Source organism: Saccopteryx leptura, chromosome 5 (assembly GCF_036850995.1).
Source record: "Saccopteryx leptura isolate mSacLep1 chromosome 5, mSacLep1_pri_phased_curated, whole genome shotgun sequence".
Classification (NCBI taxonomy): Eukaryota; Metazoa; Chordata; class Mammalia; order Chiroptera; family Emballonuridae; genus Saccopteryx; species Saccopteryx leptura.
The window spans coordinates 177013260-177301617 of record NC_089507.1 but is presented as its reverse complement, the minus strand read 5'-3'; the positions used below and the strand labels follow the sequence as shown (position 1 = coordinate 177301617).

The following is a 288358-nucleotide window of genomic DNA, read 5'->3' as shown; positions in this document are numbered from 1 at the left end:
GAAGATGTACAGATGGCAAGTAAGCATTAGAAAGCCACCCCCTCCTTCCTCTCTGTCTCTCTCTACCCCTCCCGCAGCCAAGGCTCCATTGGAGCAAGGATGGCCAGGGCGCTGGGGATGGCTCCTTGGCCTCTGCCCCAGGCGCTAGAGTGGCTTTGGTCGTGGCAGAGCGAGACCCCGGAAGGGCAGAGCATCGCCCCCTGGTGGGCAGAGCTTCGCCCCTGGTGGGCGTGCCGGGTGGATCCCGGTCGGGCGCATGCGGGAGTCTGTCTGACTGTCTCTCCCCGTTTCCAGCTTCAGAAAAAAGAAAAAGGAAAAAAAGATGTTCAACATCGTATGTCATTGGGGAATTGCAAATTAAAATGAGGTAAAACTACATACCTATTAGAATAAACAAAATCTAGAATACTGATAGTACCAAAATGCTAATTAGGATGTGGAGCAACAGGAACGCTCATTCATTGCTAGTGGGATTACAAAACGATACAGCCACTTTAGAAGGTAATTTAGAGGTTTCTGAGAAAACTAAACATATGATCCAGCAATTATGCTCCTTGGTATTTACCCAAATGAGTTAAAATTGTATGCACACAGAAATCTGCACATAATGTATATAGCAGGTGTATTTATAATTTCCAGAAGCAATTAAGATGTCCTTCAGTAAGTGAATGGCTAAAAAAGCTGACACATCCAGACAATGGAGTATTATTCAGGTATTCTTTAATAAGCTAATAATCTACAAAAGATAAGAAGAAAACTAAAATGCATATTGCTAAGTAAAAGAAACCAATCTGAAAAGTGAACGTACTGTATGATTCCACTAGATGACATTCTGGAAAAGAGAAAACTATAGAGAAAGTGAAAAAAAAAAATCAGTGATCTGAGAAGAGGGAGCAATGACTAAGTGAAGCACAGGGAATTGTTTGGGCAATAAAGCTGCTCTGTGTGATACTGTGATGGCGGGTACATGACAGTATGCATTTGTCAAATGCTGTACAATACAAAGACTGATCCCTAACATTAACTATAGAATTTAGTTTATAATGTACTAATATTGGCTGATTGTTGTTTCATCAGTTGTAGTAAATGTACCACACTAATGCTAGATGTTAATAGGAGAGGCTGTGGGGAAAGGGAACAACACATGGGAACTCGCGGTACTTTCTGCTCAGTTTTTCTATATACCTAAAACTGGTCTAAGTTTTAAAGTTTGTTACTTCAAAAATGCAGCTTCCGTGCAGTATTACTGTACAATCTCATATTTATTAAAATACATGTGGCTATATGTAGTCAGAAAAGAATCTAGAGAATAAAAAGACAAATGTGAAGTTATTTTTTTTTGGAGAGACAGAGAGAAGCATCATCTCATTGCTTCACTTTAGTTGTGCGTTATTTCTTATATGGTCTGACTGGGGATCAGATCAGTGACCTCGGACTCAGGTTGAGCCAGCAACCCCCTGCTCAAGTCAGCAATCTTTGGGCTCAAGCCAGAAACCTTGGGATTTGGTTCAGTGGTCATATTCATCCAGTTTGCCCCAGTTCAGCAGAACTGATACCTAATTTTTTTGTTGAGTTTGGCAAACCGGTTGTTAAAATGGCACTTGTAATCAAGGTTCTCTCTGCCTGACCAGGTGGTGGCACAGTGGATAGACTGTTGGACTGGGATGCAGAGGACCCAAGTTCGAAACTCCAAGGTCTCTGGCTTGAGCGCCGGCTCATCCGGATTGAGCACAGGCTCACTAGCTTGAGCACAGGGTCGCTGACTTGAGCGTGGGATCATAGACATGACCCCATGGTCACTGGCTTGAAGCCCAAGGTTGCTGGCTTGAGCGAGGGGTCACTCACTCTGCGGTAGCCCCCTGGTCAAGGCACATGTGAGAAAGTAATCACTGAACAACTAAGGAGCTGTAATGAAGAATGATGCTTCTTATTTCTCTCCCTTCCTGCTTGTCTGTCCCTATCTGTCCCTCTCTCTGACTCTCAAAAAAAAAAAAAAAAAAAAAAATGGTTCTCTCTAAGATGGGCGCCTGGGTACCTGCCCAATGTGGAAATCACAAATTTACATTTCTTACTCATTTTTTTTAATTTTTTTTAATTTATTTTTTACAGAGACAGAGAGTGAGTCAGAGAGAGGGATAGACAGGGACAGACAGACAGGAACGGAGAGAGATGAGAAGCATCAATCATTAGTTTTTCATTGCGCGTTGTAACACCTTAGTTGTTCATTGATTGCTTTCTCATATATGCCTTGACAGCGGGCCTTCAGCAGACCGAGTAACCCCTTGCTGGAGCCAGCGACCTTGGGTTCAAGTTGTTGGGCTTTTGCTCAAACCAGATGAACCCGCGCTCAAGCTGGCGACCTCGGGGTCTCGAACCTGGGTCCTCTGCATCCCAGTCTGATGCTCTATCCACTGCACCACCACCTGGTCAGGCTCCTTACTCTATTTTAACATTCATCTGTGCAATAGCTATTCTAAGCATCCCTAGTAATGTTCATTCCATCCTTAGATGAAAAAAAATTGGTGGAACTATGCTTGTAATACTTATTTATTCATTTCATAAAACTCATTATACCTTTGATGAAATATTACATTTTAATTCCCTCGTGTTTGTTACTTCAGTAAACAAATATGTAATGTAAAGAGAGCAAGTGCCAAACAACCAATTGCTGTAAGTTCAGCAGAAACAGAAAGGGCTTTTTCAAAGATGAACATAATATGTTCAGCAAAGAAAAGTCGTCTAATTATTTCTAATATATCAAACACAATGACTGTCAGTCTAATCGGCCTACCTCTAAAGGAATTGGATCCTATCCCTACAGTGAAAAGATGGTTAAGGATAAATCACACAGCCAATGACGCTCAGATAAAAGTGAAGAAAATTGCAAGTGAGGACACCAATCCAGAAGCAGTATGGAAATATCTTAAATAACAGGTTTATTGGTTCTTTTTCTGTCAGGTATTATTTAATATTTTTTCATTAATATTTTAAAACTCTTTCTTATAACATAATCTAGTTTTGTGTAACTCTTTTATTGTTCTTATTTAAGTGTTAAATGGATGGAATAATAAACTACCCTTTGGCATTTCATCTTTTAATACTTAACACAGTGAGTAGGACAGAGAACGGGTTGTACAATTATTTGAAGCCCACCACCGATTGGGTTGATGATCCCATTCTCAAGCCAGCAAACGTACATTTAAGCTGGTGACTTCAGTGTTCCAGGTCAATGCTGTGTCCACTGTGGCACCTCTAGTCAAGCAAAATGAGAAGTTATCTTTGCGTGATAAAACAGGGGGAGGTTTTATGCTTATCCGTAATTTCTAACTTTTTAATATTTATTGCTGGAGTTATTAAATGCTTTTTAAAGAGGACAGAATTTTCTTGCCTCGAGAATCAGATTCCCAAACAGTTCAATATTAACAGTGAGTCTCATTAATATGAGCTTACCACTTACAGGGATTTGCATGTAATAGCAGAAGCAACCCCTGAAAGTTAGCTTTTACACCCACTGTGCAGATGCAAAACTGAGTCCTAACTAGTTTGCTTGATGTCATGTATGTCCCTATAATTTTGAGAAGGACAAGCTAAGCAGCTCCATAGACAGCTCCATAGACAGCTCTATGGGAGAGTGTTCACCAACTTTCTAGTGTGCGTGGGTACGAGTACAAGCACGTTAACTGCCATGCCATACATGTCTCCACCTTGACCAGAGAAGAGTCATTTTACCTCCCGCAACTCCAGACTAGTGTCCTGTGGGTGCAATGGGAGTTTGGGCAAATACTGTATAATCAGAGCTGGAAATTACATTACTTTATAACCAAGCACTTCACTGAGTGCTGGCTTTCTATCTGAAAACATGAAAAGCAAGTCATTCTTCTAAAGTAATTCCTCAGCTGTGTGTTGGCTAGCCCCATATTCTGGTTTCGTATTTGCATCTAGAGTAACCTTATAGAGAACACCCTGTCAAAGGAGAAAGCACATATCTGTCTATGCTACTTTTTGCTTACCATTATTATCTCTGGGAGGGAAAATGGGCCGGGTTTTTCTGTTTGTTTATTTTTAATTATTTGCACATAGAGGCTGATACATATTTTATACCTATTTGCAAGGCTGTTTTATGAGACTGTTACTTTAGAGGTTACCTACTGGTAGGATTCTGGAGAAAGACAGTTCGTGAGACCACATCACAGACTATGCACATTGTCCACTGCCTTGGTGACCACTGCTTTGGGTGTCATGCTCCCAGAAGCAGCTTCTGAGACAAGAATTCAGGTGCAAATGGACAATCATTTGGCAGGTGACCCTAGGAAACAGCACTGGGGAAGTGGGGCAGTGAGACAAGGAGGGTAAGGAAGGGGCTCATACAGGGGTCATCAAGCCGGTTACTGCTGTGCCCGAGAACTCACCGTGTACAGCCCCTTTCAGACTCGGTTGCTCTGCGTTAAGAACATTCTGTGCTCATCACAGCAAGTGCTGCTCCCACCCCAGGCTGCGGGGGAGTCACATCCTTGCTTGCTGTCATTTAAACATCCCCTTCACATCCTGGTGGCCGTTGTTTTAATCTGGTTTCCCCTGAAATAGATCCCGAGACAAGGAGAGCACAGGCAGTTTATGTGGGAGGTAATGGCAGGGGACATGGGTGGGGAGGGGAGAAGGGAGACAGGACAGGGAACAGGGTGAGGGCTCAGCCCACCCGCGCCTGTGGACATGCATACCTCAGATTCCCAGGGCGGTGGCCAGGCCTGCAGAGAGTTGTGTGGGGTTCTAGCAGCATCCCCTTGTCCTCCCTTGCTAGTGAAGGCGATCTGTGCTTTTGAGAAAATGAGCACCAGATTCTACTGGAAGCCACCTGCCCACAGTGTGACCACCGGGACCAAACACAGGCTGTCTCCACTTGCTGCTGTGCTGAGCAGGGATGGCTTTTGGCAGACATGCAAACTTGTGAGAACATTTGCACATCTGGCTGAATATTGGGGCACAGTCAGCCTGGCATCCTGTGTGGCTACTTTGGGCGTTGATGGTGATGCCCTGCACTACGTCAGATGAAAAGCATTTCTGTCACTAAGTGGTCTTGTGCGTCTCCACCTATTGTACTCCCAGGGATGTTTAAATGGCACCGAGAAACCTGGGGATAAAATCTTCCTCCCCAAGTTTCTCCTTCCTCTTACAGAAAAGGAGATCGAAACATGCTCCCCGTTTGCCTCCGCTGGTGAACTTGGGAGACTGGATTCCTTCACTCAGGATGGTGGCTGATAGGAGGCTTATGTTTTCTTAACTCACACCCCTCTCCATGCAGTGGGGACTCTCAAAGTGTGCGCGTCAGCCAGGCTCACTGAGATGTGTGGTTTTCTAAAGCAACCTCTATGTGTTTATCTTCAGAGCAGGATGAAGGAATGGAAGGAAGGGGGTGGGGAGAGATGGGGAGAGATCAGTCAATTTAAGATTTTTTAATAAGGGGATAGGGGAGGAAAAATAGTCTTGAAAATTTATTAACACCTAATCCTGGAAAGACTTTCCCCACCATATGCCAGCACAGCGCACACTGCAAATGTGTGCTAATTACCTCTGCTGTATCGCGTGTGTATGCTTTATACACAGCCCCTGACCTTTTTGTTAATAACTTTGCATTATATTCATTGACCTGAAACAAATTGAATTCAGTGGCACTCACTCAAGAATTGAATTACATAGTCTTCTTAATTGGTCTCTTATTTATTTAAATGTGAAAAAGGAACGGCTTGCCACCTGTAATATTTTTCCAACAAAATAAGATTAGAATTCTAATATTTTCCTCAAGCTAGATGATTTTTTTTTTCAATCATCTAGCCATGAATATATATTAGCCATGAAACTGCAGTTCTGGTATTATCTCCAAAAAATATCTCTTAATTTTCTTTTTCATTGCCGGTGCCCTGAAAAATGCTGATATAGAAACATATTAATTACAGGAGATTTATGTAAATTAGCTGGGCTACGAAGGCTTTTCTGGGAAGTGGCCTCAGAATAGGCGACACTCCATCTCCGTCACCAATAGTCACACTGTCTTACCCTCCCCAGCTCTTTGGAGCCTTCTTATGTGATTTAATATACCTCCGGATGGCAAAATCAAGAGCGCCAAGACGGGAATATGTTAAGCTTGTGAAGATATTTTCCGCTGCATTTGTTGGTTTTAAGTCCTTGAGCTGCATTGTCTGTTGACTGGAGGGGGGCAGAAATCTAATTTCAGGAGTTTAGTGATGTTCTCCTATCGACAGTTTCACAGGCAATAGACACTGCCGGGAACATTGTTCTTAACACCATTCACTCATCTCTTTCCTTGGAGGATTCTTGCAGGCGATCGAAGAGATATGAGCCGCAGGAAATTTTTGGCTTTGCTTTCTAATTCCAGTGTGAAATTAATTGTCCCAACAGCAAAGAACTACTTACTCCTTTACTTACTATGTTTGACTTAAAAATGCAAATGTTATTAGTGGACTGATGGCTGATAAGGGTGCCTTTGTGCCCAGCTTTGACCTCTATTAGTGAGGATTATGAGGACATAACCACATTGGCATTTCCTAAGTGTCACCATGACAGCACTTGCTGCACAAATGCCTGGCTGTCACCGTGAGCTTTATCACTCGGTTTTCCCTCCGAATGTAGACTAATAAGCCCAGAAATTACAATTGCCTCCCTGCCGAATCTGTGATAGGCGGAAATAATGATATCAGTGCCCTGCTAATCTTCTTGCCTCTGCGCTTGGCACTGTCCTATTGAGTCACCTGTCACACTCGGCTTTGATGAGGCGAATTCAATCTCCCTGCTGTAATGACAATGGGGCCATTTTAATGTTTGGAAATTATTATGTGGAAGCTTTGCTGTTCTCTGTCTTGGCAAGCAAGCCAGGGTGCTATGCACACCAGGAGAGCAGGCTGTGGCAGTCGGGCAGGTAGCAGAGACACTGAGTTATTGGGAAATGGGCATCAAAGTCAGCTTCATTGTCAGCCTCTCAGGGGAAAGGATGAGGAGGGGAAGAGGTGAGATCACTCTTGCAAAAGCATAGCCATTGGCTATTCTTGCCGTTGTCTGCACAAATTTGATTCTAAAAGGATTTCCCAGGACTGGCCGTACCATTCAAGGAGGCAGGGGTGGCTGGAGCTTACACGTAATTACTGCCAAACTATCAACATCACTTGTTGGGCCAGGGGCGGGGCACAGTATATGGATTGTGGAATATTTCTCTGGGACCTTAACCCAATCAAATTACTCTCACCCCAGGTCTACTATTTTCTTGTTCTTTGAGAGTAATGCTGCTGCAGAGCCAGAATATAACTCAAAAGATATCAGGTGTTGAGACCTGGAGCAACTAGAACTCTTAATCCACTACTGGTGTCCATTTCTAAATCCACTTTGGAAAACCAGCAGCCTCTGCTAAAGCCAGATACATATAAACCCAGCAACTTCACTCTTAGGTAGATAGGTGACAAAGAGGCATTTTGTAACAGCTTCCTTCATGATAACACCAAACAGTAAATTCATCAAGATGGAATTCTGTACAGCTACATACTATACTATTGAGCTACAACTACACCGGTGAATGTCACAAATAGGATGCTAAGTGAACAAAGCAAAACTGGAAAGAATACATGTGTAAAGTATTCATATAAACATTCAGAGGCAGGGAAACCTGCTCTGTGGTGTGAGAAGTTGTGAATGTGGTTAGCCTGGGTGACGGTAATGACAGGAAGAAGACAGGGGAGCTCGCTGGGCAGGTAGTGTTCTGATCCTTGATATAGGTTCTGGTTATGCTAGTGTTTTTGGTCTCCAAAAATTCATTGATTGTATACTTATCTATATGTACATTATACTTTAATAAAGGGTGTTTTTTTTTGGTTTTTTGTTTGTTTGTTTGTTTGTTTTTTACAGAGGCAGAGATAGACAGAGACAGACAGACAGGAACGGAGAGAGATGAGAAGCATCAATCATTAGTTTCTCGTTGCGCATTGCGACTTCTTAGTTGTTCATTGATTGCTTTCTCACATGTGCCTTGACCATGGGCCTTCAGCAGACCGAGTAACCCCCTGCTGGAGCCCAGCGACCTTGGGTCCAAGCCAGTGAGCTTTTTTTTTTTTTGCTCAAACCAGATGAGCCCGCGCTCAAGCTGGCGTCCTTGGGGTCTCGAATCTGGATCCTTCCGCATCCCACACTCTTATCTACTGTGCCACTGCCTGGTCAGGCTAAAGGGTTTTAAATTACATTTAACTTAACATTTTTAATATAATATATGAGTTACCTGTGGGATCTCTCTGCCTTTACGGCATGAGGGGAATTAAGGACAGAAATGCCACTTTGAAGCGGGACTTCAGGCTCCCTCACCTGCTTATACCGTATCTGGGAAGGGGGGTTATTGTTGGGAAGGCACATCCCTGGTGCTTCTAAAAATTGGTGGGAGATAAAGGTGGTCACTGAAAACTAAGGGGGACATGCTGGGTCATCTGAATCTCCGGCACTTGTAGCATCTTGTCCACGTGGATCTCTTGTGCTTGGGTGAGAGAACAGAGAAGGTGCTGGAAGCCATAGCACGCGTGTTGCTGCACTCTTAGGCGGTGTGCAGGTGCTGAATCAGGGGTCTTCAGGCGGTGTGCAGGTGCTGAATCAGGAGCCCCGGGACTGCTTCCCAACTAGTCACCCACAAATGCTTCTTGCCCTGCTTCAAATCATGGGTTTCCTGATGCGTTTACAGAATACAAGCCATGTGAACGAGAAGGGCTCCCTTTTGGAACTACTACTTATAGGGTTTCCCTTTGTGAACAATAAAGCTGAGCAAAGCATTTTTATCTTTGGTAATCACATCCCAGAGGGATAGCCACACACAGAGCACACGGAACCCACAGCCTCTGATCCTTCAGGAAGGGCAGCTCCCAAGCTCCCTGTTAACGTGGAAAAAAAGGTGTGCAGAAACGAGCCATAATTCAACAGACAAAATGATGTGCAATTGGACAGGGCTCTAAAATGTAAATTGCTTGGCTTGTTTCCAGAACAGAATGGAGATGCCCCTGGCCGATTAAATAGTCTTTAAATTTACTCTCTACCTTCATTTATTTCTTCTGATAGTCTGTTTTTTCATCTTATCTGTCCAGACATAGTGGGGGTTTTTTTTAAGTTAGTAGTCACTGGTTTATAGTTAAAGTCTACTGCATACACATTTTAATCTTATTACACAAGACTTTTAGCAGGATCTTGGTCTTTCTTAAACATGAAACTATAAAATTTTTTTTTAAATAATATCAATAACCATAGTAGCAATAAGTCCATCCAATTTTAAATTATTTCCAAGAAAATGGGGTTTTCTCTATCACCTGCAAGCAATGTGATCTTGGAAAATCTCTCTGAACTTCAGTTTTCTCACTGGTACAGTACGGATAAGAAAAACACTATCCCACAGGGTTATGATGAGGATCAAATGAGATCATGCATATGGAGCTCTCAGAATTGTGCCCAGATGCACTTGATAAAGGTGGCCCCTAGAACAATGACGATTATGATGCTATTTCTCCAAGCAAAGTTCTATCAGCAAGCTTGCTGGAAAACAAAACTCACACTTGACTATAGCAGTCAACACCTTCACAGCATGGCTTCAGCCTGCTGAAAAGCCTAATGCTTGGAACAGCTTGGATCCCTCCCCATTTTCCAAACGTCCTCTGTCCTTTCTTTCTCTCTACCTCTTTTCCTACAGTATTTGTGATAGAATTTCCTTCTCTCTATTTTTATTTCTTCTATTTTAGAGCCTATTACTCCTTCAAGCATAGACAAGAAGCTTTTTCCTGCATAAGCCCTTTGCTCTCTGAGGTGGACACCCAGATCAGATACACATCAGGGCCGTATGAGTTTTATTTCTGTGGCAAAGCAGTTATTACTCTCCTATTTGCCCATGTAGTCCCTTTGAATTTCCAGCCTCCCTTGCAATGTCACTTGTTCTGACCAATAATGTGTGCACAGAAGTGGTACCTGACACTTTGAGGACAAGCTTGGCTCAGCTCTGCAGTCTTTCTCTTTATCTACCACAGCAACCTCAGAAGGCACATGGATCCAAATAAGGCAGCTACAAACAGCAGCACCTCCACGGGCTTGGGTCCCTGAGCGAAGACAGCCCCAGCCAACCTGGATGAGATATTCAGATCTTCACTGTCTGAACCACTGAACCGCTGAGCCTGAGCTCTCAGATCTCTCAGAATCTGTATCTAACCAGGTGTACTATAGTGGTTGGTGTGTGTGTGTGTGTGTGTGTGTGTGTGTGTGTACATGTGTACACACACGGACTTTCCTCCTGGCAAGGCTGTACCCTCCTGGAATTTAGGGGTCAAGTCAGTTTTATCTTTGACTCTTCCATGATCCCCACCAGGTGTTGGAATACAGTAGGACTTCAGAAATATTTGTTGAATTAATTGTGCTTCCCTTTATTTTGAATTAGGACAAAGTCCAAACGGATAAAGGTAGAGCTTTGAGGATATTTTCCCTACACGGAGTAGTAAATGATTATTCTCTACCTTGGGAATGTCTTCCCTTTCCATAAAAGGGGTCCTCCTAAGATAGCTCCAAGCCACGTAGATGTGAAACTTCATCACAGTTCCATAATGTTCCAAGACTCCTCCTTCTCTTAAGTTACTATTCCCAGCCTCACTGGTTGAGCTGTAAGCAACCCAAAACAATGATGTGTGGCAAGTTTGTGAATTTGAATAGACAAATGATGGTGTGCTCCTCCGAAAGCAGCCTTCCCTAGAATAGCTATGTGTGTGTGTGTGTGTGTGTGTGTGTGTGTGAAGTTCTGTTCATTAGTAAATCAACACGTGTCATGGTGTCAATGGGTACAGGTGATGGACTTCTATCAGAGCCAAGCCCATAGCACCAGGCACCCTGAAACCCAAGCACACGCTTTGTTGTAGCACGGGGGGGGGGGGGGGAGTTTCCACAATGCAGAAGACAGTTGTCTTCCTTCGCTTTCCTTAATTCTGTTCTTTACTGCTGGCAACTGATGACCCCTTTATACACAAGCACATAGAATGGTAGCCAGCCTTACATTTAAATTAAAAAAATCCATTGAGAATGCTTCAGAGTCTTAAGACAACACTAACCCAGTCTTATTATTTTATCTGGCCTGAGAGAAAAATGAAAATTAGGGGTGGGGAAAAAGTTGGTTTGACTGAACTGATTGTAAACTTTTATTAAGTGGATAAACTATGGATTCGGCCAAAATCTTGGTCTTGGTCCAAGAGACCCCTGAAGGAAAGAAAACACCAATTCAAAGAGATTCAGTTTGAATAAATGAATGAATGGATGGATAAATGAGTGAATTTTTAAAAAAACAATAAATTCAATAAAAAGAAAAAGGAAAAGAAAAAAACAAAATGATTTGGTTTGAACAAGACACTAAGAAAAGGTATACGTATATTTCAGGGGAAAAACAAGTGAAACAAACACACAAAAAGGATGCTCTGCATGGACACTGAAATCTCCTGGTATCACTCAGACACTCAGACAGAAGAAACAAGTGTCAGCGAAGACCGAGAGATTTCGGCACTTTCTATGAATGGTGGAATATACGGTCTCAGAGGGTGGGAGAATAGTGCCGAGTCAATTCTAAGGGAGGAAAGAGGTTCCTCAATAGGTGTGAATAAAGGGGTTTCCACAGTAGGTCTGAATAAGAGTTTATTGTTTCAAACCTTCTTAAACACACAGAGGCCTCTCTGTGTAGAGAACAGCTGTGGTGAAAATAATGTCAACAGTGTTCTTGGAAACACCTTCGCTTCCAAAAGGAATGATGCTGGGAGGCTGCTTGTGTGCAGACAGGTATTCCAGGGGAACAGGTCTCGTTGCTAGGGATGTATCCCAGTCTGGGGTTGTAAGTGGGTCCCAAAGGAAGTCTCCAAAAATATAGCTGCTAGGACATACCACAAGTTTAAGAGACGCACCTGCCATCAACAACAGTTACTGCAGGAGGGGGGTTGAAAATCTTAGCTGACTGGACAGTGCTGTAAATCAACAAGCATGCCAAGTCAGTGGGTCTGGCTGGTGACCCAAGACTAGAGTGTCTGTCTGTGTGGTTTCCATGACTAAAAAATTCACAAATGATTCATGGACATTATAGAAACACTAGAAATTGCAGGTATCTGAAACAAAGAAGAGGGCTCACTTTTACTGTTTATAAACTAATAAAGATGTCTTTTGAGACTTACCTGTGTCTCCAGCGAGGAGCTAGAATAAATCTTAGTAATGAACATGCATCAGGTGATCGAGGATCCTCACTCATCAACCGAACACATGCCTATTTTTGGAGATGGTGATTTTGATCTCTCTTTTCATATTTCCAGAGACATGGGAAGCAGCCAAGAGGGCTCCCAGAGAAAGATTTGAAGTGAGCTTAATAGCTCCTGACTGCAGAGTAGGTTTAGCATCTGCCCTTCACAAGTTAATGACCCTCCTGATGTGCTGTTAGCAGAGGATGCCTGCTCTCTGACCCTCTTTGGGCTCTCAGGGCCCTGGGAGCTCCAGCCGCGCAGAGTGAGGAGCAGATCAGCAGGAAGGTAACTGCGCCGCCCGTTTCTGTTACTGGGGCACACTGTTCAGTATTTTATCATACCGAATGGAGGCATGTCTACTTTGAATGAGTTCTGTAGTTGATTTTGAAATCTTGAGAAGTCTTAAAAGGAAATTCTCTATTGTTCCTCCTCAGAGCGAGTTTGTAAATACATGCATAGCTTATAAAACAAGGGCAGCTCTCAAGGTGGGTTCCCCAGAATCAGACCCTGAGATGAGGATTCTTAAGCAAGTGTTTCCTCAAGGAAGTTCTCCTGGGAAAACCTTGAAGGGTTCAGAGAAGGTGGAAAGGTATGAAAGGAAGCCAAGCAGAGGTGTCCGTCTCTGGCCAAGTCCTGCACAGGACATGAGCCTGACCTGTAGGTAACTTGGAAGCACAGGCCCATCTCAAAGCTATCTCAACCCGGAGCAAGGGTTCAAAGCACCTCAAAACCAGGGAAGCCCACAACAAAAAAGGTAAGAAGATATCTGAGGGGATACAGACAACGTGCTAGCAGCATCTTCCATCATGAATGCCTTTAAGAAACATGTGACACAGAGGAAGTAGAAGCAAAGTTATCAAAAAGTGAGAGAAAGTAGGAGGGGGAGAAGGACAATGAAATGTTCTATTTTAAAATATCAGAACAAAAACTCAAAACAGCCTGACCTGTGGTGGCGCAGTGGATAAAGCGTCAACCTGGAAATGCTGAGGTTGCCGGTTCAAAACCCTGGGCTTGCCTGGTCAAGGCACATATGGGAGTTGATGCTTCCTGCTCCTCCCCCCTTCTCTCTCTCTCTCTCTCTCTCTCTTTCTCTGTCCCCTCTCTATAATGAATAAATAAAATCTTAAAAAAAAATTTAAAAAAAAAAAAAAAAAAAAAAAAAAAAAAAAAAACCTCAAAACAACACAGGGGCCTTTTACAAAGTGTGACTGTCAATCTCCAAAATGGCCCCCAAAGAGCGTCCCCTCCTGGTTTCATGTGCTTGTGTGGCCTCCTCCTACACTAAATCACTGTTGGTCCTGGTGACCGATAGCATATGGCAGAATTAATAGTATGTTGCCTCCACTAGGCTAGGTTATAAAAGACGTATGAGTGTCTGTTCTCTCCTGAGCCACTTGCTCTGGGGGGCAGTGGTTCTCAACCTTTCTAATGCCGTGACCCCGCAATACAGTTCCTCATGTTGCGGTGACCCCAAACCAAAAAATAATTTTGGTGGCTACTTCATAACTGTAATTTTGCTACAGTTATGATTCGGAATGTATTCTCATTGCTTTAGGCAACCCCTGTGTTTTGGTCGTTCGACCCCCACCGGGGTCGTGACCCACAGGTTGAGAACCGCTGCTCTGGGGGAAGCCAACAGCCATCTTGAAGAACACAGGCAGCCCTGTGGAAAGGCAAGGAACTGAGTCTCCAGTCAGTGGCCACATGAGTGAGTGCTTGGGAGCAGGTCTTCCAGGCCCTGTCAAGGCTTTAGAGGGCTGCAGCTGACAACGCGACTGAGATCACACAGAGACCTTGAGCCAGAACTTCTGGCCAACCCTCTTCCAAATTCCTTGCCTTCAGAAACTGTGAGATAATGTTTGCTGTTGTAAACCACTGTGTTTGAGAGCAATTTGTTACACCGCCATAGACAACTGATGCATGAAGCATGTTTTCAAAGCATGTCCTGTGCCCTTACATGTGGTACCAAATGCTGGACCAAAACACATCCCAACACCAAACCTAGAAGAGAGTGGAGAACCAGGTCAGGGTGAAAATGCAGAGTGACTTATGAACAAAGCAGCCTGGAGGGGCGGGGGGATATTTCCCTTGCTGTTGAATGAACAGCTGCTTCCAATTTAGAAACAGTGCCTCCAATGAGAACAGCGTGGGTTCCTGGTGGTTAAAGGAACCAAAAGAAAATATAAGACTAAATATTTCTAAAATATTTTAGAAAGATTTTCATTATTCACTGTGGCCGAGACATGGAAGCAACCAAAGTGTCCCTCGATAGAGGATTGGATAAGGAAGCTGTGGTACATATATACAATGGAATACCACTCAGTCATAAGAAAGGATGACGTAGTACCATTTATAACAACATGGATGGACCTTGCGAACATTATACTGAGTGAAATAAGTAAATTAGAAAAAGCTAAGAACTGTGTGATTTTACACATAGGTGGGACATAAAACTGAGACTCATAGACATAGATAAGAGTGAAGTGGTTACCCGGGGAAGGGGAGTAAAGAGGGACAACCCCACATAGATGAGATATAAAACTGAAACTCATGGACACAGATAAAAGTAAAGTGGTCACCAGGGGGAGGGGATGGGGGAAGTGAGTAAAGAGGGACAAATACACAGTAACAGAAATGATTTGACTTTTCGTGATGGGCACACAACACAGTCAACAGTTCAAATGCTATTGGGATGTTCACCTGAAACCTATGTACTCTTATTGATCAATGTCAAATTTAGAATGAAATTTAATTTCTAAAAAAATAAAATGAGGGTTTCCCGCCTGGAAAAGGAGCTTCAGTTATCTAAAAGCCCACTTTAGAGAACACTGTCGGCTGTCCAGTCAATGAGCATCGCATACCTCCTTCTCGGTGTTGGCAGAGCCCACCCCCAACTTTACAGACTAACATGATGAGATGTTCACTCGCCCATTCTCCCTTGTAACTAGGTCCCAGCTGATGGGGACCTACGGGTGGTCTGCAGAAGAGATTTTGGAAAAGTATTTCATAAAAAGAAAGACACAGAGAGAAAACACCCCTTCTTTCCCATCCTTAGGTCTTGTGTGAGAACACTCTGTTTAGCTGTGCAGAAGCTGTCTTGCTATCAGGAGGGGAGGCCAAGATGTTCCCCGATATTCATGGGGCAGCTGACTTAGCGTCCTGACCACAGTGAACAGCTGAATTAACAAACCCCAGGAAGCCCTACCTCCAGGCTTCCCACAGTAAGAACACGAAGCTCCACGTGTTAGCTGGATATTCTGTTTTCTGCCACCAAATGAATCTACTGCTGTAAAAGAGCGATTTTCTACCTTTTCCTCTCACAGCACATGTAAACTAATTGCTAAAATTCTACAACACACTGCTCACAAAAATTAGGGGATATCTTATCACTTCATATTGATTTGGAAATATTCCTTAATTTTTGTGAGCAGTATATATTTTTTGCCGATCTGACAAAATAAATAGGCATAATTTTAATAGCTATTATGGTGTTGGTTCCTATCATTTTAAAAAAAATTTTTACAATCTAAGGGAAAAGAGATCAGTGCCCCTGACTAAATAGTCAGGTATTGCATGTTTTAAAAATTCCTGCAGCATACGAGTTGAAAATCACTGCTGTATCGCAAACCATCCTAAAATTGTGACTATAAAGAAAAACAAGCATTGATTTGGCTGACAATCTGGTAGTTGATAAGGCTTAGCTGGGTGGTTCGGGGTGGGAGGTGAGGGGTCCGGGGAGTTGTAGTCAGATGGTGGCTGGGGATAGAGTCATTTTGAAAGTGTTTTTACTTCTATGCCTGGCACCTGGGCTGAGAAGACTCAACAGCTGGAGGTTATAAGAGTATTCTCTCTCCCTCTCCCTCTCCCCCCTCCCCCCCTCCCCCCCTCTCCCCTCTCCCCTCTCCCTTCTCCCCTCTCCCCTCTCCCCTCTCCCCTCTCCCCTCTCCCCTCTCCCCTCTCCCCTCTCCCCTCTCCCTTTCTCTCTCCATCTCTCACTCTCTGTCTCTCTCTCTCAATCTGATTGCCTCAGGGTAGTGAGGTCAGACCTCAGACCTCTTCCATAATAGCCTAAGGCCCCACAGAGAATGTTCCAAGAGAAACCAGGAAAAAACGCTTTTTCTAACCTAGCCTCAGAAGTCACACAGTCTCCCATTCTTCACATTCTATTCATCATATATTCACAAAGGTGGGCCACAAAGACTTCACTTCTTAATGGGAGGAGTTTCAAATAACTTTGGATTTGTTTTTAAACTGCCAAAAATACCCTTAACTGGTATGTTTAGTTTCCACTGACAACTTTAGGGAAATGCAGTCTGTGTTTATCCCTCTGTGAACTGAACTGGGAAGAACTCCTCACAAGACTTCTCATACCATTCTTATCAGGAAAGCGGGTCTTCTCTCAGAACCCTTCCTAACCTTTCCAACCTTAGTAACCCTTACTCTACTTCTCCAGAGCCCAAAATGGGCCCTGACCCTGAGGTGACTCATACCAGTTAGAAGGATAGGATTTCCCAGGCAGTGACCTGGAGGAAGGCTGAGCAGCTCCTATAATGCCAAGTTGATTAATTGACAAGGGAGGCTGTTTTAATAACTAATGGTTCAAACTTGGTTCTGTTGGAGAGAAGGGGCTGTGTTTTCCTTAGCCTCACTTGCGAAGAAGCTAAGAGTCTCTTGACCATCTGCTGAGATAACTCTGTGGTATTTGGGTTTCCTCCTCCCAAAAGCAGATGCTTTGAGTCTAAGAGGTGTGTTTGTGATCCCAGGAAGCACTGTGAGGGACAGGGAAGGGAAAGAAAGGAGGAGAAAGAACTAACAGGAAGCGTGGTACTGAACAAGTGGGGAACACTAAGGGCAGCTCAAGACCTCCGAGTGACTGTGTCTAGCTGCCCCACTAAGGATCAGAGAACTTGAGTCTTTGTCCACAACCTCCTGTCCTTCATAAGGTAGAAGTCACTCTTGGGGACATTTATTTCCTAGCGCCTCTAGATGCCCACCTGGAAGGACACAGAATGACTGGCAAGTCCAGGCACTGCCCACAGGAGGCACTGCCCCATGGTAGACCAGGGGAATATGGCACGTACTAGGTGCCTTTCACGACCAGCTCCCCACACAAACATCCCTTTCCTATTTCTACCATAGAAGACTTTCCTTCACATCAAATTCATTTTTAGAAGTAGGCAGAATAAGTATTACTTTTCAAAAATAAGATTTATTCATTAGAGTTGCTCACATATTACTGTGGAGTGTATAGAAGCAGCATTGCATGTGCATAACTGAGGCACCCCCCACGTGTCTTCGCTGATTATGATTCAGGCTGATCAAAAGGCCGCAGGGGAGAAAAGTATTCACCCACGGTAGACCCCTGGTGCTAGCTGACTCATTAACCAGAAGCTGATTACCCAGATCTCCTGCTTCTCCCACCCCCACAGCTGCTGCCTTCTCCTCTCCCCTGCTCATTAGCAGCCATGGCAAAGGAGGAGCAAGGGGTAACATCAGACCCACAGGAGTCCTTTTCTATTTTTATTTTTTACTTGATTCAGGCCAGAATGAAGTTGAAACTAGTAACCGATAATATAATTGCTTTTGTTTTCTTTATTGTGGTCAAATATATATAATATACATTTTACTACATTACCCATTTTTAAGTGGCATTAAGTACATTCATATTGTTGTGCAACCATTGTCACCATCCATCTCCAGAACTTGTTCAATAGATTTCAGAATTCGGGGTTGCTAGTGCATTTTGGATTTCCATCATGTCCCTGTCTTCCATGTATTCGGATATTCAAGAGTTGACTGAATTAAGTAAAATGTCACTTTTAGAAGCTAAAAAGTGGCCCTGGCCAGTTTGCTCAGTGGTAGAGCGTCGGCCTGGCATGCAGGAGTTCCGGGTTCGATTCCCGGCCAGGGCACACAGGAGAAGCACCCATCTGCTTCTCCACCCTTCCCCCTCTCTTTCCCCTTTGTCTCTCTCTCTCTTCTCCTCCCACAGCCAAGGCTCCATTGGAGCAAAGATGGCCCGGGTGCTGAGGATGGCTCTGTGGCCTCTGCCTCAGGCGCTAGGATGGCTCTGGATGCAACAGAGCGAGGCCCCAGAGGGGCAGAGCATTGCCCCCTGGTGGGCATGCCGGGTGGATCCTGGTCGGGCGCATGCGGGAGTCTGTCTGACTGCCTCCCTGTTTCCAGCTTTGGAAAAATGCAAAAAAAAAAAAAAAAAAAAAAAAGAAGAAGAATAAGAAGAAGAAGAAGAAGCTAAAAAGGAGTCTGTTATTCTTGGTATTTTTATATCAAATATTAAAATTCAAAGATGTTATAGCAAATAGATATTGCTACATAATACACTAGCCCAAAATATTATGGCTTAAAACAACCATCATGTGTTTAGTCACTATCCTAAGGAATAGCAGTTTGCGGTGGGCTCAGCCAGGCGATTTGGCCCATTTGGACCTGATGCCGTTGATGTTGGCTGGGCACGCTCATGTGTCTGCTGCCAGTTGCCAGGTCTGCTGGGATCTGGCTGGTGGAGGGTGGCTTATCTCAGCTCTGTGTGGTCTCTAATCTTCACTGGGTTTATGCAACATGGCAGCTGAACAGGTTCTCCAGAGCAGTGAGAGCAGGGCTGGTGCTGGAGTGCTCTTCATGTTTCTGCTTACCTCACATTTGCTGCTGTCTCATTGCCCCCCAAAGTCATCATAAGGGGACACAAACAAATCAGGACCATTCTTGTAATTAATCCACCTTAGGTACAATTCTTTCTAGGACTAGAATGCTCTGTGAAGATAACTGTTCTTCTGAGATCACCTTAGTTTGTGTTCAAGTATCACAGTCCTCTTGATTCCCAGACAAATATTCTCAACAGCTGAAGTTGTGTAACTGACATGATTGGGCAATAGGCGTTTGACTCCAACAGCTGGCCATCTTTATGATCCAACAAAATCTAAGCCACGTCCTTTCCGACTCAGACCCAAAGTTCTGTTTGACCACTGTGGTTAATGTCACCACTTCTGCCGGTCATCTTGCATCTTCTCTCCTCTTGAAAAGAAAAAAAAATTAGAGGTGTTTTTTTTTTTTCACCTGCTTCCCATTCCACCCCCACCCCCACCCCACCAGCGGGACTCAGGCTGCAGGGCGCTCGCTCTGTGATGTGGGCTCCTGCTACCAGCATCACTGTCCTCTCCTGCGCCACCAGGATCATCTGCCGGGACCTCATCAGCCATGATGAGCTGTTCTTCGACATCTGCAAGACCCGGGAGATCACGGAGGGGCTGTGCCTGGAGGTGGCTGGGAAGATAAGCAGTAGGGCAGAGACCAACATCGATGCCTCGCTCATTGGTGGAAATGCCTCCGCTCCAGGCCCGAGGATTAGGGTGCTGAAAGCACAGTCGTACCTGGTGTTGATACTGTCATGAACGTCATTTGCAAGAAATCAGCTTCACAAAAGAAGTCTACAGGAAGTCCATCAAAAATGAAATGAAATCAATCAAAGGGGAACGTAAAGAACAGACAGCAGAAAGAGTAAAAGCCTTTCATGACAGGGCTACAGAACAAATCAAGCACATCCTTGCCAATTCAAAAACTACCAGTTCTGTACTGGGGAAAACAGGAATCCAGACGGCATGGTTGCTCTGCTGGACTGCTGTGAGGATGGGGTGACCCCAGACATGATTTTCTTTAAGGATGATTTAGAAATGGAAAAATGTGAAAAACAAAACCAAAACAAAACAAAACTTGTTTTGGCAGTTTGGATCTATCACTTGTCACCGTAACTGGCTGGAACTGAGGTTATTATCTTTAACTCTTCATTTATTTTGATGTTGATTTATCAGAGGCATTGTTTTTAAGGAAATCATGTAATGTAGGTTTTCTAAAAATAAAATACATTTAAGCTTTAAAAAACTCAGAGGTTTGTACCACAGGGGAGGAATGACGGAGAGAGCTGTGTGGGGTCGCCTCCCCTCCCTCTGTAACACCTGTGCCCTCTCCAATCCATCCATGTGCTCACCAGTGCCGCGGGACGGTCCTTTTTGCTTAAAGTGTTCTCAAAATAAAAGAATAAATACACTGTGTTCTTTTTCTCACATCAGAATTTAATGAAAAAAATCTGACTCAAGTTTTAAATATTTGGATCAAGAATGTGTCATAACTCTGGGAAGCTATAGCTTCAGATTGAAGGTGTCAAGTACATTTCTTTTCCTCTCTATTGTTTTTATTTTACAAACATAATACTTGCTCTTGGTAGGTAAATTCCTTGTCCTTACCCAGACTTTTAGTTCCCAGTCACCTGTCCAGGATGCACCCCCTTTTCACAGTTACCTTATGTATTACAAGCTTATATAAGCAAACGTGTGTGTGTGTGTGTGTGTGTGTGTGTGTGTGTGTTAGATAAATAAATTGTAGATTGACACATATGAAATTGCCATTGTTGAAACATTTTTGACCTACAAAAGCAGGATTGTCATATCATTTTATCTAATCTATCTTTTTTAACACAAATGAGAGCATAAAAAGTATACTAGTCTGGCCTGGCCAGTGATGGTACAGTGGAATAGAGTGTTGACCTGGGACACTGAGGTCCCAGGTTCGAAACCCCAAGGTTGCCATGCTTGAGTGCAAAATCACTGACATGAGCCCAAGGTCACTGGCTTGAGCAAGGGGTCATTGGCTTAGTTTGAGCCTGCCAGTGAAAGCACAAGTTAACAGCTGAAGTGACTCAACTACAGGTTGATGCTTCTCATCTCTCTTCCTGTTTCTATCTCCAAAAATAAATAAATAAACAAACAAATAAATAAATAAATATATACTGGTCTGAATCTTGAGGTTTTTTTCTGGATTTTGTTGCTGTTGTTGTTGTTTTTACTTACCTATATATCCTGGAGATTATTCTACATAAGCACGTAGGGCTTGCTATTATTCTTTTCCATGACTGCATAAATATGGCTGTAAGTTTTTTAACCATTTTCTCTGATGCACCAGGCTTGTTTTCAGAGTTTATTATTACAAATGCTGCCTCAGCATTTGAATCTGGACATTGGAAGAAAAATGGATGGAGATTTGCAAGGCCAGTCCACCCAGGCTTTCTATTGCATGGTCCTCTGGCTCCCAGCAAACTTGTCTAAGCCGCGATAGAACCTGTTAGTCACTGGCTCCTGGGTCACAAGACTTGTCGACTGATATTTATGGGGAATGCCGGACACACCAACCACAGTCTTTGCTCTTCCCATTGCAGTGGCTCCTAAATTGGTTTGACTCATGAAAACAGAAGGATTTGAATTCCCTATACACTCTTTCTTCTGTAGAGTTTTTTTGTTTTTGTTTTGTTTTGTTTTGTTTTGTTTTGTTTGTGGGTGTGTCTGGAAGCCTCTATTGAGAAGAGAACCTCATTTCCTAGACAGACTGGATTTTGGTACTTGACTCTAGCACTTGGTAGCTATGTAACCTGAGATAACTTACCCTTTTCCTGAACTTCAGTTTCCTCGCCTATAAAATGGCTTGTGCATGTCATAGAGTTCTGATGAGGAATAAATGAAATGATGTGCCTGTCCCATGGTAAGCACTCAACAAAGGCCATTTGCTCCTTAAACCAAGTTTCCACAGCCAAAACACTTACTATTTTCCTAGCAAAGCTAGGCCAGTGACTTTTTAAAAGGAAATACGAAAAAGTCTTCTGCAAGCTCTCTTTGCTGGCTGGCATGAGGTAGGCAGAATGTGTTTTCTCATCTCGGAGTTATCAATGGTTAGTGGTTCCTAATCCCTGAATTCTGGCCCCATCCTTGGCACAGAGAGCTTAGCCTGAAAGGTCTTATGCAGGCAAGGGAGCATATTATTCCCAGGATGCTTAGCACAGCACCAGACGATGGGTCTCATTTCTTAGCTCTCGTCCAGATGGCCTGCAGTGTGAATTCCCCACCATCTAGACTGAGCCGACTGTGGAACAGTTCTTGAGGATTGGCGGAGGAACGCAGGTCGGTGAGAGCAGTCTGGGTCAGCTAGCCCCAACACTATGCTTTACTTTATTAATTTTAGAATAATATTTTTATTTACACTTTTTAAGAACATGTTTATTATCAAATGATTCATAAAAGTACGAAAGAGCACCCTGGCCGGTTGGCTCAGCAGTAGAGCATCGGCCCGGCATGTGGAAGTACTGGGTTTGATTCCCAGCCAAGGCACACAGGAGAAGCACCCACCTGCTTCTCCACTCTTCCCCCTCTCCTTTCTATCTCTCTCTTCCCCTCCCGCAGCCAAGGCTTCATTGGAGCAAAGTTGGCTCTGGTGCTGAGGACAGCTCCATGGCCTCTGCCTCAGGCGCTAGAATGGCTCCAGCCTGAAAGGAGCAACACCCCAGATGGGCAGAACATCACCCCCTGGTGGGCATGCCAGGTGGGTCCTGGTTGGGTGCATGCTGGAGTCTGACTGCCTCCTCACTTCTTAACTTCAGAAAAATACAAAAAAAAAAGTACAAAAGAGCAAAATCTTTCTGCCTAGAAATCACAATTTTCAACATTTGTTGAACCCCATCCTGGATATCTCTCCATGCACGTACATAGCTCAAATATTTCAAAGCATAGATAAATGGATAGGTAGTCTATTAGGGGGAAAGATTAGATTAAATATCTTATTTGTTTGTTAATTTTTTCAACCCTCACACCCCCAAATCTTACACTGAAAAAGCCCATGAGGGGAGAAACTTTGATTATCTTATTTACTACAGAATCCTCAAAGCCTGGTATAGTGTCTGGTCCATAGGAGACTCTCAAAACATATATGGAATGTTCAAATATTTCTACTTAGATATTTTGTGATTCCTTGTTTGACCCTGTAGTTTGATAACATGCCCAGGACATAGCTTCATGTTGATCATTGCACAGAAGCTTCTCTGGGACATTTTGTTCCATCCATGTTTTCTCACTTTGGTAAAGCTCTCCTGTTTATCCTTGAGTTTGTTGCTCCATCTTCCTGGTTTTGTTTTGAGAAACTCAGAAACTGTACTTGTGGGTAGCTGTGTCTCCTTTGTCTCTTGTACCTTATATCAACTTCTTTGAAATTATTATTTATAGTTTACTTTTCTATTGTATTTTGTCTTTTTGCTTTTATTTTCTAGTACTTTCCCATGTATCTTTAATATTTTTAACCTAAGGGTACATGTTTTCTCAGGTCATATGTTACTTGGTTAGTGTCGTCCACAGAGAGCTCTATAAGACATATGTGTAGGAAAATGGCCAGAAATTAGACTGTTGTCCCGAGACAAGTCTTTGGTGCAGACTGAAATGCCAAGGCCTTGGGGGGGGGGCGCAGAACGCTGCCCCGGCAAGCACTGATAAGATTATAAGGAAGCAGCTGCTCCCGATAGCCTTCTCCCTATTTACCTGAAAGGTTCAGTTAATCACCCTTCTCTGCACCTGAATCTATTCTAGGCTAATTTGACCCAGGCTCTGCTAACTTGCTTGATGAGCAAAGATACAAATGAATACGGTGAGGCTACAGAGATCTGAGCTCTCAGACCTAGAGGCTGGGAGTCCCCTGTACCCATCTTTTCTCTATGCTGTGTCTTGTGTGGTTTTTTTTCTTAAGTCCTGCAGCACCTTCCTTTCGTGCACACCCTTTGCTGAGCTGGTCTCAGCACACATGCCTTCGGGATTGTATCTGGTTCTGTCTGTCTGTCCCTCATCACTCTCCTAGCTTCCTCTCTGGGAGTTTTCCTTGAGCAGAAGGCCAGGTCACAGGCAGCAGGAACCGACTACCAGCATAACAATTTTCTATCTTTTTAGCTACCCTTCCATCCCTGATCTCACTATAAGCAGCGGATACTTGCTCTGCTCATAGAGATAAAGATATTTCTTTCCTACCTTTCTCCTGTGCTGCCCACAAAACTGGATTGCAACTCTAAGAATCCTTGAATATGTTCTTCTTTCTTGGTGTTGACAAACACTTTTGAGGAGATACCTATTCTTATCAGACTTTGGCAGTGCACGTCAGCTGTGGACTTGCTCCCTCATCTCAGCAGAGCTGTCTTGGCATTAGCTAGAAATATTTCACAGTTTGTGGTGTGATGTTGTTGTAGGTTCCTACTTCATTGGCAATGGGTTGTGTTCCCTCTATCTTTTGTCCTTTTTGCTAATTTAGGTGGATTTCAAATGAGGGGTGGAACAAAGGTGCCACCATTATTACACCACTACTAAGTTAATCAGAAGGGTCAGATGTAGACAGAATAGTACACAATTGAGAATTGTGGGTGTGAAACCAGCTGAATGCCTATGATGCTCTCACTCCTCCAGTTTACATTCCCCACCTATCTATCTCTATGGTGAAGATACTGCTTAATGCATACACCACGTGCCTCACTAATGATGTTTTTCTACAGCCATGCTGCCATCTCCTCTCAGTTATAATAAGTGTGATGTGGCCCTCAGTGCCTGGGCCACACACCCATTAATATTTATGTTTCCTGAGAGTGATGGGGTGTCCCAGTGATTTGTAGGCATGAGCACGTGCCCCTAATGGAAGAATAAGTAGGAGGCATCTCTTGGGGAATAGCTGCTTTCAGTCTTCCTGTCATAGAAAAGAAGAAGTTGGGTTGGGGAGGGAAATATCCACTGCCTTTCTGGAATAATCTCCAACTCTCCAATTGGCTAATGTGGATAATCTATATGGGAAAGGTTAAGGGAAAAGATGGACAAGTAGTTAGCTGATGCCCCCAGGTGGAAAGAAGAGGGCTTCTTTTTCCTTCCCTAGACAGAAGCTTCCCTGCTGCTATTAAGTTTCTCCAGTGGCAAGTTGCAGATATCCCAAGGCTTCCAAGTTTGTCTCCTTGCACAAACAAGATTTCACTCTCTGCTCCTAACATGTCTCCTACTCAAACTTTCACTCAATGCACAAAACGTTAGTAAACTATCATTAATCATTATTCATACTGGCTAGGAAATGCTACATCTACTTTAATCTTTGATTTAGTTATTAAGTTCTAACAGCAGAAATAAACACCAATCTTATGTGGTGGGGTCAAGGCACTGCCAGTTTATCATTGTCTGAATTTCCTGTGACCCTTTTGTTCAAACATCACATGAGGACACACTTTACAACAGCACAGGTTGGGGTAACCACTATTCATTGAATTGAAAGTGCTGAAGTTTTTATATCTCATGTATTTTGTATTAGCTTTGAATATTGGGCAATGCCCAGTTCAGTGGATCCTGCTGCCCATGTCAATGAATCCTCTGGTGCACATATTTTGTGTGTCATTTCTGCAAACTGTGTTCATCTGAATAATATTTTCTTATTATTATTTGAAGAATTATGGTAGAACTCCCAAGCTGGAATGACTCCTGGTAGGCTAAGGCCCTTGTTCAAATAGGGTGTTAATTGGTTTGTCTACTATGGTGATTTTTAAATCCACTTGCAAATTTTTTTACTTACCCCACCAAAAAATAAGAAGTCTAATTTTCTTCTTCCTACTGGCCTTTTTGATTCATTTCTGATGGATAAAAGGTGGCAGAATATCTCTGAGTGATTTCTGAACTAGATTATGAAACGTGCAGCTTCCATTTGGTTGATTCCACTCTCAGAACTCATACATATTTCAAGGGCATGCAGAGAGGCCACATGGAGGTGTGCTGGCCAACAGTCAACATCAACCATCAGACTTATCAGTAAGGAGTCTCAGGGTGAATCAAGCCCCCAGCCTTCAAGTTACCCAGTTAACACCATATAGAGCATGGATGAGCAACCCCTGCTAGGTGGTCATAACAAAGTACCACAGACTGGGAAGCTTAAACAACAGAAATTTACTTTCTCAGTTCTGGAGACTGGAGGTTCAAGATCAAGATGTTAATTGGGTTGGTTCTTTCTGAGGGCTAGAAAGAAGGATCTGTTCCAGGCCTTTCTCCTTAAATTAAAATGGCTATATTTGCTCTCTTATGCCTTCACATCATTCACTTCTGTTCATATCTGCATCTAAATGTTCTCTTCTTATAAGGGACACCAGTCCTATTGGATTAGGGCCCACCCTAATAACCTTGTTTTAACTTGATCATTTCTGTAAAGACCCTATCATCCAAATAAAGTCACTTTCTGAGGTACTTGGGTTACAACATCAATATAAACTTATTTGGGGAATACTGTGAAGCCTATATCACCTGTCAAGTCTGCTCAACCTGTAGACTCATGAGCAAAATAAATGTTACTGTCTTGAGCCACTCAGACTTGGAGTGGTTTGTTATGCAGAAGATAACCAGCTCACCTAAGGTAGATGAGTGACTTAGTTTCTGGTGACTGTCTCAGAATTATTCAGCAAATGCCCTCTGATAGCAGGACCAACTACTTGGAAATGATGCTTAAAGGGCCAAGGCCAGACCACAGGCAAACACCTGGAAGATAGTTTCAGGGACCACATGTCCAGTGTTACCTCTGTTTTTCTATTTTAAATTTGCTCTTAGATTGCAATAAATGGGACCCACTAAGATTGTCTCCAGTTCAGCGGTGAGGAGAACACTTTTGTAATAATAAGCATGGAGCAGCAGAGAGGATACAGTCAAACAGAAATTTAAGGCCAGAGATGGAAATAGTATTGGGCCTGCCTTTGAGACCTGTGCTGAAATCAAGGATGCCTGGGGCCCTTAACAGAGGTAAAACGTCATGCTAACAGCACTTTCCTGAGCACACAGGGTTCAAACCCTGGCTCCACCTGGTACTGACTGGACTATCTTTGGAAAGTCACTTCAACTCTCCATTCTCCTGCTTCTGTATCTGTTAAAATGAGCAACACTACTACCAATTACATGAGGTTGTAATCTAATGTCATTTATATGATGCATTATTTTTATCTTCATTATGGAGCTTGCCATGAGTGAGTTTCACATCTATTTTCTCTCCAGCTGGTTTCCTTTGGTGACTCCCTGTTTCTACTTCCACATTACTTAAACTTGCACAGTTGATTCATTTATTTATTCAACAAATGTTTACTGTGTACCTACGTGTTGGGCACTGTTCTTGGCCCAGAGGGTACAGTATTGACTCAAGTAGATAAATATCTCTACCTCATTGACCTTAATTCTCTTGCTGTTCCAGTCAAAGTGCTACCTCATGACCTCCAGCTGCTGCTCCCAGCATTTATGGGCACATTTTCCCTGCTTCCTAGCTCAGATCCTTGAAAGAGGCACTTTGATTAGCCCAATTTGTCTTTTCAAGTCAAGCCACAAAGTGTTTCTAATCAGCTCTCTAATTGGTTTCTCAGAATCAAGTGGCCACCCTGAGCCAACCAACTATATTCTAGAACAGGGGATGAGTATAAGGTCCAGGACACTGTCCCACAGAAACAGTGGGACAATCATTCTGATGGGCAACTCTGGTAGAAGTCCCTGGAGCAGTACACTGGCAGGGGGAAGACTACCATGGGCTCCCATTGGAGCTTGCACACCAAGGCACCCTTTGATCAGTTACACATAACACAGGCCAGATGAGAGAGTATGACTTCCAGAGGTTATGTGTAGCCTGTTAGCTACAAAATCAGGCTTGGAGCCAAGCCTTTAGAGGAGCATCTCGACTGTCTGAGTGATTTCAGCTGCCTCCTCTGGCGGAAACAGCAAGTGTTCCTTCCATTTCCTCTTCGCACTCACCATCCCCATGCAAATCAGCAACTTCAGACATGGCTTTCTCTGGCCAAAGGGATGTACTTGGCCCCTCAACCAATGACAAATAAGAGTTGGTAGATACATATTCCAGCTTCCTTACCCCTTGGGTATTGGGTAAGACAACTCTGTGGCGTGTTTCTCATCACCTCTCAAGAGGTCTCCAGCCAGACTGAGTCTCAGTTGTCCACATTTCTAACCTTCTTATTAATGCAAACATGTCGGTCTCATTTATATTCTTCTCCAACTGTATTTTCTGAAGTCACCCCTCAAATAAACTATTTGTACTCGAAACTTTGTTGGAGGGTCTGCTTCTGAAGACTGAAAACTAAGACACATTTCAACAAAAGCAGTAGTGGGGCCATGTTAGTAAGACAGAAGCAAGAAGTCAAGGTGCAGGCAGAGGCCTAGATAGGGAGATACAGAGACAGAGGCCACTCAGGTGGTATCACTTAAACCATCAAGTGCCAGGGTAGTCGCCCCAGTCTGGAGCCGCTGAGAAGAGCTCCGCAGAAGGAGTGGCACAGCCATTCTTAAAATGTTTTATTCTTCCATTTTTAATCTCACTCATTATTGAATCATTAACAATGATTTATATGACATTGGCTTTTTTTTTTTTTTTTTTCAGAAATCTTGACTAACTCTGACAAGAGATTAATAGAGTGGGGCTTCAGATGTCAAGTTTTTATGAGCAGAAATGTCCAAGGCCGTCTCTAGGTGAGTATTCTTGGCTGCATTCACCATGCTCTCCAGAGACTGAAAAGCAATTGTTTAGCTGGGCAGAGAGAGCCTAGCTGAATTAAATTGACCTGCATGATACAGAAAGTAGCACCGAGCACATTTAAGTAAGGGGGGTCTTTGAAAGAAATCTATTTTATTGTAGCTGAGTGGTGAAATTATTTTAAGGAAGTGATTATCAGTCTAATTATTTAAAATGTGTGAATGATGTCGGCATCTAAAATTAAGACAGACTAGGAGAACAACGTGCCTGGTCTTCAATAAAATGCTAAGTGCATCTTTATTTCTCTCTGTTCTTTTTCTTTACACAACATGAACTTGACTGCTTTCAAAAGCCAATTCTTGTGCCTACGTTCTGAAAAGAGAGGACATTTCCATTTGTAGTGGGAAACCAGGAGCCTCACTTCACCCAGATGCACATACACCTAAAGGCACTTTATTCCAAATACAGTTACCACTCTGCAGGAGAATCTGGTGTGAGTCTCTTGATTTGGTGGAGTGTTAAGCTTGTCTTTAATTTCAAATAATTTTACTCACACCCCTCAAGACAAGAGTGGACACAGCAGGGAAGAGCAGTTCTCCCAATAAGAAAAACTAAACTCTTTCCATGCAGGTTTCTGGCTCGAGTTCCTGGCTCCAATAAAGAGTCGGAGCCCTTTCACCACGTATGCAGTGAATGAACAAATGAGTGTTTAAAAACCCTCTGCAGCCCTGCTAGGCCTGCCCTTGTGCACACATGTGCCCTTGTGCACACACGTGGTCATGGTCAGAGCAGAGCTGAATTACCCACCCCCAGGAAAGGTTTCGTCTCATAGGCTTCTCTCAAAGTCCATGTTTGCTGGAAAGGCAGCAATTTTTTTCCTCTTCAAAAGGATCTCTATGTACTAACTCACTCCCGCCTACTGTGCATGTAAATTATTCATCAGTGACATGGCCTCTGTTTATGGCTTTGATCCTTTGCTTCCCCTGGATGTCACAAGGAGCATGATAAGGCTGCTGAGTTATTGGAGGGCCTTTGATCTCTGACTCGAAAAATGATACTTTGTGGTGGAACAGCTGGGCTCCCTCTGCAGCTACAGGGTGGGTCGACAGGGAACAGACTTTGGGGTTTCAGAGGTGTCCATTCCCTAGTATCAGACTGTCTTCAAGACAAAATGGAATGGGAACAGAAATGGGCACACTTCTCCCCGAACCAGCACACACAGCAATGAAAAGGGACCCACAGCTGCTATCTCGACAGGCAGGGCAGTGGTCTGATGATGCAAAGAACTTGTTTCGGAGGATTCATACAATCGAGGTCTCATGCTAGGAAGTTTCAGAATAAACTAATATGATTTGGGGAGAAAATGATGGATGGATGAATGAGGAACAGCCCTCCCCCCAAATTGCTTATGCTTCTCACAAGGTAAAAATGAGCTTTTCTTTGTAAAATGAGTACAACATACACAGAGAATGCTGGAAGGAGGGGAGGGGAGAGGTGCGTGTTCCTTGCAGCTTTGATGCGACCCCTCCCTGCAGTGACATCGAAGGGCGCGGGACTGCCATCCGTGCCTGTTATTGACTCTGCAGCCTGCACGGTGGAAAGACCAAGGACAGTGGGCTCCCTTTCATAATGGCAGTGTAAACCACTGTGCATTAAGTAGGAATAATAACCTTTCTAAAAAGAATGTGTCAAAATAATTACATTTCTTGTTGCTTTTCTTTCTTCCACATCACCTGAGCAAGCACATCAGCCTCGCGTGGCTGGATGAAAAGACTTTTTTTCATGAAGGCTGTCCTAAGAGGAAACACACCCAATAGCAAGGGATCACTTATTCTGTCCTGGCTGACTGGGGTTCTCAGCTTGGCATGAGCTAATTCTACCAATGTCTGGGATTTGCTTGTGCCTTTTCTTTGTCAATGGATTGGGGAGCAGGGATGTTTACCCCACAAATGTCCTATGACGTCTGAGACGTCATCAATATTTCCACCATTCCTGTGCATTCTCCCCACTCGTTTCTTCTTTTTAAGTGAAGGCGATGTCCCCTGAAACGTTATTTCTTTTTTTTTTTTTTCTTTGAAATGTTCATTCTTTATCAGGAAGCCAAACTTGAAAAGGGAATTTGGTAGTAGCTCTGGTGAAGGTTTCATCATTTCGTGAAGAAGTCTTTTCAAATGCATTTGAAATCTATTTTTAGAATTTCAAAATAAAGTCTGTTAATGTTTTTCAATAGTACATTAAAAATTCAAGTGTTGTCCTCAATATAGCATGTTTTGATGCGGGTTGCCTTGTTGGCTTAGTTTAAAATGGATATTATGAGTGGCTTGAAGTGCATTTCATCAAATGTTTATATCTAATGAGATATTTAGAGGAAAGATCATTTTTTTTATATCTTGAATAGCCAGATGTACAAATCATCTCCTCTCTATAAAGCAGAGAAAACCATTTTAATTTGGTAAAGTAGGAATATTTTTGTGTTTTTCTGATAGTATATCAAAAATAAATACCTTAATATCCCAGAAAGCAACAATTGCTGAGCTGAGAAAAAAATAAGTGAAAAAAAAAAACCACACTCACATATACTTTCTGCTTTCTCTATCCTGCTTCTTGGTGTGGGGAGAAAGAGAAGTGCCTCTAAACTTTGAGCATAGTAAATAAACGTGGTGAAGTGGCGATGCATTGGTGACGGTTACTTCTCCTTCCGGCCCCCGTGGCTCCTGATTATGGAAAGGCTCATCTAATTGTGGGTAGATGTCTCCCAGAGGCGCTCTGTACCCACAGCTCCCCAACCCCACCTCTGCCATCCTAAGCGGCCTAATTATATATATATGGTCAGTGCGGAGGTTTCCAAGTTTGCTTGAAAGCTCTGACTGATGGGATTGGACAGTTAAGACCTTGGTTTGTAAAGAGCTAAGTGTTTGCTTGGGACACTGAATTATGTGCTGGGAGGGGGCCCTGGAATGCGAAAAATGCCATGGCCCACACCCGCACCCTCCTCCTTCCAATCTCAGAATATGCCTCTAAGAGCCAGCCTCAGCAGCGCTACCCCATCTGAGTTATCCTCCAGGTTTGCCTCGTTATATCGGGGGAGGGGAGAAGTGGGAGCCAGCTGAGCGTGGCTGCTGTCGCTTTGGCAAAGCTGCTGCAGGGGGCAGGCCTCTGGACCTCGCCCTGGACTCTCAGAGCCCAAGGGGCCGCTTTTACAGCCGGTGCCGCAGCGCGCTCAGCGGGCAGAGCTTTGTGCTGGGGCCTCCCAGGAGGAGGCTGCAAACCTTCAGATCCAGTGCACACCCGCTGGCTTCCCTCTGCCCACAAACTTCTCCTAATTAAGCCAGTTCCTCTAATTACGGGGCGTACCATCAAATATGTCTCCAGATGCTTCCGATGCAGCCTGTGAGCGCCGGTCAAAGCTGGAGAGGCTTCTGATCAGGGATGCTGGCCCCGCAGCGCGGGCGCTCGGTCCCCTCTCGCCTGGACGCGCTGTCTCCAAGTGCTGCGCAATCCGCCCGCACTCATTTGCTCTGTTGCCTGGCGAAGGCATAGAGTGTAATTACTAAAGTTAAGAAAACATCCCTGTAATTAGCCAGGCAACTCTAAGCACAAGAAATGGAAATTAGTCACAGAATCATAAATTAGTTTGTGCATGCATTACATTCCAGGGTGGCCCTGGGGGCCCGATGTTCACAGTCTTTGGCCAGCAAACTCCTGTATCTCAATAAAGCATTCCTCCCCAGTGAGCATGGCACAGGAAAGGAAGTTTTGCTTGAATTACAAATTTTTTAATTCTTTTGTCAACAGTGACCAGAATTAAGCCTAACTTGGAGGCTGGACAAAGGGAACCAGATACACAGTGATCTCCCTGTTGATTTTATTTTTCCTTGGTGAGCACCCATTAACCTAGGGCCACCAGGGTGTCTCCAAACAGTGGGGCTCATCAATTGTATTGTTTTACTCATTAGGAGCAGTAATTATAAACTCTTTAAATCACCCTGATTTTGAACTATTCTTGCAGTCACTCCTTCATAGCAGAAGCCAGGAAATTGGACTCAGGCACACACAACACAGCATTTGCATCAAAATAATATAGCGGGCAGCAGCAAGCCACAATCACATCACTCAGAAGGAAGGAATAGAATACAAATTAAAGGAAGAATGTAAATTTTTGCCATTAAGCTTCAATGACCATTTGCAATGGTGCAAGGCACAAAGGTTCTTGATGAGCATCATCTACTTTGATTATTCATACTTGTATTTCTGCTTGAATTAAAGCAGGAGTGCTAGAGCCTGTTACGGAAAAATATTTGAATTGATAGTGAACTCTCACCTTGCCGTGCATCCATTTACTTTTCAAATGAATACCAGATAAGTTAGTGCATTTTCTAATCGGCCTGTTTTCCAGTGAGTGCTGTCATTACATACCAATTTCTTTTAGAAGTGCTTGCTAAGAAACATTAACTACTTACAAATAAGGAGCTGTCTGTCACAGGCTGCTGCAGTCTTCAGCTCACCAGCACTTCCGCTAGGACAGTTGGAAAGCTCTGCAGCTCACATTTACCCAGCCTGTTACAGCTTAAGGCTTTTCCCTACTTCCCAAGTGAGTCCCTAAATGTAGGCAGGGCTCTTGTCACGTGTCATCTGTCCAGAACTAGGTGGAATCATGCTTGAGGCATAACCCAAATTGGCTTACTATGGTGTAGCTATTTCATTCTGTGCAGGTGGCTGGGTCCACCCGCACTAGGATGCTAACTGCTGTGGCTGGGAAGCCAGAACTGATTCTGACACAGACTTTGCACTCAGAGCTTGATGAGGACCCCATCAGGGTATCATTTCGTTCTGGTCACAGACTTTTACTGCTGGCAGGTGACTTAGTTCAACATAAAGAAATGAACTGGGCTCTGGCCGGTTGGCTCAGTGGTAGAGCGTCGACCTGGCGTGCAGAAGTCCCGGGTTTGATTCCCGGCCAGGGCACACAGGAGAAGCGCCCATCTGCTTCTCCACCCCTCCCCCTCTCCTTCCTCTCTGTCTCTCTCTTCCCCTCCCGCAGCGAGGCTCCATTGGAGCAAAGATGGCCCGGGCGCTGGGGATGGCTCCTTGGCCTCTGCCCCAGGCGCTAGAGTGGCTCTGGTCGCGACAGAGCGACGCCCCGGAGGGGCAGAGCATCGCCCCCTGGTGGGCAGAGCGTCGCCCCCTGGTGGGTGTGCCAGGTGGATCCCGGTCGGGCGCATGCGGGAGTCTGTCTGACTGTCTCTCCCCGTTTCCAGCTTCGGGAAAATACAAAAAAAAAAAAGAAATGAACTGGAAAATGTAGATTCTGAGAGTTGCGTGTAGGGAGGAAGTGGGTCACTCATTTAAAAACTATACAATCAGTGGTGGGATTCAAATAATTTAACAACCAATTCTCTGCTCTAATGACCATTTTAAGTATAAAACCAGATATACTGAAAGGTAGTCTATTATTTCATGCATTTATTTTTATTTTTTTATTTTTATTTTTATTTTATTTATTTATTTATTTATTTTTTACAGAGACAGAGAGTGAGTCAGAGAGAGGGATAGACAGGGACAGACAGACAGGAACAGAGAGAGATGAGAAGCATCAATCATTAGTTTTTCATTGCGCGTTGCAACACCTTAGTTGTTCATTGATTGCTTTCTCACATGTGCCTTGACTGCGGGCCTTCAGCAGGCTGAGCAACCCCTTGCTGGAGCCAGCAACCTTGGGTCCAAGCTGGTGAGCCTCGCTCAAACCAGATGAGTCCGCACTCAAGCTGGCGACCTCGGGGTCTCGAACCTGGGTCCTTCTGCATCCTAGTCCGACGCTCTATCCACTGCGCCACCACTAGGTCAGGCTTATTTCATGCATTTAATACTTAAATAAGAACAATAAAAGAGGTATACAAAATTAGATGATAAGAAATAGTTTTTAAATAGTAATGAAAAAGTATCAAATAATATCTGACAAAAAACAATAAAACTGTTATTTAAGGTATTTCCAATGACAGTTTGTCACCCCCTGGTTGCTTGGCACTTTTTCTCTTTATATTATGTGTTTGTTTACTGAAGTAACAAATGTAAGGGAATTAAAATATAGTATTTCATCAAAGGTATAATGAGTTTTATGAAATTAATAAATAAATATTACAATCATAGTGCTATCAAAATTTTTTATATGAATGGAATGACCATTACTACGGGCACTTAGAATGCACTACTGTGCAAATGGATGCTAAAAAAGAGTAAGGAATATAAATTTGTGATTTCTACATTCAGCGGCTGCCCAGGCACTCACCTTAGAGAGAACTCTGATTACAAGTGCCATTTTAACAACTGGTTCACTGAACTCAACAAAAGATTAGGTATTGGTTCTGCCAAACAGGTGCAAACCAGCTGAATCCCACCACTGTATACACCCCAGTTTTGGACAAGGGCAAATAGGCAGAAACTGTTGTACCCAGCATGAGGAAGGTACCAGAACATTGCTATGCCTCAAGAAGAGACTTACAGAAAAATATTTGTGCTTAATCTGGAAGAAATTATAATAAAGATAATTATTATTCAGAGCCTGCATTTGGCATCATAAAGAGCTTTGTTAGGGAACTTTTCTGTTGAATGTTACTGGCCACACATTTGTTGAAATCTGTTGATTGTTGTTGTTTTTTTATATACGTAAAGTTTTATTAATTTTAATGGGGTGACATCAATAAATCAGGGTACATATATTCAAAGAAAACTTGTCCAGGTTATCTTGACATTCAATTATGTTGCATACCCATCACCCAAAGTCAGATTGTCCTCTGTCACCTTCTATCTGGTTTTCTTTGTGCCCCTCCTCCTCCCCCCCCTCCCATCTTCCTCCCCCCATAACCACCACACTCTTGTCCATGTCTCTTAGTCTCGTTTTTTGATCAAAACTTTTTTAGACTCTGGTTTGTTCATTGATAGAACAAGAAGCATATTGGCCTTTCACAAGTGATGGGCAAAGCATGTAAAATATGAACTCTTCACACAGCCCCAGCCAAGGGAAATGCCTGGCAGACTGCCCTCCTGAGTGAGCACAGTGGAGAACTCCAGGCGAGGAAAAGGTCCTTATCAAGTTGGGATTCACATGTCACTCTGATTTTTTTTTTTTAAGTGTATTATAATACCCAAATTGGTTAATCCTGTAAATGTATTAAAAGTCAAATGAAAATGTGGGGAAAACTGAACATTAAAAGAGTAGTTGGCTATTTCCATGACCACCTATGTTCAGGAAGGTTAGAAAACCCTGCTAATATCAAAGATGTATTCTGACCAAATGTGCACGCATGCACACACAGAAGAATATTTAAAAAGGTATTCTAGTCTAATTATTATAGGTTATATAACATTGATATAACATATATATAACATATAACAATATAACACACACACACACACACACATATATTTACCTTCATTTAAGGCTTCAAAATCTTGACATCTTATTTAAGGATTTACAATTTAAAATACCACATATATTTCAAGGCTTCAAGAAAATAATTTTATATGGAGATGAAGGCATTTCCCTTTTCTCTATTGCTCTGAAAAGTTGGTCAGTTTTCTGCCAAACAATATGTAGGTACAAGTACTCATATGATGGACACAGACAGCAAATGGCCACAAACTCATCTCTCATAACACCCACATTTCCCTTTGGCAAAGTCCTCAGGAAGTGACTCTGAGATTATCCATTGCTTTGATTGACTTGCTGTGGCCAGTTAACATCAATAAATGTGACCAAGCAGAGACTTGAAAATCTCTTGCTGCACATGAAACTCCATGGACTGACAGTCTCAGTCTGCTGAGACCAGCTCAGCAATGGGTGTGGACGAAAGGAAGGCCCTGAAGGACTTAAGAAAAAATACACACAAGACAGAACATAGAGAAAAGATGGGTACAGGGGACTCCCAGCCTCTAGGACTCCAAAGCCTCATCGTATTTATTCGTCTCTTTGCTCATCAAGAAAATTAGCAGAGCGTGGGTTCAGGTGCAGAGAAGGGTAATTAACTAATACCTTTCAGGTATGTAGGGAAAAAGCCATAGGGATCAGCTGTTTCCTTTAAACAATCTTATCAGTGCTCGCAGGAGTAGTGTTCTGCCCCCGCAGGACTTGGCGTTCTGAAATCCACACCAAAGACTTGGCTCAGGACAGCAGTTTAATTCCCAGCCATTTTTCTTCACTGGTCACCCCTACCCCACGTACAGTTGATTGGTCCATTAACCAGCAAGTAGCCAAATCAGATCAGTTGGAATCTCATCCTGGAATTTTTTTAGATTGGAACTGAGGAAAGACAGGTGATTAGACCAGGAACTTCTTGGCAGCCGTGTTTCCTTCCAGTCTGACATTTAGAGAAACAAAGAGAAGAAAGACCAATAGAAAATGTGTCACAGAGTGTCCCTGAGGCATTCCTCCACTATCGGAGACCTCAACTGCAACCAACAGATAAATCTCTGGCTAACCAATATCTCTGGGTTCCTTGCTTCCCATTACCCATGGTCCTGTGTGAAATTCAGGGGCTAACCCCACCTACTAGAGCCATACTCTGGCTAATCCATCTCAGTCACATCTCGGGTATGTGTTTCCTGGTAGGGTTCTTAAAATCTGTTCTTTGTCTGTGCATGGAGTGTGATCCTGACGAGACAAAAACAGAAAATTCATTGCACCGTGGAGAAGAACTTCAGCTTCCCCCCCAAACCAAACTCTTGCTTTGTTAGACTTTAATTTCTTCTTCCTTCCTTACTCTCCTCAGTCACTGCTGATCAACATCAACCTTCTTGAGTTTGTCTAAGAGAGGAATGAAGGAAGGAAGCTAGATCATTCATGAGCCAAAATCAAACCATAGTGACTTTGTCTAATGTAGAGAGAAATTGGACATGAGGAAGTTCTAAATTTCTCTTGGATACTTCATATGAACATGTGCATATTTAATTTAGTTGGCAGAGCTCATATTTAATTTATTGGTTACAAGCTCTTGCCATGTAACATAGTGGCTCTCAAACATGACTGGCTTCAGAAATATCTACGTTGCTTCTGTTCCTACCGATACCTAGGTCCCTTTTCAGACCTCTTTGATCACAGTCTTTGGTTAAAAATTAGAACTATCCAAATAACTCAATTAAAATGGGCCAAGGACGTGAATAGACTTTTCTCCAAAGAACACATACAAATAGCCAACAAGCACATGAAAAGATGCTCAATCAACATCACTAATAATTAAGGAAATGCAAACCACATCACAATTAAAAAAATAAAAACACCTCATATCCATTAGGATAGACTCTATCCAATCAATCAATCAATCAATATAAGAAAATAATTTTTAAAAAAAAGAAAGATAAAAGAAAACAAGTGTTGGTGAGGACGTGAAGAAATTGTGCACTGCTGGGCATTTAAAATGGTATAACCAGGGCCCTGGCCATTTGGCTCTGCGGTAGAGGGTCAGCCCAGTGTGTAGAAGTCCCAGGTTCGATTCCCAGCTAGGGCACACAGAAGAAATGCCCATTTGCTTTTCTATCCTTTACCCTCTTCTTTCTCTCTGTCTCTCTCTTCCCTTCCTGCAGCCAAGGCTCCACTGGAGCAAAGTTGGCCCGGGTGCTGAGGATGGCTCTGTGGCCTCCACCTCAGGTGCTAGAATGGCTCCAGTTGCAACAGAGCAACGCCCCAGATAGACAAAGCATCACCCCCTAGTGGGCATGCCAGGTGGATCCCAGTCGGGTGCATGTGGGAGTCTGTCTGTCTGCTTCCCTCAGCTTCTCACTTCAGAAAAATACAAATAAATAAATAAATAAAATGGTATAACCAGTATGGAGAAAACAGAAGGGTAATTCTTTAACACATTTGAACTAGAATTACCATATAATACAGCAATTTCACTTCTGGGTATACAGTATACCAAAAATAATTGAAATCAGGGTCTCAAAATTATCTTTGTACACCCATGTTCGTATAGGTTTATTCACAAAAGCCCAAAAGTGGAAGCAACCCATGTGTCCACTGACAGATGAATGAATAAATGAAATGTGGTGTATACATACAATGGAATAGTATTCAGCACTTAAAAGTAAGAAAATTCTGGCATATTACAGCTTTGCTGAACTTCAAGGAGATTATGCTAAGTGAAATAAGCCAGTATAAAAGCACAAGTACTACGATTCCACTAATCTGAGGTACCTAGAGTCGTCAAATTCATAGAGACAGAAAGAATGGTGAGTGTGAGGGGCTGGAAGAAAGGCAGAATGTCATAGAAAAACAAATGCTTAGAGATTATACGTCTACCCTAATCTGCACCCGTGACTCCCACCTCTCAAATCCAGTTCACCATTATGGTCTATTACAGTCTTTCAAACATGAGGGAGCCTCGGACTCCCCTGGGGATCTGTTACCACACAGATTTCTGGACCCCATCACTAAAATTTTGGATTCAGTAGGTAGATTTTTATTTCTAGCATGTTCTCAGGACACACTGATGTTGCCAGCCCAGAAGCACACTTTCAAAACCCCAACCTATTGATTTTTTAAAAAAAATTTTTCTTTATTTTTTATTTATTCATTTTAGACAGGAGAGGGAGAGACAGAGAGAGAGGAGAGACAGAGAGAGAGAAGGGGGGAGGAGCTGGAAGCATCAACTCCCATATGTGCCTTGACCAGGCAAGCCCAGGGTTTCGAACCGGCACCCTCAGCATTTCCAGGTCGACGCTTTATCCACTGCGCCACCACAGGTCAGGCCAACCTACTGATTTTTAACTCTAAACTATATCTAGAATTAGACTTCTTTTCTTTCTCTTGCCTTCTCTAGTTTAGACTTCTATTTCCAACTGTCTTGCCTGATTTCCAACTCTCCCCACCTTCTCCATCCATTCTGTGATATCTGTCACGTGAAGCTCCACTTAAAAATGATAATTGCCTGGCTCTTCGGATCCTCCATGTGTAGCGTTCGCCTTCTTTGGTGTAGTGGAAAGACTTGAGGCTTTGGAATCAAGGAGGCCCAGACCCAGTGCTCTGTATCTTCATTGACATGCTGTGTGATCTTGAGTAAGCCACCTCATCTCTCAGTACTTAGTGTGCTCATCAGTAAGATGGGAATAATAGTATCTGTCCTGTAGGGACGATTTAGAATAAAATGAGGTAAGGTGTATACAGATGCTTGGCACCCCGTGGTCTGCCTCACAGGCCCCAACACATGCTGGTTCTCATCGCCTTTTCCAACTTTATTGCCAACTATTCGCCCACAGGGAACCTTATGCTCCTCTTCCCCCAAACATATATGCTCAACATATATGTTGCCATTTTGGGAACCTTCTGCTTACCTCTTCTTTCATGTAGATGTTGTCTTTTAGTCTTCAATTTATTAGGGAAATATCGGTTTATAACATTATATCAATTTCACGTGTACAACTTTATAATATAACATCTGTATACTCTATTGTGTGTGTACCACCCAAAGTCTAATCTCCTTCTGTCACTATTGTATTTGATTCCATTCACCTTCTTGGTACTCCTCACAATCCCCTTCCCCTCTGGTAACCACCATTCTATTGTCTGTATTCATGAATTTGTTCATTTGTTTGTGTAGCTACATATGAGTGAAATAATACAGTTCTTGTCTTTTTCCACCTGACTTATTTTATTTCACTTCACACGATACTCTCAAGACCCATCCATGCTATTGAAAATGGCGATATTGCACTTTTTATATTGGAACCTGAGTAGTAGTCCATTGTATATAAATATTGCATCTTCTTTATCTAACCATCCATCAAAGGACACTTAGGTCTTTCCATGTCTTGGCCATTGTGAATAATGCTGCAACGAATGGAGGGGTATATACATGATTTCAAATTTATGTTGTCTTTATTAACATTTTTCTTTAGTAACCTACTTTTTGGATCAGGTGATCACTGTTTGGTAATAAAAGGACATACAGATACAACCAGCACCATTGCTGAATCAGGGAGCATAATCGTCGGTAACAAGGGACAACTCCCAGCCTGAGTGTTCATCCACGCAAGTATCTATTGTAAATGTCCTTCCTTTACCTCCCCATCTCCACCTGGTGAGATCCCTCTTAACTATCCAAGCCCCTTTAACTGCCACTTCCTCCTTGAAGCCTGCCCTTGTTCGTAAACAAATGTGATTTCTCCCTTCTCAAACTGTCATCACATTCAAGTTATACCTCTCCAAGAGCCCCTGTCACAGCTTACTTAGTGATTTGTGTATCTACCTATCTAAGCTCTGCCACTGGCTAAATGAACCATTGGTTACCTCATTCAGCCTCATTTTTCCCATCTCTGAAATGGGAACAGTAACAATCACTACCTCAGAGTCTTGTGGTGAGAATTAGTTGAATTAAAATATATAAAGTGCTTCAAACAGCACTCCACATATGAATGCTCAATAACTGTTATGTATGATGATGATTAATTTTCTCTCTTTACTTCAGAAGTAAAAAGCAACAATGAAGCTTTTTAAAATCTTGTATCTCATTGTACCTTATGCCACATGGTAAGCCTCCAGAAAAGCAAACTTTTAAATATATGAATTTTAGACAATCTGTATTTACTGCCTGGCCTTTTCAATTACAGTTATGTGTCAGAGGTAGGGGTGTTCTACAGTTTAATTTGGTGGGAAGCCAAGTCTCTCTTTGAATTAAATCTTCAGCCTGTGTTAGCTCCTTTTGTTTCATAAAATGTTTGGCAAATTTGCCTAGCTCCAAAGGATGCTCCATTCAAGATACTTTCTGTCAATATTCCACACAATTTCATGAGCCTTTTTGTGGCTCAGAATTTTTTAATAAAGATCCCAAGCTAGCAATCTGACATTTCAGACACAGAAGAACTAACATGCAACATGTCTCAGAGATGATGTTCTTGAAAGTGCCACTGCTATCCTTTTTTACTCTTCAATCAGGCAAATTTTAGCATTGGCAACAATCTCTTTTCTCCCTGTTCATCTGCTTCTCTAGGATTTGGTGTGGTGTTGTTTCTGTCTGCCTTAGAATATTTTTCCCCTTTTGCCATTTAAAGACAAAGCCCTGAAATCATCCGCACAGACTTATGTGGATGTGGAGGGCACCGAGCAGAAGGCTGCACCCGTTTCTGAGGTATATCACTCTCCTGGACCATTTTGCCCAAAAGGCACAGGAGAGAAGGATTCAGGTAGAAACTATTTCATAGTAGCTGGGAACTTTATAATAGCGTCATACCTATTGTGCAATTTATTCTAATGTACCTGGTGGAGCATTATTACTCAAGGAGAAAATGTAGTTTGTTTCTCAAAAGTGGCTGCAGAAGACCCGCACACTAGAGCTATCTGGGATTACTGGAGAGTGCTGGGTGGCCAGGGTGTGAACCTTCGCTGACAGACCACCGGCTCTGCAAAAAGCAATTCTGCTCCGATGATGGAGCCGCTCTTTCTCACAACAGAATGGTGTTTGTTATCATGAAGTAGAAATCTTTGGTTTTAAATAGAAGTACATGCCCAGCAAGTAGCTCAGAGCTCGTCTTCTCGTGATTTCAGGGTACACACGGAAAGCAGTGTGTTACTTTCAGATGTTTACATGCACAGGATACAGAACGTTCTTACAGCTGGTGCCTGGGGTGGGGTGGGGGGGGACCCTAACTGCCTTTTGGCCAGTTCACCTTTGTCTGTTAAGTCAAGAAGCAATGAAAGTGCTTTTTATGGACCCTAGAAATTTCATCCAATGGCCAATAACTTGAAACAGGTGGATGGATATTGAGAGAGTGATTACATAGTTAAAATGACCAGATCTGAAAACCCTGATTTAATTATTTGTCCTTTTCAAATCCTGATTATCCTTTTAATTTACAAAGAGATTTTTTTTTCTTATTTTTTATAGTCAGCTAAGTGTGCTGGCTGCCCAGGGCTTTGTTGTAAACATTGGGAAGGGTGCTTAGCTATGTTAAAGTGAGGCTTAAACCATACTTTAAAACAAAAACAAAGAAAGACAACTGGGAGTCGGGTATGCATATAACTTGAGTTCAAGAAAGGTTAATGAGAAAGCTGCAAAATCCTACATTATAGTCAGAAGTTCCATGAAGAAGTCTGTCCTCTCTCACTCCACCCCCACTATTTCTGGTTGAATCTTTGAATAGCAAGAGGGAGTGGGGGTGATGTCAACATTAACTTATTATGCTCTCAAAAACTCCATGTGCAATTTAAATGTGTTTGTTTTCCACAGTCTGCTTTGGTTTCTGCCTCCCTGCCACCATGTATTAATAATTAAATTTCCTTTGCCATCAAGTCTCAGAATTATCGTTTGGGAGAGAGTTAAGCCGTGGCCTTAGCCAGGATCTGTATGCTACTTCATCCTGTGATCCAAATGCTGGATTAACAAGGACATATGGCCTGATCTTGCTGATAAAGCCTTGGGGGTCAGTCCAGGAGGCACTTCTCCCTGGTGGTCCCCATTATTCAGCCTCAGGGTCCAGGGAAATTACCACACCCTGGCTCTCAGGCATTGTACAGCTGACCTTGTGTGGCAGCCTGTGGGCCGATGAGAGAGAAGTCAAAACCCTCACAAGGGGAAAGGCTTGCCACTTCTGCCACGCCCCAAAGCCAGCCAGCCTAGGTTCTGGGTGACCAGTGGCCCTGCGGCAGATGGGCTGGCCAGGAAGGCCCTGGGAAGCCTCCCCAGGATTACCCCAGGCTGCAGGGCTGCCTGTTCACTTTCTGGATCAAGAAGCCCCAGCACACAGACACCCAAGAGCACAGGCTGGATTTTACTGCCTAAAGGCCAAATGGACCAATTAGGCCTGGAGGGAGAATGGGAGTAAGAGTCTTTTTCTTACTTTTTTTCTCAGTTGCTTCTTTCAGCAATTGGGAATTTCTCCAAATGGATGCTGATGGTCCTGGGCCAGTCACACTCTATACATCACCTCACCCCCTTAAGAGGAAGACTCTGCACATGCATAAGACCTTCATGTTTTAGGAGATGAAGTCACATTCATGCACTCACCGATACTGTGTGGCAATGGGGCCGTTTCCCGTGTTGCAGGTAAGAGATGGATGTTCAGAGAGTCCAAATGGTTTGTACTTCCTACAGCTTCTAAGTCAGGGGTCCCCAAACTATGGCCCGCGGGCCACATGCGGCCCCCTGAGGCCATTTATCCGGCCCCCGCCACACTTCCGGAAGGGGTACCTCTTTCATTGGTGGTCAGTGAGAGACGCAAAGCATGGCATCGCTCACATACAGTACTACTTCCAGTGACGTGGGATGCACGCCTCATGGCTCCAGAAGCACGTCACATCACTTGTTACATCTAGCAGTGACAAATATGGAACCAGACATTGACCATCTCATTAGCCAAAAGCAGGCCCGTAGTTCCCATTGAAATACTGGTCAGTTTATTGATTTAAATTTACTTGTTCTTTACTTTAAATATTGTATTTGTTCCTGTTTTGTTTTTTTACTTTAAAATAAGATATGTGCAGTGTGCATAGGGATTTGTTCATAGTTTTTTTATAGTGTGGCCCTCCAATGGTCTGAGGGACAGTGAACTGGCTCCCTGTGTAAAAAGTTTGGGGACCCCTGTTCTAAGTGATGGGACTGAATCTAATCCTCAAATCTCCTTGTCCAGAACTCCTCCTGCTCTCCTAGCTCCATCCTACTCTCCTACTGAAAACTAATAATAATAATAAAGACATCCTGCATCTGGCAAGAGAAAGGACGGAAGGACTTGAGCAGCCAACCCTACCAGCGCTTGCCCCAGCTGGCAGAGCACAACCTCCTGTCACGGTCCTGATCCCACTATCAGCACAGCATGGCTACTCCCCCAAGAATCCCAACTGGAGGGCCCGGCAGCCCACTTGCATCAGCATGCAAGAGTGAGTGCGAAGAGGTTAGAAGAGGCGACTGACACTATCCAAATCTAAAAGCATTACAGTGACAAACAGGAAGATAACTTCTGCTTCTTGTCAGGATGGAGAACCAAATCCCAGACTACCCCCTGTCGTCAACCACTATAAAACCGGAGCTAAGGTCTTTTCAGAGATTGGCATGCAGTACGAGACTGTGTCCCAGAGGGAAAGGACACATGCAAGGTGATTGCCCTGCTGTCTATCTGGAGACACTGTCCAGAGCACCTTAGGAAAAACTGGAGACCAAGAAGACCACAGTGGTCTGGCTGGGGTGTAGATTCAAAGATTGGTTTGGATCTGCTGGGGTGGCTGGAGTGTGGGCAGTAGGACACCGAGGCAGATGACCGGTGGTGGCTGTCCACATGTACCTTGCCAGGATTTGCCACAGCCCTGACCTCTGGGAGACTGAGATCTGAGTACTTGGAAGCAAACCCTGAAAAGATGATGCTGTTCTCAGTTTCTGAAAAAGAGGCTTTGGTTGCAAGGGTCAAACTCACCTTTGTGGATGTCCTGGCTTATGACATGCTTGACCTACCTCAGATGTGTAAACCTGGGTGCCTAGGTGCGCTTCCAAACCTGAAGGGCGTCATGGCTGCTCTGGGGCCTGAAGAAGATCCCCACTCACATGATGTTCAGCCATCTCCTCCCAGGCCCTCTTTGGAAGGCTGCCTGGTGGGGCAGGAAGTAGGGCCTGTGTGGGAGCAATGACAGCTGCTCTGGTCTTCCAGGGCCCTGAAGGGCAGTCAGACCCCCCTGCACACCCAGAACCTGCTGTCATACTTCTTGCTCCTTCTCTATATTCCCCTGTCCCCTCTCTAGATGCCATACTGGCCTCCGCTCTTCTCCCTCACAGTCCCCTTTCCACCAGGCCCTTCAAAGCTTCTTCTTCCCTCTTTTCCTCAGCAAAATCTCTAACCACACCTCACATTATCCCTCATGCACTATAGCCAACCAAGCCATCCTTCCCTTCAGTGGTGGCTTCTGCTTCGGGAAGCCAGGCTGCAGAGCCCAGCCCGTCAAGATGAGTGTTGGCCTGGTGTGCAGGTCCCGCTCTCCCAGCTGGTCCACGCCCAGCCTTGCCTGACCCTTAGGGAAGGCTTGCGCAAGAGAAGAAATGGAGAGAGATGGAGAAAGGAAGAGAGAGAGGGAACCTATTAAAAAAGGAGCCACCCCACTCCCGTGGCTTACCAGATATCCAGCTCAGCTGTGACACATCCCAACATGCACGTACGTTGCACCTTTCCTGACCACATGATCCACCTCAGTTCCCTCTCTGCACCCCGTTTCCGTTTCCAAATTCCTAGTGCCACCTCCTCCCATTCCTGCACTTGTTCATGTCCACGGCCGAGCATTCTTCCAAAAGTCAAAAGGAAAGGATAAGTAGACCTCTTAAAAGTAACAAGAGTGGGGTAAAAAGAAGATTGAAGAAAGGTGCTGGTCACGTGCTCCTCTGTATTTTCACACCATGTGGTGCAGCAGTCAGTGCTCAGACTGCCGGGGTGGATGCTGGCCCCACCGCCTGCAGCCTGCAGGAGTGAGGAGGGTGTGTAATACCAGCTGCTACTACAAAGTCCATGTCTCGGCATCTTAGCACAGGAAGATCTTGCTCACACAAAATCCAGACTAGATGTTTCTGGTCAGGAGGTGCTTTTCACATGATCATTCAAAAATTCAGTGTCTTTCTATGTGATGGATTCACTACCACACAGGGTCTCAGTCTTCTATTGAGTCCTCTGTGGTTCAGCTGTGCAGAGGATCACGCAGGAGGTTTTCGTGGCCATTTCTCCACACAACTTAATGGCCGGAACTCAGTCACATGGTCACCCTTAAATTTAAGGGCAACTTAAAAATATACGCTGATGAGATGCTTCCGAGGAAACAAAAGCAGAGTGTTTGACCACGTAGCAATTTCTATCTCACTGTGATGCCCGGAGGAAGTCACTTGTCTCTGCACCTGTTTCCTTGCTGGTGAACAGGCACAGAAATAACACCTTCCGTGTGGGGTACTGTTAGGGTCAAATCAAGCAATTAGTGGCAGGCCTGGTGCGCAATGTTTGAGAAATGTTGTCTATAATGATTATTACATCTGCATTTAATTAATATTTGTATCCCCCATTGAGTGATTTCTGTTCTTTCTTTTATAATTTATATTTTGTTGGTTATTTTGAGGATAAGTACACACACATTTTAATTTGTATGCAATTGATGTAAGTACCAAAACCAAAAAATTCATGTAGTTGTGATTCTTTCTCAACAGTTATTCCAGTGACTTTCCAGCTTAAAATTGGGGGCAAATTTTAGACTATCAAGTACCAATATCTTCAAATGCTAATATGCTGTTACATCAAAGTCCCAGTCATTTATAATTTAATATTTTATAAACGACATAATCAAATGTTTAATGTTTCACAGCACCATTCACAACTTATTAAGAAGACTGGGCTACCGCACCAATGTTACAGAGTGCACTCAATTCTTGGAGTGGTTTTCTCTAGGAAATAATTCTACCAGAAACATGGGAATAGGAATAATTTTAAATGTTCAAGACATACTAAATGCACAACGGGCTCCAAATTGCCATCTAGTATGTGTTGTACTATAAGACATAAAAACTACGCCATCTATGGAAAGCTAAGTCGACACCCAAGATATCAAAGCTTCTCATATTCATATCCCACTATTTTCTGATTGTACCAAAAAAAAATAAACAACCAGCAAGTGATTTTATCTCTTTAAAGAAAGCAGTTATACTTTAAAAAATGGGATGAGGTAGAACGCCTTCCTTCTTAAAAAATGTTTCTAAAAGCTACTAAAAAGCTTGCATTTACAAAGTAGTTGATAAAAGTACTTCTGTGGCTTGTACAAGACCGGAGATGGGCCACTGATAAGACAGAGTGAATGATATTCATCAGACTTGGCTTCTTCCTCTCCTGCTTCCTCGGAGGCTGGGCTCCCCTCGTTTTCAGTTTCTCCGTTTCTGCCTGTAAATCGCCTTTAGGGTTCCGGTTAGCCACATCGGCCTGTTTTCTCGTTTGTTTACATTTTTTTTGTCTGCAGATTTACCCTTTCCTGCCACCGTTTCTGGCTTTGTTTTGACATTTGCAGGAGAAGGTTTAGCTGACAACCTCACCAAACTCTTCTTGGGCTCTTCCTTCACGGGCCCCTGAGCAGAGCTGGCCTTCCTCTTGGGCGCGGGGGGCGGGCACGTGCGTGCTGTGTTTAACAGAGTCCAAAGTCTTCGTGAGGCTGGGCTGCCTGGCCCCTGACGTTCACCCTCACCACCCTGCACCCCCAGTGAGTAGTTTCTAACCTTGTGGGCCAAGGCCAGGTGTGCTTCAACTTTTGCTCATTCTGTTGTGTTTTTAAATCAACATATGCTGTTTTCTTAAAAGCATTAATAAGTAGTTGGATCACAAAGTTGGAGAACCCCTGTCTTGCAGGACTATTGGGAAAAGAGCTGTGTTAGGCTTGCTCGCTTGCACTTTGCCTGATGAGTGCGTGAACACGTGGCAGAGCCACATGTGCAGGGCCTATGTAAGGCTGCAGGTGCTTTCCCGCCGGGCAGATTGCAGATTGCCTGCCTGCGACTTTGAGGGGCTGTTTAGCTGTTCATTCACCTGCTGCAGTGATAAGCGCTTTTCCCTTGCCTGTTTGCTCATCTGTGGTTGTGAGACTTTATTAAACAGGAATGGTCCACTGCTTTCTGGCTCTGCAGTTCCTCTAAGATCTGCACAAAGCCAATGTGAACCAGCCTGGCCTTGATCACTGGCATTACATCTGGCATAGTTCACAGGATTTGGAATCAGATCAGTATGGAGCTCCAACACCCTTGAAAAGTGAGATAGAGGAGTGGCCCTCATTCTCCAGCATATGGTTCTCTGTGGCTGTCCTTTCGGAGGCTGTGGACTGAGTGCTTTTTATAGCCCTGTGAGAAGAAACTGAAAGCTCTGTGTGAGAGGCTGCATGAGGTCAAAAGCTCCAGGATGAGCTGCGGACTGAGTGCCAACAGCAGCTTAAACTGCAACAATTGCTGAAGAAGGAGACTGACCGAGTTCCAGAGCTTCCGAGTGAAATGCAGGCTGAACACCAACAGCACCTGGAACTGTAACAATTGAGGGAGAAGGAATTGTAGGCCTGAGAGCTGCAGCTTGTCCTAGAAGCTGACCACTGGCACCAGCAATTGTTAGAGAAACAACTGCAGGTTCAAGAGCTTGAGCTTCAGCTTCAGGCCAAGAGCCAGCAGCTGCAAGAGCTGAGTGGGTGCTTAAAAAAGAGTTGCATTCATGCCAGCAGAGTGGCTCTGAGTTGGCAGTTGTAGTTGTTTCCAACTCCTCCTCTTCTGAGGAGGAGGAAGTTCAGGCTGAAACTGACATGGACTGACTCAGAGCCCAGCTAGTGGTCACCCAGAAGAAAGAAACCCAGCAGCCAAGAGTGCGTCAGGGGCAGGCACAACCACCTCCACAAGTAGGGGAGGACTCTGTGGTCTGGCCCTACACCCAAACATAGTTGATGGAGTTAGGGGTAAAATTCAGGCAGAAACCCACTGAGTCCTTGGCAGCTTGGTTGCTGTGGTTGTGGGACATAGTGGTGGGTGGCATCATGCTCTCTGGAACAGTGATGGAGAAATTGGCCACCACTACCACTCACTCCTTGATGCAGCATCTCCAGAACTGCCACGACAACCCAGGAAACCATACCCTATTAGAATGGGTGATGGCCGCCATTCTTACAGTCTGGCAGAATGCTGGAGACTTGCCAGGGGCAGTGAGTCAGTGGCAGTTGTATACTGAGCTGTAGCACATCCTCCGGGAACTGGGTATGAAGAATGCTGCTTTCAACCTGTCGTCCTGTGGGCCAGATGAGAAAGTATTTATGGCAGGGATGAGGAATCTTATTCTCTGTAGTGCCCCATCAGCCCTTTTTTGGGTCATTAGTGGCTATCTTGAGCCCCTAACCTGGGGCAGCCCATCAATGCATGGTGGCAGATTTAGGGGGTGGGGTGGAGACAACACAAAATCATGAGACTATGTGGGTTGCTGCCCAGGCTGCCCCCCTCAACTAACAAAAGAATCAAGACTGTAAAGGTAACCTGAACACAGATGTGGGTAGATTTGATTATGGCCTGGGCAGGTACGGAGAAATGAGATCGCAGGTATAATAAAGTCCTATTGGAGCTTTGGTGGCAGCTTAAGCCAGAGCAGAGGTTCTAGCTGCTGAAAAAGCAAGGAAAGCAAGTGGCCCTGGCAGCTGCCAAGAAAATGGCTGGCATTCGGGTTGCATGGTTGCAGGATTATATGATGGAGACACCTGAGGGAGAGGAGGATCCCCAAGACCTGTTGTCCCATTTTGAATAGGGGGAAGGCTGAGGGACCCACCTAACAGGGATGGGCTAGGGGAGGATGGAGTCCCCGTGTGGAGTTGGTAATCCACTGGTCTCCTTCTAATGTGCAGCAGGTATTGGCCTTGGAAGATAACAGGTGCTGTTTTGCAGCAGCAGCAGCAGCAGCAGCAGCTAAGAGAACAGTCGAGGCAGCACAGGCGCTGAATGTGTTTGACCCCACCAAGCCCTGTGAACTTGCTGAGGGGTTTGGATGGGGTTTGTGGCTATAGACAGAGTGCTTATGAAAAGGCAAAAAGGTCCATTATCAAAGAGCTATATAACTAGTTATCTGTAATGGACTTTCTTCACCTTGGGTGATTTGCATTGACAGCTGCACAATTGCGGACTGATTAGGTGCATTTTAAAAATCATTCTGATGCACAGCAGCCAGGCTGAAAAGAAACTGATGTATCTGTCATCATTTTTTTTTTTTCATAAATTATTTTCCAAAATAGGTATTGTTGGGAAAACAGCTGTGTTGGGCTTGCTCACTTGTACTTTGTCTGATTAATGAGTGAGCACATGGCAGCACCACGTGTATATAGTTTATGTAAGGCTATGAATGCTTGCCCTCAGGGCGGATGGCAGATCGCCAATTGCTTGCCTGCCACTGCAAGGGGCTGTTTTGCTGTTTGTTCACCTGCTGCCATGAGAAGTGGTTTTCCCCTGACTGCTTGTCCGCTGTTGCAAGAATCTATTAAACAGGATGGCCCAATCCTTTCCGGCTCCACAATTCCTCTACCGTCTCCTCGAATCCAATGTGAACCTGCCTGGCCTTGGCCACTAGCATTACAGGTATTATGAACTGTCTGTCTCAATCCACCCACTCATCTGGACACACCTTCCTCAAGCACAGACACATGCATACAAAATCCAAATTTCCCATGTCGTTAGGTGAATTCAGCCTTCCCCCCAACTTGAGGCTCTCCCAGTCTTCTGTCCAGCACCCCCTTTGTCCTGTAGGCCTCCCTCCTGACTCCCCAGAGCCATTCTCAGCAGCCAGCCCATGGTTCTGAAGCCATTTCCTATGTCACATGCACCCTCAGCAACCCAAGCTCAGATTTTTCTGGTAGGAGTTTTTGCTTGAATCTTGGGATGCTCTTGAGAGATAAAACTAGTAGCATGTGTAGGGTACATTGTTTCCAGACCCTGACTCTTTACCCCTCCCTTCACTATGTGACAGGGCAGCTCCCCCCACTAGAGAGGCAGAGTATGTTTTCCAACCTCATCACAGTCGGTTCGGCCATATGATTTGCCTTGGTGAATGGAATGTGAGCAGAGGTGACATCACTGAAGGATTGAAATTTCTTGCATGATTTGGGCATGCACCTCGGCAATCACGAGAAGTGCTCCTCAAGAACAGCTGCTTTCCCTTCATCCTGAGCTGCAGGTGGACGTGTGTAGAGCGGACCCGAGCCCAGTCCTCAGAGAGGAGCCATGCCAACCTGATCCATATCCTGAAGTAGAGCTGCCCAGCTAAGCCAGTCTAACTCAACCAACCCCCAGATGTGTGATGCAGACCAGCTGAAACAAGCCAAAATTGGCCTACCTCCAGCCAACCCCCAAACAGATGAGTTCAATGAATGCTTACTGTTGTATTCCCCTGAAATGTGTGGTTGCTGCATAGGTGACAATTGCTAATTAAAATAGATAAAAATCTAAATTCTGTCAAGGCGGAGATTCTGTCTTGTTAACCATTGTACATCGAACATTTAGCACAGTGTCTGCCAAATTCTTGAGGAGTAATTGTTAAATTTCTTGAGTGAATAGAAATTGAGTGAAAGAAAAATGAATAAATGTATGAATGCATGCCAACCAAAGAAAAACACAGAAAAAGTGAGGATGCAATGCCTGTTTTGAGTTTCTGGTTGTATTTGTCAAGGTTCTCCAGAGAAACAGAACCAATGGACTGTGTATACATACAAAAAGATTTATTATAAAGAATTAGCTTACACAATTACAGTGCTGGCAAGTCCCAAGATCTACAGAGTGAGTCAGTAAGCTGGACACATGTGAGAGCTTATGGTTTAGTTCCAGTCCAAAGGCTAGCAGTCCTAAGACTCAGGAAGAGCCAGTGTTTCAGTTCCAGACCGAAGGAAGGAAAAAAGCCAATGTCCCTAGTTCAAAGTCCAACAGGCAGAAAGAATTCTCCTACATAAGCCTCATAAGCCTTTCTGTTTTCTTCACGCCTTCAGCAGATTGGATGTGGCCCACTCACGTTGGGGAGGGCAATCTGCTTTTCTCAAACTGATTTACATATCAATCTCATCTAAACACACCTACACAGAAACACTCAGAAGAAATGTTTTACCAAATATTTGGGCACCCCATGGCCCAGTCACGCTGACACATAAATTAACCATACACCAGTTTTATGCATATCGTCATGCTTTCATTTGGTGAATCCCCAAGGCAGAAGTAGCTCACCCACCATCCATCATTTTCCAGAACAGCTATAGCAATGGACGTGGACAAAACTGCAAGTGTAAATGTAATACGGCACCTTTGTTATGCTGCTATCAGTCAGGGTCTGTAGTCATCCATAAACAAAGGGAAAGGGGAGGAGGGATGAGAGTGGAGAGAGATGCTGCCCAACGTCAGCCCTAAATTCCAGAAACCCGTGTGCAGGGTTTGTTAAAGGATGGCTTCTCCTGCATAATATGTTGAGATGGGTTTGAAATTGGCCTGATATTGGCCAACAATAAGGGAGAGTCAAGCTTACAGAGCAGAAAATCTATACTCTCTAGACACCCGCTTACTGTAGAAGAATCCAAGGTATTGACCTTAAACTCATTGCTGAGATAAGAGGGGCTAATCTGTCTACTCTCCCAGGCACTTCCAGGCTGACACATCTCTTCAGCCCAGCTTTGTATGTCGCTAAATGGGCCTTTATTGACTCAAGCTGGGGTTACACCCCCGGTGCAGACTGAGAGGCTCTATCAATGGGTCCAAATTCCTCCTCTCCACCTTCTCAACACTGCCTGAGATTCCTTCAATAGAGGCTTAAAGTTACAAGTGACCTTGGCAGAGGAAATCAATGGACTTACATTCATTTAGACCTCTAGAGATGAGATTTCTCACCCCACTCCCTCCTGGTGCTACATGTCCCCCTCCTACAAAGGAGGAACCCCACTAAAATCGGTCCGTTTCCAAGATACTGGTGGGGCACGTTTACTTGTGTGGTGCTCTCGTCCTTCCAGCCGGAGAGGTCAATAGCAGATTCTGGCCCAAGACCTTACCCACAAGGAGCCCTGATCCTCTTGCTTCATCTTGCTAATGACTCTCTCCGTGTCTCTCTGACATGCACATACTCTCTTTTTATCTTTCTCTGTCTCTCTCACTCTCTCTAGTTCCTCCTTCCACACTGTACAGAAGGCCAAGTCCTTTTCACATTAGCAAGGAGGCTTGACCATACTGCGTTGTTCTTCTCACCCTAAAGCAGCAAACCAGAGCTCTGTGCTTTGCATCTTGGTGGCCCAACCACGACTGACAGCAGTAAGTGCCTTGGCTGCTGTCCTTGTCTCTATCTCTAATGGAATTACTGAGAGAAAACAACTACAAATATTGATTGACTTACGACCTATGCAACTTACGACCATTCGACTTTAAGACCACAATCGCTAGCCACGACTGTTCCGCGTCTGGCAGCGCAAGTGTTGCCCAACTGGGTGTACGATAGTGCGGACCAGCTTCCGGCAGCACTACCATCTCCGTGTGCAGCCATTTCAACTGTTATCCCAGACTCGGTACAGCAATTCGTGTTTTGTGTCTTGGATATTTTTCATCAAATCCCTCCCAAGATGTCTACCAAGAGGAAATTGTCTTTGCAAATATTAAACCAGTTGTACTGGTAATGCAGTGTTTTACTTAAACCTGACGAATGTAAAAATAAGAAACAAAATGGTATATAGAGATGATACAAATGGCATAAAATAAACAAAGAAAATTATGATATATAACAATAATGAAAGAAAATTATGATAAAATATGACTTAAAGGTTTTTATAACATCATTTCACAGTACTGTACATATAGCCTACTCAACTTACGAACAAATCGTGTTACAACCGGTCTGTCGGAACCAATCGTGGTCATAAATCGACTTGTATAATCCCAAGTCAGATTCAGAAATTCCAGCTCTCCTGGCCTCTATGCCATCCTAATGACACTCCAACCCCATAATGCTGCTTAACAACAGTAAGGTTTGAGTTACTTACCGCAGATTCTTCCTGAACTTTGGTGGCAGAGACAGGGCTAAAACGGAACAAACAGTAAGGAAGAGATTAAGCACCCGAAAGTGAGGCGGCAGTGAAGGACACACCCAAACCAAGACTTCAGGTGGAGACTTAGCCCGCTGATCAGCTCATGGCCATACACTTCATGCGACAGAGGGAACACAGACACTCCGTTCAGTCTTGCACACTTTGTTGTGGAATGTGATCGCCAGTCCCCATTCTCGTGGGAGGATAGAAACCACTTGTTAGAGCAGCTTCCATATTAAAACCTATGTTGAGGGACCAGGCTATTCATTTTGTGGAGCAGGAAAGGAGGAAAGGGTTGAGAGAGAAGTTTCTAAGGAGGATATACAGAGGAGGTTAGAAATGTAAGGCTAGGGAAGAACACAGAAGGGCTCCCAAAATAATTCTGCTTTTATTTTTTATATGGTTGCCTCTCTGAGTAACAGTAAAATCAACATAGTAAATTCTCCACCCAAAGACACCATCACCTTGTCACCTCCCAGCAGTTTCCCTAGGGAAAAGTGTTAGAGCATAATTTGGAGGTAAAAAATAAAGAACTTGTAGTTTAAAAAATATTTTTAAGGTAATATTTTTTTTTTCTATTTTTGTATTTTCCTGAAGCTAGAAACGGGGAGAGACAGTCAGACAGACTCCCGCATGCGCCCGACCGGGATCCACCCGGCACGCCCACCAGGGGCCACGCTCTGCCCACCAGGAGGCGATGCTCTGCCCCTCCGGGGCGTCACTCTGCGGTGACCAGAGCCACTCTAGCGCCTGGGGCAGAGGCCAAGGAGCCATCCCCAGCGCCCGGGCCATCTTTGCTCCAATGGAGCCTTGGCTGCAGGAGGGGAAGAGAGAGAGAGGAAGGAGGGGGTGGGGGTGGAGAAGCAAATGGGCGCTTCTCCTATGTGCCCTGGCCGGGAATCGAACCCGGGTCCCCCGCACGCCAGGCCGACACTCTACCGCTGAGCCAACCGGCCAGGGCCTGGTAATATTTTTATATTACGCTTCCACCAAATTATAAACACAATTAGAAACCTTCTAGAAGATAAAATTGCAACTATGCAGAGAAAATCTAGAGAAATTGTTGGTTGAAATTTTCTCATTTTAAGTGATATTAAGTGTCCCTTCACTATACAATTTAGAATCTGCTGGTGTCAAGTTCCAGAATTCAAATATCTTATGCCATAGAAATATTCTGAACCAAAATCTTATTGGCAATTTGAATTCTTTGCAGGCGTCCCCAAACTACGGCCCGCGGGCCGCATACAGCCCCCTGAGGCCATTTATCTGGCCCCCCGTCGCACTTCTGGAAGGGGTACCTCTTTCACTGGTGGTCAGTGAGAGGAGCACTGTATGTGGCGGCCCTCCAACGGTCTGAGGGACACTGAACTGGCCCCCTGTGTAAAAAGTTTGGAGACCCCTGCTATGGGCATATCTACTTTAATCTACCTTAAGACGGAGCTAAAATAATAGATGGCAAAGTTCCACATTATGTGCAGATGTACATTCTAGGAAGTAAGTTAGGCATAATAATAACAGCAATGGTAGAATAATAATGATACTTAACATTTATTAAGCACTTTCTGTGTACTGTACACTATACTAAGCTTTTCCCAAACATTTCCTTATTCTTTTTTTAATAACAATCCCCTGGTGTAAGGACTAGTTAGACCTCCAGTCCCAGGTGAGGAAACTGGGACTAGCAAGGATAAGTAACCCGCCCAGGGTTACCCAGCTCTAGGTGAGTGAACCTGGAAAAGGCCCATGGTGCTCTAACTCAGAGTACAAACTCAGCAAACAGAGACCCAGATGGAACCAGTGCACAGTGGGAAATCAGAGGCCAGAAATTGCAGAGCCAGTCCTAATTGATGCCATGCGAATTGGCCCCATCTTTGTTCAATAAAAGCATCTAGTACTAGACTTCACTGTCATCAGAGATGGCATCAGGTTGGGTTCCCCCCAAAATAGGTCCTGAGACAAGAATTTGGGTACAAGTAGATTAGTTGGGAGGTGATTCCAGGGAGGATATTGGGGCAATGAGGAGTTGAGACAGGGGAGGAAAGGAAGCCAATGCAGGATCCGCCCATCAGTATGTTTCCACTGTTGGCAGCTGGAACTCAGTTCCACTGGGCACATCTGGATGACGATGGTGAACATGCATTAGAGTTGTCTCACACAGAGCTCTGTAGGCACTACCTCCTGTCTGTTCGTGCTTGAGGGCACATCCTACAGTGTTAATTTCTACACACTTTAGGCTTGTTCTTCACCTGAGCCATGCAGGCAAAGCCGACTCAGGCACCAACATGTGCAAAAGTGAAGCCCAGTCAGCCACCAGGAGCCCTTCATAGTGGGAACCCGCTTTCTCAGGGTCCACAACATGTAAGCCCTGAAAATCCAGGCATGAGATGTGAATATTTTTCACCACATTGATCTGGTCTAATTTTTAGCATTTGAAAAGAAAAGATGAGTTCATTTATGTACCATATTATACCTGACCATATAGTGTGAAGCGTGTGTGTGTGTGGTGGGGTACATAATCTGGAGAGACACAAGAGTTTATCAAAAATGAGAGGTGGTCTTGAAATATGTCATGGACATAGTGAAAGCAGAATTCTACCAAACATATTGCAAACCAAATTTTTATTGGGACCAAACCTGAGTTCTGATTTTTGTCCTTTTTAACTGCACTAGAAACATTTCAACAATGAAAGCTTAGATTTGACAGATTCTCGTAGAAAGAATATGGATGGAAACATCAATAAGTTTTAGTTTCCTTTTAAAATCTAAATTAGGTGTTCTATTGCAAATATGTATTCCACAAAGTATTATTTGAATGCCAAGTTACCCAAGAATATAGGAAAAGGGTGAACTTCTAAAAGTTTGCGAGTTTATTTCCTCCTGGAGCACTTTGTCTAGATAAGGTTGAGTTCTGTCTTCTATGGCTGTGATTTAAAATATGACTTCTATGAACTTTGCAACTTTATTTGAAGGAAAGCATTTTAAGAGCAAGGGATAAAATTCAATTAACTGAGATGACAGAAAATAATCTACTAGGCAAATATATCAGGCAATTGGAAGCTTTCATACCTTTCAAAAAGGAAATAACCTATTTCTTGCCTTGTTATCTAATGACACAGGAGTTTATTTCTCTTGAAGCTGTTACAAATCTGCCTAATGAGGCCTAAACACTGTTGCCAAGCAATTAGAGTTTGTATTGTGTCACTGATTTCTTTCATTTCCGCAGTTGCTGATAATCATTAGCCAATACTGTCTCATCTAAGAAGGCAGATATGTCTGTATGCGCGTGCATGTGCGCAAGCGCATGCGCTCGTGCACACACACACACACACACTCCAGCTGGCTAAGAAATATAACAGCTCCATTGCCAGCTCAGGTCAGTGGATGTGGGTAAACAAACCTCAGGCAGTTACCAGACTTGGGTGTTTCTGTATATTTTATCATAGTCAATGCATTTATGCTGACCCCTGTTCATTTACTATTCTGTGGGTATTATTTTACAGGTATTAGAAGGTGGCAGCATTTACTAATACATACACACATACACATAGCGGGTTGTGTTTTCCAAAGGGCAACCTCACTATCACCTGTCTACACGCTTTTCTAGATCCCTGCCACTCCCCCATCAAGAAGTGAAGTCTAAGTCACTTACCCTTAAAGTGGTCTGGCTTATGATGTGCCTATAACCAAAAGAGTCCAGCAGAAGTGACTTCCAAGGTGAGGTCATAAAAAAGAAATGCAATTTCCACACCTGTTCTGGTAAACTTCAATTGCCAGGTTAGCAACTAAATGGCCCAGAGGTCATCATGCTGTGAGGAAGTCCAAAAGCCCATGCAGACAGACCACAGGAAGAGAGAGGTTCCTGGCCACCTCAAGCTGCTTTCGCCGTCCATCGCCCTGCCAGCTTCAGCTGCTGACTGATGGCAACTGCCAGAAGAAGTGAACAGTGGGCCCTGGCCGATTGGCTCAGTGGTAGAGCGTCGGCCTGGTGTGCAGAAGTCCCGGGTTCGATTCCCGGCCAGGGCACACAAGAGAGGCGCCCATCTGCTTCTCCACCCCTTCCCCTCTCCTTCCTCTCTGTCTCTCTCTTCCCCTCCCGCAGCCGAGGCTCCATTGGAGCAAAGTTGGCCCGGGCTCTAGGGATGGCTCTGTGGCTTCTGCCTCAGGTGCTAGAATGGCTCTGGTCGCGACAGAGCGACGCCCCGGATGGGCAGAGCATTGCCTCCTGGTGGGCATGCCAGGTGGATCCCGGTTGGGTGCATGCGGGAGTCTGTCTGACTGCCTCCCCGTTTCCAGCTTCAGAAAAATACAAAAAAAAAAAAAAAAAGAAGTGAACAGTGAAGCCTTCCTGAACACCTCACCTATGAGTAGTGATAAAGCATAAGTAGTAATAAAATGATAGCTGAAGATTAAACCAGGAAGTTTGGGCGTGAACTTACAGAGCAATACACAACCAGAACAGGGTATCCTAAGAACATGAGTATGGCTAGAATGTTTCTATAGACACTCTTTTCCTTAACAGACAGTGGAGGCACTCCTGGTGCTCTCTCCACATTCCCTAGACTTTCATTGTTTCCATACCAGCTGCCCCCTTCCTACTGAAAGCCACTGTCACTCTTTCTGGGGCTTTCCTGGCTGTAGTTCATGTGGCCAGTGAGGGGCAGACTAGAAGTACCAGGGAGTTATTTCCTCCAGCGAAGCCCTTAATTAATGGAAAATGAGAGTTTCTGGATAAACAGCCCAACACTTTGCCCCTCAGATGGATAAACTCCTATGCATGTTCTACCCCATCTCCCCAGGTGCTCACAGTGATAGCAGACTTGATAACATATCTTCTAGCTGCCTTCTCCCTCCTGCCTCACTCATGCCTACCTGTCCCCTGTGCTCCCTGACACCACAGCCAAACAGTGCCAACCAATCCTCATCTCAGGATCCCCTCTGAGGGAGCCTGATGGAGATAATAGGGAACCAGGCTGAAGGGCAGTGGAGGGTGGTGTCAGCTGAGACTCCAGCCCTTTAGTGCTTCAGATCACATGGGGCATCGGGGTGCTGCCAGAATTGAGTGGGCTGAGGCCAGCCTGAGGCCAGACCAGGAAGGGAAACAGGCTGTCCTCACCCAGGCCTTTTATTAAGCACCCAGAAGACATACACGGGAACATCCACACAAATTTACAAGTAATGCCCATGTCCTGAATGGGCAATTTTGTCAAACACAGCCTTTCTTCTTTCTTGCTTCAAATTCTGAAACATATTTAAGTCAATAAGAATGTGCTGCATATTAACTCTATGCCCAGTGCTGTTAGAAAATGCAACAAGTGCAGGAGAAGAGGCATACCCCAAAGTCCCAGCATATGGAATGGGGTCAGAGAAGCAATCCATGCTCACAGCAAAAGCACAGGAAGAGTGCACAGTGACTCGGGTAGGTGGGAGGCTTGCAGCGAAAGAAACTCCATGCTGAGCAATACTGTGTGGATCGTGATGTCTCCTACCTGTCTATTCCTAGGGTGTCCCCAGTGCCAGGTGGAAGACTCATGCACAACCAAGTTCACAGGAACCCAAGTGATTTACTTGGCACCTGACTGAAGCCAACACCTTTGTAGTAACTGCCCTTCATCAAGTGTCTCCTCCACGACAGCCTTCAAGGGCCATGTAATATGCAAGGCAGCGCCACTTTATACAAAAGGCATTGTTCCTGAAGAAACTGAATAATACAAAGCCTGCATAACTCAACATGAATCCCAAAGAAGGAGGTGACTGTTTCTGATTACCAGCCATGTGGCAACAGCATAAACTAGTGTACAATTCCCTCACTTGTCAGCTTTGAAATCACACAATTCCAGATTACTTTTCATTTCACGGAGACTTGCATTATTTCAAATTTGGGGCAAATAAAACAACAAATATTTTAGATTATACTAAAACTAAAAATACGTGTCCTCACTACTTGCCATTATCTTTATTTTTATGCTAACAATTATTTAGTACTTATACTAATAGCACTATAGTAGTTTTATATTTATTTATTTATTCATTTTAGAGGAGAGAGAGAGACAGAGAGAGAGAGAGTAGGGGGGAGGAGCAGGAAGCTTCAACTCCCATATGTGCCTTGACAGGGCAAGCCCAGGGTTTTGAACCGGCAACTTCAGTATTCCAGGTCGACGCTTTATCCACTGCACCACCACAGGTCAGGCTGCACTATAGTAGTTTTATAAAACCTACAAAGAGCTTCACGCTTAAGTGATTACCATAGATAAATGCTTAACATGAATGGTAGATCATTAAATTTACTGCAAAATAGATGTTACTATTATACCAATTTATAGATGGAAAGAAGTGAGGCACAAAGAGGCTAATAGTCCCCTCACAGTTCTACAACTGATAAATGGCAGAAGAGCAGACAAGAAGTCTGGCCCTGGAATATACAAGACTCTCAACCAGCAGGCTCTACTTCCTTACTTAATCACCATAATAACCCTGTGACAGAGGCATTGCTTTCCCATTTTATTGATGAGAAAGCTGAGGCTCCAGTGAGGTAGGCAGAATTCCAGCCCAGCCCTAAAACTTACACTGCTTGCCTGAAGCTCACCTGTGTTGCACCTGCCTCTTATTTCCCAGCTGTTTTGTTTTTGTTGTTGTTATTTGTTTGTTTATATTTCTTGAGAGAGAGAGGAGAGGAGAGATATGAGAATCAACTCACAGGTCACTTTAGCTGTTCATGGATGGCTTCTCATACGTGCCAGCCCAACCAGTGACCCGTTGCTCAAGCCAGCGAGCATGATGTCATGTTTATGATCCCACGCACAAGCTGGCAATCCAACACTCAAGCTGGTGAGTCCCTGCTCAAGCCAGCGACCTTAGTTTTAAACCTAGACCAGGTGTAGCCAATAGTTTTTATCCCTGGGTCAGATTAGAAAGAAAACTTTTTCACGGTCTGGATGAAATATAAATATTAAAATTAAAAAAATGTTAAATACAAAAACAATTCGTTTAATTAAAAAAAAATTTTATTATGTAATTTGTTTATGAATAAATGTGAGTGAAAAAATTTTAATATGCAATATTATTTTAATAAAAATATATTTTGATAAAAGTATAATTACATACCATATAAATATCCAAACTGTATCACAATCAATCGAAACAATATTTAATTAATACAATGAGCTTGAAGGGGTTATATAGCAAATAAAACAATTATTTTGTTTTACAAACAGCCTGGACACGTTTTCAGTTATCAACTGCAGCTATTGTCTATGCTACAATGCCACTTGATTCAGCACACTTGACCACAAAAATAACGAATTGTTTGACCTTGGGTGCGCACTGGCAAACTCCGCCTAAAAGAACATGGGTTTCACACCGCCGCTAAATGTCAAACAGTTCATTCATATGGAGTACAGACGAGTACAAAAGTTGTAAATTTTTATAATGGAATTTTCTTAAAAAAATAAAGAAGTATCACAAATCCATTCGACCAATTATTGGAAGTTAATCCTAGATTAGTCACACACGGAATTCTTTTTGCACATCATTATCTTCTTAAATATCTCAATTTCCAATAATCAAAGATGCTTCTGCTTCTGAGTAGCTGAGATTTTAAAGTAGCGGAGAATATTAAAAATTTAATCACGGTCCGCATAAACTCATTACGCAGGCTGGATCCAGCCCACAGCCCATTGGCCATGCCTGACCTAGACCCTCAGTGGCCCAGGTTGACATTCTATCCACTGTGCCACGACCTGGACAGACAAATCAAGCCCTTTCAATTCAACAGAGGCATAAACATATGAAAAATAAAATCCATCTTTACAATAAAATTTGGTGAGAGGCAAGAGACCACAGTAGCTGGGTGACCTCACACCAATAACAGCAAACATTTATTAAGACCCTTGGACAAACTAGGCACTATTCTGGACACCCATCATGCATCAGTGCATTAAGCCTCATCAATAGCCCAGTAGGTTGGCACAGCTCTCTCTCCCTTTGCACAGCTAGCTGTCTGAGAGGCTAAGAGAGGTGGGATGAGAGAGGAGGTCTTGTGGTTGTTTCTCTCAGTGGCTGCTGCTCCTCAACTAGGAGAACTGAAAACAGTTGGTGATAAGTCCCACCTCAAGCTCATTCACAAAGATGCAGATGAGCTCTGTTGCATGTATGGGAGAGAAATCAAGACAGGGAGGTAGGTTGCTCAGAAGACAGCAGCAGAGACTTCAGGGATGCCCAGAGGTGAAAAAGCAGAGTAAAGCTATTCCCCAGCAGTCTCAAAAGAGCTGGGGTATCAGGTGAGAGGAACCCCTCCCTGCGTGCTTCCCAGAGGACCTGTGTGGCAACTACATTGACATCCACCAGCATGCCCTAGGGTGGAAGTGAGCAGAACCCAGTCCAACGTGCCTCAAGGAACATAAATCTTCAGCATTATTTGCTATGCATTTCCAGTAGTGCTGCTAATATAGGAAGGCATTTTAACTTGTTGCCATATTATTCTTTCTATATTGTCACAGCCATTTTTTACTGTGACATACAGAAAAGTGTTTACCCAATGGTAAGTAGCCTTTTGTTTTCCTCTATTTAAAAACTTCCAAGACTGTGGCTCATTAAGAACTGTTAGTCACTATGATGAGCCTAATGGTGCATTATGACTTAAGTGGTGATTTTGCTGTCACTTAATTGAAACTTATTCTAATATATCTTCATTAGAGTATTCGGAAATGTAGGGGCAGCCCCACTGAGAATATAGCAAAGATGAGAGTTGGAACTGACAATCTGTATATATCATAAAGAGAATTGTACTACAATTCTCAGTGAAGTAATATTCTACACATGAGCACATACCTCAGTAAGGTAATATTCTATGTATGTATAATTCTATACATTACATACATGCTGGTGGTGCCCCCCCCCAGCTCCTCTCTCAGCTGCCTCCTCCTCTGAAAAATTGCCTCCTGACAAAAGGGAAGCAACCTCACCAGAGGTTCATAAGCTGGGGTTTCACTGGCACAGTTGGTGACTGTGGTGAGAACTGGGCTTCAAAGGTGGGCAAGGGACTTTGAGGAGGGGGCAGGGGGTGTGCAATCCACATGGAGAAGGGTCAGGAAGGATATTTACCAAACTGTTGATGGTCATTGTCTCTGGGAGGTAAGTCCATCTTTTGTAAGTTCCATCCTCCCTCGAAAAGTGTCCTCTGGCATGTCCTTCTTTCTGATATTGGAAGAGTAATCTGTGAATGTCTGTATTCGATCGATGCAGAGTCGATCCATTGTGTGTGATGTGATGTATTTGTATCTAAACGAGTACTTTTTTCTTACAATTATTACTAAAAATTAATAGGCGTGTAAACATAATTACAATATAAAATTCTACAAATGTTTTTATTATGCATTTATCATATTATAGTATGTTATTGTTGCAATGAATAAAATATTTATTTTATTTATGATAGTGCTTTCTTTGATTTATTTTTGTCCTCCTTTTCATTGTAGAAAAGTAGGTCACCTTATGAATGCTATTATTTTCAATTACTTTTGTTTACTTTTAAACTTCATTGTTAGGTCAAATTTCCCAGGAGGCAAAGGCCGAGATGGAGATTTGCATGGAGGAAGATTTTTAGGAAGCTTTCTTGGTATCAGTACCTGTGAGAATGAAAGAAGCAGGGAGAAGCTGGACTGGTTATGTTCACAAGTTCTCGGGCGGTCTGCCACCAGCTAGCAGTTGTGTTGGTTCTACATCTTCTTAGGTTGGCGTCAGCTCTTGTTTGTAACCTGCTGTGAGCTACTTGTCTGCAGCTACTGCTTTTTTTGCTGTTTGTGTCTGCGTTTTCTGTGCCTGGGTAGTGTGGGAGGGGCCAACCTGTGTATAAGGATCAGGTTCCTCCTGCTTAGAGCTGACAGCAGCTCCATAAAAGCTCCAATCTTCATAAGATTTGCCTCCATTTTTCAGCTGCTCCACTTCCTCTTACAGCTTTTCCCAGAGTCTTCTGTAGAAAGACTGTAGTGTGGGTCCGGATTGGCTTCACCCAACTCATTCATCTACAGGTTGCAAGGTTGTTAGGTTAGGGCAGCTGAGATTGGGAATAAATACAACATTAATGGGGCCCCCTACTTTAGGGGTCTCTTGGTCAGGAGCTCAGTACAGGGATTGTGGCCCCTACTCCAGAGCCTAATCCCTCAGCGACTGCTGGGTACTCAAATTTTATTTCTCCCCCAGGTAAACAGCAGTTTCAGATTGAGTGGGACCAACAGTCCCCTCTGCAGAAGTTCTTACACCTGATGAGACCCTGGTCTCAGGGAGGAAGAATGAGAGAGTCCTCTCCTGGGTCTGACTGTGCCCCGCCAGAAACTGGCTACACCCCTTGACCAGATCCAACAACAGGCTCACAGGGACCCACACTTGAATGCCTATGCTCCAAGCCTCTCTCTCCCTTTGGAGTCTATCCCAGCAGGATAGGATATCCAGCACCCAGGACAGCTGACTGTGTAGCTCCACCCTATCTAATGCACATGAGCTGTTGTGCAGGTGCTGATCACAGAGAGCAGAGCTCACCTCAGCTGGGCGAGGTGTGAGGAGCCCTTCATTAGGATACCACTCTAGCAAGGGTTTTTAGGTCCTGAACTGATGCTCTCTGCAGCTGGCCACTGGATGTGCCAGCCCTGTGCCTCCCTGGCAGAAAACTGGCACAGACCAGTGGGAGACACTACCCGTGACTGGCCCTCAGCAACCTTCTTGGAGCTACAAGCAATCCAGAGTTTGTGGCTGCCTCTACTGGGCCTGGGTGCACATGAAAATACCAGCTGCACACCTACGGTGGCTTTTACCCACACTGGCCCTGGGGGAAGTCTGCTTAAAAGGCCAACGTTCCCTAAGTCCTTCCTTCTGCAGCCTCTGTTTGCTGGCTGCCTGTTGGTCTCTAGAGTCTAGGCAGGGGTCCCCAAACTTTTTACACAGGGGGCCAGTTCACTGTCCCTCAGACCATTGGAGGGCCGGACTATAAAAAAAAAAACTATGAACAAATCCCTATGAACAGTGCTCATATCTTATTTTAAAGTAAAAAAAACAAAACAGGAACAAATACAATATTTAAAATAAAGAACAAGTAAATTTAAATCAACAAACTGACCAGTATTTCAATGGGAACTATGCTCCTCTCACTGACCACCAATGAAAGAGGTGCTCCTTCTGGAAGTGCGGCGGGGGCCGGATAAATGGCCTCAGGGGGCCGCATGCGGCCCGCGGGCCATAGTTTGGGGACCCCTGGTCTAGAGCCTGCAGCAATTCAGGGATTAGCAATGGTGGTGGGTTGTGGCTCCGCCCCTTGGCCCCAGGTTTTAGTCTGTCCAGAGTTTTTTCACAGACCTCAGTAAGGTGTAGCCCCAGGAGTCTGGTGGGTGTGGCCTTTGAGACCCAGAGATGTGATCTACCAGCCCATAGTTTCAACAGAGTCTCCTATGAAGTGAAATCACTCTCCCAATAGACTTGGGAGAGTGTGGGGATGTAGCTTCAGCCTCAGCACCAGAAAACTAAGTCACTGACACGCCCCCTTCTTCCTGGCCTCTCAGAATGACCTTCACCCTGACTGGAGCAGGAGAGACTCCCGAGGGCAGAGTAAAATCTTGTGTTCTTTAATTATCACTTTCCTATTCCCCTTAGTCTTACTCTCAGCTCTAAATACCTGCTAATGTAACATTCTTTATGGTTTTGCCTATTCTGGCCATTTCATACCAGTAGAATAATATATGTGGGTTTTGGTACTTGACTCCTTTCACTTAGCCTAGTGTTTTCAAAGTTCCTCCATGTTGTGGCATGTATCAATACTTCTTCCTTTTTTGACCAACTAACATTCCATTATACGGATATAACACTTTTTATTTAGCCATTTGTCAGTTTATGGACACTTGAATTGCTTCATTTCTGGCTACTAAGAATAGTGCTGCTGTGAACATTCATATATAAGTCTTTGTTTAGACATATGTTTTCATTTCTCTTGGATATATACTTTTTAAAAATTAATTTTAATGGGGTGACAATGATAAATCAGGGTACATAAGTTCAGAGAAAACATCTCCAGATTATTTTGACGTTTGATTATGTTGCATACCCCTCACCCAAAGTCAAATTGTCTTCCATCACCTTCTATCTAGTTTTCTTTGTACCTCTCCCCTTTCCCACCCCCTCCCTCTCCTCCCTCCCCCCTCCCCCACCCTGGTTACCATCACAGTCTTGTCCATGTCTCTGAGTCTCATTTTTATGTCCTATCTATGTATGGAATCATATAGTTCTTAGTTTTTTCTGATTTACTTATTTCACTCAGTATAATGTTATCAAGGTCCATCCATGTTATTGTAAATGATCCGATGCCATCATTTCTTATGGCTGAGTAGTATTCCATAGTATATATGTACCAAAGCTTTTTGATCCACTCGTCTACTGACGGACACTTTGGATGTTTCCAGATCTTCGCTATTGTGAACAATGCTGCCATAAACATGGGGGTGCATTTCTTCTTTTGGAACAGTGCTATGGTGTTTTTAGGGTATATTCCTAAAAGTGGGATAGCTGGGTCAAAAGGCAGTTCAATTTTCAATTTTTTGAGGAATCTCCATACTGTTTTCCACAGTGGCTGCACAAGTCTGCATTCCCACCAGCAGTGCAGGAGGGTTCCCTTTTCTCCACATCCTCACCAGCACTTATTCTGCGTTGTTTTGTTGATGAGCGCCATTCTGACTGGTGTGAGGTGATATCTCATTGTGGTTTTCATTTTCATTTCTCTAATGATTAGTGATGTTGAGCATTTTTTCATAAGCCTATTGGCCATCTATATGTCCTCTTTGGAGAAGTGTCTACTCATTTCTTTTGCCCATTTTTTGATTGGATTGTTTGTCTTTCTGGTGTTGAGTTTTACAAGTTCTTTATAAATTTTGGTTATTAACCCCTTCTCAGATGTATTGTAAAATATGTTCTCCCATTTTGTAGTTTGTCTTTTTATTCTGTTCTTATTGTCTTTAGCTGTGCAAAAGCTTTTAGTTTGATATAGTCCTATTTGTTTATCCTGTCTTTTATTTCACTTGCCCGTGGAAATAAATCAGCAAATATATTGCTGCAAGAGATGTTGGAGAGCTTACTGCCTATGTTTTCTTCTAAGATGCTTATGGTTTCACAGCTTACATTTAAGTCTTTTATCCATTTTGAGTTTATTTTTGTGAATGGTGTAAGTTAGTGGTCTAGTTTCACTTAAAGAATAAAATTGTTGGTTATATGATAACTCCATGTTAATTTTTTTTTCAGGAATTTCAGACTATTTTCAAAAGTGGATTCATATTCTCACCAAACTTGTTTCTTTGTTTTTTTTTGGGTTTTTTTGTTTGTTTTTTGGGTTTTGTTGATTTTTTAACAAGAGAGAGAGACAGACAGGGGCAGACAGACAGGTAGAGAGATGAGAAGCATCAACTCATAGTTGCAGCACTTTAATTGTTCATTAATTGCTTTCTCATATGTGCCTTGACTGGGGGGCTACAGATGAGCCAGTCACCCCTTGCTCAAGCCAGCGACCTTGAACTCGAGCCAGAGACCTTAGGCTCAAGCCAGTAACCATGGGGTCATATCTATGATTTCAAGCTCAAGCCAGTGACCCCACATTCAAGCTGGTGAGCCTGTGTTCAAGCCAGCAACCTTGAGGTTTTGAACCTGGGTCCTCAGCATCCCAGGCTAATTTGTTTGGGTTTTTTTTTTATTATTCTAGTTCTCCTAGTAGGTGTAAAGTGGTAGCTTACTGTGGTTTTATTGTCATTTCATGTGCTCATTGACCATTCTTATTTTTTTAATTGTTTAGTTTTTTGTTTTTTATTTTTATCTTTTTATTTTTAGTGAGAGGAAGGGAGGCAGAGACAAACTCTCACATGCACCCTGACCAAGATCCACCTGGAAAAACCACTAGGGAACAATACTCTGCCCATCTGTAGCCCTTGCTCAGTTGCAACCAGAGCCATTTTAGTACCTGAGGCAGAGTTCATGGAGCCATCCTAGTGCCCAGGGCCAACTCACTCTAATTGAGCCATAGCTGCAGGAGGAAAGCAGAAGAGAGGGGAGAGGGGTGGAGAAACAGATGGGCACTTCTCTTGTGTGCCCTGACCGGGAATTGAACCCAGGACATCCACACACTGGGGCCAACACTCTACCACTAAACCAACTGGCCAGGGTTTGAATTGTTTAGTTTTTATTATTGAGGTGTACAAGTTTTTAATATCTAGATACAAACTCCTTATCACATACATGATTTGTAATTATTTTCTTTTATGCTGTGAGATGATTCACTTTCTTGATAGAGTTCTATGAGGAACAAAAGTTTTTAATTTTGATGAAGTCCAATTTACCTATTTTTTCTTTTGATGTTTATGCTTTGGTGTTACATCTAAGAATCCACAGTAAACTCTGAGGTCATAGAAATATGCCCTTATGTTTTCCTTTAAGAATTTTATAGTTTTGGTTCTTACATTAGCTCTTTGATCCACGTTGAGTTAATTTTTGTATATGGTGTGCGGTAAAGGTCTAACTTCCATCTTTTAGTGATTATCCAATTGCCCCTAGACCAGGGGTCTCAAACTCAACTCAGCATGTGGGCCACAGAGCAAGATCACAGCCGTTCGGTGGGCCGCACTAGGTCTACAAAAGGCAACTGTTACGCAACACTTTTCTCACTGCAGTTGAAAACAAAAAAAAATCAGTACAACAAGCACAATCGTACATGCAGTTTACTCAGTGTCACAAAACGACCAGAAACTGTAGTTCGCATCACAACTGCTGTTAACTAAGCTAATATCTAGCTAGGATGCTAGAGAAATGAAAAATACAAGTAGGCCCCTAGGCTTACTTAATTTTATCCAAAATATTTTGAACTTCGTGGATTAGTCTGCGGGCCGCACAAAATTGTTCGGCGGGCCGCGAGTTTGAGACCCCTGCCCTAGACTATTTCTTGAGAAGATTATACTTTCCCTCTTGGATAGTATTGACACCCTTGTTGATAATCAGTTGGCCATAGAAGTATGACTTTATATCTGCACCCTCAAATCTATTCCATCAAACTATAGATCAATCCTTACCAGTACCACATTATCTTGATAACTATTGTTTGTAGGAAGTTTTGAAATGGAGAAGTGTTAGTTTTAATATGTGTTTTGTTTGTTTTTTGTAGACCTAGTCAATCTTTGCTCTGGAGTTTATGTCTAGGAGTAAAATTGCTGGTGTATATATGTTTAATTTTAGTAGAAACTACACAGTAGTTTATGTGAGTTATTTTTAATAACATATAAATAAAGTTATACAAATCAATTTAATTGAAATCAAACAAACAGACAATATTGCAAGCCTTTTAATATTATAATGGTGAAAGGTAACCTTAGTTCCTCAAATTTTTTTCATGAATTTTTGGTCAATGAGTTGCTTGGTGGTAGTGATGATCTCTGAAAAGGAAAGTTTTCCATTCAAAATGCCTCAGGTTGCCTTAGGATCCTGTCCTGGGTAACACAAAGCATTTTCCCCCAGGAAATAGGAACCAAAAAAGAAGCCATAGCTGACAACCTAATTGGTGATCCTCCATTGGCCAGGACAGCTAGAATTAAAGAATCTTTGGGCAAATTAGAAAAATTACCCCATACAGGGAAATGACTGGTGCCCCTTCTGGATGCATCAATTAGCCAAAAGCTACCCTTCTTCTGGTGCCCCAGCCCCATGCCTTGACTCAGGGTTGGTGGACAGAGTCATGCAAGCCTGGCCCTCAGCCTCCATAGGCCATTCTTCTGAATGGCATCCAGTGCTTCGCTGCGCCGGGGAGTCTTACCAGAGACTGTGCTGCTCCAACTGTGGTGGTTGTGGAGGCAAGAAACACATAAAAATGTGAAGGGTTGTGGTAACCTATCCTAAGCCCTCAAATGTATGCTACAGTAAGGTGACCAATCATACTCTATTAGGGAGGACAGTCCTTCTTTTGTAAGGTCCATCCTCCCTCAAAAAGTGTCCTCCTACATGTCTTCCTTTTTGCTATTGGAAGACTAATCTATAAATGTCTTTATTCGATTGATGCAAAGTCGATCCATTGCATGTGATGTGACATATTTGTATTTGACATGACGATTCAGCAAGGATCAGTATAGTGCAGCGAGACGTGATTATGAGATGCATGCGCTCTGCACGCACAGGAGACCTTGAGAGAGAGCGTGATATACCGAGCGCGCAAATGGCTTTGTGTACATCTTACTGACACACGACACAGCACATACGACATTGTAGACTCACAATTATTTCTTTCTCGGTGAGTATTCAATCATAGACAGGCAAGCACAATTCACATTTTATTAATTCATTATTTATTTAATAATTTCTAAATACATATAATTTTATTTACAAATACTTTCCCGAAACTCCAGTTTTGAAGTGAAAATTTAACCTCAAACCATATCTATCAATAATGCATTTTGATTAAATAGTTGCATAAAACAGATGTTTTTTAATTAGAAAATGATAAATACACCCAAATATCATTCCAAATTAGTGGTTTTGTTTGATATTTAGTTTTACTAAATGAGTACTTTTTTCTTACAATTATTATTAAAAATTAATAGGCATATAAGCATAATTAAAATATAAAATACTATAAATGTTTTTATTATGCATTTATCATTTATCATATTATAGGGTATTATTGTTAGAATGAATAAAATGTTTCTTTTATTTATGATTTTGTTTTGTTCAATTTATTTTTGTCCTCCTTTTTATTGTAAAAAAGTTGGTCACCTTAGCTACAGACAAGGCTGCCTTTTTCGCCCACTGCTTCTTGGACATGGCCTTGGCATCTTTGGCCAATGATAAAGGCTGCCTTAGTTTCGGTTTCTCCCCAATGAGCTCAGGTATTTTGTTTGGGAGAAAACCCTGTATGGAAGTGATACAAGTCAGACAGGAGGAAAGCTAAGCACATTAGTGAGCATGCTACCACAGGGCACCCAGGCTCCGTGTCCCCAGGCCCCCAGAGTCTGTGGAGAACTGTCCCTCTGAAAGGCCAAGACATGGGAATGTTTTCACGCTAATTCTCACCTCCCATTGACTGAAGGTCACTCGTGGGATGTTAACTCCCTAGCACTGTGGTCTGCCTCATGCATGAGGAAGGAAGCCTGCATGTGAGGGAACTGTCTGCAGGCCCCCTCAGGGGTGGGCTAAGGGAGTATGGGCAGGATACCCCCTGCATCTGCTACACCCCCGAAAATGAGGATTGAGATTTTCTCCTGCTCAATATTTGCCTACTATCTAAACCGCTTATATCATAGCAGAACAGCATGTGGGACCCTGACCATAGTTTATGTTTCCTTCTCTCTCACCCCAGAGGTGAGGGAAGGGTAGAGAGAATGGGGAAATGTTGATGCAAAAATGCAAAAGACAAAAGCTCGAAGCACATGAACTGTGCTTGAATGAGTTGCTTGTTCTCAGAAGAGAATGAACTTTATTAGAATGGCTAGTTTTAACCTCACATGTTGCAGCAGCCAAAGATCACCTGGCAAAAATTATTATTTGTCCAGAGTGTTGCAGACTGGAGAAATCTTCATGTGCTTTTTTTCCTTTTAATCACCCAATTCTAGGGCCAGGCCAAGACATTTGAAAGCAAATCATGAGCCCCATCTGCCAGCTGGGGGCATGCTGAGACAAAAGGAAGAGTCTGGCTGGCAGGGCTTGCTGGCCAGAAGACCCTTTCATCCAGTCAGCTTGATTTTAACACATTCATTGCCAAGTTGCCTGGGTGTTCCTCCATCTTTTAAGATGCTACACCAAAAAGATCTTTTCTGCTTGTTATCAGCTTATTTACAGCTTTAGATTTAGCTATAGCGTATATATCATATAAATCTAGGCCAGCTGAAGGGAAAACCTTCTCAGGGTTCCAGCTAATTTATAAAGAAATAGGTGACACAGCTGGAAGGACAGCACAGTGGGGCTTCTGTGACTCCAGGTGGTGGCATCACACAGCAGCTCTTTTAGAAAAGAGAGAACTTAGAGAACCAGAAGGTGTGTATATCATAAAGTCATTCTCTGACATCAGGGTCACTTTGAAAGGAAAGCTTTGAAAACTTTTGCCATCTATAAAACTTCTTAAGTGAGTTTCAATCAGTTGAGCAAACACAGTGGGGCAGAAAATCAAGCAATGCTGCTGACATTAACAGTCTCTCAGGCTGACAGGTAGAAAAACTGTAGGAACAAGCCAACGATACTGAGTTTTAGGGTGAAGAAAGAAAACCAACTGAATGCCAGTCAAAAAAGCTTGAGGCGGCCCTGGCCGGTTGGCTCAGTGGTAGAGCGTCGGCCTGGCGTGCAGGGGACCCAGGTTCGATTCCTGGCCAGGGCACATAGGAGAAGCGCCCATTGCTTCTCCACACCCCTCTCCTTCCTCTCTGTCTCTCTCTTCCCCTCCCGCAGCCAAGGCTCCATTGGAGCAAAGATGGCCCAGGCGCTGGGGATGGCTCCTTGGCCTCTGCCCCAGGCGCTAGAGTGGCTCTGGTCGGGGCAGAGCGACGCCCTGGAGGGGCAGAGCACCGCCCCCTGGTGAGCAGAGCGTTGCCCCATGGCGGGCGTGCCGGGATCCCAGTCGGGCGCATGCGGGAGTCTGTCTGACTGTCTCTCCCCGTTTCCAGCTTCAGAAAAATACAAAGAAAAAAAAAAAAAAAGATTGAGGATATTTCTGCAGACGCTTTCAGAATACACATTCAAAAGTCCATTTCAAATACAAAAATACCCTTAAAAAATATTCAGAATTCTCAATAATTAGACAACTGCTTCCTTGTGTATATGCAATTGATACATAACCTAAAGCTGAGATTTAATACCCAGGATGCAGAGTTGGGCGCTTCAGCTGGTTCTGTTATCTATCACCTGTTTGGAAATTTCTAAGTTATAAAGGAAATACTTCCTCAAGACAACATTAGTAAAATTAGTCAAATATTAGGAATAATTCTGTCATGTTCAGGTTCATATAAAGTTTTATTTTGAGAAACAATTTTAAAGGATGCTTATAAGAAATATAGTAAAGACAAAACGTATATGTTCTAGATTGTCTTCTATGTTACTGTCTTCATAATTCATTCATTCAACAAAGAAAAATTTGCAATTCATTCTTGCATTCACTGAATAAAGATTTGCATGAGTTCTCTGCCAGATTCTCTGCTGGACACTAATGATATAACTATGCTGAAGACAGCTGGGTTTCTGCCCCATTAACCTTACCATCTTGGACACAGGTGACAAGTAAGCTGTTTGATATATGCATGGATGCTCATTATTTTAAAAAGTATTAGTTAAAAACCAAAAGAATTGGCCCTGGCCGGTTGGCTCAGCGGTAGAGCATCGGCCCGGCATGTGGAAGTCCTGGAATAGATTCCCGGCCAGGGCACACAGCAGAAGCTCCCATCTGCTTCTCCACCCTTCCCCCTCTCCTTCCTCTATATCTCTCTATTCTCCTCCCACAGCCAAGGCTCCATTGGAGCAAAGTTGGCCTGGGCACTGAGGACAGTTCCATGGCCTCCACCTCAGGCGCTAGAATGGCTCGGGCTGCAATGGAGCAATGCCCCAGATGGGCAGAACATCACCCCCTGGTGGGCATGCCGGGTGGATCCCGGTCAGGCGCATACAGAGTCTGTCTGCCTCCCTGCTTCTAACTTCAGAAAAATACAAAAAAAAGGAAAGAAAAGAAAAGAATTTTAATAGTTAAAAATCAGAAGGTTCAAAAGCAGAGATATTGATGCACAGTTCGGAAGGAGTGAGCAATCTTCTGTATTTCCAGGTATTGAAAGCCAACCCTTCACCCATAGCAAGTCTCCAGATGAACCAAGGAAATAACTAGCCTTTCTCACCTATATAACAGGCAAGTAATGATATCTAACTCATAGGATTGTTGCAGGGTATTGTTGCACAAAAAGTTTAGCTTGGTGATACCCATGATAAACACTCAATTGATGTAACATGCTGTTATATAATTAATTCACATAGCACAGTGCTTGGCACTAAAAGTAGTCTATCAATATAGATTTCTCTTGGCACACACACACATAGCCTTAAGTTAGGGTGTCCAAAGGGAGTATGTATGACAATCCATTGGCTGAAGAAAAAAATAATATTAAGACTTCTATTTGTAAGTTTTTATATAAAAATAGCAAAATAATTAAGCTTTATTGAAATATACAGATTGATGTCAGTGCCCTTCCTTGGTCTGTATGTCAGAGTTTTGCACTCTTTTGTAAAAATTTAATTTTAGAGAGAGAGGAAGAGAGAGAGAAAAAGAGAAAAACAACATTTATTTGTTGTTCCACTTATTTATGTATTCATTGATTGATTCTTCTATGTGTCAGCAGCAGGTATTAAACCAGTGACCTTGGCTTATTTGGATGATATTCTAACCAACTGAGCTACCTGGCCAGGGCAGGTTTTGAAGTACCTTAGGTAAAGTGGCACTCTAACTACTCCCAAGAGCTGAGAGCAATGTTTTCACTTGATGACTTTCCAACTTCTGTAATAAAGGGCACTTTTGTGAACATCATTAAATGATTATATAGGTTATATAAATCTAATTTTAACTAAATTAACTTTCCCAATTTAAGAAAGTTGTTCCAAATTTTCTAGGCAAGAATCACGGATTAAAGCTAATCCCACTATCATAAACACAAGGGAACCCAGAAAATGGCAGAGCTGACCCTTTCGCTGCCTTTCTTCTCAGTACAAGGTAGTTATTATAGTGATCTAATTGGTATGACAAGAATTCAGCCAAAAATATTAAAATTATAAAGAAAACTAAGGGAAATAAAATATACAATCATTATTATTGACAATGACCCTAACTCTATGTGTATGTTGTGGTTTGAAACTGTCAGCTGATGGTAGTTAAAACCATGGTGAAAGCAAAGACATGTATATACTGTATTTCCCCATGTATAAGATGCACATTTAAAAAAAAATTGGGGTCTAAAAACTGGGTGCATCTTAGACAGTGGTTGTAGATTTTTTTACTTGCATTTCCCGCTTTTTCGTGCTTGTTTTTGCACTCATCATTAAAGACAGTGATTCGTCATCAGACACAGATGAGGACAAGCTGATGGAGTTTTGACAGTGATGAGGAGTTGTATGAATTTTATGATGAATAAAACTTGAGTTCAATAACTTTATGTAATACATTTTTTTCAAATTTCGGTCCCCAAAATTAAGGTGTGTTTTATACATGGGAGAGTCTTATACATGGGGAAATATGGTAATAAGTATCCAGCATATCAAAGCAAATGTCTGCAATTTTTAAAGCAATGTTTAAAATTGTGAGATATTCAGTCCAGTATGTTATCAAAGTTTCACTCAGCTTAATAAAAAAAAATTGATGTTTTTAAATAAAGAAAAATAGGGCTCTGGGTTGTTGGCTCAGCAGTAGAGCATCAGCCTGGCATGTGGAAGTCCCAGATTGTATTCCTGGTCAGGGCACACAGGAGAAGCAACCATATGCTTCTCCACCCTTCCCGCTTCGCCTTCTATCTATCTATCTATCTATCTATCTATCTATCTATCTATCTATCATCTATCTATCCAACTATCTTCTCTCTCTCTCTTCCCCTCTCACAACCATGGTTTGAATGATTTGAGCAGGTTGGCCCTGGGCCCTGAGGATGGCTCCATGGCCTTGCCTCAGGTGCTAAAATAGCTCAGTTGCCCAGCAACAGAGCAGTGACCCCAGAATGGCAGAGCATCCCCTGGTATGGGGCTTGTAGGGTGGATTCTATTCAGGGGTGCATGCATGGGAGTCTGTTTCTGCCTCCCACCTCTCAATTTGAAAAAGAAAAAAAGGAAAAACAGAAATCTACTTACCATTGGGTAATCCCTTTTCCTTATGCCACAGTAAAAAATGGCTTCAATTATAGAGAGAGAACAATATGGCAGCAAGTTAGAATGCCTTCTTTTATTAGCAACACTATCAGAAATGCATAGCAAACAATGCTGAAAATTTAAAGATATACACATTAGAGCAAATTATGCCTTAAAAGATTTGCCTTTGAGTTGAATGAAAGTGCAGATATTTCCTATATGTTTCACTTCATAGTGTTTGCTAGATTCAGTTTTAATAATGAAATACACTAAGGGCCATTGTGTTTTTCTTGTGAGAAAGAAAGGAAAGGAGAGAGATGAGAAGCATCAACTTATAGTGATGGCAGTTATAGTTGTTCATTGATTGCTTCTCATGCATGCCTCGACTTAGAGGGGCTCAAGCTGAGCCAATGACCTCTTGTTCAAGCCAGTAACCTTTGGCTCAAGCCAGCGACCTTGAGCTTCAAGCCAGCAAACCTTGAGTTCAAGCCAGTGACCATGGGATCATGTCAATAATCCCATACTCAAGCTGGTGAGCCTGTGCTCAAACCAGAGGAGCCCACACTCACGCTGGTGACGATGGGGTTTCAAACCTGAGACCTTGTAATCCCAGGCCAATACTCTATCCACTGCACCACCACTGGTCAATCTAAGGGCCATTTTTTATGAGCCACTAAATATGCTCTATAGTAAGTGACTAAAAATAATATTTGGGAAAGAAATCTGTAAACATAATCACTAATGGAATGGCTGAATTACTGATTTTTTTAAAAAGAATTACGGTAAAATTTACAAAAAAACCACAAGACATAAAATGTATTTAGTGCATCATTCTTAGCAAGCTAGTACAGCATTATGTTGAAGCAAAAAATAAATAAAACAAAGCAGCACAACAGGATGTCATTTATGAGGTTACATTTATAAATACAAGACTTCAACAGTAGGGTTGAATGTTGACCACATTTTGTAATGAGCATGGAAATGACCATACAAATCCTTCAAAACACAGTGACAATGTACTTAAAGAACAGGGAAACAAAATAATTTCCTGACTTCTGGACATTTATGTGATGACAAGTAGCTGTCACTAGGATGTGACCTCATATATTTTTTAAATAAATAAACAGATAAACACACAGCCTGTTTCTTTAGGGTAAAAAACAAAGAGAGTTCCCTTCATTTAACAAAGAAAGAAAATGAGTAACTGCTTTTAAAAACAACGCTATGATAAAGCTTTATGAAAAGTGCACATTTGGAAATGTTTTCATCATCATAAAAAGAAGTTATTGCCTAAACTTGCATATTTACACCTTCACAAACAGAATTTTTAATATCTTAAAATCTTCTAAACACAAAATTGTCTTCATTCTGAGTAAATTTTTAAAAATATAAAGATATGTTTTTTAATTATTTTGCAAGATTGATATAAGAAAACAAAAGTTTATCAGCCAACTTCCAATCAAATTTTTGAAAATTGAAGGATACAATTGAAAATATGTTTAGTGACTTAGTCTAGCCCATTAATGTATTTCTTCCATTTGGATATACAAAATTTTGTGAGATATCCTTTTTGAGACATTAAAGGCAAGATTGAAATAAATTAAATGCTTCCTCAGGACCTTCAAATTTATCACATCACACACAAAAATCAGTTATTTTTTTATTTTTTTAGATTTTATTTATTCATTTTAGAGAGAGGAGACAGAGAGAGACAGAGACAGAGACAGAGAGAGAAGGGGGCAGGAGCAGAAAGCATCAACTCCCATATGTGCCTTGACCAGGGAAGCCTGGGGTTTCAAACCGGCGACCTCAGTGTTCCAGGTCGATGCTTTTACCCACTGTGCCACCGCATGTCAGGCAAAAAAAAATCAGTTATTTTTTAATATTATCAAATAACCATTTGGTGTATAAATTTCTAATTGTTTCATAAATGTTATACTATTTTAGTTTGTTTCTTTAAATAAAGAAACAAAAAAATGCCCACACATTGGATTTTATTATGTCTTTTAGGTCCATTTTATTCCATAGGTCCTCCACTCTCACCTTTTCTCTGCTCGCAATTTATTTGTTGAAGAAAGCAGATTGATTGGCTCATATTGCACCACACAGCCTGAATTTTGCTGAGTCCATCAACATGGTGTAGTTGGTCATGTTCTTCAGTCCTCTACATTTCCTGGAAAAAAAGTTTGAAGGATTTCAATATGATCAGCACTGGATGCCATGCCAGAATGTGGTCAGGGAGTCCAAATCTCTCTGTCCCTACCTCAGTCTTTCAGGAGTAGGTTCAAGCAGAAGATTTCCGAAGGTGAAATGAGTGCCCTCAGCCAATCCAAGCTGCAGAGATAGAGAGCACAAGCTCTTTCAGCACGTGGTCAACATAAACCAAGGGCATACATGAATGTGGTGGGGCCCATCTGGATGCTCTGTCTTCACGTAAAAACATACATACAACAGCAGAAGATATCTTGATGATATTGCTATTACCAACTGACTCTTCAGTCATTCTGATCTATCTATACTAGATGCCCTCTGGGTTTGGTGTATAGTTATCATCCTGGGATCTTTCCTCTGCATCTTTATGAAGACTCCCTTCACCTCTTATATTGGGCTCCCTTGTTTTCAATAGTCTGTGTTGTCCTCTTTCCTTGTTCACTTCCTTATTTGGGTGGAGCACATCTTCCAGTAGCTTTATGAGAAAGGTTATATGGAAGGTAGATTTTCCTTATTATCTGTGTCATTCTTTTACTTTGATACTTACTTAATAGTTTTACTGTTATAAAGAGCTTGAGGTTGGAAATCCCTCTTCTTTAAAATTTAAAAGCATTATTCCATTGTCATTTTTCTTCTGATATTTGCTTCTAAAGATATTTGGATTCCTAATCATTTGCATGAGACCTGTTTCTAATTCTCTGGAAGCTTTTCTTTATCCCTCATATTTCACTGGATGAAATAACATTGGGTTTGTAATTAGTGAGAATGTTCAGTCTGATAATTCCTCCTTCAGTTCTAAAATCTGTTTCCTAAAAATTTTTTTTCTTTCCTTTGATTATAGAATTCTATTATTTTGGTGTTGAATCTGAACTAGTCCTCTATTTTTTCTAATATTTTCAGTTTCCTTCATTTAGTTTCCAGTCTATTTCCTCAACTTTATTTTTCAAATATTCTACTAAGAGTTTTACTTTTACTATCATGATTTTCAAATTCTCCAAATATTCTTAAAGAAATTTTATTATAAATTTTTTTAAAAAGACATCATATAGGAAAAAAACAACAACAACAGGAAATCTAAGATGGCAACAATGTAGGTGGAAGTTATACCTCCTCCCAGGACCAAACTGAAACTAAAATTTAAAACAATTAACCTGAATAACCAACTGAAGACTAGCTGAACAGAAAATCTTTTAACCAGGTGTTTACAGAAGAACCTAATCAAGACTGGTAAAAAGGGAAAAGACTCAAAAAGGGTTGCCCCACACCCAAATGTGGTGGCTGAGAATCCAGAGAAATATCTCAGCTATAAAGATCCCCCCTAAGAAGCATAGGGTGTCAACCCCACACAGACTCCCCAGCTTTGAAAATCATTGGGAATTCTGTCCATGAGGGTAAGACAAGAGTCTGCTAGAACCCCAGCTGTCTCCTAAAGGGAAAACACAAAAATCTCCTTTGCAGCCACTCACCCTGGGCTCCAGCAGAAGGAGGACAACAAGAGGGCATCTGAAAATGGACTACAGTCACAAGAGGAGAAGATGGCTATGTGGCCCTGGGGAGAAAGCTGAAAAGATAATTGCCAGGGTCACTTCTAAGTCCCTCTCCTATACCATCCACAGACTCCATTTTTCTTGTGTCAAGCATTACACTCCATATGACATCAGCCTGGGAGAATGCAACAGCTCCACACTCTTGACACCTTGTCATCCTGACCTGCAAAGCTCATGCCCTGCAGAGTAGTCAGCGACCTGGGCCTGGGATATGGAGGACCAGCAGACACAGGGGGTATCAGATATTGAGATGTATTGGCCTGGGTTGGGGGCCATATATCCCATCTTCCCAAAAGAATGACTAGTAACATTCCCCATGGGATATCTACTATCCTGGTCCTCTTGAAAGGCTCTAGCTAACTGTGAGGCCCTAAAACTGGGACCACATTTCCCTCGCACAACTGGCCAGTGCAGAGCCCTCCCTTCACACAGTCAAATTTTGGTCTGATTGGGTCTGATGAGCTCTGCTGTCCTCCCCTAATAACCCCCTAATACCCCGTCCCACCACAAAGATCTGCAGGCACCATAGAGGGTGGCAGCTTGCCTCGGTGTACACTGGGATTGTGCAGAATGACCTCAGATGCAGCACAGAACCTGAGGTTGAATCTGTATCAATCTGGTGAACACCATTCACCCCTATTTGGTGACTCACTGAAAATGTGCCTTGTGCAGCTTGTGTGCTGCCAAAGGCTCTTTCAGTGACAAATTCTAACACACTGCTGGCAGCCAGAGGTCTGTGGAGGAGGATTTCATGATGCCTTGGGCCTTTTGCTGACAGCCCCTGGGATTAGTGCTGGTGGAAGCAGTTTCTGGTACACAGCTTGGCCCTTTCAATAAACACCCATGCCCAGCTGAGGCAGCCACAAACTGTGGGTCACTTTGTAGCTCCAAGCCCATTGCTCAGGGCCAGTCACAGATAGCATCTGACATTGACCTGCACTGAAGAACTTTCCAACAGGCCCCAGAACCAAAACAGCCACTGGCAGTCTTCAGACAACATCAGAGCAAGATCCAATTAGCTTTACAAGTGGCACATCCAAAGGGAAATCTCAGCAGGTACCAGATGTTGTTGAAGTAAATTTCTCTTTGTGTGGTCAGCACCCTCATACATGGTAGTTGAGGTTGATCCTCATGATCAGCCAGCCTGAGGGTAGACTCCATGCACAGCTGGGCCAACAGGAGGGCTCACATAACCCACACAAGAGACATTCCAGGAGCACCTGGCTCAGGTGATCAAGGAGACTGTGCCACTGGATCCCACAACACACCCACCTCAGAATGAAGACACACATAGACTAAAAGTAAAAAGATGAAAACTATTTCATGCAGATGGAAATAAAAGATAAGCTGAGGGTGCATGATTTGAGTCTGAAAAAAAAAAGATAAGCTGAGGTAGCAATATTTATATCAGACAAAATAGACTTTAAAACTAAGGTTATAATGAGAGACAAAGAAAGACACTACATAATGATAAAGGGGTCAATCCAACAGGAGGATATAACCCTTGTAAACATTTATGCTTCTAACATAGGAACAGCTAAATATATAAAGCAAATTTTGATGAACATTAAAGGGGAGCCCTGGCCGGTTGGCTCAGCGGTAGAGCGTCGGCCTGGCGTGCGGGGGACCCGGGTTTGATTCCCGGCCAGGGCACATAGGAGAAGCGCCCATTTGCTTCTTCACCCCCCACCCCCCCTCCTTCCTCTCTGTCTCTCTCTTCCCCTCCCGCAGCCAAGGCTCCATTGGAGCAAAGATGGCCCGGGCGCTGGGGATGGCTCCTTGGCCTCTGCCCCAGGCCCTAGAGTGGCTCTGGTCGCGGCAGAGCGACACCCCGGAGGGGCAGAGCATCGTCCCCTGGTGGGCAGAGCGTCGCCCCTGGTGGGCGTGCCGGGTGGATCCCGGTCGGGTGCATGCGGGAGTCTGTCTGACTGTCTCTCCCCGTTTCCAGCTTCAGAAAAATAAAAAAAAATAAAAATAAAAAATAAAAAAAAGGGGAGATCAACAGTAACACAGTCTTCGTAAGAGATTTTAACACCTCATGTAATCAATGGATAGATCTTCCAGACAGAAAATCAACACAGTAACAGCAGCCTTGAGTAACACAATAGATCATCTAGATATAATTGATATCTCTGAGCATTTTACCTTAAAGCAGCAGAATATACATTCTTTTCAAGTTCACATAGAACATTTTCTAAGATAAACCACATATTAGGACACAAAAAAAGTCTCAAGAAATTTAAGAAGGTTGAAATTATATCAAGCATCCTCTTTGACCAAATGATATGAAACTAGATATCAGTTACAAGAAAAAACTGCACAACACAAACATATAGAGACTAAATAACATGTTAATAAACAATGAATGGGTTAACAATGAGATCAAAAAAGAAATCAAAAGATACCTTGAGACAAATAAAAATAAGAACACAACAACCTAAAATTTTGGGACACAGTGAAAGGAATTCTAAGAGGGAGATTCATAACATTACCAATGCTCTGGTTTCTCTTCAGATCATATAAATCTTTCGCCTTTTACATAACATTACCAGTCTAATTTAAAAAATAATAAAAAATCTCAAATAAACAATCTAACATTACACTTGAAGTAACCACAAAAAGAACAACAAACAAAGCCTAAAGTGACTAAAAGGAAATAAATAATAAAGATCAGAGCAGAAATATGCAAAATAGAGTCTAAAAATAACAATATAACAAAAAAAATCAATGAAACCAAGAGCTGGCTCTTTGAAAATACAAACAATATTGATAAACTTTTAACCAGACTTATCCCAAAAAAAGAGAGGATTCAAATAAATAAAATCAGAAAGGAAAGAAGTGGAGTAACAACTGACACCACAAAAATGCAAAAGATGGTAAGAAAATATTACAAAAAAATATATGCCAACAAATTGGACAAACTAAATGAAGTGGATAAATTCCTAGAAACAATACAATCCTCTAAAATTGAATCAGGAAGAAGCAGAGAATCTGATTAAACAAATTAGAGCCACTGAAATTATCAAAAGACTCCCAACACACTAAAGTTCTGGACCAGAAGTCTTCAACAGTAAATTTTACTAAATATTCCAAAAAAAATTAACACCTCTTCTCAAACTATTTCAAAATATTTAATTAGAGGGAAGATTCTCAAGCTAATTTTACAAGGCCAGCATTATCCTAATTCCAAAACCAAATAAAGACTCTACGAAGAAAGAGAATTAAAGGCCAATATCACTGTGAACATAAATGCTAAAATCCTCAACAAAATACACTGCTCACAAAAATTAGTGAATATTTCAAAATGAATATGAAGTGATAAAGAAAAGAAGCATTTGATTTTTTTTATTAAACAAGAACATCAGAAAAGCAAACGACAAGTCAAAGAAAGTTATTTGATTATGCAAATGAGATGCAAACTCAATTATCATGACTGAGTAGCAGATGACATATTGGTGAACGTGAACAGAAGCATGTCAAGCTGGATGAGAGTGTTACACACTGACTGTTCAGAAGGGTGTATGACCACCCAAGACTGCCGAAACAGACTGACAGCAATGGGGCATGGACAGGATCAGATGGTCCAGCAGTTCTTGTGGGATCTTCTGCCACTCTTGCTCTGGGCAACTTCCAGTTCACGAAGTGTTGAGTACATCCCAAGCATGTTCAATGGGATTCAAGTCTGGAGGACATGAAGGCCAGTCCATGGATTTGGTTCCTGCCTCCTGAAGCATGTTGTTGACGATATGTACACAGTGGAGCCTTGCATTATTGTCCAAAAAAAGAAAGTTGTTTCCAACTGCTCCAGCATAGGGTACCACTTTAGGGTGCAGGACCTCATCTCGATATCTGACAGTAGTCAGTGATCCATTTCTGATGATGTGGAGATTGGTATGACCACCAATGCTGATGATGCCAGTCCACACCATGATTCCACCACCCTTAAAGGAGTTCCTTTCTCTCATGAAACGTGGATTCTCCCGTGTTCCTCGTTCACACCAGATCAGGACCCATTAATTGTCAGGCTGCAGACTGAACTGTGACTCATCAGAGAAGAGGACAGTTGACCACTCATCATGGGTCCAATGACGATGCTCATCAGCCCACCTTCTACAGGTTCTACAGTGTTCAGCAGATAACGGAATATAATACCATTGTTCACTGGGCATGCAGTCCAACACAATGGACTGTCATGTGTTGGCAGTAGGAAACTGTCCTTGCAACTCTGTTGCATTATTGTGCCTGTTCCTTCTTGTCAATAAAGTCAAGTAGTGGTCATCTCTTGCTGTTGTGGCAGATGGGCGACTCTGCCCTCATCTTCTTCGTACTGTGCTAGTCTCTTGAAAGTGATTCCACAGTCTGCTAATCTCGCTCTGGGATGTTCCAAGTGCTGTTGTCACTGCCATTTGTGTTTGACCAGCTTCAAGATGTCCTATGGCTCTCCAGGCTTTGCATTTGGACAAATCGTGTTGCAGGTGCATTGCAAGGGCTGGAAAATTGCAGGATGTGCACTTTCAAGATATGGGAACATGCAGATACTCCAGTACTTTCAGCCTTTTGTACAGTGCATTTTCACCAATGAAATAAAAGTTCATTTTATTTGAATAATTTGCATAATTGGACAACTTTCTTTGACTTGTCATTTGCTTTTCTGATGTTTTTGTTTAATAAAAAAATCAAATGCTTCTTTTTTATCACTTCATATCCATTTTGAAATATCCCCTAATTTTTGTGAGCAGTGTATTAGCAAACAGGATCCAGCAATACATTACAAAGGTCATACACCATGATTAAGTGGGATTTCTTCTGGGGATGCAAGGTTGATATAATATTTGCAAATCAATAAATGAGATAGACTACATAAACAAAATGAAGGATAAAAATTACGTGATCATATCAATAGATGCAAAAAAAGCATTTGATAAAATTTATCACCCATGTTAAAAACTCTCAGCAAAGTAGAAATCAGGGAGACATACCTCATTGTAATAAAGGCCATACATGACAAACCCATAGCCACCATCATATCCAACAGGCAAAAATTACAAGAGTTTCCCTTAAGATCAGGAACAAGAGAAGGATGTTCATTATTACCATTTTTATTCAATATAGTGCTAGAAGTCCTAGTCACAATAATCAGACAAGAAAAAGAAATAAAAGGCATCCAAATTGGAAAGGAAATAAAACTGGATTATTTGCAATGACATAATACTGTATGTAAGGAACCCTATAGTTTCCACACACACACAAAACAAACAAAAAAACTACTGGAACTTATCAATGAATTTATCAAAGTAGCAGGATAAAAAATAAACACCCAGAAATTGGTTGCATTTTTATACACCAATAATAATCTATCAGAAAGGGAAACTAAGAAAACAATTCCATTCGCAGGTGTGTCAAAAAGAATAAAATAACTAGGAATAAATTTAACCAAGGATGTAAAAGACCTATACTCAGAAAATTATAAGACACTGAAGAAAGAAATTGAAGAAGATACAAACAAATGGAAGTATATTATCATGTTCATAGTTAGGAAGAATTAACATCATTAAAATATCTATATTATTCAAAGCAATTCATAGCTTCAATGCAAATCCTATTAATATACCAATGATGTTTTACATAGAACTGGAACAAATATTTCAAAAATTTATATAGAACCACAAAAGATTCTAAATAACCACAGCAATCTTGAAAAAGGAAAACAAAATAGGAGGAATCATACAACCTCATATCAAACTATACTAAATGCCATAGTTACCAAAACAACATGGTGCTAGCATAAAAACAGACATATAGATCAATGGAACAAATACAGAGCCCAGAAATCAACCCATGCCTATATCATCAATTAATATTTCACAAAGGAGGCAAAAACATACAATGAGGTAAAGATAATAAATGGTGTTGGGAAAATTGGACAGACACATGGGAAAATAATAAAACTAGACCACATTTTTACATCACAGAATAAACTCAAAATGGATTTAAGACTTAAATATTAGACACAAAACTATAAAAATTCTAAAAGAAAACATAGGCAGTAAAATCTCAGACATTTCTTATTGCAATATTTTTTCTGATATATCTCCTTGGGCAAGTGAAAAGAGAAAAATAATCAACAAATGGGATTATATCAAACTAAAAGGTTTTTCACAGTAAAGGAAATCATCAACAAAATAAAAAGACAACCCACTGAATGGGAGAAGATATTTGCCAATACATCTGACAAGAGGTTAATGTCCAAAATATATAAAGAACTTAAAAAGCTCAACACCAAAAACAAAACCAAAAATAAAAGAAGAAAAAAATCAATGCAATTAAAAAATGGGCAAAGGTCCTGAATACACACTTTTCTAAAGAAGACATACAGATAGTTAAAAGACATACAAAAAGATGCTCAACATCACTAATCATCAGAGAAATACAAATTAAAACCACAATGAGATATCACCTCACACCTGTCAGAATGACTATGATCAATAAATTAACAAACAAGTGTTGGCTAGGGTGTGGAGAAAAGGGAGCCCTTGTGCACTGCTGGTGGGAATGCAGACTGGTGCAGCCACTGTGGAAAACAGTATCAAGCTTCCTCAAAAAATTAAAAATGGAACTGCCTTTTGACCCAGCAATTCCACTTCTGGGAATATATCCTAAGAAGCCTGAAACACTAATTGAAAAGAATATACACACCTCCGTGTTCATTGCAGCATTATTTACAATAGCCAAGATCTGGAAACAGCCCAAATGCCCATCAGTAGATGCCTGGATAAAATAGCTGTGGTACATATGCACAATGGAATATCGCACAACCAAAAAAAGAAAAATATCGTACTTTTTGTGACTACACGGATAGACCTGGAGAGCATTATGCTAGGTGAAATAAGTCAGTCAGAGGAAGGCAAGTACCATATGATTTCACTCATATATGGAATCTAATGAACAAAATGAACTAATAAGAAAAATAGAGACAGACTTACACATAGAGAGCAAGCTGACAGCTATTAGGAGACAGGCAGGTTGGGTGAGGGAGGTGGAGAGGTAGAACAAAAAGGGACAAAAAACTCATGAACATGGACAACAGTGTGGCTATTGCTGGGAAGGAGGAGGTGGAGGAGGGCATAAATGGTGATGGATGAAGACTTGACGGGGGTGGGGGGTGACCACACAATACGGTGTACAGAGATGTGTTGTAAAGTTGGGCATCTAAAACCTGTATAATCATGTTAACTAGTGTCACCCTAATAAATTAAATTAAAAAATACTTACTTCATAGACAGGCAACAGTATGGTGATTACCAGAGGAAAACGAGGGTGAGGGGAGGTAGAAGAAGGTAAAAGGGAGATAAATGGTGATGAAAAGAGACATGACTTGGGGTGGTGAACATACAATACAATATATAGATGATTCATTATACAATTGTACAACCTGGAACCTACATCGTTTTATTAACCAATGTAACCTCAATAAATTCAATTATTGATTCAATAAAAAGAAAAAAATTAAGATTTCTTTTAATTCATATTTTTCTGGTATAGCTTTTTCATTCTATTATTTTCAAATGTTTCCATTTTAAGAGTATCTTTTGTATACATCATTAGATTTTTTTAATTTTTATTAATTTTAATTTATTGTGTTAACATGGAGTTAAGTGTCCCACTCAATATAACACCCTCACCCCCCATCCCTATGTCCCTATTTACCCCCCCCTTTGTTCCTCTCCCCCTAACTCCCTCCCCCCTTCCCTCTGGGATTTGCTGTCCTGTTATTTGTATCTATGTGTTATGTATATATAAATTCACTAATCCCTTCACCTTATCATTAGATTTTTAAATCAGTTCTGAGAGTCTGTTTTTAAGCCATAAACATTTATTATAATATTAATATGTTAGAAGTTAGTCTACCTTATTTTATGTTTTCTTCTTTGTTTTATATTTTCTTTTTATCCAATAGATTAAATTTACTCCTGCTGATTTAAAATGAAGTCTCTTCATTTTTATAGCCGCACATTATTCCATTGTGTGAATATGCTGTAATTTATATAATTCATCCATTTTTCATTGACATTCACATTGTTTCCAAATGTATTTCAATCATATTATATTTCAAATAATGAAAAACCTTGTTCATACTTCCCAATTCAAGTGTGTCTCACAGGTTTACCTTTCTGAGTCACTTCAACTCTTAGAACTGATAGATTCATTCATGGGTTCTATCTTAAAATGGGATCTGCAGAAGCAGTCCCTGAAATGAGCATTTCTTGTGAACATGGCTTCCTAGGTCCTGAGCCCAAAAGCAACTGGCAGGAGAGTAAGGAAGAAGAACAAGGAAGAAGGCCACAACAGGTACAGGAACAAGCAAATCACCTCTTATTTAGTTCAAAGGGGAGTTCTGGGACAGTGCAGGTCACTCCTTAGCTTACGCTGACCAGGGCATGCACACTCCTCCCCTCTAACACTGCTGTGAGTTGCCCCTAGGAAGACATGGATTCTAGCACTTCCACTGGTCATCAGAGTACAAGAGCCCTAAGAGCAGCCTATGAACAAAGAGACACAGGTGATGGCTTTGGAGAACTGGTGAGCGTGTGCCTGCCTGAGCAGACATGACATTGTCTGCTACAGTGTCTGGCCCCTGACTCAGTGCAGGCCAATAACAGAGAATTAGGAGGAGATGCATGGAAAAAGCTTCCTAGTCTCTTTGATTTTTAGCCTCCAAACAAATGATGGGCTTTAAAGCAAGGAGTGTCTAGGCTGACTGGTCTTCACCATTTATAGGCAAGACATTGTTTAACCTTCTTTTTTTAAAAAACTTTATACATATTAACTTGGTTAATTTATTTTATTTTATTTATTTATTTTACCAAGGCAGAGAGAGAGAGAGAGAGAGAGAGGGAAGGGGGGGAGGAGCAGAAAGCATCGACTCCCGTATGTGCCTTGACCAGGTAGGCCCAGGGTTTTGAACCGGCAACCTCAGCGTTCCAGATCAACGCTTTATCTACTGCGCCACCAAAAGTCAGGTGCTTAACCTTTTTAAGCCACATTTTCTTCAGCTACTACTTGGGGGTGATGATAGTTCTTATGGCAGAAAGCTTAGCTCAGTGCCTGGCACAGAGTGTGTGGTGATACTAGTGCTTATCCTCATTACTAGTCAACAGAACTTTTCTCAAACAATACCTGAAAAACTTAGCACTGGTTAAACAACCTCTGGAAAGCACCTTACAAAGCCAAGATACCAGTGTATTTATTACTTATATAAAATACATACATGGGAAGAAATCACATAAATCATAAGTTGCTATTTTTCTTGGAGTCTACAACAGCCATATTATTTTATGAAAAACTGAACCAATGAAGTTACTCAGGCCTTGGAAATTTGTAAACCTGTACAAATTCCACATTGAAAACAATCATTTATATATTCTGTCAATGGAAGCACAAATTATGGTTGAGATAAAAGATTTTAATTCACATAAATTCTCTTGTTAAAAAACTACATTCCATGGCTCAGCGGTAGAGCGTCGGCCTGGCATGTGGAGGACCCGGTTCGATTCCCAGCCAGGGCACACAGGAGAAGCGCCCATTTGCTTCTCCACCCCCCACCCCTCCTTCCTCTCCGTCTCTCTCTTCCCCTCCCGCAGCCAAGGCTCCATCGGAGCAAAGATGGCCCGGGCGCTGGGGATGGCTCCTTGGCCTCTGCTCCAGGCGCTGGAGTGGCTCTGGTCGCGGCAGAGCGACGCCCCAGAGGGGCAGAGCATCGCCCCTGGTGGGCAGAGCATCGCCCCTGGTGGGCGTGCCGGGTGGATCCCGGTCGGGCGCATGCAGGAGTCTGTCTGACTGTCTCTCCCCGTTTCCAGCTTCAAAATAGAAATTAAAAAACAAACAAACAAACAAAAACCTACATTCCAGAAGAGAACTGCTCAGGACTCGCCACACATAGAAAGGGGCTGCTGGAGGTTACCACAGCGCTTACGTTCTCTCAGGGTGATGAAGTACTGAGATTGCAGGGAGGGAAGGAGAGGAAGGTTTGTCCAATTGGGTTTCTCTAAAAACTGACCCTAGGACAATGGGTTGGGTGCAGATAGTTTATCTGGGAGGCATATCAGTCAAAGTTCTCCAGAGAAGAGATGCATATAATGAGGAATTTGCTCATTACATGGTTATGGAGGTTAAGTCCCATGATCTGTTGTCTGCAAACTGGAGACAGGAAAGCCAGTAGTGTAGTTCAGCCTGAGTCTGAAGAAAGGAGAAAATGAGATGAGATGACCCAGCTTAACAGCCACAGCAGAAGTTCCTTCTTCTGTTACCTTTTGTTCTATTCCAGCCCTCACCTGATTGGATGATGCCCACCCATAATGAGAAAGGCAATCTACTTTACCGAGTCCACCAATTAAAATGTTAACCTCATCTGAAAATATCCTCAAAGACAAATCCCAAAATAATGTTTAATCTAGGCACCCCATTCCCAGTGAAATTGACACATAAAATTAAGCATTATAGAAGATTCCAGGAAACAAAAGTAACAGAATCAGAAAGTAAAACAAGGAAGGAAGAAAAGGTAATAAACACAGCATCAATGAGTAGGTTGGCACTATGGGCAAATGGTGCTCAGTGGCATTGGGGACACTGTGAAAAACCATGTGGAACAGACCTTCAGAATTACCCAACCAAAGGATAGGAAACTGGGACATTTCTCTACCAACTGCCAGCCCCCTTTGGTTGAGACTTACCCCAGAATTGTTGAATCTTTGACACTTGACAGTTTGCCCCGCAAATGGGTTGACCAAATGCATGGAATGCTAACGATTTTGGAAGAAAAGCAGAGAGATAAAGTAGGTTGGGATGGAAAGTCTACAGTAGATAAAGGGGGCTGGCAAAAGTAGTTTAGAGTTCTGAGTACATGAAACAGTTTATTCTTGTATTGTTTAGTATTGTATTATTTTCCATACAGATAACTATAAACCTACTTTTGCCCACCCCTGTATGGAGACTGTCCTCTGCAGCTGTAGGTGAAGTCAGTGAATGAGTGAACATGGGGTAGGGCATCCACAGCATCTGCTAAAAATAAGAGTCTTGAAAAACTATAGTGACTCAGGGCACATGTGTTATCATGTAAATCTGTTTTAGAACTCAACTTTTATTTATTACAGGCGATAAAATATCACTACAATGTTATTACCTCTAAAACATTGTTCTATTAAATGATCTCCAATATTGTGCTTTAAAAAGGTTTTAAAAAGAACTATTTTTTAATCAAGTTCTCCTTAGTCATATGATAAAATGATAATAATATTAGCATGCAACACACCCTGAGTCTATAGTCAAATGTATCATAAGCTAATGCCCGCACCAATACTACATTTTGGTCATCATATTTGTTATAGAAAAATCTAAATGTGTTAATATTATCTAACAACTCTGCCCTCAAGTTTTGCAGGCCATTTAATTATTAAATGTCTCTTTTGAAAGGGTTTCCTATTGTAAGCAATTCAGACTTCGGTGGATGGTGGAGGTTTTTTCTGAGGTCACAAGAGCTTTTAACCACTGCCTAGAGTGCATCCTATGCTGATTAACATACCTTGGATTAACTAGATTTAGCATGTGGCAATCACACCCCATTCAGTAGGGCCCATCTCTGATAATCGCGGACATTAATGACAGTTGCAAGAGCTCAAATATTATATAATCACTAATTACATTCTGCACAATTAGTGGAGGCTCATCAGTGTAAATCACTAATGGCTGATCACCCTGTTCTCTCTGGGAAGAGATAGATGGTCTGCATAATTTTCTGATTGTATTAGCATAGACACAAATGCTATTAACGAACTTTGGTGATCATGAAGAGGCTCGATACGTGTGATGGACAAAGGCAAGAGGCTCAGCTTGATGGGTATGCACACTTCATTTGCAACCTTAAAGCTGTGTTTTTATGGTTTGTTGATGTGACTCATTCACTCTCCACCTTCCAAATGGAAAACAAACAACATCCTGTCCAACCAACCACTAAATGACTTGCAAACAAAGCTGATTTTTTTAAAAAACACATCCTGTGGGCATTTATTTTTCTTAAATTGGTTTTCAGAAAGTCAAGCTCTAAGGCTATGTGGCATAGTCATATATGAAGCTGATGACAAAATAGGAGAAACACATATGAAATGGCGAAGAGTTTATCTGATTTTTTATGTTATATTTATATTAGTTAATATGTATGTGCTGGATCAGTGAATTAGTCTGCTCAGGCTGCCGTAACAAAATACCACAGACTGGGTGGCTTAAACAACAGAAATTTATTTTCTCTCACTTTGGAGGCTGAAAGTTCAAGATCAAGGTGTCAGCAGGTTTGATTTCTTCCAAGGCTTCTCTCCTTGGCTTGCAGAGGGCCACCTTCTCGCCATTCCCTCACATAGCTTTCCTCTGTGTTTATGCATGTCACTTGCCTCTCCTCCGTATAGCCTAATCTCCTCCCCTCATAAGGACTCTAGTCATGTTGGATTGGGGCTCACCCATATTACCTCATTTTACCTTGCTTACTTCTTTGAAGTCTCTATCTCTAAGAAGGTTCACATTCTGAGATAGTAGGGGTTAGGGCCTCAACATATGATTTGGGAAGGACACAAATTCAGTTCATAACATCCAGCATGTGTACAAACCTAGATAACCCAAGAAATTTTTGCTGAAAACTGGCAGCAAGATTCAACCTCATGAAAATCTTAAGGGCATCCTTCAGTGAGAGCTCTGCTGAGCAAGGCGGCAGCCTGCAGCCACATTGACTGATTATTCAGCCCTATTGCAGCTACTATGACTAAGGAGATGAATTTTTTATATATTTAATTTTAATTAACTTAAGTTTTAAAACTAAAGAGATGTTTTATGTTTTCTGTAAAACACAGTTTTATTGTTTTTGTGGGAATGCATTTCACTTCACTAGTGAAACTTTAATGTCACAATAGAGAGGTTCTATAAATGTAAAATACACATTGAAATTTGAAACTTAATATAAAAATGTGAAATTTCTCATTAATAATTTTAAAGTTATGTATAGAAATGAAAATATTTTAGTATATTAAGTCAAATAAAATATTTTATTAAAATTAATATTATATGTTTTGTTTTGCTTTTTATAATGTGGTTACAAGAAAGTTTAAAATTACATGTCTGAGCCTGATCTGTGGTGGCACAGTGGATAAAGTGTTGACCTGGAATGCTGAAGTCACCAGTTTAAAACCCTGGGTTTGCTTGGTCAAGGCACATATGGGAGTTGATGCTTCCTGCTCCTCCTACCCTTCTTCCTCTCTCTCTTTCTCTAAAAAATGGATAAATAAAACAAAAAGATTCTTCTTTATAAATTAACCCTCCTATCCTGGTAGCCCTAGCTTTTCCCCCACAACACTCTGACTTTATTAGTCCTCTCATCCTTCTCATTAGTTTTTCTGTCCTCCTGCCATAGTTACTAGGAAATTCATATATAAAACATCTGATATTTCTTCATTATTTAACAAATGCTGAAAACCCACTCTAAATTCTTCATCTGCAAATAGAAAAGTCACAGTGCATTTTACATCATTAAAAGTCAAAGAATTCAAAGTTTGAAATTCAGGCAAAATAATTGATATTAGATCAGAATATCTGGTTTGTTTTCTTCAACCCTTTCTTAAGCAGCTTAATTCACACATGTCATAAAGAACAGCTAACAAACAGCAGACAGAACTCCGGACACCTGACCCCATGATGTAGACTGTCCTTACCCCACCCACCAGCTCCTCTTAGCCCTGAGCTTTAAAATTTAAAATTCCCTAAATCACCTCAAAGTTCATGCAATATCATATCCTCACCGTAAAATACAGGATGGGGGTGGGGAGGTTTTGGTGGGGGGGGACAGTAAAAGATGACTTTTGCTTTAGCTCTTTGTACTTTCTGGCACCAAGCAGGCTTCAAAAATAATGAAATCAATGCATATATTTGTTGGAAGAATGCCCACTTTAAAAATCATTTGCTACCTAACTGTCTTGGTCATTTACATGGATCCCAGGGAGGATTTCAAAGAGTCTTTCACCCTTGTTACTCAGATAAAAGGAAGAATCAGGTGTTGAGTTTGGTTTTGTGTGTGCGTGTATGTGGTTTAATAGTTGACGAGGCTTCTATTTAACACACATAAGGATTTCCATGTAAGTTTTATTTTTCTGTTCTTTAATTGAAATGATACAGATTGAATCAAAGATGAAAAATCAAAGTGAAAAATATTTATAACCAAGAAAGTAACATATAAGTGTCTGGTTTCATGTGCCTAAAGCAAACTTTATTTTTCTTTGTGTGTAATAGCGGCAATACGTGGCAGCAGGCTTAAATAAAAAACCTTAATGGAATGAATGGCTGGTAAAGCTAACTAACAAATACAAGAGATTTACCATCAAACTTGTAAAGGAAAGATAAAGAAATGGTATACATGAACCTAATCTCCATGTAACATAACAAACGTTCAGAAGAATGTGTGAAAAGAGTTTTAAAAAACCAAAAGCTAACCTGACCAGGTGGTAGCACAGTGGATGGAGCTACGACCTGAGATGCTGAGGACCCAGGTTCAAAACCCCAAGGTTGCCGGCTTGAGTAGGTTCACCAGCTTGAGCACAAGGTCACCTACTTGAGCATGGAGTCATGGGCATGACCCCATGGTTGCTGGCTTGAGCCCAAAAGTCACTGGCTTGGCTGGAGTTCCTCCGATCAAGGCACATATGAGAAAGCAATCAATGAACAATCAAAGTGCCACATGGGAAGCCATATTAATGGAGTTTTGGAGGCATGGACTGGAAAACAAGACTTTTAAAGATCTTTTTAATCTATTGGTTGTTCAGAAGTATGTTGTTTAATAGCTACACATTTGTGAATTTTCCAGTTTTCCTTCTGCTATTGATGTCTAATTTTATATCATTTTAGTCAGAAAATATACTTAGTATAATTTCAATTTTTAAAAACTCCGCAGAGACTTGTTTTGTGTGTGCATGGAGTCTACCCTCAGGCTGACCAACCCTGAGGCCAACCTTGACCACAGTGTATGAGCTGCTATGAGCTGCTATGAAGGTGCTGACCACACGAATGAATTTGCCTCAGCAGGGTCTGGTAGCCCCTGAGGTTTCCCTTCAGATGTGCCACTTGTGGAGCTGATTGGATCTTGTACTTCAAGGTACTGGGGAGTCAAAAACACTTCACATACACTAGCATCTCCAAAAAGTGACACAACAGTTAAAAAAGTTAAACCAGTAAAAAAAAGTCCCCTCATGTAAGTGAAAAAAAAAAATTACCTCTCACACGATGGACAATAGACAGAGAAAAAATATTTCCCCAACAATTTTTTCTCAACTCAGCCATAACATGAATTTATACTTTCTTGAGAAGGGTTAATGTGTCCACATCGGATCCCCTGCAGGGTGTCCTTCCAAGATAAAAAGATTGCCTTCTAAACATTGTAGGGTCCTTGGACACAGGGTCTGATGTGATTTTGATAACCAATGAACCGAAGCATCAACATAAAATTTGTATTAGATTGAAGCAGGTATATATAGAGTCCTGGCCAGGCTTTTAGTGGGTCCATTCAATCCATGGACTATTTAATGGTATAGAATGGACACATTTGATAGTTGGCACAATCCTCACATTAGTTCCTCTGTCTATGGTATGAGAGCTATCATAGTATAAAAAGCCAAGTGAAATAGCCCATTTTGTTCTTAGTCAAGAGGTTACATCAGAAAAAATATCATATTCTGGAGGAATGGCAGAAATTTTTGCCACTATTAAAGATATAAAGAAGGAGAGGTTGTCACTGTTATATTCTTATTTCATTTACCAATCTGGCCCTACCAAACCAAGACAGACACTGGAGGATGACAGTGGATTAAGTGCAAATGGAACCAACTCATAGCTGTGCTAAATGTAGTATTTGTACAGCAGATTAACATGTTTCATATAAGTGGCATGTAGCCATTGATTTGGAGGATGTTTGCCATACTTATCTGAATGAGGACTAGAAGCAATTTGTATCTACCCAAGATGGGCAACAGTACACAATTGCACTCTTGCCCCAGGGTTACATAAACTCTTTCTCCCTTAGACCTATGAACTAAGTACTCTATGGTCCATAGAGAACTTGACTAGTTGGACATCCTGCAGAACAACACATTGATGACATTATATCATAGAAACAAATGAACAAGAAGTGGTAAAACAAAGAATGGAAGATAATCCCTATGAAGAGTCAAAAACTCACCCACCAATAAAGTTTTTAGTGGTTTGAAGCATGATGTAACATTACCTGCAAAGGACAGAAAAAATTATTGTAATTCACACACAGCCAGGTAAACCTATTCAGGTTCTGCAGCAAAATATTCTACACTTAGAGTGACGTCACAGAAATGGCGCCGTGAGCAGCGCGTCCGACAGATCTCCCCAAAATCTCAACAAATTTATCAACTAGAAACAGAAAAATTTATCCTCGGAGCATTCCGGACTTCCACACACACACTGAAAGCAGAGGGACTGTTGCCCAGGAGGGAGTACACCTGGGGTGAGTCAACCCAAACGTGCAGCTGCCCGCCCACACTCGGGGATGGCAGCCTGGGCACTGGCGGCCATCCCAGCATACCCTGAGAAGCCGGTCCGACCACTGGCGTGACGAGAAACCGCACGCCCGGTGCCGCGATCCAGAGAGGCCCCGTCCACTGGCGTGCTGAGAAACCGCGCGCGCCCCGTGCCGTGCGGGCACCAAGGCTGTCCTTCCTAGTCAGGAGATTCTCTCCCGGGGCGGGGCACCTCACCCAGCCATTCAAGCTAACAATCAAGCGTTGGGGGAGGGGCGGCGCAGGCAGGCTGAAATTCTTTTTGGAGCACAGCTGCGGATCCAATCACTGAAATTAGCTTAACCCACGAAATCTACGCACCCACGGGGCTCTAATTGATAAGATCTCTCCCAGTTCAGCGATCCAAGACAAGAGGCGTGATATTTTTCAGTGCCTTTCGCTAAAGGGGCGGGGGCAACTTCTGATTGACAGACCCTCCATATTCAGGGATATTCCTAACAAGAGGGACTTGGCAGATATTAAGATCCATAAAGCAAACAGCGACTAGTGCTTCTTCTTCCCAGCCAAAACAGGCTACCAAGTGTGGAAAGCCTGGGTTGAGTGGTCCAACTGAATGATAGGCGCTGAACAGTCACCTTGACAACAATTGACTCCCAGCCCCGCCTGATTACTCTGGAGGCTCTGACTGCCAGAGCCTTACCCAGAGCCTTGCGCTGAGTGAGGATAGAGTGGGGATTTCCCAGCTCTTTGAGCCTCTTACTCCCCAGACAGAAGCAGTGGCAGCCTCATAGCTGGATCATCAGGCTGCTAATTCAGGAAGGGGAGACTAGGAAAGAGACTCCAGGAAAGCAAACTCTCTCATTGTTGGACTCTGCAAACGCCAGCAAGCCTTGACTACCAGCGAGACTAAAGCCAATTATATGACATTGCCATAGAATCCCATCAACTGCAAATTCCTACCTAAGAGTGACATAGGGGCAGAACCTGGGGTATAGAGTCACCGACCAGAAAGAGGGAGAGAAAAGAAAAAAGGAAGAAGTTAACCTCTCAAAATCAAGAAAAATCCACAGACTTTATAACTTGTTCCACTAATTCTTTGTTGTTGTTGTTTCTTTCTTCTATTTTGTTGCCTTTGTTGTTGTTTCTATTTCTTCCACCTCGGTCCTTTTGCTCTCTGCCCATCTTATGCTACCCTTTTCTTGAACTACACTGCCCATGAGTGTTACATTTTGTTTCTTTTCTTCATCCTAGCTCTCCTTTGGGGTTGCACTCCGGGACCCTTGACTCTCACTCTCTCCCCTTTTGTTTTTTTTTCCTTTCCTTTTTTTCTTCCTTCGTTTCTCTCTTACTCTTATTTTTTCCTTTCTATTCATTTCTTCTTTTCTCCTTTTGCTTTTCCTCCCATTTAGGCCTCAATCGCGAACAGATTGTTTGATTTGGGACTCAAGTTTTTGTGGGGGGTTTTTTGGTGTTGTTGTTCTTTTTTTTCTTCTTCTGCTTTTGTTCTTGGTTTTTCTTTATTTGTTTGTTTTTGTGGCATTTTGGGCACTTTTTGCATTGCTTTTTGGTTCACTGGCATTCCTCCCAACCCAAAGTCTCCATTGTATTTAGTCTTCGCTCCACTTAATACAACAGATTTTTGCTTATTGTTTTTATTTTTGTTTTTTTCTTCTTTAATTATAGTTTTTCTCTCCTTTTTTCTGTTTCCCTCTCATCCCTATCATTATATCTCTTGGTCGACCATCACTTACAGGCAAATCATTTTATGCTTGTCTAAGATTTTCTCCCTTTTTTTTTTTTTTTTGTTTTTTGTTTTTTGTATTTAGTGGGTCCCTAATCCCTTTTTTGCCCCTTGAACTCTTCACCCCAAATCAGGCCCTCCATTATAGGCAGTTTTTGTTCCATTTGGCATAGTATAATTCAGAAGTCATCACGATATTTCCCTAAGGAGGTGAGAGGAGGGGAAGAGAAGAGAGAAAAAAGGGGGAAATAATAAATTATTACTTTTTTTTTGTGGAGTGTTTTCCTTTATTTTTTTTTCCTTTTTATTTTTTATTAATTCTAATTAACACTATCATCAAGACCACCTTCAGATGCCAATAAGAAAAAGGAAATTGAACATTATGGATACAAAAGACAGAGAGGTAACGCAAATTGATGTGGAAAAATCTATGGAGAAAAGATTTAACATATTGGAAGCCTTGGAGCCAAATGACAGAGAATTTAAAATAGAAATCTTAAAAATACTCAGAGATATACAAGAAAACACAGAAAGGCAATTTAGGGAAATCAGAAAACAACTCAACGATCACAAAGAATATATTACCAAGGAAATTGAAACTATAAAAACAAATCAAACAGAAATGAAAAACTCAATTCAAGAGATGAAAAACGAGGTAGCAAGCTTAGCTAATAGAACAGCCCAGATAGAAGACAGGATCAGTGAAATAGAAGACAAGCAACTTGAGGCACAACAGAGAGAAGAAGAAAGAGACTCAAAAATAATAAAAAACGAGAAAGCCCTACAGGAATTGTCTGACTCCATCAGAAAGAATAACATAAGAATAATAGGTATATCAGAGGGAGAAGAGAAAGAAAATGGAATGGAGAATATACTCAAACAAATAATAGATGAGAACTTCCCAAGCCTGTGGAAAGAATTAAAGCCTCAAATTCAAGAAGCAAACAGAACACCGAGTTTTCTTAACCCCAACAAACCCACTCCAAGGCACATCATAATGAAGATGACACAAACCAATGACAAAGAAAAAATTCTCAAGGCAGCCAGGGAAAAGAAGAATACAACATATAAAGGAAGGCCCATTAGATTATCATCAGATTTCTCAGCAGAAACTCTACAAGCTAGAAGAGAGTGGACCCCAATATTTAAAGCCCTGAAAGAGAGGAACTTTCAGCCAAGAATACTATACCCATCAAAGCTATCCTTCAAGTATGAAGGAGATATAAAAATATTCACAAATACAGAAAAGATGAGAGAATTTATCATCAGAAAGCCCCCCACTCCAGGAAATACTAAAGGGGGTTTTCCAACCAGATTCAAAGAACAAAAGAAAACATGCTCCACGAAGAAAACAATAAAACCAAACTTAAACTGTGACAACAAAAGAAAAAAAAAAGGGGGGAGAAAGGATGAAGATTAACAGTAGCAAAGGACGATGAAGCGCAGAAATACTCATAAGAAAGGGTACTACAATGAATATGGTAGGTACCCTTTTCATTACTTAATGGTAACCACCCTTGAAAAAACCACCACAAAAACACTTGACTTAAAAAAGGTAGCAACAGAGGAAAGAAGTATGGAATACAAACAAACAAAAACAAATGATAGAAAAACAAAAGAGAAGAATCAAACAAGATACAAAACTAACAGAAAGCAATTTATAAAATGGCAATAGGGAACCCACAAGTGTCAATAATTACACTAAATGTAAATGGATTAAACTTACCAATAAAAAGACACAGAGTAGCAGAATGGATTAAAAAAGAAAATCCAACTATATGCTGCCTACAAGAAACTCATCTAAGCAACAAGGATAAAAACAAATTCAAAGTGAAAGGCTGGAAAACAATACTCCAAGCAAACAACACCCAAAAAAAAGCAGGTGTAGCAATACTCATATCTGATAATGCTGACGACAAGACAGAAAAAGTACTCAGAGACAAAAATGGTCATTTCATAATGAGTAAGGGGACACTGAATCAAGAAGACATAACAATCCTTAATATATATGCACCAAACCAAGGAGCACCAAAATATATAAGACAGCTACTTATTGACCTTAAAACAAAAACTGACAAAAATACAATCATACTTGGAGACCTCAATACACCGCTGACAGCTCTAGATCGGTCATCCAAACAGAGAATCAATAAAGATATAGTGGCCTTAAATGAAATACTAGAACAACTGGATATGATAGACATCTACAGGACACTTCATCCCAAAGCGACAGAGTATACATTTTTCTCTAGTATACATGGAACATTCTCAAGAATTGACCATATGTTAGGCCACAAAGACAATATCAGCAAATTTAAAAAAATTGAAATTGTGCCAAGCATATTCTCTGATCATAAAGCCTTGAAACTAGAATTCAACTGTAAAAAAGAGGGGGAAAAACCCACAAAATTGTGGAAATTAAACAACATACTTTTAAAAAATGAATGGGTCAAAGAAGAAATAAGCGCAGAGATCAAAAGATATATACAAACAAATGAAAATGAAAATACGACATATCAGAATCTCTGGGATGCAGCAAAAGCAGTAATAAGAGGAAAGTTCATATCACTTCAGGCCTATATGAACAAACAAGAGAGAGCTGAAGTAAACCACTTAACTTCACACCTTAAGGAACTAGAAAAAGAAGAACAAAGACAACCCAAAACCAGCCGAAGAAAGGAGATAATAAAAATCAGAGCAGAAATAAACGAAATAGAGAACAGAAAAACTATAGAAAAAAATCAATAAAACAAGGAGCTGGTTCTTTGAAAAGATCAACAAAATCGACAAACCCTTGGCAAGACTCACCAAGGAAAAAAGACACAGGACTCAAATAAATAAAATCCAAAATGAAAGAGGAGAGATCACCACAGACATCATAGATATACAAAGAATTATTGTAGAATACTATGAAAAACTATATGCCTCCAAATACAACAATCTAGAAGAAATGGATAAATTCCTAGAACAATACAACCTTCCTAAACTGAGTCATGAAGAAGCAGAAAGCCTAAACAGACCAATCAGCAGGGAGGAAATAGAAAAAACTATTAAAAACCTCCCCAAAAATAAAAGTCCAGGTCCAGATGGTTATACTAGTGAATTCTATCAAACATTCAAAGAAGACTTGGTTCCTATTCTACTCAAAGTCTTCCAAAAAATTGAAGAAGAAGCAATACTTCCAAACACATTTTATGAGGCCAACATAACCCTCATACCAAAACCTGGCAAGGATGGCACAAAAAAAGAAAACTACAGACCAATATCTCTAATGAATACAGATGCTAAAATACTAAACAAAATACTGGCAAATCGAATACAACAACATATTAAAAAAATAATACATCATGATCAAGTGGGATTCATCCCAGAATCTCAAGGATGGTTCAACATACGTAAAACAGTTAACGTAATACATCATATCAACAAAACAAAGAACAAAAACCACATGATCTTATCAATAGATGCAGAAAAGGCTTTCAATAAAATACAACACAATTTTATGTTTAAGACTCTCAACAAAATGGGTATAGAAGGAAAATATCTCAACATAATAAAGGCCATATATGATAAACCATCAGCCAACATCATATTAAATGGCATAAAACTGAGGACTTTCCACCTTAAATCAGGAACACGACAGGGGTGTCCACTCTCTCCACTCTTATTTAACGTGGTGCTAGAAGTGCTGGCCAGAGCAATCAGACAAGACAAAGAAATAAAAGGCATCCATATCGGAAAAGAAGAAGTAAAGGTATCACTTTTTGCTGATGATATGATCCTATACATCGAAAACCCAAAGGACTCCACAAAAAGATTACTACAAACAATAAACCAATACAGTAAGGTCGCAGGATACAAAATTAACATACAGAAGTCCATAGCCTTTCTATATGCCAACAATGAAATATTAAAAAACGAACTCAAAAAAATAATCCCCTTCACGTTTGCAACAAAAAAAATAAAATACCTAGGAATAAACATAACAAAGAATGTAAAGGACCTATATAAAGAAAACTACAAGGCATTGCTAAGAGAAATAGAAAAAGACACAATGAGATGGAAAAATATTCCTTGTTCTTGGATAGGAAGAATAAATATAATTAAAATGGCCATTTTACCCAAAGTAATATATAAATTTAATGCAATTCCCATCAAAATTCCTATGACATTTTTTAAAGAAATGGAACAAAAAATCATCAGATTTATATGGAACTATAAAAAACCCCGAATAGCCAAAGCAATCCTAAGGAAAAAGAAAGAAGCTGGGGGCATTACAATACCTGACTTTAAACTATATTATAGGGCCATAATAATCAAAACTGCATGGTATTGGCAGAAAAATAGACACTCAGACCAATGGAACAGAATAGAAAGCCCAGAAATAAAACCACATATATATGGTCAAATAATCTTTGATAAAGGGGCCAACAACACAAAATGGAGAAAAGAAAGCCTCTTCAACAAATGGTGTTGGGAAAACTGGAAAGCCACATGCAAAAGAATGAAACTCGACTACAGCCTGTCCCCGTGTACTAAAATTAATTCAAAATGGATCAAAGACCTAAATATAAGATCTGAAACAATAAAGTACATAGAAGAAGACATAGGTACTAAACTCATGGATCTGGGTTTTAAAGAACATTTTATGAACTTGACTCCAATGGCAAGAGAAGTGAAGGCAAAGATAAATGAATGGGACTACATCAGAATTAAAAGTTTTTGCTCAGCAAGAGAAACTGATATCAAAATAAACAGACAGCCAACTAAATGGGAACTGATATTTTCAAACGACAGCTCAGATAAGGGCCTAACATCCAAAACTTACAAAGAACTCATAAAACTCAACAACAAACAAACAAACAATCCAATAAAAAAATGGGAAGAGGACATGAACAGACACTTCTCCCAGGAAGAAATACAAATGGCCAACAGATATATGAAAAGATGCTCAGCTTCATTAGTTATTAGAGAAATGCAAATCAAAACTACAATGAGATACCACCTCACCCCTGTTAGATTAGCTATTATCAACAAGATGGGTAATAACAAATGTTGGAGAGGCTGTGGAGAAAAAGGAACCCTCATACACTGTTGGTGGGAATGTAAAGTAGTACAACCACTATGGAGGAAAGTATGGTGGTTCCTCAAAAAACTGCAAATAGAACTACCTTATGACCCAGCAATCCCTCTACTGGGTATATACCCCAAAACCTCAGAATCATTGATACGTAAAGACACATGTAGCCCCATGTTCATAGCAGCATTGTTCACAGTGGCCAAGACATGGAAACAACCAAAAAGCCCTTCAATAGAGGATTGGATAAAGAAGATGTGGCACATATACACTATGGAATACTACTCAGCCATAAGAAATGATGACATTAGATCATTTATAGCAAAATGGTGGGATCTTGATAACATTATATGGAGTGAAATAAGTAAATCAGAAAAAAACAAGAACTACATGATTCCATACATTGGTGGAACATAAAAACGAGACTAAGAGACATGGACAAGAGTGTGGTGGTTACCAGGGGTGGGGGGAGGGAGGACGCAGGAGGGAGGGAGGGAGAGATTTAGGGGGAGGGGGAGGGGCACAGAGAAAACTAGATAGAGGGTGACGGAGGACAATCTGACTCTGGGCGAGGGGTATGCAACATAATTTAATGACAAGATAACCTAGACATGTTTTTCTTTGAATATATGTACCCTGAATTATTAATGTCATCCCATTAACATTAATAAAAATTTATTAAAAAAAAAAATTCTACACTTGGGAATGCTTCCTCAACATACCCACTAACTGACACAAAATGCTGCAGCTTTGAAGGGTATCAGAGCAGCAAAGGGACCCGCAGCAGGTCAGGCCAGTCTTTTGGGTCATACAATTTGACAGACTTTGAGGTATTAGAGGCATATGTGGTGGGAGAAGATGCATAGTGGAGTTTATGTGAATTTCAGTAAAGGAACCACAACATAGACTATAGTTTTAGAGAAAGTCCATGCCATCAGCAGTACAAAATTTTATACTATTAAAAAATATATATATAATATATATATATATACACACACACACACACATATCACTCAAAATGTGGTATATGTGTGTAATGCAATATTATTCAGCCTTAAAAAGGACGAAAATTCTGTCATATGCTGGAACAGAATGAACCTTGGGGACATTGTGCTAGTAAAATAAGCCAGATAGGAAAGAATAAATACTATATGATTCCACTTACATGAGGTACTTAGAGTAATCAAATTCACAGAGACGGAAAGTAGAATGGTGGTCTTCAGGACAGTGGGGAGAGGAGAATAGGATATTGTTTAAAGGTACAGAGTTTCAATTTTCCAAGAGAAAAAGAGTCCTGGAGATGGTGATGGCGATAGTTGCGCAACAGTATGACTGTAGTTAATACACTGAAAATCCACTTGAAAATGCTTTAAGTGGTAAATTTTATGTTTTGTGTATTATACCACAATAAAATAAATACTAGGAGAAAACTGTTCTTGGAGGGTTTCTAGGCCCAAGCAAAGACTAAGTACCTGACAATGAAGTAGCAAGTGACTCTACAGCCAGAATAGCTCAGTTTAAATGAGGTTCTACTCGACCCACAATGTCTTAAGGAAGGGGGAACCCACAGTAATCCCTTGTAAGATGGATATTGTGGATCCAAGATGGAGCATGAGCAGGTCCAGAAAACCAAGTAATTATATAAGCAAATGTTCAGACTTTCATGCAATACACCACCAGTTTTTCTCCCTAACCTAATACCTGAACCACATGGTCCCTTATGACCAGCTGACAGAGAAGGAGCAACATGAGGCATGTTTAACATATAGAAGGACTCAGTAGATGTGTGGAAGCAGAAAACGGACACAGTTGTACTACTGCCCAACTGTGGGGAGCCCTGAAAATCAGTGGTGTAGGGTACTCCTCCCCATGAGCCGAGTTCTGTGGCAGTACACACGATCACCCATTTTGTTTGGAAAGAGAGTAGCTCAAAGGAAGACTATATAAAACTCATTGGCAGTGGCAAATGACAGCTGGTTGGTCAGGGGCCTGGAAGAAGCAACATAAGAAGATGAGGAACAAAGAACTCTGAGATAGAGGTGTGTGAATGGGCATATGAAAATGAGTAGGAAATACAAGGATTTTCCTATCTGTTACTGTCCACCACAGAAAAGACACTAAGACTCAAGCAGACAAAAGGCTCAGCCATCCTCTATCATCAATCAGCTGTCCTAATGTTGGCGTATTAGGGTGTGAACTGAATAGGCATGATGGCAGGTATGGTGTCCTACATAAAACATAGGCTTTCACTCACCGACGTTTATGCTACCACTGATTGTCCAGTGTCAACCACAGGAGCCAATGGTCCTATTATAACCAACCCTCAAAGAGACCAGCCAGTCACTTGATAGCAAGTTAAATACACTGGACTCCTTTTACCCTGGAAGGAGTGGCCATTCATCTTGACTAGACTCAACATATATTCCACATATGACTTTGCCTGTCCTGCCCTCACAGTGTCAGCCAGCATCATGCTCAAAGGGCTTATAGAGTATTTGACCCACCAACACAATATTCCATATTATGTCACATTGAGCCTAAGGGCCCATTTTACAACAAAGGTGATCCAGCAGTGGTCTCATGCTCAAGGGATCTACTTCTTTTATTGCATTCAGAACTACAAACAAACTGCCCACCTGAAAGAGCAGTTAAGTGACCTGTTCGAGGCACAACCAATGTGCCAACTGAGAGATAACAACCTGCAAGGATGGGCCTCCACTCTCCAGTATGTGGCACATATCAATGACCCTAAATCAATGACCATCGCATGGCGTTGGGTTCTTAGTAGAGGAAATAAATAGGCCTGGGGACCAAGGGGTTAACAGAAGTGGCTCCACACACCAGCACTTTCAATGATTTATTTAGAGCAGTGGTTTTCAACCTTTCTAATGCCGTGACCCCGCAATACAGTTCCTCATGTTGCGGTTACCCCAAACCAAAAAATAATTTTGGTGGCTACTTCATAACTGTAATATTGCTACAGTTATGATTCAGAATGTAAATGCCTGATATGCATTATGTATTTTCCGATGGCTTTAGGCAACCCCACCGGGGTCACGATCCACAGGTTGAGAACTGCTGATTTAGAGAATCTGTGCTCCCATCTCTGCAATTCTGTTTACTGTAGCTCTACACATTCCAGTTGCTAAGGAGGGGAACACTTCCAACAGGGGATGCAAGTATCCCATTAAACTTTAAGTCATGAACACCGACTTTGGACTCCTCATACAAGATGCCAGCAAGCCAGGAGAGAAGTCACCATGCTGGCAGGGTAATTGGCCTTGATCACCAGAAAGAAGTATGGCTGCTGTGACACAATGGGAACAGGGAGAAATGTGCGTAGCACATAGGTGACTCATTGGGTACCTCATGGTCTTCCTCTGACCATTTTGATGGTAAATAGACAAGCACAGCAGCCATAGTCTGCAAAGGGCAGACTCTTCAGGATGATTCCTCCTGAGTCACCCCAAAAGGTAAGCCACCTAGGCCAGGAAGGGTCCTGGCTGAGACTGAGAGGAATTGAGAATGAATAGCAGGAGAGAGAGACATCAGCTGAAGTCCCAAGACCACTGCCAAGTCAGGTTCATCCCACTAACCTTCCTCTTGTAGTAACGTTTTCCAAGGTAAAAGCAAGGAGAATCCTGCACAGGTAGATAGATGTGCAGCAGGTGCACCTGAGAGGCACTAAGGGTGTTCTACAGTAGATGCTGTAAGACCACCCAGAGTCTCCCTTCACGACTGAGGCAATCACTGCATGGTTGCACAGCAGGTTGCTTACTTAGGACTCATTGTTGAGTCCTTTCCTAGAAACAGCCCTGAGCTGAAGGAGCTGCCTGCACCATGTTTTCACCCCTTCCTGGGGCAGGGGGGATCTACATCCAGTAGACTGCTCACTGCAGGGGTACAACTTAGATGACAGGTAGTCTTGACTCTAAGTGTATTCCTTTGAGACAGTTTTAAGAAATTGAGATTTACAGAAGTTCACTCACTAAGCAAATATGGACTAAGCAAACACCATGCGTCTGAACTATCCCCGAAGTTTGGCATACATCAGTGAACTAAACACACAAGAATTCCTGTCCTCATGGAGTTTACATTCTAGTGCTAGAAGACAGATAGTAAACAATATACATAATAAGAAAATAAATATATGGTATACCATAAAAAAAAAAAGCAGAACAAGGTAAGAGAGATAAGGAGTACAGGGGAATGGAGAGCAACTGCAATTTTAAATAGCATTGCCCAGGTTGACCTCTTTGAGAAGGTGACACTGAGCAGACTTAAAAAAAGGTGAAGGAGGAAACTATGCAATTATTAGGGAGAAAAGTGTACCAGGCACTCGGATTACTAGTACAGATAGGCTCAGACCTGTTATGTTCAGCAGAAAACAAGGAGACCAGCGCAGTTGGAGGGAAGGGTTGGCAGGGAATGTAGTAGGAAATGAAATAAAGAAGTAAATTTGTGGGGCAGGAGGGGAGGTGGGTTAGGGAGGTCACAGATGGCTGTCGGCCATCATGCAAGGAACTTGACACAGCAATAATTATGATGGACTATGACTACCTGTAATAATATGGATGAATCTTATAAACATAATGTTGCAAGAAAGAATTCAAACACAAAAAGAGTACATATTGCATGATTTGATTGATGTTAAGTTCAAAAACAGACAAACTAACCCATGCTGTTAGATAGGAGTGTGTCACCATTGGGAGGGTCTTGACTGATGGGGATATCAAGGTGATTTTGGTGATGCTGATAATGTTTTTTCTGGATCTGTGGCTGGTCACACATGTGAATTCACTTTGTAAAATTTCATCAAACTGTAGACTTATCACATATGTGCTTTTCAATGTTTCTGTTACATTTATGAGAACTGTGAAGGGGCTGAGATTTTAACCTGTCATGATTTTATGGATGCTGGCAGAAGACATGAGACTCCTGGGTCCAAGACGAAGGACTTCATTACTCACAGGAATCATGAGCTTCATGTTGCATCAGTTCCCTTTGACTCCCAAGTGCCAGGGGTGATGTGGAGGTGGGCCCAAGCGGATGCTGCACACACTGGACTTGCATAAGACCCAAGGAACCCTGAGCTTAGGAAATCTCAGTCTTTTTAAGTGGCTACAAGCAAACACTGCTTAAACTTTGTCCCAGGAGACATAAGAGAAAGAGAGAGAGAGAGAGAGAGAGAGAGTTAAATACATAATATCGTATCCTACATGTTATTCTGCAACTTGCTGTTTTCCCTTAAGAAGGCCTTGATATTTCTTCCCTTCCTTCTTTCTTTGTCACTACGTAAATACAGATCTTCCTCTTTTTTCTAATTTTCTGCATAGTGGACCATGGTGTGGACATACTAACGTTTAATTAAACATTCCTCTTTTGGATGTGTTCAGTTTTTGTTACTTTTTTGTTTGTGGGTTTTCTTTTTTCTTTTCTTTTGTTTTAATTTTGTTTTTGTTTTACTGTTACAAACAGAGCTTCAGTGACCATTGTCAGACAAGGCTCTTTATACATTTGTGCAAATACTTCCTAAGGGTGGGAAAAAGAAGGATTACTGCCAAATTGCCCTTCATAACCATTGTCCATATTATCTCATTAGTAGTTTATGAGAATGCTCATTTCCCCATAAACTTGCCAACATCAAATATTATTGTTCATTTTAATTTTTGTCAGTTGGAATGGTGAGAAAAATGGCATCGTGTTGAAGTTTTCATCTTGATTTCCATAGTCTGTCTTGTAAGGCTAAGCATACTTCATTTCTTAGATCACCACGTCTTCATGTTCATATACCAGAGACTTCAATGAGAATTTTATGTGTAATATATCATTTTATCTTTACAAGCCATCCCTGATATGGTAATGAGAAAGGGACGACCATTTTTTCCCATGTAACAAATAAGTAAACTGAGACTTAAAGAATTTAGATAACTACCTGTATTCACATCTATCCAGTGCAGCAGTAAACTCTTCCTTCAATTAATTATACAATATCTGTTCTCTTCTTCCTTAGCAAGAGAACCCACATCAGCTTCCCATCTGTACTCCCCATTCTTCTGTGTAGATAGAAATAGCCACTTGATTAGGTTCTTCCCAATGAGCTACAGACACCAGCTGAGGGGTAGAGCACAGCTCCTTGGAAGGAAAATGATTCATCTGGCTCTTTGTCCTGCCCTTCTCCTTTCCTCCCCCATCAGATGAGATGACTGAAACTGCCCAGCCATAATCTGATCATGAAGCAACCTCAGTGATGGGATTCAGCCAGTTCATACTGGTTTGGTGGAACCAATACCTAATTTTTTGTTTAGTTTGGCAAACAGATTGTTAAATGGCACTTGTAATCAGGGTTCTCTCTAAGGTGGGCACCTAGGCAGCCAATCAATGTGGAAATCACAAATTTACATTCTGTACTCTTTTATAACACTCATCTGCACAACAGCATATTCTAAGCGCCCATAGTAATGTTCATTCCATCCACAGGTGAAAAAAATTGCAAGTGAGGACACCAATCAAGAAGCAATATGGAGCTATTTTAACAGTTTTATTGCTTTTTGCCAGGTATTATTTAATATTTTTTCATTAATATTTTAAAACTCTTTCTTATAACATAATCTAGTTTTGTGTACCTCTTTTATTATTCTTATATAAGTATTAAATGTATTAAATAATGAACTACCTTATGGTATATCGTTTTTTATACTTAAAATGGTCATTAGGGCAGAAAAGTGGTTGTTAAACTATTTGAATCCCCCCACTGGACAACCTTGATAGGCAATCAATGGTCTAAGAAAAGTGGAGTAGAAAGATGAAAGGAAACTGGGACATTGACAGCATCATGGGGCCTTTCACCGAAGACGACCTTCTCCTGAAATCCCCATTACCTGAGCGACAAATGACCTTCTGCTTTCCTGCTACTGCTGATACAGTGGTGGAGGCAAGATTTGAACTGAAGTAGAGGCTGTGCTATGGACCCTTAAACTGCTGAGTCGGTGCTTATCCAGACAACACTGTCAACACAGAGGGATGCTATTACTACAGTAGTCACCACCAGTGGATGTTAGAGACTGGAATGCTCTCAGCTATTCTTCTTCAGGACAGTCGGAGTTACATGTCATGATTCCAAGTCAGAACAATTTCAACCTCATAACAGCAATGGAAGAGGCAGTGCTTATGAAGGATAAAAGTAGAAATAGCCTAATGCCGCATAACTTTCTTACTCGTGTCTACACAGGAGAACATGGATCTATAGAAAAGAAAAACATAGCAAATGTTTAAAAGAGAAAGTTTAATTCTGGCTTCACCATTATAGTTGCTGTGCGACCTCAGAAAAATCACATTCTTTCCTTATAATGTGAACAAAACAAAATTTTGTGCCATAGGCTAAAGGCGTGAGTCCAGTGAAGAAATACACCTAAAGCTATTTTAAAAAAATCAATGCTGCTCTGGACATAGAATCACTATAAATATATACACCAGTATGCAAGTACACCACACATGGAGAGTCTTGTGGTTATCATTAGCACATTTTTGTGACCCCAATTTTCTCCCTCTTTTTAGCCATTATGTTGTGAGACTCCACAAGACACAGAAATAATGTCAGAATGGAGCAACATTGTCACAGTGAGGAGTAGGTGTGTGTATGTGTGTGTGTGTGATTAAGATTTATCCTTTTTCTTGTAGAGTTTCATATATTTCATGCAAAGGATTGCTGAATATTCATTGATCTATCTAGTATCCACAAGTACTCTATTAGAAATGCATTGCTTATCTATATTTTGAAATGTTGAAATAATTCAGTGTTGATCCTTTGCGAGATAGGTTTGCTACCTTAAACTGAAGTGACAATAATATCCCAGCCAGCTTGGGTTTTTCTCAAGTTGTACTGATATCCTTGATGTCGCTAACAAACTGAAGACTGCCGATGAGGATCCTGTATGTCACCATTAAATTGAAAAGGCCTGAAATATTGAAATCTCACTTCAGGTAGGGAGGAAAAGCTAGAAGAGAGAGAGCCACTGGTTACCAATGAGTCACTGCGGCCTGCCATGGAAAACACCATTGGTCTCACTCCTCTTCTCCAGGCTCATGTATTTCTCCCAAAGGTGTTTCAGCTGCAGAGGACAAACTGGACTGGAGGGACATCTAGTAAAAAGACTCTTAAAATGCAAAAGGCTGCATGTGAGATCCAAGCCTTTTTTTTTTTTTTTTTTTTTTTGCATACAGCACATATGTCCCATTAATCTCAGCACACTGGGGAAAGGGACTAAACACCGTGTCATGTTGGGTCTGGGGTTTTCTGAAAACCTAGTTATGTTAAGGGGAAAAAAATGAAATAAATGCTTAATGAAGGAACTTCCTTTAAAAGGCTACAAACAAATGAGTTCAGCTTTGGGTTTTGAATGCAACAGTAAGCATACAGATTCACCATCCAAATATAAATTCTGCATATAAATAGGGAATATTCATGTCATCTGAACATAAAAGGCTAGAATGGTAGATTATTTGGAATGAAATACAGCCCTGTAAAAATAACCAGTAAAAGTGTGACTTGGAGGTGTTTTATTGTAGACTTCCAAATGTCCTTTCATTGTTTCAACGGGGAGTCACTGTGTCGCTAGCACTGACAGGCAATGCTATGTGACATGTTGGCAAACAATTTTACTGTTTTCTTCTCTCCCCTTATGAATGATATTTATAGACTAAGAATTGCATTTGGTTCCGATTTCCAACACAGTTATCTGCCTGGGCGTGAATTAAATGTAGATCTGGGTGTTGAAAGACATTTACATAAGTGCTGTTTGTGAACGGGAGGCCAGTTCTTCTATTATCGCCAGAACATTTAAATCTTAATGACTGGCATTGTTGTCTAAAAGACGGTGTTTTTCCTGCTGAGAAACTGCATTAGATTCAAGAAACGGAGCTCATTTCCATTCTCTCAGCAGTCTCTCTAGAAATGACATGCAGTGCTTGAAACTGTTTATTTCCAAATTCAGGCCTCCCTCGCATCAGTCATCAGCTTCAATTACCAGTTTCCCGAAGCCGAGCCATCAGGCAGTCTGACACCGGGGTCCGGCCTAATTCCCACCTTCTCCAGAGTCAAGAGCATAATGTGCAGATGAAAAGGTGCAAAATAGCCTGGACTTCATTAGCATGCAGGGCCTAGCTGTTCATTTGCTGGCTGCGAATGGAAGTTCTGACACTCGGAGCTGGCTGCGGAATGAGAAAAGTCCTCTTCAGGGGAGATGGGGTCCTTGGTGGTGAGGAAAGGTCATCAGAAAGACAGCCACTGCCCTTGCTCCCTGCTCTCCAGGACTGCTTATTGATTCCAGGGACACCTCATTACACGCCGGATCAACATATTATTGCCATGTTCTGGGACTGAATTGTTTACAAGTGTCTTTATCACCAGCAAAGGCCTGCCCGGCGATGCATGACTACACTCATTTGGTGGTGACCTGCCAATTACTTGTTATCCGATATGTTGCCGGTATCTTGATCTTTGCCCGGGTCTTCTCCCAGCATCAACACAGTCCCATTTACTACTTCTTTCTAACCACTCTTTGGGAAAGTAGCCATTAGCCTGTCAGTGTGTGAGTGTGTGAGCGAGTGTGTGTGTGTGTATGTGTGTGTGTGTGTGTGTCCTCTGCTATAGGAAATCTGAGCATCGCTCTCCATTACTTGCTATGCATAAGGTTCATAATCAGTTAAGAGAAAGAAATTCTCTCTCTCTCTCTCGCTTTCTCTCTCTCCTCTCTCTCTCTCTCTCTCTCTCTCTCTCACACACACACACACACACACATCTTTTTTTTATTTTTATAAGAATAACCCACTCAATGTGTGATCAGTATGCATGGCAGAAAGCATAATGCAGCTTGTTACAGAGCTCCCTCCGCTTACATATCGGCCCTATGAGAGAGCTGTCATATTTTATTCGAACAGAGCCACTGCAAACAACCATTTTAATCTTTCATTACAGACACTTCTATGGCTCCATAAAAGAAAGAGTGGAATAGCAACTCGATTAAAAACTCAGTAAAGAGATTGTACAACCTCCTCCCTCCCCCCAAAAAGTAGAGATGAAGCCACACTTTCTAAATGACTGCATTCTGTGATACATACGTGATTTCCATTTCCCTCCAATGGTGATGCTGACATTGTGTTAATGATGTTGTGCATGGATAACTTGGGTTTATTTTTATGAATATTGCTTGGGAAAGTTTTAATGACTGCCAAGCATTTGAGCTATTTCAACCAAAAACTAAGAGGGGTTACCACATTTACATTTCCAGTTGCCCTCAGGAATAGGTCTTTAATGAGCTTTCTAGTGAGAGATGTTGCAAAGCCAATGCCAAGAAATTTGCCTTTACTTTTCCTGGAAGAGTACATTCTTGGCCATGGGCACAGGCTATAATGAGTGAAATGAAATTCAAGGATCTGATTGCCTTCAGAAAGGTGATGTCTGTAAGTACACTTATTTCCAGCATTTTCCCAGATGTGTCTACTATTTAGCTTTAAATTAATTTTCTATGGGCATTTTTTCCCCTCTTTTCCATTTTTGGAGAGTTTTGTAAAGTTACCAAGTATTTTTTGTTCTTTCTGAAATCCCTGGTTTCCTATAAATGATTAACAGAAAAGGCTAGAGACCCCTGGTCCAGATGTTCTGCTCAGTTAAAGAGTCGACGGAGAGATATTTGCTCCATCAAGTGTTTCAGGACACTGCAAACTCTATAGTGTTGTCAACTGACAAACAGTCTTTGGAAGAGAAGAATGTGGGAAGGATTACTTGATTTCCTCTTGGAGACATGATTGCATGTAGAGAATTTTGGTGAAAGAATAAAGATGAAAGAAGCAGGACAGTTTACCAAATTTCTATCTGAAGAACAAGTCTCAACATGGTCAAACAAATAGGGGTAGTTCAAAAGGAAAGGGGTTTCCTTACACACTTAGAGATGGTAACAATGAAGTGGTGGGAGTGCCCAGTTAGTGGGTAACTGGGGGTTCAGTATTCTAGGCAGAAGAAAGCTTAACCCAAAGGCTCCCACCAGTTTTTATAACCATCTCATCTGTTATTTCTACCATACAAAAGAACTTCTTTCTGTTATTATTTTAATGTCTCATCTTCTTTATGAATCTACTAAACAGGATGGTCAGTAATCCTAAGTCCTCTGGATATCTTCCCCATCTTTAAGAATCACATATGCCTATGTTTATTTTCTGGTAGTTAATGGAAAATGCACACACACAGTCTGCAAGCACAAAGCTGTGGTGAAATGATCAGAAGATAAGTAACAACAACAACAATCCTTTATTTTAAAAGTCACTTATTAAATATAACTTTGTGCCAGGAAGCTTTCTAGAAACTTAACATATTTCACTTATTTATTAATCACAACCCTGTGACTTAGGTATTGCTATTCCTACTTTCCAGATGAGGAAAACCTTTTGTATATCTAATAGAGTTTTCAAATGTGCTCAAGGTCGCAAGGCTAATGACAGAGGCAGAATATAAATCCAGGTGTGACCCCACAGCATGGTTCATGCTCCAGTCCATGCATCCATTACAAACTTTCAAGATTCCAATATAGTGCATTTTCTGCATGCCAGCCATCATCAATGCACAAAAGGTTGCTGGTCATGATAACGTGTGAAAACCATCATCTCTTACACATCTAATATCCTCAACCATGAGGTGGACTGAAACAAGCCTTCTTTGATTGATCCAAAGGGCAATTCAGGGAATTTAATTTAAAAGTGTGGTGTGGGTTACATGTTCAGGGAGCTATAGAGGTGCCCCCACTAGTCACTAAAATCAATGGAGGAAGTCTGTTTAACACTTACATTCATGTAGCTGTCTGTGGCATTCCTTTAGTGGTTCTACTAAAACTCAACAATACTACTACTCCCTTTCTGTGGATAGCATGGGCTAGTTTTCACACAGGCTTACTCTGCCTTTGGAAACCTAATGACTAAGGGTCCAGTCACAACATAGAAGACTGGATTCCAGAGACTGCAGGGATGTCCATTTGCTGACTGCAAACTCACGTAACATGCTCATAGATTCTGGAATCTTCCTTTGGCTCCTTTCTATTTTTCTCTGTTGTCCATTTTAATGCCAGACACTTTCTAATGCACAGCACAATACATTATTCAGAATGGCTCCTGGATAATTTGCCAGACTGACATGAAGGCAGGTGAGTTGTTTGCAGAGTCCCCTCCTCGGTTTTCCTTCCTTCAGCATCAGTGGCCTCTGATCTTCCAGCACACTCATGCTGTCTCAGTTTCTTCTGTGAGAGAAAAAGAAACACTGCTCTTATCAGAGATTCAAATTCCAACCCCACCTTCTACTTCCCATTCCCTCTCCAACAAAATATACTTGCAGCCTCTTCTAAAAAGAGGACAATGTTTGACTCAAGGAAATAGTGCATTATGAGGGATGGGTGGTATGTGAGAGGGGAAGCCTTCCATGCACCTTTAGGGTGATTCATTCCAGTTACAAATATGGCCATTCCATCATGTAAATATGTGTCAGCTAAGTCTCACTTAGGCTGGGAGGATTTCAGAATTATTTGATTTTCAGAATAAACAGTTAACATGTATATAAATCTACTACAAATGAGCTCTACTTATCTAGACCTCAGCCCAATAGCATATGCCTGTTGGTCACTCCCTCCACCAACCCTTCCTTCTGTGTCCTTCCTTTGACTTTGCACAGATACACAGTGAAAGTCCACATTGTGTGCTCCAAACTGTACCAAGTATTCTTGGAACTCTAATCTGCATTTTCTGCCCTTGAAGAACCAATAATAAAAAGCAACAAAAGGTGTCACAAGACAGTAAAGTACAAAGGACAAAAATAACAAGTTTATATAAGAGGTGCCCTTATATAAAGTCAGACAGGGCTAGAAGACCCCAAAGGACTAGCATGATGGGAAAGGTTTCTTATATGAAGTAGGATAGGAGGATGTCTTGGGAATTTGAATTAGTGGAAAGAGGTAGGTAGGCATGATAGACAGTAATCAAATATGGCAATATCAGTTCTTCCCATTCTTTACACACATGTGGCTTCTCCTATCAAAAGGAGGAGCCTATTCCTATTCCCTTGAATCTGTGCAGAACTTCTGACCTATCTTAGCCAAAAGAATGCAATGGGAGTGACATTTTGATACTTCCAATCACATAGGCCTTAAAACGGCTAGCATCTTCTACTTCCATCCTCTTGGAACCCAGTTGTCCAAACAGAGCTACTGAATGGTTAGAGGTCACTTGAAGAGAGCCCCCAGAAGAGGAGAAGACATCTGGTCATTCTACATGAAGATGTCTAGCTGGTCATCCATGGAAAAGTGCCACGAAGTCCTGTCCAAATTCCTGACTCATGGAATTGTAAAAATAATAAATTGTTGTTTTAAGTCACTATCTTTTAAGGTGATTGGTCTAACAGCAGCAGATAACTGACACAGTGGAGATAAAGAGGCACACCTGAGTGATGAGCTGTGCCACATGGAAGAATACCATAAACAAAATGAGGATGAGTGCACACAGTATTTGAGGAGTCCTAAATTGAGTAAGCCGATCTGGCTAGAGCAGGAAGACAACTAGATCAACAAACTGAGACAAGAAAACTTTTAATGTGAAGAGGAAATCTTTGAAACTATTCATCCAGTGCCCCTTGAAGCAGATCCTTGCTTTTATACCTCAGTGTGTACCAACCCAATGACCAGCCACCGCACTTGGGTTTCATTGCCTGGGGGAGGGGGTTATTTGTTTGTTTTAGCCCCTGAAGCCCATCAGCAACAGACCAGAAGTGCTGAGGAAATAATGCCCTTGAAGAGTAGTAGCCCTTCATCTAATTACTGATAGGAGCTGGTATATAATTTTTCCAGCTCAGTGGACTCACTCTAAGACAGGTGTCCTACACTGTTTCCCAGAGCTCCTGTGGTAGAATTAAATTCCAGTGGACCACAAAGGTAACTTGTTTTATAATGTAATTAAATGGCTGCCTTCCACTCCCTGTCCCTCAACCCCATTCCCCTACTAGTATTTCCTGAGATCACCTCCCACTAAGCTGCTTGCTTTGGGGGAAACCCAAAGTAACATGCTTTTATTTTATAGTTAAGAAAAACAAAGCCAGGATGTGGGTTATTTTGGGAGACTGCTATAGCAAAGTAAACCAAAATATGCAGTTTATCAAAGGAGAAATTAATTTATCTCCATGTAACCTACTTTATCCAATATTTTGGATATTGGATAATATCTCTCCAGAGGGCAGAATCTACTTTAAGAAATCTTGTGAACCCAGGCTATTGAGGGAGCTCATCATCCTCAATATGTGCCTTTCATTAACAAAATTCTCAGCCAGCAAGAAGGAATAGGAAGGTGCAAGTATGAATTCATCACCTCTGATTACATTTCATTGGTGAGAATTTACATGGGCCACATGCAGTTGCAAGTAAGGCTGGGAAATGTAGTCTCCTGGGCATGCATATGCCCAACAAAAAGAATAAATTACTAAGAAGTGGCAGATGGGAGTCTTTGACACGGGGAGTTTAGGTGATTGCCCAGGTGACTACAGCCAGTTGGTGGACAACTAAAGGGATATGCCTTCTGCCCACCATTTTTTACCTTCTACACCCACATTAGTTCTAACCAGACTATGTCAGGTCTTAAATGTCATGTTTAAGAGTCTGATATTCTGCAGGGTCCATTTCCCCTCATCACAGAGTCAGCAAAGCAGAATAAGCCTTTGGAACCCCTTTCAACTTCATTCGACACTAGGCTGCTGAATTGGTCTTTCTTGCCAAAGCTAATGGCATAAGGGGGTCATAGTTTCTGTTGCCCATGACCCTCCCTTTTAAGCAGAGCCAGCCAGTCTCACTGCTAAGCCCAGGTTTCCCCTTCATACAAATTTTATTTAAAAACTAATGATAGCCTTCTTTCTAAAGGACCTTTAGTGCTATATACATCAGAACAGTGTCTTAAAATACATACAAATCTACAATGACAACAGTGTGAAGGGCGCCCCTGGAGTTAGGTGATGGCTAATCTGTATAGTATAATCACAGTTCTAGCCAGGGAGAGTAAAGAAAAGACCATGGGATGATAAACATCCCTGATGATCAGAGACATTTTACAGTCATCTCTGAATAATCTGGACTTGTTTCTGTGGCTTGCAATTATCCACAGGCTGATAAGTGCTAAAGCTCTATATTCTGAACCCAGTATCAGAGATGGAGATGCTCACCCGCATCAGCACCCAGCACAACTCATTTAAACATTAAAATAGAGAAAAATGAGAGCAGAAAGGTTTTTCTAAGTGAATTCTGTTCATAATTTTTACATGTTAACCCATATTTTTTTAATTCAATTTTTAACCAGATTTAGGTAAAAGCTGGCCATATATAGAGAAATTGTCTTTTTTTTTTTTTTCAGGACAATGGAAGCAAATGAAGTAAAAATAATAATTTTAAAAAAATAATCTGCACTGTTTTTAGCTCTCAGATTATATTTTAAAACTCTTTTATCCTCGCCTGACCAGGCGGTGGCACAGTGGGTAGAGCAGCAGACTGGGATGTGGAGAACCCTGGCTTGAGCACGGGCTCATCTGGTTTGAGCACAGCTCACCAGCTTGAACCCAAGGTCACTCACTGGCTTGAGCAAAGGGTCACTCCGTCTCCTGTAGTGCCGCCCCCCCTTCAAAACACATATGAAAAAGCAATCAATGAACAACTAAGGTACCACAATGAAGAAATGGTGCTTCTTATCTCTCTCCCTTCCTGTCTGTCTGTCCCTCTCTCTGTCTCTGTCACACACACACACACACACACACACACACACACACACACACACACCTCTTTTATCCACAATAGATATAGCACCTAGTTTTTAAATCACTATCCTGCCCATTGGCCATTCTTTAACTTTTCCCAAGATAGAAGGTGTATTTTCTTTACAATTAGGTTGGAAATAACCGGGGTGTGTGATGTTTAAGTTATTGACAGTCACCTATTCCTGTATTTTCCATTTTTTTTTTTTTTAGTACAAGTGTACATGAGTAACAGGTACCTCTGCTTTGAACTCGACAAGGTAAAGTTTTACTCTAGATTTTTTCACCCAACAACTTCCGGTTATGCTCAGAAAATCTCCCTCAAATGCAGACCTCAGACTCATTTAGGAGACTGTGTTGAAAATATGTATCTAATCACCCCAAGGAGCCAAGCATTTATCAGGATAATCATTTCAAACTTATCAACTTTAATGATATCCAGACGGCTTTTCTGAAGAGGACTCATTAGTTTTTTTTAAATCTCAAAATTTCAATGTTCTGTGGCTTTACTTACATAGTCAAAAATGTAATCAGAGTTCTCTGCCTTCTTGTTTAATAGCCATTTTCTGCCCATATACTGATGTGAAAAATAGGCAAACAAATGTAAAGAAGATAAATATCAAGCATAAACAAACTCCTGCCAAAGGGGGATAGGTTATGTGCATAAAAATGAGTAACGTCAGAGCTGCAGATTAAGAAACTGAATGTGTTGGTGTTTAAAATTAGAATGGTTCCCAAAAGAATTGATAATGTCCCATTTAAGAAGAGAAATGTTTTCAAATTACTTTGCTAGCTAGAAGTCTGAATCAAAGTCAGAAATTAATTTTAAAAAAATGCAGAGAGCAACCCCCATCATAAATAACAGGAACAATTTGTATGCTTATAAGAGCCTTCAAGGCCTGGTAGTGTTTGTAGTTCTATGGGGATGGGGGTAAATCTAATAAAATTCAAGAATAAAATGTTAACTATAATAATGAATGTTCTTGTAGAAATGCTATTGTGATATTCTTGTGACACAATGACCTGTTTTCTGGAAAAGTAATTCTTCGATTGAGCTCAGGCGTGCATTGTATTCATTGTCAAGTTGTATATTTAGACATACAGTATACTATGAAGGGTTTGCCTGAAGTTAAAGCTCAGTGCTACCCAAGCTCATTAGAGTACAGGGACAAAGCTCTATCATATTACTGTTTCGACACTACTCTGAACTTGGGGGTAGTTTTCAGTGACTTCAAGTACTTAGATTGTCAGCAGTGTAGGAAATAGAAGAATACTGAATGGGTGAGGTGTGTACATCAAACATGTAAGAATGTATAGACAGAGATAAGGATCCTAGTAGAGCATCCTGTTATAGCACAGTCAGTGCAGAACAATTCCAGGGTAAACACAAACTTGCAGTAAATAGAGCTGCAATGCTCAGGCTGCACAAATTAGAGCAGTCAGTCTCACTCAAGATCACGTAGTTCCTTTCTAGACTTTATATCAGGAACAGGGCTGTGCTCTGGTGGCAGAATGATACAGGAACGAAATCAGAGCCATGAAATCTTTAGAGCCAAGGATAGCAAAGGAAAAGCATCTCAAATTCAGGTCTGTTTTGACAACAGGATGGCACCATTCTACAAATGCTTCCTTCCAAATTCGGGCCAACTGTTTTGGCTGACGTACACACCTGGCTGGGTTTGAAGGTAGGGGGGAGGAAGTACGATCAGGAGAAGTAATAGGGAGAAGTCAGGTAAGGACTATACGCAGCCAAAATAATTCACCCCTACTTTCTGGTAACTCGGTTTGTTTTTATGTATTTATTTCTGGAATAAAGAGCACCTGCATGTGAGTAGAACATTAAAAGGTACAAGAAGCAACACAGTGAAAAGTTGGTGTCCCCTTTCACTTACAACTACTATGGGGACCCTTCCTTGCAGATATTTCCATACACAAATCCAGTCACCTAATTTCAATCCATGATATCAAGGAAAAACATCCCTCATCCCTACCCAGTCCACCCAGACACCCACGTCTTCTCCTCCGTTCTGGTAATGCTTCCCTCAGTCCTCCTCCCACTGGGTCTATTCATCTCAGGGTCCTTAATAGATGACCTGCTGACCACTGTGATGACCTTGCCGTTTTTTATTTCTTTTTAAAAGGGCAAGGTTATTACTTAATGATAATGACTTATTTTACACATTGTCATCTGCTGATGTTTAAAAAGATAAGAAGACAGTTGTCTAGCAGACGCCTGAGGCCTTGGGAGTATGCCGGAGACCCTGCCAAAACATTTCCAAACTGAATAGTCATTGGGCTGCCAGATAATTCAGAAACTATTTGTATGAGCTGTTTATCAAATTATTAACCGCACAGATGTTGTTTGGCTGAAGAGCAGCTGAATCCCCTCTCTGGCAGCCGCGTAGACAAAGGTCTCCAGGAATAATTGGAGATGTGCATGGAATATTAAATTAATTTACTGCTCTTAATTCTTATGCAAATTCTGACCTCCAATGGCGCCTATCAATTACCCCCGCGCACAGTGAAAGCGAAGGCGACAGTTTCTTTTCTTCTCTTTGCTTTTTTTTTTTTTTTTTTTTTTTTTAAGAACTCGAAAAAGAAAATATTTGCAATAAGCTGGCGGTAGGAGCACCGCGTAACTGGAATTATTTAATTGAATCTCCAAGTTTTCAGGGATGTCCGTAGAGGATAAAACCCCAGGACGCAGGGGAGAGGGCAGGAGAGGAGGGCGGAGGAATTTGTGTGGGTTTGACTGCACACCTGCCGCTGAGGAAAATGAGCAATGAGCAGAGACTGGCGAAGGCAAATAAAAATATCGGTCAGTGCCGGGAGGTGGAACTTGGAGATCCTGTGAGTTCACGGTCAGCGCCCCTGGGCCCGCGATTCCGTCTAAGAACGGTGCGCTCACTCAAGCCCGGGTCAGCCGCCTACAGGGTCCCCTTCAAGCTCCAGCTTCCTTTCACTTACTTATCTTTTAGGGATGTTAACTAAAGAGAATGGAGTGGGGGAGAGGGACAAGGAGAAAAAGGGGGGAGAGAGAGATTTTATTCTTCGTTTGAAAAACCAAACCACCACGCTGCCCGTGTTCAACTGTTACTGATATCCCGGGTGGGCCGAAATGCGATTTAATTGTCTCCTGCGTGAAAAAGTGACACCCACCCTTTCCTTTGAATTGAGCAAACTCCAGGGCTTTGTCTGCGCCGGTGGCTTAAACTCCGTGCTGTTTCTGAGCCCCTGTGGTGGGTTGTAAAACTGGGGTCTCTGAGTCTTTCATCATCTTTTTAATAAGGAAAACCAAATCGGGCGCATAATGTCATCAGCCCCCCGGCTCGACCTCGCCGGGACCTCGGCAGCCGGATGATGTCGCTAGCGGCCCCCGGCACAGTCTCGAAGCTCCTCCTTGCAGCTTTTTGCGGTCCCCACAAAAGCCAGACAACAATATCAATTAATCATGCAGTCGGCAAACAAGGAGATTTATCCTGCGACAAACAGCCCCACCAAGAGCGGCTGAATGGGCGTGATTAGCATGTGAAAAGGCGAGCAAAACTCCGCAGTTCAACAGCTAAAGAGCAATTTGATGGGGCTGGGATGGGGAAATTACTTGATTAGCGTCCGTAGGAGGAGAGCACGGTGACAACCCCGAGGTCTGGAATCCAACAGGGAAACAAAACGCGCTGGTAAACGCGGCGACGTAGAGGGAAGGCGGGCAGGGGAGAGCGGCGCCCGCCCTGCGCGGCCGAGACGCGATCCCGGCGGGGGCGCGAGTAGTGAGCAAGGGAAATAAATGACCTGCTCGTCCCTGCCGCAGCCCGAGGCCTGAGCGCCCCGGAGCAGCGACCACCGGTTCTCACCATCCTCACCCAAGGCTCCCGGGGAGGCACAGGGTGTACACAAGACACCCAGTGTGGAGGTTACACTGCGCTCTGGTGGGCTGCAAGGGAGAGGTGCGTGTGAAGGGAACGGTCCACCCACGCAGCCCCTGTACACCCTGGTGGGGACCCTAGGGAAGCAGCCCGCGGCAGCTGCAGCCTCTGCTGGCTCTAGGACTTGGGCCCCGGTCACCCTCGCAACGCCAACCGCACGGTCATTCCACCAGTAGTAGTTCTGCAATTCCATTCGCGCGAGCAGAGAAGACTAGAGCCGGGCAGGACGTGTTTTCCTGCTCCTCCGAACTTCTTCACCCTATTCCTGTCTTAGCGTTTGGTCTTAGCGTTGGACAAGGAAAGAATTCTCTGGCTGTGCCCCCAAGGGGAGGAGGTGGGGAGCTGGAAGGGAGCGCTCTGTGTGCGGGAGGAGGGGGGGGAGGGGATAGAGGCTCCCAGGGGAGCACGGGATGAGGGCGCAAGGGGCTTAGGGTAGGGACCTGGGTGGAGCAGTTCCTGGGGCTCTCCACAGGCTTGGGCGGACAGCCCCAGGCCTGCCTTGGAGCCGGATAGTGACAGCTCAGGCCCAGAAGTGACAGCGTGGGAAGCTATGCATCAGCATCCTCCTCCCAGGCCCAGAGGGACGCTCCGAAGGCCCGCGGCCCAACCTGGCCCAAGGTTTGGTCTAGATCGCGCTTTTATTTGCTCGGGGAAAGAATGACGTGAAGAAACAAGAAGAGGCATGCAGCTCAGGTGCCGCAGAACTGGGCCAAGTGGAGGGTGCCTCCACTCTCAGGCCCACACCATCCCAGCTTGAGAGAACGCCCACGCCTTTCCCGCAACCCCCCGGACTGAAGTCTGAGCCAACCCCAGCGAGGGGAACTTAGAGTCCTGCCTTCAGCACGTCTGTAACCTTACCTCTGGACTCGTGCCCACAACCCCCGGCCTCTCTGGCTCCTCCCAGTGTCAGGGGACGAAAAGGCTCCCACACTGTACCAGAAGGCCTTCTGGAACTCAGAACCCACTAACAGGACCCTGCCAGCCCACACCCCGAATCGGGGTGCACAGATGAGTCTCTGGAAAGTGGCCTCTGAATTACCTGCGAGAGACTCTAAATCAGCCATCATGAAGTACATTAACACAAATGTAATAAATACTTAAAAAGACATTCACCAGGGGCATGGCAGTCTCAAATTCACCCTGCCTCTTGGCACAAATGAACCAAGTACCAAGGAGTCAGACCTTGTTTTAAATAAAAGTGGGGGTAATGGATTGCCCCCATAGAGCTGAACAGTTGTCACCCAGTTGAACAGTGTCAATTAACAAACCTCAGCTCGTGCGTGGCAGACTATTTAAAAAGCTTAGTTCTTTATGAAATGCCTCTGGCGGCGGGTGTGCCCCGAACTCCAGCTCTCCTCCTCCTTCTTTTTTTTCCTGAGCCCTCTCTCTTTCCCTTTACTTCACGCTGAAGCCACAGTGAGGCTCCTTCCACTTTCTGCTCTCCGTGGGACCCAGCTAGCCACGGCTCCGGGTTGGGCACCCGTGCCGAGAGGTCAGAGAGGGGTGGGCAAGCCTGAAGGGCTCACCGGAAACAGGGTGAGGCAGCAGTGGCAACGCTGTAGCTAGGCACCCGAGACCTCCCAACCCGGAGGACGCACACCGGGGCCTCGGAGCCTCAGATCCAGGGCCGTCTCGCTGCAGGCTGTGAGCCCTGCAGAGAGCGCGGGGGCGGAACCAACGTAAATCCGTGCTGGGCCCACCCACGCCTCTTCCTCTGCACTGTGTAGCCCTAAGCGCTTTCTCCCCGAGGCTAAAGCTTTACATTTTACAGACAGTCCCCACCGGGTTAGGAATGAGATAGATTCTGTAGGTTTGTTATTAAATTGAATTTGTATGTAAGTTGGAACAGGTACATTTACCTATTAAATGAAACTTACATGTTTGTCTTAACATAGTTATTTTTTACCTTTCTGTACATATAGATACTTAAACATTTTCAAACCTACAGAACCTATCTGTTCCTAATCCAGGGACCGCCGCGTCATTTCAAAGAAAAAGAGATTAAACCATCTCAAAATTGGCGGGCAGAGGGGGAGGCGGCCTGAAACCGGTGGCTGAATGCCTTTGCTGGCGGGGTGGCGGAGCTCTTCCTCCTAATAGCAACGACTCAGGGCTGGCTTTGTAGTTATTTCTACAAGTCCTGCCCGATGCCCAGCATATTGCCCTGAAAAGCAAGAGGCCCCTGCAATTTATTCCAATGGGCGGTTTTTAAGAAGCTGGCAATTTGAACCGGCTGGGTGTTATTTAATGCAATATGAAATCAAATGATCCTATTTCTCAAATAACAGTGTCTGTGAGGAGAAGTGAATCCCCTGAAAGGGTAATTGGCTGCTGATGGTGTTTCCCATTATACGCGATCTTGGCCTAAATGGTGTTCGACGGCGGGGCTGAGAGCGAGGAGTGAAATCAACGTGCGAACTCGCGCTCCGGAGTCAGAAGAAAGGCAGCCCCGCTCGCGTCGCGCACGTTGAAAGAACAATGCAAGCCGACGCGCCACCGGTTTCGACGTAATTTTGCAGGTGTCCGAGATCATTAGATAGAAGTGATCTTGTGGATGAGAGAATAAAATTAACTCTTCCTCCTTTCGCAACTTTGGGAATCGTTAGAAATCGCCATCACTCTCACTGTATCCTGGCGTCGTTTAATCAGAATGACGATAATCGGAGAAATAAAACCTCCCTTGGCGCCCCTCTTCTCCCCTCCTCTAAGTTATTATCGTGAACGCGGAGTTCTTCCAAGGACACACTTCTGTCTATTAGAATATTCTCAGTCCGGCTCTGGTGATTCCATTTCTGGGAAGAATTTCTGTGTCCACGAGGCGCCTGATATTTACACGGCACGTGGCACCTTCTCGAGTTGGAAAAGTTGGCCCTCAGCTTTTAAATGATCTTCCGTGAGCCCAGCTACCGTTTGGGGGAGAAAACCATATAGAGGTTCAGCTTGTATCTGGGAGAAGCACGGAGAAGAGGAGCAAATTCAAGGAATGATTTTTTTAAAAAAACAGGGACAAAGGCGGCACTCTGCTACCTGCGACCTGCGAGCCTGCCCTTGGGGCGCTTCAGTGCCCCGGGGTCAAGCTCCAGAGTGAGACCTGGAGGCAACCTCTCTGCAGAATTAGTCCCGGTTGCTGAGGCGCTTGCAGGCAGCCGCTTTGCCAATCAACCCTTTTTAACTTCTTACTCAGGCACCTTTAGGAAAACGACCTCCTCCTTAGACCAGCCCGCGGGCCTGTTCAGAGGAGGCGGCAAAGGCGCGGAGGGGGGCGGGGGGCGCCTCAGGGCCACACCCGGACCAAGGACCAGTGAAGGCCTCTGAGCGTTCTCTGAACTCCACCGCCCCATCCACACACTTCTTTCCTAAGGGAGATTTTTCATATTCCGAATATCCTAGATGTGTAGGCACCCTCACACTCAAACTCGGAGCATTTCGGGCCAAGCATCTTAGAACAAATTTATGCGTGTTACTGCTCTAGCTAGGAAGGTTTATTTCTGTATTCTCTTTGGATGTTTTGGGATATATATTTCCATACTGTGACCTCTGTTTACAAGTCCATTTGGTTGTTCATGATTTTCCCCTTTCCTTGGCGCTACTTCCAAATATCTAGAGGATGAACAAATGGTAACTCCTATACACCGAGGAGCCCGGGCCTAGGAAGGTCTATCCCGCGCTTAGAGGATGGTTCGGCACCGCACCTGCAGCCTAACGCGCACCAGACACGAAGCGCGCCGTCCCCGGGGGTCACTCGGGCTTCCCCGGCTGAAGGAAAGCGGGGAGCCTGGGCTCAGCCCGCGGCGTCCCTTCCGGGCTGTCACTGTCCAGCTGAAACCCCAGCCAGCGGAGATAGGATCCTCCCCCCAACCCCTGGGCACTGCCTAGACACCCGGCTTCCGAGCCCCCGTGCGGGGCTTTCATTCTTTCCCTTCTGCTCGGCGTCTGAACAGTCTAAGCGCGGTTTCCTATGGTTTTCTAGGGACGCTCCCGCCTCTCGGGGCCCTACCCGCACCCTGATGCGTGTTAAGCCTTTCGCTGCGGTAGGAAGAGGTGACGACCCCTCTAGCCCGCGAGGGACCTGTGCGGGCCCCCACCTCCCGACTGTGCACGGCAGCGAACAGCCACCTACCTCTCCCGAGACTGAGCTGCGCCACGACCGCGAGGACAGGACCCCTTAGCCCGCGCCGCGCAGCGCGGGACAACTGCTCTCACACCTGACTTCACCCCCCTCTGGGAGCCCGGCCGCGACCCCTTACGGAGTAACCTCAAAGCCCGCCTCCTCCCCAATAAATCAGTCTGGGAACCCCGAAGGCTCTGCACCGAATTCTGTGAGCGCCTCTCTGCACTCCCGAGGTTTCGGGCTCTCGCTCGGCTTTCTACTCATCTTCCCCGCGACGAGCCTGACACCTCGGCGCACAGGACGGGCTGGGGGTCGCGGGCGGGGAGAGAAGGCGCTTTGGGCGGCTCAACCTGGCCGCCGCTGCCTCTCCCGCAGCGAAACCTCAGAGTCTGGGGCGGGGGATGGTGGGGGTGGGGAGGCTCAGAGCCTCAGGCCCCCCGCCCTCTCCCCAGAGGTCCTGGGGTCCCAAGGGCTTCTGGAGCCCCTGTGGCTGGGAGACAAGGGACGTAACAAAGGGACCGTCCCCTGTTTGGGGCCATTTCCCGGCCCCTCCGCGCCCGGGCTGGGGACAGACAGGGACAGACAGGCCGCGCCCCAGCTCTGCGGCCGGACTGAAGCTGCTCGGTGCCCGCAGTGACCGCCGCCGCTCTGCGAGCCGCCTGTCCCCCCGATCCCCTCTCCCGCCGCCCTCGCCCCGGAGAACCGGCCCCGGCACCCACTGACCTTGGGAGGACGCGGCCCGGCCGCCGGCGGAGCCCAGCGCGTTGCCCCGGAGGACGAGCGCGGCTTGGCGCGCTGCCGGACCGGGCGGCTCGGCGGCGTCGGCCCCGGCTGGCGAGGAAGCGCAGAGCTCCCCGCCCCCCGCGCCTTATAATTTAATCACAAGCGATATTAAATTATCAAGGAGCTCATTAATCACCATGAAAGTTATCGGGACTGAACACGCCGCCGCGTGTTCTGACAGCCCAGACCGGTTCGCGGGGTCGGGGTGTGTCTGGGTCTGGGGGGTGAGGGGGGTGTCGAACCACTCTTGAGAAACACTGCGAACCCCTCGCGGGCTGATGGGGTCTTTTACCTGGAAAAAGATTTGGAAAAGCGTTGGCTGGTCTTCTGAGTTTGCCTGAGGGTTTGTCAGAAGCCCAAACGCATCCTTCCTGGGCCCCTTTCCTAAATGTTTGGATTTTGATCACGATGATTAAGACAGCCTGCGGCGTATCAATCAACAGAAGCTTAATGTGCAGTTTTTCAGAGGGTGAATTTGACCCGAATCTGTGCATCTTCATTACCTACTGGGGACGGTGTGAAATTAATGCGTTTGAAATACAGATGAAATCTCACTGAAGTCATTTCAAAGGAAAACTTCCCCCCAATTCAAAGGGGCTTTCTTGCCTTTTGCGTACTATAGATGCGAAGAAAGGAAAATAAAGGATTTTTTTTCAATTAAATCCTTAATTTGAGGTTTTTCTTTTTAAAATAACTCATGTGTTTCACTATAAAGTCTTTAGAAACTGGTTTTACTTTCCAGTTTTTTTTTCCTGTTTCTATGGATTCTTAAAATAAATAAACCAATTAAATGAAACTTTATATGATTTGATCCCATACACTAGCAGTAAGTGCTCATAAAAAGTTGTCTTGGTGACACAAAGGAGGGTAATTAGTTCTCAGCATTCAGGCTCTAACACACCAGTAGAACAATAAACGAAAGAAAGAGCATTCTCCTTCCACCCCCACCCCTGTGGGTGATGTAGATATGATCATGTCAACCTACCTTTAAAAAAAATATATATATATATTGTTTGAATTTAGTTTTTGAAGAAATGTATTTCCAAATTAAGTCTCCTCTCATCATAGCATAAGCTATGGATAGTGTATAGCAAGAGGTTAGATCCTATAGGAAATGACTGATTTAGTGAAGTTGGCCAGCAGAGTTTTCTAAACAAATTGTAGATCAAATCAAATCATTTCCTTTTAAAAATCTAACATAAAGACAAATGTTAACCAAAAGTATGTTCAAAATCTTTAGCAGCTAGATTGTGTTTTACCCTTTTGACCGGAAAGTGTGATTAATTTAATAAGCAATCAACTAAATCTTCTATGGTTATGGTTTATAACAAATATGATCAATATTAATAAGTGTGTTCAAGACCATTCTTGAGATATTATCTCTTTTATTAATCTGGTGTCAGTGTTGTTTTTTTTTAACATACCAACACAAAAATAGTATGTTAGTATTTTTCTATCAAAAAATCAACACAGAGAAATGGTTACACACCTACTGCTGCTAGGTAAAATTCATAAACCTTAAGCTAGTGGGAGGAAGCCATAATATGGTGTTAATTATTTTTTTAAAAAGGACCAATGGAGAAAAAAGTATCTTGACTATTTTATCCGGGCAGTTCGTGCCTATGTATTTTCTGCAATGATAGGAACATTTGCTGTCCGGACTGAGATATAGCTTTCTGTCCCAGGAGCTCTTTAGAGCAAGAGTGGGCCATTGGCCACTGCCTGCTAAATATCGTATCTGAAGACCTTGTTTTCAAACTGGAGACTTCAGTGTAACCTGAATTATTCAGACAATCTGAATTGGTGGACTGGGAAATTGTCTTCTGAAGTATAGAATAAGGATAAAGACTACATGTGTTATAAAGTTATACACTTGAAACCTGTCTGGTCTTTATTAACAGTCACCCAAATAAATTCCATTAAAAAAAATAGTGAGTGCTATTATATTTTCCAAAAATGTCTACAACTAAATTTCTCAGTTCATATATTCTGTAGCAGGACCTTGCTTTATTTCCATCAAGAGTTGAATTCTTCACCCTCTTGAATCTGAGTCCCATGATTGTTTTGACCAATAGGATATAATGGAAATGAGAAAATGATGTGTAGCTCCAGGAACAGGACTTCGTGGTTCAGCAGGCTCCATTTCCTGCCTTGTGGAATGCTGGTTCTCAAGCTACTCCTTTCAGAACTCAGCCACTATGCTGAGAGAATTCCAGACCAATGGAAAGGAATGAGACTGGCACACTGGTCAACAGCCTTAGCTGAGCTTCCAGCTGATGACCAGCAGCAAGCACCAGCCATGGGAGTGAGTCATCTTGGACATTCAGTCCAATAGAGCCTCCGGAAGACATCTGACTATAATGATATGAGATTATGAGTAATTCTATGTGTCAGCTTGACTAGGCCACAGTGATTGGTTATTTAATTGAATAGTAATCTAGATGTTGCTGTGAGGGTATTTTGTAGATAGAGTTAACATTTAAAGTCAGTTCACTTTAATTAAGGAGATCATTATGAATAATATTGGGTGGATCTCATCTTATCATGAAAGCCTCAAGAGCAAAAATGGAGGTTTTCTGGAGAAAAGAAAATCAAGACTGCTGAATCCTACCAGAGTTTCCAGCCAATTCCTTAAAAAGAAAAAATATATACATACATATATGAATATAATTGGTTCTGTTTCCTTGAAGAATACTGATTGACACAGATCCCAAGCAAGAACCATTCAGCTGAACCCAGGCAACCCACAGAACCACGAAAGGCAATAACAACTCATTTATCGTGCAATAATATTTAATTGAAATAGTAATTGACATTCTCTACTGTATTCTGCTGCCCTGGACCTCAGTCTCTTCATCTCTACAGTGAATACCTTCTAGATTTACCTTTTCTTTAGGTCTTTTCAAACTTTCTTGTTCTCAAATTCCTGACACTCATCAATAAGATGATAGTTAAATTGATAATACATATTTTATTAATACTAAGACATGCAAAATATAAAATAATTAATGAAAAAATGAAACATGATATGGACCAATTACTAAATTATAAAAATTATAGGACCTGATGAGGTTATAGAGTTAAAGTTAATAGGTTCAGGTGAAAGAGGCCTTATTCTGTTTTCTCAATAAAGTTGCTTAAATAAACCTTAAACTATTTCTGAGGTTTTATTATAAGGGAGCTTTTATCTGATGCTTTTATAAAGCATAATGACACTGACCTTGTCTGCAGATTTTCTACAAGAAGAAATCATTTTATTCAATATAATATTTGATATAGCCAAAATATTCTGGAGATGTAGTTGAATGTCTTAATGGAAATAACATGAAGTCCAATTATTTTCCTATTCTTGGAATGCCCAGGTGCATTCTCTGAGATTTGAGGAGTCATGGGAAATTTTTGTATTTCCCTTCTACCCCAACAAGAGATCATTCTTTCCCTCTTTGTTCTTTTATTACCCAAAGATGATAACATTACAATTTCTGATGTGTTTATTAGAAATTTATTCCTAAAGAGAAATTCTGCTTTGAAATAGTCAAGAAAGCTAAAGAAGGATATGCAATTTAGAGTGTTGAAGGACTCTTGTGGGGTGTAGAAAAAGGGAAGTGACATAGGGAATATTGACTTCATGCTCTAGGGTTTCCTGGTAGTCTTCGTTTCTCTACACATCTTTCAATATTCAATTGGCCTGAAGATCTCTCTTCATTTCATATTGTTCCTTCTAGACCACTAAATCATTTCATCTTCTCTACTTTTTTGCTTACATTTATTCCATAGATTTACAGTTTCTGTTCAGTGATACAGAGAGTTAGAAAGAGGGTTGTTACCAATTTTACAACAAAAGCCAAAATATCACTAAGTATATAATCAACAAGTTAAAAAGTCATTTTCTTGACTGTTTTGGAGATGCTAATGTCACAAGGCCACCAACTGGTCCAAGACAGATTCAGGATGAGACTTGTTTATCCCTTGTTCCATCTCCCTTCGGTTTCTGAGTGCATCCACCAACTTCTCCAGAACAAGTCATGCGGGGGCAGTTGAACAGTTTCCTTGTGAGCAAGCAGTAGATTACTATAGCACTGTAATAAGGCTCAAAATAAGTCTTACTTTGTTAACTTCTTTCTATTTTAAAGTTGTTTGGCTATTCTAGGTCTTTTGCATTTTCACATGAATTTTAGAGTCAGTTTGTCAATGTCTACCAAAAAAAAAAAAAGCCTCCTGAAATTCTGATTAGAATTTTATCAAATCTTTAGTTCAATTTGGGGAGAATATTTCTCTTTATTTACTTAGATCTTCTTTGCTTTCTCCCAGCAATATTCACAATTTTCAATGCATAAAACTTTTCCATCTTTTGTTAGATTTATCCCTAAGTATATCATTTTTTGATGTTGTTACAAATGGTTTTTTATTTCAATTTTCTATTGTTTGCTGCCAGTATATAGAAATATAATGAATTTTTGTAAATTGATCTTTTATCCTACAACCTTGATAAACTCACTTATTACTTCTCAGCGAGCCAGTAGAAACCAGACGACAGACACAGCCTGGTCTCCCTGCTCTCTTTTAATTTTTTATTTTTTAATTTTTGGTATTTTTCTGAAGTTGGAAATGAGGAGGCAGTCAACAGACTCCCGCATGTGCCCGACCGGGATCCACCCGGCATGCCCACCAGGGGGCGATGCTCTGCCCACCTGGGGCATCACTCTGTTGCAAACAGAGCCGTTCTAGCACCTGAGGCAGAGGCCATAGAGCCATCCCCAACACCAGGGCCAACTTTGCTCCAATGGAGCCTTGGCTGCAGGAGGGGAAGAGAGAGACAGAGAGGAAGGAGAGGGGGAGGGGTGGAGAAGCAGATGGGTGCTTCTCCTGTGTGCCCTGACCGGGAATCGAACCTGAGACTCCTGCACGCCAGGCCAACGCTCTACCACTGAGCCAACCGGCCAGGGCTCCCTGCTCTCTTTTAACCAGCTGAGTGGGCATTTATTACGTAGAAGGCTGTGGGCTGACCTCTGTTTCTCTGTCTACTGTGGGACCTTGAACAAGACAATCAACCTCTCTGAGCATCAGGATAATAATGCTCACCTTGCCACACTATATTTGGATTGATGAAATTATGTAAGTTAAAGACCCATCCAGGGCAAGCACACAGCACATGCCTCATGTTCTAAGTCTTTATGGCAACTTATTTTGTGCTCCCCTAGTGTTAAGCACCCTTTAGATCTAGAGTAAGCACTCAACAAGTCTTTACTTGTTGACGTATCATGAAGTACTCCATTAAGTAGTCAAAGGCTTCACTTTTAGCTAACATAACATTGTTTTGAAGCATAGCAAATTCTATCAGAGACCATTTCCACTTGGTCCATCCTAAAAATTACCTTCATCATTTCTGTTCAGCCAAGGGCATCTGGCATCTTTCTACCTCAGGGTACTCTCTAGTCCTAGAACTGCTTAGGAGAGTGCATGGAAGCCTGGAAACACTAGGAAGTTAAGACCCCTCCAGAAACATCTCTCCACCAATGAGTGATAAGAGTAGGCAGATAATTTTTAAAAACCCTACTTTTTCATCCTTTGATCAGGATGATTTTGTTCCATTTTACATAGTTCTTAGTGGTTTCCATTGAATTGAGCCACCATTGTTCACAGTGGCAACCTGTTCGTTAAGGCAACTTATATCTGCTTTCTTCCCTTCTCTTACTCACATCTTTCTCAATCACTTCCTGGGACAGAGACAAAGAGAGAGAGAGAGACAGATAGGGACAGACAGACAGGAAGGAAGAGAGATGAGAAGCATCAAGTCTTTGTTGAAGCTCCTTAGTTGTTCATTGACTGCTTTCTCATATGTGCCTTGACTGGGGGGCTATAGCAGAGTGAATGACCCCTCACTCAAGCCAGCAATCTTGGGCTTCAAGCCAGCTACCTTTGGGCTCAAGTCAGCGACCATGGGGTCACGTTCTATGATCTCATGCTGAAGCCAGCAACCTTGGGGTTTCAAACTTGGGCCCTCTGCATCCCAGTCTGATGCTCTATCCACTGCACCACTGCCTGGTCAGGCATGGGAATCATCTCTTAAATAAATTAGTTGTGCCCCAAAACTGGGGCTTGAAATCTGCTTTTGAGAATCAAATCAAGGCAGGTCATTTGACTAATGATAAAGCTAATTACTAGCAGAGCCATGGTAAGAAGCCAGGGGTTCTGGCTCTAGATTATGACCTTCAGTCTTACTGGATATGGAACAATACACTTGAAACAATTGATAACATAATGTCAAGCATCACGTACTTGGACTCTAACAGTGCAGTACTGACTCTGCCGTGTTTGTCTGCCAAGGCTGGTATTACAAAATACAAATCAAGGCCCTGGCCAGTTGGCTCAGTGGTAGAGCATTGGCCTGGCATGCAGGAGTCCCGGGTTTGATTCCTGGCCAGGGCACACAGGAGAAGCGCCCATCTGCTTCTCCACCCCTTCCCTTTTCCTTCCTTTCTGTCTCTCTCTTCCCCTCCCGCAGCCAAGGCTCCATTGGAGCAAAGTTGGCCCGGGTGCTGAGGATGGCTCCATGGCCTCTGCCTCAGGTGCTAGAATGGCTCTGGTTGCAACAGAGCAATGCCCCAGATGGGCAGAGCATCGCCCCCTGATGGGCATGCTGGGTGGATCCCGGTCGGGATTTATGTGGGAGTCTGTCTGACTGCCTCCCTGTTTCCAACTTCAGAAAAATACAAAAAAAAAAAATACAAATCTGACTGTACAAAATTTCAACCATCACATACACAGCTGATTAAAAGAAGAGCTCAGGTGCTGGTCCCCAAAGACAAAAAAGGATCATTTCTCTAGGGTTATGTTATAGTAGTGGTATGGTGTATTTAAAAATCTAATGGAAATTGGTAAGAGGAGACTTAAAGCAGTGGAACACATCTTTAAATATGACTTAATGATTTAAGTTTTACAAAGCACAGAGGTATCAGTCAACAGCATTTCCTGAACCATGTGATTTTGTAAGCATGGCACATATACACATTTGATAAATGGCCCACTAGTATTAAGGTGACACTGTGGTATACCAGAAAGGTGCCTATCCCTGTGACATTATTAAGTCAATTAAAAAAATAGATGTTACTACATTAAATGGCACCACTGTCAATCTCATGGTATATAAAATAAAAACAGGTCCATCAAGAGAGGACTGATAAAAAAGGTTTCATTTAATGTCCACAAAATGAAACACTATATAGCTGTTAAGAAAGAATAGGGTAGATCTATAAGTCTCTACATACTGATATAGAAAGATCTGCAAGATATATTAAGCAAAAACTTAAGATGCAGAATGTATAAAGAATACTATTATTTGTATTTTAAATGATGTAATAGGTATATCTATAGAAATTAGAAATATACACATACATACACATATACATATAAGACATAGATGTAGATCTGTGCTCAGAATAATTCAAGAAGACTAATTTAAAAAGTGGTAGCAGGTTGCCTCTGAAAAAAGAAACTGAAAGCTTGTGGCAGGGATATCTTCATTGTATATATTTTCAATTGAATTTTGCATGATGTATTGCTTTAAAAGTAAATAATGAAATTTATGAGAGCTCTCTTAGAAGCCAGCCACTTTTTAAAAAACCCAAACCATTGAATGATACAGGACCATGTGGAAAGAAAGGTTCAGCTAATTGCTATATCAAGGTCCAGATATAACAGTGAAGCCATCATGGATATTCCAGCCTCAACTAATCTCCCGGTTGAATGCAGCTAATATGTAACCCAGGTCGTCCCAACCAGCCAAACCAAGATTCATAAGCAATACAAGTCATCTTTGTTTGAAAACACTAAAACACACACACACACACACACACACACACACACACACAGAAAATAAATAGAACTATCAGAAAGAAAAATTAAGAAATAAATCTCATTTAAAATTGCATCAAGAAAAATACCTAGAATAAATTTAACCAAAGAGATAAAAGAACTGTATTGAGAAAGTTATAAGACATTAAAGAAAAAAATTGGAGAAGATACAAATAAATGGAAGGATATATTGTGCTCATGCACAAGAAGAATTAACATCATTAAAATGTTCATACTGTCCAAAGTAATCTATAGATCCAATGCAATTCCTATCAGGATACCGATGGCATTTTTCAGAGCTAGAACAAATAGTCTAAAAAATTGATATGGAACCACAAAAGACCCCGAATAGCCACAACAATCTTGAGAAAGAAGAACAAATTTGGAGGTATGATGCTACCTGAAATCAAACTATACTACAAGGCCATAGTAAGCAAAACAGCATGGTACTGCTATAAAAACAGATATATAAATCAATGGCACAGAATAGAGAGCCCAGAAATAAACTCACACCTACATGGTCAATTAACATATGACAAAGATGGCAAGAACATATGATAGGATCAGGACCAGTCTATTCAAAACATAGTGTTTGGAAAATTGGACAGATTTATGCCAAAAGAAAAATGAAACTAGATTAACTTTTTTATAATTGTTTTTATTTCTTGATTTTAGAAAAAGAGAAAGGGGGTGGGGAGAGAAAAAGATAGAGAGAAACATCAATTTGTTGTTTTACTTATTTATGCATTCATTGACTGATTCTTATACACTCCCCCACTGGGGACTCAACCTGCAACCTTGGCGTATCTGAACAATGCACCAACCAACTGAGCTACCCAGCTGGGTAGATCACCTTCTTACGGCATATATGAAAATAAACTCAAAATGGATTAAAGACTAAAATGTAAAACTTGAATCCATAAAAATCCTAGAAGAAAACTCAACAGTAAACTCTTTGACATTTCTCTTAGTAATATATTTTTCTATTTATCTCCTAAGGCAAGGGAAACAAAAGAAAAAATCAACAAATGGGGCATTAAAACGTGTTTGCACAACAAAGGAAATCATTGACAAAACAAAAAGACAACCTACTAAATGGGAGGACATATTCACCAATGGTATATCCAATAAGGGGTCAGTATTCAAAATTTGTAAAGAACACATACAGCTCAACACCAAGAAAACAAGCAATGCAATTCAAAAAGAAACAAAGCAAGCTCTGGCCTGTTGGCTCAGTGGTAGAGCATTTGAGGGGCATGTGGATGTCCTGGGTTCGATTCCCAGCCAGGGCACACAGGAGAAGCACCTAACTGATTCTCTACCTTTCCCCCTCTACTTTCTCTTTATCTCTCTCTTCCCTCCCGCAGCCAACGCTCCATTGGATCAAAGTTGGTCCGGGCACTGAGGATGGCTCCGTGGCCTCTGCCTCAGGTGCTAGAATGGCTCTGGTTGCAATGAAGCAATGCCACAGATGAGCAGAGCATCGACCCCTAGTGGGCATGCCGGTGGATCCCAGTCAGGCACATGCAGGAGTCTGTCTCTCTGCCTCCCTGCTTCTCATTTCAGAAAAATTAAAAAAAAAAAATGAGCAGAGGACCTGAATAGACACTTCTCCAAAGAGGACATACAAATGGCCAACTGACATATAAAAAACGCTCACTATCACTAATTCTCAGAGAAATGCAAATTAAAATCTCAATGAGATATCACTTTACTCTTGTCAGAATGGTTATCATTAATAAATCAACAAATAACAGCTGTTTGTGAGGATGTGGAGAAAAAGGAACCCTCGTATACTGTTGGTAGGAATGCAGTTTGGTGCAGCCACTATGGAAAGCAGTATGATGTTTCCTCAAAAAATTAAAAACAGAACTGCTTTATGACCCAATGATTTCACTTCTGGGTATTTATCTGAAGAAATCCAAAATACTAATTCAAAAGCATATATGCACCCCTGTGTTCATTGCAATGTTATTCACAATAGCCAAGAAGTGAAGTAAGTCAAACCAAGAAAAACAAGTAACATGATTTCACTTATATATGGAATCTAAAGAATAAAATAAACAAACAAACAAAACAGAAACAGGTTCAGGTACAGAGAACAAGCCAATTGTCAAATGAGAGAAGGTTAGGAGGCTGGCTGAAAAAGGTGAAGGGATTAAGGAGTACCAATTGGTCATTACAAAATAGTCATGTGGATGTAAAGTACAGCATCGGGAATATAGTTAATACTATTGTAATAACTGTGTATGGTGCCAGGTAGTTACTAGAATCATCAAGGGATCTATTCACAAATTAAATGTGTCTAACCACTGTGCTGTGCATCTGAAACTATTATAAAATAATATTGAAGTCAACTGTAATTGAAAATAAAATTTAAAAGAAAGGAAAGAAATGTATGAGAGGGGAAAAAAATGAAAAAGAATGTTGAATGCACAAAGGTGACTTTTCCAAAGGAGAATTCCAAAGTAAATATGAGACATTTTGGGTCACTTTTTTTTTTCTTCTGAAGCTGGAAACGGGGAGAGACGGTCAGACAGACTCCCGCATGCGCCCGACCGGGATCCATCTGGCACGCCCACCAGGGGCGAAGCTCTGCCCACCAGGGGGCGATGCTCTGCCCCTCCGGGGCGTCGCTCTGCCGCGACCAGAGCCACTCTAGCCCTGGGGCCGAGGCCAAGGAGCCATCCCCAGCGCCCGGGCCATCTTTGCTCCAATGGAGCCTCGGCTGCGGGAGGGGAAGAGAGAGACAAAGAGGAAGGGGGGGGGAATGGAGAAGCAAATGGGCGCTTCTCCTATGTGCCCTGGCCGGGAATCGAACCCGGGTCCCCCGCACGCCAGGCCGACGCTCTACCCCTGAGCCAACCGGCCAGGGCAACATTTTGGGTCACTTTTATTGCTGCTAAGTGATAGCAAATAGTTAACTGTGTACACAGCCCAGCCCTGGGTGAGGATATCCCAAAGTAGAGATCCAGTGATAGAGCAGAAAACACATGGATTTAAATCCTCTGCTAGTTCCTTAACCTCTAGGGCCTCAATGAAACAGTGACAACAGAACACACTTTACAGTGAGCTTGTGAAGCTTGGCAATGATTCCCACAGATGATTCTATGGCTAAAAGGTAGTGGGTTTATAATAATCATTGACTTTTTCAGTTTCTACCATTTCACCTCAGCTGTATCAGTTATCTAAGCCTGTGTAATAAATCATTCCAAAATTTAATGGCTTAAACTAACAAGAATCATTTACTGTATTATCTCATAGTTTCTTTGAACCAGAATTCCAGAGCAGCTCATCTGGCCAGTTCTCGCTTGTGGTCTCTCTCTCTCTCATGAGGTTGCAGGCAGATGTTGGCTAGAAGTGCAGTCATCAGCAGGCTGGACAGGGCTGAGGGAGCCAGTCCCACTCACTCCTGTGGCTGATAAGTTGGTACTGGCTGTTAGGAGGAAGCCTCAGTTACTCTTCAAATGGCCCCTTACTTAAGACTGCTCAGGTTTCTTCACAATATGGTGTTCATTTACCACAAAAGGAGCCATTTTTGGATGTCACACAAGTTAGCCCTGATTTAGTGGGGGAGGGGATTCAACAGGTCATGAATTCTTAATGGAAAGAAACACTGGGGGACTGCTCTGATCTCAATTTTGTCCCTCAAATTTATAGTTCAATTTCTAACCCCTAGGACCTCAGAATGTGACTATACTTGGAAATAGGCTCTTTAGAAAGGTAAGTTACTGGATTTCTATGCTTGAGGGGTGATATGGTGGGATTCTTTAACCTGTCAGGGCTGTCACAAAAAGGATGAAACTGAATCTCAATTGAGGTTCCCAACTGAATGGCACCTACTGACTCATCAGCGATGACATCATGGGACCTGACCCCTCTGTGTGGGCATGTGAATGCAGGGCAAGCAGCATTGATAAAGAAGGAGCAAAAGAAAGCTTAGGAAGCGCCTTGAGAGACAGAAATAAATAGTAAGAAGCAGAACATGGGCTCTTACCTCTGATGACTCTGTCTTTTCAGAGGGAGATTCTTCTGGGCTTCTGAAGAAGTGATGACAGATATGTTCATTGAGGTCTAACTCTACCAGGCACGATTTGAAGTGCATCACATTTAATCTGCTCAACAAGCCTGAGAGGAAGGCACTGTTATTATCACCACTTTACAGATGAGAAATTTGAGGCACAGCAAGGTTAAGTAACATGTTCAAGGTCACACAGCTAATAAGAGGAGGTGGTAGTATACCACACCAAGGGGAACCTGAGCCCAAATTCTCAACCACTGTGTTCTACATTTTTCTAGGACACAATGGCAAGTATTTATTGGAGCAGGGAGGGCAGTCACCGTCCAGGTGCCCCAAGAAAAAATGAAGTCAACATTTCTACAAAGAAATATACCATGGATAATTGCAGACGATAAGAAGTAGAATGTTCTATACCAAGTGATCTGTCACCTTGTAAACACAGACTCATAGCCATCAATTTAAATGGTATTTATTATACAAAACCCTCTGGTTTCAATCTGCCTGTGAATTGTAGGAAGAGGCCTAGTGCATCCCTTTGTTTCCCATCCTTGTTGTTAGGAGTACTTGTTGAACCCTGTGGAGAAGTATATCCAAGTGGCAAACAATTATGAAATTCACCAAATGATTTTTGAGGAGAATCTCAGCATTCAAAGATTGTTAATGTGTGACATCAGGACCTATAGGGATGCAGGGCTGCTGCTTTCACACCAGGGAGCGAGGGCTGGAGAGCAGTCCCTCCTGGGCAGAACCAAGCCACCAGCCAGTCCTGCAAGGAGAAGAGTACAAAGACTTGGGGCCACAAGTCTATCACCTCTGAGTCTTCCTTTCTGTCAACAAAGGGATAATTCTGGCGATCTTATGAAGGTACACATTGGAGGACTTCATTAAAAACTGTAGGCATGCAAGAGTGGTGAGACAGTGTGCTCATCTTATTCAAGAAGTGAGTCTCTAGCTAAAGCCATTCAACACTTCTGTCATTCCATTTTTGACTATTACTTGGTGTTCATGTAACTCATAAGAGCCGCTCATTACTTGTCAGTTTACATGATATAAAATCAAATGGGAAATTTTAGGTTTTATTTATTAAAATTTTCATCCAATTCTTAAGAAAAAGGTTCTTAGTAACTCTTGCCCTCCTGTATTAGTCAGGGTCCACCAGAGAATAAAACCTGTATATATAAAATTTTGTATCTGTTTATCTGGAGAGAGACAGAGAGAAAGAAGGACATTGATCTTAAGAAATTAGCTTGTTGTGGGGGCTTTAAAGTCTAAATTCAGTGGGTAAATACCATAGGCTGAACATTTCTGCAGGAGTTGATGCTGCAGTTCTGAGCCCAAATGTAGTCTGTAAACAAAATTCCTTCCTCTGGAGACCTCAGTCTTTTCTCTTAAGACCTTCAACTGATTGGATGAAGCTCAGCTACAATATGGAGGGCACTTTCCTTTACTCAAAGTCTACTGATTGAAATGTTAATAAATTGTAAAATAATAATAATAATAGTTTTACAACAACATCTTGACTAGTGTCTGACCAAATAATTGGGCACTATGGCCTAGCCAAATTGATAGATAAAATTAACCATCACACTTTCAAAGAATGGCATCTTATCTTCTGTCTCCTACCTTTCCACTTCTTGTGACTTATGACCTCTCCTTAGCCCCCACCTTAATTAGCCATCTTTATCTCTATCTCTAGATCTGCACTGTCCAACACTGTAGCACTAGGTCCGTGTCCTCTAAAATTTAAATTGCCATTAATTAAAATAAAATTAAATTAAAAATTCAGTCCCTTACTTGCATTTAGCCACATTTGACTGCTCAATAGCCACATGTGGGTAGTGGCCACCGTATTGAACAGCACAGAATAGAACATTTCCATCATTGCTTAAGTCCCACTGGACAGAGTGGTTTTAGAAGTTTTTTCATTGTGTCATGAAGACACAATACCTTCACTCTTGAGGCCTCTTTCTTCATATATTGACTCTTAATCTCAGAGTCCTACGTTTGCAGTCTCTTTGACCAACTGGGTAGTCACATAAGCCCTCAATGAAAATGTTATGGATAGATATTTTATTACATTTGTGTAACTGTTGCAGAGGAGACTTGTATATTAGTCAGGAAAAATGTCAGTTGCTGAAACAAACAACCCCAAAATATCAGTGACTCAACATAAGGTTTATTTCTTGCCCAAGACACATTCCTATGCCTTTTCGTTATCCACTCCTCTTCCAGTACCTTGAAGTTCTCTACTGGATCTTCTGCATCTAGCTGACTAACTAATGAAAAGTGGAGAAGCGCATGCAGCATGTTTTGGTGCCAGGCCTGGAAGTGGCTATATCACTTCTGCTCTCATTTTATTGGCTAGACCAGGTCATGTAGACCCACGTAACTGCTAGAAAGGATGTCAAATGAAGAGTTTCAAGGCCATATAGATGGAAGGTAAGAAAGGATAAATTTGGGAATTGAAACAGGTTGGTCTGTTTGCCAATTCTAGCAGTACTCCTGGCAGCATGATCTTAGGCAGTTGCTTAGACTTGTGTGCCCTAAAAAAGCTGTCATGGGGTTTAAACGAGACAATAAATGCTTACACTAGTGTGAATGCTCAGTGGCAGGAGTGGTTACACACACACATACATGTGGCATTGAACCCTTTCACCCACCTTCTACTTTTGAGTCTCTACTTACAAATCAAATATTCTAAACAGCACAGGCTGCATTGTCTAACATTTCTGCATAGTGATTGCAAAATAAAATACTTTCTTATGTTCATGTCTGTTATGGGTTGAATTGTGTTCTCAATTCATATGTGGAAGTCCCAACTCCCAGTACCTCTGAATGTGACCTTATTTGGAAATAAGGTCATTGCAGATGTAATTAGTTAAGATGAGGATATACTGAAGGATGGTGAGGTCCTGATACAATATGGGAGGTGTCCTTATAAACAAAGAAGTTCGGAGACCACATGCACACAGGGACTATGCCTATGAAGATGCAGACAGAGACCAAGGAATACCAAAGCCTGCTGGCAAACCACCAGGAAGTAGGGGAGAGGAATGGAATAGATTCTTCCTTACAACCCTCAGAAGGAGCCAAGCCTGCCAACACCTTGATCTCAAGACTTCCGGCCCTCAGAACTATGACACTATAAAATTTTGTTGTTTAAGCATCCAGTTTGTGGTATCTTATTATGTCAACCCTAGCAAACTAATATAATATTCAAAGAGTTATTGACTCAAATACAGGTGGTCCCTGGGTTACAAATGAGATAGATTCTGTAGGTTTGTTCTTAAGCTGAATTTGTATGTAAGTTGGAACAGGTACATTTACCTATTAAGTACAACTTAGAAAGATGTTTGTCTTAACATAGTAATTTTACTTTTCTGTGCAAATAAATACTTAAACATTTTCAAATACAACCTTAACCAATCTTGGATGATGCAGAAGATAATGGACTTGCTGGAGAGGATGGGACTGGTGTTAGAGAGACAGGGTTTGATTCTGCTGCTGGAGTCAGTTTCTGGAAATAGGCATCAGAGAGGTTTGTACGGAACTTTCCTTTTTCTCATCATAAATGGCCCTGTAGCATCTCAGACCTTCGGTAACTGTGCAGTGAACTCTGGTGAACTTCTCTGTATCAGGATCTTGCTCCTCTAACTTTGCCATTCTTGCTTCAATGAGATGAAAAGCATCAGCTAACACTTTTGTAGAAAACTTTTTCAGTTCTAGAGTTTCTAGGTCCCTGTTTTCTTCCCCAAATGGTATCATCTGCTGCTCTAGTTTCATAAGGTCTTCACTGGTTAGTTTATTGCCAGGGGAGTTGAGTAATTCTATGATATCACTTTTACTGATATCCAAGTGCAATTGATTACCAATAGCCCTTATGGTGCTTCATCTGTAAGTATGAGTTGTACATAAGTTAGATGTTTGTAACTTGGAAACAACTATACAGAGTTCATTTTAAAATTGCATGGGATTTATATTTTAAAATGTAAATTTAAAATTTCAACATATTTTCAAAACCAATTTTCCATTCATTGATTCAACTGTTTTTGAGCTATAGAAACAGCATTTTCATATGGTCTACTAAAGATCCTTGTGTCTGACCAGGCAGTGGCGCAGTGGACAGAGCATCGAATTGGGACATGGAGGACCCAGATTCCAAGCCTCGAGGTTGCAGGCTTGAGCTCAGGCTCATCTGGTTTGAACGGGGACTCACCAGCTTGAGTGCAGGGCCGGTAGCTTGACGTGGGATCATAGAGACAAACCCATGGTCACTGGCTTGAGCCCAAGGTTGCTGGCTTGAGCAAGGGGTCAATCGCTCTGCTGTAGCCCCCCTGGTCAAGGCACATATGAGAAAGCAATCAATGAACAACTAAGGAGACTATGGAGCCAAATGAAGAGTTGATGCTTCTCATCTCGCTCCCTTCCTGCCTGTCTGTCCCTCTCTCTGTCTCTGTTACACACACACACACACACACACACACACACACACACACACACACACACACAAGATTCTTGTGACTATAGGCCTTTCCTTGCTGTTTGTTTAATGGTGCTATGAGGAGCCCATCTTTTGAATTAGACTTATTAATATTACATACGTTATCAGCTGTGTCATCTTGGTCAAGTCATTTACCTGCCCTGAACCATTTTTCTCTCTAGAAAAGAAAATGAGGCCAGATTCTTTCTAACTTTCAGCTGAGATATTCTGTGGTTTATAGGAACCCTTGACAATCTAGGCAGACTTGATGGCCTACAGTCCAGGTAAGCTCAAAGCAGAGCTGCTTATAGAAATCAACTCCGCTAATATAAAGGGATTTGAGAACAATATTAAAAAAGAGTGCTCCAGCAAATTAAATATTCCAAGTGAAGAACTCTGAATTTATTAAGTCTGCCACCATTTAGAATGCATAATTTTAGCATAAATATTCTGGAAATCTTTATTTAGTTTGCTATGTGCTATTGTTCATAAAAGAGGTCCTGCCTCTAGATTTGTCATATGTCATTAATAAATCAACCATAGAATTCAAATTATAATTAATTGGAATTATCTATTTACTGTTTTATTGTATTTAATTTTAGATGCTCCTAAAATGGCCTAATGAAAATTTGGGATGCTAAATGATTGCCTCATCCTCTTACTCTGCTTTTGCTGAAAATAATTAGTTATGTTAATTGTTTGGGGGATTTTTATTTTCCTCCAAAAACTACTCTGGGTGAGGTTGGACCTTAAAAAAAATCCTTAAAACACTTCTTTTTTTTTTTGCCAGGGTTGTAGTAAAACATCATTTGCACTAAAATCAATAAGGTAAACCTTGCACTACAATGGCATCAATTTGGCACAATGATTTGATATAATAACTAAATAAAAGTAAAATAAAAGCATATTCTGGGCAAGAGGGTCCATGGCCTGGCTTCCATATATTACAGGGCCTGTTCTGGCCCTGAAGGCAAGGAGGCCCCAGGGCCAGGGAGTATGCCTGCTCTGAGCTCACCCTCACCCCTCTTTCTAGAACACATTCCAGGTCCCCCACCATCCTGATGTTTCCTGCTTGAAGGGGCCAAGCTTCTTTAAACAACTCTTTCCTGGGTCCCTCCTGCAAGGGTGTCTGTCACTGATGCCTTAGGCTTGAGGAGTTGCCAAGAGGAGGCTGAGGTGGAAATGAGGACAGAGCTGGGATTTGAGGACTGGGGTAGGGGCAGGGGTGGGGTAAGTGGAGAGACACATGCATCCCTGACTGTGGTGTGGCCCCTTGTGATGCAGAACTGAGCCTGGGGTGGTAAGTAGGGGATGGGCTGAGCAAAGAGTCAGAGGACTAAATTCCCCTGCCACTCTCCAGGTTCTTTTTTTTTTTTTTTTGTGAGGTTTTATTTTTTTTATTTTATTTTATTTCTGAAGCTGGAAACGAGGAGGCAGTCAGACAGACTCCCGCATACGCCCGACAGGGATCCACCCGGCACGCCCACCAGGAGGCTATGCTCTGCCCATCCGGGATGTCGCTCTGTCACGACCAGAGCCACTCTAGCGCCTGGGGCAGAGGCCAAGGAGCCATCCCCAGTGCCCGGGCCATCTTTTGCTCCAATGGAGCCTCGGCTGCAGGAGGGGAAGAGAGAGACAGAGAGGAAGGAGAGGGGGAGGGGTGGAGAAGCAGATGGGCGCCTCTCTTGTGTGCCCTGGCCGGGAATCAAACCTGGGACTTACGCACGCCAGGCCGACGCTCTACCACTGAGCCAACCGGCCAGGGCCTACTCTCCAGGTTCTTATGAAGGCACAATGGTCAAGATAGGAGAGACATTTTATTTATCATTTGTCATCTTGATTTATAATTTTTTTAATATTTTGACAGGTGGTATGAGGATCATTCATACTTTATTCATTCTCTTGCCCTGGACCTGGTAAATGTGAAGGAAAGACTAATATAATTTTGAATTGTTGACCTATGCTGAGTGGTCCATCTCGCTCTCTAATGATTGACTTACTAGTTTAAGTCACACCTTATATATAATATAAGTGAATTTAGCAATTGAGAAAAGAAACCAAAAGAAATGAAGAATAACAGACTCTATAGTTTCTTTTTCTGCTCTGTGGTTTTGAAATATGGTGGTCTTTCTTCTGGAAGCTTTTCCCGGAAGTTGATGAGGAGGATAAAAATTGATGGGTCCTCTTTCAAACACTCACATACATTTCTGAATCGAATCATTTTGACAGTGGCATAGTTGGGTCCTGCCGTAACATCCTCACTGGTTTATATATGAGGAGCCTTATGCTTCAGGAGGCTGACTTGCACGTGGGTAGTCACACAGCCACGGGGCAGTAGGAGAAAGGACCTGAGCCCAGGCAGCCTGGATTCAGAATCATGGCTGAAGGAGTCTATGGGGCATTTGTCCACCAAAGATGTCTGCATAGACGTCAGCTTCGCAAGCAACTTGTCAGCGACATTTCCCTCTTGACCAACCGGTAATGTGACCTACAGAATTGAACACAGCCTAGGGACAGCACAGATTTTCATGCAAGGGGTTGTTCTACCATCTGAGCACACACAATAGCTTGGTTTTTGTTTTGTTATATATTTGGTGGTGTTTCATTTTACTTCTAAGTGCTGGAAGGAAAACAAGCTTAGCACAGGGCTTAGCCCTCTGCAAATCCTGGGAAGAAGGAAGGAAGAGGTGGCCAGACGGAAGAGAATTCATCTTGTAAAATTAATGCAGTCTGATGCCAAAGACAAAATTGATCACGTGAATTGCTCCAGCTCAGCCCCCATCCTCTTGAGGGCCGAGATCAGAGGTAGACTTCTGACTTGGCTCTAAGAGAACAGTTTCCGAGAAGGGTTTAAGTCTCTCCTGGGAAAATTGCGAAGAATTAGAGGGAAGGAGGACGCCCGTCTCTGGGGGAACATGCCTCTGGAATCAGCCCACGCAGCCTGCAGCCTCAAAAGGGCGTGCAACCTCCGCTCACTCCTCGGAGACCGCCGGCGCCCCGCCCACGCCACCGCCGGAGCCCCGCCCTCCGCGGAGCCCCGCCCCCTCGAACGACTTTGGGGCGCGGCGTCTACCCGCGGTGCATGGTGGGGCCGTCGCCTAGGACAACCCAGTTCCCGCGGCCCGGAGGCGGTGCCACGCGGGAGCCGCGGCGGGCGGCATGCGCCGGGCCTCTTCGGGGTCCTCGCCTGTGGCGAGCTCTGATTACTACGAGCGGCTGGGCCGCCTCCAGCGCGGGCTGCGGGACAGGTACGGCCTATCGGAGCGGGGGCAGGAACCGGCCTGCTCCGAGGGTCAGCTGGTGCTCAATCCCGCCAGTGTTCCCCTGGGCTCCGGGTGGGGCCTGGAGGACAAAGTTTACCGGAGACACCTCACTCACTGGGGGTCTCCCGCTGCAGGTTGCGCCGCGGCACTCCTGCCCGAAGGAGGGTGGGAGTTCTCCTGCCTGTCATTCTCCTTCAAGCCTTGTGAATTTTTCTAGTCCCCATCTACACGCCTCCGCCCTAGGACCTCTTCAGACTGTCATCCCACCCTGACAGCTGCACTGCAGGCGTGATGACAGGTCCAGGACCGCGCGTGTGTGTGTATGTGAGAGAGAGAGGGAGAGAGAGAGAGAGAGAGAGAGGGAGGGAGGGAGGGAGGGAGAGAGAGAGGGAGAGAGAGAGAGAGACGGGGAGGGGGGGGGGAGGGAGAGAGAGAGAAAGAGAGATGCATGCCCTGTTTAAATACAGAAGACTTTGGGAGTCAGATTTCCAGCGCAAGGATGAACTTGCAGCAAGAAAAGTCCAGCTTCCAGAGGGTTTATGATACCTTGATTAATAACTTGATTAAAACATGAAAGAACCACTGAAAACAGATCTAAGAGCACATAAAGAGAAAATTATAATTTACTATAAATAACATAAAAGCTAAGTCGTTGGAACTATTATTTAGCTGATAAATTAATTGAAATTAGAAATCTCATTAGTTGACAGGAAAATAGATTTTTGATCTATTGATAAAAAGTTTAATTAATGTTAAAAGTTACAAAATCATTTTAGTGAAGAGGAGAGCTGTGTGTGTGACAATTCTAAAATTACATGTCAGGTAAAGGCAGGAGTGGTTTTTGAAACAAAGTATATTCGTCTCATGTTAGCCTTAATTCTTTTAATTATCTCTTTCTTTTTTTAAGATTTTTATTTATTGATTTTACAGAGAGATGAGGGGGGAGAACCAGAAGTATCAATTCATAGTTGCTTCACTTTAGTTGTTCATTGATTGTTTGTACTATGTGCCTTGACCCAGCAAGCCCAGGGTTTTGAACCAGCGACCTCGTTGTTCCAGGTCGAAGGTCTATCCACTGCGCCACCACAGGTCAGGCTTAGCCTTAATTCTTGTCAAGTATTTATAGAGCATCTACAATAGGCCCTCTTAATTGCTCTAATCATATTTTATCTCTTAATCTTTCTCTACACCCTATTTTCATTCTGACATGCCACTACTCACCTACTCCAGTGACCTCCGACTTCCATTTTTGAAAAATCACTTCCTGAATTTCATCCTCTCCACCAAGTATTGACAACAGATTCCCTAACTTATGTGACCTTGGATTCTTTCAGCATGCTAGAAAATGGCTTAGGACTTGCTCCCTGCCTATACTGAGAATTCCAGGAGAGGAACCATGTCTAGCTGGATCTTTAGCTAGTGATAAGAGTATCTGACATGGAGGAAGGGCCTGATAAATGTTTGTTGAATGAATGGAAGGAATCCCAAAGTCAACCAGAGAGTGTCCAGGAGTTATGAATGTCTTGTATAGAACTGGAGTAGCCACATATTGCCACTAAATAATGACCATTTTCCAGTCAACGAGGAAAAGTGGACAGTGTGTTATATCAAAGATGGTATTAAGTGTCTACACATACCCGGTAATCAAGAGACAAGGCATTGCTCTGTGCATTAGTATACTTAAAGTGCTTTTTGACTCTGTTCTGTTAAAGAGTAGCTAAGTTACTCTAGTCCTTTAGTTATTTGAATCTCTTAGCCCAAGTTCAAATTCCAAAATGTTACTGGTTCAAATGGTATTCTTTTTGAACTAAATGAATTGAGAGTTATCATTTTTGCTTCCTGTGCTGGAACACCTGGCTGCATCCCTATAGTAGAACTATGTAATTATTATTGCTCACTTTATGTTTAACACTTAATGCTTTAGCTATTAAGCAAGACTGTTGAAATTGAAGAATTTGAGTCATATTGTATAACATATTCATGGTTCTGTATTTGGAGATTTGTTTTAAGTCAGTACAAATTTGTTGCTGTATGTCAGTGGTTCTCAACCTTTCTAATGCTGTGACCCCGCAATACAGTTCCTCATGTTGCGGTGACCCCAAACCAAAAAATAATTTTGGTGGCTACTTCATAACTGTAATTTTGCTACAGTTATGATTCGGAATGTAAATACCTGATATGCATTATGTATTTTCTGATGGCTTTAGAAAAAGCAGGTTGAGAACCACTGCTGTATGTATTCAATTTTTGATTTTAGAAGTCTATGACTAGTTGTAACATATAGTTAATAAAAACAGAAGTAAATAACTTTGGATTCAGAGAAAATTGCAATAGAAATGTGGAAACCTGGGTTCTAGTCCACGAACAGTTGTGTGACCTTGAGTAGATCATTCAGCTTCTTTGAACTTGAGATCTTCACCAGAAATGAGGGGCCGTGACTAATATGTAAAGTCAGGCCACAGACATTTTTTCTCTACTAGCGTAATGATCCTCAGAGTAAAAAAAATTGAAAGGTGTAGTTTTGCAGAGCAAACTGAATATCATTGCTTCCTGTTTGAGTGTTTAGCTGTACTATCCCTGCCCACTTTTTCCAGTGACCAGAGGACCATTGTCTCTTAAAACTCAAGAGTAATTTTATAGGCTGAAACCCTAGGAAGTAACAGCTGCTTTATCAGAAATATCCTGGGAGTGGGAGGTAAAAAATTAGTGCCCTTTCTTGGCCCTCTTTAAGGTGGATCATTGCTATGTTACTGGTCTAATAACTAGGCTTTCCCCCTTGTAACTGATATATTTCTAGTTCAGGTTGTCTTAGCTGTAGTCACACATAGATGTAATTTTATATTCTGACATTTTTTTCCTTTTTGTATATAGTATTTTCTCTGAGTTGTGGTAAAAGTCAATCATTGATTCCAAAAGCGCCTAGTGAAGTGACTTGTTACAGTGTTTATAGTGCTACAAACAAGTATGGTGGGAACATAAGTGGAATTGACTCTTACAATTACATAAAAGCATCCCTTTAAAAGGCCCATTAACCAGATAGTTTTTTTCAATGCCAGTATTGACTTAGGCTGAGATATCATAATAGTTCCGAAATTGACACTGAGATATTAGTTGAGTAAAGCTGAAGATGCTATTGAGACAAAACTGGAATCGTCAAGTGGCTTAAAAGGACAAAACTAAACCACATGGCTATGTTTTAAGGACTGCTCAGCTGTATAAAACTTAAGATGATTGGGGTGGGGATTGAAGGGAGGGGGTGCAGGTAACTGAAAGCATAGACTATGGTACACATCCATCCCAAGGCTAAGTGTTTCAAAGATTTATTAAATAAATAATATGTGGAAATTGCAAGGGGATCCTGTCAATAAGCCTTTCTTTGGATTTTTACTGGAGTAAATATATGGTTTTAAGTCTTAAATTTAAAACATGAAAGAGCCTGACCAGGTGGTGGTGTAGTGGTTAGAATGTTGCCTGGGACTCCTGGGAAGCTGAGGACCCAGGTTCAAAACTGCAAGGTCACCGACTTGAGTATGACCTCGCCGGCTTGAGCGTGGGATCATAGACATGGTCGCTGACTTGAAGTCCAATGTTGCTGGCTTGAGCAAGGGGTTACTGGCTCAACTGGAGACCCGAGGTCAAGGTACATATGAGAAAGCAATAAGCAACTAAGGTGCCACAACTATGTGTTGATGCTTCTCATCTCTCTCCTTTCTTGTCTATCCTTGTCTGTCTTTCCATCTCTCGCACACGGGTGCCCTTGCTTGCTGGCTCAAAACAAACAAACAAACAAAAAAAAACACAAAAAAATAAAACACCACATATGAAAGATAGCATTTAGAGTTGATACAGCATGGATGAGGAAGTTAAAAAAAATAGGCCTAGGTTGTGAGTTAATGAGATTAGAATCATTTTGCATGGAGTAGAAGACCAAGAGGTATTTGATTGTGGTTTTTCAGTGTGTGAAGCATCACAATAGAGAACAAGAATGACCAACAGCTGTCTATATTGTAAATCATGAGAAGGAAGACACCTACTAAGAAGGCATACTGGTGGCTAACTGGGCTCAAAACAAAAACAAACAAACAAAAACAGCCTTGCATGTATTTCTACACATGTACTTCAGGGAGAGCCCTGTGTTGAACTGCCTACCTGCACTGTGTTTCTGTCATAGGAACCAGACCTTATAAAGGAGATCCTGGAATCCTATTTCAACCAATAGGGTTGAGGCTTTCCTCATCCAATCAGAGCTGCATAGCACCGGCCAACCAGAGTGGCTCTATCCTGACCAATCAGAACAGTACCTTTTGGACCAATCAAACTGTGAAGATATGGAGCCCTCATTTGCATGAGCACAGACCAATCAGGGCTATGGACTTGGTCCATGTATGCAAGCTTCCCCTCTGTCTGTGAGGGCTCTGTGTCTCATAGGAGCAGAGCTGTCTTGTGAGTGAGGGGGTCTGGTCCCAGAACTGCCTCATAGCTGGGCTGTTTTTGTAGCCATGCTGTATCACAGTTGAGCTGTTTCACACTGTATAAACTTTACTTCTTCACTCCACATCGGGGGTCTGATGATGTTGAATTGGCACCAACGACCATTGGTTGACTGTGTACTGAAAGTTGAGCAGGAACAAAGAAGTTTCACGTTCATTATTTAAAAGAACTTGCTGCTTGGGAGCCACTGGATTTCTCAAGTGCAGTCCTTTTTCACTAGAAGTCATAGGTGAATTTTTAAAATTATTTTGAAATACAAGTTTACAAAAGTGTTGCAAGTATAGGACAAAAACCCTTTAATATTTCCCTAACTCAGGTTCCTCAACTCTTTATTACATTTTCTATATCTCTGTCTTCCTCCCTAAAATTATTATTCATGGGAGGTGTAAAGTACAGCATAGGGAATATAAACAATAATATTCTAATAACTATGTATGGTGTCAGATGGGTATGAGATTTATTGGGATGATCACTTAAAAGGTTATATAATGTCTAATCACTGGGGTGTACACCCGAAACTAATATAATATTGTATGTCAACTATAAATGACAAAAATGATTTAAAAAATAAATAAAGTTGCCCTGGCCGGTTGGCTCAGCGGTAGAGCGTCGGCCTAGCGTGCGGAGGACCCGGGTTCGATTCCCGGCCAGGGCACACACAGGAGAAGCGCCCATTTGCTTCTCCACCCCTCCGCCGCGCTTTCCTCTCTGTCTCTTCCCCTCCCGCAGCCAAGGCTCCATTGGAGCAAAGATGGCCCGGGCGCTGGGGATGGCTCCTTGGCCTCTGCCCCAGGCGCTAGAGTGGCTCTGGTCACAATATGGCGATGCCCAGGATGGGCAGAGCATCACCCCCTGGTGGGCAGAGCGTCGCCCCATGGTGGGCGTGCTGGGTGGATCCCGGTCGGGCGCATGCGGGAGTCTGTCTGACTGTCTCTCCCTGTTTCCAGCTTCAGAAAAATGAAAATAAATAAATAAATAAATAAAGTATTAGGTTTTTTTCTGAATCACTTGAGAATTATAGATATGATGCCCCATTACTCCTAAAAACTTTGGTGTGTATTTCCAAAAAAGCAAGGATACTTTCTCACATGATCAGCATATAGCCCTCGCAGTCAGGAAATCAACATTACATACCAGTCCACAGGCCCAATCAAATTTCAACAACTGTCCATTTCAGCAGTTGTCCTTATAATTTTATTATAAATAAATAAAAATTAAAAAACAGTTTGCTGTTTAAAAACTATTCTTTTTCATTTTGCAAGAACTAGTTCAAAGTATGCACACTGAAATCCTAGACAGATGAAAATGCTGAGTTTGAGACTTTTTTGGGGTTGGGGAAGGGAGATACAGCCTTTAAACTTCATGACACTAGGTCTTTTCAGTTCTGTTTTGCACATTAATCACATCCTTGCTGCTTAACACATAAATACTAGGGAAATCCAAACCCAGGCAACACAAATTGTGACCAATAAACAAAATGTGGTCCTGGCCCCTTTTCTCCTGTTAGTAAGGGTGGTGACCTCCTCCTGATTTTTCATGCTAATAAAGGAAATTTTACAAGCCAAGAAAAGGAAGAAAACTAACACTGTCTTTTTTCCTTTTTGGTTTCAGATCCCATCTGTGAGTCCAGGTTGCATGTGGTTGCCCTGCCTCTATAGTCTTTCCCACTCTGGAACTGTTTCTCTGTCTTTCCTTATCTTTCGTGTTCCTGACAGCTTCATAGAGTACAGTTTGCATTCCAGAGGGTGATCCTCAAACTGGGTTCGCCTGATGTTTCCTTATGACCAGATGTTGGTCATACTTTCTAAGCAGGAATACCACAGAAAGGAAGCATGACACCAGGGGTACAAGGTCATAGATTCATTTAAGAGTCTTTTTGTCCTTGTAAGTTAATGACAAATTGCTTACATTGTCCAGTCATTCATTATTCATGAGTTAAATATCCTGTTGATCACTGAACCTTAGAAGAGAAAAAACTGACTAATAAAATTTGCTGACATGGAAACAATTATACCATATTTTCTTCTCTTCTAAGTTCAGATCTATGAGAAGCTATTAGTTTTAAAAATTGTGTTTCTATATTTTTTTCCTTTTAATCTTTTATCCTTTTTATACACAGGCATATTGCAGCTAAGGAATAGATGTGTTCCCCAAGCAAAGATTCAGTGTTTGGATTTGGTACCCCGTTTTCCCATTAAAAGAATTTTGGTTAAATTATGCTAAACAAATTTACTTTATCTATAATGTAGCTAACAGAGTACATTTAGGACTTTTTTTTTTTTTTTTAAAGAACAAACTAAGAGCTCACAAATGTAATGTGGGCCCAGCCTCTTTCCCTTGGGAGACCAACCTGAGCTCACCTTCTTTTGGACTCCTTGTCTTTGAGTCACAGTATTTTTTTTAGCATTTTTCTCTCAGACATTATGTGATTTCTCTTTCGGCCTTTAGTTCATGGTAATTTGGATTAGCAATGTGACTTCGGTTACATGAGCTTGAGGCTGGTACTTTGGTGGTGGTCAGGTGGAGCCCTCTGTGGTTAACCTACCAACGGCTCCTCTCGGGACTGGGACGGAGCCCCATTCCCCAGTTATCCCTCCGCCCTTTGAATTTGGCTGTTGCCCCCTCCTCTGCTGCCTAGTTTCCCCTGCCTCTTGCTCAGGATGGGGGTGCAGGGTAAACTGTCTCCTAGCTTACTGGCAGCACTCACCTGTATGTACATCATGGCTAAGTCTTGACTGGTAGTAGCTCCAGGGAATAGCAGTTAGTGACAGATTGTGGTGATGTTTCAAAGTTATAAAAAAAAAATTCTCCCAAATTTAAAGTAATAGTGTTAAGTGACTTGGTCTTCATTAAATGTCAGTGAGGCCAGGTTTCCTTTTCAGAGACTTATCCCTAACTCAGCCACTTGGCTCTGCCCAAGCTTGACTGGTTTGTAGCAGAGCAAGCCACCAGTCATTAGTCCAAGGTGGATTTGTGGAAGCATCATATCCAGTCCTGATAGAACCCCATTGCTCAAGTGCCAGCATCTCTGAGAAGTCTGGCCATGTTTTATTTTACATATTAATCTGTTTATTGTCTGTCCTTCCCCCTAGAGTGTCAGAGCTGCCTAATGATAAGGTTCTTGGTTGCCATTCACCATATCGATCTCTAGGCCTAGAACAGTGCTTGGCTTATTAAGGCACTCAAGAAATACCTTTCTGAATGAATGAACCTGGTTCCCAGCCTTTTCTTTGGGCATTTCCCATTTACTTTGATTATTTTTCTCTTTCGGTTTGTATTGGTGTCCCCTTTGCTTTTAGGCATCCCTGGTGACTAATAAGTATTTTCATGTCTTGAGTTTTAAACACAGCTGGCATTTTCTGCTTCTTAGACCAGAGAGATATTCTCACAAAAGTGTGATTTCAAAGGAGATCATATTCTAAATTTGACAGCCTATTATCAGTATAATTATTCATAAAGTATTTTCTTTCTGTACTGTAGTGAAAAGAAGAGATTGGATCTGGAAAAGAAACTTTATGAATACAGTCAGTCTGATATATGCAGGTAAGATATGACAGTGGTAATAGTTTTTAAGCCACTTTGCATGTTAGTCAATAAAAATTTAACCCTACATATGTTGTAAATACCATAGTTGCAGTACTTTTACCATTCTCTTATTTTTAATATGTAATAGTTTGAAGTAAACACTGCAATTTAATTTGACTATTAAATAGAATAAATTTGATTAAAATTAGTATATATTTTTTCATTCATGATATTTGTGTTATTTCATGAATGTATATTGCTTAAATAGCTTAAGAATCAGACACATTAAGGTCTGCTATCTTTTTTATCACAATTGAAACCCATTAAGTCTGTGTAGTGATTAAGGCATAATCAATGTAGCTGAGATTTCAACAAACTGTTTTCGGCAGGGTTACACAGTGTCTCATGTATATGGAGATGGCAATGAAGGTTAAAATCATTATGGACAGTAGATAATAAGCATGTTATCCTTTTTAGGTTACTTACTCTAATAGTAAGAGTAAATAATATTTTAAATTCTATTTTATGAAAACTAAACTTGATCCTTAAGCCAAATGTATGGTGTTACCTCCAGTATTCTTTATGTGAAAATATTCTGGCTATGATAAGTTTGTGATTTATCCATATTATAATATGAGCAAAAATTGAAAGCATCCAGAAGAGAGAGAAGCCAACTTTAAAACCAAATAACCCAGCAGGCCCATTTATTTCCTGATCTTCAAAATTCTTTGGTTTTAAGATTTAGTGTACTTCCAATGGTACCAGTCAGGGAGAACAGCCCTGACTCTCTGGGCTCTAGAAGAGACAGAGAAACTGATAGGAGGATGGAAGAAATAGCAGTATTGTGGATGCCGAGGCCTCAGAGGTGGGCCCAGATCTTAGAGCAGAGGTCGGGAACCTATGGCTCGCGAGCCAGATGTAGCTCTTTTGATGGCTGCATCTGGCTTGCAGACAAATATTTAATAATAAAAAAAAACGTTAAAAATATAAAACATTCTCATGTATTACAGTCCATTCATTTCCTACCACTCATGTTCATGGTTGCGGGTGGCTGGAGCCAATCACAGCTGTCCTCTGGGACAACACCAAATTTTTATTGTATAATATGTAACGTACTCGGGTCATTGTATGGCTCTCATGAAATTACATTTTAGAATATATGGCGTTTATGGCTCTCTCAGCCAAAAAGGTTCCCGACCCCTGTCTTAGAGGATGCATGCAGTTGCCATTCTTCTAGCCCACAGCTGCAGGGGCGGAGGACAGAGTATGGACTTTTTCTGTGGCCTGTTCTTGGACAACTTCCTGACATAATGGTGATAAGAAAATAATGGAGACCTTTACCAAGCAATCAGTTCTATGAGTTTGTTCCCCACTCTCAGCCTCTTGTGGTTTCCTGTTAGAGAGAGGGTATGATTTGCTAAAAATATGCTTTCTTTGCCTGCTGGATAAAATTCAAATGGTCTAACATGCCTCAACCTGGCTATCCCCAAAGGCAGAGTCTGAGACAGGGTTTATATGTAGGTGGTATTTTTTTTTGTAGGTAGTTGTTTATTTTATGAAGTGGTCACCTAAAACTGGGAGCAGGGCTGGGAAGAATGAAGTAGGAGCTGGTCACTGCTAAGGGCACTTGGGCTTGATCTGTCTGGACCTTCCAATGAACAGTCTAGACTGCCTCTCTGTTCCTTACAAGTGTCCACTAGGGGAAGGAAGAGGGTGCAGTTCACCGCCTGGTTTATGACCCCACTGGTTAGGGCCCTCACAAGAGGTGTTAACTCTTCTCATACCCAGATTTGCTGTGCTGCAAATGCAGAAAAGCAGCCCTGGGAAAGGAAAATACCAGGCATAACAGAGGCAGGTGCTACCAGGTTGCTGCAGCTGTGACAGGCAGAAGAAAAACTGGGTCAGGAGGATATGAGCAGGGTGTGAGAATTATCTGGTCACAAGGGCTCACCAGACCCACCATTATCTGCCCTGTTTAATTTTCATCATCACCATCTTTTGCTAGCCTTTTGCTAAAAATTTACATGGACTAAACTTCAGTTTCTGAAGCATGGTAGGATCTCTCTCTCTCTCTTTCTCTCTCTCTCTCTCTCTCTCTCTCTTAAGTGAGAGGAGGAGAGATAGTGAGACAGACTCCTGTATGTGCCCTGACTGGGATCTACCTGGCAACCCACGGCTGGGGCTGATGCTTGAATTAGCCGAGCTATCTTCAGTGCCCAGGGCTCACACGTGAATCATTTGAACCACTGACTGCGAGAGGAGAAAGGAGAGAGGGAGAGGGAGAGACACAGTTGCTTCTCCTCTGTGCCCTGACTGGGTACCAAACCTAGGACATCCGCACACCGGGCCAACGCTCTATCCACTGAGCAACCGGCCAGGGCCCATGATAAGATCTCTTTGTAGTATAGTGTAAGCAGGTAGGTTCTATTTCCAGTTTTGTTGATTTATTCTGAGCCCCACTAGCTCTTAGCTGTGTGACCTTGGGACAATTACTTCAACATTCTGTATCTCAATTCTTTTATATGTCCAGTGAAGGTAACAATAGTTATGAGAACTTAGTAGAGACTTAAAGTGGTGTCTGACCCAGAGTAAGAGTTGATAACTTATTATTTTTTATTATTTTTGTCAATATCACTGTTATTTTATTTATTTAGTTATTTACTGATGAAGTCTTTTATCAAATTGATTGGGGTGACATTGGTAAATAAGATCATATAGGTTCCAAGTGTACAATTCTGTGATACATAATCTTTGTATTGCATTGTGTGTACACCACCCAAAGCCAAATCTGTTATATTTTTAATTGCCTTTGAGCTTTTCAACATATTACTTCCCCTGCCTGAATGTTTACCCCTCAACTCTTCACTCTTACTTTCCCCAAGTTTGATTTAACTCTTACCCAACCTCATGTTTCAGCTGAAAAATAATTTCTACTGGGAAGGTCTCCCTGAGCCCTTCAACTAGGTCAGGTCACCCAGTCTTGTCAGAGTCCCTTGGAGTTGCCCACATAGCACTCTTTACTTACTTCTTTTTTTTTTTTTTTTTTTTTACCTGTTGACCCTGGCTTAGTGGCTTTCATATTCAGAGCACTGAATACATGAATAAGTGCATGGATGGATGAATGAATGACTTGCTTATGTGGTCAGCTTTGAAGGTTAGTGTAGGGACGGAAATGAAACTAGACTTTTGATGGAGAAGGCATGGTTACTGTTGTACCTAGTCCAAGTGGATACTGACCACCACTAGCAGCTTCACCAAGTACCTGCATGTGAAAACTGTTAACATTAGGTTCTACCTCATTACTGTTGCTATGTTGAAAATGGCAATTTTGGGTAGTAGTAAAACCAGCCTTAAGATTTTTGTTCAGCCTGACCAGGTGGTGACGCAGTGGATAGAGCTTCGGACTGGGATACGGACAGACCCAGGTTTGAGACCCCGAGGTTGCCAGCTTGAGCGCGGGCTCATCTGGTTTGAGCAAAGCTCACCAGCTTGGACCCAAGGTCGCTGGCTCGAGCAAGGGTTACTCAGCCTGCTGAAGGCCCACGGGCAATGCACATATGAGAAAGCAATCAATGAACAACTAAGGTGTCGCAATGAAAAACTGATGATTGATGCTTCTCATCTCTCTCCTGTCTGTCCCTATCTGTCCCTCTCTCGGGCTCTCTCTCTGTCTCTAAAACAACAACAACAACAACAACAAAAACAAGATTTTTGTTCATAAGGAAAAATATGGACAGCCAACTGAGATCAAAGCACAATAAAGAAATTCTTGAAGATCAAGGCTTAGGAATAGAGATTTAAAATCTGTTGGAGATTAATTTTTGTGATCCTCAATCATTTTTTTTTTTTTTTTTTTTTTTTGGTGACAGAGCCAGAGAGAGACAGATAGGGACAGACAGACTGGAAGAGAGAGAGAGATGAGAAGCATCAATTCTTTATTGGGGCACCTTAGTTGTTCATTGGTTGCTTTCTCATATGTGCGTTGACCAGGGGCTACAGCAGACCGAGTGACCCCTTGCTTGAGCCAGTGACCTTGGGCTAAAGCTGGTGAGTCTTACTCAAACCAGATGAGCCCGCGCTCAAGCTGGCGACCTCAGGGTTTTGAACCTGGGTCCTCCGCATCCCAGTTCGACACTCTATCCACTGCGCCACCGCCTAGTCAAGCGGAGATTAATTTTTAATATTTTTAGCATCTTTGCAAATCTGTTTTTTAGAGTGAACATTTTTGTGGTTTTCAACTTTATCTTGCTAAAAGAATAGTGAACAATTTATTGAACCAACAATAGAAGTGCAACTGGTACTTTTATGACTTATGTACTTGTGAAAAAGAAAGAGCTAGAATTAGCAGTGCTGGTTCTGTGAGAAGAGTGGGCTATACATCTTGAGCCTTTTTATACTGCACTTTGTTGTTTTTTTCTTTGCGAGAGAGAGGAGGGGGACAGATAAGGACAGACAGACAGGAAGGGAGAGAATGAGAATCCTCAACTTTTATTTGTGGCACCATAGTTGTTCATTGATTGCCTTCTCATATGTGCTTTGACCAGGGGGCTCCAGCTGAGCCATTGACTCCTTGCTCAATGAAGCCAGCAACCTTGGGCTCAAGTCAGCAACCATGGGGTTATGTTTATGACCTTGGGTTACGAACCTGGGCCCTCAGTGTCCCAGGCCAGCATTCTGTCCATTGCACCACTGCCTAGTCAGGCCATACTACACTTTGGATGAGTCCTGAAAGGATTTTTCATAATTTGAGTAGCATTATAGTCTATATGTTATTATAATATACTTTAATAATATGGTATATTATAGTTTCTAACAAAATTTTAAAATTATATCTAAATGAGAGCTTTTTTACTTTAAATTTTCATACTGTTTATGGATTGTGGTTTATAGTTTGATTTTCATAGAGCAGGTAGTTCTGAGATTATCATTTAAAAGAATGCTAATGGATTTTTTCTCTGAATATGGCCACATAGACACCACTCAGAATCACATGTAATTTTGAGAAGGAAATCTATGTAAATCTTCTCTGTGTGAATGTTACAATGTGGTCTGTATTTATTTCTCAGGGCAGTTATATCTAGATGTGATACCTTAGTGATGTTGCATTAATTTCCTATCTCTAAAAATGCATACACATTTTGTCCTTAAAGTTTCAGTGTTTGAGTAAAATATCTTAGAATACATAGTTTCACTAACAATTTTGTTAAAGAAAATTCTCCTTCTAAATTAATAAATGTTAAACTTGGTGCCCAATTATTGCAAGAGATACTTAAATGTGGTGGAGCAGTTCATGATTTAGTCCTCAGAATGGACTAGGAGAAGAAAAATGTTTCTTCCCCAGTTTCACTTTGTATATTCTACAAGGTTGTGCTAAATAAATGTATATTATGTTTTTTCCACCAAAAATAGAATGCAATAAACATCTTCAAATTCAGTTTTTTAAAAAAGAAAATTCTTCCTCGATTGTCAAAATCTGAGTTTGTTGTTTAAAAATCTGCTTTTATTTTTCTAGAGCTAAGCTGAAGTATATAAAACTAAAGAAATACCAGAAGCAAATATGTGAATCAGAAAAGAAGGCGCATACTCGAAACCAAGAATATTTAAAGCAGTTTGAACGTGTCCAAGCTCATGTTGAACACTTTACCACAAATACAGAGAAACTTCAACAACTGAAGGTGATATCTTGTTTTGTCCTATGGATTTTTTAAACCCTTTTTTGCTGAAATTAGAAATAATGAAGATTAAGTTTCAGTTATTCATCTGTCAGTTTTCTTTATGAATTGTCACGTGGCCAAATGTTGATCAGAGAACTTGAAATTGAATTTTCTCAGATTCCTCCTTTAGTTGAGGAATTTATGGAATATCTATACTTTGTTGTACTATACAAAATGTTAATGTAAAATGGGCACATGCATCACCAGCCATTGTAAGACGCTTGGTAGTCGTTGGCCTCATGGTTGAATTTGAGCTGCATTAGAGTCCCCTCTAGAGACTTCTTCCTCCTTTAAATGCTTCCTTTTCTATGGTCTGGACCCCTCTGTTCTGGTCTGGAGGTGTGTTGGGGGAAGACGGGGGGGGGGGGCGGGGGGGCAGACCCGGCCCTGAGGAGTTCGCCTTCATGCTCCTCGTCTCGTTCCCCAGAGCAGCTGCTCTTAGCCCTCTCTAGTTCTGGAGTCCCATTCCCTTAAGGAGCTCAGGAACCATCCGCTCTCCAAATTATGCAAAGTGTTGAGGGCTAGGCCTTTTTCCCACCATTGTGTTTGTCAGGAGTTGTTGGCCAAGTTATCCCAACTGAATACTGGTTACAGGACAGTGGTCTCAGTACTTCCCTTCCCTTTTTATTTTCTCTGGCAGTTTTCTCCCCAAACTTTTATTAGGAAGATTTCAAGTACACAGAAAAAATAGATTATTCTAACATCTATGCTGTGGCCTGAATGTGTTTCCCCCAGATTCATTTGTTGAATGCCCAAAAGTGATGCTATTAGTAGGTGGGGCCATTGAGAAGTGATTAAATCATGAGAGTGGAACTCTCATAAGTGGGATTAGTGCCTTATAAAAGCGGCTCCAGAGAGCTCCCAGCCCCTTTACCATGTGAGGACATGGTGAGCAGGTGGGGGCGAACAGGGAGAGGGACCTCACCAGAAGGTGACTATGCTGGTGCCTTGATCTTAGGTTTCCCAGGCTCCAGAACTGTGAGCAGTACATTTCTGTTGTTTATAATCCACCAATCAGTGCTGTTTTGTTATAGCATCCCAAATGGACTAAAATAACTCCTATACTCTCTACCTGGAGGCAGTAGTTATAAATATTTTTTCACATTTGCTTTGAGTGTATGTGTGTATGTGTATGTTTTTAAAACTATACTGCAGACACAATGATAGTTCTCCCCTAGAGAACGGTTTCCTATATAATCATAATACCATTCATTCTCACACCTCAGAAAAGGAAAAATGGTTCCACAATATCATGTAATGTCCAACCAATATATCATATAAATTTCTCCAGTTCCAGACCAGGAACCAACTATGGTTATTGTGTCTGTTTCAGTGTCTTTTTTCTTTCTTTCTTTAAAAAAAATTTATTGGTTTTAGAGAAAGAGGAAGAGACAGAGAAAGAGAGAGAAACATCAATCACTTTCTGAATGTGCCCTGACCAAGAATCAAACCAGCAACTTTTGCATATCAGGAAGATGTTCCAAACAAACAACCTGTCTGGCTAGGGCATCTTACTTTTTTAAAAACTGAACTTATTGGGGTGACATTGTTAATAAAATTACATAGATTTCTGGTGTGCCATTCCACAGCACATCATCTGTCCACTGCACTATGCATTCATCATCCGAGTCAGGTCTCCTTCCATTGCCGTTTATCTCCCTTAGCACCTTTTACCTCCTCCACACTGCTGTCTGTGTCTATGAACTTTCTTTTCTTTGCTTAATTCCTTCACTTTATTTACCCAGCCACCAACCTTTTCCCCTTCTGATAGATGCCAGTCTGTTCTCTGTATCGGAGTCTGTTTCTATTTTGTTTGTTAGTTTATTTCGTTCATTTGATTCCACATATATATAAATGAAATTATATGGTACTTGTATTTCTCTGACTGGTTTATTTCACTTAGCATAGTGCTCTCCAGGTCCATTCATGCTGTTGTGGCCGAGGAGTATTCCACTGTGTATAGGTACCACAGCTTTTTTATTTACTCATCCACTGAAGATCTGGGCTGCTTCCAGATCTTGGCCTTTGTAAATAATGCTGCAGTGAACATGGGGGTGCATATATTCTTTTAAATTAGTGTTTGGGGGTGTTTTTTATATATCTACAGAAGAGGAATCACTGGGTCATAAAGCAGTTCTGTTTTTAATTTTTTGAGGTAACTCCATACTGCTTTCCACAGTAGCTGCATTCCCACCAACAATGCAGGAGAGTTCCCTTTCTGCACTTGTTGCCTATGACTTCTTTTAGGATTTTATGACTTTTAGTCTAACATTTAAGTCTTTAATCCTTTTTGAGTTTATCTTGTGTATGGTGTAAGAAAGTGGTCTAGTTTTATTTATTTACATGTATCTTCAATTTTCCCAACACCACTTATTGAATAGGCTATTTTTACCTCATTGTATGTTTTTGCCTCCTTTGTCAGATATTATTGACTGTAAAGGCATGTTTTTATTTCTGGCTCTCTGTTCTGTTCCATTGCTCAGTATGTCTGTTTTTATGCCATTACCATGCTGTGTTGATTACTGTGAACTTGTAATATATGTAGTTTGATATCTAGTAGCATGATTTCTCCAAATTTGTTCTGTTTTTTCAAGATTGCTCTGGCTCTTCAGGGTCTCTTGTGGTTTCATATAAGTTTTTGAGTATTTGTTCTACTTCTATAAGATACATTATTGGTATCTTGATAGGAGTTGTGTTGAATCTACAGATTGCTTTGAGTAGTGTGGACATTTTAATGATGTTAATTATTCCTATCAATGAACATGGTATACATTTCAACTTATTTGTATCTTCCTTCAGTGTCTTATAATTTTCCAGTTACTGGTCTTGGTTAAATTTATTACTAGGTATTTTATTCTTTTGGAAACAATTGAAAATGGGATTGTTTTCTGAGTTTCTCTTTATGATAGTTCATTATTGGTGTATAAAATGCAGCTGATTTTTGGATATTTATTTGTATCCTGATACTTTAACTGTTGTACCTGCAACTTTGTTTTTGCCAGGATGAAGTTCAGATTGAGCTGTACAATGTAGTCTAAAGGATGGTGCAAATTAAGTCAAGAACTAAGTTAACAGTTATGGCATGAATTCACAATATGTTCACACACAGAGCACCCACACTATCATGAACATAGATAGAATTTCTCCAATTGCCTAAGGAGGGGAAACTGGAGCTTTTTAAGGATATCAATCTGTTATGTAGTTTTGAAAGTAAAATGTTGTGATTATATTGCCACATGTCAGATGGATAAAGAGGCTGAATAAATTCTGTTCAAGAATGTAAATAGTAGTATTAGTAATGCTGTAAAGACTCTGTCTTTCTCCCCTTTCCTGTCCCCCTGCTCCCTGCAATAGCAACTTTTATAGAAGGACCCAAGTTGGTCCTTAGAACAGTTTTCCTTTGGTGCCCTTTGGCCTTCCTTGTCTGAGATTGGGTTCTCCCCAGTGTCTACTCTGAGACAGGCATTCAAGTGTAAGTGGATAATTTGGGAAGTGCAAAGAGTATCAGTGGTAGGTGGGAAAGTGAGGCAGGGCAGCACGGGTAATGAACAGGGTACATTATTAAGCCAACTACCACAGTTCGCTCCTAGACCTTAGACCTCAGGGAAACTCTGGCAAATGGTTCAGGGCTTTTGGGATATGCACACTCTGGCTTCCAGGTGTCATTGATTGAGGACTGATGGGGAAGGAGAACCAGGTTATGGAGAATTAACTATCTGCTCCTGTGGGCAGAGCAGCCTTCCCGGGTTCTGAGGAACCTTAGGCACAGAGACAGGGATTCTGGAACTTTGGAGCATTGCCAGCTCAAAAGGGTCCCAGGGGCCTGCATGGAGCATTGCCAGCATCTGCTTTAGCCTCCCACATTCAAGTGCCAGGCATGGGGTTGACATGTCAGGATGCTCAGGGAGGGTCCCCAAAGAAAGACGTCATCACCTGGTTATTTCTCTCCTTTGCCTAAGATCATTCATTGCTCAGCCTTTTCAAGACAAAGCCCAGAAGCTGGTCTCTGCTTGCATATCAACCCAGCTTCAACCTCCCAAGAAACACACACACACACAAACACACACGAGCACGCGTGCACACTCTCTCACTCAAATGCAGACATATGCATTGCTGTCCTCAACCTTCTCTCTCCACCCCCAGTTCTTCCTGTCTCCGCCATCTCCTCTATTCCTGTCTCCATCTTTTCCCACCTCCACTGACCTTCCATTTCTGTCTCCTCCATATCTTCATCTCTTTCCTTCTCTCTCTTCCACCCTGTGTCTTCCCACTCTCTATATCTCTGTCTCCCACGTATGTGTGTGCTCTCTTTTACACGCACTCATTCACTCACTCGCACATACCCACAGAATTTTAAACATGTTGCACAATTTGCATTTCCTTGAAAGTATCACATTATCTCTTATATTCTTCAACTGGAAGGCCTCTTTCCCTCTATTCTCCCTTAGGTCTGTGTCATAGTGATCTCAGTAAGCACTACCTTTATGGTATTATAATTGATTACAGGTCTATTTTCCACCTCCCTACAAGCTCCTTGTCATTATTTTACTACTGAGTATCTGACCCAGGAAGTGGCACATAATAAGCATCGAGATAGCCCCCCATCAGAGGCAGATTAAGGTCCTTTGAGGCCCTGGGTGCAGAAGAAAATACTGGGCCCCTTAAAAAAAAGAGAGAGACAGGGAAAATAAAAATACATGTTAACCATATTTTTAAGTAAATAAAAAATATTATGTACTATTAATTTTAAAATTGCACATATGAAAGCAAACTTGGTGCCATTAGAAAAAAACATAAAGTTGGGGTTTTGTGGGGCCTTTAGAAGTCAGAGCCCAGGGCGCGTGCCCGATGCGTCCACCCTTAAATCTGCCTCTGCCCCGATTGAAAATTCTTCCATGTTTTTGTCTTATTCTTTTACAGACCATGAACAGCTAGCTATCTAAGAATTAATGTGGTATTGATTGTACCCTGTGTTATACCTTCCAGGGACATTAGTATTTAATAGCAAAGGCATTCTGAAGATTTAGTATAATATCATTATTTAAAGATGTGATTCTTGTTGAAAATTCAGTCTTTAGGTTATTTGTGCCTATAGGGAATACAATTTGAGGAAAAAATTTTGATTTCTCATTCAATTCCTGCTAAGCACTGTGACAGCCACTGTGGGCAGAAGATGAACTTCAGCTTCCTGGAGGATAGAGTATAGGAGATCCCATTTTTTATCAACCAAAGTGTCTTGCATATTAATATTATCTAGTTGAATAAATAAATGTACCTTCATATCTTTTGGCTCAGCATCTAAGAGAAGGCCTAGGAAAATTAGGAGAACAAAAGCAAAAGATAGTTAATCTTAGTCCCATCTTTCATATTCACCTGAAAGTCCAGTCAGACAATTTATTTAACTCTCTGTACCTGTTCTTCAACTCTGATATGAGGAGGTCAGGCCCCGCTGATCTTAAATGTATATACAGTTTTGTAACTGTATAATCTCAAAACCAATGAAAAAAAAAAGGAAGACTTTGAGACAAAAGGTAACGGTGGCACTCTCTATGAAGTAGTACTATGACAAAGGGAAATTGAAAGCATGTGAGTGAGAATATAGAAGAAAAGAAAGAAACATAAAAGAAAATGGGAGATGTTATAAGAATGGAAAGATATCCCAGGAACCTGAACAATCTGCCAGAACCTTCATCTTCCCTTCCCATGACTGCTGATCATTGTCAACAGATTTCATTAGTTGAACACAAGTAAATTGTTTGTACAGAGTAAGGAAGTGAATAGAAAGATCCTCCTAAATTTAGCAGCATCAAGCCCAGTGCTGTGAAGCAATATAGTATCAGAACAAGTTAGCTGAAGGGTAAATTCAATGATCTTGGGTTTATTAAAACAGATTCCTCCTAGGGAAGTTAGGGGGTGTGGGGATCAGCCTTAGTGAAGCTCTGGACCAGCAGATACTCTGGGGTCCAGGGAGTTTGACCCGTGGAGCAGCAGATCTGACTGTGAGGGACCTAGGCCACATGGCAGGGAAAGAACAGGGAGCAGAGTCTGCACCAGAGAGAAAGGATGCAGTAGCCCAGCTGTATTGTGGAAATAGTAGAAACATGAGACCTGATCAGAGAGGAAATAGGTAATAAAATAATGAAAGATTAGCCCTGGCCGGTTGGCTCAGCGGTAGAGCGTTGGCCTAGCATGCGGAGGACCCGGGTTCGATTCCTGGCCAGGGCACACAGGAGAAGCGCCCATTTGCTTCTCCACCCCTCCGCCGCGCTTTCCTCTCTGTCTCTCTCTTCCCCTCCCGCAGCCAAGGCTCCATTGGAGCAAAGATGGCCCGGGCACTGGGGATGGCTCTGTGGCCTCTGCCTCAGGCGCTAGAGTGGCTCTGGTTGCAACATGGCGACGCCCAGGATGGGCAGAGCATCGCCTCCTGGTGGGCAGAGCGTCGCCCCATGGTGGGCGTGCCGGGTGGATCCCGGTCGGGCGCATGCGGGAGTCTGTCTGACTGTCTCTCCCTGTTTCCAGCTTCAGAAAAATGAAAAAAAAAAAATAATAATAATGAAAGATTGATGGTTGGAAAAATAGATGCATTTAAGGCACATGCTCTGGTGGGGTTTTTTTTAATGCTATTTTTGATATATATATATGTATATTTTTAAATTGAATTTATTGGGGTGACATTGGATCATAAGAGCATACAGGTTTCAAGTGTACAACTCAGCAAAACATCATCTGCGCACTGCATATACCCCCATCACCCCAAGCCAAGTCTCTTTCCATCCCCATTTATCCCCCTTTGCCCACTCCATCTATCCCCGCCCCCTTCCCTCTGGCCATCACCACACTGTTGCCTGTGTCTATGTGTTATGTTGTTCTTTGGTTAATGCCTTCACCTTATTTCATCCAGTCTCCCAAAACCCTTCCCCTCTGACAGCGGCCAATTTGTTCCGTGTAGCTATGCTTCTGTTTTTATTTGGTCATTTTATTTTGTTCATTAGATTCCACATATAAGTAAGATTATATGGTACAGTATTTGTCTTTCTTTGACTGGTTTATTTCACTAAGCACATCCATGCTGTCTCAAAAGGTATGATTTCCTTTTTTTTATGGCTGAGTAATATTCCATTGTGTAATGTACCACAGCTTTTTATCCAGTCATCTACTGATGGGCACTTGGGCTGCTTCCAGATGGTGGCTATTGTAAATAATGCTACAGTGAATATAGGCATGCATATATTTTTTCAAATTAATGTTTTGGGTTTCTTAGGATTTATTCCCAGAAGTGGAATTGCTAGGTCAAAAGGTAGTTCCATTTTTTTTTTTTTTTTTTGAGGAAACTCTATAACTGTTTTGACAGTGGGCGCATCAGTCTGCATTCCCACCAGCAGTGCACAAGAATTCCCTTTTCTCTGTTTTTAGCTGGGAAAATCTTGGAAAGATTCATCTATACAGTGTTTTCCAAACTTAAAAGAACTTTTAAACATAGTAGAACTTTTTGTTTAAATGCAGATAAAAGAGAAAGTGAAACTAGGGGGCCTTATGGCCTCTTCAGAGCATGGTTTAAAACACCTGCTCTTTAGTGTTTAGTGTATAGATTTGATGGATAATAATCATGTATCAAAAAAAAAAGGCAAAGAAAGAGAACAGAATAGTTTTAGGTGGAAGTCCATAGTTGTAGGTGATAAAAGGTTACAGTTTATATCAGTTACTAATTTGTCATAGTAACTTTTTTTATTTCAAATATATTGTACAATTTTTATTTGAATCATTAATTTAGGAGAGTACCTATGGTTCAGTAAATTCTGCAGGTGCATTGAAAACATTTAAATTGGACTCAAAGACTCTTTCCTTACTGATCCCGAAGAAGCCCTAATGTGGTTATAATTTTTTACTTCAGCAAAATGAATTGAATGATACTCTGGTGTTTCCAAGAGAATGTGTTCTGTCTTTGGAATTGTGACTCTGAAGTGTTCCCATAATGAGGAAATCAGGTGCCATTCCCATTGCATGCTTGCAATTGATCTCAAAGAGCAAAAGAAAACATTTGAAGTCACAGGAACAAAGAATTTTTGCTTAACCTCTGATTATTTAACCTCTATTTATTTTGTAATCTATCCCTCATCCCTTTTTAAAGATACTTTGCCTTGGAATCTGGAAAGTGTGCCTATTGAAAGTTCTTGGGGTTAAAAATTAAAAATCTCTGAGTTCAAAGGAGTAGATATAGATGAGGGAGATATAAAATGCCCATTTCTTTATTTTTTTATTCATTTTATTGTTTGTTCTGGCCTAATAGAACTTTTATTTAATCTAGTATCTATTTAGATCATTACTGCATTACTGCTATATATCATGTTAATAACATTCTGGTAGAGAAAACAAAAATTCCTGTTTAACTATTATTAAAAGTAGGACACCATAAAATACCTTTTAAGATATTTTGAAGGAAATAAGTCAATTTGTTTATTATTATCTGTTTATTTTTTGTGTGTTGAAACAAAACTCAGGCCTATTTTATGTTCAGACTGAGAACTAAGGAAGCAGTTTTCTAATTTGATTATTTCAGTGGTTTGTTTCTAATTGCAGTGCATCACTGATTAATTTAGAAAATGTTCTGATACTTACCTGCGATGGACGACATTCAGTGACATTTTTAGGCTTTAATTACTAAATGCTGAATTAAAGTGCTTTTTATGTCTTCTTTTTAAGAAAAAGTCATTTTGTGATGGAATCACCTTCATCAATTATAGTGTGACAATAACAATGCAGACATCTTTATGCAGTTATTGAACCAGAGCAAACTTGAGTCCTGTGGTGCTGGTCACCGATGTCTACTGTGTACTTTTATTCATAGAGCATAGAATTTGTGTTAAGTTGATGGTCAGACAGATCATTTACTTTGTTGCTGTTACTAGTAGGACCATGATATTATGTAGATACCATACAGATAAGTCAATAAGGTTGAGTTCCTTTGTTTAGGACAAAACTTTTCAGAGAAAACACTATCTGATATATTACTTTCATAATTAAGTAACTGGATTTTTATGATAGTATATCAAGATTTTATTTTCTAAATTGATGAAAGACTAAGTAAAAGCCCATCAAATATTATTTAATTTAACAATATATAACACTTTATAGAGTGCACCTTTTTTGTATATGCTACTTCTGAAACTCTGTTTTTTGAGATAAGTTGAATTTCTCAGCAATATCAGCTTTATTTTCTTCTTCACTGTTTCTTTTATTCTGTAATGAGTGAAAAATGTAGAGGTGCTAATTGTAATAATGTCCACCAGAAAATCAAACTTTGTTTTTATTTAGATTGAATATGAGACTCAAATTAAGAAGATGCAGCTACTCTTAAAAGATAGCCTGGGAGTGAATGGTGAACTGAAAAATGAAGACAGAGAAAAGGTAATAAATTAAAAGGATAAACTTTTTGTTAACAGGATTTTTGGAGTGTTCACCTTTTAAGATATTGTTTTTTAAAATCATCTTATGACAGATATTTTTTACTAAACCTTAAATAATTACCTAAAAAGTCTGGTTATAGAGTATTGCCTTAATGTCTAATTCAATTACATTTGCTGGAAGGCAGTCACTGTGGGTACAAAAGAGATATTTTCCGAAGAAAAACTCAGTGTTGTTAGTAGGTGAAATTGTGTTTTCTAAAAAGCCTTGTAGCTGCTTTTTCATAGTTCCAGAAACATTTTAAATGAAAAGTAAACAAAATGTGGCATTTTGCTTCTTTTATTGTATATATAATTTTGTACATTTTAACCTTTTCACAGATAAAGTGGAAAGAAAGGATTGCATATCTAAGCAACAGACAAAAAGACTGGAAAGGAATACTTAAATAAATTCTGCTATGTATCTGCCATAATGCAGGCTTCTAATCCTCCCGCCTATCTCCATATAAATGATTCTGTTCAAGACCATAGATGTTTTCTTCACTAAAAGCAGTAAAGCTCTTTTAGATGAAATGTCTAAAAACATCTTGTAATAACTTGGAGCATGCTGGCAAGAGTAGTCACTTGTGACTATGTGTGAAACCCCCTCAGCCAGTCGATATTGTAATAAGCAAAAATGGTAGCATCACTCCATTATTCAGAAAAGCCAACAGCGTGCTTGTTCCTTAGGCTGCAGCATTCATTAAGGAAAGCTTACTGGGCTGAAAGCTGGAAACAGATGATAACGGGATATGATTTTCATATTTAATGCTTTCCTTGGAAGAGTATGTGTGCTACAGATTGATAGAAGAATCAACTGCTACTTTACTAAAAGACTTTCAGGTTTGCCCTATAGCTACCGATGGAATCATTCAGCCAAGAAATTAACTTTTTCTCCTTTTACCTGCTTTATATATCTGCTAAGCAGGCTGCCTGGCTGCCAGTGAATGTTATTATGCAGTTAACTGTTTGGTATTTAAGACTCTTATCAGAAAAGAAACAGAGGCCACACTATTTTGTTTTTATAGTAGGAGGAAGGTTTTAGTTTCTCTTTTTATTTCCGTGCATTAGCAGGCATTAATCTAAGTTTATAGGAAGTTTTAGTTTTCCTTCCCAAAGATTAAAAAGTTAAAAAACCTAGAATTTAGAGCATTCTTTAAACTGTAGGATATAAAACATCAAGCCTCAGCAACCTTGACCTATTTTAAAAGGCCTCTAATGATAACTGATTTCCGTGCCAGTAGAAGTGTGCCGAGTGTGGTGCGATGTGATAGCCATACAAACCATTCAGGCAGGTTCTGTGTTTAACATTTGGTCATGAAATAATTGATGTGTTTTCATCTATAAATTGGTTTGTTCTTTCTGTGCTATTCCTGGTAGACACATTCTTGGTCAGCAGTGTCAGTGGTACTTAAGTACAGCAGGAAACTTTTTTTTCCTTTTTGCACTACTGCTTCCTGTATTATATATAGTTATGCAGTCTTCTTTTACATCATATTTAAATTTAGGGCAGAGATGCACTGCTAACAACTCCTTAAAACATTACATATAATAATAATTAGAAGTTTTTTCATTATACTGAAAAGTGTCTTCTTAAAAGCTTTGTTGACTGTATGTAAGAATCAGTTAGGTAACATTTTGAGAAATTTATATCTTGCCTTTTTCCTTTTCCCATTGATGTGCCATCAATTAAAAAGTAAGTACATTTGAACAAAATCACAAATTAGTTCATCCTTAGTAACTAATACTAATTCCAGGACAATTCCTTATGATATGTTATACTTTATTTTTCGGTGGGGATAGTGGGTGGTGTGTGCCAGTTACGTGGGGCAGACAGGAGCCACAAGGAGATCATGTGACTCCTCTGCGGTGAGGAAGCCACGGCTTGGTAGAGTAGTGATGTTTGAGTTGCTGGCATGAAGAATGGGCAGGATGTCAGTCATGGGGATGTGATAGACATTCCAGGGTTAGATGTGAGTGAGGAGTAGAAGTAGGAAAGACCAATGGGTAGTTTTCTAGTCTGGCTAAAGTCTAGCATCCTTGCAGGTAAGTGGTAGACAGGAGCTTGAAAAGGTACATCATGGAACTTAGTACCAGGCTCAAGAATTGAGATTTTTCTCCTGTAATCCTGTATGTGCGTGTATGTGCATGTGTGTGCACATGTACACACGTGCATGCGCACGCTAGGGGTTGGGGTGCAGGTGAAGGAAAAACAAAGCAGCTAGTCTCAGCGGTTGGAGGATGAGGCTGGCGGTACTGTGCAGGATGAACTGCGGAGGTCTGGGTCAGTGCCGATAGGAAGAGTTAACCAAGGGCTTGAAGTGAGAGTGGCCATTGACCTAGAAGGCACTAATGAAGGGAAAAGGATCTATTAGTTTAATGATTATTTAGAATTATAAAAAGATACTTTTTAAAAGTAGTTGCGCAGCTTTCAACCATAAGCAGTAACTTGGATGCTCTACTAAGTAAGAAAAGTCATAAAGTAGGAGTTGTGTAGCTTTTTCATGTAAAGGTTTAGCTCAGTTTTTTTGTTTGTTTGTTTGTTTTTTATTGATTTTAGAGGGATCAGAGAGGAAGGGAGAGAGGAAGAGGGAAATATTTGTTCCACTTAGTTGTGTATTCATTAGTCGCTTGTTATAGTTACCCTAACTGAGGATCGAACTGCAACTATGGTATTTCAGGACAATGCTCTCTAACCAGCTGAGCTTCCTGACCAGGGGCCTTAGCTCTGTTTTTTTAATACAGCATCCAGTGTTTTCGTGGACCCAATGTCTACTCTTCAGAGTCACGTATTCTCTGAAGTGAACTAAGAATTGGTCTGTTCATTCTCTAAGCTTGTTTCCAGTATTAGTTTCTTAACAAAATATTTTTGTTAATAGATAGCAAAAGATAATGTTCAAGTCCTCATTTGACTCAAAAATTTTTACTATAATTCAGTAATCTTTCTCCTCTATTGTACATTGTCATTTTTTTGTTTTGAGGTAAGGTCTAATTCTGTAGATCTCTAGGCATGTTTTTCTAGTTGTTCAGTTTTTTGTATAGTCAGTGACTACATAAAAACACATCAAAATGTATGTACCCGAGAGAGGTGGAGATAGCATTTGTCAATGAGAGTATAAAGTTTGGGATATGGTTGTGAAGTTTCTTTGAACTGCAGCATTGTGAAATAGAGTCTACTAAAAGCAGAAGTGGTCTTACTTCTTCCCTGGAAGAGTGTACTCTGCAGGGCTGGAGTGCCTGGGACTTTCCCCACAGGTGACAGGCTAGTTGGGGAGTTCCAGTCCCACTGTTGTAAACTTTCTGCAAGGGTCATGTGGAGAATGGTTGTGCAGGTTGTTACTCCCACTTCTAATAAGAATAGTAACAATAGTCTGACCTATGGTGGCGCAGTGGATGAAGCTTCGACCTGGAATACTGAGGTCGCCAGTGTGAAACCCTGGGCTTGCCTGGTCAAGACACATGAGGAAGTTGATACTTCCTGCTCCTTGCCCCTTCTCTCTCTCTCTCTCTCTCTCTCTCTCTCTCTCTTCCTCTTCTCTCTGAAATGAATAAATAAAAATTTTTTTTTTAAAGAATAGTAATAATAGTTAATGATCATTGCAAACTTGTTCTATGTCAGGTGCCTCATTAAGTTGTTTATAGTCATCAATACGTTTAATTCTCTCAGCAACCCTGGAAGTAGATATTGTCGTTATCCTCATTTTACAAGAAGGCTCAGAGGTTAGTTAACTTGCCCAAGACTACACAGTGAGGCAGTCAGAATTCAAACCTAGACCATGTGGCTTCAGCATCCATGTTAATAGCCATCATGTTACACTGCCTTCTAAGGCAATATGGGTGAAATGCTCTTCAAAAGTCTGGAGAAATTCTGGTCATATAAAAACAGCCTAGGCACATCTTATGAAATATTTTTTATTCATTTAGATGCTGCATTTTTACCTAAACTTGAAGAGGGCGAAATGGTCTCTCTAGGGTACCAGAGCAGCGGTCACCAATTCTGATCCAATGCCACACGCCACTTATGCCCACCCGCCATGCACTCCTGATTCCTTTTGGTTCTAAGTCCCATATGTCAACTTCAAAGATCAGCCGATTGTGAATCTTCCTGAGGGAGAGCAAAGCCCCCAGGTAAGATTATAGTGTAGGGATTGGTGCTATTGGCATGGCTGTGACATCAGTATCTTAACAAAGGTCTTGGCGGATGAACTTGCTCTTGTTGACATCATGTAAGACAATTGAAGGGAGAGGTGATGGATCTCTATCATGGCAGCCTTTTTCTTAGAACACCAAACATTGTCTCTAGTGGACTATGATGTGACTGCAGGCTCTAAGCCGGTTACTGTCACAGCTGGGGCATGTCAACAAGAGGGAGAAAGTCACCTTCGTTTGGTCCAGCATAACATAAACATCTTTAAATTTATCAGTCCCAGTGTTGTAAAATGCACCCCCCAACTGTGAGTTGCATAGTGTTTTCAGTCCAGTGGGCATCTTGACCTGTGTGACTTGGAAGATAAACGGCTTTCCCAAAAACTGTGTTATTAGAAGTGGTTGCAATCTGGATTCAGCTCAGTTCTGTTACGTAATGGCGCAGAAGCTGGGAGTTCACCCCAGCTGTCATGGTTGGATCCTTGGGCAGCATGGAGACTCTAGTGTACCTGTGTGGAGTGGAGAGAGCATCGCTGGTGTCTCCCTAAAGAACCTGCACCCTGATCAGGCAGTGATGCAGATAAGGCACAGTGGGAAGAAGTTCACAGACAGGTGATTGACAGTGCTTATGAGGTGATCAGCTTGAGAGGCTACATACACATCCTGTCTGCAGGATTTTATAAAACTTGAGATGTAACATAAATACATATTTTTAAAATATGAAAATGATCAAGATTCCCTGCTTTAAAACTGGTAGTAATTATTAACTAAGACTTTAATACATTAATTCTAAATTTACTAATCTCTCCTTAAGTATCCTTAAGTATATCCCCTCCCCTTTCCCTCAGCAAAAGTGAACTTCTGATTTTAAAAGTTACTGTCTATTCACTAATAAGTTATTTTCAGTTATATTCATTTGCCTTATCACTTTCCCCAATTCCCAGTACTTTTCTTCAATTTATTTAAACTAAAAAAAATTAATAGTATATTCATTTCTTTCATCCCTCCACCCCCACCACTTACAACCACCAATCAAGTCTTTGTATCTATGACCTTGAGTTTTGGGGTTTATTTGTTTGTTTGTTTAGATTCCACATATAAGAGAGATCATGTCTGACTTATTAAATTTAGCATAATGCCCTCAAGGTTTGTTCATGTCACGAATGGCAAGATTTCATTCATTTTTTTTTTTTTAAGCTTAGTTTTTTTTTTAATTTATTTATTCATTTTAGAGAGGAAAGGGAGAGACAGAGAGAGAGAGGAGAGAGAGAGAGAAGGGGAGAGGAGCTGGAAGCATCAACTCCCATATATGCCTTGACCAGGCAAGCCCAGGGTTTTGAACCGGCAACCTCAGCATTTCTAGGTCGACGCTTTATCCACTGCACCACCACAGGTCAGGCCGATTTCATTCTTTTTTATGGCTGAATAATAGCATTCAAATGAGGAGGAAGGGAAATAACCAATTCCTTCTGGCCTTGAACCTAAAACTGCTCTAAAAATAATGTCTCCAAAAATGTCAACTGACTGTAGATATATGGACTTATTTCTCAACTGTCAGTTCTATTTCATTGATTTATGTTTATCCTTATGCCAATGTAGTCTAGAATTACCCTAATTTTACAGTAAGTTTTGATATTGGAAAGTGTGAGTCCTCCAACTTTGTTCTTTTTTGGAAAATTGTTTTGGCTATTCTGGGTTTTTGTATTTCCATAAGAATTTTAGCTTGCTGTTTTCAGCAAAAATGCCAGCTGGGATCTTGATAGAGATTGCATTGATTATATAGGTCAATTTGGGAGTATTGTTATCTAAATATAAGTCTGATGTTTCTTGAGTACAGAATGTCTTTCCATTTACTTAGGTCTTTGTAAATGTTTTGTTGTTCTCAGCATACAAGTGTTAAACCTCTTTGTTGAATTTATTGTTATGTATTTTGTTTCTTTTGATGCTATAATAAAAAATGAAATTGTTTTTCTAATTTCAATTTCAGACTGTTACTGCTAATGTGTAGAAGAAATACATTATTTGTATTGGTATACTGATCCTAGATTCCGCAATCTTGCTACATGTGTGTTAATTCTAATTATTTCTTGTGTAATTCTTAGGTTTTTCTTTATACAAGATTATATCATCTGCAAATATTATCTTCTTCCTTTGTAACTTAGATGCCTTTTTTTTTTCTTATTGCCCTGCTGGGGCTAGAACCTATACAGTACAGTGTTAAATAAAAGTGGTAAGAGTGGACATTCTCATGTTAATCCTGATGTCATGAAGGAAGCTTTTAGTCTTTCACCATTGACGATGATGTTAGCTAGGGGTTTTTCCATAGATGTACTTTATCAGGTTGAAGGAGTTCCCTTCTATTTCTAGTTTATTGAATGTTGTCTTTTTTTTTATCATGAACACATATTGGACTATGTCTAATGATTTTTTTTTATGTCCATGGAGATAATCATTTGGAGTTTTGCCTTTATTGATATAGTATATTACATTACTTGATTTCTATATATTGAACCAACTTTGCATTCCTGGGCTAAATAATACTTGGTCTTGGTGTACTTTCCCTTTTCTATGTTGCTGAATTTGGTTTGCTAGTATTACACTAATAATTTTTACGTTGGTTTGTGTCCACCCAAGGATGCAAAAAAAGATATTTTCTTTACTTCTATATCCATAAGAAATATTGGTCTGTAGTTTTGTTGTTTTGTTGTTGTTGTTTTTCTTTGTGATGTCTTTGTCCAATTGTAGTGGCAGGGACAGGCCTCATAGAATAAGTTGAGAAGTATTTCTTCCTTGCCTGTTTTTAAAAGGGTTTATAAAGGAAGGTGTTAATCTTTAAGCATCTGGAAGAATGCACCAGTTAAGCCTTTTGGTGCTAGACTCTTCTTTATGGGAAGTTTTTTGATTACTAATTCAATTGCTTACCATGTTACAGGTCTATTCTTATTTTCTCTTTCTTCTTGAGTGTGTCTTGGTTATCTAACTTCTTGGCACACAGTTTTCAGAGTATTCCCTTATAATCTTTTTATAACTGTAAGATTGGTAACAAAATGCAACTTTCACTTCTGATTTTAGTAACTTGAATCTTTTCTCTCTTTTTTTAGTCAGTCTACCTAAAGGTATGCCAATCTGTTGATCTTTTCAAATAACCAACTTTTGGTTTTGTTGATTGTCTCTATTGCTTTTATGTTCTCTAATTCATTTATTTCTGCTCGAATCTTTATTACAGTCAGCCCTACATATGTACAGGCTTTATATCCAAAGATTCAAATAACTGTAGATTGAAAACAGTATTTTCAGTCTACAGTTGGGAATCCGTGGATGTGGAGGGCCGACTATATGCATTGTTCTATTCCATTTTATATAAGGGACTTAAGTAACCTCAGATTTTGGTATCCTCAGTGAGTCCTGGAACCAATCATCCAGATACTGAGCAAGGACTGTTTCTGCTTCCTTCTTGCTTTGGCATCAAATTGCTCTTATTTTTCTAATTTTTTAGCATGGAAGGTTAGGTTATTGATTTGAGTTCTTTCTCCTTTTTTAAAATAGGCTTTTATAGCTATGCATTTGCTCACCCAGAATTTGTTATTGTTGTTTGTTTGTTTAATGACTTTCTAAGCTTATTATGTAAAGTCTGTATTCTTTGTCATGTATTGTCACTGAAGTTTCTGTTCAGTTAGCTTGGTGACTAATGACTAGACAGAACTTTCTTTAAATGCCAAAAACCAGTAAGTCTCACAGTCTTTGGCAAGGAGCTATGGGTATCTGTTGGGGCACACCTTCAACACTCTTCCAGGCCTTAGCCTTTGCTTTGTGCTGCACAAAGCCTCAGGTAAACCTGAGGTGAGAGCTTAAGTTCGTCTCAGGGCTTTTCCTAAGTATGCTCACAGTCCTAACATGTGACTGGTCATCTAGATTTCCAGGAATATGTTGGAGCTTTTGAAACCCCCCTATGGACATCTCATTCACTAACTTTTTCTTTTAAGATTATTTAGTTAGCCTATTGCTTCTCCAACTGTTATCCAAGGCTTTAGTAATCCTCAATGTTAAAAATTTGCCTCTGATTATTATCAACAAATTCCCCTGGGAAAAAGGCAGTTGACAGTGTATTTGCTCCCAATCAGGTCAAATAAAGGTAGTCTGGTAGGTGCTGTCTTCCAGAGAACCACTAGACAGTTCAAATAATGATAGTTTTTCGGGAATGGGACTTTGAAGGAGTTCCATCTCTTCTCTACTCCATTCAATATGTGTTAAGCTGCTGCTTTACAAGCTATGATTACAGGCTATTGATTTTGAAGGTTACTGCAAATTTTAGGAGGGGGAATAGAAATAAGGCAAGTTAAAAACACCATAAATTTGCGCTGGCCGGTTGGCTCAGCGGTAGAGCGTCAGCCTGGCGTGTGGGGAACCCGGGTTCGTTTCCCGGCCAGGGCACATAGGAGAAGCGCCCATTTGCTTCTCCACCCCCCCTCCCCCTTCCTCTCTGTCTCTCTCTTTCCCTCCCGCAGGCAAGGCTCCATTGGAGCAAAGATGGCCCCGGGCGCTGGGGATGGCTCCTTGGCCTCTGCCCCAGGCGGTCGAGTGGCTCTGGTCGCGGCAGAGCGATGCCCCGGAGGGGCAGAGCATCGCCCCCTGGTGGGCAGAGCATCGCCCCTGGTGGGCGTGCCGGGTGGATCCCGGTCGGGTGCATGCGGGAGTCTGTCTGTCTCTCCCCGTTTCCAGCTTCAGAAAAATCCAAGAAAAAAAAACCCCACCATAAATTCTCCCCAGATAGCTTTAAGCCTCTGGTTAATTTCCAGAGTTCTAAAAGTTATTCTAAAGATGTTTCCTAGTGTTGTTACTTCTTTTATTGAACAGAGAATTTTGAGATGTCCTTATTCCACAGTTTCTCTAACATCCCTGTCCATTTGTTTTTAACTTCAAAATTGTTTCATTCATTTCTGGGAATAGAAAAGGCTGTATATTTGAAGAGGAGGAAAACCTGGATTCTGTTTCAGCTGTGTGTATGACATTTTCCCTCTTTTCCGTCCACTCTGTAGGACCCTGTGAACTAAATGCTATTATGTGTGTGGAGATACTTTGGTCCCTTTGGAAGAAAAGCTTCATAACTATTACTTCCAGTTCTGCTTCCTACTGGGTTTCCTTGATTAAGCCACTGAGCCAGTTGCTAGCGTTTCTCTCCCTCGTGTTTTTAAGGAAGAGAAAATGCTCTTCTCCCCATAGACATGTCATTAAATTTAAATTGCTTTAAATATTTTAAAAATACTTCAAGATGTTCAGGAAAAACTTATTATTTTCCCTTTGACTGGAAATTATAATTATTTTACACCTATGTAGTATAGTTCAATGCAATTCTGAATATGATTATTAGAAGATTTTTTTATATTGTACATAATACTAGAAATAGAGTTTTTGTTGTTTTTTTTAAGTGAGAGGAGGGGAGGTAGAGAGACAGACTCCCACTTGCGCCCTGACTGGAATCCACCAGGCAACCTCATTTGGGGCTGATGCTCGAATCATCCACGCTATCCTCAGTGCCTGGGGCTGATGCTTGGACCAGTCAAGCCACTGGCTTCGAGAAGGGAAGGGAAGGGAAGGGAAGGGGAGGGCAGAGGGATAGAGAAGCAGATGGTCACTTCTCTTCTGTGCCCTGACTGGGAATAGAGCCTGGGGTGTCCACACACTGGGCTGACTCTCTATCCACTGAGCCAACTTGCCAGGGCCAGAAATTGAGTTTTGAAACCTACAGCAGTTCTTTATATTCTTCTCTCTGTTTCTCTCTCTCTCTTTTTGGTCAATTACTTCCCTAGCTCCATCAATTTCTAACTTCTCTGTGGAAAGTGGTCAGAATGCATGGCTTTTTAAAACAAAGTAGTGGTTAAATATACATAACATAAATTTACTATTTTAACTATGTTTCAGTGTACAATTCAGTGGAATTAAGTACATTGACATTGTTATGCAATATATTACATCTCTTTTGGAAAAATATAGATTCCATAGTTCCTGAGCAGATTTTGTTTTGTGAACCAATATCTTCATTAAAATTAAGTAGTGTGGGACACACTGGGTTTTGCTTATTCATTTTGAAGGAAGCCATGAGATTCATAAACTGTGGTAGGTGTTGATTTCATTGGTCTTGCTTTTACCTCATTTTATTTCTGTAAACAACTTGAACGGCCTTATTGTGCACACACAGTATGTGTAACTCACATCTCCTTTGGTGCTGCAGGTTGCAGTGCAGGCAGGAATTCACTCAGCAACAGCCCTGTCAGGAGGATTGTATCAACCAGCAACAATCTTTATGGGCCGCCAGATGACAGCCATCTCGAGCATTGGAGATTTCCATGCGGTGCAGAAATCTCCCCAATCCACAAAGAGCTTTTCAATTCCTGACCCACAGTCACACCAACAGATAGCCCAGAGCAGTAATGTGACAGACAGCTGTGTAGTACAGACTAATAGTGACACACAGTGCTTAAAGAAGTCTGACAAAATAGATGGAAAGACATCTCTTCAGATTGCTGAGAAAACGCTAGTCACAGCCAGTCCATTGTCTGAAGAGGAACAAACTCATTGCTTGGAGATAGCAGGCACCACACGTCACAGCAAGAGCAATTTATCTGAAGGCAAAAAGTCTGCTGAACTCCACTCCCTGTTATGGGAGAGATTAGGTCCAGAGAACAGAACCACTGATTTAAAGTGTGACAGTTCCAGTAGATCAGAGGGATCAGAGGGAGAAATACTGACACTAGAACATATTGAAGTCAAGGAAGAAAGAGCCAGACAGCCCATCTCTCTGATAGCAGCCTCAGAATACTGTGCATCTGAAAATAAAGGTTCTCAAGAGAAGCGTTCTACTGGGCAAGATTTCTCAGGTGGGGTGATAGGCTGAAATTCTTTGCTGATTTATATTGGTATTTAGTTTTTCTGGTTGATAGTGGTCTTATGTAAGAAAAAATATACCTTAATTTTAATCTCCTTATCAAAAAACAAAGGGTCTTTGCCAACACATTTCATTCTAATGAGTTCTTAAATATATATATATGGAAAGATTTTTGCAAATTCTCTTACTTTTAAACCCACTTTGATATATATAAGGTCTACCGGAAAGTTCTGTCTGTTTCTATCACAGGTTTTGACACGTAAGCACATGTTTATTTGGCCCATGTGTGCCTCTCTATTTTTATCACTTAATGTAAACATACTGATGTAGCAAATTAACTGAAACAAAGTTGATTCACGTTAGTCTTATGTGTGAAGCGATAGTGTACCCATGGCTACTGATAAAGTTCATTTACGCCACTGTATTTTTACGAATTTCAACAAGGAAGAAATGCTACAGAAACATGTAGAAATTTATTGAAAGTGTTTGGTGAAGGTACAGTTTCTGATAGGACATGCAGGAGATGGTTTGAAAAATTCGGAACAGGTGATTTCGACCTTTCTGATAAGCCACGTTCTGGGCAACCATCTTTGATAGATGACAATGTTGTTAAGACCATGTTGGAGCAAGATCCTTTTCTGACAACATCGGAGATCACAGAAAGGCTTTATTCAGCTCAGCAAACCATTTCGGACCATATTCAGAAGATAGGATTGGTGTGGAAATATTCAAGATGGGTGCCACATGAATTAGGTCAGAAGAATTTGTATTTTGTTTTATTCCAAAAATGGACAGAACTTTCCGGTAGACCTTTTATATATATTATTTTTCTTAAGTGAGAAGCAGGGAGGCATAGACAGACTCCCACATGCGCCTCGACCAGGATCCACACAGCAAGCCCCCTATTGGGTGAAGCCCTGCCCATTTGGGGCTGTTGCTATGTTGTTTGGCAACTGAGCTATTTTTTGCTCCTGAGGCATGGCCTTGGAGCCATTCTCAGTGCCTGGGGCCAACTTGCTCTATCCAAGCCCTAGACAATCCCTAGTTAACTCATAAATTATCCCCCTACCTCATACCCTCCATCCTTTTAGAAAATAAATTATTTTAAACTTCTGGTGACACACAAGGTGACAAACAGTGGGAGGGGAGGAGAAAGACAGAAGGGAGATGGGGAGGGGTTGAGAAGCAGATGGTCACTTCTCCTGTGTGCCCTGACCAGGAATTGAACCTGGAACACCCACATATTGTGCTAATGCTCTAACATTGAGCCAGCTGGCCAGGGCCCACTTTGATATTTTAAAAAATATTTCAGTGAGGCCCTGGCCGGTTGGCTCAGTGGTAGAGCATCAGCCTGGTGTGCAGAAGTCCTGGTTCGAATCCCGGCCAGGGCACACAGGAGAAGCGCCCATCTGCTTCTCCACCCCTCCCCCTCTCCTTCCTCTCTGTCTCTCTCTTCCCCTCCCACAGCGAGGCTCTATTGGAGCAAAGATGGCCCGGGCGCTGGGGATGGCTCCTTGGCCTCTGCCCCAGGCGCTAGAGTGGCTCTGGTTGCAACAGAGCGACGCCCCGGAGGGGCAGAGCATCGCCCCAGATGGGCAGAGCGTCGCCCCCTGGTGGGCATGCCGGGTGGATCCCGGTCGGGCGCATGCGGGAGTCTGTCGGAATGTCTCTCCCTGTTTCCAGCTTCAGAAAAATACAAAAAAAAAATAAATTTTTTTTTAGTGAATTTTTAAATACTATAATGAGTTTTGGTTTGTTACTATATGTTTTTAACTGATGAAGTAATTCCATCTGTGAGGTAGAATGTCTTAGTAATTCAGTTATATCCCCTCATACAGTTTATCTTCCTCATGGGGACCTAGAGTCACAGACGCCCTTCAGAATAAGACCGGAGGAGCAAGAGGAGGAGAGCCTGAGCAGCAGCAGCGACCTCACCGTTTCTGTAAGTGAAGATGAGCTGATTTTAAGGAGTCCAGAACTACGACCAAATCCCAGTGCAAAGATGGAAGGAGAAGATGGGATGGAGGCTTTAAAATTAATCCACTCTGAGCAAGAAAGAGACGCCCCATCCACTGAGAAACCTAATTATATTTTGCACACCCTAAGCTCTCCAGATTCAAGAAAGGAATCCTCTACTAACTCACCAACAAGAGAGTAAGCCATTTAATTTTTTTTATTGTTCTGCTTTTAACTATAGACATTTTTAGAGGCCATTCTAGTCTTTTAGATAAGGTTTAATTTTATTTTTTCTCCCCCTTTTTTATGAAATAGCTTTAAAAATCTGAATATCATTGAAATTGGTGACTGGAATATCCAGACAATCCCTGGTTAACTCATAAATTATCCCCCTACCTCATACCCTCCATCCTTTTAGAAAATGAGTTATTTTAAAGTTCTGGTGACACACAAGGTGACAGTTAAAATTACTAGGAATTCAGCTTTAGAGACTAAGAACTTGTATATAATTAATTTGCTTAATTCTTACATCCCTTGATGTAGTATCATTTTTGTCATTTGATTAGATATGAGTTAACAAATTCTTCTAAAGGTATATCTAAGCCATCTTTCCTTTTCTGAATATAAATATGGGGACACTGGAATCTTTAAAGATTAAATTTTTTTTAATTTATTGATCATAGAGAGTGAAAGAGGAAGTGGGAGAGAGAGAGAGAGAACCATCAACCTGCTGTTCCACCCATCTATGCAATCACCAGTTGATTTTTGTATGTGTCCTGGCCAGGAATCGAACCCACAACTTTAGCATATTAGAACAACACTCTACCAACTGAGCCATGTGGCCAGAAAAGAGGACATTGGAATCTTTGTTCTTAAACTGGAATAACAGCAGTGTTACATACTTTAGCACTTATAATATTCAACTCATAAAAGCTCATATATGATTTTTTACTATTGATTGGCAATAACTGGGTGAAAATGTGTAGGCAACATGGAAACTGTTGAAAGGCAATTCTGCACTTGGCCTGTGGAGGTGCAATGGATAAAGTGTCGTGCTGGAACACTGAGGTTGCCAGTTTGAATCCCTGGGCTTGTCCAGTCAAGGCACATACAACAAACAATTAATGAATACCTAAAGTGAACCAACTATGAGTTGAAACTTCTTGCTCCCTTCCCTCTCCTCTCTCTGTAATATCAATAAGTAAGATCTTAAAAAAAGAGAGAGAGAGAGAGGAAGGAAGGAGGGAAGGAAGGAAGAAAGGGAGGGAGGGAGGAAAGCAACTCCCCTTTAAAAAGAAAACAAAACAAAACACTGATAGTATCAAATCTGTTTTAGGAAAAGGAGCCCAAGTTAACAAACTAAGGTATCACCTTTTAAAAACAAAGAAACCAAGGCCAGGGACATAGAAGTGACACATAGGTCCTAGAGCCCACTCTCTTATACAGCCTCCCTGACCCCCACATTACCCACCAGAACTTTGTTACACTCAGATGCTATCATTCTTTCTTTCCAATAGCCTGGCGAGAGTAAAGCAAAATGGGCATCCTTGTATATGAGAGTATAAGTTCTCTTTTAAAGCACCATTGTATCTTTTAATATATTCCTTCTTACCATTCATTATCTACTTTTGATGGAAGTTTAATTTCTAGTCTGGTTGTCTCCAAACTGATGTTCAAGAAATATTTATTAAAAGCACATCCACATTGTTCAGTGGAAGGAGAAACCAACATGGTGCCTTTTCTTGGGAAATTTGGTTTATTGCAGAGGCAAGCCAAATGGAATTTCCTACTAATAATACTTCTCTCTCATCAAAGAGATACATCAACATAATAACATCATTAGAATCTTTATTGCTAGGGTAGACTATATATATTTTGGGTTTTGTATTTGTAGGATTTTTTTTATAGCAATGCATTGGACAAGTTAATATTTTAGTAGATTAACTGGGGTATTAGAGTATTTACCCAGGACTCAGTCTTTTTCTGAGATGAAAAAAGTTGTGTCTTGTGTGAAATTAAGAATGTTTTACCTTCCATTCTCCTAAATGAATGACTTTTTCCTATGACCTTAAAACCAAGCTTCTTGGAATTATGAGGTACAGTTTTCCCAAATATGGCATATCAAGAATTTTTGAGTATTTATCTTAATAGAATGCATCCAGAATGAAAGATCAGTCAGTAATGATTGTTTTCTGTGTCTGTTATCAAATTTGAGTCTTTGTTTTTCTGTGGTGAAAGACCTCCCACCAAGAATAGGTTGAAGGTGGTTTTAAATGCTGCTGGTTAACCTGCTCACATTGTTGCTGGGTTGTTTTTTGTTTTTGGGGTTTTGTTTTTTTTGAGGTTTTCTTTTATTTTCTCTTTAGCATGAGCTTCTTCTTTGCTCTGAAGGTTAATTATTAATCCGATGCTAATAGCATCATATTTAGAGAGTAACACTATGACCTCAAATGACCACTATCTCAGTTTACTTTGGGATCTGTTTGGGCCTCGAAGGAAAGTTACTTGACTGAATTCTAGTTAACAATGGTAAAGAGGTGGGACAAAGGAAGACTCATATGAACAGAAAACTGGAACCTCCAATTTGATGAGAATGACGACGATGGGTATTTTGTTTTAGCACATCTGTGTCCCATCTGAACATAAAACTTAAGCTTCCTGGCAGTGAAGGTCAAAAGAGCAGTGCAGTATACTTGATAGTTTCCATGTGGCAAGAAGAGTAAAGCCAGGGGTTATGTTTGCTGTAAGTTTTTGTTTTAAAAAATTTTTAACAGCTTTATTAAGATATAATTTTGATACCATACAGTCCACCCATTTAAAATGTGTAATTCAAAGGATTTTGGTATAATACATTATTAACTTTTAAAAATTGTGATAAAATATATTTAACATAAAATTTGCCATTTTGTGTACAATTTAGTGACATTGATTACATTCACAATATTGTGCAACTATCACCATTATTTCTCAGAGTTTTTCATCATCCCAGTATACTGTACTCCATAACCATTAAGTGATAACTCTCCACTCTGCCCTCCCCTCAGCCCCTGGTAACTTGACTAATCTTCCTGTCTCTGTGAATTGTCTATTCTAGTGGCAATATACAATATTGGTCCTTTTGTGTCTGGCTTGATTCAATTACTATAACATTTTCCAGATTCATCCATTGTAACATATGTCAGAACTTTATTCCCTGTGATCATACTCCTGTATATGAATATACCACATTTTGTTTATCCACTCCTCTGTCGATGTACACTTGGATTGCATCCCCCTTTAAAAGTCAAGTGTTTTTGAGAAGCTCCATGATCCACTCCCTTGCATACTTCCAGATATTGAAAACCAGACTGTTTTTATACACATCAATTAATCCTTTGTTATAAACTATTATTATAAGCGATATTAACTCTTATCACAAGAAAGATACTAGAATGAAAGTGAGTAAAAAGAAATGTTAAAAAAGGAGGACCTTGAATCTTTTTATTTATTTATTTATTTTTTTACAGAGACAGAGAGAGAGTCAGAGAGAGAGATAGACAGAGACAGACAGACATGTACCGGAGAGCTGAGAAGCATCAATCATTAGTTTTTCGTTGCGTGTTGCGACACCTTAGCTGTTCATTAATTGCTTTCTCATATGTGCCTTGACCATGGGCCTTCGGCAGACCGAGTAACCCCTTGCTTGAGCCAGCGACCTTGAGTCCAAGCTGGTGAGCTTTTGCTCAAACCAGATGAGCCTGCAGTCAAGCTGGCAACCTCGGGGTCTCGAACCCAGGTTCTCCGCATCCCAGTCCAATGCTCTATCCATTGCGCCACTGCCTGGTCAGGTGAATCTTTTTATTCTTAAAGAGAAAATAGTTTGCTGCTATTTACTGTAAGTAGTTTGGTACAGAGCCGCATGACTTAAAACACTAGGCCTTTATTATTTTTCATGTGGCAGGTGGTTAGCCCAATGTCATTTGGGGCCACAGATGTAACTTGCCACTTGTCCCTCATCATCCAGAAAAGTAATCCAGGCTCAGTCACCAGGTGGTGGTAGCAGGGTTCCAAAGACAGCAAGAGGGCATGCCCCACTGCACAGATACCTTCTGCGTGTCTGCTTGCATCGTCTATTCATGTCCCATTGGCTAAAAAAGTCACAAGACCCAGCCCAGAGTCAAGAGGTAGAGAAATACAGCCTCTTTTGATGAAGTGAGTGGCGATATCATATTGCAGAAAGGCGTACACAGGGATGAAAAGTTTATGGTCATGTTTTTTGCAATTCACAGTACTTTAGGACAAATTCAAATACTGTAAAGATAAACTCCATGTGAGTCAGGAAAGGTTTGTACAGGTGTGGATGCAGCATCTTGAGGGCTGTAGAGGCTTTAGATAAGAAGGAGGAGGAAAGAGGGAAATTAGGCGATGTTTTAATTTGCAATTTCCTAATAATATGATGTTGAACATCTCTTGAAATACTTATTTACCATTTGTATATCTTCTTTGGTTGTGCCTGTTTAGATCTGTTGCCTGTTTTTTAATGGGTTGTTCATTTTCTTATAGTTGAGTTTTAAAAGCTTTTTGTATATTGTAGATACAAGTCTTTTGTCAGGGGGGTAATGTGTTTTGCTAATATTTTCTCCGATTCTGTGTCTTTTTTAAATTGATTTTAATTTATTGTGTTTACATAAATTCAAGTGTCCCACCAAACACATTCCCCCCACCCCATGTTCCCCTCAACATCCCCCTTGCCTCCCTCCCCCCCATGCCCTTTCCCCTTCCCTCCAGGATTTGCTTTCCTGCTCTCTATTACGCTGTGTTATGTGTATATAATTTTACCAATCTCTTTCCCTTCTCTGATCCCATCCTATCATCCCCTCAATTCAGGGTCTTGTCTTTTTATTCTCTTAACAAAGTATTGCAGAGAAGACAGTTTTATTTTTATTTTTTGTTTGTTTTTTAGTCACTCCTGCGGTGGCCAACACCTGCAGCAAGTGCTTACAATTATTGCCAGGGTGAGCCACTTGGTGTGCCCACCACCACTGTGAGGGTCCTAGAAGTATTTTTATTTTAATAATGTCCAACTTATCATTTTGTTTTTTTCATTGTACTTTTGGTATCTTTATTATATGTGGCTTAAGTGTCTGTTTGTCGCCGATAGCTTATTGGTTGCTTGCGTAACTGTATTAGCCAATGGGGTGAAGTTGCCACGGCTGAACGCAAATTGAGCGGGTCGGGGGTAGGTGAACATTTGTTTGCATTGGCAATCATCTGTTTTACATAAAAACTACGTCTTAACGTAATTTCTTTTAAGAATGCCTCCTAGAAAATACAGCACTGAAGAGGAGAGAAAAGGAGCTAAAGCTGCACAAAAATGGCTTTCTCGACAAAAAGAAACCACTGAGCAGAGAAAGACAAGGCTTGCTTCAGTCGCAGAGCAAATGCGTCTTTCTCGGCAAAATGAGACTGATGAGCATAGAGAAACAAGGCTTGCCTCAGAACAGACGTAAAATTAAAAATAATTGATGGTCCTCTGCAAGACGAGCTTAAAAATGATGGAAAGATCTACACAAGAAATGTTGTGTACAAAGAGATCTTTGACATGTGAATTAACATTTTATTATTTAAATCACCTTTATTTATTGAGCTAGTGGTGGCTCTTAAGAAATGTACCGCCAGTGGTTTCCTTCATTGCACTCTACTTTAAGCAATTAAGCAAGTAGAAGGGGGAAACCCCATGGGGCACTAAGCAAAGGGGCGTCCTCGCCCCCTGCCCTGGGTAATTCAGTTTGAATTAGCAGACACCTTTGCACAAATCATTTTAATTACAATTTATAATATCTAAAACAGTGGTCATTTCGTATGACCTCCGGGCTTTCTAGTTGTATATAAATACTTATCAACCAATCGAAGGTCACCTAGATTTCCTCCTGTTATCTTCTAGAAGTAATATTAGTTGGATATTTACAGTTAGAGCTATGATCCGTTTTGAGTTAATTTTTGTGAAACGAATAAAGTCAGTGTCTGGATTCTTTTTTCTTTTTTTTAAAGGTAGATGTCTATTTCTTCTGGTACCATCTGTTAAAAAAAACTATTTTCATTGAATTGTCTGTGTTCCTTCATAAAAGAACAGTTGACTGTATTTGTGTGAGTCTATTTTTGGATTCTGTATTCTAATCCATTTATTTATTTGTTTGTTTATTTGTTTTTCAGCAATATCACTCCGTCTGGGTTATGGTAGCTCTATAGTAAGTCTTGAAGTTAGGTAGTGTTAGTCTTCAGACTTCGTTTTTCTATAATACTGTGTTGACTCCTCTTGGTCTTTTGCCTTTTCATATAAACTTTAGAATCAGTTTTTTAATATCCAAAAAAATAACTTTTTGGGATTTTGATTGAGATTGTATTCAATCCATAGTTAAGGTGAGGAGAACTGACATCTTAGAACTGTGGAGTCTTCCTATGCATGAACTTGGAATAGCTCTTCATTTATTTAGATTTTTAATTTCTTGCATCAGTTTTATGGTTTTCTTTATGTAGTTTTTGTATATATATTGTTAGACTTAATTTTAAGTACTTCTTGATGCTAAATATAATTGATATTGGATTTTTAATTCAACTTCCAATTGTTCATTGCTACTCTATACGAAAGCGGTTGACTTTTGTATATTAACCTTATGTCCTGCGACATTGCTATTGTTACTTATTAGCTCCAGGAGTTTTTTGGGTGGTTTTTTTTGGGAGGGTCAATTCTTTGAGATTTTCAACACAGACAAGCATGTTATCTGTGAATAAAGACAGTTTTATTTGTTTTTAATCTGCATGCCTTAATTTTCTTTTCTTGTCTTGATGCATTAGCTTCTAGTACAGTGTTAAAGTAATGGTGAGAGGAAACATCTTTTCCACGTTCCTGATCTTACAAAGATAGCATCTAGTTCTTCCCCTTTTAATATAAGGCTAGCTGTAGGATTTTTCTAAATGTTCTTTATCAAGTTGAGGAAGTTCCCCTCTATTCCTAATTTACTAAGGGTTTTTATCACGAATGGGTGTTGACTGTTGTCTCATGTTTTTTCTGCACCTAATGACATGATCAACTGTCTTTTCTTCTTTAGCTAGTGGATTGACAGATTACATTCATTGATTTTCAAATGTTGACTTGGTCTTCTTTCTATACCTGGGATAAAATCTACTTGGTGTGTAATTTTTTTATACATTGTTAGATGCAGTTTGCTAATATTTTGTTAAGGATATTTTCATCTGTATTCATGAGAGGTACTGGTCTGTAGTTTTCCTTTCTTGTAATGTCTTTATTTGGTTTTGGGGTAAGGCTAGTGCTAGCCTTTAGAATGAGGGAGTAATTCCTCTGCCTCTATCCTCTGAAAGAGATTGTAGAGAATAGGTATAATTTCTTCTTTAAATATTTAGTAGAATTCACTGGTAAATTCATTTGGTCCTGGTGCTTTCTGTTTTGGAAAATTAATTATTTATTCAATTTTTAACATATATGGTTTAATTAATATTATCTATTTCTCTGGGTCAGATTTGATAGATTGTGTCCTTCAAGAAATTGGCCAGTTTCATCTAAGTTAACAAACTTGTGAGCATAGTGTTGTTTTATATTATTCTCTTACCCTTTCATGTTCATGGCATCAATACTGATGGTCTCTCATTCATTTCTGGTATTTGTCTCTTCTCTCTCTCTTTCTGGTTAGCCTGGTGTTATGGACTGAATGTTTGTGGTCCTCTAAAGTTCCTATATTGAAATACCAACACTGAATGTGTTGTAAATAGGGTCTGTGAGGAGGTGGTATAGGTTAAATAAGTCATTAAGTGTGTGGCCCTAATCCTATAGGGCTAGTGTACTTATAAGTAGAGGAAGAGATGCCAGAGCTCTCTTTCTTTGCCATGTGAGAACATAGTAAGAAATGTCTTAATAAGAACTAAATCAGCTAGCACTTTGATCTTAGATTTCCCTGCCTCCAAAATTGTGAAAAATAAATTTCTGTTGTTTAAGTCATCCAGTTTGTGGCATTTTGTTATTCCAAGCAGACTAAAATACCTGGCTAGCGAATTATCCATTTTGTTGGGCTTTTTTTTATTTTTCAAAGAACTAGCTTATTGTTTGTTGATTTTTTTTTCTGTTTTCAATTTTATTGGCTTTCTGCTCTAAATTTTACTATTTTTTTCCTTTCGCTCTCTTTATATTTAATTTGTTCTCCTTTTTCCTAGTTTCCTAAGATGAAAACTTAGATTCTTGATTCTGGATCTTTCTTCTTTTCTCATATATGCATTCAATGCTATAAATTTCCCTGTAAGCATTGCTTTTCACTGTATCTCACAGTTTTTGAGAAATTGTATTTTCATTTTCATTCAGCTCAAAATAGTTTTACATTTATTTTTAGAATTCTTCTTTGACCCATGTGTTATTTAGTAGTGTGCTGTTCAGTCTCCAAATATTTTGAGATTTTCTAACTAATCTTTTGTTATTGATCTCTTAGTTTAATTCCATTGTGGTCTAAGAGCATGCTTTCTATCAATTCTGTTCTTTTAATTTTATTGAGGTTTGTTGTATGGCCCAGAATGTGGAAAATGTTCCATGTGAGCTTGAGAAGAATGTATCTTTTGCTGTTGAATGAACTGTCCTATCAATGTCAATTAGATCCAGTTGATTTATGGTGCTATTCATTTAAACTATATTCTTCCTATTTGTCAATTACTGATAGAGGTGTTGAAATGTTCAACTATAGTAGTGGATTTATCTGTTTCTCCTTGCAGTTCTGTCAGTTTTTGCCTACGTATTCCGATGCTCTGTTGTTAGATGCATACACAGTAAGGATTTCTGTGACATTCCTAGGTGTAATTTTTCTGATAATTATCCTTCTTGCTCTTCTCTGAGAATCCTGGAACTATGATTTTGTATCTGCCATTAACTTTGGAAGTTCTCAGCCATTATTCAAATGTTCTTTTTGCTCCTTTCTCTTTTTGTTCCACTAGTACTCCTTTTGTAAGTTTTGTAAGAAATGTCCAAAATCTCTTTCAAAGTGGCGCTGTATTTTCCATTCCCACCAGCCTTGAATGAGAGTTCTTGTTGTTCTGCATCCTCACCAGCATTTGGTGTTAGTGTTCTAGATTTTGGCCATTCTCATAGGCGTATAGTGGTATCTCGTTGTTTTAATTGCATTTCCCTCATGACACATGAGGAGCATCTTTTCATATGCTTATCTATATATTACCATCTATGTATCTTCTTTAGTGAGGTGTCTGTTTAAATCTTTGGCTTATTTTTTAATAGGGTAGTTCATTTTTTATTACTGAGTTTTATGAGTTCTGTGTGTATTTTGGATGAGCCCTTTATCAGATGTGTCTTTTGCAAATATTTTTTTGCAATCTGTTGCTTGTTTACTCATTCTCTTGACATCTCTGTAGAGTACGTGTTTAATTTTAACGAAGTCCAGCTTATCAATTATGTTTTTCATGGATCATGACTTCAGTGTTGTGTCTAAAAAGTCATAACTGTACCCAAGGCCATCTAGGTTTTCTCCCTTATCTTCTAAAAATTTTATTGCTTTGTGTTTTACATTTAGGTCTGTGATCCATTTTGAGTGAAGTTTTGTGAAGATGTAAGGTCTGTGTTTAGATTCATTTTTTTGCATCTAGATGTCCAGTTCCAGCACGTAGGTGAATATGTAACATAGTTTTTTGGCTGGTTATCCTTTATTTGAAAGTACTTTTTTAATTGAGCTATAGTTGACATGTAATCTTACTTTAGTTTCAGATGTACAACATAATGATTTGATATTTATATATATTGTGAGATGATTATTACAATATGGCTAGTTAACATGCCTCACCACAAATTGTTACAAATTTTTTTCTTATGAGAATTTTTAAGATCTATACACTTAGCAGCTTTTAGATATACAATACAGTATTATTAACTATCGTTGCTATGCTCTACATTATATCCTCAGGACTTATTTATTTTATAACTGAGTTTGTACCTGTTGACTGCCTTCAGCCATTTGGCCCCCCTACCCTCACCCACTTTTGACAACCACCAGTCTATTCTAAGTACTTATTCATTGGGGTTTTAGTTTCGTTTTGTTTTAGATTTCACATGTCAATGAGATCATATGGTATCTGGCTTTCTCTGTTTGACTCACTTCACTTAACATAATGCCCTCAGAGTCCCCCCATGTTTCAGAGTCCACCATAAATAATATCTCATTGTGTATATGTATTCTTTATTAATTCGTCCATCAATGGACACAGGTTACTTCCATGTCTTGGCTATTGTAAATAATGCTGCAGTTAATATGGGGATGAATATATCTTTTCAAGTTAGTGTTTTAGTTCCTTTTGAATAAATACCCAGAAGTGGAATTGCTGGATAATATGGTACTTAATATGGTTCTATTTTTAATTTTTTGAGGAACCATAATAATGTTTTTCACAGCTGCTGTACCAATTTACATTCTCACAAACAGTGCATGAGGATACCCTCTTCTCCACATTTTTGATGACACTATTTGTTGTCTTTTTTATAATAGCAGTTCTAACAGGTGTGGCTTTGGTTTGCATTTCCATGATGATTAATAACGTTGAGCACCTTTTCATGTACTTACTGGCCATCTGTATGTCTTCTTTGGAAAAATGTCTGTTCAGATCCTCTGCACTTTTTTTTTTTTTTTTTTGGTGGCAGAGACAGAGACAGGGAGAGGGACAGATAGACAGGAAGGGAGAGAGATGAGAAGCATCAATTCTTCGTTGTGGCACCTTAGTTGTTCATTGATTTCTTTCTCATATGTGCCTTGACTGGGGGCTACAGCAGACCAAGTGACCCCTTGTTCAAGCCAGCGACCTTAGGCTCAAGCTGGTGAGCCTTGTTCAAAGCAGATGAGCCCACGCTCAAGCTGGCAATCTTGGGGTTTTGAACCTAATCTGCTGCGTCACAGTACGACACTCTATCCACTGCGCCACTGCCTGGTCAGGCTCTGCACATTTTTTAATTGGATTTTTTTTTCCTACTGACCTGTACGAGTTCTTTATATATATTTTGAATATTAGTTCCTTATTGGATGTATGACTTGTAAATATTTTCTCTTCTGTAGGTTGCCTTTTTATTTTGTTAATAGTGTCCTTTACTGTACAGAAGTTTTTAGTGTGATATAATCCTACTTGTTTATTTTTGGTTTTGTGGCCTGTGCTATCAGTGATATATGCAACTAATTGTTGCTAAGATCAATGCCAGGTAGCATTCTCCCTATTTTCTTCTAAGAGTTTTATAGTTTCATGTCTTACATTTAAGTCTAATCTGTTTTGAGTTTTTTGTTTGTATGGTATAAGATAAGAGGCCACTTTTATTCCTTTGCATGTGACTATCCTGTTTTTTAACATCATTTGTTGAAGAGGGAGACTCTTTTCCTCACTGTGTACTTTTGAGACTGTTGTCGAAGACTAGTTGACTGTGTGCATGGATTATTCTGTTCTGTATATCTGTGCTTCTGCCGGCACCGTACTGTTTTGATTACTGTAGCTTTGCAGTACGTTTTGAAATCAGTTAGTGTGAATCCCCCTGCTTTGTTCAATTATTCTCAATATTATTTTGGCTATTAAGAGTTGTTTGTGGTTCCACATGATTTTTTTTCCTATTTCTTTAAAAAATACCACTAGGATTTTGCCCATGGACATAAGATATATTTTCATTTATTTGTGTCTTCTTTAAATTCTTTCAATAGTGTTTTGTACTTTTCAGTATTTAAGTCTTATGCCTCTTTGGTTGAGTTTATTTCTGAGCATTTTATTCTTTTCGATGCTACTATAAATAGGATTGTTTTCTTAGTTTTCTTTTCGGATTTTTTATCATATAGAACACACAACTGATTTGTGTGTGTTGACTGTATCTTGTAATTTTACTTAATCATAAAAGTACATTTTAACGTTATTTCCCTGAGAAAAACATTAGGGTGTGAGTGTAAATAGGAAAGTAGACCTAGATCTGACTCCACATTCAAGATCAGGAAGATCAGAAGGAGCCAGAAAAGGAGTCTGAGAAAGAATAAGGAGAACTGAGGACCTGTGCTGCTGATGCCAAGTAGAGCGTTTCAAGTGGGGTTTAGAAAGACTGAGTAACCTTTCCAGGTCACAGGGCTGGTTGGAGGAGCAGCTAGCGCCCAAACTGACAGATGCCAGAATTCTTGCTCTAAATCTCTGTGCTTTACCACATATATCACAATCATAATGGTGATAGACCCTTCAATAGCACTAACTCTGTGCCACGTACTGTTGTAAGAGCTTTATTTATAATAATCCATTTATTCCTATTATCATTGCCATTTTATAGAGAATGAGACTGAGACACAAAGTGGTTATGTTCCGTCACAAAGTGGCTTAGTGTACTTTGAACTCGGCCATCTGGGTTCAAAATCTGTATTCTGAACTGGTACCCTGAGCTATATCCCAATTACTCTACTGCCTAAGTAACTAGAGTATCATCAAGGATAAATTTTACAAGGTTGAATAAGGAAGTACAAGAAGCAAGTTAGATTATTTAATTAGAATTGGAAAATAAAATTAAGCAGTGGCAATTTGACCCTTTGCTGTGTTCATACTGAGTTTTGTGCCTTCCAGCCGCTAGTAAGCTGTTGAAGTGCTGTGTGCCTTTTCTCAAGTTTGAGCAAAGTACTTGCAAAGTTGCTTTGTTCTTTCTACCCTTGGAGTGCTTTCTTTCCTGAAAGCAAAACAGAGAGCTGCCTTTTAAGCTAAGTCAAATGAAAGCCTTGTTTTCTCAAGGTCATAAAAATCTGATCTCATCCAGTGATTTTTAATTTTAATTTAGCCCCTCTTCAAAGTTAAATATAGGAAGCAGTTGCATCCAAGAAAGATTTGCTGCTGAAAATTATATTGCCTGGAATAATAGTTTACAACTTTGTTCTTTTAGAATTTACTCTAAATTCACTTTAAGTGCAACTGGAGGCATATTTTAGATTCCATGACCCTTCAGAAGTGACTGTGCCTTCAGATATCTGTTCTCAGTTGCCTTTACTCTTCACTACTATCACTTCTTTTTCCTGGACATGTTCTCGCCCCCAACACAGGTAGCCGCCTGAACTTTTTTTGCCACCCCATTCTGGTTTTTGTTCCCAAAGTAAGGTTGTGCATTATACCTTCAGAAAAAAGCCCTGTGCCAGCAGGTGGGGCCATCAGTGAGTCCCTTCATGTACCTGGCACTTCACTCCCCAGTCTTGCCTGTTTCTCTCCTGTTAACTATTTTGATCTGGAAAAAAAAAATCTGAGACTCTCCTGATCTTTATTTTGATTTAAATTTCAAAAGTCCAAAAGCTTCGAAGAGGACAGTAGTCCTGAGACTTGATCCTCGGCAAAGTAGGCAGTAATCACAGTCATTATCACTAGGTTTCTGTACAGCTGTTAAAAGAAGACTCCCTTGATCAGCTGGAACTTGGTTCCCAGCCTTTGCAACCATCTCACCATAGACTGCTGGCCTCAGCCAGAGGAGGTGGGTGACTTGAAGCAAAGGCAGCCTGGGGATACTGCACTTTAAAGGTGACAGCATGAAGAATTTTCTTTAACTTTTCTGGCAAGACATCTACTGATGCAAATGCCCTCAATTTTTGTTTGATTAGTCCTTAAATGCTCATATGTATATTCAGATTTTCATTTATCTTGAGTCAACTTTGAAAATAGATAATGTACTAGAGATTCATCTTCTAAGTTTTCAACTTTGTGAGCATATTTTATATTTTAGAATGTCTACTGTGTCAATAATTATATTCCTTTTTTCACTCATAATTTTATGTCTGCTCTACTTTTATCAATCCTGCATGAGATTTTCTTATTTTATCAATTTCTTCAAATAATCAGATTTGATCCTGTCTATTGCTTTTTTAAAATCTCATTTTTTTTCTGTTACTATCTTTTTTTTTTTTTTTTTATAAGTTTTTATTAATGTTAATGGGATGACATTAATAATTCAGGGTACATATATTCAAAGAAAAACATGTCTAAGTTATCTTGTCATTAAATTATGTTGCATACCCCTCGCCCAGAGTCAGATTGTCCTCCGTCACCCTCTATCTAGTTTTCTCTGTGCCCCTCCCCCTCCCCCTAAATCTCTCCCTCCCTCCCTCCTGCGTCCTCCCTCCCCCCACCCCTGGTAACCACCACACTCTTGTCCATGTCTCTTAGTCTCGTTTTTATGTTCCACCAATGTATGGAATCATGTAGTTCTTGTTTTTTTCTGATTTACTTATTTCACTCCGTATAATGTTATCAAGATCCCACCATTTTGCTATAAATGATCTAATGTCATCATTTCTTATGGCTGAGTAGTATTCCATAGTGTATATGTGCCACATCTTCTTTATCCAGTCTTCTATTGAAGGGCTTTTTGGTTGTTTCCATGTCTTGGCCACTGTGAACAATGCTGCTATGAACATGGGGCTACATGTGTCTTTACGTATCAATGATTCTGAGGTTTTGGGGTATATACCCAGTAGAGGGATTGCTGGGTCATAAGGTAGTTCTATTTGCAGTTTTTTGAGGAACCACCATACTTTCCTCCATAGTGGTTGTACTACTTTACATTCCCACCAACAGTGTATGAGGGTTCCTTTTTCTCCACAGCCTCTCCAACATTTGTTATTACCCGACTTGTTGATAATAGCTAATCTAACAGGGGTGAGGTGGTATCTCATTGTAGTTTTGATTTGCATTTCTCTAATAACTAATGAAGCTGAGCATCTTTTCATATATCTGTTGGCCATTTGTATTTCTTCCTGGGAGAAGTGTCTGTTCATGTCCTCTTCCCACCTTTTTATTGGATTGTTTGTTTGTTTGTTGTTGAGTTTTATGAGTTCTTTGTAAATTTTGGATATTAGGCCCTTATCTGAGCTGTCGTTTGAAAATATCAGTTCCCATTTAGTTGGCTGTCTGTTTATTTTGATATCAGTTTCTCTTGCTGAGCAAAAACTTCTTAGTCTGATGTAGTCCCATTCATTTATCTTTGCCTTCACTTCTCTTGCCATTGGAGTCAAGTTCATAAAATGTTCTTTAAAACCCAGATCCATGAGTTTAGTACCTATGTCTTCTTCTATGTACTTTATTGTTTCAGATCTTATATTTAGGTCTTTGATCCATTTTGAATTAATTTTAGTACACGGGGACAGGCTGTAGTCGAGTTTCATTCTTTTGCATGTGGCTTTCCAGTTTTCCCAACACCATTTGTTGAAGAGGCTTTCTTTTCTCCATTTTGTGTTGTTGGCCCCTTTATCAAAGATTATTTGACCATATATATGTGGTTTTATTTCTGGGCTTTCTATTCTGTTCCATTGGTCTGAGTGTCTATTTTTCTGCCAATACCATGCAGTTTTGATTATTATGGCCCTATAATATAGTTTAAAGTCAGGTATTGTAATGCCCCCAGCTTCATTCTTTTTCCTTAGGATTGCTTTGGCTATTCGGGGTTTTTTATAGTTCCATATAAATCTGATGATTTTTTGTTCCATTTCTTTAAAAAAAGTCATAGGAATTTTGATGGGAATTGCGTTAAATTTATATATTACTTTGGGTAATATGGCCATTTTAATTATATTTATTCTTCCTATCCAAGAACAAGGAATATTTTTCCATCTCATTGTGTCTTTTTCTATTTCTCTTAGCAATGCCTTGTAGTTTTCTTTATATAGGTCCTTTACATTCTTTGTTATGTTTATTCCTAGGTATTTTATTTTTTTTGTTGCAAACGTGAAGGGGATTGTTTTTTTGAGTTCGTTTTCTAATATTTCATTGTTGGCATATAGAAATGCTATGGACTTCTGTATGTTAATTTTGTATCCTGCGACCTTACTGTATTGGTTTATTGTTTCTAGTAATCTTTTTGTGGAGTCCTTTGGGTTTTCGATGTATAGGATCATATCATCAGCAAAAAGTGATACCTTTACTTCTTCTTTTCCGATATGGATGCCTTTTATTTCTTTGTCTTGTCTGATTGCTCTGGCCAGCACTTCTAGCACCACGTTAAATAAGAGTGGAGAGAGTGGACACCCCTGTCGTGTTCCTGATTTAAGTTGGAAAGTCCTCAGTTTTATGCCATTTAATATGATGTTGGCTGATGGTTTATCATATATGGCCTTTATTATGTTGAGATATTTTCCTTCTATACCCATTTTGTTGAGAGTCTTAAACATAAAATTGTGTTGTATTTTATCAAAAGCCTTTTCTGCATCTATTGATAAGATCATGTGGTTTTTGTTCTTTGTTTTGTTGATATGATGTATTACATTAACCGTTTTACGTATGTTGAACCATCCTTGAGATTCTGGGATGAATCCCACTTGATCATGGTGTATTATTTTTTTAATATGTTGTTGTATTCGATTTGCCAGTATTTTGTTTAGTATTTTAGCATCTGTATTCATTAGAGATATTGGTCTGTAGTTTTCTTTTTTTGTGCCATCATGCCAGGTTTTGGTATGAGGGTTATGTTGGCCTCATAAAATGTGTTTGGAAGTATTGCTTCTTCTTCAATTTTTTGGAAGACTTTGAGTAGAATAGGAACCAAGTCTTCTTTGAATGTTTGATAGAATTCACTAGTATAACCATCTGGACCTGGACTTTTATTTTTGGGGAGGTTTTTAATAGTTTTTTCTATTTCCTCCCTGCTGATTGGTCTGTTTAGGCTTTCTGCTTCTTCATGACTCAGTTTAGGAAGGTTGTATTGTTCTAGGAATTTATCCATTTCTTCTAGATTGTTGTATTTGGAGGCATATAGTTTTTCATAGTATTCTACAATAATTCTTTGTATATCTATGATGTCTGTGGTGATCTCTCCTCTTTCATTTTGGATTTTATTTATTTGAGTCCTGTGTCTTTTTTCCTTGGTGAGTCTTGCCAAGGGTTTGTCGATTTTGTTGATCTTTTCAAAGAACCAGCTCCTTGTTTTATTGATTTTTTCTATAGTTTTTCTGTTCTCTATTTCATTTATTTCTGCTCTGATTTTTATTATCTCCTTTCTTCGGCTGGTTTTGGGTTGTCTTTGTTCTTCTTTTTCTAGTTCCTTAAGGTGTGAAGTTAAGTGGTTTACTTCGGCTCTCTCTTGTTTGTTCATATAGGCCTGAAGTGATATGAACTTTCCTCTTATTACTGCTTTTGCTGCATCCCAGAGATTCTGATATGTCGTATTTTCATTTTCATTTGTTTGTATATATCTTTTGATCTCTGCGCTTATTTCTTCTTTGACCCATTCATTTTTTAAAAGTATGTTGTTTAATTTCCACAATTTTGTGGGTTTTTCCCCCTCTTTTTTACAGTTGAATTCTAGTTTCAAGGCTTTATGATCAGAGAATATGCTTGGCACAATTTCAATTTTTTTAAATTTGCTGATATTGTCTTTGTGGCCCAACATATGGTCAATTCTTGAGAATGTTCCATGTACACTAGAGAAAAATGTATACTCTGTCGCTTTGGGATGAAGTGTCCTGTAGATGTCTATCATATCCCGTTGTTCTAGTAATTCATTTAAGGCCACTATATCTTTATTGATTCTCTGTTTGGATGACCGATCTAGAGCTGTCAGCGGTGTATTGAGGTCTCCAAGTATGATTGTATTTTTGTCAGTTTTTGTTTTAAGGTCAATAAGTAGCTGTCTTATATATTTTGGTGCTCCTTGGTTTGGTGCATATATATTAAGGATTGTTATGTCTTCTTGATTCAGTGTCCCCTTAATCATTATGAAATGACCGTTTTTGTCTCTGAGTACTTTTTCTGTCTTGTAGTCAGCATTATTAGATATGAGTATTGCTACACCTGCTTTTTTTTGGGTGTTGTTTGCTTGGAGTATTGTTTTCCAGCCTTTCACTTTGAATTTGTTTTTATCCTTGTTGCTTAGATGAGTTTCTTGTAGGCAGCATATAGTTGGATTTTCTTTTTTAATCCATTCTGCTACTCTGTGTCTTTTTATTGGTAAGTTTAATCCATTTACATTTAGTGTAATTATTGACACTTGTGGGTTCCCTATTGCCATTTTATAAATTGCTTTCTGTTTGTTTTGTATCTTGTTTGATTCTTCTCTTTTGTTTTTCTATCATTTGTTTTTGTTTGTTTGTATTCCATACTTCTTTCCTCTGTTGTTACCTTTTTTAAGTCAAGTGTTTTTGTGGTGGTTTTTTCAAGGGTGGTTACCATTAAGTAATGAAAAGGGTACCTACCATATTCATTGTAGTACCCTTTCTTATGAATATTTCTGCGCTTCATCATCCTTTGCTACTGTTAATCTTCATCTTTTCTCCCCTTTTTTTTTTTTCTTTTGTTGTCACAGTTTAAGTTTGGTTTTATTGTTTTCTTTGTGGAGCTGTTACTTGTGGTTATGTTTTCTTTTGTTCTTTGAATCTGGTTGGAAAACCCCCTTTAGTATTTCCTGGAGTGGGGGCTTTCTGATGATAAATTCTCTCATCTTTTCTGTATTTGTGAATATTTTTATATCTCCTTCGTACTTGAAGGATAGCTTTGATGGGTATAGAATTCTTGGCTGAAAGTTCTTCTCTTTCAGGGCTTTAAATATTGGGGTCCACTCTCTTCTAGCTTGTAGAGTTTCTGCTGAGAAATCTGATGATAATCTAATAGGCCTTCCTTTATATGTTGTATTCTTCTTTTCCCTGGCTGCCTTGAGAATTTTTTCTTTGTCATTGGTTTGTGTCATCTTCATTATGATGTGCCTTGGAGTGGGTTTGTTGTGGTTAAGAAAACTCGGTGTTCTGTTTGCTTCTTGAATTTGAGGCTTTAATTCTTTCCATAGGCTTGGGAAGTTCTCATCTATTATTTGTTTGAGTATATTCTCCATTCCATTTTCTTTCTCTTCTCCCTCTGATATACCTATTATTCTTATGTTATTCTTTCTGATGGAGTCAGACAATTCCTGTAGGGCTTTCTCGTTTTTTATTATTTTTGAGTCTCTTTCTTCTTCTCTCTGTTGTGCCTCAAGTTGCTTGTCTTCTATTTCACTGATCCTGTCTTCTATCTGGGCTGTTCTATTAGCTAAGCTTGCTACCTCGTTTTTCATCTCTTGAATTGAGTTTTTCATTTCTGTTTGATTTGCTTTTATAGTTTCAATTTCCTTGGTAATATATTCTTTGTGATCGTTGAGTTGTTTTCTGATTTCCCTAAATTGCCTTTCTGTGTTTTCTTGTATATCTCTGAGTATTTTTAAGATTTCTATTTTAAATTCTCTGTCATTTGGCTCCAAGGCTTCCAATATGTTAAGTCTTTTCTCCATAGATTTTTCCACATCAATTTGCATTACCTCTCTGTCTTTTGTATCCATAATGTTCGATTTCCTCTTTCTTATTGGCATCTGAAGGTGGTCCTGAGGATAGTGTTAATTAGAATTAATAAAAAATAAAAAGGGAAAAAGAAAAAAAAAAAAAAAAAAAAAAAAGGGAAAACACTCCACAAAATAAAAGTAATAATTTATTATTTCCCCCTTTTTTCTTTCTTCTCTTCCCCTCCTCTCACCTCCTTAGGGAAATATCGTGATGACCTGTGAATTATATTATGCTAAATGGAACAAAAACTGCCTATAATGGAGGGCCTGATTTGGGGTGAAGAGTTCAGGGGCAAAAAAGGGATTAGGGACCTACTAAATACAAAAACAAAAACAAAAACAAAAAAAAAAAAAAAAAAAAGAAAATCTTAGACAAGCATAAAATGATTTGCTTGTAAGTGATGGTCGACTAAGAGATTTAATGAGAGGGATGAGAGGGAAACAAAAAAGGAGAGAAAAACTACAATTAAAGAAGAAAAATATAAAAATAAAAATAATAAGTAAAAATCTGTTGTATTAAGTGGAGCGAAGACTAAATACAATGGAGACTTTGGGTTGGGAGGAATGCTAGTGAGTTAAAAAGCAATGTAAAAAGTGCCCAAAATGCCACAAAAACAAACAAATAACGAAAAACCAAGAACAAAAGCAGAAGAAGAAAAAAAAAGAACAGCAAAAAAAAAAAAAAAAAACCCACAAAAACTTGAGTCCCAAATTAAATAATTTGTTCGTGATTGAGGCTTAAATGGGAGGAAAAGTAAAAGGAGAAAAGAAGAAATGAATAGAAAGGAAAAAATATGAGTAAGAGAGAAACGAAGGAAGAAAAAAAGGAAAGGAAAAAAAAAACAAAAGGGGAGAGAGTGAGAGTTAAGGGTTTTGGAGTGTAACCCTAAAGGAGAGTTAGGATGAAGAAAAGAAATAAAATGTAACACTCATGGGTAGTGTAGTTCAAGAAAAGGGTAGCATAAGATGGGCAGAGAGTAAAAGGACTGAGGTAGAAGAAATAGAAATAATAATAAAGGCAATAAAATAGAAGAAAGAAACCACAACAACAAAGAATTAGTGGAACCAGTTATAAAGTCTGTGGATTTTTCTTGATTTTGAGAGGTTAACTTCTTCCTTTTTTCTTTTCTCTCCCTCTTTCTGGTCGGTGACTCTATACCCCAGGATCTGCCCCTATGTCACTCTTAGGTAGGAATTTGCAGTTGATGGGATTCTATGGCAATGTCATATAATTGGCTTTAGTCTCGCTGGTAGTCAAGGCTTGTTGGCGTTTGTAGAGTCCAACAATGAGAGAGTTTGCTTTCCTGGAGTCTCTTTCCTAGTCTCCCCTTCCTGAATTAGCAGCTTGATGATCCAGCTATGAGGCTGCCACTGCTTCTGTCTGGGGAGTAAGAGGCTCAAAGAGCTGGGAAATCCCCACTCTATCCTCACTCAGCGCAAGGCTCTGGGTAAGGCTTTGGCAGTCAGAGCCTCCAGCGTAATCAGGTGGGGCTGGGAGTCAATTGTTGTCAAGGTGACTGTTCAGCGCCTATCATTCAGTTGGATCACTCAACCCAGGCTTTCCACACTTGGTAGCCTGTTTTGGCTGAAGCACTAGTCGCTGTTTGCTTTATGGATCTTAATATCTGCCAAGTCCCTCTTGTTAGGAATATCCCTGAATATGGAGGCTCTGTCAATCAGAAGTTGCCCCCGCCCCTTTAGCGAAAGGCACTGAAAAATATCACGCCTCTTGTCTTGGATCGCTGAACTGGGAGAGATCTTATCAATTAGAGCCCCGTGGGTGCGTAGATTTCGTGGGTTAAGCTAATTTCAGTGATTGGATCCGCAGCTGTGCTCCAGAGATCATTTCAGGCTGCCTGTTCCGCCCCTCCCCCAACGCTTGATTGTTAGCTTGAATGGTTGGGTGAGGTGCCCCGCCCGCGGAGAGAATCTCCTGACTAGGAAGGACAGCCTTGGCGCCCGCAGGGCACGGGGCGCCCTCGCGGTTTCTCAGCACGCCAGTGGACGGGGACCGGGCGCGCCCGCTGTTTCTTAGCACGCCAGTAGACGGGGACCGCGGCACGGGGGGTGCGCGCGGTTTCTCCGCACGCCAGTGGACGGGGACCGCGGCACGGGGGTGCGCGCGGTTTCTCAGCACGCCAGTGGACGGGGACCGGGCGCGCGCGCGGTTTCTCAGCACGCCAGTGGCCGGGGACCGCGGCACGGGGGTGCGCGCGGTTTCTCCGCACGCCAGTGGCCGGGGACCGCAGCACGGGGGTACGTGCGGTTTCTCAGCACACCAGTGGACGGGGCCTCTCTGGATCGCGGCACCGGGCGTGCGGTTTCTCGTCGCGCCAGTGGTCGGATCGCGGCACGGGGGGCCGCGCGCAGCTTCTCAGGGTATGCTGGGATGGCCGCCAGTGCCCAGGCTGCCGTCCCCGAGTGCGGGCGGGCAGCTGCACGTGTGGGTTAACTCACCACAGGTGTACTCCGTCCTGGGCAACAGTCCCTCTGCTTTCAGTGTGTGTGTGGAAGTCCAGAATGCTCCGAGGATAATTTTTTCTGTTTCTAATTGATAAATTTGTTGAGATTTTGGGGAGATCTGTCGGACGCGCTGCTCACGGCGCCATTTCCGTGACGTCACTCCTCTGTTACTATCTTTATTCTGTTTTTCCTTTTCTTGGTTTTTGCCATGTGGGTCTCTTTCCAGGTGGAATTGAATGCCTGATGTTCAGTCTCTCTCATTTTTGAGCATGTGCCTTGAAGCTGTGAACTTCCATTAGCACTGCTTTCACCTGTACCTACTGCTTCACAGCCATTTAGTTTTAAGTATTTTAATTTAATTATCTAAATTTTTATAATTATTACACTTATTTCTTTGACAGGCATTATTTAGAAATGATTCATTTTTTTAAATATTGGAGGGGAAGAGGACTATTCATTATAGATTTCTGATTTTACTGTGTTTTTGACAATGTGCTCTGAATAACATCTGTTCTTTAGTTTTTGTTGATTATCCATAGTAATGACCAATTTATATAAATGCCCATGAATGCTTTAAATTAATGTATTATTTACTGTTTGTTGGGTGCAGAGTTCTATATGTTTTCATTAGCTGGAGTTTATTAATTACATAGTTCTACTTATCTGTATATTTACTAATTTTTGTTTAATCTACAGGTTTCTGACCTTTCAAAATCTATTATTAATTAGTATTTTTACATTCTTCATGGACAATATAAGTACCTTAGACAGCTATTTCCATTTATTCCTTGTGGGTCTATTTCTAGTTTCTTTTGTTTCTCTTCTTAATCACTCTGTCTTGTTTTTCTCAGATCTCTGGTAATTTTTGAATGCCTTTAACAGGGTTTACATTTGCTTCTGGTGGGTATCTGGGGACAGAAGCCATCTTGGGTCGTTTTTTTTTGTTTGTTTTTTTGTATTTTTCTGAAGCCGGAAACAGGGAGGCAGTCAGACAGACTCCCGCATGTGCCTGACCGGGATCCACCCGGCATGCCCACCAGGGGGCGATGCTCTGCCCATCTGGGGCGTTGCTCTGTTGCAACAAGAGCCATTCTAGCACCTGAGGCAGAGGCCATAGAGCCATTCTCAGTGCCCAGGCCAACTTTGCTTCCATGGAGCCTTGGCTGCGGGAGGGGAAGAGAGAGACAGAGAGGAAGGAGGGGGGAAGGGGTGGAGAAGCAGATGGGCGCTTCTCCTGTGTGCCCTGGCCGGGAATCGAACCCGGAACTCCTGCACACCAGGCCGACGCTCTACCACTTTGGGTCATTTTTATCCAAGTCTGAGGACAGAGGTGGTTTGAAGCCAGGATTTAGTCCCTTTGATAACCAGAATATTTATGTTTCACTCTTATCTAGAGGAAGTAGCCCTTTGAGTTTCCAGTTTAAAGTGTGGGTATTTATTAATTTTCCCTCTTTTGGTGGACCTGGACTTCAGTTTCTGTTTTTCAGCTCTGAGGTGGTTGAAAGTTTCACTGAGTTTCTCAGAGTCTCAACTGCCTTTTCTGGAATTGGCATATACTCTTCAAAGAAAAATTGCCCCAAATGTTGGGCTCATTGCTCAGAATTTTCTCTCTTTTTTTTTTTTAGATTTTGATTCTGAAATTCTTTGTTACCTTATCTTTATATGCTATCAAAGAGATATTAAGGATTGGGCTGCATTAGCTAGGATGCCATTATAAGCAGTTGAGGTCCTTATCCTTATATAATAATAAAATAAATGTTATTGAAATATAGCATACATATAGAAAAGGGAACAAATCTTGAGTGTATACTACTCAGTTAATTAGCACAGTGAGCACACTTTATAATCCCTCCCCAGTCAAGAATTATCAACATCTTGAATTGTGCCCAGTGGCTCCCCACCTCCTCCCTCATAATCACTTCCACTTGGCTTCTTCCTTTCTGAAGACCTAGGAAACCAGCTATCATTTGGCTCCTTTCAGTTTTAATTATGAAATTCATAGCTTTGGCCAAGTAATTTCTAATTTGGTTTGCCCTTTACCTTTCAAATCTATTACTAGGATGGTTTTCTCCCATTCTGTTTTATCTTTCGTCCCCATGATGAGCCCTCTTGAGCCCTCTCAAGTCTTTTAACAATTTGTTTCTTTAGATAGGTTACAAGACTCTCTTGTTACAAAACTCTCTTGTTTTCCTATGTGTGCTTTTTAGAAAGCTTTCCAAACTCATGACCACCTGCTGACATGTAGAATATGCTATTTCAGAATGTTGTTTATACACATTTATGAAAAAGTAACAGAATATTAACCTGTTTTCTTTTATTTCTCATGTCAGGCTAGCCATGCCCCTAATTCCTTTCTTTAACTAGAGGTGGTCATGAGAAATCAGGAACTTTCTGTTTTGGTCTGGAATGTTCTTTTGCTTTCTCCCTGTTCTAGATATGTCATGAAACCAAAGGAAGAATGGCAAAGCAACTATGATCTTGAATCTCCTTTTGACCAATCTTACAATTGACTAATTGAACTTGACATCTCAGTTTTCATTTACCTTCTTCATCAGATTCCGTTTTCAAGCTCAGGTGGTTGGCATATTGACATCTGGTAATTAATTACTTAGTGGTAATTGGATGTAATGGTTATGGAAGTTAATATTCAGGAATAGCCTGGCTGGGTAGCTCAGCTGGTTAGAGCGTTGCCCTGATATGCCACGGTTATAGGTTCCTGTATGTTGGGGCACATACAAGAATCAACTGAATGCATAAATAAAGTGAAAGAACAAAGTGATGTTTCTCTCTCTGTGTCTCCCTTCCTCTGTCTCTAAGATAAAATTAAAAATAAAAAGATGCAGGATATATATGAGGTAAACCAGGAATGGCCAACCATTGTCTATTTTTTTTTTTTAATTTAGAAATGAACTTGGTTTCTCTCTTTCCTACTTTTGGCTCTTAGAAATTTAATAAATTTAATTTCTACCATCAGAGAATCAGAATCATGACAAAATGGCCATTTTTGTTTTACTAGCCCCTTTCGTTGAGAGGTGTTAGGCATGACATGTTGTAAGTCTAGCCTATGCACAGTTAGCACTAGTGTGTGAGGTCATCAGTAAGGCCCTAGAACTCTGACAGGTAACCAGGAAATCTCCATCCCAATAGGTGCGATCAGAAGTTTTCCTAAAAAATGGGATACCTTCCAGATAATCAGGGCTCAAAATTTATCATAATGGAAAATCATAGGCTAATCAGCTGTGGATGTAGCATCTGGAAGAAGGTCAGCCTGCAGCCCAGGAAAGGGAAAGCCAGAGGTAGAGTTGGATAGTTATATATCCAGTACTTTTCAGGGGAGAAGGCACTATTTTTAGGAATGGACAACTTGGAAGATGTTCTCTGGAATGGGACAATAGTGTTTTACCACATCTCACCTTAACCTACTCGAAATCTTTAATATTTTGTTAGGGTTAGTGTAATGCCAGTGGCCAAGGCCAGGCAGGTCCACACTGGGTTCGGGCAGATGACAGGGAAACTGCAGAGCCAGAGTTAGGCCATTCAGTTTAATCAAGTCTCCCAATGGCAGATGAGCACACAGGCAAGAGAAAACCACTTCTCAGCAAAGAAACAGCAAGAATGGCCCCTCAGAGTGGTGGGCAGGTAATCTGCCATCTGCAATCCCCCTGAGCCAAGCACCCATAGCCTTACATAGGCCATACACACATGGTGCTGCCACGTGCTCACGTACCAGTCAGGGAAAGTGCTTGCAGCCGGCAAACCGGTAAACCAGCAAGCCTACAGCTGCCCCACAGTTAGACTTAAGGTTATTATATAAACATGTTATGCTAATGTTTATAATAATGGTAATAATTTCTATCATCTTTAAGTGCTTACTATGTACCAGAAGCTGTGCCAGCTGCTTTACACACATTGTGTCATTTGCGACAGCTACCCTGTGCAGAGGAGGGGTCGCTACCTGCGCTCACTGAGAAGGGGCCTGGAATCTCTGCTCAGGCTGTGCTCACTGACGGGCACTTTCCTATGCTTAGGGGGGCAGGTGGGCCGGGCTGCTTTCCTAGGTTTGTGTCTCTGGAGCTCCCTCTTCTGTGGTTCTCCCAGAATGTTTGTAAGTGGTCTGTTATTGTCTTGGATCTCTTGGCTCTTGTCCTATCCTACACTTTAAACAGAAAAAATCTTACTCCTCCCTTTGTTATCTCAGTTCAGTTGAGTTCACTCCCAGAAGTCTCTCCTCAGTGTGGACTGTTCTGCTGAAAGGCACTGGTGAGGTGGTAGAGCTGTAGGGCCAGATTGCTCCTCTGCTCTACCGCGGTTCCTTTGCCCTCACCCCTGCAATGGACCTGCAGCCCCCCTTCCAAGTGGACTACTGCTGCTTACTAGCTGAGGTGGGGGTTCTTGCCTTCTCAGGAACATCTCAGGTCCATTTGCTGTCCCTCCACTTCAGTCTCTGCACAATTGCAGTTATGACAGGGGTTCTGTTGCTGTCAATAATTTGACCCACTTGTATTTTGTCCCTTAATTTTGTAACAGATATTAAACATGAGTTGTTGGTTTGCTCTTCCTGCTCTCTTACTCTCAATAAGGGAATTTGGAAGATTAAGAAAAGAAAATGAAAGACAATGTTATCACTGTTTATCTAGAATTTTTAACATTTGATATTTAAGTAGATTCTAACATGTCCAATGGAGTGCTAAGGTGCCCTGCTGCAGCACCCTGGGAGCCCAGCAAGAGATGTAGGGGAGCCAAGGGAGGAGGAGAGAGGGAAAAAGGGAAGGAGGGGAGGGGAGGAAAAATTGGGGAGGCTAGAGAGAGAGTGCCAGGAGGGCGCCAACAGTCAGGCCAAATGCTGCTAGGGTGTCAACAAACTAGACCTCCTTTTAATGCATCTGAGATTGAAAAGTAGCTTTTTCTGCGTGAAACAAGTTTACCCTTGGATTCACAGGTTGGAGAGGAGACTAGGAGTCAGGCTCTGGTTATTTAAGATAAAAATAAAATAGGAAAAGCTAGAATATGGTTGGGTTTTCAAGAAAACAAGGTTGTTAGGGGAGAGACCTTAGGCAGAAGCCATGTGTTGGTGTTGCAGTCAGTAATTCCAGCTGAGCCGGAAGTCATCCCAGCCTTACCCCTGGGAGATGTGAGTGTGGAAGCTTTCAAACAATTCCAGTTCCCTGCATTCCAGCTCAGCCCTGGTTGCTCAGACTGAGGCCCAGACATAGTGGAGCAGAGATAACCACCTGCATTGTGCCCTGTCCACATTCCTGCTCACAGAAGCCATGAACATAACAAGAAGTATTGGCTGTTTTGCACCACTAAATTTGGGTTAGCTTGTTACACAGCAGTAGATTATTACCAGGATAACCATTGCAGATTTCAGGGGAGGGCTGCAGTATGAGCAAAGGCCTTGGAGACAAGCCACCATGGTTTGTGTCTAGGGAACTGTTGGTTCTTCCAACCAAAGGAGTGGCTCACGTGGCAACAGAGTATAGCACCCTTGAAGGCCACGGGACACATCTAGAGATTGCAAAGGCCTTTTCCTCATCTCCTCATCCCAGCACGTGAGCAGCCGCCTTGTGCTGCTGCAGGAACAGGGTACTCACCCAGGGTTAGGAGTATCTTGTCTGACATCCCTTGAACTCTGACACTAACAAGGGAAGCCTTTTCATTTGGTTCCTGGGTCTACCCAGGAGGCCAGTTTGCTCTGACTCTCTCTCTGCCTTTCCTCTACAGATAATCTATTTGTTCATAATGATGATTTGTCATCTACCTTCTTATTTCTTCTTTTTGTCTTTGGCATTCTTTTAGCACTTGGTTAGGTGAATGAGTATTTGATTAAATAATTAACCAGTGATAGTGTATTGGCTAACACAGTATTGATCCTCTGAGAGGCCCAGCAGCAAACCCGCACCATCGGTTCATACCATGCTCATAGCCCTGGTTGGCAAACCGCGGCTCGCGAGCCTACGCGGCTCTTGGCCCCTTGAGTGTGGCTCTTCCACAAAATACCACATGTGGGCGCTACCTCGATAAGGAATGTACCTACATATATAGTTTAAGTTTAAAAAAATTGTCTCTCAAAAGAAATTTCAATCGTTGTACTGTTGATATTTGGCTCTGTTGACTAATGAGTTTGCCGACCACTGCTACGGGAGGGCCAGCACTGATGCTACGTGGTCAGTCCCTTTCCTGGGGGTGGCCTTCCTGGGTGCTGTCACTCCCATTTCACTGTCATCATGAAGATGGACTGTGATGCCAGTGGCCAAGGCCAGGCAGGTCCACATTGGATTTGGACAGATGGTAGAGAAACTACGGAGCTGGAAAGCATTGGGCCAGTCCCATTTAATAGAGTGTCACAATAGCAGATGAGTAGACAGGCAGGGGAAACCGCCTCTCAGGCATACGAACAGCAAAATGGCCCCCACAGTGGCGGGCAGGCAATCCGCAATCTCCCATCTCTCTTGAGCACAAGCACACATTGCCTTACATAGGCCGTACACACGTGGCAGCCACACACTCACATACTAATCAGGCAAAGTACTTGTATCCTGTAAACCAGCAAGCAAGCCTAACACAGCTGCCCCACATGGACCCTGAACACTGAGTCAGAATACGTAGAAAGACATCTGCCTCTTGGTCTGAGTTCCCCTTCAGGGGAGGATGACTGCACTGGACCCCATTCCCATTCATTAGAGTTAACTGGCTTTAAGGAGACTCACTTTTCCTGGAGAAGTGACATACTCATTTATTTTGGGGTCTGAACATTGCTTGAGCCCCCAATAAGCCCACCCACCATCTCATTGCACCCACTAGTCTCTTCTACCCCTGAACCCCTCACCTATGTAACCCTGTACAGCCCCGTCTGAGCCCCGACACATGCACACATACACACGCAGACAGACACACAGACATGTGACAGCACAGCAAAAGTCCGATGTTTTATGATCCTCCATTGTCATTAAGTCCTAGCAAAGATAAGTCTGTCCTAACTCTATCAGATGTCCCTTTGCCAGAAGTACCTTCTTAGAGCTTAATTTTAGAATTTATTATAATAATATCGAATAAAAAACATTATTTTCCTAGTGTTTTTTAAACTTTTCCAAAATACAGGGCCTGATTGAATCTTTCAAAGGTATAAAGGTTGTATGACAATAAGACATTTACCCTCCTCATTCTTTTTTGCAGCAGGTATTTAAAGCCAGGTCACTTGAGGTGACTGGCTCCATAAATCTGTTGTGTGCACCTCAGATTAGAGAGCACAGCCAGCACCCTAATGACGACACCCCTCTGGTGGCGTGTGAGTGCAGAGTTAAAGGACACCCAGGGAGCCAGAGTAAATCTTTCTAGTCTTCACTTTCCCACCAAGGAGGGTTTTTATCAACCCGGATGTTAGGTTTGGGATCCACAGTTATCAAAGAGAAAATGGACTGAGAACACACCCATACACCCATTTCATAAAGCTCGTCTGCAGCTATCACAAATCATTCTTGGCTACTAAAACTCATTATGGGTTCAGACTGGTTATCTCTGTGTGAGGGTGGAGGGAAACACCTCTTGTAAATTCTCTCAGGCCTTGCAGTGCCTCCTTAAGGGGGGAAACAGTGGTGTGGGTGAGGGAGGAGTTCTGAGAATTAAAATGAAACAGAGTGATGAGGTCTGTTTTGAGGCCAAAGTGAGGAAAAGGCAAGGGTTTTGCTTGTGCAGCCTTTGCTACAATGAAAAGGACCTTAACACAGATGGACAGTGCCTATAGAGGGTAGCTCATAATTCAAGCTCTCAGCTTAACCACACTGTTTCCAGGTGAAGGGAAGGAGCCCTGGTTTCCTGGGTACAGAGAAGGAGCGTTTTTGCTGACCCCTGGTCTGCAGCCTGCTGCAGACCGCCCTGCTTTGTTGGCCTTTGTGTTGAGGTCCTCTTCTTCCCTTTTTGACATTGTGCTTCCCTCGAGTGCCCCCCCACTGTAAGGGACCACCCAAGGGGCTGCACAATGGGAACAGAGGTAGCCACTAAAACATAGGTTTTGTGAGGCTGCCCATTAAAAGAAAAATACTGTTTAACTATGTATGTGTTTGTCCTTTCTACAGCTGTTTTGTGTGGCAAACAAAACCCCACACGCAGACTGCACTGTGGCCGCACATACAGCCACACCAGCCAGGGGGTCAGGTTGGAGATGGTCGCTTCCAGTTTATTTTCCCAGGGCACTAATTCCTGATGCAGTTTGTATTTACATGTTTGAATTTATGGTCAAGAAATTTGATATCAAAGCAAACAAATTGCACTGGCTTTATGAAACTATTAACAGTCCTGTAGTTGGTGGCATGGCATTGCTCTTGGGTGAAATTCGTCTGTAAGGCTCCTTAACAAAAGCAGCCTGGAATTCAGTTCTCAATAGCCATTTACACCTCGATAAAAGGATTAGCTCCAGCCAATTGTTATACTGTTTAAACCTTAATTTGCATCTTTATAGAGGTAGAGCTTCTTAGTTGTATTTGTGTACCTGTGGGTGGGAGGTCACTGAAGGTTTTCTCGTATTGGTGAAGGTGCTAAATTGCTTCAGGATGACCAGTAAGCTACACAGATTGAATTAGGCTCAGTTTTGATGGACAACAGTACCCTCTAGTTTCTTAGTTATATTTTGTAGCAGTTGTGGTCTTTTGAGTATTTTGTGCATGAATGCATTCTGTTACTTCTACTTAAGCTTAAGAAGTACAGTTTTAGGAGGATTTTAAGTCTTGTTAAATGTATAAACACCAGAACTAGCACTTGATAAAGTGATAGTTTTAAAAGTAAACTTTTCTATCCAGACCACGTGTTGTTAGTTTAAAGATCAAAGCCTTCTTGTGTTTTGGAAAGAAGGTAGGGTCAAACCAGGAGGAAGAAGAAGAGGAGTTTCGGTCTGGTGTTTTAAGTTGAAATTGGAAACAAAGGTTGCTTTACCTCTTTCCCACCTTTTTGGGTGTGGGTTCAAACTAAGTAAAACGCTCATAGTTTATGGACCACCTCTACAAATGAGACCTCTTTGTTGTTGTTCATTTAAAATACAATTATTTTCCTAAAACATTGTTCTGATATGACCAACTATAGTGTTTATGATTCGTCAGCTCATTAAAAATATAGTAAACATATTTTATAAAACTGTTTAAAGTAACATCATATTATGTAAATTATATAAGCAAACACATTACTATTTATAGTCAGTAATTACCACACCATTTTGAGACTGCCGTCCCCTAGAGAAAATAAAACCTGAAAGTCCAGCCTGGAGTGCTACAATTGAAACTGTTATGGCCCTGGCCGGTTGGCTCAGTGGTAGAACGTCGGCCTGGCGTGCAGGAGTCCCGGGTTCGATTTCTGGCCAGGGCACACAGGAGAGGCGCCTATCTGCTTCTCCTCCCTCCCCCTCTCCTTCCTCTCTGTCTCTCTCTTCCCCTCCCGTAGCCAAGGCTCCATTGGAGCAAAGTTGACCCGGGCGCCGAGGATGGCTCTGTGGCCCCTGCCTCAGGCGCTAGAATGGCTCTGGTTGCGACAGAGCGACGCTCTGGATGGGCAGAGCATCGCCCCCTGGTGGGCATGCCGAGTGGATCCCGGTCGGGCACATGCGGGAGTCTGTCTGACTGCCTCCCCATTTCTGGCTTCAGAAAAATACAAAAAAAGAAACTTATATCTGGACAATGAGGAAACAAACATTTTGCCACACAATCAAGTAGTCAGATTAAGGAGTCTTTATTCTAAGGCCGACAACCACGAGTGGATTTGCATCCTAAAGAACTCAAGGCCCCGAACGAACTCAGGGGCTTGCTTTTAAAAGCAAAAAGAAGCAAGGGGAGGGGGCAAGCCCTTAGCCAGAGCAGGTTTACAGAAGTGAAACAGGCTTTTGGTTATTGTTAGAACAATATAGGGAGAAAGTGCTCAGTAAAGCATTTTACAGAAAGCAAAAGAATGGGCTCGATTCTCTTGGCCTTTTTCAGAGGTTGTTAAGGCAGCATCCTGAGGGCTCTTCCAGGATCCCGAGACATCAGGGAACATTTATGACCTTTACAGACTAACATTATGGCTTTACACAACTATTTTCATTTACTCATCTGCAAATCTTGCAAAATTTGTTCTATAGTTGGGGTATGGTGTTCCTACATTTCAAAATACATAAGTTCTAAGTCTCCCAAAAATCATACCCGTGGGAATGTGTGAACGTTATCTGGTGGAGTTAAGGAAAAGTTTAGTTTCTGTAGCCCTCATACCAGGTTATTTTTGCCAAGAAATAATTCTAAGCTTGTGATAGTGAGAAAAAAGCAGAGCAATTTTTTTTAATAACTCATTTTAAAAATGTACCTTTTGAGTGCTCACATTAGCCTGCAATAGAGTTGTTCTTTAAGTTAAATTTAGCCCCTAAAAATGTATTTATTGTACACTTTAACTGTTCCTGGTAAAATAAAATATACCTCTTTAAAGGGTCATTTGTATTTCTAGTGATTACTTGTCACTAGCAGGGTTTCCGGCTGCTGGACTTCTCAGAGAAGGAACTGAGGTGGGGCTCAGCCTGTTGGTTCCAAGACCATAGGAATCCAAAGGAAGACAGGAGAGCACTGGGGGCTTGAATTCTAAAATCGTGTTTTCATAATACGTAGTCTTTCATCTTTAGCCCTATCCAGCGTGTGAATTCTTTAAGGGAGTTATTTTCAGCCAAGGATTGATGGGTAGTTTGCAAATGAAAGCTTGGTCTTGTTACTGGAAGAAATAGTTTCCTACGGTGTCCCAGAAAGGAATTTCAGGGACACTCGCAGAGGAAGATTCCTGTGATCGAGGTTAAGATTTACTAGAGTGAAAACAAAGGAAGGGCTTAGGATAGAAGCAGCCGGATCACAGCAACGGCAGTGAGCCTACAATGGGCTGCCTGCACTCAGGAAAGGAAGTCACAGAGGCAAACGGAGAGTCCTGAAAGCCCGCTGCTCCCCTGGTTGCAATTGTCATGGAGACCCTTAGAGTTTGGAGAAAAGAAAGCAAAAGTACAGCCTGAAAGAAGGAAGGGCTGCTGGGCACAGTGCCCTTGCGAAGGCTGCCACGCTGGACGAGGCGCTTCCCTTGCAGATCCAGCAGCAGAAGCTGCAGGTACATCATGCTCGATGCCTCATCTACAACCAGCGGTTCAGCTCAGTCTCACTGAGAAAGAAGTTCAGCTTCTGAGGCCACAGGCCTGCATTTGTGCCCACCAGGCCAGGAGAGTCAGGACTCAGAGCTACAGTGCCATCACCTCTGGCACCCAAGTCTTCAGCAGTCTACCTCAGCCTCTGCTCCCAGCTAGCATTAAAATTCTTAGCTGTGGCCTGACCAGGCGGTGGTGCAGTGGATAGAGTGTTGGACTGGGATGCCAAGGACCCAGGTTCGAGACTCTGAGGTCCCCAGCTTGAGTGCGGGCTCATCTGGTTTGAGCAAATGCTCACCAGCTTGGACCCAAGGTCGCTGGCTCGAGCAGGGGGTTACTCGGTCTGCTGAAGGCCCGTGGTCAAGGCACATATGAGAGGGCAGTCAGTGAACAACTAAGGTGTTGCAATGCACAACAAGAGACTAATGATGGATTCTTCTCATCTCGCTGTTCCTGTCTGTCTGTCCCTGTCTATCCCTCTCTCTGACTCTCTCTCTGTCTCTGTAAAAAAAAAAAAAAAAAAAAATCTTAGCTGTGCAACCTTGGGCAAGTTACTTAACTTTTCTGTGCCTTATTTCCCTACCTGCACATCTGCTGCCAAGGCTCAATGATGCCCGGGCCACGGCTGCCCCACAGAGATGGGCTTTCATTACACTTTATATTTCCTTGGGTTCTGGAAGGGGCAGGCTTTCTTTCAAACCATCCTACCTCTTTCTTGGCTTTTACTGGGCCTGTGCTAGCACCCTCTCTTCATCTAATCCCATTATGGATTTTCTGGGATTTCATGCCCTCACCCTGTCTGGTCTTTTTCCCCAGATTGTCCCAGGGTAGTTTCCTCCCACTTTACGGTCGCCATTTTGACTCCTGCTGTGCATGCGTCACAGTTCTCCTTTGTCACTTGGCTTTTTATTGCACATGGCTAGTAAGGGACTTCTCCCTGCACCGTAATCTTCCCCCCACTCCCCATTAATTGCATGGATTCCCCAGGTTGACTATATAAAACTGCCTCTTCCTTTAAATGAGGCTGGTTTTGTGTGCTACCCTTCTTTTAATAACTAACTGCCCACTGTCACATGGGGAGATAACTATTAGAGATCCTCAGCATAGACCAACTCGTCTTTTAGCCAGACAAGGTTCCAAGTGGATCTGGAGTAGACCATAGCTTGGTGCAGACAATGCTGTGGCTACCTTATTGATCTCTTGTTGCCACCCCTGGAAGCCTCACCCTAGACCCTGGTCGGCAGACTGGCTCGTGAGCCACATGCAGCTCTTTGGCCCCTTAAGTGTGGCTCTTCCACAAAATACCATGTGCAGGTGCTACCTCGATAAGGAATGTACCTACCCATATAGTTTAAGTTAAAAAATTTTAGCTCTCCAAAGAAATTTCAATCGTTGTACTGTTGATATTTGGCTCTGTTGACTAATGAGTTTGGTATTAATAAATAATACCAACATGTAAAAACAGATTGTAAAAATAGATATGTCATGAAAATTGACCCGTCATTCAACATATAGTGTTATTAAGTGTGTCTTCAGTATTGTGCCAAGTGCTATGTGAAACTTAAAGTACACTAAGAATTCTGAAGTCCAGTTGCTGTTCTAAACTAGCTTTTAGTTTTGCTGAGAAGACTAGGAAGACCTGACAATTAGAGAACAGCACAGTGTAGGACATTGTCTGTGCTAAAGGGATTCCGAGAGAGGAAAGAGCCTGTTAATGAGGTAGTTGGAGAAGCTCCTAGATAACTGTGAGATGAGCTAATCTAAGTAAGCCTCACATTTGGACTAACCAGGTTGGAAAAGAACAGTCATCTGGCATTTCTCCTGACTGGTCTATCAGGTGTTAGCACTGGCATATTGGGGGCTGGGGTGGTGTATTGGGGGGTGGGGTGGTATTGGGGGTGGGAGGATGTGGGTGCAAGCAACGAGGGGTACATTGTAGGTTTTTTTTAGTGTGTAAAATTGTTATGTTTAGAATTAGCCAGCTGAACTCAGTTTAGAGGGTCCCAATTTTGTTGGCAACATTCAAAGCGTCATGGTTGGGAGCCAGTCGAATATATGCCTCCTGCCCTGATCAGGGTGTTGACCTTGGTCACATCAATATCATGGAGCTTCTTCACAGCCTGTGTGATCTGGTGCTTTTTGGCCTTGACACCCACAATGAACAGAGGCATATTATTGTCTTCTGTCTTCTTCATGGCTGCCTCGGTGTTTGGGGGAACTTGATAATAGCATAGTGGTTGAGTTTGTCTCTCCTTGGGGTGCGCTTCCGAGGTCATACAGGCTGCCGGCCAAGCCACACTGTCTTGGGCCGTTGGAACATAGGTAACGTGCAGCTCTCTTTGTGTGTGTGGCTATTGGACGCCTTTCAGCACTGCTTTCTTTGCCTTCAAGGCCTCTGCTGTGGCTTTGGCTTTGGCTTTGGCTTTGGAAGAGTCAGGGGCTTCTTTCTTTGCTTTTGGAGCCATCTTCATGGAAAGAAAAAGTGTAGAGATTTATAAACGAAAGCAAACCACTAAAACTCAGTCTGTTTTCTCTTACCGTCATTCCTAAGAATGGCAGAGAGAAACTTGCCTCCCTGCGGGGAGGCTGCTCCTCGGCGGCACGCCTCCCCACTCCCTCAGTACCCCAGCATTAGTGAGCGTCTTTTAAGTTCCACTGCTGTCCTAGCATCGTAGAGGAGGTACAGAATCATAGCCTTGCTCAGGGGATACCACCTAGTCAGGAAGTGAGACTAAAGACAGTGTAAGCTGGAGGCCCAAGTCCACAGATGGGCAGTGCTTGTCAAGCACGGCATCGAACCTTTTTTTAAAATTGTCACATTTTAAAATTTGGATGATATGATATCAAAATAAAACTTGTCATTATGAATTTTCAGCTTCTCTTGAAAACTAGGAAGATCTAGCCTCACGAGATGCATGCAGCGGGAGCCTGCACTCTGCTTACTGCCACTCTACCCCACCAGCTGTAGGCACCTGAGTCCTCCCTGGACCACCTGTTTCTCCTCCCCTGCCACCTGCCACTGCTCTCACACTTGCGTGTCCTTCCCCACCCTGTAGAGCACCAGGTTAGTTTCCTGGCTGGTATGGGCCGGAGCCTTGGTCTTTCCTCTCACCATGCCCTCCACACCCGCTGTCGGGCTGGCCCTCTCAAAACCATGGCTTCCCGGAAACCAGCCATGGCTCAGATCCACAAGGTTTATCCCTGTTTTCCTGTCAGAATTTTATATTGTATTTCCCATTACTGTCTTACCACCAACAAGAGCATCCCCCATCTGGCCAGACTTCTTTCCTTGCTGGTCCCCACACCATTCCTCCCCTGGCACTTCCTGTCACCTTTACCTGTACTGCTCCTTAGCTTGAATTACTATCTTCTGTTCTATCTAAATCCTGCCTGCCCAAATTCTTCATCCTTAATCTAGCCCAGTGACTTCAGGGAGCTCTCTTTACCCCCTCCAAGTTTCTTGTCTTTCCATAGATTACAGACTCTCCTTTACTGCTCTGAAATTGGCTCACCTCTAGTGGGCTTATCTTTCTCTTCTTAAGGGCAAGCTGTTATTCTGTGAATTGTGGGGAGACAAGATAAAGCCTTCCAGAAAGAATTAGGCTCCAGATTTGCCTAATAAAAAAGGTATTCAGCTTTACAAGACAGTGGCATAGTGGATAGAGCATCAGACTGGGATGCAGAGGACCCAGGTTCGAAACCCCAAGATTGCTGGCTTGAGCACAGGCTCTTCCAGCTTGAGCGCAGGCTCACCCAGCTTGAGCACAGGGTCGCTGGCTTGAGCTCGGGGTGCTGGCTTGAGCATGGGATCATAGACATGACCCCATGGTCTCTGGCTTGAGCCCAAGAGTTGCTGGCTTGAGCCCAAGGTCACTGGCGTGAGCCAGGGGTCACTCACTCTGCCATAGCTCCCTGGTCAAGGCACATATGAGAAAACAATCAATGAACAACTAAGGAGATTAAGTAGCGCAATGAAGAATTGATGCTCTTCATTTCTCTCCCTTCCTGTCTGTCTGTCCCAGTCTGGCCCTCTCTCTGCCTCTCTCTCCTTGTCTCTATCACACAAAAAGGGGGAGGGTATTCAGAGGTACTATAAGTCACATAGGCCAGGAGTCTGGAAGGTTTGGGGCAGCAGAGCTCAGAGTGGACAAAGGACCCAACACAAGGTCTGGCCTACAGGGACCGACAACCCAGACTTAGAGTTTAAATGAAAGCTTCGGACTTAGCAAGGAGCTGGAGCACTGATGGGGACCAGAGTCCAGAGCAGGGCCTGTACTCCTGTCATTTGTATTTCCTGCCCAGGGAAGAAGCCTGCTTCCGAGCAGGAGTGGGCCGGGGCCTGCACTTATCACTTACCCTCCAGTAGACGGGCAGAGCACGTCTCTTTTCATCCTTGTGGTGTCATGTGGTCATATTGTTTTATAAGTTGTTTCCTTTTCTTTAGAAGGTATGTGTTGAATATTCCCAACTACATAAGTGATTGGCTTCTTAAAACAACAAAATACTGTTTTTGCCTTTAATATCTTCATTTTTAGCTTTTTATTTTATTTATTTATTTATTTATTTATTTAATTTTTTTCTCTGTATTTTTCTGAAACTGGAAACGGGGAGGCAGTTAGACAGACTCCCGCATGCGCCCGACTGGGATCCACCCGGCATGCCCACCAGGGGGTGATGCTCTGCCCATCCGGGGCGTCGCTCTGTTGCAACCAGAGCCATTCTAGCGCCTGAGGCAGAGGCCACAGAGCCATCCTCAGCGCCCGGGCCAACTTTGCTCCAATGGAGCCTCAGCTGCGGGAGGGGAAGAGAGAGAGAGAGAGGAAGGAGAGGGGGAGGGGTGGAGAAGCAAATGGGCGCTTCTCCTGTGTGCCCTGGCCGGGACTTCCACAGGCTGGGCCGACGCTCTACCACTGAGCCAACCAGCCAGGGATCCTAGCTTTTTAGAATCATTCTTTTCCCAAAATAGACTTTTTTTTTTAAAAAAAGGAAGTTATAACCAGTTTGTTTGGAGGCTACCATAATTATACCATGACAAACCTAACCTAAAAGAGCGTCCAAATTATTAGACTCTATAAGTCCCTCAGTAGACTGGAAGTCAGTAATGGCGGCTAAATCTCTCTTTCCATGACTTCCTGTTCTCACTAAGAATAAAGAAAATTTTATTGCAGAGGAACCTAAATGGGGAAATAATAGTCATTTTTCTGCATTCAGAAATAGAGGACATAACCTATACTTCAGCCAGCAGTTTTCAATTTCTTAGCAGCGACAATTTAAGTAAATTTCGTGAGTTGTGGAGATCTAACTTTGCTATGATTGACAATATAAAATTAGCCTTTTCTGCTGTTAAGATTATCTAGCCTTGCTATCAGTCAAGTGGAATGTGGAATGAGGAATGAGATTGCACAGCTATGGATTTGGTCATCATTAAAGTCTTCAGAGGGTTAAAAGTTACTTCCTCTGATGGCTGTAAAACTGCACATACACACAAACTGCTTGTTTTACATCTTTGTCACTAGACGGTCTAGTTGCTGCATTTTTATGTCTAAATTATGTTACAGATATATTTCAATAAACCACAAAGAACCACCATCTATTCTAGAAGCTGGCTGGCTGTGCTTAGATAAACATCTCATGCAGTACCTGTGTTATTTTATAGACTCTGGGATCACAGTGACGTTCTGAAAGAAGACCTTGAAGGCCGTGGAGCAGCTGTCCTTTACCAGCCTCGGAGTCTGTCCCCTGGGAGAGGCAGCAGTGCCCAGCAAGTCAGGTACTACTGTCCTGAAACCCCTGCTGTGATGGGGCGGCCTGTCACGCTCCCAGGTGCTTTTAAGAAAAGGGTCACAGAGTTGCAAAACACTAGTCCATATGGTCAGCACTGGGGTGGACACGTGTAGTCATCGGTGTAAATTTTTTACCAACTTCACCATCTACTTCTTTGTAAAGGTAATTCTAATTGTTAACTGGATATATTCATTCAGTCTGTGCTTATCTCAACGTTTTAAGGGCTCACATGGTCGGATAGCCTTTGGATATGTCACATTAGCATACCTGGGAGAGCAACCCAACATATAACCTCTATAGCCACGGCCTAGAGCAGGCATGGCAACAGTTTTTGCCCCTGGGCCAGATTAGAAAGAAAACTTTTTTCACAGGCCGGATGAAATATTAAAATTAAAAAATGTTAAATACAAAAGCGATTATTTTAAGTAAACAAAATTTTATTATGTAATTTATGAATAAATGTGAGTTAAAAAATTTTAATATACAATATTATTTTAATAAAAATTAATTACATACGTATAAATATCCAAACTGTATCACAATCAATCGAAACAACATTTTTAATTAATAGAATGAGCTTGAAGGGGTTATATCACAAATAAAACAATTATTTTGTTTTACAAACAGCCTGGACACATTTTCAGTTATCAACTGCATATGCTACAGTGCCACTCGATTCAGCACACTTGACCACAAAAATAACGACTGTTTGACCTTGGGTGCGCACTGGCAAACTCTGCCTAAAAGAACTTGGGTTTCACATCGCCGCTAAACGTCAAACAGTTCATATCGAGTACAGATGAGTACAAAAGTTGTAAATCTTTATAATGGAATTTTCTTAAAAAATAAGTATCTTGAATCCATTTAACCAATTATTAGAAGTTAACCCTAGATTAGTCACATGCGGAATTCTTTCCCACATATCACTATCTTCTTAAATATCTCTATTTCCAATAATCAAAGAAGCTTCCGCTTATGAGTAGCTGAAATTTTAAAGTGGCGGAGAATATTAAAAATTTAATCGCGGGCCGCATAAACTCATTACGCAGGCTGTATGTTGGCCATGCCTGGCCTAGAGGGATGTCCTTGGCAGGTCCAAACCCCAGTTGGATTCCTGAATTTCCAAGGTCATGCTAGTGATACAGGCTCCCAGTCTAGAAGATACAGGTCTACAGTCTACAAGTATGGTACCTACATCAGCAGCATCAGTAAAACCTGGGAACAGAAACTCACCTTCTCAGGCTCTACCCAGGACCACTGAATGAGGAATCTGGGAGTGAGCCCAGCCATCTGGGTTTTAATGAGTCTTTAAGGGAACTCAAACCACTCAAGTTTGAGAGCCACCACTCAGAGGATGTGTTGTAAATGGCCATAAAGCTGGGATGAGAGAGAAGTTTGTTTACAGGGTAGTTGACACATGTGAGTCATGCTTCTTGTACATCCTTCCTAAGTCAATCAGGAATCTATTCCAAACCCGCTACCCCCCTGTTAGACTGTCTGGGTTTCCTCCCATGACCTCAGAATCTTTGTGGCATCTGGACTGTTTAGTTCACATACATGTGCAATACGTGTAATGGTTTGTTCAGTGCTGGCACCTGGCAAGTGCCGAATTCATAGTGCACAAATGTTACCAGTGTCCTGACTCTGATTTTTATTTTGGAGACTGCATTTCTTCTTATTAAAATATATATATTCTTACCATTTACTAGTAAAGAACAAATTGTTATTCAAGTGTGGTTGGCATATGAGTATCTGGAAAAGCCCACCTGAAAGGACCTCTTTTGGCTGAGCAAGGGAGAGGGACGTTAGGTCTAGTCATCTCACATCCGATGTCATTTTCTGTCCCTTTCATGTGCCACGGAGGCTGCTTCTTGTAACGATATAAATAGGGAGGACGACATGATTTCATTTAGAGTAGAATTCAACAGAAATCTAGTGTGTGTTGGACGCCAGCAAAGAGTATATGGGGAAGTCAGATAACAGTCTCGGAAAGGACCCTGCCACGAAAAGCTTGGCCAATCATATGGCTCCTTTTCACAGACTCCCTGCAAGGATGGCCATGGCTCTTGCACTCCTTGCCCAATCTGTCCTGAAATGAATCTGCAAGAGGGCCTGGTTTTGTGCCTTCATGTGGGCTTAGCTATACAGAAATCACAAATTCTAGATGCTGTACCTCTTTCGATAGTTTATCTGCTATTTGACCCCATGCAAGTCCATTAATGCGTTTTGTCTTTTTGTGGAGTCTATATAATAATTACATGAAATCTTAGCTGGATTTTTCGTGCCAGGACCCAAATAATAGTCACAGTTGGTGGGATTATTAGTAACCAGAGTCTCGCTTGACTTTGCCCCTGCAAAACCAGTGTGCACAGTCACTAGACAGGCTGGCCTCTGATAATTAATCCAACCCAACTCATTTAACTCATTTAATTCATCCTAACCCAACTTATTTTCACATTTAATTCAACCTAACGAGACATGCTGTCTGGCCTGAAACACAGTTAATTTACTCATTATGAGAAATATACCAGCTGACTAGACTAAAATTTGCTGGTGGCCTGTGAGGGCATTTTCTCAGTAGGAAAATCTGTTGTGAAACAAAATACAGTGGCAAATACAGGTTCTTTACATAGAATCAGAATAAAGGAATTGGGTGGTATTAAGACATCACTGAGATCTGGTCAGAACTGAGGGGACTTCTACCAAACTAGCCAGAAAACAGAATCATTCTGGGAAGTTTGTTTTTTCTTTTTTAGCATTTTTTTTATTAATTTTTAAATGTATTATGTTAAAATGGATTAAGTGTCCCACTCAATATAATACCCTCACCCCCAACAATGTGCCCCCATTATACCCCCTGTGTCCCCCTCCCATTGATTCCTTCCCTCTGAGATGTGCTGTCCTGTTATCTGTATCTCTGTGTTACGTAGATATAATTTCACTAATCCCTTCACCTTCTCTACTCCCATCCTCTCATTCCCCTTGCCTCTGACAGCTGTCCCTCTGTTCCTCATGACCTCACCTCTGCCTCTATTTCGTTCCTCAGTTCACCATGTTCATTAGATTCCACATATCAGTGAGATAATATGATATTTGTCTTTATCTGCCTGGCTAATTTCACTTAGCATAATAATCTCCAAGTCCATCCATGCCATTGCAAAAGGTAAGATTTCCTTCTTTTTTTCAGCCGTGTAGTATTCCATTGTGTATATGTACCACAGCTTTTTAATCCACTCGTCCACTGACAGGCACTTGCACTGATTCCAGATCTTGGCTATTGTAAACAATGCTGCAGTAAACATGAAGGTGCATATCTTCTTCTGAATCAGTGTTTTGGGGTTCTTGGATATATTCCTAAAAAGGCAGTTTCATATTTAATTTTTTGAGGAAACACCATACTGTTTTCCATAGAGGCTACACAAGTCTTCATTCCCACCAGCAGTGCAGGAGGGTTCCCTTTTCTCCACTTCCCCCGGCACCTGTTGTGTGTTGATTCGTTATGAGCGCCATTCTGACTGGTGTGAGGTGGTGTCTCATTGTGGTTTTAATTTGCATTTCTCTGATGATTAGTGATGTTGAACATTTTTTCATATGCCTATTGGCCATCTGTATGTTCTCTTTGGAGAAGTGTTTATTCAGTTCCTTTGCCCATTTTTTGGTTTGTTTTTGTTTTTATATTTTTCTGAAGTTGGAAACAGGGAGGCAGACAGACTCCCACATGTGCCCCACCGGGATCCACCCGGCATGCCCACCAGGGGGCAATGCTCTGCCCATCTGGGGCGTTGCTCTGTTGCAACCAGGGCCATTCTAGCACCTGAGGCAGAGGCCACAGAGCCATCCTCAGCGCCCAGGCCAACTTTGCTCCAGTGGAGCCTTGGCTGCGGGAGGGGAAGAGAGAGACAGAGAGGAAGGAGAGGGGGAGGGGTGGAGAAGCAGATGGGCGCTTCTCCTGTGTGCCCTGGCTGGGAATCGAACCCGGGACTCTGCATGCCTGGCTGATGCTCTACCACTGAGCCAACTGGCCAGGGCCCCATTTTTTAATTGGATTGTTTACCTTCCTAGTGTTGTTTTAGAAGTTCTTTATATTGCCATAGCTGGATAGCTCAGTTGGTTAGAGCATTGACCAGAAGCACAGAAGTTCTTTATAAATTTTGATTATTAATCTCTTATCAGACATATTGGTGAATATGTTCTCCCATTGTGTGCGTTGTCTTTTTATTTTGTTGTGCAAAAACATTTTAGTTTGATACAGTCCCATTTATTTATTTTGTCCTTTATTTCACTTGTCCATGGAGATGTATCTGCAAAGATATTGCTCTGTGGGAAGTTTTTAAACAAGTTCAAGGATTCCAGTGATACATTACACTTTATTCAAGTCTTGGGGAAAACTAGGGTTAGTAGATCAGGCAGAGGTTATAACAATGACTATATTTTTCGCTCCATAAGACTCACTCCCCCCCCCAAAGTGGAGGGGGAAATGCCCGTGTGTCTTATGGAGCAAAAAAATATGGTATTTTATTAAATATTTTAACATACCATTTGGTTCAGATTTTTTTTTTTCTTATTTTCCTCCTTAAAACCCGAGGTGTGTCTTATGGTCAGGTGCATCTTATGGAGCGAAAAATACGGTAAGATTTATTAATGAAGGTTCTGAATTGTACCTAGATTTACTTTTTTTTTTCCCACTTATGAAAATTTTTAAACATACAGAAAAGTAAAAGGAAATGTATTTCAGTGAACATCCAGGTACCTGCCATCCAGTTTCTACCTTTGACATTTTATTTATCTGTTTATTTAGTCTTTTCATTCATCCATCTGTCCATCTCCATATCTTATTTTTATGTATTTCCAAGTAAATTGCAGATATTAGTACACTATTTTTAAAAATTTTACTTTGAGGATTTTAAAATAGTCACAAAAGTAGATTTAACAGTATAATGAAGTATCCATGTACCCATGACCCAAATACACCAGTTATCAACATTTTGCTAATCTTGTTCTATATCTTAACCTCTCCCAGTTTTTTTTCTTCAGTGGTTTAAAACAAACACATTTCACTTACAAATACTCACAAATACATCTCTAACATATAAGGATTTAATATATTACTATTTAACAAAATTATTTTTCTTTATTTAATACCTAGTACTTATCGTTGTTTTTGATTACCTCAAAAAACTCTTTTTAAATTTTGTTTGAATCAGAAACCAAAAGATATTATCTGTAAATTGGTGGTTTGATCCAGATACATGGTGATAGTCCATACCAGCTATTTTTGGTTAGCTGACATCATAGATGGTGCTTATACTTTTTATTATACTTCCTCAGGCAGCACGTGACATCTGGTCATCTCTCGTTAGTGGTGCTAAGACAAATCCCTGGGTTCGAGCATTGGCAGACTGATGTCTCTAATATAGAGTCTACTGTTATGCAATCAGAAAATTAGTATAATTTCCTACATGTATGAATTTTCACTTTCAAAATGGTGACTTCTAATTCATTCATTTCTTCTGCATTTGTTAGTTGGAAGAACTTCTCTCATTAACTACTTGGTAATCCTGAAATGCATTTTATGACCACAAAGACAGGATGAATATGTGTGTGATTCTATCCCTTTACTTACCAATTTTTAGAATAATGGATTGTTGCCCTAGCAGTCTCCAAAGGGTTTTTTTTTTGTTTATATTTTTAAATGTGGTAAAATACACATAACATAAAATTTACTATCTTAACTGTTTTTAAGTGTACAGTTCAATAGTGTTAAGTACATTCACATTATTGTGCAATCAATCTCCAGAACATTTTCATCTTACATACTGAAACTCTTCCCTGGCCAGGTAGCTCAGTTGGTTAGAGCATTGTCCCCATACACCAAGGTTGTGGGTTTGATCCCAAGTCAGGGCACATACAAGAATCAACCAATGAGTGCATAAATAAGTGGAATGACAAATTGATGCTTCTCTCTCTTTCTCCCTATTTGTCTCTCTCCCTCCCCCTTCCCCTCTTTCTCTAAAAATTAATTAAAAAAAAAACAAAACCATTCCATACTGTTAAACAATTCTCCATTTCTTTTTCCTCCAGCCCCTGGCAAGCACCGTTCTCTTTTCTCTTGCTATGACTTTGACTACCTTATGTGAGAGGAATCACACAGTATTTGGCTTCTTGTGGCCAGCTTATTTCACTTAGCATAATGTCCCTAAGATTTATCTATGTTTAGCATGTGACAAGATTTATTTCCTTTTTAATGCTAAATCCAAGTTTTTTATTTTATTTTTTTATTTTTATTTTTTATTCAGTGAGAGGAGTGGAGGCAGAGACAGACTGCCTCCAGAGCACAAAGGTTAATCATTTTTAAATAACAGTTTCAAGATCCTACATGTGCCCTAATCAGAATATACCCAGAAAGCCACTAGGGGGCGGCGATACTCTGCCCATCAGAGGCATTGGTTGCAACCAAGCTCTTCATAGCTCCTGAGGCAGAGATCACAGAGCCATCCTCAGCACCCAGGGCCAACTCACTCCAGTTCAGCCATGGCTGCAGGAGGGGAGAGAGGGGTGGGGGAGAGAGAGAGAGAGGGAGAGAGAAGCAAGAAGAGGGGTGGAGAAGCAGATAGGCTCTTCTTCTCTGTACCCTTACCAGGAATCAAACTCAGGACATGCACATGCTGGGCCAACGCTCTACAACTGAGCTGCTGAGCCAATAGGCCAGGGCCAGTTTTTACTTGTTAAATTTATTTTTATTTACTATTTTTTAAAGACTTTATTTATTTATTTTAGAGAGGGGGGTGAGGGGAGGAGAAGGGAGAGGAGCAGGAAGCATCACATCCCATATGTGCCTTGACTGGGCAAGCCCAGGGTTTTGAACTGGCGACATCAGCGTTCCAGGTCGACACTTTATCCCCTGCGCCACCACAGGTCAGGCCTTATTTTTATTTACTTTTTAAAAGAAGTCATGGCTTTTTATATACTAGCTGTGTCAGTCCATTGTCCTGTTTTTGGCCAGCGGGAGCCCCTCCAAGATAGCTCCTGACATGACTTACTTTCTGGTATGATAAGGTGCACCAGGCTGTCTTGTACATTTCTTGCCTCAGACCTGGAATAGGGAATTTTTCTAAAGTGCCCTGGTTCCTCTTAGCATCTAAATATCATAGTCTAGACTGCAAGATAGACTTACTTTGTGAGTCTTTCCTAATACTATCTTAATTTTTTTTTAATTATAAGTAGACCACAGGAAGAGTATAACAAGGATAAACTATTGTAAGGATGGAAATGTGATCTATTTCTCTTAACTACATTTAAGAGGAGCCTGACCATATATGCAGTGATTTGAAACCATGGCTACGCATTAGAACACTCTTTAAGCCTTAAGAAATTGTTATTTCTAGCCTGACCTGTGGTGGCGCAGGGGATAAAACGTTGACCTGGAATGCTGAGGTCGCCAGTTCAAAACCCTGGGCTTGCCTGGTCAAGGCACATATGGGAGTTGATGCTTCCTGCTCCTCCCCTTTCTCTCTCTCTCTCTCTCTCTCTCTCTCTCTCTCTCGTCTTTTTCTCCTCTAAAATGAATAAATAAAAATAAAAATAAAAAAAGAAATAGTTATTTCTGGGCCTCACCCTAGACCAATTCTCCAGGATTCTGTAGGGGTGGCACCAGACCCCTAGATTTTACAGAGCTTCCCACGTGGCTCCGAGATGCAGCCAAAGTGGAGAATGCTCGTCTACCAGTGAAATCATAACCAAAATAGAACGAATGTATACCTAGACTCCAAAAATTTCCTTCATCCAGAGTATGTAGGACTTTTCTGTATAACCTATCTTCTACTATATTACGGGGTCTTTAAAAATGTGGAAATCTTAGAAAACTCAATCTTAGAAATCTCTACTGTTTCTCCAATTTCTGTTTTATAGATGTGAACAAGCACCAGCCTCAAGCATCTTAAGGGCACACCTGGGTCAGGGTGTTGCCATCTTGAAACAAGATGATGATTCTATCAAAGGAGAGGGAGCTGAGCTGTCTGAAGTCTTCCCAGTCAAAAATATGGACCAGAGCACAAAGGTTAGTCGTTTTTAAAAAACAGTTTCAAGATGTACAAGGTAATGTTTTAAGGCAACAGTTATGTTCTTAACATAGTATTTGAAAAAAATAATAAGTGAGGTTCTGTGGGGTTTTTTAACTTTCTGATCTCAGATCTTTTGCATCTTGTTTGGTGTAGAAATTTTACCCCTTTACATCAAGTTAATACAGATCCTAGAGATTATCTAATTAAACACATCTACCACAACATTTTCCAAGGAGTTTATTAGAAGCATCTTGTAGCATTCTGGTTTTCTTTCTCTACCCTGTACTTTAGAAACACTGTATGGTGGTCATTTATGTCAATTCAGCAACTATGTATCAATCCATTTCTGTACACAGGCCCCAGTCCAGATCCATTGGAGGGAAAAATATAAAATGTGGCCTCACTCCAGGGAATGGCATAGTAGGACACATGTAATAAGAAAATGGCAGAGAATATAAGGTATGGGCCTTCAGAAAAGGGAGCTAAACCATCTGGAGCAGCAGTGAGGGCAGACTTTACAATGGAGGAAATTGAGGACATGGGAGATGATCGTTAAAAGACAGGCTATGAGTGCAGGGTGGGGCAGGGCGAGAGGAAGGGCTGTTATGAGCCAAAGAACAGACCAGGAAAGCCAACCAATATTCAGGAAATGGAGCCAGTCATCCACTATGGCTGAAATGTGGGCTCCGGGCTGGGGATGGTGACCGAGACAGTCCGAGGTAGTGCGGTCCCAGCTGTGCAGGGTCCAGCCCAGGCTAGGGAGCTTATGTTTTCAGTTTGCAAGGTTTTAGTAAGCAACGGGAGCGTTTTTGAGCAGGGCTGTTATAAAATACTGCACTGCCTTAGGGAACTTCACCTGCTTGGATTAGGACTGAGACCACAGAGGAGGGGCCGTGCAGGGGTTGAATTTAGGAGCTGATGCAGACGGAGAGTGTTACACCCCTGAACAGGAACTGGAAGCTGGGGAGCAGATTCCCGAGGGGAGTACAGGGGGCAGAACCAGAGCCCAGATTTAGAGCATTCCCATCGTAGTCTGCCATTCCCTAGAAAAGCCATGGTCGGGGAGATGGTCTTTCTTCTCCAAAGTTTGATGTCATGAATTTTTCTTATTTCAGTATGATTTTTTTCACCCATATACATAATATATGGTTTTCTTTTTAACTTTTTATTTTTATCATGCACATAGTTCAGAGATTCTACATGTGCCCCTCCTGGAGCCTTGCCTTGCCAACTCTGTCGCAAAGTCATACACCTGTGTTGCTGTGTGGTCCGGAGTCTGCCACTGCCCCTCACGCCTTTCAGAGCCTTTTCAGTTCTCAAGTCCTTGCCCTTTCCTTGCCTCTTAAACTCAAAGAGAGTAGAAGGATTTTTTAAAAGTATATCAAACATATATACATAGAGTGATGCAGTGTACCCACCAATCCCATGCCCACCAGCCCAAATTCACAGACATTATTACCATCATACTGTATTGTTTCAACCCTCCTCCTCCTCATCTGCCTTCTCTCTTCTATCTTCCTTTCTCTCCTTTTCCTTCCCCCCTCCTTCTCTTATCTTCGCTCTTTCCCCTTTCCACTCCTTGCTCTCCCTTTTCCTGCACTTTCTCTCCTCTCTCCCTTCCTTCTCCATCTCTTCATCCTCTAGCCTCCTTCCTCTCCCCTTCTTTCTTCTGTAATAAATTATTTTAGCTATAGTTACAGTCCCCATGTGCCTCTCTAGGATCTCATGTTCCTTTTCAAAAATTACTTTGTGTATATCCTACTTGCACACATTTTCACTTTACTGCACCTGTGTGACTCAGTAATTAACACAGTTTTGTTTTGGTTGAGGTATGATACTCTTTGTATGAATATTCTCTAAGAAAAAAACAGTGTTCCTTAGGAATAACAGAACCTGTGTCTTGTAGAACCATTTCACATTTGTTAATAAATGTAGATCTCAAGAAGGATTTCTTCTTCCTATTTTATTGTCCATTTTATTTAGTACTAATTTGTAATAACATTGTTTACAGCAAGCACGTCACCTCTCAGCTGTGTCAAAGTTGAAGTAAATACTGGTTGAATGCCCTTTGTGATCTAATCTTTTTTTAAAGGATGTTGTCTATATTAGAAAACATATTCCAAGTTCCAAACAATCAATCCACTTATAATTTTTAAATAATAACTCAATTATTAATTAGAGGAACTGCCCGTTAATAACTTAGAAATTAAAGGATATTCTGTGTTGTTCCTTTAATTCAACTTGATCTCATCTTGGAATCATAAAAAATACCAATAAATTAATGACAGCCTCTATTTTTAAAGATGGAAGTAAGCAAGCAGTTTCACAATTATGTCCTATCTGAAGAAATGCAGAGCCCCAAAGAACCATGTTACCGAAATAATATGGGCAAGGAAAGCCTTGGGGGCTTTTTAGGGCAAAATTCTTTTATTGGTTCTAGAACTGTTTTGGTTTATACGTCATCCTTTTATGATTAGCAAAATCAAGTATCTTTGAGTTGTTTTCCTGTGTTGAAACAATGTATACATTTAGTAAATAATGTGGGTTAAATATTTCTCTACAGATAAAATTCTTAAAAGCGAGATTTTCAAAATTTAAGAAAGCTCTACTAGCAATTCCTTGGTTAAGTGAAAGTCTAATGAAGCTCAGAAATATTTACTTTGATCTCTTGAGTAAATGGCTAATTAAACAGCCACATGTAAATGATGTTTACCTGTGGGTCCCCTTGCTGTCAGCGAGAGTCAATCCATCTCTTGAGTAAATACATCATTAAAGCCCTGAATCTCGGATTATGGCCCCTTGAGACTAGATGAGATCCACAGCACCCGCACAACCTGCTAGACAATTACATCATCGAGCTGCTGCTTTAAATTAGAAACATTTGTGATTACTTTATCTGAACAAAAAGGGAGTTCATGCTTCATTAGAATACAAAGCACCTTGATACTCCTTTTCTTTTAAGTGATGCTTGCTTGTTTCTACCTGGGAGAAATCCAGGCAAAGCAGAGTGGTCTGCTGGTGTCACTGGTAGAGGAGGTCAGTCCTGTCCTATCACGTGCACACATCAGACAGGTAGGACTGGTCACAGAAACCCCTTCACCTCTCCCTAATGATGGGCTGGTTTCTTGTTCATCTCTCAGAATCTTTGTGTCCTGACTCAGGAGACTCCTTTCCCTCTCTTTTAATCACTACATAAACTCCCCTTCCTTTTCTAGAACTTAAAGTAACTTAAGTGATGATGCTTGCATTTCTCTATAAATACTGAAAAATTGACTTCCAGTGTGCAAGAGGAGGGTTTGAGAAAGGGTCAATTAAATCTGTATAAGGGGAAATGTCATCGGCACTCTACATCTGTGGTTTTTAATTCTCTTGCCTTTCTGTATCTGCCTTAATAGCGCTGCTTTACATATAGAAGGGATTCAGTTTTATTAAATGCTTTCCCATACTTCCTGTTTGTATTGTCAAGGTAAGAAACATTCAAACCACCCTGTCCGGATGGCTCAGGTGGTTGGAGCATCATCCTGAAGTGCAGACGTTTCCAGTTTGATCCCCGGTTAGGGCACATGCAGGAGCAGATGGATGTTTCTGTCTCTCTATATATATTCCTTCTTCCTCCGCTGAAATCAGTAAATAAACGTTAAAAAAAAGAAACATCCAAACCTGTAGATAATTTTTATAAGTTTATTTGAGTCAAACTGATGACAATTTCCGGGAAGCAAAATCTCAACAGTTTGAGAAAATGCATCAAAAATGGCAGTTTTACCACTTATTGTATGCATCAGCATCAAAGAGGAAGACTTAGGGAATTATATAAAATTCACTGGTGATAGATTAAGGGGATGGGAGAAAGCAAAGCTGTAGAATTGCAGAAAAAGTAAAACAAATGTACTTCTTTCACATTTGTGGGTGTAGGCTAGTTAGCAGTTAGCAACTACATGATAAAAATAACAGTGAGGGGTTTTGTGGTCTCTGCTTTGGTGCGTGGTCCTACTCTTAGGGGTGGGGAGGGAGAAAGAAATTACTTTGACATTCCAGAGGTGTGTTGTCATAGATGCAAAGAGACAACAGGCAGGCTCAGTTAAGGTAAAGACTGACCTTTGCCAGGGGAAACTGAGGCAAAATACGTAGGCCATGACTACTTGCCATGAACTGCTTTTAGTTAGAAAGTTTAATTTCAGACGATCCTATGTGGTACTGAGTTTGTAAGGCTGCCACGCAGGTCTCCTCTGAGCTTGTCTGGTTTAGTATTGCCCCCCCCCCATTCCGTCCACAGTATTTGTACCACCTGCCACAAAAAACAGATTTTTTTTTCTATCTGCCATATGTTTTCTTTAAAAAAACTAGCAAGGAAAAAACACACAAACTTGGAATGTTAAAGTAACTAAAAAGAAGAAAATTGCCTGTTCTATGGCTCTCCATGTTTAAGCTTTGATATTGTTGTGTATAGTTTTGCTATTTAATGTATTGACATGTGTTACCCTGTTTGTATACAGAGCTGCTTTTTGTCCTATTTGTCACAGTTTGAACTTCCTTTCATACTCTCACGTGTTCCACATAATTTCACATGGCTGTGCAGAGACCCTGTACAGCTATCCCAGTCTCTTTAACCAGGCTCCTGATAATGAGACTTAGTTATTTTTAATTTTCCTCTACAAAAATGGTTTCAGAGAACATCCGAGTGATTCAATTTTTTACAAATAGCCATGCTACTTAGAATGCATTCCTCCATGTAAAGTTGTTAGGTCAAAGGTTTTACGAATCCCTCAGGCATTGCTGTGCCCTGCTCACTCTGTAAGGGCATCAGAGTCACCTGGGATGTATGAAAATGTTTCTCCAAGCTCTTTATGAAACTGGGTGCTGTCACCTCTTTTTTTTTTTTTTTTTTTTTTTTGAGCATCACATTGAAAAGTGCAAATGACATCCAATTCTTTTGTTCATTTGATCTTTACAGTTGAGGTCAAATTTTTCCCCTGCCTATTTGTTAGCCATTTGTATTCTTTTATAATTTGTCAATTTATGTTCTTTGCTCATTTTTCTATTATGTTAGTAATATTTTTTATTAACTTGTAAGAACTCTTTTTATATAAATTTTTACAATTTGTTGCAATATTTTCAGCAGTTTGATTTTTCCCTTTCATTTTTTTTAGTGGTATTTTGGACACAAAGTATTTCTCATTAATATCTTCATTCATCTATTTATGTATTTGAGTATCACAATTGATAAGTTTCTGGGTATAAATGAAGAGTCAGCCTAGATCAATGGTTTTCAACCCTTTTACACTTGGAGACTGGTGAAAATAGAATCATTTCAGGGACTGCTTAGGCAGAAATCACCGGGAGCATAAGCAAATACACCTAAGATCACTGGGTCTATAATCTTCATACAACATTAGAGTGGTTAACTGTTTCATGGACCAGCACGGAATTTCTGGCGAACCAGTCTGCAGAGCAGCAGTTGAAAAACACTGTCCTAGATAACTCTTGGGGTTCTAGACCTAGTGGGATCCATATTTAAACTGAACTTTTAAGAAAAATTCTAGTAAAATTGAGCCAATAATCCAAGATATCCTGCTAAGTGTAATTAATATGGCACTTACCTTTTGTAAGATCTGAAATATGGAGTTATCACCATCAGTCATTTTGCAAATATGTGCCTTAGCACTGAGTTTCTGAGTTTTTTGTGCTGGCTCCTGGGAAAGCAGGAAAGTGTAGGACCAGTTTGTTGTTATTGACTTGGGCTTCAGACTGCTATGAACAGTGAGACAGTCTCCAGCCTTTGCTCCTGGCCTCCAAATGTATAAACTCAAAGAGCCTTCATGAGTTAACAGATAAGTTAAAACCAATGCATCGTCCATTCATAAGCATTATCAGAAGGTAATGGTAAAACTGTTGTGTGGTGGCATTTTTCAGGTTGCAGAGTGCTGCAAACCCCTATGGGATGTGTAGGGCAGCTTGCCCACTCTGCTCTGGGCTTTTGCTCTGTCAGTGTTGTGGGTTAGTGTTTCAGTCTCAGATTGTAAGCTCATTCAGACTGGGGCTTCCTTAGAAATACACCTTTCTAAAAGAGCTACAAAAAATACAAAGGTTTTCCCTGACTCTGCAGAAGTTGTTTTGGACTAGAAACCTCCTGAGCATTTGTGTTGATTTTTGTTTCTGGCCTTGCTTGTTGTTACTCCCTCCTTGTTTGGGACTGATACTGCGGGTTCCTTTGTGATGGGTGATGGCCCACTAGGCAGAGCTCCTGCTCTTTGTTGGCACCATGGTCCAGTAGACTCAAGCCTACTGTCTCATGTTATAATTTGATAGTTCATCAAAATTATTATAGATATAAAACACTCATCTTTGAGAAATTATCCATACAATTATCTTATAAGGTAAGCCTTTTTATAAACTTACCTATAAAAAAAAGCAATCCTAGAAATATATATGTGTAATGAGTAATGAAGATAAACAGGATAAAATATACAAGATAAATGAAAATCTGCAGTACGCTCACCACTTAATTTATCTCGCCACGGTTAAAAAAGAGGGCTCAGTAGAGAACTGTTGGATGTGGTGGTATTCCTACCAAGCATGTAAGGACTCATCAGAAGGATGTTTGCAGTATTATTATAGCATTTTATTCTGTGTACTTTTGAAGCCCAATTGGAACCCAGCTACAGCAGAGGAGAATCTCATATGAAAAGGTTATACAAAACAGTGAGAGAAATTGTGTATCATTATGGAGAGACTAGTGAGAAGTAATCTGAGTCATTGACAATCCAAAACAGTTTTCATTGTCTACAAACTCTATAGTAAAAATGTGGAAGGCTTCATTAGTCCTTTAACAATTTTATTTTTAAAATGTGTGTTAAATGGCTATTATGAACTCTTGCCAAGAAATTATTATTGTTGTATAAGGTAAAATGGGGAAGAAATCCATATTTGGAGTGCTCTCAGAAAGTTTGGATTACTGGAAATATCAGAAAGAAAAAAGTATGGCTTTATAACTACAGAATTTGGGCCAGTTCTTTTTGTTCATATTTTAAACTGCTTTTCATATCCAGGATTACTGGAGAAACAGCATAGGAGCTCAGCTCCTGTGTGGAGAGCCTAGATCAGGATGGGCAGAGCCCTAAAAACGAGGTACACCAGGGTGGGACAGAAAGCCACGGAGGGTGGAGGGGTGACAGTCAGGGAGCTGATGCTACTCTTCACCCCTCTCTTGGAAGATTTTGGAAGCAGATTCAGAGCAGTGGTCTATGTAAGCAGCTGAGATTGGGGCTCTATGGCAGTCAGTGATGGGAGCCAGCCCTGGCCTAAGCTTCAAGGGCAACACTCCCACCTGATCCCAGTCTGCAGACACAGGGGCCCTGTGCAGATCATCCCAACAGAGAGGCATCACAGTGGAATGAATGCAGGACTACTGTATACAAACAGAGGAAAAGCTCCCTGTGCTCACTCGGCAGTAAGTCCTTTGGCCAAAGAGACTAGAGCTTCTTAAATCCCCTGAGATCATCTGTTCCAGCCTCTAGGATAGGCTGTGGGCTCAGGAAGCCAGCTAGTCTGAGGGAGGCAGAGGGCAGAGGGCAGGCACCTTGCAGAGCTTTCAAGGCCTTCTATTTTCAAATCCAAACTTACAAGTCCAGATCTTCCATGTCCTGCCTCAGTGATTCTTCCTGTTAGGGCATCCTTGCCTTCTCTCATGTTAATTACAAGAAAAGATTATCTTCCCTCTTGTTCACTATATGATTATATTTTTACTGCTTGGCTCTTGGACTAACAATGGCCTGTGAGGCTTTGTCCAGCTCCATCATATTAATGTGCGGAGTCTCCTCTTCGTTCCCCATAGATTGTCTTGGACACTGCCCTGTACATATTTACTACTGTTGTCAGATACCAATGAAACCACACCAAGGTTTCCTCGCCCAGCCGCCTGGGCAAATTACTTTTGAGTAGGAAATGAGAAAGAAACACATACTCTGGTAGCCGGACGATGTCATCATTGGTCCTTTTACTCTTTACCAGCATATTTTTAAGAGTGCTGACCTGGAAATTAAGAACCCTGGCCAGGTAGCTTAGTTGGTTAGAGCATCATATTGATACACCAAGGTTTCAGGGTCAATCCCTGGTCAGGGCACATACAGGAATAAACCAATGAATGCACAAGTAAGTAGAACAAGGTGATGATCTCTCTCTCTCTCCCTCTGCCCCCCCCCACCTCTCATTCTCCCTCTCCCCCTCTCCATCTCCCCCCTCTCCCCCTCTCCCTCAGTCCCTCTCCTTCTCTTTCTCCCTTTCTTCCTCTCTCTCTAAAATCAATCAATCAATTTTAAAAATTAAAATAAAGAGCTAGAGAGAAAGGTATGTATTACCCTCTCCTGTTACTCGCCACTCTTTGGCTGCCTCTCATGTTGGCTGTGGTAGAATCTGTGCCCACCTCCCTGCCCAGGACACAGGAGGTGAAACCCGGGTGGCGGCAGCTTGGTGGTTGCGCTTCCCCAGCTCCCAGCAGACTTAGCAGCAGAGCAGCTTCATTCTTGATTGATGCTTGCCATTTAACACAGTTCACTTTTTGCCTAGTGTCTCCTCTGCGGCCACCAAGTCTTCCTGCAATCTTCCCATTTGGAGGAAGTTCGGGACCATTTGTAGAAGGATAGAGATACCACATTTTTCCATAGCTTTTTCTCAATCCAAACCAAAGGATTTATGCAGTGAAAGAGAAAATTTTGGATAAACTAAGCCCAGATTAACCAAATGGTCATATCTCATATACATACTTCACAAGTAGAGGAACACTCTGTATAAGATTCAGTTCTCAAAAAAATGTGTTATTTTCAGTGTAAGTTGTTATAAAGAATTAAATTCTGTTGGTTAATAATCAGATGATATTTTATCTTGAAGACATTTTAATTTCAGTTAAATGTCAGAAAGCAAATTAAATCCTAAGTAAAACTTAACCTAAATTGTATTTGAAAGCTGGGTCTTTGAGACGAAGGGGAATGTAGCTACAGTTGTTTTGATTTCCTTGTGCTTTCTTTTAAACACTGTAGGCCAAGGCATTATTGAAAAGCGCCCCTACAGAAGAGTGTGAAGACGGCTTGGCTATTCACAGTAATGAATCATCTTGCAGCCTGCCATCTATTCTGAATGACAATAGCGAAATGAAGAAAGCAAAACCCGCTCCGTGGGTCAACAGAGTTCTTACAAGGGAACAAGGTAACGATTGTTAAAGGGTTGGTCCACAGCAAAAATGCATTCAGAGTCAACACGACACCCTCTTTTTTAAGGTGTGCCTATAAAATAAAGGGGACTGGAGAATACCTCTGTTTTAATATGCATAATAGGTTATTTGTTCTATAACACCTTTCAATAAATGTATGGTTTTGTTTAGTCTAATTGTAGGTCTGCAGTTATGCTGAATTTCCAATAAATTAAGTTTTTATAACTTGTGAAATCTTAACAAAACTCATCCCTGGGCAGTAGATAATTTTGATCATCCTACAAAGATGAAGATGATTACATTAAAATAATTCCATAAAGTACTGTGAAGTTTTCAATAATCACTAAATAGAATTTACTAGTAATTTATAAACATTTTTAAGATTGTCTTTGTAACACAACATTATAAAAGTCAAAACAGATGAATAAAAGTCAAGGAATTTAGGCACCCCAAAATTTAAAACCAATTTTAGTACCCAGAAATTGTGCTTATCTTAGCATTACAATTAAAATGTGTCAGTAAACTGCTGTAGTGGTATTTTCAAGGCAGCTATCAGAATGTATTTGATCTACATGCACAGGACTTAAGGCTCACTTGTTTTAAGCCCTATGCAAATTTGATGTCAGGCTAAATTATTTTACATGAAAACAACTTAGACACCTTAGTTTTAGTATAGGTTTCCTTTTAGGAACAGTACTGTTTCAGGCAAGAAATAAACCAAAAAAAGTGGGGGAGGGGGAGACTAAAAATAAGAGGACTGCTAGTTTAAAAAACAAGCCAATCCTAGTCCATAAATATAAGCCCTGAGATACACTTTTATTATCATGTGTTTGGTTTTTAGAAGTTTCAAGTGGCTGTAGAGACGAGAGCAAAGAAGAAAGCATGGTGGCAAAGAGTCTAATCACAGGTAAAGTTATGGTTGCCTAAGAGTTTCAAACACAGAATTCAACCTTGTTATATAATTAGAACATTCTAGTTTAGTGGTTTGTGGGCTCCGTTAAGAGCAGGTATGTTCAACTACTACAGGCTGGAGCAGGAGAGTAATTATAAGAACACATAATCATAACTTGCAAGCATAACATTAACACAAACTAAAGTGGAAAATAACCATGTCTATTGAATTCTTCATAATCATGTTATACATTTACACATGCAAGCATCCTCCATCGCATAGTCTTTCTGCACCTGCGTCTGTGTGAAAAGGTCAGTTGCCCTGGGGAACTCCCAGTCATTACTTGGTAAACTACGGATGTTTCTGATTTTACTCTTTTCTTTCCTGTGATAATTGAATGTGTATCATTAAAATAAGAGCTGGGGGGGGGGGGGCGAGGGTGTTAGGCATGAGCTTGTTTGTGCCTCAGTTACAAAGCCTGTCTGGTTATTTAAAAATTTTAGCAATAAGGTTTCATCAAGACCTGTTAAGATTTCTGCACATGTATTAGGTTTATTAAGATGAAATCTGAATATCATTTTTTGGTTTTAGAATATCAACAACAGCAATTAGTATTCTGAACAGAGTTCTATTTGTTGTACATCTAAATTTAGTAGTACCTTATTTTGTCAAGTGGTGTGCTACTTCATTATAAATTCAAAGGTCTGACTTTAAATATTTATACAAGTAAATACGCCATTGCACTGAGGTGCTGAGGCATGCATCTGCATATGTGGTAGTTTTGTTGTTTATATGCAGAAAAGAATGGCTTTCTTTTATGGCAATACAATTCATGGCCTGATGATTAATTTTGTAAACTCATGTTTTTGTGATGAACTCTGTTTTGAAAAAGGAGTTTATAGTAGAACAATTATTGTATATATTTTGCATCAGGTAATGTTGAAAACAGAGGTTTTCAACAACAAAAAAATACAGAGGTTTTCTTTTCTTTTAAACATTTCCCAGTGATATGTTTATTGCATTTTTAGTCTCCATTTTGAGAAACTGTGGTAGAGTTCCCTATTTTTTTTAATGGCAGTGTAGATGGTCCCAAACTGCACATAACCAAGAAGTCTTTGGATGCTTTTCTTTTGCATTTACCTTTGAATGTGTATCCAGTAATCTCGGAATTTATTTCGGTTAAAAGTATAAATGCTTATTGAGGAGAAACCAAGAAGTGGCCTTGTTGCTCATTCTTACTTGTCCTTTAAGTATTCCTTCCAATCATCTCTTGATACTAGAAGGTGACTCTCCCCCAAATTATTGCAAATGTTATTTTCTCGTAAAATTTTTTATTGAGGTATAATTGACATATATATAGTACTATGTTAGTTTCAGGTATATAGTGTAATGACTCATTGCAAAATGATCACTACAGTAGGTCTAGCTAACATCTATCACCATACACAGTTACAAATTCTTTTTCTTGTTATGAGAACTTTTAACATTTACTCTACCAATGATCAAATATGCAATACAATATTATTAACCTGAGTAACTATGCTGTTTGTTACCTCCCCATGACTTAATTTATTTTATAACTAGAAATTTATATCTTTTGAGGCCTTTTTAAAATTCATTTTTTAAAAATTACAGTTGACATATAATACTATATTAATTTTAGGTGACAACATAGGGGTCAGACATTTATATAACTTGCAAAGTGATCACCCTGATAAATCTGATACCTGTCTGACACAGACATAGTTATTATAATATTATTGACTGTATTCTCTATGTTGTACTTGACATCCCTGTGACTATTTTCATAACTGTCAATGTGACTTTTTCATCCCTTTCACCTTTCACTCGTTTCCCCACCTTACCCCCAAGCTGGCAATCATCAGTTTGTTCTCTGTATCCATGAATTTGTTTTGTTTGTTCATTTATTTTGTTTTTAGATTTCCTTATAAAGTAAAATCATATATTTTTCTTCCTCTGTCTGAGTTATTTTACTTAGCATTATACCCTCTAGGTCCATGCATATTGTCACAAATGGTAAGATTTCATTCTTTTTTATGGCTGAGTAGTATTCTGTTGTATATATGTATCACATCTTTATCCATTCATCTACCAATGTACAGTTAGGTTGCTTCTATATCTTGGCTGTTGTAAATAATGCTGCAATGAAATAGGTGTGCATATATCTTTTCAAATTGGTGTTTTGGATTTTTTCAGATAAATACCCAGAAGAGGAATTGTTGGGTCATATGGTAGTTCTGTTTTTAATTTTTTAAAGAACCTCTGTGCTGTTTCCCACTGTGGCTGCACCAATCTGTATTCCCATCAGCAGTGCACAGGGGTTCCCTTTTTCCACATTCTCGACAACACTTGATATCTGTTAACTTATTGGCGGTAGCCATTCTGACAGGTCTGTGGTGATATCTCACCATGGTTTTATTTGCAGAAAATTGGTACCTTTTGACCCTTTTCCCCCTTTTCACCCAGCTCCCATCCCCCACTTCTAGCAACCAGCAGTCTGTTCTCTGTATCTGTCTCATAGAGTTACTTTATAAGAGAAGAGACAGTTAAGTGTGAGGGTTTCAAATCTTCCTTCTCTTCATGCAAAAAAAGGTGTGATGGGCCCAGAAGTAATAAGGGCTACTTGCCGTTAAGAGTTTTAAAGAAATTGTAATTCCAGCAACCTTCTGTCACTCTATCAATAGTTGACATTAAAAAAAAGAAAACTGCTTTGTGCCTACTGTATGCCTATTGTATGACCTGATATATATGAAAAGAAACACTTCTCAAAACCATTGACTTTGTTGGAGCACTACGGTTCTGCCCTGGCCACCGCACTCTCTTCATTTCTCGCTCCCCACACACTGGCCTACCCCTGAAGTTCCTGAAGTTAATGTTTAGGACCTTGTGCATCTTGGCTCTGCTTAATACCATTTTTGTGTCTGTCATTGAAACTACTTTGATCGCTGAGTTCTTGACCATCATCTCTTTATTAAACTTTTGTGTCTACGCCCTGGCCGGTTGGCTCAGCGGTAGAGCGTCGGCCTCGCGTGCGGAGGACCCGGGTTCGATTCCCGGCCAGGGCACACAGGAGAAGCGCCCATTTGCTTCTCCACCCCTCCACTGCGCTTTCTTCTCTGTCTCTCTCTTTCCCCTCCTGCAGCCAAGGCTCCATTGGAGCAAAGATGGCCCGGGCGCTGGGGATGGCTCTGTGGCCTCTGCCCCAGGCGCTAGAGTGGCTCTGGTCGCAACATGGCAACACCCAGGATGGGCAGAGCATCGCCCCTGGTGGGCATGCCGGGTGGATCCCAGTCGGGAGCATGTGGGAGTCTGTCTGACTGTCTCTCCCTGTTTCCAGGTTCAGAAAAACAAAACAAACAAACAAAAAAAAAACCTTTTGTGTCTTTTGTCATATTATTTGGAGATTTGGCCTTTGGTAAAGTAAGTCAAGTATGTAGTTTGATTTATGATAGATTCTGCCTCCCCACTTGTAACATATCTATTGAGGCTTTCCTATTTATATAGGCTGCATTCCTTCTAGAATATTTCAAAGAAAGGGACTATTCCAGAGGCATCCTCTGACTGTTGAGGAGACGTGGCAGTGGAGCCATCGGTGTCTGCTGTTTAGTCTGTGCTTATTTCTTCTCTGCTCTGAGCCTTGGCATTGGGAAGCAGACATACATAGTCCCTGGCAGGTGTGGCTTAACGTTAAAATGAGCTCATATGTGTGAACGTGCCAGGCATGTTCTAGACACTCAGACATGTTAGCTGGGACTTCTAATAATATTGGTGGGAATGTGCATAGTAGTATTGGTCTTATGCACTGGGTTGAGCATTTGAAACCAGCAACATCTAGTTTGGAAGAGCCTCACAAAGCAGACTCAGAATGGGAAGCAGCCAGGTGGGGGGGGGAGGACCACCCCCCTGGGCACCTGCTCGCTTCCTGCCCTCTTTCCTCAGGCGCACTGCTGAGGGTCCTCGTCCTCACCGCCCATGCTTCCTGGTGGTACCACTAAATTAGTTTTTGCATGAAATTCCACTTGAGAACTCAACTGATGAGTTGAATTCAGAAGTATGTTTACTTATCAAAAAAAAAGAAGCTTGAAGAGATTTTCATGCTACTTTTAGAGCTTCTAAGTAGTCCCATGAAGAAACCCTTAGAGGAGAATCACAGCAAGGGGATGAAGTGGCGCCTGGGGTCTCTCTGGTCAAGGCCCAGCTGTTTCTACCCTCTGTGCACACAGGCGAGAGAGCCACAGGTTCCTGGTCACCAGGTGACAGTCCTCCTGGTGTGCCGCCTTACCAGGTAGATGGTTGGACGCGCATTCCTCCAGTGTGCTCTGTGCGGTGCTCCTGCCAGGAGATGCTGCAAGGAGCGTGAGTCTCCAGCTACAGACACCCTGTCTGGGCTCTCCCTCTGCAGCGTGCACAACACGCAGGACCCTGGTGAAGACTTTCAGTAAATGAATCACTTAAAAGTATGAACCTAGAACCAAATAAAACATCTGTTGCTCTTTGAAAATGGAATTCGACCTGACCTGTTGTGGCACAGTCAACCTGGAACGCAGAGGTCACTGGTTCAAAACCCTGGCCTTGCCCAGTCAAGGCACAAAGGAGAAGCAATTACTATGAGTTGATGCTCCCTGCTTCTCCCCCCTCCCTATTTCTCTCTCTCTCTAAAATAAATAGATAAAATTTTAAAAGAAAAGAAAAAGAAAATGTAATCTTTCTTATAAACAGCCACAGAATTAATGTTCTATGGAATGCATTTTGGAAAATATACACACCTACATGTGGAACATTTTTTAAATCCTTAAGTCTAATGAGGGCACCAGTGTTCTCAATACACTAAAATTACCATCATTTTTCCTGTGGCTCCTTTTTGAGGGAACCTCCTTTGTGGACAACATTACTTAATAATGATACTTTGGGCTACTTTAGTGTAACTAGACCCAGATGATGCTATGATCAAAAGTTACTTTTTAAAACTGCTCCCGGAATTGACCAGCAGGCTTCAGCAGTAACTTTCAATGGGCCAGAGCGCTCTCCCTCAGTGTGGGGCCTTCTATGTGACTTCATTTGCTCTGCAGCCATCTCAGGAGTGTAGTAAAGGAGGAGGCCAAAGTAAAACCCAGAGCAGGCCACCTGGACACTAAGCAGAATGGCTGGGAGCTCTGAAGTGACACCATTTTTATAACAAGGTAGATCCTGGGGGATTTGAACCTGAGAAGGGCACAAAAGTTGTCTTTAAGTGTTTGCAGAACTGTTGTGTACGAGGTAGACTATTAATGGGACATAATTATGGAGTGTAACTCAGGGGCCCTGTTTGTGAGTGTTGCAGGGAAGGAATTCACAGCTGGATAACAGAAAAACTTTCTGGTTCTTCCTATCAGCAGCACCAAGTTGAATGCCTTTTGGGTGTGAGATTGCATGCAGGCACTTGAACCATGGCAGAAGCCTGTTCTAGAGGGGCACCTTGGAAAGAATTTTCACTTCTGGGAACCTGACCTGCTTTCTAATGCTAAGAGACTATGATTCTCTGTCCATATTAAAGAAATCAAATGTGCCAACATTCTCATTTCTGTTTCCCTTCCATATTTTCTTATCACCCCAAACATGGGTCTTTTGGGAAGAAAGAATTATCCTTAGAGTGTCTATTGCTCTGAAGTCATCTGCTTTGTTAGCCATCATTGTGAATAGTATGAGTTTTATTATAACTCTGGCTCCTGTAATCTGTGCTAAAGTGTACATAGAAACCCTTTCATACCAATCAATACCCATACCCACAACCACAGTATTTTCACAGCCTCTGTTAATACAGTCTACCCCTTTTATTAGTCTAGTTATTCACACTAAAGAATTCAGGTAGAAATAAAAAATTAATGTTGATATCTGTGAATGTGTAGTTTTCTAGATATAATAAATAATATATCACTTGCATGTACTATTATTACACCTTTCGTTGGAAATTTTATGGACAGCAAATGACTGTGTCCTTGCCCTCACTAAGCCTCTGTCATCTCTAATCCTCACATCAGCCCTAAGGGGTAAATATGTATTAGTAGCATTCTGCAGACAGCCCAAAGGACATTTTGGAAAGTTGAGTCCTGCTCAAGGTCAGATAGCTGGTGTGTTAGATCTTGAACAGAACTCAAACTTCAGAATTAAGCCCTGGGCTTCTGCCCCACCACCCTGCCTCTTTCGTTTTATGGAAGATTAACATTGGGATGTCTGAATCAATGAAATGCCAGCATGTATCATAATAAAGATGAACTCCGCAACGATATATTTGAAAGCAGTGATGAACACAGCCATACCTTTTTTTGTCTTGTGTTAGGACTGCAGAGGTGGGAAGCATGCAAGGGTTTCTGCATATGGATTGTACCAGGAGGTATGCCCTTTATAAAGAGAGAGGAATCTGAGTGCCTGTGGGCCTGAGGCCACATGCTGGTAGTAGGATATTCAGTCAGGGTTTTCCGGAAACACTGGGGTCAGGAGTAAAGCTTTGCTTATCTGGATTATGAAGGAAAGTCTCCCTCTGAGCTATTTACACCCCCAAGTAAAATTTCCCACACTGATCACTTTATTTTTATTCAATTAAATTTACCTTTGAGAGTTACATACATATAAATTTTAGTCTTAGCAAGTGTTGCAGCTTATACTAAATGTCATAAAAACCCATGACCTCACACAGTGTCTGGCACACAGTGGGCACTCATTTTTACAAACAATGAATAAAAATGAGAGTATTAAAGGAGTTTCCTTAAATACTTGTTGATCCAGGCCAAAATACTATCTCTTTCAGTCGCTCCTTCCACCAGTACTTTTCCCACCCCACGTGCCCATCCTGGCAAAACTCCTCTCCTTAAGCTCCATGTGAAAGGGGCTCTCAGCTTTTATCTCAAGAGGATTAAGCCTCTAAGAATGTCCATTCAGCCTCTCATTCTTTTGACACCAATTCTCTTGGTCAAGCTGTGTTGAAAGTGGTTGCCTGACTGTGCCATTTCTCACTGATATTCTTAGGCAAGCTGAAATATTCAAGGTCAGACTAAGGTACGTTCACTTAGAAGCTTAAATTTGAAGGATGCCTCATGGGTTTCTGGGCAGTGCTTGCCGAAACATTATTGCTTGAGTTTCACACCAAATTGGAAAAGAGCTGGAAACATACAATGGCCAAGTTGTCATCAGTGACTATATTTATCCTGGGAGAAAAGACCGTGGTGATAACCGCATCACCAAAGTACATTGGCATGTTATCTCCACTGCTAAGACTACTAAGACTGTTCATTTGTGCCTTCCCAGAATGTGTAAGAATCAGTAAAGATGTATTACCTGCTGCGCCCGGGCCAGGGACCCCCAAGTCGTGCAAAACCAAGGAACCACCATATGCTTCTGGATTATCCATTGTAGGTCACCTGGGCCTGTCTCTACGCAGGGGGCAGGCTGCTGGGACTTCACCTACCCCAGCGGTTCTCAACCTGTGGGTATAAAATACATATACAATACATTTTTAAATAAAATATATATTTCCGATGGCTTTAGGCGACCCCTGTGTTTTGGTCGTTCGACCCCCGCCGGGGTCGTGACCCACAGGTTGAGAACCGCTGACCTACCCAGTCTACTGCCTGCTGCTTGCCATGGTGAAGCATTCCTCACTCGGGATGTTGTAAGGTGGTGGTGTTTGTTAAGAATGAAAGGCAGTTTTCTGACTAGTGCTTGAGATTCTTCACAGTGGTTGCACAGCAGGAGCCTGTGTGGAGTGTTAGACCATAGCCATGCCGCAGCTCCTCCTTGACCGGTTATATCAGAACCTCTAGGGGCAGAAGCCAGGTGACTCCCCAGGTTTGAGAACCATGAAGCAGGGGATCTCAAGTTGAAAGAGCCCTTGGAGGTCATGTTGTGAAATACCCTCACTTGACACAAGAGACTCAAGTTTGCTGTAGATATTTTAATAAAATCAGGGAGTGTCAGTCACCCCTTGGTGTCTTTTTGGGAGACTAGTTCCAGGACTCATTCCATTAATACCACAACCCCTCTCCCCACTGTGGATACCAAAATCCACAGATATTCAAGTCCCTTATATAAAAATGTATTAAGTTTTCATATTGGTGACAGCAAGGTGTGCCTCCACGTCACTTCATTCACATGGAGTAAGTGTAGTACAGTACTCAGATTTAGTGTAATAGCAAATTCAAGTTTTGCTTTTTGGAAGTTTCTAGGATTTTTAAGAAATCTTTTTCTTTTTTTTCTTTTTTTTTCTTTTTTTTTTTTTTTGTATTTTTCTGAAGCTAGAAACGGGGAGAGACAGTCAGACAGACTCCCGCATGCGCCCGACCGGGATCCACCCGGCAGGCCCACCAGGGGCGACGCTCTGCCCACCAGGGGGCGATGCTCTGCCCCTCCGGGGCGTCGCTCTGCCAGGACCAGAGCCACTGTAGCGCCTGGGGCAGAGGCCAAGGAGCCATCCCCAGCGCCCGGGCCATCTTTGCTCCAATGGAGCCTTGGCTGCGGGAGGGGAAGAGAGAGACAGAGAGGAAGGAGGGGTGGGGGTGGAGAAGCAAATGGGCGCTTCTCCTATGTGCCCTGGCCAGGAATCGAACCCGGGTCCCCCGCACGCCAGGCCGACGCTCTACCACTGAGCCAACCGGCCAGGGCCAAGAAATCTTTTTCATCTGCCGATGGTTTACTCCATAGGTGCAAAATTCACCAACATAGAGGGCTTAATGTATTTTCCTAGGGCTGCTATAACACAGTACCACAAACTGAAAACAGAAATGAATTCTCACAGTTCGGATGCTAGACGTCTAAAGTCCAGGTGTCAGCAGGGCTGTGCTTCCTCTGAAGGCTCCAGGGGAGGCTCTTTCCTGACCTGTTTTAGCTCCTGGAGGGACCTAGATTGTGGCCACATAACCTCAATCTCCAATTCCATCTTTACATGACCTTCTTTCCGTGTCTGCCGTGTCCACTCTCCTTCCTCTCTCGGGACACCAGCTCCTGGGGTTAGGCCACCGTAAATCCAGGACTATTCATCTTGAGATTCCTAATTAGTTATATCTGCAAAGAACCTGTGTCCAAATAAGATTACATTCTGAGGTTCTGGGTGGACATGAATTTTTTTTCCCAATTATAGTTGACATTTCATATTAATTTCAGGTGTACATCATAGTGGTTAAACATTTAGGTAACTTACAGAGTGATCCCCCAATAAGTGTAGTATCACGTGGCGCCATACATAGTTGTTATAATATTACTGACTACATTCCCTATGCTGTATTTTACATACATACTCATCACTATTTTGTGACAACCAATTTGTACTTCTTCATCTCTTCACCTTTTTCACCCAGCTCCCAACCCCCTTCCCATCTGGCAACTCTCATTTTGTTCTCTGTATCTATGAGTCTGTTTCTGTTTTAATGTTTATTTTATTTAGATTCCATATATGAGTGAAATCATATGGTATTTGTCTTCTTCCGTCTGACTTATTTTACTTAGTGTAATACCCTCCAAGTCCATCTGTGTTGTCGCAAATGGTAAGGTTTCATTCTCCTTTATAGCTGAGTAATATTCCATTGTGTATATGTACCACATCTTCTTTATCCAGTTGTCAACTAATGGGTACTTAGGTTGCTTCCATATCTTAGCTATTGTAAACAATACTGCAATGAACATAGAGATGCATATATATCTTTTAGAATTAGTATTTTGGCCTGACCAGGTGGTGGCACAGTGGATGGAGCATCAGACGGGGATGCGGAGGACCCGGGTTCAAAATCCCAAGGTCGCCAGCTTGATCATGGACACATCTGGTTTGAGCAAGGCTCACCACTTGAGCCCAAGGTTGCTGGCTTGAGCAAGGGGTCTCTCAGTCTGCTATAGCCCCCTGGTCAAGGCACATATGAAAAAGCAATCAATGAACAACTAAGGTGCCTCAACAAAGAATTGATGTTTCTCATCTCTCTCCCTTCCTGCCTGTCTGTCCCTATCTGTCCCTCTCTCTGTCTCTGTCTCTGTCACACACACACACACACACACACACACACACACACACACACACAGAATTAGTATTTTGGATTTCTTTGAATAAATACCCAAAAGTTGTATTGTTGGGTCATAAGGCAGTCCTAGTTTTAATTTTTTTAGGTACTCCATACTGTTTTCCATGGTGGCTACACCAGTTAATCCCACCAACTCTGAATGAGAGTTCTCTTTTCTCTATAACAGTTATTTTGTTGATTGATTTATGATAGTCATTCTGTTCTAACAGATAAGAATCACATTATCATTTTAATTTGCATTTCTCTGATGATTAGTGATGTTGAGCATCTTTTCATGTATCTATCGGTTATCTATGTGTCCTCTTGGAGAAATGTCTATTCAAGTATTCTGCCCATTTTTTAATTGGTTTGGGGTTTTTTTTAGTGTTAAGCTTTATAAGGTCTTTATATATTTTGGATATTAACCTTTTATGGGCTGCGTCATTGGTCAATATCTTCTTCCACTCAGTGGCTGTCTTTTCATTTTGTTGATGGTTTCTTCTGCTCTGCAAAAACCTTTTTAGTTTGATATAGTCTCATTTGTGGGGTTTTTTTGTTTGTTTTCCCTGCCTGAGGAGATAGAACAGGAAAACAAAAATTACTAAGACCACAGTCAGAGAATTCACTACCTATGTTTTCTTCTAGAGTTTTATGGTTTCAGGTCTTACATTTAAGTCTTTAATCCATTGTGAGTTTATTCTTGTATATGGTGTAAGAAGGTAGTCTAGTTTCATTTTTTGGCATGTATCTTTGGGTTGACATGAATTTTGGGAGAAATAATACTCAATTCACAACAGGGGCTAAGGAGGGATTTCTTCATGTTTTACATTCCTAACATTTGGTTCATCTTAGTAATTATTCCTGTCCCTGCTATCAGTGATGACATTGATAATATTAATGTCCTTATTTCTGCTTCTTACTATGTAAATTATTGAGTGCAAATTGCTAAAAATATTGTCTTTAAAAACTATTTAATTACTCCAATGAAATATAACTTCGTGATCAAGATTACTCAATCAAAGATTCTATGACTTTAGAGTTGAAAATTCACCTCCCATGATGGAGCAGTGTTAAGTGGCAGGCACTGTGGTTATAAATTTACAAATGAAGAAATGGCAGCCAAACTGTTTAAGCTCAGCGTTAAAGTTCCGTTGTAAGCCTGGCATTTATTCTCGGGTGTAATTGTTGAATTGCTCCATAGAGATTAAGAATGTGATGCAAATACCGATTTTCTGAAGCAGCTCCAGGCCTCTCAGCCATGTGGTTTAGGAGTTTCTCTGTGCATCAGCCATCTCTGTAAGAGGACAGAGAGACCTGGGCAGTGGGTTTACAGGCCCAGGACCACTGGTGGAGTGGAGTGGATAGACTGCACATGAAAAGTGGACCCAACCTGTGTTTCTCACATTTACATAGACTTCTGGCCTTTAAAAATAAGTTCCTAAATATAGATGAGTTTTCAGCATTTTCAGAATTGTGAAAGTACCCAGTATTTTCTCATTTTCATTTGAGCAGATTACTAGACAAGTAGTTTCTGGACTTTAAGTAATATCTTTAGAATTAATTTTAGAAATATATCCCACAATTTTTGTTTTATTTTGGAAAAACAACTGGGTTTGCTGCATCAGCAGCACCTAGTGTACTGTGAAAAAAACTGCATGAATGTAGACATACATGAAATGTAACAGCATTGGGAAATTCAGTGGATAAAAAAATATTCTTTTAATTGAATTATTTTTTATTAAATTTATTGGCGTGACACTGGTTAACATAATTTCACAGGTTCCAGGCACCCAGCTCTACAACACATCTCTGTACACCATATTGTGTGTTCCCCCCACCATTCAAGTCTTCATCCATCACCATGCGTCCCCCTTCTACCCTCCTCCACTGCCCCCTCAATCACCCACTGTTATCCATGTCCATCAGTTTTTCTTTTTTGTCCTTTTTTATTGAATCCCTTTACCCCCTCACCCACCCCCACCCCCTACAGCTGTCAGCCTTCTCTCTGTGTGAGTCTGCCTCTATTTTGCTTGTTAGTTCATTTTGAAAAATTCCACACACTTTATATAGTAAAGGCAATTATCCTTTCTTACTCTGAGATACTCAGTTTTTTGTCAGTTCAAGGTCATTTTTTCTTGCTGTAGTGATAGTATCGTTTGCATTTCCCTTTATTATTTCTTTTCCAGACCCAACTCCTCTTTGCTTTGGGATTTCTGTGAAAGCCAGGACAGATTCTCTGCCTGGGAGACACTCATAGAGGCTGGTGAACCACATATTTATCTTGCTCTTGGAATAGGCTGTTAAAAGCACTTGTTCATCAGATATTTTCTTTTTCTTTTTCTTTATAAATTTAGAAGTATTTTAGCAGGTGTATATTTGCATATAAAAGAGAATAAACGATAAGAAGTTGAGGCTTTTTCTTTCTGCTCAACATCATCTCTCCCCTACCTCCCTTTATTCAGCATGTTTCACTTTGTTGCTCTAGCTGTTTCCATTTTCTGGACACAAAATGATGTCAAAAGGAAGAAAAAAACAATTTCAGGGATCTATCACCACTTTGTAGGAAGATCGCTGATTGGGTTCTGCCAGTTTACGTAAGGAAGTAGGAAAATGTATTTATCTCATTGTGTTATTAGTCTTGAATTAATAACCAAGGATAGATTTTAGCCCCCTGAACCCTTGCCTTATTTTTTGTTTTAAACTGCAACCTTTTTTATTTTTTAAACTAAATCTTGACGCAGATTTGAATATGTAATAGACCCTTGACTGAGAGGTCAGAACGCCGACTTGCGCACAGTGCCTGTTTGCTCTGTGTACCTGAGCGTTCTAACTGGAGGCGTTAGAAATAATTGTTTTATCTAGTAATTTTCACTACTCAGTAGTTTTCTGAGAGTTGATATTACTAATGAGAGGAAGTATTTCACTGGAATTCTAAGGAGCCACCCAATTCTCAAATTTGCAGACTTAGAGTTTACTTGCTTGTTGAGAAGATAAAAAGTCTTTTCTCCGTGGTGTATGAACTTTTTCCCTACCTCGTTTATAGCAGGTTTACTTGAACCTCTAGATTTGTTACTTTTCTCCCATGTTTGTTTATTCATTCCATAACTATGTATTTGCAGGGCAACTCAGTGCAGCTTTGCAACCCGATTCTTCACTATGAAAAGCCCCGGTCTGTGTTGCCACAAACCTTATTAGCTTTACCTTTTTGTTTCATGAAGTTGGCCTCCAAGCCAAGTCTTCTAGACTGCTCCTGGAGAAGTCTGAATTGTTTGAACACTACTAGCAAAAAGTATACATTGGTTCCAAAAAATCTGAAATTCTGGTCACTTAAAAATCTCTATACAACTGTTGCAGCATCCCTTGATAATATGTTCTGGAGTCTCTGGACACTCAACTGAGTGAGCTTTTCTAACAGCAGGCTTGTATCTTGTGGCTGAAGTTTTCCACGAAGTTTTCTTGCAACACAGAAAAAAATTGCTCACCACTATCTAGTTTCAGTGTGTGAGTACGCTCTCTTTGGCCTGTGCAGTTTTTATTTTTTCATTTAAAAAGGCAGAAATCTGGCAAGACTAGGTCCACTTTCCCACCTGGCAGCAGTTGGCTGTAGCCAGATAATAGCTCACCCCAAAAAACAGTGCTCTCCAGCCTGCTACCAGACTCCGCCTCCACGGCCCCCACCCAACCAGAGTCTGCGATTTTTTTCTTTAAATTAAATTTAACAGGGAGACATTGATCAACAAGAGTACATAGATTTTGGGTAAACATCTCCACATCATTTGGACAGTTGATTGTGTTATATACCTATCACCCAAAGTCTAATCATCCTCTGTCACCTTATATTTTTCCCTCTTTATACCCTCCCCCCAACCCAGTCCTCCCTCCCCATCCCATACATTCCCCTCTCCCTGGTAACCACTGCCCTCTTATCTATGTCCATGAGTCTCAATTTTGCGTCCCACATATGTGTGGAATCATACAGTTCTTAGCTTTTTCTGATTTACTTATTTCACTCAGTATAATGTTACCAAGGTCCATCCATGTTGTCGTAATTGATATTATGTCATCATTTCTTATGGCTGAGTAGTATTTCATAGTATATATGTACCACATCTTCTTTATCCAATCCTCTATTGAAGGGCACTTTGGTTGTTTCCATGTCTTGGCCACTGCAAATAATGCTGTGATGAACACAGGGTGCATGTGTCTTCACATACCAGTATTTTTTAGTATTGGAGGTATATACCCAGTAGAGGGATTGCTGGGTCATATGGTAGTTCTAGTCTTAATTTTTTGAGGAACCACCATACTTTCTTCCATAATGGTTGTACTACTTTACATTCCCACCAACAGTGAATGAGGGTTCCTTTTTCTCCACAGCCTCTCCAAAATCTGTTATTACCTGTCTTGTTGATAATAACCAATCTAACAGGTATGAGGTGGTATCTCATTGTAGTTTTGGTTTGCATTTCTTGAATACCTAGTGAAGATGAGCATTTTTTCATATATCTGTTGGCCATTTGTATTTCTTCCTGGGAGAAGTGTCTGTTCATGTCCTCTCCCCAATTTTTAATTGGATCGTTTGCTTGTTTGTTACTGCATTTTGTGAGTTCTTTATATATTTTGGATATTAACCCTTATCAGAGCTGTTGTTTGTAAATATCATCTCCCATTTAGTAGGCTGCCTATTTGTTTTGTAGTCAGTTTCTTTTGTTTTGCAGAAGCTCCTTAGTTTGCTATAGTCCCATTCATTTATTTTTGCCTTTGCTTCCCTTGCTTTTGGGGTCAAATTCATAAATTATTCTTTACGGCTAAGGCCTATGAGTTTAGTACCTATGTTTTCTTCTATGTGTGGTTCCTGCTTGGTCCCCAAAAGTGTCTGCATTAACAATCCTGCCCTGTCCAGTCTATTTGCAATATCTGTGTTCTTGAACCCTTCTTCCCTTTCTTCTACACAGACTTTGTCGCTGTAACCTCTGCTGATCATTTTTTCAACCAATCTTTAATTTTGTTTTTTCTTTTTGGCTTGTCTCCCAGACCTTTGTATGTTGTTTTGTGCAGTTCTACTGACTAAGGGTGACTAAGGGTATGATACACGCCATGGAGAACGACTCTCATTTCTGAGTATCTGCCCCAACTTTTTCTGCCTCAATTACTGTTTATTCCTCCAAGTGAACGCACTTAATCTTTTTACCTTTTAAACTTCACTTTGCCCTTGGGGGTGAGAGCAGGCAATATGCCCAGCAGTCCCCAGCTTTAATTTTGCCAAACCTTTATTACTTGGGTCAGGGCAGCCACATCCAAATAAAAATATCCAGGTGGGTTTCAGTGACTCTCTCTCTCTCTCTCTCTTTAGATTTTATTCATTTTTAGAGAGAGAGGAGGGGGGAGGAATAGGAAGCATCAACTCCCATATGTGCCTTGTCCAGGCAAGCCCAGGGTTTCAAACCGGCAACCTCAGCATTCCAGGTCAAACTCTACCTACTGCACCACCACAGGTCAGGCTCAGTAACTAATTGGAGTAGGGCCACAGGTTTAAGGATCAAACACCAGTGAGAAACCATGGTTGGAAAGGTGTGAGGCTCTGTTCAAATGAGGTAGAAGAGATGAGCTGTCTCCCTCCAAAACTGTAGCACGGTGGGAAGCACACTCAGGCAGCCCTGCCGGGAAAGCGCACAGCCCAGGGAGATGGCCCTGTCCTTCAGTCCCGGAGGAGAAACCAGGATGCAGCATCTGTGGAGCATGAAAATGGCCTGTCTTTTCCAGAGGAGTGAAGTGGCCCCTTGCTGCTAAGAATGACTTCACATTCCTTCCTTGCTAGACTCAGACCAGTAATATCAGTCTGCCTTGTATGTGGACAAAATATCTAATCCTCCCAAATCTAAAATTAATGTCACAACCACTAGCTTGATATTTCTCACAAAAATCCTCTCCTGAAAACAACTAGCACATTTTCCTGGTTGTGAGAAGCATGAGAACCAGCTCAATAGTGTCAAATGACTTACCTTCACACAGGAGACAGAGGCACCCTAACTCCAGCCATCAGAAACCTTTATCAATAAACAACTCTTTTTTTTTTTCTTTTCAAAAAAATTTCTGCCTAACCAAGCAGTGGTGCAGTGGATGGAGCGTCAGACTGGGACACAGAGGACCTAGGTTCAAAACCCCAAGGTCTCCGGCTTAAGCGCGGGCTCATCGGGTTTGAGCAAGGCTCACCACCTTGAGCCCAAGGTTTCTGTCTTGAGTAAGGGGTTGCTCGGTCTGCTGTAGCCCCCCGGTCAAGGTACATATGAGAAAGCAATCAATGAACAACTAAGGTGCCACAACATATAATTGATGCTTCTCATCTCTCTCCCTGTCTGTCTGTCCCTGTCTGTACCTTTCTCTGTCTCTCTCTCTGTCTCTGTCACACACACATACAAAAAATTCTCTTTGCTACTTTTCCTTGCGTAAATAAATTTAATTGAATGCAGAAATAGTATATGGTCAGTAAGCTCAGGACTTACATTCTAAAAGCTGAAAAACTTCTTAGTTGACCTTTATAAAAATAAAAGCAAAGCAGAGCACTTTCACCTCTTTTACAGTGATTCAGTGTCTTTTAGAAATCAGACACTCTGTCTTTGATTTTAATAACCCCCCAAGGCCCTGGCCGGTTGGCTCAGTGGTAGAGCGTCGGCCTGGCATGCGGGGGACCCGGGTTCGATTCCCGGCCAGGGCACATAGGAGAAGCGCCCATTTGCTTCTCCACTCCCCCGCCCTCCTTCCTCTCTGTCTCTCTCTTCCCCTCCCGCAGCCAAGGCTCCATTGGAGCAAAGATGGCCCGGGCGCTGGGGATGGCTCCTTGGCCTCTGCCCCAGGCGCTAGAGTGGCTCTGGTTGCGGCAGAGCAACGCCCGGGAGGGGCAGAGCATTGCCCCCTGGTGGGCAGAGCGTAGCCCCTGGTGGGCGTGCCGGGTGGATCCCGGTCGGGCGCATGCGGGAGTCTGTCTGACTGTCTCTCCCCGTTTCCAGCTTCAGAAAAAAGAAAAAAAAATAACCCCCCAAAATTATCTTACCACAAACCAGAAGTGAAATACATATTAGGGTTCACTGGAGAGTGTTATGATGCCGTCCTGGTGCAACTATCCTAGGACAGTGGGACTAGCCCACAGCAAGAAACACCTTTTTTTCCTTTTTATTGAATTTATTGGGATGACACTGGTTAACAAAACTATACAGATTTCAGGTGCACAGCTTGTGGTTAATTCCACAACACATCTCTGGACACTGTATTGTGTGTTTACTACCCCAAGTCACGGTTCTGTCCATCACCATTTATTCCCCCGCCCCAGGCCCTTCTCCACTTCACCCTAGCCCCCTCCCTGCACGCTGCCTAGGCCAGTACTCGGCACACTCCAGCAGAGGTTGTACAGCACAGCGCTTTCCCCTCTGCATGCACTGCATCTGGTAGTTTGTTTATCACATTTTTCTAAACACTAGTTCCCGTGTGCCAAACTGACTTCACAATCTAGCAATGTAAAAAGTATTACCTTAGAATTTATTATTTTCAGAATTAAGAGTCCCTGTTTGTACATATTTTAATTATATAGCATTTAATATACCAACATATGCTCATTTTAAATACTTATTTCTATCCTGACTGATTCTCAGTAAGGCAAGAAAAGTTATATTTTTATTCTTTAGTGTGGTGATAGTTTTAATCCAGTAATAAGGGGTTGTAGTTAAGTTCTTGAATTGGATCAGCAAAAGTAGGAAGGTGTCTCATTGCCAGCCTCGGGTTGCTAACATAGAGCCGGAATCCTTTTATCCATGGCCACATTGAAGATGTGAACATGGATGCTGTTTTTACGTCTGTACTAAAACTCTAATTCTCTACCCTCCATTTCATCCAAGTAGCCCTGAGACTTGAGGGAATGGGCAAGGTTGTGCCACTTGGGTCCTTTACATATGTGATCTTTATGCATCGTTCTTCCCAACAGTCTTCCCAGTGTTAACTTGCAGTAGATACTAGACTGCTCACAAAAATTAGGGGATATTTTATTGCTTCATATGTCCTGGTCCGGGAGCTACTGATCCTTTGGCACACCTGTCTTTGCTCCCTGCATGTGCTCTCTCTGTCCCTGTGACAAGCATCGGTTAGATTTTTCTCAGCTCTGGGTCTCTGAGCTCATCCTGCTGCTGCTACTGTTCTTCCCAATGCTCCTGCCATTCACGCAGCCTAGAAACCCGCACTCAAGTGGGAGAGCCTGAGAGGCAGGGCAGGGACTGCTCCAGAGACATCAAATCCAGTGCTGTTTTTTCTGGTTCATTCTGCAGTGGCTTCTGCAAGGCCCCGGGGCAGAGAGAAGCCATTTTACCATTAGTTGAACCTATCCTAGCCCATTCAGAATAATGAATAGAATTTGGCCGCCTCAGACAAACTCATACAATTTGTCTTTGATTCTTAAAAACTAGGTTCAACTAAATTGTTTCTTGTTTTTACAGTACCTAAAAAGGGGCAGTTCAAAAAATACTTTGCATGCATTTGAAAAGTAGTAACATCATAGGAAGAATTTAAGAAACTTATTTCTACATAGTAGAAAATTTAGTATCTCTGTGTATTTTTTTCACATGTAAAACAATAATTTACCAGTATCATCAAATAAACAATCAGTGATCAAATATTTTTTTAACCATTGTTTTGTTTGTCTGTTTGTTTTTTTTAATTAGTAGCCCAATTATGCCTTTGCTTTGTATTTGGTTTATATGTCTCTTAAGTACAGTGACCATATAATTTATTATCTAAACTAGGAAACTTTGATAACAAAAGGGAATCCTATTAATAATTTTACTGAGACAACAAACCTACACCTGAATTGTCATAGATGAATTGAGATATCTGGTCACTGCTTTTTTTTTAATTATGTAAAAAATACCTAACACTAAATTTACTGTCTTAACTATTTTTAAATATATAGTCAGTAGTGTTAAGTATATTCATATTTTTGTGCAGTAGATCTCTAGAAATTTTCATCTTGCAATAATGAAGTACTTGATCCACTAAACACTAATACCTCCTTTTCACCTAGCCATTGGCAATCACTTTCCACTTTCTGTCTCTATGATTTTGACCACTTTTGGTACTTTATATGAATGGAATCATACAATATTGGCTTATTTCACTTAGCATAATGTCCTCAGGGTTTATTCCTGAGGCATAATATTCTAGTGTGTGTGTGTGTGCGCGCGCGCCAAATTTTCTTTATCCATTCAACCATTGATGGACATGTGGGTTGCTTCTACCTCTTTGCTATTGTGAATAATGCTGATGAACACAGGTGTGCCAGTTACTCTTTGAGATCCTGTTTTCATTTTTGTGGATATGTAACCAGAATTGGGATTGCTGGATCATATGGTAATTCTATTTTTTTTTAAGTGAGAGGAAGGGAGATAGTGAGACAGACTCCCACATGCGCCCTGACCAGGATACACCTGGCAATGCCCATCTGGGGCCGATGCTCGAATCAACTGAGCTATTTTTAGCTCCTGAAGCTGACACACTCGGACCAACCGAGCTATCCTCAGTGCCCGGGACCACACTCGAACCAATTGAGCCACTGGCTGTGGGAGGGGAAAAGGGAGAGGGGGGGGAGAAGAAGATGGTCACTTTTCTTGTGTCCCCTGACCGGGAATCAGACCTGGGAAGCCCATACGCCAGGCCAACACTTGATCCACTGAGACAACCAGCCAGGGCCGGAAATTCTGTTTTTAATTTGTTGAGAAAGCTCTGTTCTATTTTCCATAGTGTCTGTACCATTTATTGTTCCAACTAACAGTACACAAGGGTTCCAACTTATTCACATTCTCAACCACACTTGTTACTTTCTGGGTTTTTAAATATATACATAGTGGCTATCCTGATGGGTATTAGGTGATAACTCATTGTGGTTTTCATTTACATTTCCCTAATGTTAATGATTTTGAATATCTTCATGTGCTTATTCGCCATTTATATATCTTTAGAGAAATGTCTATTTGAGTCCTTTACCTATCTTTTAATCAAGGTTATTTATCTTTTGTTATTATCAAGCTATATAAGTTCCTTATATGTTCTGATTATTAACCCTTATCTAATATATTATTTCAATTATTTTCCCCCATGCGTAGGTTATCTTTCACTCTGTTTATTGTTTCCTTTGACAAGCAATTTAAGTTTGATTTAGTCCTATTTTTTTGTTTTTTTAATTTGTTGACTGTGCTTTTGGTACCTAAGAAACCATTGCCAAATCCACTGTCCTGAAGCTTTTATCCTGTTTTCTTCTAAGAATGTAATAGTTTTACATCTTACATTTAATTCTGTAATCATTTTTGAGTTGATGTTTCTGAATGGTGTCAAGTAAGGGTCTAACTTCTTTCTTTCTCATGTAGATATACAGTTATCTGTACCTTTTTTGTAATCTTTATAGAAACAAAAGCCTACCAGTTGCTGAAGCAGTCTACCCTTCAGGATAATGCAAATCAAACTGAAGACAGATTCCAGAAGGATGCTTCTGTGTCACACCTGTCAGGTAAGGAAGGGCAGATTCAGCACTTGAAATGTTCAGGAAAGGGTGATCATTCTTTTGATGGTTTGTGGAGTTTGTAACAAACTGTCACCTGGTCAGAATGAGCCAGTACTTTTTCAATCATTAATGAACTGGAGTTTGGAAAAGTCTCCCTTCCTGGATATGTGCTGGCCCCTCATCAAGGTGGTAGTGCTTTGCAGACCCTTGGATCCTACTTGTGTGTGTTCTAATAGTAACTCATTACTAAGTACCTCAGGAGACACTCTACATTTTTCTTCTTTCCACATCTTCCAACTTCTTAATCATCACTGGCAGCAGCAGCATCCTAGGGCACCCTCCCTCACCAGAATTTTGGGATATTTGAGGTTTTTTATTTGAAAAGACTAAACCCCAGTAAAAAACTAGTTTAAGCTTAACTGTAGTTTCTTCAATCGAGGATATTTCTTTTAAGTGTAATTTTTTCTGTTTTCTTATACTATTTTATTATTGTATTTTTATTATTTTTTGGTGTTTTTATTTTATTACACCCTTTTTTAGTATAAGTCACCTCAGTTCCCTTTGTGAAAGTAAATAGACTAATCCAGAAGCAAGTGCACTTTGACATAAAGCACTGTGCTATAATTTCACCTTTCAGAATGAACAATATCTTAGCATCACATAACTCCCTGTCTGTATTCTGATTTCCCAATTGTCTCAAAGATGTGTTCACCAGACAGACAGAGTTTTGAGGGACACACTTATGGTTCATCGGACTTGTCTTTGAAGAGCTATTTCCTAGATATTAATGTTAGAATCAGTTGCTACAAAGTTATTTTGGTTGTTTTGAGGAGTCAGGGAGCCACTGCAGGTTCTGCACCCAGCACTGTGCCTGTTAAAGAACACCACGGAGGGCTGGTGGTGTGGATGGTGCTGGGTATTTGAATTCTGCAATCATGAGACATTGTAGTTTGTCGAGATATAAAGCAAGGCCTCTGCTCCTAATGGAGGTCTTCATCACTTTGGAGAGATATAACACTTATGAGCCCTTAAATGTTTGCTTTTAATCACCTTCACATTTGTGTCACTGAATTCGAACCCAGGGGGATCTTAGAAAGTATTTATCCAGCCCCCTCATTTTACAAATGAGGCCCCAGGAGGGTGATATCCCTTCCTGAGCATTATGGCTGGTTAGTAGATATAACATAGTTTGGAAGATGACTCCACAAATTTGTTTTTGGTAAGTATGCTTTAGATGGAGAATTGGACAGGTTCAAAGGATGAGTAAATCTGATATAAATTATAGTCCATTGGATATGAACCAAAATTATAGTACTATTAATATATTAGTAATTAACATATTTTTCTTAATTTATAAATGAAGCGATACTTTACAGGTTTTGTAGTCAAGCACCCCTAGATTTAGTCTTCTCACTCCTCACTCAAACTTAAACCATGCACTTTGCAAGACTCCAAAATTTTCACCATTGGGATCTTAGAAGTGGTTTTAATAGTGTTGGCTGTCATTGCAGCTACATACTGCCTCTGGTATTTATTTTACATTTGATCATGCATTTATTTTTCATTCTAATTCTCACTCTGACCCTAGGGACTTCTCTGAGCCCCAGAAAGAAGCAGGAAGTAGGCTGGGAAGGCAGAGGGAAATGGGAGCCAAGTGCCCATTAAACTTCACAGAGCTGCTTCAGGCCATGTTGGGATGTGCGCTCAGAACTCACGGCCACCCCCAGATCTAACTATTGAAGCAGTGCATGTTTCAGTTACTCTCTGCATCAGATATCTTAGGTCTTCGTCTCTGGACCTGTCTCTAAAGAAAACCATATAAACCTTGTGCCTTTGTTTTCACACCTGAAATGACCTGGTCCTGTTAAGCACGTACAGACCCTGTTCAAGCTGAACATGGACATGTTTTAGCAAGAGAATCATTCTGCTGCAGAGGCTATATGCAGGCAAGCAGATTACAGTTTAGGAACAGCAAATTCCCTCCGAGGTGCCTGTGCACTCTATGTGTGATCTTGGGCAACTGCCAGTTAAGACTCAGACTTACGCCTGACCAGTGGTGGCGCAGTGGATAAACTGTCAGCCCGGAACACTGAAGTTGCTAGTTTGACACCTGAGGTCTCCAGCTTAAGCCCGGGGTTGCCTGTCCCATCCCCAGTCAAGGCACATGCAAAGAGCAGTCAGTGCACAACTAAGTGGAGCAACGAGTTGATGCTTCTCCCTCTCTCTCCCTCACCCCCTCTCAAAATAGAAACAAAAATCAGACTTGTAACAGACACATCCAAGGCTGAGAGGCACAGGTGAGGAATGGCCCTGCAAGCTGGGGCCTCAGGGTTTTTCCCAGCTCCAGGGAAAGAGGTGGATTGCTCATCTTCCCCATCAACTTTTCTAGGCTGGTTAGAGCTGGTGCTTAGTGGAGAGTCAGTCTCACCTCTACAAGATGGATCAATAGAGGAATTGGCAGAGGGACTTAAAGGTGGGTGGTGTGGCCACCTGCCATCAAGGAGTGTCATTTATTTCTGAGACTTGGTTCCTAGCACCCATTATCTTGGTGCCTGTGTTATAACAATGTGAATCATCGAGAGCTTGATGCCATAGCTGAGACCCATGTGCTTACATGTGCATGTGCATCTTGGTAATTTAAGATGTTGTTCTTTGAATTTTATTTTTTACTTTTTGTGGGTTCTTGTGTATCACTGGCACTCCCTCCCCACTTCCTTTCAGTATTCTACCAACATGTTATCCCTTGTCTCGGAGGCACCCTTGCTTTCCGCAGCTTGGACAGCATCTTCCTCTGTTGATGTTTGTTTTCCCAAAGTGATTGTTAGGTCCCTCTTTCTTCAGCAGTCCGCTGCAGCATGGAGGCTGACGCTCCTCTCCTGTTTGTGCCTGTCACAGGTTTGAACATTGGCAGTGGTGCACTGAAGACAAAGACAACGAACAAAATCACTTTGGAAGGTAGTTTTTCATCTTGCAAAGGAAGTCCTTTGTCAAGGTAAAGTCATGAAAGCCTTTCTGAATAGTGGCAACAAGATGAGAAATGTCACTATGCAATGAATCAAACCTAAGCTTCATATTATTTTGTCATGTGACTTGATGGAAGGTTATAGTTTGGGTTTTTGTTTATATAAAATAACAGTGAAAGTTTAGTCTACCTTTGAAAATATTTGCACCAGAGCCAAGTATTGTTTTGCAGCTGTTGTTTCCTTGGTTTAAGGTTCAATTGACACCTCAGTGAACCACAAATTAGCATCTACAGCTGCTCGAAGTAGGGCTGCTTAGAGACCACACAATGGGAAAGGGCAGAGAGAAACAGGGGCCTTAAAGGAAATAAGTGGCCTGTTTCTTCTTTCTGAGACAGCTGATATAGAGACTAGCAGTTGCTGGGTATTTGTGTTTGTACTTTTCTTTTTTAACTCACTATCGGGGCTACATTATACTTTCCTTTTCTAATACTTTCTTATTTTCCATAAAAAAACAAAAGTTATTTTTTCACGTGTTGAACTGTAGCACTTGTATGGTTTTCTAGCAATGAAAAGTGAACTGTGCTGGATTTGTCAGCAACGTGAAATACTGGTCACGCAGTGGCACTGAGTCACTTAGGAGCAATTTATAGGTGCGAACAGAAACAATCATCTGATGAAATACCTTCCTTTTTGGCTTGGGGATAAATATTTAAAACAGAAGTTTCCTTTTGTAGTAACATGTCTTTTAAAAAGTTCTTCAGATGATTGCATTACATTTGAATAAACTGTTTACCTCAGTGAAATTTTAAAACAGAAACTTTACATTTCTAGTGTCCCATAAGATAAAATAATTAGATCCAAAAACAGTATTTTTAAATGAAAAAAAAATCCTTTTTTTATTTATATTTTGAAAAATATTACAATATTTTTAACACCTGGAATATAAAATAAGATTGATTTTCTGAAATTGAAGTCTTGCTTTTAGAAACCTAAAGAGTTCAATTTTAGGGAATTATTTATCGGAAATTATTATCTTTAATATCTGGGTTTTCATCCATGTTTTTGAAAGCAGTGAGAGAGGAAGAGTATTAAAGTATTATATTTTTATGATTATACTATAAATTCAATTCTAAAAGGCAAATTTTACAGGTAGTTTTTAGGGCTTAATGTTACCATGTGGCATAATAATACATGCGTTTAATTTTTAAAGATGGTTAGAACTGTTTGTTTTTATTATATTTTATTTATTTTGAGTTGAATTTATTCGGGTGTCACTAGTTTACATAATTATACAGGTTTCAGGTATATTTTTATTTATATTTTAGAAGCATTAAAAATTTGACTCTTTTTAAACTTTATCTGTATTCAGGTAATTTTTAAATACATTCAGAAAGCAGTTGGAGGACATTTTCTCAGCCTGATCATTTCATGTCATATACCTTTATTTCATTATAAAACCAAACATTTTTCTTCTTCAGTTTGAGGCAGGGGCCTTTTGTTATTCCTGTTGTTTCTGCGTGAAATTAATTTTCTAAATAAATTACAATTAATCATATCACCCCTTTAATTAAAAACAAAGTCTTCAAGGAAGCCATGGTTGTGATCCAGTGAGGAAAAGGTCTGGGTGCCGAGTACTGGGTTGGATCTTTCTGGTTTTGTTCTTGTGCTGGCTTGGGTGTTGTTCCTGTGCCACCGGGCCTTGGAGAGCCCCATTTTGCTGTTTGTGCCTGGACTCACTGAAATTTCTTAGAGGCTTACATTTAAAGATTCCACTTACTGCAGTCACTCCTCGTGCTTTATTGCTTTTACAAGTGGTCTCGAAACCAGTACTTGAGAATAAACATAACAGTGCAGTGCTGCTGTAGCACTTTTAAAAATTCTTCTTTGCTCTATTTTGTCAGTGAGCTGATGAGCAACCTCAAAAAAAAAAAAAAAAAAAATCCTGCTGGACCTAAAAAAAAAAAAAGGCTTCCTCTGATGTCCTAGAGACAATAATTATGATGTGCCAGTTAAGCCCAAACCACAGCTGAGGGATTTTACTTTAAAGCAGCAGCTTGGGCGCAAAAATACATTTATAGCTCTTTGTCTGCACCTCATTATGTGTGAGTCTGATTCATTAAGTAATTGGTTTGCAGTTGTTTACATGAGTATTAAGGCCTTCTTTTCAGCCGCCTTTGAGAGATACATTGTGCAAATGTTGCCTGCTATGAATGCAGAATGAGGGCCAGAGGGTCCGTCCTATTGGCTAAACAGTGCACTCTGTTGAAAAGCCAGAGAAAGGGATTGGGTGCTGCTTTGCATAGCAATGGCTTTCTTAATAAGCGTTACAGATTAATACACACAAGCTATAAAAGATGCAAAGAGATACTCTTAGCACATTTATACATGCTCATTTCCTTGTGATGGTGGTGGGGTCCGGGGCTTTCATATTCCGTTTTCCAGAGCAGCAGCTTCAGTGCACGAGCCGTAATAGAATCCGATGTTTATTGTATTATAAATCACAGGCAAGCAGGCAGATCGGCAACAGTTTATTATTAAAGATTCTTTCAGTGTAAATCTTTTTCTACCATTGTATTTGCTTCAGCAAAATCATTTTGTGGTTGAGTGGGGATGAAAGGCATAATGTACGAAGGAGTGAGTCCTAATAGGAAGCCGTTCTCCAAGTAAAGACCACTTGTTCCCTTTTGTTCAAGGGTGCATGCCAGAGCTTCCTCTCTGCAGACATTGTCTTGCTTTACCTTCCCCAGGAAGCGGTTTTCACTCTCCTGGTCCAATTCATTCAATGGAGAGTATATTTTAACAGCCTGTCGTGTAACTTCAGTGTACTGGTTGGATCAAGATAACGTTTTACCAAAAGAAAAAAAAATGTGTGCTTACAACATAATTGCCTGGGGGAAAGGTAACAGAGGTCACCCAACCATCAGCAGGCACCCTGGCAGGGCCTCCGTGGGTGGCATTCTGTGCCAGCCCTGCAGCCACGGGAGCGGCCAGTGGAGGGCGCCACACTGCAGCTGATGTTCTGGTGGGGCTGTGGTATCTCCTTGCCTGGCCACTGTGCCATTTCCTCCTGGGGTGGTAGGAGGATCACAGAGAAATAAAAATAAGGTTTTCCTGACGTCCTTTAGGTTCTCATGTAAAAGCCCCCATCTCCATCTTTGGCTTAATAAATCTGCATTCTCCTTAAATTCTACTGAATTAGTAGCTTCAAAAACAATCCCCATGCTTTTCATCATAAATGAATGTACTTTACTTTTTTCTACACAGACCACGAAAGAACAATTGCTTGATTAGCTGAAGGGAAGGAGTTAGTTACAAGTTGGCCCCAGGCAGCTAAAAAATTGCATCTTCTGCAGGGCCCCTGGTTAACCATCAGGGGGCGCTCAGACTTTGTTGAATTTGACTCTCAGACTTTGGTCTGACTCTAAAACTTAAAATTAGTGTTTACAGAGTTTGTTGGCATACTCACTAGGATTTTTCTTTTTGGAATATTTCTGCCTTTCATTTTTCAGAAACATGTCCAGTTTGAGGAAAATTGTAGCTGAAGATGCTGTGTGAGACATTTCATTACTGATTTTTAACTAACATTCAAAATCACTGAAAATTACAGAATTCAGAGTCTAGATATCACAAATTCTCATAAATTAGTTATTCTCGGGCTTGCAGCAAGACCCTAGAACCGAAAGGACATGTCCCGCTGGAGCCTTTCCTCGTTGTCCCCAATACCATAGAGCACGTTCTTGGCAGGGCATTCAGAGTCATATTGCCAAACTCAACTGACGTGGCCTCAAAGTCACAATAACTTGGGTAGTTTGTTAATGGGCTATGAATATATTTTTCTTTTAAAAAATAGATATATATGTATATATATACCATGAGGTTAAGAGTCAGAGTGTTACTAACATTAGGACATCCCCCAGGTCTGCTGTGTTCCAAATTCCTCCTCCTTCCAAATTCCTCCTCCCTATAAGCCAAGAATGAGTGTCCGACACCCCAGCCAGGGCTACCTATGCTGCTGCCAGTAGGAGTTCCGTGGCCTACACCTCCTCAAGCACCAAGTGGCAGACACTCTGCAGCGCCCTCCCAGCCTCCCCCAGGTCCCTGTGCTCACAGGTGGGACGTGAGTCACTTCCTCACACAGCATGTATGTCCTGTGTGCTGACCCGTATGCCTACCCCCTTGCTGGGATGCTGCTGCCTGCTCTCACCTGACTGGCGCCTGCTAGATTATCCAGGCTTCACTTTCAACCTTCACAGAGTTTCCTAAGCAGAGGCTCTGGCCCGGTGGCTCTTTCTTTTATCCCCTGAACTCCTCACTGAGGTTTGGGGGCTTTTCTCCATCACCAGTGCTCAATAACCATTGGAGTTCCTGAGTGAGTGATCCTCAGTATGTAGCTCCACCATTCACTCAGAGGTCACTTCTTTATAAAAACCAGTTGCACAACTGCCCTCACCTCTGCACTGCCTTACATACCATAGCTGCAGAATCACATACTTCATAGACTTATCTGCATGCGTGTATGGGAGAGGGGGAGGTTTATATACACGTTTTCAAAAAGAGACTCTTGCAGTCATCTTTGATGCCTCCATCTCTGCACATGCACTCTGCATTCACAGTCTGCAGGAAGCAGGGCCTGGGTGAGCGCACAGAGTGTCTGCCGTACTGGGTTTCTTACCTGACTGCCTCCCTGTGCCGGTTGCAGGGTGTCTGGCTCCTGGCCCTGAACTCAATGAGAGCTTGTGGGCTCTTGGTACATGTTGCGATCTGGAATGTTACCCCCCAACCCCACTGCCCCAAGTCTCAGCCCACCCACAACTGTCCTTTCTGGCCTGTGTCACAGTTATCTTGGTGTCCTTCTCTGCGGAGGCATGAGAGCCCCGCGGCAGAGGTCAAGTGTGCCCTGGCTACTGCTGCAGCGGCCTCGCCCGGGCCTCAATGCACAGTGTCATCGGTGGTCCTCACTGCTGCGGCCCCAGCCCGGAGCCCGATGCACAGTGTCATCGGTGGTTCTCACTGCTGCGGCCCCAGCCCGGAGCCCGATGCACAGTGTCATCGGTGGTCCTCACTGCTGCGGCCCCAGCCCGGAGCCCGATGCACAGTGTCATCGGTGGTCCTCACTGCTGCGGCCCCAGCCCGGAGCCCGATGCACAGTGTCATCGGTGGTTCTCACTGCTGCGGCCCCAGCCCGGAGCCCGATGCACAGTGTCATCGGTGGTTCTCACTGCTGCGGCCCCAGCCCGGAGCCCGATGCACAGTGTCATCGGTGGTCCTCACTGCTGAGGCCCCAGCCCGGAGCCCGATGCACAGTGTCATCGGTGGTTCTCACTGCTGCGGCCCCAGCCCGGAGCCCGATGCACAGTGTCATCGGTGGTCCTCACTGCTGCGGCCCCAGCCCAGAGCCCGATGCACAGTGTCATCGGTGGTCCTCACTGCTGCGGCCCCAGCCCGGAGCCCGATGCACAGTGTCATCGGTGGTCCTCACTGCTGCGGCCCCAGCCCGATGCACAGTGTCATCGGTGGTCCTCACTGCTGCGGCCCCAGCCCGATGCACAGTGTCATCGGTGGTCCTCACTGCTGCGGCCCCAGCCCGATGCACAGTGTCATCGGTGGTCCTCACTGCTGCGGCCCCAGCCTGGAGCCCGATGCTCAGTGTCATCGGTGGTCCTCACTGCTGCGGCCCCAGCCCGATGCACAGTGTCATCGGTGGTCCTCACTGCTGCGGTCCCAGCCCGATGCACAGTGTCATCGGTGGTCCTCACTGCTGCGGCCCCAGCCCGATGCACAGTGTCATCTGTGGTCCTCACTGCTGCGGCCCCAGCCCGATGCACAGTGTCATCGGTGGTCCTCACTGCTGCGGCCCCAGCCCAGAGCCCGATGCACAGTGTCATCAGTGGTCCTCACTGCTGCGGCCCCAGCCCGGAGCCCGGTGCACAGTGTCATCGGTGGTCCTCACTGCTGCGGCCCCAGCCCGGAGCCCGGTGCACAGTGTCATCGGTGGTCCTCACTGCTGCGGCCCCAGCCCGGAGCCCGGTGCACAGTGTCATTGGTGGTCCTCACTGCTGTGGCCCCAGCCCAGAACCCGATGCACAGTGTCATCGGTGGTCCTCACTGCTGAGGCCCCAGCCCAGAACCCGATGCACAGTGTCATCGGTGGTCCTCACTGCTGAGGCCCCAGCCCAGAACCCGATGCACAGTGTCATCGGTGGTCCTCACTGCTGAGGCCCCAGCCCAGAACCCGATGCACAGTGTCATCGGTGGTCCTCACTGCTGAGGCCCCAGCTCGATGCACAGTGTCATCAGTGGTCCTCACTGCTGCGGCCCCAGCCCGATGGACAGTGTCATCGGTGGTCCTCACTGCTGCGGCCCCAGCCCGGAGCCCGGTGCACAATGTCATCAGTGATCCTCGCGTGAGTAAGGAAGAGACAAACCACTGCTTCTGGACCACCTGCTGGAAGCATTTCTCTGTCCGCCCCACCCTCACTGCTCCTCCGCCGGACTCCTCCAGGAGGACACGTACATCGTGGGTCTGTTTCCTCCTCTCAATCTGTCCCCAAACCTCACACTGGCTTGGCCCCCTGTGCCTGAGTGTTTGTCACGTCTACTTGGAACCCACGAAGCTAAAGCAAATGCATGCCTTTGTTCAGCCAAAGGTCTAAACAGTGCCACAGTGCTGCTTTCCGAAGCTTGCTGTGCACGGACTCTGGCCAGGCTCTGGTCATTAGAACGCTGCAACGAGACGCTACCCCTCGTTTTACAAACAAGAACATGGATGCTTAGAAAGGTAGGAAACTTGCCCGGAGCCATGTGGTGGGCAGAGCTGAGCAATGGGAGTAGAGACTGTCTGGCCCTAGAGCTGACCCTGGTCCAGCTTCTGAAAGCAACTCCCACAAGTCACACACTGGGACAGGGACCATTTATTTCCATCTACCCAAGTTTCCCTAACACTACTGTTTTACCCCTTCTCGCAAATCCCCGTGGAGACAGATGTTTGCAACCTGTGCATTTTGCGTGCTGGGGAAAATATTTTGATCTACTTCTGCCCACCACCAAGCCGTCTGTGTGTCTTAGAACATATCCGTCTACCTCTCTGGGCTCCCTGCTCATACAATGAAGGCACTGGGTTCCTAATCCATAAATATTCTGCTCTAATGTAATAGTGGATTACATTCTTAGAGACCTGTAGATTTTACCAATCTCATTTTTGCCTCTACTTGCTGGCTCCACCAAACAAAACAATACTTGCAGATGTCCTGCCATCTAATTTTGTATTTATGTCAACTATTTCTAGTAGTATTAGCCGTTTGTTCAAATGAAATGGGCAGTTGACACTCATAATTTTCACTGTTTTCATTACTATCCTCTGTCCTGATTACATACACAGGAATTCATTCTGCACCAGGTGCTGAGCTTAGAATAAAACCTGTTCTATAAGACCCTGGCCAACCTTAGTTAAGTTTAGCAAGGATGAGAAAAGATGTATCTGCGGTGTCTTACCGGAAAATGATTTATTTTTCATTAAGACCTCCGGTCTAACTGTCACCTTTTAGGGGGAAATGCCAAGTCTGCTACCTTGGACTCCAGGAGTTACCCATGAGAGACAGTACCAGGAAAGTGGCCACCTGGTTTGCCCCTGGCCAGCATGTTGGCCCGCTGGCAGCAGGCTGGGCAGACTGCAGTCTGGGCCAGGTCCCGGCCACTGCCTGGTTCTGTGCACCTGCAGGCTTACAGTAGTTTTTACATTTTAAATGATTGGGGAAAGTCTAAAGAAAAATGCTGCAGACACTTGACAATGATAGGAAATTCAAGTTTCAATGTCTGTAAATGAGTTTCATTGAAAATAACCATGTCCATTCATTCACACCCTGTCCACGGCCATTTCATGCTGCAGCCACAGAGCTGAATATTGTCACCAAGACCCAATGGCACACACCACCTGAACCATTTACCCTCGGCTCTTCACAGCAACCCTTGCCAAGCCCTGCCGCAAAGCACAGGACAGCAGGAGTGTCGGCCCAGCTGAGGAGTGTGCGGACCAAGTCCCATGCCTGCACCCTAACTCGCATTGCTTATGTTTTCAGAAGTGATTTTGTTTTTGTTCTTCTCTCATTTATGATAGGAGCTAAATAATTGTCTCTGAACAGCACACCACAGAGAGCTCTCACACCATCCCCTTTGGACTTGTCTTAGCTTTACACATTAGCTGTGACCTAGAGAAAGAAATGTTGCCTCTAAGAATTGTGTACAATACGCATTAGCCATGAATGGCAGTGTCACACTGCCTAGCAGAAATGGCTTCTCAGAGGGAGACAGCATTCCCCCATTGTTGTGAGGATGGCACAGGACACTTCTGACAGCACCCTCCACCTTTCTCAGTAGGCAAACTACATGCACTTCATTCTGAAGCATGTTTCTTGTAGAGAATAATGATTCTGAACTCACACAATAAGTAGAAATATGCAAATGAATAATGTATCATTAAATAATGACTGGGTGCCTTTAAGCAGGGCCCCATCCTTAGTGAGGTTCCTATATCATCCCACACATACTCACTGAGCCCCTACTGAGGGCACAGCAGCCGGCTACCCAGCTGAGCTGACACAGGCATGTGGCTGCCAGCGTGGGGCTGACAGGCCCGATATCACCTGTTGGTCAGTTAACAACTAGGAGTGAGACGGCAACTTTGATGAGCTCGCAGGTTGGAGGGTGGGGTTGGTGATGGGATGGGGCAGGCACAGGGTCCAGTGAGTTTGGGGCATCAGCCTCAGAGGCGCTGTTCAGTTAGTTCTGCTAAAAGCTGAGGGAGCCATTGAAGAGTTTAAGCAAGGATGAGGAGTGAACAGATTTGTGTTTCAAAAAGCTCACTCTTGCCACTAAATGGAAAAGGGAGATGTGGTGTCACTAGGCAGGGGACACAAAGGTTAAAAAATAAGGTCCAGGCAAGAGACACTGGTTTTGTTGACCAGCGGGTGTCACACACAGGGAGAGTGTGGACTTTGGGGAGAGTAGGGGTGGGTTGGCGGGACCAAGGGCTGAGTGGGCGTGGGAGCACAGAGGAGCGGGGCCAGCTCAGACCGGACCAGGGGCTGGGGTGCCATTGGCTGAGACAGGAGAAGGAGCTGGTGCAGGGACTCTGGGAGGTTCGTGAATTTGGCAATGGATGGGTGTGTTCACCGTGAGGGCCTTTGAGCTAGCAACTAAGCATCGGACATATGTCCGGCACATATGTCAACAGATCCTGGCTGCCACGGATCTGTTCCCACGGCCTTCTGCTTCTCGGTCCCAGCCTGTGAAGCCCTGTCCATCTTTCATGGCAGAGTCCAGAGGCTCCTAGCTTCCTTGAGGATTGGCAGCCGCCCGTCTCCTGCCTGTGACTCAGTTCTCGCAGCCCGCAGCACTCTTGCTCTCTCCCACACGGCTCTCACTATTGGGCCACCGCGGACAAGCTAGCCCCTCTTTCCACCCTACTTGTGCTTTATGAGCCATCAACCCTCCAGCTCCTAGTCCAGTGACTTCGCGAAATGGGAGGTAGGGAAATAGTAGATACAACCCACAGTTGTATTTGATGTAAGGTGGGTTTTTTAGTGTACCATATCAGTGCCCTCCTTACTGGCAGTCTCTGTGGTTGTAAGCACAGGACCCTTTCAGAGGGTCATGGAGCCATCCACTCTTCATGGAGGAAAGGCCACAGGCCACTCATTGGTCATAGCAAATAAACAGGCACCAAGTATAAAAGGAGCAGTAGCATATACTGAGCCTAGAAGACGATACCTTAGTGGAACTTGTTTTGCTGAAGAAACAAAAATCTAAATCATGACAGCTATGACAAAAGGTGGATTTTCAAGCCTTGGGTTAACCAAAACTTGACCCAAAGGGAAGAAGATGAGTTCACAGGTGTTGTGCTCAGGAGCCCGGGTCCTGGCTGCGGGCAGAGCTGTGGCAGTGCACGCGGAGTCTGTCTTAGCGCTCTTCCCATCCGAGAGGATGGTTTCTGTCTCAGTGAAATAGCCTGTCTGTCCAAGTGTGTGCGAGGACTTTGGCAAAAACACGAGAAAACAAATCAAAATGACAAGCTATAAGTGAAATAGCCTGTCTGTCCAAGTGTGTGCGAGGACTTTGGCAAAAACACGAGAAAACAAATCAAAATGGCAAGCTATAAATGAGAACAGTTTCTTGTTTAATATCTCCTTTGACCATTCAGTATTTTTAAAGAGAAAACAGGTCCCTAATAGAGTTGCTTGTGCTAAAGCCTATTATATCAAACCTTGACTCCCTGCAGTTTCAATCTTCTCCAGAAGTGTAATATTAATGAATCAGTCTGGAATTTTCTGGTTAGTATCAGTGAGGTAGTCTGTCACAGGGTTCTCTCCATGAACCAAGGGAATCTGAAGCAGTTTGCCTGAGCAGACCCTGCCTGCCCCAAAGGGAGATGACACTGCCTGAAGCAATCCTTTCTTTGCTTTTGCTGGTAACTTTCTCGTCCAGCCAGGTTCTGCCTGTAATAGCCTTCCACCTGGCACTGCTTTCTGGGTTCCCCTCTGCCTGCTTGAGGGGATGCTGCCCAATCCCTTCCTTGTTCAGAAAAGCCAATTAGAGCTTCAGATGTACTCGGTGGAAGTTTTGTTCTTTAACAGTATTAGCCTTAAAGAATTTAAGTATAATTCAAAAATTGAATGATGCTCCCAAAGGGGACTTTTAAATTCATTAAAGTTGCAAAAGCTCTTGAAAAGGAGCACTGAGGATGGCATGTCCCCCGAGCCAGTTTCCAGTTTTGTTGGCTTTTGGGAAGCACACTGCTAGGTACTCGATGCCAGACGCTGGCATTTTTACACCTGTGTGCACGGAGACCTAAACTCGGTTTCTAGGAGACGTGCATTTTTCTCAACCACATGTTAATGTGTTTCGGGAAACAGTTCATTTTGCACTCCTCTGTTAAACTGTTAAGTGCTGATTTCACTGGCTTGAGAAGATAAGTATTTTAACTTCCTGCCCACTTCTCCTAGCACCCCGACACCTTGAACTCCCTACTCGAGGTGTTTCTCTTCAGTTTGTCTGCAGGTGCTGAAGCTCTGCAGTCCCCGTCTCCCGGAGACTGCCACGAGTCGCCTCTCCTCCTGGCCCGCTCCCCTCCCCCTCCAGCAGCAGCCCGCAGCGTGGGGGCGCCTCAGCCTGCCTGCGGAGCCCGCACCCTCACCGGGACTGGAGGGCGGGGGGCGGACACAGCGATGCTGTGGCATAAGGACCCTCCACCAAAGCATCAGCAGCACCTCTGGCCACAGCAGTCCTGACATTTTCCTTTTGCTTTTAAAAGTTGGGGAGGGATAGCCCTGGCCGGTTGGCTCAGCGGTAGAGCGTCGGCCTGACGTGCGGGGAACCGGGGTTCGACTCCCGGCCAGGGCACATAGGGGAAGCGCCCATTTGCTTATCCACTCCCTCCCCCTCCTTCCTCTCTGTCTCTCTCTTCCCCTCCCGAAGCCAAGGCTCCATTGGAGCAAAGATGGCCCGGGCGCTGGGGATGGCTCCTTGGCCTCTGCCCCAGGCACTAGAGTGGCTCTGGTCACGGCAGAGCGATGCCCCGGAGGGGCAGAGCATCGCCCCCTGGTGGACAGAGCATCGCCCCTGGTGGGCGTGCCGGGTGGATCCCAGTCGGGCGCATGCGGAAGTCTGTCTGACAGTCTCTCCCCATTTCCAGTTTCAGGAAAAAAAAAAAAAAAGTTGGGGAGGGATAACAATAAAATAAAAGTTGGAGGGTAAAGGTAAAATTTCTGGCCTTTCAGTGAATCATTTGTGCTTCTTCCCTAAAGTGCTCATGGTAAAAATATTAGTCTGATTATCTTCTTTTTAGAAACTTGGGTTATTTCTTTAACAGGAATGAAGACAAAAAGAAACTACCTACCAACTTAACATCTAAAGGTAAGAGAAGTAACAGAACACCAGACTTTCATTTTGTTTTGACCAAAAGAATTGTTTGTAAAAAAAGAATTATTTGTAAAAAAAAAGAATTGTTTGTGACGTGTGTGTGTGTGTGTGTGTGTGTGTGTGTAAGGGCTGTGTAGCACACCTGTGCTCACAGGGCAGCCTTGCAGCTCTCCTGGGGTGATGTCTCTGAGGAGATTGGAGGACTTCGGTGACAGGCATGACCTGAGAACACACGGGTGCCACAAGTCACAGCCACATAGCAGTTTAATTTGCAAGCATGAACATGCAGGGCGTCCTGACCTCCACATGGAAGTGATTACCAATGCCGGTATATTCTACCTGTGAAGTGTTTCTAGCCTCTGTCCCCATCCTCACTATTAATGCCTGACAATACCCACTGCTCAAGACATGACAGGCCTCTTGCAGAAGACTCACACTGACTTTTTCATATCCAACTCTTCCCCAACTCCTGACTGTCCTCCACCTGCCCACCAGCATCTAAAACCTCATTTAACCTTCCTACCTTCCAGATGAAGAACTGCCAATGCCTTCTCTACCCCCTGGACGAAGTCTGTAACTTTCTCCCTTGGTAGTCTGGCCCCATCCCTACTTTTCAGCCCCGTTCTTCCCAAAGTCTTGTCCTCTTTGGGTCCAATCAGAACCAGCTTTTTTTTCAGATACACCACACTTGTACCTCTGTGCCTTTGCTCAAGTTATTCCTTCTGTATAATGTTCCTTTTTTTTCCTCTCAGCCTAGTGGGCTCCTATTCATCCTTCAACACCCAGCTTACAAGGGGAATCTAACCCTGCCTTCACTCTAACACTGGCATATTTCCTGCTGGTTCTGGGCTCTCCCTACCCCTGTCTCCTTAAACCCATTCCAGTGGACTGTAATTGACAGCATGGGTTTGAGTCAGACCGCCTGGGTGGGACTCCTGGCTTGACCACCCACTAACACTGATTTGGCCAGTGACAACCTCCTACAGCCTCGATTTGATCAGTAAAACAAAAACATTAATACTTACTGGGTTGGTGGAAGGATTAAATGGGGTTATATATATGAAGTCATCACAGAGCTGACGGGTCGTGCCAGGTAGATATTGGTAGTTATGGCAGTTGTCAGTGTAGCAGACAGTATGCACCACCACATCCTGTCTAGTCACTTTGGAGGTCACCACAACAGTTCACTGACATGCCCTTGGCCTTCTGTATCAGGCAGCTGTGTGTCTCCACCTGAGGGCTGTGCCTGGCCCCCGAGTAGAGAAAGCTCCTGTGAGAAAGCCCAAATGCCAGGGGTTGATGCCCTGGTTAAGAACAACCCTCAACCAATGAGACATGGGAGTTGGTGGATGTCGCGTGGTGACAACAGTGAGCTACTTGGAGACCAGATGACATGCTCCAAGGGGCTGAGGGGAGGCATCAACCAAAGGACTGAAGCCTCATCCCTAGCCTTACTCAGATATTTATTAGCCAGTACAGGTAACTCAAGGAAGCAGACAGCAGAAGTTTTCAGGGGGTGAAGTAAAGGACAAGGAGCATGCTGACTTCTAATCTGTTCTGAGAGCCTGAACAGTTTCTGTTATTGAATCTTATCCTGCTGTTTTGCTGTTGCCAGCATGCACTGTTTTCAGGATGGGTCAGAGAGGACCCTGGACTCTCCTCCACTCAGCCCTAGGGTGCCTCTCTATCTAATTCTTCGCAGCATATTCCTACAGGTGGATAAAAAGTCTCACTTCCTTATGTTTCTTTGGGACCATTTGAGAAAAGTTCTGCAGTCTTTCGGAGGGCCCGTGCAGGACTGAGCCCCTGCTGTCACCCTGCCAGGCCTGCTCATGAATGCCCTGCATGTCTTCCTCTCGTCCATGTCACTCTCCCAGTCTCCCAGTTTCCTAGTCTCCCAAGCCTATCATTCCCAGGATTACCTCCAAAGAAACCATGTGTATCCAAACCTCTGTGTCAGTGTAAACCTATTCCTCCACCATGTCTCCCCTTCTCCTCTCTGTTTTTGTGAAGAACAGAGGGAGAAGCAGGGAGAGAGGCAACTGAGTGAGGAGGTATATCAGACCTGATAAGACACCCAGGTAACCCTGATTCTGTGTTAACCCAATTCTGCTGCCTAATCCTACAGTAGAGTTGGACACAACAGAAGGGAAAAGAAAATATTCTTCAAAGTGTTTTCCACAACAATACATAGAGCATACTGTGAAATAGGTAAATTTGTACAGTATTGACATGCATTCCGGGTGTGTCTGGTCAGACCATCACATGGTATTTGCATAGGCCTTTTGCAGACCAATATTTCAGTTACCCAGTCCAGCTGATTAAACTGGACTGATCAGAGTGCAGAGATGCTAAACAACTGTCTGATTTCTCTTCCAGCCTTCTGGGGTGAATCTGATGACAGTGACTCAGAAATTGAAGCTGCTTTACGTCCTAGAAACCATAACACATCTGCTGATGATTTTGATGATTTTTATGACTAATAAGCTGTAACAGCTGTTGAAATAAAGTCTTTAAACAAATCAAGCACTGTCTTCACATGTGATTTCCAAAATAGACATGTCTTTTTAAGTTTTCTAATTGTTTAATATGAAATCTTGGGACCACATTGCTATTCCAGTGAAATTTTATGACACAATTATGAACTAGCATCTTCATTTTTCGGTATTATCAAAAAGCAAAGTAATGAATGCCATGCCCACCATTATTCAAATTGTTTTCTCATTAGAAATTGACAAGCTGATCCTAAAATTTATATGGAAATTCAAGGAACCCAGAATTATCAAAACAATTTTTTTTAACAGAGACAGAGAGAGGGTCAGAGAGAGGGATAGATAGGGACAGACAGACAAGAATGGAGAGAGATGAGAAGCATCCATCATTATTTTTTTGTTGTGACACTTTAGTTATTCATTGATTGTTTTCTCATATGTGCCTTGACTGTGGGGCTACAGCAGACTGAGCAACCCCTTGCTCAAGCCAGCGACCTTGAGTCCAAGTTGGTGAGCTTCTGCTCAAATCAGATGAGCCCATGCTCAAGCTGGCGACTTGGGGTCTCAAACCTGGGTCCTCCGCATCCCAGTCCAACGCTCTATCCACTGCACTACTGCCTGGTCAGGCCAAAACAATTTTGAAAAAGAAAAGTTAAAGTACTCATATTTCCCAATTTTTAAACTTTCTAAAAACCTGCAGTGTGGTGCTGGCACAGACAGATAGATCAATGAAATATTGATTTATATATAATCTAGAATTGGTCAGCCAAAGATAAACCCTCACATTTATGGTCAATTAATTTTCAGCACGTGTGCCAAGACCATTCAGTGGGGAAAGTTTGGTGTCTTTAACAGATGGTGCTGGGACAAATGGATACTTTTATGCAAGAGAATGAAGTTGGATCCCTACCTCACACTGTAAACAAAAATTAATATGGATATCTCCTCTGGCTAGGGAAATAAATAAACAAATGGGACTACATCAAACTACTGTAAAGAGCTTTTGCACAGTGAAGAAAACTATCAATAGAATGAAAAGACAACCCACTGAATGGGAGATATATTTGCCAGTACATCTGATAAGGGATTAATATCCAAAATTATAAAGAACTCAAAACCAAAAAATAATCCCATTAAAAAAGGTCAAAATACCTGAATAGACACTTCTCCAAAGAGGATATACAGATAGCCAATAGACATATGAAAAGATGTTCAACATCAATAACCATCAGAGAAATGAAAATTAAAACTACACACTTGTCAGAATGGCTATCATCAATACATCAACAAACAAGTGTTGGCAAGGATGTGGAGAAGGGAACCCCTGTGCACTGTTGGTGAGAATGCAGATTGGCACAGCCACTGTAGAAAACAGTATGGAGGTTTCTCAAAAATTAAAAATGGAACTGCCTTATGACCCAGTGATTTCATTTCTGGGAATTTATTCAAAGAAACCTGAAACACATTGAAAAGAATATACCAGTATGCACCCCCGTTTTCACTGCAGCATTATGTACAATAGCCAAGATTTGGAAGCAGCCCAAGTGCCCATCAATAGATGAGTTGATTAAAAAAAAGTGGTACATTTACACAATGGAATACTACTTGGCCATAAAAAAGAACAAAATCTTACCTTTTGTGGCAGCATGGATGGACCTGGAGAATATTACACTAAGTGAAATATGTCAGTCAGAGAAAGACAAGTACCATATGATTTCACTTATATATGGAATCTAATGAACAATAAATGAATGAAGAAAATAGAAACAGACTCATAGATAAAGAGAACAGACTGACAGCTGTCAGAGGGAGAGGGTTTGGGGACTGGGTGAAAAGGTGAAGAGAATAACACGTTGTTGACCATCACAAGTTAACTCGTTTTGGTGCTTACATTAGCTATTTCAATTTTTGAAACTCAGAGTAATACACGATTATTGTATTTGTGACTTTTTGCCTTGAGGGTTGAAGTTCGAAAAACACACCATTTTATATTCTCATGCGGACTCCTTTTCTTCTCACTCCTCTAGGCGTGAGACTGCAAAATCAAAGGTATGGTAAACAAAAACAATCACAGTGTCCAGCCATCTAAACTTGGACTATCTTCTAACCGCTCACACTTTGAACATACATATCAAGGATATTGTAAAATCTTTCTTGGTCGTGTTCAATCCAACTAGAACATGTGAAGTGTGTGTTTCAAAAGGAAAGCACAGTGAAACCAGATATATTTGCAAAACATGTTGCATACTATTACACGTAGGTGATTGCTATACAGTATACCACACCAAAAACTAAAATATATAAAATGTACAAAATATAATGTGTAGCAGATATGTACAAAGTTTCATTTAAATTCATTATGTATAAATAAAGTATAATTAAGTTTATATTGTTTCATTTTCATAATTATGAAAAAATAGCCGGTGACATGAGATAACTTGTGCGTAAAATTGCTGGTCAATGATGTGTTAAGCAAAAAACAAACCCATAAACACAAACAACTATATGTTGATTACCAGAGGTAAAGGAGTGGGGAGATTTAGAAAAGGGTAAAAAGGTTTAAATGGTGATGGAAAATTTCAATTTGGGTGGTGGACACACAATACAATATACAGGTGATATATTATAGAATTGTACACCTGAAAACAACAGGTACATGAAAAGATGCTCAACATCACTAATCAGGGAAATGCACATCAAAACTATAATGAGGCCCTGGCTGGTTGGCTCAGCGGTAGAGCATCGGCCTGGCGTGCGGGGGACCTGGGTTCGATTCCCGGCCAGGGCACATTGGAGAAGCGCCCATTTGCTTCTCCACACCCCCCCTTCCTCTCTGTCTCTCTCTTCCCCTCCTGCAGCAAGGCTCCATTGGAGCAAAGATGGCCCGGGCGCTGGGGATGGCTCCTTGGCCTCTGGCCCAGGTGCTAGAGTGGCTCTGGTCGCGGCAGAGCGACGCCCTGGAGGGGCAGAGCATCGCACCTGGTGGGCGTGCCAGATGGATCCCGGTCGGGCGCATGCGGGAGTCTGTCTGACTGTCTCTCCCCGTTTCCAGCTTCAGAAAAATACAAAAAAAAAACAAACTATAATGAGATATTATCTCACAGCTGTCAGAATTGCTATTATTAAAAAGGTAAGACATAAGTGTTAGCAAGAATAGAGAGAAAAGGGAATCCTTGTACACTATCGGTAGGAATGTAAACTGGTATACCGCTATGGAAAACAATATGAAGGTTCCTCAGAAAACGATAAGTAGAACTACCATATGATCCAGTGACATCAGAAAAGAGAGACATTCATACACTTTGAAGGAGCACATTTACAATATCAAGTAAGGTTGCAGCCGGCATACCCTATGACCCTATTGTTCCATCTCCAAATCTGTTCTCCAGAGCCACATTATCCAGTAGCCAGAAGCCACATGTGACTCTTGAGCACTTGAAATGTGGCTAGTCCAAACTGAGAAATTCATATTACACTTAAAGACTTTGTATGAAAGAAAGAGTATAAGATATTTCATTAATTTTTATATTAGTTATGTGATGAAATGGATATGTTGGGTTGAAGTGTCTTATTAATTTTGTTTCTTTTTACATTTCTAATGTGGCTACTAAAAAATTTAAAGTACGTATATGGCTTTTATTTGTGGTTTTGTCATATTTCTATTGGACAAAGCTGCTATAGAGAAATGTACACAATGAAACATGCTCAAAATTTTAATTGCAGTATTGCTTAAATTAGTAAAAATTTGGAAACATTAGTGCCCACCAGCAGGAAAACAATAAAAAACATTGCTGGAGGATTAATACAGTTAACTAAATATATGTAAAAGTAAACCATAACATAATACATTGTGTTGTTTAGAGAGAAAGAGAAAAGAGTTCATATATCATGAAAGTGTGAGCCCTGGAGAGAAGAGATTTGTGAGATCTTCACGGAAGAGATTGGCTCTGGGGAAGAAAAGAGAACATGGCAGCCCATGTGTACAGAGACTTCAATGAATCAGTAAGAGCTTGTTTCTTCTGTTAAAAAACAAATTCTCTAGGCAAACATGGCAATATGTCCACATTTTTTCAACTATTTGTCAAATCTGGTAACTTCATACTACTTGTGTCATGTTGTTCTCTGCATTTTTGTATGTTTAAAATACTTGTAGTTCGTAATTTTAAAAGAAACATGTCATGAAGAGTTTTGTTCCCCGCGCTAAGGGATTTGGCCTTTCTTCCCTAGGTCAATGTCTGGAAACCACTGAAGGGTGTTACAGAGGGGAAGCGATTTCCATTTAGAGAGAGCATATGGCTATCTCATTTTAGGCTCATCCAGCCCACCAACTAATAAAAGTCAAGAAAAATATTTCACTGCCTTCTTGCACACAATTTCCCCTACATTTAAAAACCCTGGAACTAGGATGCATCCTTTTAGACAGTCAACAGCACATAGGTGTTGTTGCCTGTGTTGATACATCACACAGTGCCAAATGGGCGTCAGCGCTGGTATGAACATCCTGGGAACAGGAGTGGAGCTCTCTTAAATGCCACAGCACCAGCACTCTGCATAGTGCAGAGAATCATAATGGGAAAATGCTATCAGTGACTGAATCCAAAAGTGATTTAGAAGACGTAGATTCTATGTATGAAGGAGTTTTTTAAAAAGCATTAACTTATTTAGTTGGCATATATTTTCCTTTTTATATGTGCACAGGAGTGGAATGATTTTTCTTTAAAGTTTCTAAAATTATGGTAAAATACACATAAAATATGCTACCTTAACCATTCTAAGTGTACAGTTCAGTGGCATTAAATACATTCACACTGTTGTGTAACTCTCTCCACCATCCATCTTCAGATCTCTTTTCATCATGTACAACCAAAAGTCTGTCCACAATAAACAGTGACTCCCCATTTCCAGCCACTCTACTAAAACCACTCTCCAAATCTCACACAAGTACATCTGACTGGTAGGAGCGTCCGAAGTCCCAACAAAACTTCAAGGGAGTCTAGGAAATGGAGTTTTTAGCTTTTCAGGCTCTGATGACAGATGGCTCCATGAGCTTCTGGCAAGACCATAGCAAGGCACACTACAAGCAGCTGGAGCACGCGTTGAGTACCGTTCTACCACATTCATTGTAAACATCTACCAGTACTGGTCCTGGAATACATCAGGGAAAGATTATTCTAAACAGGAAACCCTATCTAGAGATGAATTTTGAATTTGTAACACCAAAGCTGACCTCACTTAATAATCCCTGTAACGACCAAAAAGGCCTACGCAGGGTCTTCCATCACCAGTGGGAAATGTCATTCGCCAGGCGTAAACACCATCAGGACTAGTCTCGGCTGAAAACCTTACACAGATAAGACCCATAAAATTCCTGCATTTGCTGCCACTGGCACTAGGCTATCCTTGAACTTTTCATCTTGTTGAATTGCTTTTCTAATTGCACTTCAATGGTCTGCATGACACTGTGTCTTCCCAGATTTCCCCATTACCATGTGGTTTGATACTCTCAGCAGTTAGTTGTGTTATTGACAGATAAAGTATTTCTTAGGCTCAGGTCTCTATTTGTGACAGCCTGTGAGTTTCCTCCTCTTTTTCCTCAACAAAGGAGAGAACCAAACAACTACAAGTCCAACAGCTTCCATCCACTTCTCAAATGTTCACCCACTTTTGGTATTCCTGTCATTAGCAGTGTGTCATCAGCAGAATGCTGTGGTGACAACCAGATTTTGATGTCTCAAATTGACAAACACACATTAAAGAAGATGGCAAAAATTCTAGCCCCAGATCCAAGCAGGTAAGAATTATATTACTCAAGAACTTACCCCAGTAGCAGAACCTGAACTCATGCAATGAAAAGACTGATTAGCATTCAGCAGCCAAATTTTCAAGCCTAACTGCTTTTGGTAGTGAGATAAAATATATTTATCTCAAAATCATCTGGAAATCTCGGGCTTCTTAAGGAAGCTCCCTTAAAATCTTTTTGAACAACATGGTAATCCCTTACCTCCCTCTGCTGTTTTTCATTTCCTCAGGCCTGTTGAGCTGTGGAGACAAAGACTAATAATTGATGACAGATGGCTCTGTGTGCTTCTGGTAAGGCCACACCTCACTTTAGGAATGCAAGCGATAACGAAGTCCCTCTAGAGTCTTATTATCATACTAGTATTGTGCACAAACTCATTAGATGTAAAACGTTCTGCCAGTCAACTTGATCCTGCTGTTCCCCAGCTGTCATGCTGGCAGCACAAAGATGGCGACAGATGACACTGATGAGCAATACAACTGCCATCTCCACATTCCCAAATTTAATGCCAGATGCTTCTTGACCAAGGGGATGTGCTAGAAAAAAGAGCTAGATAGCACTTTGCAGCATCCTATGGTTTAATCACCACAGTAGTTGACTAACGGAATTTGTCAGGTCCCCTTGGCCAGGCCTTCCCGGCACTTGCAAGCACACTTATGGCAACTGTATGAGTCAACCAAAATCAAACCATATCCTACCCTCAAGTGCCATGAGGATGCTATCAGTCCTGCATCCTGGTTTCAGTTCTTGGCAAGGACTAGATCTTTTTCCTTTTCTAGGTATGCCTTCATTGGTCTCAATGCTCAAACATTTCTCTCAGGCATTTTTGCATAACACACTGCTCACAAAAATTAGGGGCTATTTCAAAATGAATATGAAGCGACAAAAAAAAGAAATATTTTATTTTTTTTTTATTAAACAAGAACATCAGAAGAACAAACAACAGGTCAAAGAAAGTTGTTTGATTATGCAAATGAGATGCAAAACCAACATCTATTTCATTGGTGAAAATGCACTATGCTAAAGGCTGAACGTACTGCAGTATCTGCACCTTCCCTGATACCCTAATTTTTGTGAGCAGTGTACCAGAAATATTATTTATTCAATCACTCATTTAACAAAAGCATTTATTCTGGAGTACTTGGTATGCCCCAGATACTATGCTGGGCCAACTATATGAAGAGATGCATTTGGTGTATATCCCTGCCCTCAGAGTAATAGGAAGGAAACAGATAATCTAAATGTAAATTGTTTAGGTAATGTTTTAGCTGCTGTGATAAATATGCTCCCCAATACAGTGGCTTTTAATATATGAAAGTTTATTTCTCTCTCACTAACAGTCCCAGGTTTGGCAGGTGGCTTTGCCCTTAACACATTCAGAAATCCATGTCCCTCCCATTTCGTTCCTCCTTCATCCCCAGTGCTGCATGGCCAAGCTGGGTGGTAGGCACTGGAAGAGGGAGAGAGCACAAGTCCTAGGAAAGGGATTTCCTTTTAAGAAGTGACATGCGAATTTTTTACATTTCATTGGTGAATACTTAGTTATGTGGCCATACCTAGCCTTAGAGTATGTTGGGAAACAGTCTCCAACTAGGCAGCCATGTTTCCAGGAAAAAACAAACAAACATGAATTTTGGTAGAAAACTGACAGTCGTTGCTACACAATGCAATGTGCTAAATATTGATAGAAGAACCCTTCTGTACAGACCAAACCATACAATGGTTAAGCACTCAGGCTCAGGAGTTAGACAAGCCAGGACTCAGCACAATATCATACAAATAGTAAGTACCCAGTAAATATTAACTAACAGTATTACTATTTGCCATCTCATGGAAATGCCTTTTCATGGAAAAGGATTAGATAGACTGCCTGTGAGTGGGTCCCATCAGGATTAGATAAGGAAAAAACCTTTGGGCTGAATCTCAAATGACCAATAGAAGATCAGCAAGTAGGCAGCTGGGGTTGAGTCATTCTGAGCATGCATGTACCAAGGAAAGTACATGAACAGGTAATCATTTTTTACCCGTGAGCAATTAAAATTTTCACAAACCAATGGAGATCATATTAGGTTCCTGAGTCTTACAACCTGACTCTATGATGACATTGAAACTCACCAAACCCCCCTTGGGAAGATGTGGAAAAACAGAGACTATCAATATGTATCATAAGAATCAGGGGACAGATGCCATGTTGGCACTAAGGACAGGCAGCAGAAAAGCCAGCACTATGGTCCAATGAGAAACTCATTCTCTATGTCTGGAAGACGAGCATCCAAACTGGCAGAGAAGATTCTGGGAAGATGGAAGAGTGGGAAGCACCAGAAATCTATCCCTTTACCTAGACAACAACTGCACTGGCAGAATATGGTTGATGTATCTGTTTTGTGACTCCATAATCTGTTCCAACACTTGCAACTTCCAAGGGAAGACATGGACAGTAAATTGTGATTAATTTCAGTCAATTTCAGCTTCCAGCATGGTACCATATCTCTATTCCTCCATTTCTCAGCTGCATGGCAGGCAGCTTCAGACAACTTTGTGGAGTCAGGGTGGGCAATAAGGACCCTGTTCTCCAAAAATTGGATATCTGTGTTCTAATTGCTGATTGCTGCTTCTGGTCTTAGAGATGCAAAATCATAGGCAAGCAACCATGTTTCAACCCTCCTCTCAGTGTTGCAAGCCCTTTACCCACCACCTAAATTTGAACCTCCAAGGAATTAAAAAGCAAGCATCCTTTTCTCTCTCTTTTCCTCTTTTTCATTTTTCTTTTCTTCCCCTATTTGTGAGTCAGACATTTAAAGTCTAGGACTGTCAAAAAGAACTACATATATAAGGGTGCTTAAAAGTTACCATGCCTGCCCAGGAAAAGGTACATGCTCAGAGAAAGGCACAGGCTTTAAAAAAAAACCTTGCCTGACCTGTGGTGGTGCAGTGGATAAAGCATCAACCTGGAAATGCTGAGGTCGCCGGTTCGAAACCCTGGTCTTGCCTGGTCAAGGCACATATGGGAGTTGATGCTTCCAGCTCCTCCCCCCTTCTCTCTCTCTGTCTCTGTCCTCTCTCTCTCTCTCTCTCCTCTCTAAAATGAATAAATAAAATAAAATAGGTAATCTTTAAAAAAAACAAAAACCTAAAAAGGCCTTGAGTTTATATCTTTGGCTGATCTCCATAACAGATACAGCCTACAACAATCAAAAGCAAAAACAAAATCAGCAAATCCTGATCAATGGGGAAAATCTGATTTCTAGAGTTACTACTTTATTAAGTTCAAATATCTAGTTTTCAACAAAAATTCACAAGGCATACAAGAAAGTATAGTCCATTTAAGGGGAAAAACAGAAGCCATCAGAAACTTTTGCTGAGAAAGACTGGATAGCAGACTTGCTAGATGAAGACTTTGAAATACTGTATTAAAGAACTAAAAAAAGACATGGAGGAATTTTACAAAAGCAATGTATGAGCAAAATGAAAATATCAATAAAGATACAGAAAACCTAAAAAAAAATTAATAATAAATTCTAGACCTGAAAAGTAAAATAACTGAAATGAAAAATTTACTAGAGGGATTTAAAGGCATATTTGAGCAGCCAGAAGAAAAAAAAATCCAGTGAACTTGAAGATAGGACAATTGAAATTATTGAGTCTCAGGAACAGGAAGAAAAAAGATCGAAGAAAAGTGAAAAGAACTAGGCCCTGGCCGGTTGGCTCACTGGTAGAGCATTGGCCCAGCATATGGAAGTCCCAGGTTTGATTTCTGACCAGGGCATGCAGAAGAAGCACCCATCTGCTACTCCACCCTTCCCCCTCTCCTTTCTCTCTGTCTCTCTCTTCCTCTCCTGCAGCCAAGGCTCCATTGGAGCAAAGTTGGCCTGGGTGCTGAGGATGGCTCCGTGGCCTCTGCCTCAGGTGCTAAAATGGCTCTGGTTATAATGGAACAATGCCCCAGATGGGCAAAGCATTGCTCCCTGGTGGGCATGCTGGGTGGATCCCAGTCGGGCACATGTAGGAGTCTTGTCTGACTGCCTCCCCACTTCTCACTTTGGAAAAATACAAAAAGAAAAAAATGAAAGAAAGAAAAGGAAAAGTGAACAGAGCTAAACAAATGCCAAGTAAGATGAACTAAAAAAAACTCATTCTGAGACACATTATAATCAAGCTGTTGAAACACAGATACAAAGAGAGAATCTTAAAAGCAGCAAGAGAA

General features: G+C 41.7%; 1 protein-coding gene, 1 long non-coding RNA gene, 1 other non-coding gene and 2 pseudogenes across 3 annotated transcripts; 4 read left to right on the top strand and 1 right to left on the bottom strand.

The window, feature by feature from the left end:
• The first annotated feature begins 19420 nt into the window (after nt 1-19420).
• LOC136406620 (translationally-controlled tumor protein-like) lies at nt 19421-31949 on the top strand (annotated as a pseudogene).
• An 82495-nt stretch (nt 31950-114444) lies between these two features.
• LOC136405987 (uncharacterized) lies at nt 114445-127787 on the bottom strand. The gene is made up of 2 exons (XR_010751605.1): nt 127736-127787; nt 114445-115442 (listed from the first exon to the last, which is right to left on the bottom strand). It is a non-coding gene; the product is annotated as an uncharacterized lncRNA (long non-coding RNA).
• A 19462-nt stretch (nt 127788-147249) lies between these two features.
• On the top strand, nt 147250-278384 carry KIZ (kizuna centrosomal protein). Its single transcript, XM_066386976.1, has 14 exons — nt 147250-147398; nt 155385-155447; nt 160942-161104; nt 170456-170548; nt 180959-181604; nt 183451-183766; nt 222131-222244; nt 230167-230314; nt 239351-239516; nt 240362-240427; nt 260891-260992; nt 263882-263978; nt 275813-275856; nt 278242-278384. Exons 1-14 carry the CDS (start codon nt 147310-147312, stop codon nt 278343-278345), a joined length of 2211 nt encoding a protein of 736 aa, XP_066243073.1. The 5' UTR covers nt 147250-147309; the 3' UTR covers nt 278346-278384.
• On the top strand, nt 172500-175419 carry LOC136405653 (L-lactate dehydrogenase A chain pseudogene; annotated as a pseudogene).
• TRNAA-CGC (transfer RNA alanine (anticodon CGC)) lies at nt 243423-243498 on the top strand. The gene has a single exon. It is a non-coding gene; the product is annotated as a tRNA-Ala (tRNA).
• Nucleotides 278385-288358: the final 9974 nt, after the last annotated feature.

Excerpts from the sequence above, each read along its gene's own strand:
- KIZ (XM_066386976.1), top strand. The coding sequence starts at position 147,310 with ATGCGCCGGGCCTCTTCGGGGTCCTCGCCTGTGGCGAGCTCTGATTAC. Across the intron at positions 147,399-155,384 it reads CAGCGCGGGCTGCGGGACAG|TGAAAAGAAGAGATTGGATC; the intron begins GTACGGCCTATC and ends TCTGTACTGTAG. Across the intron at positions 222,245-230,166 it reads AGCAGTGCCCAGCAAGTCAG|ATGTGAACAAGCACCAGCCT; the intron begins GTACTACTGTCC and ends TCTGTTTTATAG.